Source organism: Lissotriton helveticus, chromosome 3_1 (genome assembly GCF_964261635.1).
Source record: "Lissotriton helveticus chromosome 3_1, aLisHel1.1, whole genome shotgun sequence".
Lineage (NCBI taxonomy): Eukaryota > Metazoa > Chordata > Amphibia > Caudata > Salamandridae > Lissotriton > Lissotriton helveticus.
Genome location: NC_136061.1, coordinates 2,051,689,814 through 2,051,978,171, shown reverse-complemented (window position 1 = coordinate 2,051,978,171; position 288,358 = coordinate 2,051,689,814).

Genomic DNA, 288,358 nt, shown 5'->3' with positions numbered 1-288,358 from the left:
GTATTGAAACAGGCAAGTGAGGTACAGAAAGAGGCAAGCGATCTGCAGACAAAAGCAACAGTGGTGCTGAAAGAGGCAAATCAGCTGCAGAAAGAAGCAAGGGAGGTGTGAAAGAGGCAATAGAAGTGCAGAAAGAAGCAACATAGGTACTGAAAGAGGCACAAAGGGTACAGAAAGAGGCAAGAGAAGTGCAGAAAGAAGCAACAGGTTCAAAAAGAGGCAAGGGTGGTACAGAAAGAGGGAAGAGATGTGTAGAAAGAGACTAAAGAGTTGCACAAAGAGGGAAGAGGGGCACAGAAAGAGGCAAAAGGGGTACAGAAAGAAGCATGTGAGGTGCATAAAGAGGCAACAGAGGTACAGAAAGAGGCAAGAGAGGTGCAGAAATAGGCAAGAGAAGTGCAGAAAGAGGCAAGAGAATTGCCGAAAGAAGCAACAGAGGTGTAGAAAGAAGAAAGAAAAGTACAGAAAGAGGAAAGTGAGATGCAGAAACAGGCAAGAATGATACAGAAAGACGGAAGACAAATGCAGAAAGAGACACCAGGTGTACAGACAGAAATGATACAGATGCCGAAAGAAGCATGGAAAGTGCAGAATGAAGCAACAGGGGTGCAGAAAGAAGCAAGAGAAATTCAGACAGAAGCAACAGAGGTATAGAAGGAGGCAAGTGAACTACAGAAAGAGGCAATAGAATTGCAGAAACAGTAAAAAGAGGTAAAGACAGAGGCAACAGATGTGCAGACAGAGGAAAGAGAGGTGCAGAAAAAGGTAAAAGGGGTGCAGAAAGAGGCAAGAGGGGTGCAGAAATTTGCAAGAGAGGTGCTGAAAGAAGCAAGGGCAGTACAAAAGAATGAACAGAGGTGCATAAAGAGGCAAGTGAGGTGCAGAAGGAGGCAAGAGAACTGCAGAAAGAGGCAAGCGAGTTGCAGAAACAGACAAAAGGGATACAGAAAGAGGGAACAGGTGGGCAGACTGAGGCAAGAGAGGTACAGAAAGAGGAAGGAGGGGTGCAGAAAAAGGCAAGAGGGATGCAGAAATTTGGAACAGAGGTACAGGAAGAAGTCAGAGCAGCGCAGAAAGAAACAACAGAGGTGCACAAAGAGGAAAGAGGGATACAGAAAAAGGCAAGTGAAGTGCAGAATGAAGCAAAAGAGGCACAGAAAGAGCTAACAGAGGTGGAAAAATAGGCAAGAGGGATGCAGAAAGGGGTAGGAGAGGTACACAAAGAAGCAATATGGGTAAAAAAGAGGGAGAGAACTGCAGAAAGAGGCAACAGAGGTGCTGAAAGAGGCACAAAGGGAGCAGAAAGGGACAAGACAGATGAAGAAAGAAGGAACAGAGGTACAGAAAGAGGCGAGAGTAGTACAGAAAGAGGGAAGAGAGGTATAGAAAGAGGCAAGAGAGTTGCACAACGACAGAAGAGTGGTGCAGAAACAGGCAATAGGAGTGCAGAAAGAAGTCAGTGAGGTGCAGAAAGAGGCAAGAGAGGTGCGGAAAGAGGCAAGAGAGGTACAGAAAGAGCCTAGAGAGTTAAAGAAAGAGGCAAGTAAAGTACAGAACAAATCAACAGAAGTGCAGAAAGAGGGAAGAGGGGTGGAGAGAAAGGCAAGAGGGGTGCAGAAAGAAGCATGACAGGTGCAGGAAGAAACATGACAGGTGCAGAAATAAATAAAAGAAGTGCACAAAGGAGGAACCAGGGTGTAGAAAGAGGCAAAAAGGGTGCACAAAGATGTAAGAGGGGTACAGAAAAAGGAAAGAGAGGGGCAGAAAGAGGGAAGAAGGGTACAGAAAGAGGCATGAGGGGTACAGAAGGAAAGCAAATGAGGTACAGAAAGAGGCAACAGAGGTGCAGAAAGAGGCAAGAGAGGTACAGAAAGTAGAAGAGATTTGCCAAAAGAGGCAAGAGAAGTATAGAAAAATAAAGAAATGTGCAGAAAGAAACAACAGAAATACTGAAAGAGGCAAGAGAGCGCAGAAGGGAGCAAGAGTGGCTTGCACACCATTAATACCAATTTAAAACCCACATTTAGCAATAAGTTACAGGTGACCATTGAAGGTTTGCAAAGAGCCTTCCACCATGTTGTAATACTTGTTGCTGCATTTTGGGTAATGTTTGAGCCAGAAACAAGGCTTTTTTGTTCAAATCTCCAGATTAGGGAGCAGATGATGAATAATGTGGCTAATACAGAAAATGTATATTTGTGCAAAAGTCGGTCCAGCCAAACAGTCGCATTATTCCAGTGGCCCTGCTCATAGCTCTGACTAGGTCCACAAGTGCTCCTCAGTGATTCCTTCATTTTTTTGTCTCACTGACTTCATAGTTGAGCTCCTATGGAAACGAGGAAGATTAACCTGAGGTTACCACTCCACAACACAGACTACCATACCACATAATTACTCTCCATAACACATAATCTCACTCTACATAATTCCTATAAAATAAACATCACATACTTTCACTTTCACTAATTTCACTGCACAACGTACCACATAATTCCACTACACACACCTTACATCCACTCCACTCCCAAAAACATTAGTAAAAAATATTTACATTTACAATGACAATAGCTCTAACTCTCGCAAATGCAAAACCTATGTCATTGCAAACACTTCTTTAACTAGAAGTCGCGTTTGCAGATTGGTGGAGAAAAGGTGCTGCGCCTCCGACCAGCGCTCAGGAATTCCACTGCGTAGGACTTACAAGAGGGCTTCTTTGCCCCACAAGACCCTCAAGAGTATAGTGGACTTCATCCCCATCCCGTAGTCTGCCAGGAGGCGCGTTTGCAGAGTGGTGTAGAAAGGGGAGCATGGCCTCCGAAGACGTCTTAGCAATCTCACTGTGTGAGACTTACTGGTGGTAACAAGAGGGGTAGTTGGCCCCCAAGAACATCCTTGGGGGCCAACTACTCCTCCTATTACTTTCAGTAAGTCCTACACAGCAGGATTGCTATGTTCTCATAGCAAGCCATGCCCTCTTGGCCCACCACTCTGCAAATGTGCTCCATGGCATGCTCTTGGATGGGAACTGAAGTCCCCTTCACTGCTGGGGGTCCTTAGGGGCCAACTAGCCTACCTCTTACCTCCAGTAAGCCCCACACAGTGGGATTGCCGAGAGGTGAACACAGGCCACGACCCCTTTCTACACCACTCTGCAAACACACCTCCTGGCAAGCTCTTGGTTGGGGAATGAAGTCCCCTTTCCTCATGAGGGTCTCTGAGGGTCCCTGGGGTCATTGGTTGCTGGGACTCAGGTTGGGACTACTGGTAGGGCTAGAGCCTCTGTTTGACATAGAGATCAGTGTTTTTGAACCTGATTGAGTGCTTGGACTAGGGCTAAGATTGGCTGTAAGGTCGTGGTCTTCTATTGGTTCGAGCATTTAGGGCTAGTGATATTATTAGATAGGGTTAGGGTTCCCATTGGCTGAAGGGGTCACCTGACTACTAGGGCTATAAAAGGTCAAGGCTTAGCCCGGGCAGAGAGGCTAAGGGCAGAGAGGACAAGGGCATTTGCCTGTTTGAGCCTGTTTGAGACTGGTCAGGACTAGGGCCAGAAATTATGCCCATTTTTCCCATTCAGTAATACCGACCCTACAGCATCCACATCCACAGAGTAACAGACTCACACCAAATGTACACCTCACACTTATTACAAACAAACCCTATGCACAAATCAGCGTACCAGCATACACTTCAAAACCACACAAACCACATCTATATACCCTTCTATCCCAGCCACTACACATTTCCACCATCACCTACAAACAGTACACAGCTCTATCCTATAAAACTGCCCAATGCACTCATCACTAACTCAACCAAAATCCATACCATACTTAACTACAATCCATGTAGACACACACTTCCCACTCTAATTACTCCTAACAGCCCCCCTTTCATCATTAACAAACCCATACTCAGACTTCCACTATCCGTTCAACCAACACCCCCCTTTTCATTATACTACAATAACACAACAATACAACACTTACATGCCACAGCGCCACACATTTTAACTCTTGTAGAAAAAAGGTCTAAAACAAACAGCCTTAAGTCTACTTCATCCCCTCGTACACACAACATACACTCTACTCACAAACACATCACCGCCCCTTTACCTTACAACTTCCACTCCCAAACAATACTATGCAAACAAATCCATTTGATAAAACAAATACATCAGCACCTCTTTTCACTACTCCTCGAATACAAAACATATCATGCACATCAGCACAATAAAATATTGCAAGCACAACTCCTCATAATACTTACAGTCACAAAATACAATCATACGCCCACCTTTCAAACTACCCATATGACTAAACTCCATTGCCAAGCTTTCTCTCTTCTGCCACACCTAACACACACACAGCAACACAACTCTCGTCCAACTGCCTCTCATCCATTAGACAATTTAGAACCTTACTGCATGACCCACATGCTGCACCACCACTACGGACTCATACACCTTTCACCCTAAATATACGAAATCAATATTAACAATGTGCCACACATAATAGTGTTGCTTCTACATGTCTACTGCGCAACAAGGTTACACCACAAAAACAACACTGCACACCAACTCACTCTCAAACACGGTCTCCCTCACCTACACACGAAGATCCATCAAAATGCCTTTTTAGCCTGCTGGAAGAGGAACACATAACAGAACAGCTACGCGTTTGCTATCCTCATACAGCGAATACCTGCACTAAAAACACACCTGCTACTAACCCACACAATGCTGATCATTCTTTAACAAAACAAAGTCTAACTGCCAGCAAAACACATTCTCTAAACTGTCTACTAATAAATGTTCATCTGCACTCTAAAAGCAAACATCACATCTACGACCTTCTCACCAATCCAAAACCAGACATACTATTCATCACTGAATCATGGTTTGGAGATGATATGCTCCAGTCCTGCATGAAGCCCTCCCTCTAGCCATCAAACAATCAGATCACCCAAAATCGAATAGGCAAAAAAGTAGATGGTCAAGCTGTTGTGTTCAGGCAAACATTACATATCACTAAAGTTGACAACATCTCCATAAAGAATTGGGAGGCTCTTCTCACAAGATGCAATCCTACAGCGTCTTCCTCCTGTAACTTCCTGCTCCTTTACAGACCTCCACCTAGAAAGGCGACGTTTCCAGACGCACTTCTAGACACAGTTTCAAACCTGATAAAAATACACTCCGACCGCTGCGTTCTGGGTGACCTCAACATTTGGTTTGACCAACCAAATATGACTCATCCAAAAACAATAATTACAGGGCTTGATAATACGCCGTAGAGAATTCCCATAGAAGCCCATGTTCACACCAGAACAAGGGCTTCTATGGGAATTCACAAGGGCTTCTATGGGAATTCACAAGGGCGTATTATCAAGTCCATTATCGCCGCTTTAGCTGCAGTTTTCTGCAGACAAAGCGGCGATAATGTTAACGTCCTTTCTTGATAATATGCCCCCATGTTCTTTATTCGCAGAGGTTGGCGCTAGTGTGACCAACTGGCATTGGTGCAAATTCAGGACGGTGAATGTAAAAATTCAGGTCAAAGGGACAAAATTCAGGACAAAAATTCAGGACAAAGGGTCAAAATTCAGGACAAAACTTCGGAACAAAAGTTACGTTTTACAGACATGTCAGAGGTGGTCGCGCAATAGTATATAAGTAAGTAAATAGACAACCACCTAAGTACAAGTCAAAATAAGTTTATATTAGGTTGAGACAATCGTGCGCATCACAGTTTTTCAGTATAGCCGCAGCTTGCTACCATAGACGATTCAAAATTTGCATCTCGCTCCAGCAGGTACATTAGTCACCAGACAATGGTGAACCACACATGAATATAAGTGAGGCCGCTTTTATTGTTGATTGAAAACTACTGGATATACAAGGAGCTTTGCAGTGACAGCCCCCAGTAACAAAACCGCTCGCCCCCCCCTTTCCGCCTCGCAGTGAAACACCCAATGCCCGGTTCGGCCAGTCCGGCCTTACTACCAACCTCCATTGGTGCCCCTCATCTTCACTTAGACCGTCTCTCATGTGTATTTAATTTCTTTTATAGTGTTACTCATCCCAAGTATGTAGGGCAGGGTGTCGGAGTACGTTACATCACACACACATTATATAGAGACAATGATACATAGTAACGTGAAAGTCATTGTATAGGAAATGTTACTTAAGATAATTGGTGCTACAAGGTGTAATCATTCTTTCATCCATCATTCAGTCTTTCACCATTCATTCTGTCCTTCCATCTGTGTGCCCATCTATATCCAAACATATTCAACCATTTGCAAACCTATCCACCATATATCCTTCTATCCATCATTTCACTCATCCATCCCTTCATCCACCCTTTCACTCATCCATCATTCATCAACCCACCCTTTCACCCCATCCATCCGTACAGTCATCCATCCACTCTTCCACCCATCCATCTATTCACTCACCCATCCAGCCATTTACCCTTTCACCCATCCATTCACTTGCTCATCCATACACTCATTCACTTGCCCATCATCTACCCTTCCACCCATACATCCATCTATTTACCTTTTCGCTCATCCATACTTCCACTCATTCACTCATCTATCCATCCTTTCTTTCATTATCTATCCATTCACCCTTTCATTCATCCTTTCCTTTCAGTAATCCATCCAGCCATTCCCCCATTCCTTTACTTATTTACTTCCCCACCTTTTCACATTATGACCTGAGCCTTTATCTGCAGAGTCACAGACAGAAGAGACCTATCAAGAACTTCACCGTGCTATAGTTCCTAAAGCAAGGGGTGGGGGAGGGTTCACTATGCCCCTGCACATAGGCAATCTGAAAACGTAGAAGTCATGAGTCATGCATGATGCACAGTGCCAGGATGTGAGGTGACTGTGACATGGTGTTGTTTCCACAGCTTTAAGTGGTGTAAAAAAATGTGGGGGTCTCTTCAAAGTGTGTGTTCGATGTAATTAGGAGCGTGGTTTACAACACCTAGGCAAAAAATCTGCGGTTAGCATAGTGTTGCGTCCGACTGATATTATGTTGTTTCTGTCATTGCATCCAGATGTATAACACAGCAAGTATCATTACACCAACAAGAAGCCAGGACTATTGGCTCTGTCAATGGGTGTTAGTTGCTTAAAATGAAAAAGCAGTAACCAGGGCTTTGTTGAATATAATATTGAAAATACCTCACTCTAAAATGATGGGACAGTAAAAGAACGATAACCCCTTCTTTTTAACTTGTTTTTCAGGCTTCTTTAAATGAACAGGTTTTTTTACGTTGCAGCATGTGCGTTTTACCTTTTTTTTTAACAGATTGCCCTGCTGTACACTAAGGTAGGAGGCTTCCCCCACATGATTTAACACCCCCAGACTGCCACATTGTTATTCTGTATGTGGCAATCAGCCGCATACAGAGGAGGGGCGCGAGGCGGCCCCATCAAGAGGGGGCTGAGGCTTCTCACAGGGTAGCAGTGCTGCTCCGTGTGATGGCCAAAATTACGGACAAAAGGCGTCCGTAAAAGGGATCCTCACGGACAACGGACGTGAGGTCCCAATTACGGACGGTCCATGAAATTTACGGACGGTTGGTCACCCTAGGTTGGCGCTGCTGTCAACAAGGTTATCACCAGAGTAGCTGTTGTGGAACGCAGATAAGCACCTACTCAGAACGTGAGGAGAAAGTTTGAGGCACTAGGCGATTTAGCTGACAGATGCTATGATCCAAAGAACATTAAGTGATGGAAGACCTGAAAAGAAAAGCCCGCGTTCCATTGTGACCCAGTCTTTGTGTTGCCACCTGGAAAAATCATAGATAGACATTGCTTGATAAGCACAGTAACGTTGATAGACATAGCGGTGGCTCAGAATCAAACATGACAACACCAGTAAAGAATAACTAATAAACTGCTACTCTAGCTGTGGAAATAAACCGAAGAATGGGAAGCAGAGAGAACTCCAGATGCGGGCATTGAGCGAGGCACTGAGACAGTTCTGCCTCTCCAATGTGTCGCTTCTAACATTAATCTGATATCTACGTAAAAAACTCGAGCCGTTTAATTAAATGTGTATGAGGAGATCCACCTATCAGTCCCCTCAGACACTTTCCACCACTCGCCATTCCTTGACGGACGTTTCTCAAATGTTGTAATCCAGGAAATTAGCGGGATTAACGCTGCCAGCTGTCACTTCTGAGATACGGTCGAACGGTAGTCCTTTGTGGCTCAGATCTCCTATTGATGCCTTTCAATGACGCAGCGGTCACGGGACCTGGAGGTCCCGATGGCCGATGGCGATCCGGAGATGGGGAGGCAGACTGACAATTTTGCTGAAAAAAAGGCCATCGGTGATGGAAAGTAAGAGGATCCCGTTGAAAAACCGTTCGGGCAGCTATTCTGGGCTGGTTACAAGGAAAACATGCAGAATGTGTTCTGGTGTCTATTTCTGACACCAGGACACCGGGCCGATTTTAATTCCAATCCAACCCTGGTCCTCACATTGTCTGCGGTCAGTTGGGCTCAGTCAGGGAAGGAGCTTTCTAATTTAAACTGTTATCTGGGCCCCAGTAAATGCCTAATTTGAAGAGACACCAGCCCTTTTTTTCCCCCTCAAATATCATCTTGGTGGGGAGCCATTTGGAGCCTAACACCTGGATGAAAGGAAGAAAACAAAGGCACACAGTTTACCACTCCACAAGTGCTTAAGAGAAACTACCATTTGCACTGGGAAGAGAAGTGCTATAAAAGATTAAATAAAAAAAAACCAATAGGTGCCATTTCCACCAATATTTCTGTAATTAGCGTGCAGACAGTTACATCTTGCATCTTATAATGCAAGCGCATCTCGTACATAAAGAAGGAGCTGAACAAATTGTTCAACTCCTTATTTACGAGATGTGCTTGAATTGTAAGATGCAAGAGTATTCTCTCTGTATGGGCAATTACATAAATATTGATGTAAATGGAACCTAATATTTTTATAGCACTTCCCATCCTATTGTCAATAAATCAATCAGGAGGTCTTTGTAAAGCGCAGCCTGTCTCCCCGGGGGTTTATCCAGGCGCTGTGGTACTGAATACCTGAGTCGAACAGCCATGTCTAGAGCGCCTTCCTGAGTCGGCGAGTGAAGGGGAGGTTCTTAAGTGGAGGGGGAGATCATTTCAGAACTCGGCGGTGTGGTAGGAAAAAGAACTACCTCCGCTGCTGCTCTGACAGATGCTGGAGAAGGTGTGCAAGGGTGAGGGAGGTGCAGCAAAGCTCCTTAGTGGGTTGGTGGAACATCAAGCAGTGGTTAATGTAGGTGGGTCCGATGTTGTGGAGGGCTGTGTAGGCAAGAGCCAGAAGCTTGAAGTGGCATCTCTTGTGGATGGAAAACCAGTGGAGGGTTATTGAGGTGTGTGGTGGTGCTAGTTCTTTTGGAGAGGTTGAGGATGAGTCTGGCTGCAGTGTTCTGAATGCCCTGGAGGCGTTTGAGGAGCTGTTTGAGGATTCTGGTGTAGAGTGCATTGCTGTAGTCAAGCTGATTGGAGACGATGACTTGAGTGACTGTTTTTCTGTTGGAGAGGGCGATCCATCTGAAAATCTTATGGAGAATTCGAAGGGTGTGGAGCAGGAAGAGGATATACATCATTGACCTGTTGCTTCATGGTCAGCCGAGGTTGGTGGGTTGAGGGTCAAAATTGCTGTAAATGTCTGATTTGTAGAGTGTTTAACATTTTTTTTAGTTTTATATAGCGCAAACTAGACTCAAGAAATCGGGTATTAGAGCGCATTACTTGAGCACCAGTTTCGTTACAGATGGACACATTCATTTTTTGTTATGCACAGGGAGATTAAGTGATTTGCCCAGAATCACAGGATGTTGAGCGCCGTTGCCAAAACTCGAACCCGGTTCTCCAGCTTCAAAGTCAACTACTCTAGCCGTAAGGCTACATCCTCTCCATACATATAGATGCACAAGTAATCATACAAGTGTGTTAATCAATGGAAAAAGAAATGTTACATAAAGAAGGAGGGTTATACGGTGTAGAAATCACATATCATCCATACTTATAAACAGTAAATGTTAAAAGAGTATGGTCAGGAGAAATGCAAAGTCAGGATAAAAAGCTTAACATAGTGATTGTGGTTGTCTGTACGAAAAAGACTATTGCTAAGGAACCCTTCTTTGCAATCTTAGAATAATATCAGATTGAGAATAAAATGGTAAGAATCTAGACCCATAATTTAGTGTTTTCATCCTGCATCCACATTTAAAAAAAAATCTTTATTTTCATTTTGTCAAACAGACAAGTTACATTTGAATGAGAAGGTGGAAAAAAGGGGGAGGAATGGGAAGGAAGAGGTGAGGCAGGAAGGGGGAAAGAGCTCGGGTGAGATGGAGAACATTTACAGGCACATGCATTACAAGAAAAACCGGTCGCAAACGGGGAGATTCTCAGAATCTGCCCCTTTGCGACTGGTATTTTTGCATTTGGAATGCATCATCCCAAATGCAAAAATCTAAATTTAAGTAATCTCTAAATTGCGAATACTTAAATTGCGATTGCATTTAAGGAATCGCAGATTGAGATTCCTTAAATGCAATGCATTAAAGTAAAAAAATCAGCAATTTTGCCAATAGGGGGCGCAAATTACCATGAAGTTGAACTTCATGGTAATTTGCAAAAACTTTAAAAAATGCACTTTTGTGCATTTTTCAGGGTTTCATGTTGCACACACACATGCCCTTAGGGCATCTGTGTGCACAACATATGTGTACAGATCAATTTCAGGGGGTGCAACAGGGTGTCAGTTTGACACCCTTGCATCCTTGAAACTGCGTGAGCAATTTGCGAGTACCTACTGCCTGTAGGCCCATAGGAATGAATGGGAAGGCATTCCTTAATTGCCACACGCAATTTGCGAGTCGCAATTAAGGAATGTTTAGGAATCGCTATTTTTATAGTGAATCCTACATGCATAGGCTTTTGCGATTCCTTAATTGCAATCCCTTAATAATCGCAATTAGGGAATCGCAAAAGCCTACCTTGATGCATGTGCCAGTTAGTCTTTACAAATGCAATAAAGGGTTGACAAGTACTGTAGGGATATTTACAAACTGTGATAAACATTAATTCTGTTCAGCAGGTAGCTGACCACAGATTATATTCTTGTTGTATTACATGCCTATTGCTTATCAAAAGTATCGCACTTTAATGTACAGATGGATATAAGGAGAATATTCATCCGTTCTCAGCTGTACACCTAAATGTCTGCACCTTGTCATCCAGTTCAGCATCAAAATTGTGGCAAAATCAGATACAATGTATATGTCTATAATCAAACATTAAAAAAAATAAAAAAATAGAAAATGATCGTCATATTTTCATGCCCGAGTCGGGATATGTAGAGGAAATGTGTCGCCATCTCAGTCACCCCGCATTAGATATATCACCCTGTTCTCCCACTAATTGAAGAAATCAGTGGCTAGGTCTACTCCTCCCTAACTCATGTATGCCCCAGGCATTTCTGCCCCCACCACTTCAGGCCTGAGCTTCACGCGCTCCAGAAGAACCATGTTCCCAGGAGTCATTGTCTGTGTCTCGTCCTCTAACCTCTTGTGGAGGGCTATTCCATGCTTCTCCATCTGTACGTGCCAAGTCTCCAAGTAGAGTGTCCATAACTGTGCGATAGGGTATTTACGTAATCCTGCTATTTCCTCCCTGTGCAATGACCTACTTTCCGCACGTGCCCATACCGGGAGTGAGTTTTTCCAGCTGGCGACTGAGGGAGGGTCGGCATGCATCCATCTTTTGGTGATCAGCCTTTTGGCTACAATGGGACCCAGGTCAATAAACCTGGATGTGACCCTATGTTTCTTTGGTCTGGGGTAAGAGCCCAATACACACACCTCCCATATTTGTGGCAGCGTTCTTTCAGTACATGCTGCGAGCGCCACGTTAATGTCCATCCAATATGTATGTAGGGAGGTACAGGACCACAGGTTGTGTAGAAAATCTGCATTGACTTTTAGACAGCGACGGCATGCGGATGTAGTCATATGAAAGTATTCATTTAATTTTATCTGGAGAAAGATACGCTCTATGTACAATATATGTTTGTATAAGCTGGAATCTGGAGTTCTGTAGTATACATGTTGGGGTGGCTGCCCATGGGTTACCCCTATCCTCTCCCCATTTTAAGCAGAGGGATGTCAGAGGTTGTGTGGTGTGAATGAGTAGCGCTTCCGCCAACCAGTGTATGATGTGGGACCCATTGCCCATGACATGTAAATGTTGCAACAGGAGGTGTGTCTCTGGTTTGGTGTTAATATCGCCCCATGCTGCAGTAAGTTATCACATGATGGAGTTATATAGTAAGAATTGACTTGTTGGCAAGTTATAATCTTCTGCCAGATCATCGAAAGGTATTAGGGTGCCCATTGTGTAATGATCGCCCATCGTATATATGTCTGCCTAATGCCAGGCCACCAGCGCCCTATTGGTAATGCTTGCCCTGCCCCTAGGCATTCCCAGGAGAGGCAGTGATGGGGCTTAAGGGACTATGTCGCTAGTGAGGTTTGCATGCCGCATCCGAATTGTAATCAGATCACGGTGCTGTATTAGAAGGCTTGCAATTTATGAACTGGAAGTAACAAAATGATCTTGGTATCAAAAGCAGTAGCCTATTTTCCAATCTAAATAAAATACAAATCTATGATCGCTCTGCTTTGTAGCAGGCACAGTAACCCTCTGTGCTATTTTTTGAGTCAAAACTGTGACAGGACTAAACACAGAACTCTCCCAGAACTGTTAAACACAAGAGCTCTCTTTTTGATTTCAACCGATTTTATTGACCTTTTGAAAAAAACAGAAAATACACAGTGCAATTTCTATAAAATCAACAGCGATTTTCGAGGAGTGAGAGAGCTGTTACAATTAGGGAGAAATACTACTGTTGTAATTTGTCCATTTATCACTCCCATTGGATAATGACTAAGGTGGTTGGATGTGTCAACACTCAGTCCCTCATAATTTTCCTTAAGGATGTGTTCATGAGGGAAGGTGTTTCCAGCACTCTCACAATGGACAATGGGGTGAGTGTACCTCAGATGAAATGTGTGAGTTCTTAAGAAATATGTCCATATGTCACCATAAGACCGCACTGTACTGCCCCAGTGCAAATGGGCCGGTGGAGAGAGCTAACTGCATGATTAAAGAATGTTTGCAGTTGAGGGGCGTGGCTTTGCTGCCTGCCGAGCCACAATTATCCCTAAATAATCCACACATTGTACCTTGACTCAGGGACCAAACTCGGAAAAGAATGCAGTGATCGAGTTCGGATTCGGGCACAGCAATAAAACAGCAGGACTCCTTGAACACACTGAGCAGATTGCAGACATCCGATCCAAGCCGGCGAGGGGCCTACACACGAGGCCGTGAAATGCAGCCGGGGCCTAAAGTGGGCACCACTCCGGAGCAAGAAGCGTGTAAGGCCGGGAGGAGATGGCAGGTCCGTCCGCTCCGGATCCAAGGACACAAGCTTGGTCGGGGCAGCTTAATCAGGTAAAGCGCAGTGCATAGCTGAGCGAAGACTGGCATAACTAATAGTCGGCAAGCGTGTATACCTCTGCTAGAGGTTGGAGGTGGAAGGGATCCGGCATAGGTGGCGGTCACCAATAAACGCCTGAATTACGGCTGGGACTTAGGATTGATATCGTAGGACTGCAAACAATACCAGAGACGTTGAAAGAGGTAAATATGCTTTTAAATGACGGTGTAGATGGCAGGAAGCTGTAACGCCACCTCGAATCAATGAAAAGTAGGAAGAGGCGGTCGGTCCCGCATCTTGTTGGGTGCAGACGTAGACATCTACAGTGGCCTGCGTGGAGCCCGGTCCCGACGTAGTAGTTAAAAGAGGTTGCAATAAGTAAAGGGAATGTCCTGCACGAGTAGTGAATACCGTTGTGAGTTTATATATGCTGCGGCGAGACAGGCGACTGCAATAAGAAGGCACCCAGTGGAGAGCAACATAGGAGTAGCAAATCTATGACACGCGATTCCCTAGCGCACTGAATTGATAACAGCAAATTCAGGCAAATAAATCTCACATTGAGGTCGCTATAGTCTCAGGAGCGCAGTAAGCCGTTAAATGAAGTGGAAAGCGCCCACCCATATCCTCGTAGCAGTGGACAGCAAGAGGACAAGTATTCATAGAGGTCATGGCTGGAATTATTGCACAGTTGCTGCAGCAAGGGCCTGTCACCAAAGCACTACAACCAGTCCTGGTGAAAGTAGTCTAAAACTGTCGGCCAAGGCAGGCTGGACTTGGGCGAGGATGATAGTAGACCACCCGGACACAAAGGAAACATGAGAAACGACCGGAGGCAGACCAGTAATTTTGTCTCAGATAGATAGACTCAGTTTTAATAGACCTAGTTAGAGCACAACCCAGGCCCAGCGGAGGCCACAAGGATACGCGACTAGTGCCACAATACTTGCGTCCCTGACAAGAGAGTAACACAGGGTGAAAAAAATTGGCATTGCTTAGCGGCAGGCAAACATAAAGAGGCGACGGCTGGCTGTACGATCAACATCATTAACAAATCTATACTGGACGGACTACATAGTAAGTGGACAGTAGTGTCGGCACAGCTAAATCCACAGAAGGTAGCAAGTAGGACAGAGATAGATCGAACAAGGCGCCCGATTCCAGAGCTGTAAGCGGAGGGCACAGCTAACTGGCTGCACTGCTGCGAACACAATCAGTCAAAATGAGGAAGCCAGACACAAGACAGCCCCGGATAAATTTCGACAAAAAGACCAGCAAGGCGGCTGAAAGTGACACCAGGATCATATAGAGGATGCCACCACAAGTCAACTGCCGGAGGAGGACATTCGGACGATGTTCAGAGAGTAGAAAACAAGTCTGCAAGGCATAGAATCAAAAATGGACAAGCTCGCAGAGTGAATGGACAGGATAACACAACGGGTGAAAAAACAGGAGGATGGGTTAACCGTGCTGGAAACTAGAGTGTCGGAGACGGTAGACGGACAGACAAATATGGACAAGAAACTTCGAGAAATGGACGGGGGGCTGGCTGATATCAAACGAAAGGATGAGGATTTAGAAGCAAGGTCAAGGAGGAATAACATAAGGATCACGGGAATATCTGAAACAACAGACATTCAAAAAATGGTGCAATATGTTGAAACCATGAAGAAAGACATTTTCAGACCAGACCTCTCCATGACGTTTGTTATTGAAAGAGCACACCGAACTTTGGGCCCTAGGCCACAACCATGTGCACCGGCAAGACCGATACTGGCGAGAGTGCTCAACTACAGAGACCGGGACACGATATCAGGATGGCTAGGGAGAAAGGGTCTCTACAATATCAAGGGAATAACATTGCAATGTACCCAAACTTCACATTGCAAGTTCAAGCAGCCCGCAGGGAATTTATACCCGCAAAGAAAATCTTTCAACAGCTTGGTACCAAGTACGCTCTGATATACCATGCCAAGCTACAAATTCAGGGCCATGGCAATCATACTTTTTCACAGACGCAAAAGCAGCATTAGCATAAGCGAAACAAATGGTGAAAGAACAAAAACAACAGCAAACGGCAAGTGAAATACAGACTGAGACCAATCAAGCGACAACGATTGAAGGAAAAGGGACTAAAATGCTGGATGTACAAATAAGTAACTCATTTGGCAAATTGTTGTACCGAGAGATTGTGGCCTAATGTCAAGGTCGGTGACTTGGACTGGCAAAGAGGTCACGCTGCCCCCACATGCCCCCATAGGATGATTGTTTGTTTACGGTTAATGGGTGTGGGGGTGGGAGCAACACAACCTGTTTGGGGGGTTGGTGTGGGTGAGGGGGGGAAGAGCACTGGGTGTTTGCTTTTTAGGGCTGCCACAATCTGTACAACCATATAAGGCTCAAATAAGACAGACAAGCACAAAGTTATTCCTGCATACAAGCCAGGAGATAAGTATTGTACTACTCTATTTTACCAACACATTACAGAGACTTGTCCCCCAAACACAAGAATGCCGCAGACCAAATTATTACAAACATATATGTCACAACATACAAACATGAAAACCCTGACATGCCTTACGTGGAATGTCAGAGGCCTAAATGATCGCAGAAAGACCAGACTGATCCAATCTTATCTAACAAGGCATGCAGTAGACATATGTCTACTACAAGAAACGCATTTGACGAACGCATCAACGGGAATGCTCAGAAATAACAGATGGGGTGAGGTGGTAGAGGCCGGATTCTCAAACTACTTCAGGGAGTCGCGATACTAATACATAAAGGAATACAATGGAAGACACATTACACAATCATAGATAGAGAAGGAAGATACACTTTGATGCAAGGAGAGCTGTACCATACCACTATGGTAATAGTCAATGCATATGGTCCAAACACAGACAGTCCAGTATTCTTCCAACAAATTTGGCAAAAAGTACAAACAATGGGACAGCAGTTCTGTGGGGGGGGTGATTTTAACATAGTTCTCTCGACAATAGCAGACAGACAGGGAGCATCCCGTGAGCATTACCCTAAAGCAGCAGCAATGCTGATTGATATCATAGAGGATCTTCACTTGATAGATTCCTGGAGAGTTTTACGGTGCACAGACATAATATCGACTCCAAAATATCGTTTGGACAGAATATCGAGTTGTAAATATCGTTTGGACAAAATATCGACAGGACAGAATATAGACAGCCAAAATATCGTTTTTAAGGTAAGTGAAGTAATATCGACTGTAAATAATATAGAAAGTGAAAATATCCAAGTATATAATCTAGATAGTAAAAAATATCGTTTTTTAAATATTATTTAATTATTTATAGTGTTTTTATGTTATAATATGTGTGAAAAGTGTCATTTTATGTTATAATTATTTTTAATTAATGATTTTTTTAAAATGATTGTGTAATTTTATTCTGTTAATTAAATATGTAAATTTATTAATTGGTAGTAATAATTAAATAATTGGTAATTAAATAATATTTGTTAATTATTTAAAATTTAATTGGTAATTAATATAATTTAATTGATTAATTGCTAATTATGTAAACTAAAATAATTTTTTTCCTTTAGCGGGTTGTGGGTTTATAGGGGAATAGGGTGGGAAGTAATTTAATTATAATTATTTAAATATGTAAATGTATTAATTGGTAGTAATATTTAATTAATTGTTAATTAAAAAATATTTGTTAATTAATTAAAATGTAATTGGTAATTAATTTAATTTAATTGATTAATTGCTAATTATGTTAAATTAAAGGGTTATTTTTAGGGTTCAAGGTCAGTTTTTGGTTTTTGGGTAAAGGGGTATTTTTAGGGTTCAGGGTCAGTTTTTAGTTTTTGGGTAAAGGGGTATTTTTTGGGTTCAGGGTCAGTTTTTAGTTTTTGGGTAAAGGGGTATTTTTAGGGTTCAGGGTCAGTTTTTAGTTTTTGGGTAAAGGGGTATTTTTAGGGTTCAGGGTCAGTTTTTAGTTTTTGGGTAAAGGGGTATTTTTAGGGTTCAGGGTCAGTTTTTAGTTTTTGGGTAAAGGGGTATTTTTAGGGTTCAGGGTCAGTTTTTAGTTTTTGGGTAAAGGGGTATTTTTAGGGTTCAAGGTCAGTTTTTAGTTTTTGGGTAAAGGGGTATTTTTAGGGTTCAGGGTCAGTTTTGGGTTTTTGGGTAAAGGGTTTTTTTTAGGGTTCAGGGTCAGTTTTGAGTTTTTGGGGTACAGGGGTACAGTGTAAAAATAAAGTAAAATTAAATTTACATTAATTTAATTTAATGAAATGAAATTAAATTAAATTATATTAAAATAATTTTAAATAATTTAAATTAAAAAAATTATTATATACTTACCAATACTTACGTTGTAATGGTAGTGCATTGTAAAAGTTGCGTTGTAACGTCATATATCCACTGTTGCACTCTTTGGAGTGGGAATAGTAATTTTAACCCCTACGCTATCCAAGCTTTCCCTACTGTTGCACCCACTGGAGTGGGAATAGTAATTTTTACTCTTTTGTATTTGTACGTTAATAATATTGGCTATTATTTAATTAAATTTTGTTACTATATATATATATGTTTTAAGAAATATGATTAAAAAAATATTATTTTTTAACTTTCATTAATTATTTAATTATTAAAAGTTATTTTAAGTATTGTTAAGTATATTTTAGTAATTAATTTTTTATATTAATGTAATTAAACATTGTTTTTATTAAAGTCGATATTTTTTACAACTATATTTTTGTAAACGATATTTTTAACTCGATATTTTTGTACTTACCTGTTTGTAGATAGAAACTCGATATTTTGTCTCTCGATATTTTGTCAACGATATTTTTGTTGGTCGATATTCTGTCCCTCGATATTATTTCAGTGATCCGAGTTTTACACCCTACAGTGAGGGAAGGCACTTGCGTTACACATCATTAGAATGCGTGGTCGAGATTGGACTACTGGCTAGTCTCTAGGGACCTACATACCAGGATAATAGATGCCACTCACCATCCATGCACCTTTCCCGATCATGCACCCACTCAGATAAGACTGAGCATACCTCAACCATACATCCAACCATTTACCTGGAGATTTTCGTCCAGTGCACTGTTGGATTTGGTTTTCCGAGAAGAGCTGCGAGATAAGATCATAGAATACTTCACTCTAAATGAGGGGACAGTAGACTCACCAGGCACACTGTGGGAAGCATTTAAAGTGGTCACGAGGGGACACTGCAAAGCACTTAAAACAGGGTGTCCTCAAAGACATAATCAATACGTTAGTCAGGCTAGAGCGAGAAATTAGAGAGCTAGAACAATTGCAACTTGTCAGTTAGGGGATGCTCCTCATATATTGACTATATCCTCACTTCAAGGGCTTTCAAAAATAGAATCTCTAGAGTTGGAATTGAATCGAACCCGTTTAGCGACCATAACCCCCTGGTATTTGTTGTACCATACCGGGCTTGCCCCAGCGGGAGAAAACCCGATGCGATAATTGAGAGGGTTACTGACCAGGGCAGATGCCTTAGGTGGGCTAAAATAGATGGAGAAAGATTCTACAGATCTCTGATGGAGAAGGGGAGATCAGCTATTGAGGTGTGTTTGGATATGACAGTAGAGGGGCAGCAGCTCTTCACAGCATTCAACCAGATTGCTGGTTTGGTGAATGGCCTGTTAAAAGCAAGCGCCCTAAAAAAAAGATTTTGCAGCCAGCCACGGTGGTTTGACCGGGATTGCTCCAAGGCCTTGAGGGAGCACAAAAATAGTATCAAAATGAGACCAAGGGATGCCCTACTAGTTGCCTCCTGCAGGAAAAAATATGAGAGTGAATTGAGTAGGAGGAAAAAAGCACTACAAGCAGAAGGGTGGGCAGATTTAAGGGAGGCAGGGGAAAAGAGGGATATGACAGAATTCTCGAGGATTATTAATAGACCCACTTTCCAGGACGATAAGGCCCCTGAAATAGGAACAAACATCACGCCTGATAGGTGGATTACTCATTATAGGGGTTTATATAACCACGATGCGGGAACATCTGGTGTACAGGGGAATGCTGATCAAGGCCAGCCCGTAGTCTTTTCATTAAAGGAAATCAAGGTCGGGATTGAGGGCTTATTTAAAAACAAAGCCCCTGGTCCAGACAGTATTCCGCCTGACCTGTTCCTAAGCTCTGTGGCATTATGGGCCCCTATAATGACTAGGGTTATAAACACAGCAATATGCTGTGGTTTGCCGCCCTCCTGGTCAACGGCTATTATTGTCCCAATTTTTAAAAAGGGTAACAGGGATGATCCCCAATGTTATCGCCCGATCTCCTTGATCGATGTATCTGCTAAAATTTCGGGAAGGGGGATAATAAACCGGCTGTCTGAATGGACAGAGGCAAATAATATCATCTCAGACACCCAGTACGGTTTCAGGATGGGCCGGTCCACGAGTGACCAATGCTTGAACCTGTACATGCTAGCTGCCAAATACACGAAGGCTAGTAATGAGACCATCTATATGGGGTTCATGGATCTGGCACCAGCTTTTGATCATGTAAACAGGGACAAGCTTTGTGACATGATGACCAGAATGGGGATAGAGGTTGGTCTTATTAATATCTTAAGAGAGCTGCATAGTAGCACCTCAGCGCAAGTCAGGTATAACATGGAGGGCGGACGTACTGACTCTTTCCCTTGTAGAAGTGGGGTATGCCAAGGCTGCATCCTGGCACCCTTCTTATTCTCTCTTTATATTAACAACTTGGAGCAGCACCTCCTACAGCTGAGAACCGATTGCCCACGAGTAGGGTGGTGTCATGTCCCTGTGTTACTTTACGCAGACGACGCGGTCCTCCTCGGACGCACACCAAAGAATCTACAGATTTTAATAGATAGTTTTGTTTCTTTTATGGGCTCATTAGACCTGTCTGTTAATTTGGGTAAATCCTACATCTTATCCGCTGGCAACAAACCCTGCAACAAATGTACCTTCACGACAGGGAGCCACAAGATAGAGAAAGTTAAATCATTCTCGTATCTGGGCTTACTATTTGACAGGGCATTGAAATTTAACTGTCTGGTGGAGGAACGTTGCCGCAAGATGAATGCCACTAATGGTGCACTTGAAGGTTATGGACGAAGGTTGGGGAGATGGTGCCCTGAACAGGTGCTTAACCTGTATAACTCTATGTGTTGCTCTAAAGTCATCTATGGGGCAGAGGTGTGGGGCTTTGTGAATATTTGTCAACTGCAGCGGGAGGAGAATAAATACTTACGATCCATCCTGAAAGCCCCACAAAGTTTAGCTGCAGTAATTGCACACAGGGAGTTAGGGATCCCCTATCTTGAAGATCTGGCGAAGGTTAGGCCAATCTTAGCCTGGCTAAAAATCTGGGTTAACACAGAGGCGACTTTAAGCAGGGAAATTATGAATGACTGCCTGGGTAGAGATAAATGGACGAGTATCCTGTGGCTCAGTTATGTTAAGTCTACATTGGAGACCCTGGGCTTCGGGAATCTCTTCGCCGACCCGGCAGTGATCACCCCTCAGCATAAAGTGACTGTAAAAAAAGCTTTCCTGGCACACAAAGCAACACAGAGAACAGAGCTAGAAAGGGCTAAAACTACAGTGTGTGCTTATAACCTAGTAAAGATCACAGAAGGAATGGTACCTTATTTATATTTGATACATAATGCCCAGGACAGGTTTTTAATGAGCCGTTTTAGGCTCAATCTTTTACCGTATTTATTGGCGTCACCATTAGGGTATTCATCTAAAATTGAGCAGAAGGGAACCTGCGGCTGCGACAATAGGTCTCTGCAGGATTCCCTTCATTTTGTATTGTTATGTCCATTTTACTCTGAGCCTAGGCGTAGATTCTTGGTTGATATTTTAAAACAAGCTAACATGAAATGTGTCAAAGAGGCTTTGATTTACTTACACAAGCGACCGATCCCCTGACATTGTGCTGTATTATAAATTTTATTAAAGTAGCGGTTCGATTGAGGGCAACTAGAGGGGGGGGGAACAGTGAGATTCCAGTGATGGATTTTAAATGATAGTAATGTCTTTTTAACATATTGTGAATATATAGTGAACTTATTTGTATTAACGTTAGGATTCATGTTGATTTAATTGTTTTTTTAAACAAGGAGTGTATATTGACTGTTTGTACTTTTATGGTGATTTCTAGTCACCGAATAAAGAATCCCGACTGACTGACACTATGGTAATAGTCAATGCATATGGTCCAAACACAGACAGTTCAGTATTCTTCCAACAAATTTGGCAAAAAGTACAAACAATGGGACATCAGTTCTGTGGGGGTTGATTTTAACATAGTTCTCTCGACAATAGCAGATAGACAGGGAGCATCCCGTGAGCATTACCCTAAAGCAGCAGCAATGCTGATTGAAATCATAGAGGATCTTCACTTGATAGATTCCTGGAGAGTTTTACACCCTACAGTGAGGGAAGGCACTTGGGTTACACATCATTAGAATGCGTGGTCGAGATTGGACTACTGGCTAGTCTCTAGGGACCTACATACCAGGATAATAGCTGCCACTCACCATCCATGCACCTTTCCCAATCATGCACCCACTCAGATAAGACTTACGCATACCTCAACCATACATCCAACCATTTACCTGGAGATTTCCGTCCAGTGCACTGTTGGATTTTGTTTTCCGAGAAGAGCTGCGAGATAAGATCATAGAATACTTCACTCTAAATGAGGGGACAGTAGACTCACTGGGCACACTGTGGGAAGCATTTAAAGTGGTCAAGAGGGGACACTGCATAGCACTTAAAAGAGGGTGTCCTGAAAGACATATCCAATACATTAGTCAGGCTAGAGCGAGAAATTAGAGAGCTAGAACAATTGCAACTTGTCAGCCCACCCCCTGATGTCACAGCACAAATTAGGACCAAATTGACGGAATTCCAGAATGAAGTGGAGAGGGATACAACCTATATGCATAAATACGTGCAGGCTCGGTGCTATGGAGAGGGTGAGTGGCCAGGGAAAATACTAGCAGGACTGCTTCGAACACCAAGAGGGTCAGCTTAAATAACCGAACTGCAAACCGACAGTGGGGATATAGTCAGAACGCCATATGACATACTACACACTATGTCCCAATTTTATCAACAACTATACACCGCGCAAACGAACCTGTCACAGACTGACATAATTGATTACCTAGACACTATGGGGCTGGCATGGTTCAACAATGGCGCCCGAGAATACCTGAAGATACCAATCACAGTCGAAGACATTAGACAAGTAATCAATAGCATGCCGGCAGATAAGGCCCCAGGAGCAGACGGCTTAACTGCAGCTTTCTACAAAGAATACGCAGATCTCCTTGCCCCCAGACTATTGCAGATATACTTGGAGGCAATGGAAACAGGCGTTCTCCCCTCGACACTGCATGAGGCCACCATAATTACCCCACTATAACCCGATAAGGATCCAACTAGGCCGGATTCGTATCGTCCACTGTCGCTAATCAACTTGGACGCAAAGATCTATGCCAAGTTGATAGCAAATGGCTTACAACCCATGCTCCTACAGATAGCACTGCCTTACCAATCAGGGTTTATACCAGGCCGCTCGAATGCACATAATTTAAGAACGATATTTGGTCTTCTACACTACCTGGCCCCTCATGTGCAAGCTGTGGCGGCTTTATTAGAGGCCACAAAAGCGTTTGATTCACTTGGATGGAAGTTTCTCTTCACCTTACTGACCCGAATGGGACTTAGCCCAATATTTACTAGGCAAATTCAAATAATATACACAAACCCGACGGCGAAAATCAGAGTTAACGGGCAGATATCGGATCCATTTGAAATTACTCGGGGGACAAGACAGGGCTGCCCCTATCACCACTATTATTTGCGATAGCCACAGAACTGCTGGCAGCCCGACTCCGGCAATATCACACGCAAAGGAGTATTGGTTTTACATCAAGAGGCCTCTTGATATCAATGTATGCGGATGACATGACAATTTACATGATAAATCCTCAAGATAACTTTGATACAGTGATGAGGGTACTGATACGTTATGGTGGCCTAACGGGAATACAGATAAATTCGGTGAAATCAGGGATGTTACCGCTCACGGATACCACAACACCATTCGACACAGAATTTCCAATACAATGGGCCATGTGTGAAATAAGATATCTGGGGATATGGATCAGCAGGTCTATGCAAGAAATGTGGCTGGCCAATTACGGTAGAGTGATTGACTGGATAGAAAGTAAAATACTGAGATGGAGACAATTGCCGTTATCTTTAAGAGAGCACATAGCAATTACAAAAATGGTAATATTTAATAAATTACTATACCTGTTTGTAAACATTCCAATGCCACTAAACACTCATTTCTTCAAAAGACTCTGCTCTAACATCCTATGATTAATCTGGGCAGGAAAGCAACCTCGGGATTTGTGGAAATTATTGTCACTACCAGTGCACAGGGAGCACAATACCTGCACCTCTGGCAGAACCCTACACCATATCAGCCACAAGTTGTGATAGAAATTGACAGAGTTGCACCTCTCCCACTTAACAGAGCCATATACCAACCCTATAAGTGTCCCCCCCTGGAAATAGACAGAGTAGAAACAATGAGATGGGCATGGAAAGGGATTGCAAATCGGGCAAGCCAGAACATCTTAAATGCACCATCCATGCTTATAGGGGGGAAACCTTCTGCTTGCTTCATTACTAGATAAGGCAACCAAACTGAGAGCGATTTCTCACAAATTGGAGAAAGGGAGTGATCTCTTCCCAGAAGGCACTTTTTTAACAATTCAACAGATGTACAACTTGCAGACACCTACAGCATCAGATATGCTATTATATCAGATTAGGGCAGCCTGCCGGGCTCGATATGAAGTCGCCACCTACACTGCCGGCGTTAGAGAATGTTTAATCTAATCCATCTCCCCATAAACTGATAACACGCATTTATAGTATTACACAGAGGGAATCCCCAATTATCCACACCACATCTAAGGCGGAGTGGGAGAGAGATACCGATCGTACATTACAGATAGACAATGGAGCCTGTTGTGCCCAACTAGAGCACCTCTCCCCGAATTATAGATTTAGGGTTATCAACTTTAACTTCCTACACAGAGTGTATTGTACTCCACCTCAATTGCAATGCATGAGCTTACACCCAGATACGAGATGCTGGAGATGTGGTGATCAGTGCGCCCTTTTACTCACCTGGCGTGGGACTGCAGACCAATAGCACAGTACTGGTTAGAAATCTTTAGACACATTGGCCATATAACCAACAATCAATTATCTATTACACCATTGATAGCTCTACTGGGATATGTACAAGAGGTGCCGAAGGGTCATCATAAACTCACGGCCATGTTGCTGTAGAAACGACAGGTGGCCATGCATTGGAAGAAACAAAATCCTCCCACAATAGCTGAATGGTTGAATGCTGTTACTTATTGCAGGGATCAACTGTCCCACTACTGGGAGCTAATGCCTAGCGCAGATCTACTGACATATGGGAGTCCGTAGCGAGCTGGCTGAGTTCGGGTGGGATTGACCTTCAAAACGAACATACAATGTAAAATAATCATGACTGTCAGCTGCTTAGATAATGTTACACTAATAGCGAGTTGTATAGGTCACACCTACCACTACAGACTGAAAACTGAGGAGTAGAGTGTTGGTTGAACAAAAGACTGATCGGGAACTTTCAAGTCAACATCTTAATAGTTATATGTTGTGTAAAGGTGCTAGTCTCTTGATTCGGAAAGATGGCACAGGGGGGTTGCAGATTTTTGACTGTTCAATAGTTTAGACACATTTGGTTGTATTACGACCTTTGTTCGAATACAAGAACTACATGCATAAAAGTTGAACAATCACTGCCTGCCCTAAGGAATGTTGGCGTTGAAGCTGTGTTTAAATTATTGAATAGATATGCTGCTGGCCCCATGGTTGTAGGCAAATAGCCGTGTAAACTGCGAACTATGCAATAAAACTTTAAAAAAAGACTGTCTGCAGTTGCCAATATGTCAGGGAGTCAGACTGACAAATCCCTACAAAATATGCTCAGCTCATACCACATGGCCTCAAATCTGATTACTAATATTTCACCTTTCCTAGCATTAAAGGGGAGATTACCAGGCACAAAGACGTCACCAAATTGGTTGGGTGGTGGAAAACCCAGTTGAGTGTGTCATGATGAAATAAATTGGTTAAGAGAACTTCATCAAACAAGTTATACGCTGAGAAATGATTTAAGACATGGTACCAAAGATGGGAAGTGGAATGTAGGGGATGTGATTCAAGTTAAACACCCAGGACCATGCCAAAAAGGAGGAAGCACGTTTTCTAAACCTATGAAGGGGGTGGATGTGGGGAAAAAATGAGTTACTCTCGAAAATGTGAGTTCATGGATTATGGATAGGTCTCCATGTCACCCTTCTTTGATCAACGACGAGGGCTGAGAGAATTCAGGTGAAAGTTCCATTAAACGGGAGCGTCATAGGAATTTCAGACATCACACTGTTCCGGTTTGGCACAAGGACTACATCTGGCAACAGCCTGTAGTTAGTTTCAGCACGTGGGGTTCCCCTCATTACTGGATTAATTACAGTTCTCACATTCCAAGTGTTTCTGCAGTGTTTATAAGCTTTCAGTTGGGCTATTACGATATATCTGTGCCAATCCTATGTGTGTTGCTTATATTGACATAAGATTGTTCTTTTTGATATGAGAGGAAGATGAGTTATAATTTGTCCACATGTCACTTGTTAAATACATTTATAGTTATGCATGCCCCTTTCTTCCTCACCTGGTCCAGCCCTTGTTTCCCCCACTCTCCTGCAGCCGTGGTGTATGCCAACATTCTACTATCAGTTGGTTATGCCAGTTGGAGTGGTGGAGGAGCATTGAGTGAACAGCTGTTGTGGCTGATGGAGGCTGTCGCTTCTAAAGAATACACACTTTGAAAATCTCTTCAAACTGGTGTTTCTCTTTTAAAGAAATATCCATATACATGTCGCATAACATCAAGAAGGTCAGAGTGCTATTGTATGATGAAATCTGTTAGACCTGGGAGAAGCCCTGTAGAGGGGGGAAGGTGGGTCATGTGGATCCCTATACATTCCCTTGCAGGTGGGTGCAGTCCCCCACTGCACCTGCCTGCAAGGAGATCCCTAATCCCCTTTAAAAGTGCAGGGGGGTTGCCTCACTCACACTGAAACATGGAACAGCTTCTTTAAAGTTGTTCTGCATATCACATAAATGTGCTGCCCCCGAGGCAGCCCATTGTGGTACTGCCCTGGGGACAGCACATTCTACGTAATAGGGTGAAAATTCTCTATTTGTACCGGGTGCCCCTGTTTTAAAGTGCACCGGGTGCAAACAGGGAAAGTGCATCCTAATACATAATATATCCCCAGATGTGCCCAGGACCTGTACATCAAATGCTACCAGTGGGCTTGTAGAACTGATTGTGCCACCCACATCAGTAGCTCTGAAAATATATCTTAAACCTGCCACTGCAGTGTCTGTGTGTGCAGTTTTAAACTGCCATGTTGAACTGGCTAGTGCAACCACTTGCCAGGCCCAAACCTTCACTATTACTACATGCAAGTTGCCCCTAAGGTAGGACCAAGGTCATCCCATGGGCAGAGTGCAGAGTATTTAAAAGGTAGGACATGTACCGAAGTGTTTACATGTACTGATAGTGAAATACTGCTACTTTCACTACTGAGAGGACTATCTCTCCTACATATCATTGGAGCTGCCTTGTAACATCTTACTTGTGTAACTTCCAATCGGGAATGATTTGGAGTTTGGGGTCTCTGAACTCACAATTTGGAAATACATCCTTTGGATGAAGTTGGTTTTTAAATTGCAGATCTGAAAATGCCACTTTTAGAGAGTGATCATTTTCTTGATTTACCATTCTGGGACTCTGCATGTCTATGGAATCCACATCTGAGGGAGAGTGACAGTTGGGGTTTTTGTGCATTACAACTAGACAGTCATACTAAGCTGTGGTGTGCCCTGAATATCCTGATGACCATTCACCAGGCTGATGGGTCTTCCTGAGCTAAAGTGGTGGGAGGAGTTGTCATTGACACCTGAAGAGGGCCGTGTCTTTCCTCATGTAAAGCTGTCTCCACCCCCTTGTAGTGTATCTGGTGACAGGTCAGGGAAATGCAGGGTCTTGTGCACTACAAAGACGTTCCTGTGAAGTTTCCCTCGTTTAAAGGTAGACGCTGGTATAAGTACTGGAGCTGTGACACCATAACTCCAGAACACTTCTGAATTCTGCAAAGAATCAATCAATCAATCAGGATATTTGTAAAGCTCAGTACATACCTGTGAGGGTCTCAAGGCGCTGGGGGTATGAAGGCTGGGGGGGCTGCTACTGATCGAAGAGCAAGGTCTTGAGGAGTCTTCGGAAGGCCAGTAGGTCTTGGGTCTGCCATAGGCTGGTAGGGAGGATGTTCCAGGTCTTGGCGGCGAGGTGGGAGAAAGATCTGCTGCTGGCGGTCTTTCTTTGGATGCAGGGGAATGTGGCGAGGCCATCAGAGCAGAGCTGGTGGGTGGGGGTGTAGAAGCTGAGTCGCCTGTTAAGGTATGTTGGGCCGGTGTTGTGGAGAGCTTTGTGTGCATGGGTGAGGAGCTTGATGGTTATCCTCTTGTTGACGGGGAGCCAGTGCAGGTCTCTCAGGTGGGGTGTGATGTGGCTGCGGTGGGGGATGTCAAGGATTAGACGTGCCGAGGCGTGCTGGATGTGTTGCAGCCGTCTCAGGAGCTTAGCTGACGTTCCTGCGTAGAGGGCATTTCCGTAGTCCAGCCTGCTGCTATCGAGGGCGTGGGTGACTGTTTGTCTAGTTTCAGTGGGGATCTACTTGAAGATCCTGCGGGGCATTCGGAGGGTGTTGAAGCAGGATGCGGAGATGGCATTGACCTGCTTAGTCATGGAGAGGGTGGAGTCGAAGATGACCCCTAGGTTGTATGCGTGATCGGTGGGTGTCGGAGTTGTTCCTATTGTTGTTGGCCACCAGGAGTCGTCCCAAGCTGAAGGGGTAGAGCCTAGGATGAGGACCTCCGTCTTGTCTGTGTTCAATTTCAGTCGGCTGATCCTCATCCAATCGGCGACGGCCTTCATTTCTTCGTGGAGGTTGGTTTTGGCGGTGTGAGGGTCTTTGGTGAGGGAAGGGATAAGCTGGGTGTCGTCGGCATAGGAGATGATGTTGAGGTTGTTCTGTTGGGCGACGTGGGTGAGGGGTGCCATGTAGATGTTGAACTGCATTTGGCTGAGTGATGAGCCCTGGGGTATGCCGCAGATGATCTCTGTGACATCGGAGCGGAAGGAAGGGAGGCGGATGCTCTGGGTTCTACCGGAGAGGAAGGAGGTGGTCCAGTCCAGGGCCTTCTCTTGGATCCTGGTGTTGTGTAGATGTGTTCGTAGGGTGCGGTGGCAGACCGTGTCGAAGGTAGCTGATAGGTCCAGGAGGATGAGGGCCACTGTTTCTCCGTTGTCTAGCAGGGTCCTGATGTCGTCGATGGCTGCGATGAGGGCGGTTTCTGTGCTATGCCTGCTACGGAACCCGGACTGGGATGGGTCCAGGATGCTGTTCTCCTCGAGGTAAGGGGTCAGTTGCTTGTTTTTTTGTTTTTTGTTTCCTCATTCGCCTTCTCTCCGCCTCGAGTTCCACGATATCGCCCTTGGGATGCTCATTTCATATGTTGGTTCTGCTCTTAGGAGGAAGTTTACCACTTTAACCAGTCTTCCCCGAGACTTGAAACAAACCGAGATCAGAGAAAAGCCTATTCATAGGACTTATACCTATATCATTACAACCCAACCCTACACCCAAAACATAACAGAAAGGGAGTCCAAAATCTGTATCTTTTCTTGTGCCGATCCACAATATCCAATTTAGCAATAGCTCTCATAGATCTTAACCAGTTTAGTTCTGTTGGGGGGGTCTGCCGAAACCCACATTTTACAAATTTCTCTCCGAGCCAGCAATATAGCATAAAACACGAGTTTTGCATTGTCCGCTAGGCCCTTACCTTGTAAATCCAATCTTCCCTACATAACAAGTTCAGGGCTTACCTTAATTTGCTGGCTTAGTGCTGATGACAAGCACGTACTTACAGCCTCCCAGAATTCCTTTATCGCCGGACAGGTCACGAACATGTGTAAATCATCCTCATTGGGGCTCTTGCATTTAGGACACGCTACCGTTCCGCCAGGTTTGAACTTTCAAGTTTTCCAGGAGACCAGTATGCCCTGTGGAGGGTAAACAAGTGATTCCTTCTTAAATTTGCAGGTTTAACCACTTTATACAGTTTCGACATTGTTACTTGCCATTGGTCTTCTGAAGCAATCTCTGGCAAGCACTCCCCCCACAGGGTCTCCGGCAGCGTGAAAGCGCCATCCTCCATCTCCAATATGGACCAATACCACAGCGCAGCTTCTTTTTTACTCTGCACTTCTGATCCCAACTTCTCTTCTAAGTCGTTATGGTGACCAATTAGATTTTCCTTACCAACCGCCCAGCTTTAAATTTGCAGGTATTTAAACCTGGAACATTTCTGGCCCCACTCCTGCTCCCAGTACCCCCATGGAGCCAGGGTACCCTCCGAAAATAGATCATCCCACCTCTGTGGACCATCCACTCTCATTGCCTTAGCCAACGCATCTTTGGACCAAGGAGGAGCTCCTGGCGTATCATAGATTGTGGCCATAAAACTGTAGTAAGGGATTCTCACTACCCTCCTAATTTTAAACCAGACCGCCGCTAGCTCTTTCAGCACTCTTAGTCTGATCTTTTAAAGTACTTTGGATCGACAAATTTATACATAAAGCCATGCTGTTTAACGTTCTCCATTCTGAGCAGTACAGACAGCAGATTCCCTATAACTGAACTCCCCGGCGTTCAAAATAAAACTCTGCAGTTCTTCAACAAAAAAGCCCATGAATATATCTGGAAGTCTTGGGCCGACAGCCCTCCTTTCAAAAGTTTTCTCCTGATCTTCTTCCATGATAGGCGGGACCCTCTTGATGGCCATATAAATGACCCTATCTTGCTCTGCAATTTTGCAAACCAGTCTTTCTCAAAATGGAGCGGCAATGAATCAAACAAAAAGGTTAACTTAGGAAGGACCATCATCTTCACCAAATTGACGCGCCATATAATGTTAACGGAAGATGCACCCACCCTCGCTCCTTCCTAACTCTTACAAAATTAACTTTAGTAAGCTCCCGGATATCTTGTGTTATCCTTACTCCTAGATAGTGTACCTCCGATTTGTAGGCTATACCATCTGCAGTTAGATTCCAAGACATAACCTCTGTCTTGTCCGCATTTATAAGATATCCAGAAACAGCCCCAAACTCTTTTGTTAATTCAACTAAACAGTCCATCGACTGCTGCAGCGTAGAGGTTAGAATGGCTTTATCATCGGCATATAGCCCAATCTTCCTTGACCATCCCTCAAACTCAAACGGGGGGATTCTCTCTGCTTCTCTACAGGCTAGGGGTTCAATATATAGATCAAATAAAAGGGGAGAAAGGGGACACCCTTGCCTAGTACTTCTCATTACTTTTATTGGCTGCGTTAATGTCCCTTTCACTAACACCCTGGACGTAGGGGAGTGATATAATAATGCCAGGACCGAACTAAAATGTACACCTAACTTAAGATGCTTGTTGACGTTTTTTTCAATTACCTTCGCCAGGAACGGGAGCAGGGAGTTGATCTTGGCGTGTTTCCAGCTTTCCGGGAAGGTTGCTGTCTTGAAGGAGATGTTGATTACTTTCTGGAGATGGGGTGCGATGGATGTGCTGGCTTTGTTGAAGATGTGGTGTGGGCATGGGACTAACGGTGATCCAGAGTGGATGGTGTTCTTGATCTTGCTGGTGTCCTCGTCGTTGATGCAGGTCCAGGAGAGAAGGCGGTTGGTGTGGGTGGTGGTCGTGGTGGCGGATGTCTCAGTGGTAGTTAGGGCGATCATAATGTTGAAGCTGTCGTGGATGTCTGCTATCTTGCGGTGGAAGATGGTGGCCAGTGAGTCGCATAGGTCCTGTGAAGGTGGGATGTCGTTGGTGTTGGAGCTGGGGTTGGAGAGTTCCTTCACGATGTTGAAGAGCTCTTTGTTGTTGTGTGCATTGTTGTCTAGATGGTCTTTGAAGGAGGCCCTCTTGGCGGCTCCGATGAGGGGATGGTGTCTGCGGGTGGCAATCTTGTGGGCGGCGTAGCTGTCTGGTGTTCGTTCGCGGAGCCAGTACTTCTCCAGTTTTCAGCATGTTCGTTTGGAGGCCTGGAGGTCTTCGGTGAACCAGGTGGCTTTCTTGCTGGTGTGGCTCTTGGAGGTTTTTTTTGAGTGGGGCAAGGGTGTTGGGGCCGTCGTCAATCCACTGTCTTAGGTTGTGGGTGGCGGTGTTGGGGTCGGTGCGGTCGGCGAGTGGTCTCTGGGCAAGGGTGGTGGTGAGCTGGTCTTTGTTGACTTTGCCCCAGTTGTGGCGAGGCATCTGTTGGGTGTGTGGTGGGCTTCCTGAAGGAGAAATGGATGCAGTGATGGTCGGTCCAGTGGGGTTCGGTGGTGTGGTTGAAGGAGACATGAGTGCTTGCGGAGAAGATGGGGTCAAGCATGTGGCCGGCGGCATGGGTGGGTGTTGTCACAAGCTGTCTGAGTCTGAGGTTGGCAAGGTTGTCGATCAGGGTGGTGGAGTTGGTGCCGTTGTTGTTCTCGAGATGGAAGTTCAGGTCCCCAAGGAGGATGTAGTCAGTGGAGGCGAGGGCGTGTGTGCTGATGAAGTCGGCGATGGAGTCGATGAACTGTGGTCGGGGTCCGGGGAGTCTGTAGATGAGGTTTCCTCTGAGGGAGGTGTTGGGGTTAGTGTGGATTTGGAAGTGCAGGTGTTCGGCGGTGCTGAGGGAGTCGTCGTTGTTGGTCGAGACTCTGAGAGTGTTACTGTGGATGATGGCGATTCCTCCTACTACTCTGTTGGTGCGGTCCCTGCGGGTGATCTTGTAGCCTTCTGGGATGGCTAAGGTGATGTCGAGTGTTGAGGAGGGTTTTAGTCAGGTCTCCGTCAGGAAGGCGACATCTGGGGAAGTTGAGTCGAGGAGGTCCCAGAGTTCAACGGCGTGTTTGCGGGTGGAGCGGGTGTTGAGGAGGATGCAACTGAGGTAGTTGGGCTCTTCCCTGTGTGGAGGTTTGGCTGGGCGGATGCTGGTGAAGCTGCAGTTCCGGCAGATGAAGGGTCCTTGGGTACACTTCGGGGAGGCCTGGTAGCAGGCATGTCTCCTCTGGAGTTAAGTGCGTGGAGAGGGCTGGCATCGTATCGGAGTCGGGCATTGTGGTATATGCGGGGGCCAGGGGGTCTGGTACTGGGCGCGGTCCAGGCGTGGAAGGGCACAGACGGGCTTGCCTTAGGCACGCCCGTTGCGTGCATCCACTGCGCGGCCGTGCAGCGGATGCCATATATGGGGAGGAGGGAGGAGGAGCAGGGAGTTGGGAGGAAGGGGCAGAGAATGGGGGAGGGGCCGCAGGGGGTGCAGCGGCGGGAACGGGATCAGTGGACGGCCTGGGGGCAATGGCAAGAATCCCGAGGCACACAGAAGAGAATGAGGCACAGCTCAGTGGGCACACAGAAGAGAACAAGGCACAGCTCAGGGGTCACACAGAAAAAAGATGATCTTGGATCAAGAGGTAAATTTAAAGGAGCTGAATTTAAAAGCCAAGCAGGTTGTGTCCTGCACAGATGGTGGCAGTGTTAATTAAGTCCAGTCAGAGCAAAATGTGCACATGCCTAAGAGCCTGACACAGGATTACAACAAGGAGATAGTCATAGATCTGTGGTTTAAGGGTTATGAGGCAGCCTTACACATGTATCGGGCCCTGGGAGAGATTTAAGAGTAGGTCTGTGGAAGCATTTTGCAGTGGAGGGTCAAAGTATTGTGTTGGCACTAGGGTCATCAGAGGCGCTTATCTACAAAGAGATGAAGGAAGTCCTGATCAAGAGCTATTGTTTTACTCCTTAGAAGTACATTGTCAAGTTTAGAGAAAGTAAGAAGCTTGATTCCCAGACGTGGCTGGGGTGTGCTGAGCACTGGATGATTCGGTACCGGGCAGTGGGGTAGCAGATTTTCAAGGGCTTTACAATTTGACTGCATGGGGTCACTTGTCTATTCTGTGTTTTCCAGAGCTGAAAGAGCACTTACTGACACCAGTAAGCTTGCTATTGAGGCAGACCCCTGGGTCTGCACCACAGTCCAAAAGAGTCTGTATTGGGAGTTTCCACCAAGGGTAGGCAGTGTCTCCATCAGAAGAGTGGGGGGGCAAGGATAAACAGCAGGAATTATCTAAAGGGCCCCTATCTAGTTCCCATAGTAAGGATTTTCACCCCCAGGTGATACGAAATTGTGGATCTCATAAGGTAACCCTGTAGAGAGTGGCCCCAGGAAATGTTATGTTGTGATCAGGAGGGTCACATGAGAGTGGATATTAAGTGTCCCAAGAGGGCACTGTGCCCCCCACCGGTGAGAAGCCATGGGTGATGGACAGTGTAGTGCTTGGGGAAGTGTTGGCCCCAGGAGGGTGTGGGGACCCAGCTGAGATGACCCATGTTTCACTAGGAGGAAGTGAGATCATCCAGATGAACCTAATGCCTGATGACACTAAGAAGTACCGGCAGTGGGTGACCATAAATGGGCAGAGGGTAGAGGCTCTGAGAGACACATGAGGTAGTATGACTACTGTCAGGTGTCACCTGGTGTCTGAAGAGCAAGTAGTCCTTAAAGTACTTCACCAAGTTGTGGCAGTAGACAACAGTGACCTCTTGTTTAAAGTGGCTCAGGGTTTCCTTTGAGTGGGGGGGTCGCAGGTCCTTTAAGGGTAGCTGTGAGCCCATCCTTGCTGTGGATTGTGTGCTGAGAAACTATTTGGAACACACCCACTTGGAGATGATGGGACTGCCTGAGTGGCTGTGCCAGAACTCTTAGTCCTTGGCAGCCCATGGTTATCAGAAGGACCTGAAACCTGATACACACAGTGGCCCAGGTGTTTTCCAAGAAGAGGAAGGGCAAGGGCACAGGAAACCCACCTCAGAGTATCCCATGGACTGGGAGGCGGTTGAACCTGAGGGAGACGCCCCAGAACATACAGGGGAAGAAGTGGTCACACTGGGGAATCTCTGAGCGACCTCTTAGCAGCAGAAAGGAGGTCCCACCTGGGAGGATCTCTGGGCAGTACAGAAGGAGTGCCCTATTCTTGTGGGTCTAAGGCAGCAGGTTGAGGACCGGGCCGCTGGCAAGGAGTCCAATTCACATTTGATCATCTGGGAAGAATAGTCTCCTTTCGGTTGAGCCTAAGGTAGGTGACCCTGAGGCAGCCCATGTGATGGTCACTTCAGAACCTTCCTATTGAGTTTGACTCATCATGTGCCTTTGGCATGACATTTAGGACAGAGCACGACCTTTGACAGGCTTTTCACCCACTTTCACTGGCACCAAATGCAAAGGCAATTAGATGCTTTTTGTAGGTCTTGTCAGATATGTCAAGCAAGTGGCAAGCTTAGGGAGAGATGTAATGTTCCTCTTCTTGTGGTGAGCACTCATTTTGAGTGGGTGGGTATTGACATTGTGGGTCCTCTGGATCCCAAGACAGCCGTAGTAAACATGGTTATCCTGGTCTTGGTGGACCATGCCACCCAGTACCAGCAAGGTATTTGTTGTGGGGGGAATAAGGAACACCTAGGCCGACTCATGGAAGTGAGGGTTTTATTTTTCCTAGTACGCATCTTCTATGAGAAGCCAGAGTTACAGATTGCAAAGGGCTCAACGTTTGTCTTCTCTTCCCTCGTGGGGGGCGATTCTGTCTACTCCCAGATCTTCCTCTTGTCTAGAAGAGGTCTACTGAGGTATGGTTCCACCGACGTGCGGAAAAAGGAAGGAAAGTAATGACTTAAGTGCTGTGCTAAAGCCTGTGTCTTGGGGAAAAGGAGTGATGGGTGAACGTGTGGCAAACTTCTAGTAAATAAGTGAGGGTGCACACGTTTAAAAGGAGTGGTTGAGAGTGCAAGAGCAAGGTACACACTGGGTAACTGTAGAGGGGTCCCGTACTACTTCGTGGGGTTCTCCCTCCTCCCGACCCAACTTCCGAAGTGCTCCCATACCTGGGTGAGCCACGCTCCTCTTGGAGCATGGCTGGGCAAAGTGCGGTGCCGTTGGCCTCCAGGTTCTCCTGGGGCGTCTGGTGTTCTGACAGCACAGCTCCAATCTTGTCTCCACAAACTTTCTCTCCTTTTGTTACTGGCGTCTTCACAAACCTCCACTCTCTCCTCTCCGGTGTTGCCACACCCCATCGATGGGGAATTCCATGTTCTTATTGGTCCGGACGTGATGACGTCAGCAGAAGGAGTTTGGACATTTTCTTCAGGGATTTCCCAGTTAAATGGGCTACTGCAAACTCTCGCTAGGTGTTCCTTTGGTGCACCGGACGGTGAAGACCAGTCATCCTGCTGCAGGGAAACAAGAGGGGGAGATCGGTGTGTCGCAGTCAACCAATCCACTGTAATCTCCTCTCCGTCCCTTTCCGGTCCAACCTTGTCACACACCCCCTCACCAGGATTCTCCCGATCGCGGAGAGGGAACACCCGAGGCAGATAATCGGCGCTCCCATTGCCCTTTCCTTTTCTGTGCAGAACCGTAAACAAAAAGGGTTGTAGGGACAAAAACCAACAGAGAACCCTAGGGTTTTGTGATCTGTTTCTTGCCATCCATTGTAAAGGGGCATAATCGCTGTACAAGGTGAATGGTCGGCCTTCAAGGTAATAGCGGAGCTTATCTATTGACCACTTAATGGCCAAGCATTCCCATTCTATAGTTAGGTATTTGGTCTCCCTCGGGAACAGCTTCCTACTAATGTACAACACTGGGTGCTCAACCCCATCATCTGCTAACTGGGATAACACAGCCCCCAACCCATAGTTTGATACATCTGTATGCAAAATGAAGGGTTTGATAAAATCGGAAGAAGACAATACAGGACTGGAGGTGATGTTGTTTTTTAATGTGTGGAATGCCTCTAACATTTGTGGTGTCGGGTTTACAAGGGAACGTGGCTGGTGCTCTGTGCAGGCCAAAAGGGAGCACAATAAATTTGTATAGGCTGTCTGGGGTGGAAAAGGCTGTTTTGTGATTATCTTTCTCCCTTGGGGCAGCTGCCAATAACCTTTGGTGAGGTCTATGGGGGTTATATACTTAGCGTCCCCCAACTTCTCGAACAATTCGTCGACCCTTGGAATGGGCCAGGAGTCAAAAGAGGAGATTTCGTTCAATGAGCGAAAATCCATACAGAAATGTGTGGTTCTGTTGGGTTTAGGCACCATCACTATTGGGGAGGATCAATTGCTTTTGGAAGGTCATATGAACCCTACAAGCAACATATCCAGTACCTCTTTACGGATCATGGCCCTTTTTGCTGCAGGTATCCGAATGGGCGGTGTTTGACAATCTTCCCCGGGGTCGTCTCCATGCAGCATTTCATCAAGGTCGTCTTCCCTGGAACATAAGAGAACAGGGGAGCAAAAGGCTTCAGAGTGGTGAACAGTTCGGCTTGTTCCTTTTCTGTTAGCTCCTCATTGATGACCAGTTGTTCCAGCGTGTTCCCGATGGGTTCGAGATTTGGCAAAGTCAGGTGGACGGTTTTTGATATTGGACCCAGACACTTTTTCAGCAAATGTATGTGATAGGTCGTGAAAGTGAGGGTTTTATTTTATTATTACTAGTACACGTCTTCTATGAGAAGCCAGAGTTACAGATTGCCAAGGGCTCAACGCTTGTCTTCTCTTCCCTCGTGGTGGGCGATTGTGTCTGCTCACGGATCTTCCTCTTGCGAAGAGGTCTGGTGGGGTATGGTTCTACCAACGTGCTAAAAAAGGAAGGATAGAAGTGACATAAGTGCTGTGCTACAGCCTGTGTCTTTGGGGAAAAGGAGTGAGGGGTGAACATGCAACACACTTCTAGCAATTAAGTGACGGTGCACACGTTTAAAAGGAGTGGGTGAGAGTGCAAGGGCAATATACACACTGGTTAACTGTAAAGTGGTCCCGTACTAATTCACGGGGTTCTCCCTCCTCCCGACCCAACCCGTGAAGCGCTCCCGTACCTAGGTGAGCCTCGCTCCTCTTTGAGCGTGGCTGGGCGAAGTGGGGTGCCATTGGCCTCCTGACTCTCCTGGGGCATCTGGTGTTCGGACAGCACGGCTCCAACCTTCTCGCCATGTAATTTCTCTTCTTTCATTACTGGCATCTTCACAAACCTTCACTCTCTCCTCTCCGGTGTTGCCACACACCATCGGTGGGGAATTCAATTTTTTTATTGATCCGGGAGGGATTTCCCAGTTAAAAGGGCTGCTGCAAACTCCTGTTAAATGTTCCTTTGGTGCACCGGACGGTGAAGCCCAGTCATCCTGCTGCAGGGAAACAAGAGGGGGAGACAGGGGTGTCGCAGTCCACCAATCCACTGTGGTCTCCTCTATGTCCCTTTCCGACTCCACATTGTCACAGTGGCAGCACCCTTCATGGTCCGGGCACTGATGGGGTTGTTTAGCTGTGTGGGTTTCCCCAAGGAGATGGGGTACCAACTTCATTTCACTGTACATGAAGGACATGTGGAAGGAGTATGGGTTGAACTGTAAATTTACCCACCTTACCACCCCTAGTTGGTTGAGAGATTCAACTGTACCCTGAAAGGCATAATTAGGGTTTTGTCAGAAACCATGAGGCATAAGTGGGACATCCTCTTGCCATGCCTTCTCTTCACCTACAGGCAGGTATAGCAGAAAGGGGTTGGCTTTAGAGCCTTTAAGCTGTTGTACAGGCACCTTGTGAGAGAAATTCTTAGTTCTGGTCAAGAAGGGCTGGGAGTAAGCTCAGAGGAAGCCCCCCTAGGATATATTCAGTTGCATGCTGGCATTTGGAAACCAGACAGTCTGTTTCTAGAAACATGCTCAGGTAAACCTGGAAGTAAGCCAGGAGGACATAAAACATTGGTACGACAAGAATACCACTCTGGTTGAGTTTCATCCTGGTCAGAAGGTGTAGGTGATGGAGCCAGTAGAGCCCTATGCTCTACAAGACAATTGGTCTGGCCTATACGAGATGAAGGGCACAAGAGTGTGGTCATCTACCTGGTGGACTCACAGACTCCTAGAAAGGAACCCTTTGAGGGTCCTGCACGTGGACCTACTCAAACCCTAATTCAAGAGGTCTGAGTTGACTATGCTCTTGGCTACTGATGATGGGGTGAAAGAGGAAAGTGAACCTCTCTCCAACCTCCAATCTGCAAAGGAAAAGGATGGGTCAATAGAAGGTGTGATCCTCTCCCTTACACTGACCCTGGAGCAGCAGAGTGACTGTCACCAGTTGCTGGGAGAGTTTGCCACTCTATTTGGATAATACGCCTGTGAAACACAAGATGTACAGGTTGACAGACAGAGTGAAGGCTAGCATCAAAGAGGAAGTGCCCAAGATGTTAGCTTTAGGGGTGATGGAGCCCCCAGTAGTCCTTGTTCCAGCAGAGTGGTCTTGGTTCTCAAAGCTGCTGTTTCCAGTGCCACACCGTAAGTGAGGTTACTCATGGTAAACCGTGGGCTCAAGGCTATAATTAAGAAGACTGATGCACAGCCCATCCACAAGCTAATGGGCTCATTTAACGGCTGGTAGCTGCCAATTTCCTCAGTATGTTGGATCTCATGTCTCGGCACTGGCAGATTGCCTTGACTGAGAGGGTACAGGAGAGGTCAGCATTCTCAACACCAGGAGGGCATTACCAGTTCCAGGTCATGCCTTTCGGGTTGAAGTACCCCTTGCCACCATTCAGAGATTGATCAGCCATGTCCTGGCTGAGTTTAGGAACTTCAGTGATGCCTACCTTGATGACATTGCTGTTTTCAGCTCCAGTTGGGAGGACCACTTGCACCGCCCCTGGGAAATTTTTAAGGCACTACAGAAGCCAGGCCTCACTATCAAGGCCAGTAAGTGCCAGATAGGGCAGGGGTCTGTGGTGTATGTGGGGCAACAAGTCGGAAGCGGCTAGGCAGCACTCCTACAACCCAAGATTGACAACATTTCTGGCTTGGGCACCCCCCAAGACCAAGAAAAATGTAAGAGGCTTTTTAAGTCTCACATACCGCACATTTGTCAAGGGTTATGGCACTATTTTGTCCCCTTGACTGAGCTGAATTCAAGGAAGCAGCCGTGTCAGGTGATCAGGACTGAGGCATGCTTGACCGCTTTTCATACACTGAAGGAGGCCCTGTTCATGGCTCCCATGCTCTAGGCTCCTAATTTCTCCAAGGAGTTTGTGTTGCAGACTTATGCTTCAGATCATGGTGTGGGAGCCATGCTTTCACAGCTAAACGAAGAGGGCCTATATCAACCTGTTGGTTTTACGGTTAGGTGGAACAGAGGTGGAGTGCAATTGAAAGGAAAGCTTTTGCTGAGATCTGGTTGCTGACGCACTTCCAGGTTCAGAAACACCACAGGCCCCTCAAATGGTAATGGAAATGAGGTATAAGAAACTATTCAGGTGGTCCATCTCCCTATAGGGTGTAGAGGGGCATATTACCAAGGCAGGCGATATGAAATTATCGCCGCTTTTGTGGCCGTTTTTGGCTGCAAAGCGGCGATAATTTCATCTCCCTATTAGCAAGCTGTTGCTAACATCAGTTAGCGACAGCTTTTAGGTGATAGCGAGCAATTTGGGGCCCGCTTTGCATGTCAGTGATATTTATCGCTAATGACATGCAAAGTGGGTGTACCCAACCTGTTAGCGACTGAATGAAGTCGCTAACATCGCTATCGCCTATTATCAATGCAGGCGAAGCGATGAAAAAATGTGCGCTAAGCGCGACTATCTCTGAAAACTAATGCCTGTTCAAACCACTTTTTAACCTGTATATCCAATGGGAGTTGGATATTCAGGTTAAAACCCTATTGGCGTTAATGCCTGAATATCGCTGGATTTCGAGCGATATTCACACATTAAGCCGCTATCGCCGGATATTTTATCGCATTTGAGATAAACGTCGCTAATAGCACGTTATCTCTGTGATAAAAACTGGCGATGCACGGCGATAGAAAAATTGTCGCTAAGCTTATTTAGCGATAAATATCGCTAGTTGTTGATAATATGCCCCAGAGTTTCCAATGGAACAACACCCTGGCACAAAACACACCAATGTTGATGGTCTGTCCAGTTTCTTCTACCTTAGTGAACAAAATACCCATAAGGTTGGGTAGTTCTCCCACTTGCAGCTGGGGGGGACATGTGTTAGACCTGGCATCTTTGGTAAGTTTTTCTCCTGTCTTTTTTGCTTCTGACCTCCTGTTTTTGACAGGGTGCTGTATTTCGTTTTTGCTAGTTTTAAGACTCTGGGCACTTTGTCAATGCTGTCCAGTGCTAACGTGGAAGTGCTTCCTGTGTACATTGTGAGTGTGATTGGTTATCCAAAATTAGCATATTTGATGTACTGGTAAGAACCTAGTAAAGTGCAAAATGTGTGCCAAAGGCCTGGAATTCAAAAGCTACTAGTGGGCCCTGCAGCACTGATTGTGCCACCCAAATGAATAGCCAAGCAAACATGTTTCAGACTTGACACTGCAGTGCATGTATATGCAGTTCTAAACTGCCATTTCTACCTAGCAAGTGCAACTACTTGCCAGGCTCAAAACGTCCCTTTTACTACATGTAAGGCACTCCTAAGGGAGGGCCACAGTAGCCCCATGGGTAGGGTGCAGCATATTTAAAAGGTAGGACATGTGCTGGTGTGTTTTACATGTCCTGATAGTGAAATACTGCTAATTTAATTTTTCACTTTTGCAAGGACTATCTATCCCATAGTTTATCATTGGAACTGCCTTGTAAAATCTTACAAGAGTAACTTCCAGTTGGGTACAGAGATTTTTAGTTTGGGGTCTCAGAACTCACAATTTGAAAATGTCACTTTTCGAAAGTGGTCATTTTCGTGCTTTACCATTCTGTGCCACTGCCTGTCTGTAGAATTCATGTCTGAGGGAGGGTGACAGTTGGGCTATTTGTGCATTCACTGTATGCAGTCACACAAAGAAAGATGAGGTATGCCCTGCATATCCCGATGGCCCGTCACCAGGCTGATGGGTCTTCCTGAGCTACAGCGGTGAAAGAAGTTGTCACTCACTTCAGAATAGGGCTGTACCTGTCCTCTCACAAAGCTGCATCCACCCCTGTGTAGTGTGCCCAAAGCCAGGTCAGGTAAAGTCACTACAAAGACCTTCCTATGAAGTTTATCAACTTCAGAAGTAGAAACTGGTATAACTACTGGAGCTGTGTCACCATAACCTCAGAACACTTCTGGACTAAAGGACATTCTGCCAGGAAGAAAAGCTGGATACTGTAGGAGGGACTGACACTCTGCCTGTTATTTTGTTGTGCTGGCCTGTCCCCGGCTGCGTCTGTCCTGGTAGTGAAAGGACTGGACTTTGATTTCTATATCCTACTTCCAAGGTTCTTCAACAGCTTGTGTGCTTGCTTCCTGTTAAGAAGTCTCAGGACCATCAAAGACTTCACCTGCAGCCCGAATTCCTCTGCTGGGAGTACCGACCTGCCAAGTGGTCTGAAGAAACATATTTATTTATTTTATTTGGACATTTTTAAAGCGCCTGGTGACGCCAGAAGGCGTGTCCCCGCGCTATGGTAAGTGAGCAGTTGCCATCCCCCCCTCCCCTAGGAGCTACCTGCTAAAAAGGTACGTTTTTAATTTTTTCCTAAACAGGGCCTCTGATGGCTCAAGACGGAGGTCTGGGGGCAAGACATTCCAGCACTTGGGAGCAAGGTATCTGAAAGATCTCCCCCCCATCCGTGCCTTTCTAACTCTGGGCACCACAAGTAGTCCCGTCTGAGAGGACCGTAAATTGATATCATGTAATATTGGCCTAATGTATTCAATATATTAGCATACGATCTTTAGGTTACCCCCTCCATTCTGAATATGCTCGAATCGTGTATACATTAAGAATCGGGCCTTCTTTGAAGAAACGCCATGTTGGTTTCATTTCTCTGTATCTCTTGCTCTTGCTAGGAAAACACGTGACCTGCCACTGTGTAGACTGAGAGAGCCTAAAAGGTCGGCCTGGGCTATGAATGGACCATTGATTCTAACTTAGGAAACTCAAGGCCGCATCTGCCTTTGTAGTGGGATGAGCACATTCTGGCAGACGCTGTGCCTGTACTCCCGTGCCCGAGAACGAAAGGGAGGCAATTTTACTGACCTACCACCAAAATAGTTTAAGCTGAGTTTTGAATCAATCAATTGTACCTTTTATGGGTTTTCCTGTTGGCTTCACGAGAAGTGGTACTTTTCCACGTACAAGGGGTTTCATGAGGTATGCTGAAAGTATATATGCACTGTGTTGAATGTAATTCAGCAGTCTCCTCTGTGCACCTTTGAGGGTGAAGGCGAGAGAGAGGCTCCCCTATATAGGGCGCTTTGCAAAATAAACAATTGAACCTTCTCCATTGCCGACTGACTTATTCTTGGTAAATAAGGTAGATGGGCTATTGATAAGTATAGCTCTATGGTATATTTTTTCTGGTACTTCAGTGGGCGACTCCGCCGGGACTCCGCAATAGGGTTGTCCCCTCCTGTAAACAGGAGAAGAGGGACGGGGAGGAGTTCTGGTCGAGTGGGTGGATTGAAAAAGGGTCCTAATTGAGAAACCAGTTTGTGGTAGAAAAGGAAATTCCACTCTCGAGCTCAGTGACCTTCCCAGCTGCTAAATAACCCTTCGCCAGAGTCCTACGGGCTTAACCTGGGAACAGCTGACCGTGTTGGTCTATAAAGGAGTCGGCAGTGGAGAACACGCAATCAGACCTGAGTGCACGAGGTGAGTGAATTGGATTGTTAGTCCTTTGTTGACTTCGGAACGAGCACTTTGGAGAAGTGGCTCAGAGAAACAGTTAACTGTGTATGAAATTTGGTGGTTAGTGAACCACAGGGAATCTGGGGGTCTGACGTGGCAGTGGAGTGACTGCACGGGCGGATGCCCCACAGACTTGTTTGGTGACTATTTGAGCCAACATCGGAGGCCTTAGTGTTGCACGGAGGGTGCTCACTCGGCCGAATCCTCTTCGGAAAAGCCCTAGGAGCAACTGGGTAAGCTTGGATTCTGGAGCTACGCGCCCACACGCCCGGCCCAACCAGCACAGGACTATGGGATGGTCTGTAAAATAGTTCGTGGTTCGCCTGTCTGGTGATCACAGGGCAGTCTTTGGACTGTCTCTTTTGTGAATCTTTGGTGGTCTGGAATCCGGTGTGATCAATTCCCCGAACAGGAGTCGATGGGCTCTGCTGGAGTATAAGACATGTAATTTGGTATTTTGAAGTCATGACCGAATTGTTTTATTCGATCGAAAATATGCACTTTAAGTATGAATAGCAAGTGGGATTATTCGATCTAGGAGTGAAAGGGTATGTGATGAATGGACGCGTTATTGATTTATAAACATGTCGTGTTTTAGTAAATTGTGTTTTGGATGCTGCCGTTGTCTGAATGGTTGGCTGGAAGGAAGACAGCTTGCCCCTCCGGAAGGCAGTTCCAGTTTTAATATGTATGCAAAACATGGTATTTCCCCCATTTTGTTTAATACACTATGGAACAAGTACACTAAGGATAATTCAGAACTACAATGGCCTTTAACGGGGTCTTTCGATGAAAGAAAAATTAATTATTTGCAAAACAAATTGTTTATGAAGAGAAGCCGTCAAACTATGTTCTACTCCCTGAACTTGTGGTTAAAGGAGGCGAAACGGCGGCGAATAAGAGAAGAGAAATTGGGAAAAAATAAAGCTGGACAGACTGTTACTCAAACGGCAGTGGCGTATGAGAATGAAAAGGTAGAGAAAAATATTGAACAAGTGGATAGACAGTTTTGATTGCAGACCGATAAGAGTTATGTGACAAGAACTGAGGCAGAAGATGAGATAGAGGAATTATTGGAAGCCCGTCCACCACCTAAATATGCACCTCAAGGTTTGTACCCTGTGGTCCCAATAGCTAGGACAGGAGCAGTTGGAGCTCCCACAGTGGGGCCCTCAGTCGCTACTGTACCAGTAGCTGTGCGCCCTCCAGCTCCAGTGTTCTCTCCCCCTACTCTTTGCCCAACTACCTCAGACTTGATTATGTTGCGAACTGGGCCGGTTGCTGCTTCCCACTTGCCAGAGGTAATTTTAACACCCCCAGCCGAAGGGCCAGCGGTCCTCCCTATGGGAATAACCACTGCCTCTTTAGATGTTATGCCACGACGCCCCGTAGGGGGTATGGAAGGCTGACGAGTTTTTACTCGTTCGTCCTTAGGAACTGAAGAAAGACGGGTCATTGTGGTTCTGGCATCCCAGTGGATGCGGAATCCAATTTATACTTTAGAAGATATTTGGAGCACTATGAAGGATTTTGAACCAGTTACGCAACAATTGGCATTAGAACACATGGCAATTCGATTAATTTCCTTATGGGAACAGTGTTTTGAGGAAGGGCTGGCTCCTCAGATATTATGTGATATCAGGGATCGAGCTTTTAAGTTCCAATTGCAAGTCGAAGAAGTATTCCAGAATGTGGAGACCCTGATACAATACCGAGAACGAATGCATAGGAAATGTCCAGACTGGGGGGTACAATATCCCATGAGAGAAGTGCATCCTCTTTTCCATCCGGAGATTCTCGAAGTAAGGGATGGCGGTGGGACGGTGACCAGAAATCGTGTAGAGGCACGTTTCCAAGAGCAATGGGTTTATACCCCATAGAAACGAAGTGAAGTTCTTACATTAAAAGCCCAACTTCCTGACCCATGTAAAAATCCTACAGCTTATTATAAAGAATTAACAGAAGCCGCAAATTCGGCCGTTATGACTTTAGCTGATATTGAGTTATTCTTCGGCCTCTTGATCCCAGTGGATATATGGAGACAGGTACATGGCTCAGATCATGCGGCAGAACTTGGAGGGACCTGGGATCAGATTAAAGTATGGGACAAAGATCGGAAGCCGGGTGATAAACCTAAAGATGAGATTTTAGCTATACCTGCTCGTATCATCACATATATGCAAACACTTATTCCCCCATGAAAAGTGGATTGGGATAAATTAACGGCTTGTAAACAGAAAAAGGATGAAAGTGTATCTGATTTTTTCACCCGGTTTGAAAAAGTATTTATTGACTTCAGTGGCCAAGATTTGTCCACGGAAGGTGGCATACGATTATTTGTGAATAGATTTGGCACTAATTTGTTGCCTGACGTAATGGCACGATTGCAGGCTGCTGAGAGTACGTGGACCACTTAGACCCCTCAGTTATTCTTACCATGGCCCAGTATCATGAACATCGAGAAAATGAGAGCAAGGACAAGTCTAAAAAAAAGGTTAAGGAATTGAAGACCCGAGTGCTGCTGCAACAAGTTAGTAAGGGACAAAATGCTGGTAGAGGAGGAAGAGGTTCCTTTCCAAGAAGGGCAATGTTGGGTCGGGCGGAGGAATGGGTCCAACTCCGAGCATAGAGAAAAATCAGTGTTCCAATTGTAGACAAAAGGGACACTGGCGAGCTCAGTGTCCATTATTATATGGACGAGGAACCTTTAATCGAGGAAGAGGAAGACGACGAAGTGGTAATGATCGGAATAGTATGAGACGTGGGGACATGTCCGGTAGTGAGTCAGGCAGGAATTATTTTGATGATCCTCAAGGGAGACAATACTACAATGAGGATTATCGGGAGGATGGATATGATGGAAATAGTTACGCATGAGACAGCCAAGGACAGAGCAGGGGCCACATATCAGTACCAGTTGACCAACAGGGGCCTTATGTAAAGGGGCAATTGATGGGGTCATCTGAGAAGTTTTTGGTGAATAATGGAGCAATGAATAGTTCTGTTGCTCATTCACTGGTCCCAGGCGCTGCTCTGTCTGGGCAAAATAACGTATCAGTGGGTTTCTCAGGAATCCCGGTAGTAAGCCCCATTTCTAAGCTACTACCATTTACGATGGGCCCGATTACTGTGGATTCCCCATTTTTGCCTACTTCTAGTTGTGGCGAGAATCTGTTATGACTGGATATATTGAAGAAATTGCATGCTCGCATTGACTGTTCTCCTGAAGGTGTTTATTTATTAACGCAGCCTCCTACCGAATGCACGTCTCAATGTTTTGCCAAAAATGAACGTCTTCCACCTGAATTTTCCAAGATTCCCCAGACCCTTTGGGCAACAGGGGACACAGATGTGGGGTTGTTAAAAATACCCCCTGTATCTATTACCTTAAAACCAAATGCACATTTGCCACGTATCCCACAATATCGAATTTTGCCAGAAGGCGAACGGGCCTTATTACAAATTATTCGTGACTTGATTAGGAAAGGAGTGGTAGAGGAAACAGCTGCTAATGTTTGTAATAGCCCTATTTTACCAATTTTGAAAAAGACCCCACTCGACGGTGACCGTGACTATAAAGATACATATCACTTTGTGATTGACCTCAGAGAGGTTAACAGGATAGTGATTCCCCAATATCCTGTGGTACCAGATATCACTGCAATTCTTACTATGATTCCCCCTACTGCCCAGTATTTCTCAGTGAAAGATTTGAAAAATGCTTTCTTTAGCATTCCAATCGACCCTGACAGCCGTCATATTTTTGGATTCTCATTATCTGGCCACAGTTTTAGATTTTGTCGTGCACCTCAAGGCTATACTGAGAGCCCAAGTGTTTATAGCCAAGCACTAAAAGCAGTATTAGATGAATTAGTCCTACCTCCTGGTAATGTTCTCATCCAATATGTGGATGACATATTAGTGGCGTCAGACACAGCAGAAGGTTGCAAAGAGGCCACTGTTAAATTATTGACCCATTTGGCAGCTAACGGTAATAAAGTCTCCTTATATAAATTTCAAAATTTTCGACAGGAAGTGATCTACCATGGTCATTTACTGTCGAAATCGCGGAGAAGACTCCTGAATGAATAACTGTTATTACTAACATGTCTGTGCCCCGTACTCAATGTGATGTTCATGCTTTTCTAGGCATAACCTCTTACTGTCGCCAATGGATTCCTAATTATTCTCTTTTGGCTAAACCCTTGATGCATTTGATTACCAAAGTTGTGCATGAACCCTTGCCCTGGACGGATGAATGTCAGGATGCTTTTGGTTCTTTGAAATCTGCTCTTTGCTCTGCACCCGCCTTGGGTACTCCGGATTACCAAAAACCTTTTGTACTTAACGTGCATGAGGTGGACGGTTGTTCACTCTCAGTGTTAACACAAGATTGTGGTGGAAAGCAACGACCTTGCGCATATTTTTCGGCAGTATTGGATAATGTTGCCAGAGCCCTTCCTAGCTGTTTAAGGGCTACCACTGCTGTGGCGGTGGCCATTCGACAGTCAGAGGGGATTGTTTTGAATACTGACCTCACAGTGATGGTACCGCATGCTGTGGATATATTATTGAATCGAACAAAAACCCAGCACCTTACGAGTGCACGATTGACGGGTTACGAATGAACTCTATTTGTACCACACATTATTATCAAACGATGTGCCACTCTGAATCTAGTCACATTACTACCCCTCCCTTCGAGTGATCAAAAGGACGATGTCCATGATTGTATATTTCGGACAGAAGAAGAAACGAAGGGACGTGTAGACCTCACTGACTCCCCTTTATCTGAACCACAAGGGGAGTTGTATGTGGATGGCTCATGTTTTAAGTGACCAGATGGCACGACAACAGCTGCTTATGCCATAATGTCCCTCAGAACAGTAGTGGAGACCGCTCGGGTTTTCCAGCACTCAGCACAAGCAGCTGAACTAATAGCATTAATAAGAGCGTGTGAATTAAGTGAAGGTTTAAGAGTAAATATTTTTACCGACAGCCAGTAAGCCTTTGGCGTGGCCCATAGTTTTAGGCGGCTGTGGAGGGAACGAGGATTCCTTACCTCCCAGGGTCAGAGGATACAGCATGGCCCTTTGATCGAAAGATTGTTGAATGCATTAACCTTACCAGAGAAGGTGTCCATTATCAAGTGTAGTGCTGACAAGAAAATCATTGATACTACAGGGGAGGCAAATGCCTTTGCCGACCGGGTAGCTAAGGAAACAGCGCAAACTAAAATGTCTGCTATGTTCCCCAATGCATCAGCCAGATGGGTTGCGGAGACAACAGTGTTTGATAATACTATTGAAAGTGTTAAAGAATTACAGAAAGAAGCTACTCCTGATGAAATAATGAAATGGGAACAGGAAATAGGGAAGTTGGATTAAAATGATTGTTGGGTTGATTTAACGGAAAAACAACGAAGGCTTTTGCCCAATGCACTGGTGTATGCAGTAGTCGTGATGGCCCATGGTCCCGCTCACATCGGTGCAATAGGTATTTGTGCATTATTAGACCCTGTGTGGAATAACCAGAATATTCCGAAAGTTGCTACCCATGTGGTTAAATACTGCATAGTCAGCTTACAGCATAATCCTGGAGGGAGGGAGACAGTTCTTAGTGGGAATTTTGCACCTCCTTCTTTACCGTTTGAAGTAATACAAATGGATTATATTCAACTCGAAAGGGTGAATAGTCTTAAGTATGTGCTGGTGGTGGTATGCGCCTTTAGTAAATGGGTTGAAGCATATCCTACTAAAGGAAACACCACTATGGCCACTGCAAAAGCCCTAATCAAAGAGTTCCTGCCCCGATTTGGTTTGCCTCGAGTCATTTGGACAGACAACGGGGTACATTTTAATGCAGAGCTTGTCAAACATGTTTGTAATGGTTTACAGATAAAACAGAAATTTCATGCAGCGCAAGATCCGCAGTCTGCAGGACTAGTTGAGAAATATAATGGAATACTGAAACTAAAAATGGCAAAAATTCAAGAAAGCACAGGCTTGAGCTGGCCTGATGCTTTACCGTTAGCGTTAATGTCATTAAGAGTAACCCCCCATTCAAGAGTCGGGCTGTCACCATATGAGGTTGTTTTTGGTCGACCAGCTAATGTGTGGGGTGTCCCAAGACCTAGGTCCTTTCGCGACATTGATTATCCCATGATGACAGATTATTTGTACGCTTTGACTAAAGATTTGCGTTCCATTTATCAACAGGTATCAGCTGTATTGCAGCCGCTGCCAGAGGGTCCTGGACATCGTTTGGAGCCAGGACAGTGGGTCCTTGTTTGAAATTATCAGCGGAAATCGAGTTTGGACCCAAAGTGGAGCCGTCCCTATCAGATCCTTTTGGCAACACGGACAGCAGTGAAAGTGGACGGGAAGAAGCACTGGATACATGTCTCCCATGTGAAGAAATTACCCCTTCCGCTACCTTTTGATCAGCAGAACCGAGACGGAGTTCTAACACAAGAAGGAGAGCGGAGATTGAGTTTCGTGCCTTTCTCAGATGCCCTTGAAATCGGGCCAGAGGAAGGATTGTTGATACCACAAGGAGACGAATCAGCCCCAGTCCCAGAATCTTTTGGGAAGGCTTATTCCTCAGAGGCTTCTGAAAATACCGAATGTCCCTGATGCTGTGTTGTTTCATTACCAGGAGCAACCTGGCCATCTGCGATACAATTTACGGCCCCGAAAACAACGCGGTACCCCAGTTTCAGATTGTAGGAGATAGGGAAAGACTTGAGCTGTAGGGTTGGAGATAGCATTTCACTTGGGTACTGAGCAAGACACTGGACTGAACCCATTGAGAGCTTGGAACTGTTACATTGCTCTGTTCAGAAAGAGAGACTGTGTCATATTAAGGGCCTAAATTGCAACGGTGAATTAAAGTGAAGATTGTTTCTTTTTGATGAACGATAGGAGCCTGCCTGTGAGGCTCTAAATGGACACAGGGAGAAGAAACCCTCTGGCAGGTGGCTTGCACCCTTTTTCCGAGTTTAGGGGTTGATTAGGATAGCGTTTTTTCCGCATCCTCCGGGCCGGCGGAAGCCACCGCCGGCCCGGAGGATACGGAAAAACCGCAGCGGACCCACCAAAGACCCACCGCCACATTAGGATAGCTGGTGGGTCCTGGTTTCCGTCCGCAGCTTTTCCGCCGCGGTTGGCTTACAACCGCGGCGGAAAAGCACTAATATGGTGACGGTGTCTCTCAGACACCGTCAGCCATATTAGGATGCCCAAAAAGAAATGCTTTTCCACGGCGGGTTTTTCGGCCATCGAAAAGCATACGGAGCTCCACTGCGGGGGCCCGTTGCGGGCCCCCTGGGAGAAGGGGGGTGGGGGGTGCACATGGGGGGTACCTATAGTACCCCCCTGCATTTGTATGCAGTAATCGGCAGGCAGCGCGCGGTGCCTGACGCTTGCTGCATACAAATGCAATGTATGTATTTTTAACATTGCGGCGGGTGCAGCTTGAAGCTGCACCCGCCGCAATGTTAAAGATTGAGGATGTGACCGCCACCCTGGCGGTCACATCCTAATCTGCACGGAGGGACCGCCGCAGCCCCTGCGGACGGTCCATTCTACTCTATGGTGGCGGACGGACTCAGGTCCGTCCGCCATCATAATGTGCCCCTTAGTTTGGACTTCTAGTTAGGATGTACCCCTTTGCCCGATTTGGCCTTGAAGATGAGCGACTCCATGCCCCCGACCTTTCTATGAAAATTTTCCTATGTTCTCCGGTTGGGCTACCAGATTGAAGGTAGCCTATGTAATAATCATTGCAGTAATCACGATAATATTAATGAGTGTGTTTGTATATTTAGAATTCAAATATCCTATGTATAAGGTATTAGGTACTACAATAGCTCCTCCTGAACATTACTTTTATACTTTGCCTCCCCACAAGGAAAGACATAGAGAAATGTATGTTAAAAATGTGTTCATTGAAATGTTACATGAAGCTCACAGCACTACAAATAAGACAAATTGTTGGATATGTGGCCTTTTGCCATCTGTAATGCATCGTCATGATTTATTCATTTCTCTGCCGTTATCACACTTAGCGAGCTGTGAGGAATGGTTTCAGTTGCTATCTCTTATGTATCTACATTACGTAGCCGACCCCAACAGATATACCGAAAAAGATTATGAAGCTGTTTTAAGATATATAGAACAACATCAAGGATTTGATGCATTGGGAAACCAAGGAGAGGGATCTTTAGATCCAGATGCCTGTATGAATATGTACACCACTTATGAGAATGCTACGTGGTTGAAGGAAGAAATGTTAGATTTTGAACACTTTAACTCCACGCAATATTTCCAGCATTTCCAGAACCGTAATGTTACTGATGACAAGGCAATATACAATTTGCTATACGTAGGGAAAACAACACCTTGGGTAAAGTACATTTATAGCAAACATTCAGTTAACATGTGCCAAAACTCTCAAAAAAGAATTTAGAGTCATATCAAAAACAGCGACTTTAAATCTCCTATTCAATATATGATAACACAATTATTATTGATATACATTTATTTTTATTTGATATAAATCATAGAACCAATTATTGTTATTTCATTAAATATTATTTATCAAATCAGATAGTCAGTCAAAAGCATATGAACTAATTCATAATCACAAAATACATTACTACAACAAAAAACATACAAACATATATAACAACAAGTCACTTGGGACCGGTCAAAAATATATTGTAGTTGGCAAACTTATGTAAGTATGGATAATTAGGAGTAATTACAGACTAAATTAGTTCAGGGCATTTAGACACTATTAATAATTGTGGTTAGCCGTTAGCCATTATATTTTTTTTATCTAATATGCACGACGAGTGGCCTCCTATTTTGACCTTTTTTGCCTTAAACATTCTCCCCTGATTGGATGGTCCGGAGAGAACTGTGAACATTTCTGAGCAAAAGATACTATCTTTTTACCCAATGACTAGTATAGTCTAAAAATAATCTCTTCTAAGTACGAATATGATCTGTAGATATCTGATAGATTACCTTAGTAGACGTTGGACTGTATATTTATATATATATATATAGGAACATGTTATCTGTTTGGGATATATGCCCAAGCTGATATAGCACTAGGACTATACTTAATGAGCTGCGTGTTTTGTATATTTGTATATAGTATAATATAATGTTTTTAAATGTATATAGTGACCTAATCTCTCTTGTTTTGACATGTGTATATAGGCTATGTATATGATTACTTTGCGACCGGTTTTTTATGACATGTACATATATATATTTTTGTATTTTCTCTCCTAGTATTTGTCCTGTCTAACGTATGTGCGAATGACGGTCACCTGATGAAGGCAGAATGCCGAAATGCGCGTAGTCAAAATCTAACCGCTTTGCCAACTACAATATAACTTTGACCGGTCCCAAGTGACTTGTTGTTATATATGTTTGTATGTTTTTTGTTGTAGTAATGTATTTTGTGATTATGAATTAGTTCATATGCTTTTGACTGACTATCTGATTTGATAAATAATATTTAATGAAATAACAATATTTGGTTCTATGATTTATATCAAATAAAAATAAATGTATATCAATAATAATTGTGTTATCATATATTGAATAGGAGATTTAAGGTCGCTGTTTTTGATATGACTCTAAAAAAATTTTTTGAGAGTTTTGGCACATGTTAACTGAATGTTTGCTGTAAATGTACTTTACCCAAACTGATGACAAGGCAATGCCAGTCCCAATTTTAAATAGTACTGCTTCCTTTTGTATTCAAGGTAAAGGTCATGTTAAGGTAGGAGATAGTAGATGTAACTACACCTACACTTTGCACACCAACAGCACCCCGCCCTTGATAACTCCGCCCAATGTGTATTTTGTGTGCGGTGAAAACGCCTACACTTGGCTTCCCCGAGGATGGGCAGGGCAGTGCTACCTGTCGTTCCTTTATCCTCCAGTATACATAGCCCCTTCTCATTATCATAAGGATCATCGGCTGACTAAACGAAATTCAGATCTCTCCTGAGCTAGTAGAAGTATCGATACTGATAGTACTGATCAGACTGACACCGCATCGCAGCAGTTTGTGGACATAGCAAAGGGCCTCTTTCCTATATGGGGTCCCATTTTCACTAGCAGAGATGTTAGACGTCTCTCTAGAGTGGTGGAAAATGTAGTTCAAACCAATGCTGGAATTTTAACTAACCTGACGGTAGAGCTTCAGTCTACGAGACTCATTTCGCTTCAAAATCAGATGGTGCTTGACGTCATCCTAGCTGATCGAGGAGGAGCATGCCGCGTGATCGGCAGCTCCTGTTGTGTGTATATCCCTGATTCTGCTCCAACTATACACTTAGCCATTCAGAAATTACATCGCTTAGCTGCAGAAGTTCATGGAGAAGTGTGGCTCAATGGTTAGAGCGGCAGACCCTGATGCAGAGGTCTAGCCCGGGACGAGGGTTCAATTCCCCGCCTCGGCGTGTCTTGGGCTCAAAATTCCAGGGACCTGATAATTCTCGCCTCGGTGCCTATTCCAATCATGGAGTCCCACTCTGCAACTCTGGGCAATAGCTTGCTTAATCTCCACAACGCTAAGGATGCCTGGCCTCCACCTTGGGGGTGCCCAGGAGTGGACACCTCACAGGGAAAGCCAGGATGGGTTCCACAGCGGTATTCGTACAAGCGCCTTGAGACCCTTGCGGGTGAGTAGTGCGCTATACAAGTATCAATTTACATTTTTTTTTTTATGCTGAGACTGGTACCTGGTCCTTAACAGGGTGGTTCTGGAATCTTTTGTCCATGTGGGTTTGGAAAATCTTCATGATTCTTGCTGGAGCACTAGGGGTGGTATTTGTTTGTTGCCTGTGCCTTCATTGTGGGCCGCATGCTGCTCTTATTGCGCTGCCAAGCTTACTTCCTCGTTGACAGTTTCGCGCCAGGCAAAAATAGAGAAACAGTTAGTGCAGAAGGAAGTTGCTGATCTAATGCAAATAGATGAAGGTGTGTTTTTGGATTGAAACCTGTTCTTTCTTTGTATGTATATTGGCTACATCACGCCAAAAGGGGGCGGTCTGAAGAAATATAAAATCGATAACATGTAATATTGGCCTAATGTATCCGATATATTAGCATACCATCTTTAGGTTACCCCCTCCATTCTGAATATGCTCGAATCGTGTATACATTAAGAATAGGGCCTTCTCTGAAGAAACGCCATGTTGGTTTCATTTCTCTGTAGCTCTTGCTCTTGCTAGGAAAACACGTGACCTGCCACTGTGTAGACAGAGAGAGCCTAAAAGGTCGGCCGGGGCTATAAATGGACCATTAACTTAGGAAACTCAAGGTCGCCTCTGCCTTTCTAGTGGGATGAGCACATTCTTGCAGACGCTGTGCCTGTACTCCCGTGCCCGAGAACGAAAGGGAGGCACCTTTACTGACCTACCCCGAAATAGTTTAAGCTGAGTTTCAAATCAATCAATTGTGCCTTATATGGGTTTTCCTGTTGGCTTCACGAGAAGTGGTACTTTTCCATGTACGAGGGTTTCATGAGGTATGCTGAAAGTATATATGCACTGTGTTGAATGTAATCCAGCAGTCTCCTCTGCGCACCTTTGAGGGTGAAGGCGAGAGAGAGGCTCCCCTATATAGGGCGCTTTGCAAAATAAACGATTGAACCTTCTCCATTGCTGACTGACTTATTCTTGGTAAATAAGGTATATGGGCTATTGGTAAGTATACCTCTATAGTATATTTTTTCTAGTACTTCAGGTCTAAAACCAAATCTGGGCCATTGTAGGTGGTTTTGCTGCTAAGAAACAAGAAAATCCATTCATTGACCCTCAGTGCCTGTTTACCCGACGCATAGGTCAACAAATTGTGCGGGCAGACGTCATGATAGAAAAACCAAAACATGACCTGCTCTCTATATGGGGCATGAAACAGATAAAAGGTCACCACAGATGTGGTAACTGTGTATCATGCGAGACAACAATTGAGGGCAGCGAATTCACCCACAGAAATATCAGGTGGCGAAATGAAGGTTTCAGCAATTGCAAAACCAAGAATGTGGTTTATGCAATCACTTGTAGCTGTGATAAATTGTACATTGGCAAAACGAACCAGCAAATCAACATCCGCATTACACAACATAGATCGCGTATCAAAAACAAAGTTGTGTCTGCACCAATGGTACAACATTTCATCGAACAGGGTCACTCTGAGATGGACTTCAAATGGACAGTCCTGTATACCATAGGGCACATGAAAAGAGTCCAGAATGTGGATGATGTCTTACTCAAAAAAGAGGCTTATTTGATACTGCGCTTTAACAGTTTACAAACTGGGTTAAACTCCATGTCAGAAATTGCTCGCTTGTAGATACTCCTCAAATAGAAACAAGAAAGATAAACTCCCCCATTTCAAGATATTAGATCTGGACTACTAATCCCAGAATCCCCAGCAGCACATGACATCTTGAAATAATCACGCCCACACTAAACATGGCGCACTGATGGAAAGCCACTGCAAGCGATGTCTGCAGACTAACCAGAGACACCGGGTAGGTCCACATCTCGCCACTCGATCCGCTAGAATAACTGCGGCTGCACTAAATAAGCAGTTTGTAATACACCGCGCTTTCTTTTTGCAGGAATAGGTCGCGTCTCTGAAATACCCAGCGGACCCCGCCCTTGACTGCGAGATCTAACGTCGCTGAAGCGGACCGCATAACAAACGCGCTCTCCGCCTCAGCCCACAATCCACGCTAGCGAGCACGAAGTGCAGGTACTTTTCCCAAACTTCATATGTCACATCAATAGACATTACCTGAGAGCGTTAAAGATAGTTACCCCGCAGTCTTTCTCTAGGCAGGATCGTGGGACATGAGGGGCGTCCATGACTAAATGGCGTATGTCATCCCTGGAGTGATTAACAACACGAATAACACTTGAATAAGGTAGGAGCTAGGGTGTTACTTTTGGCATCAGGTACCAGGCTTATCATTGGGACAGGAAATACAATCCTTTCCATTGGTTTTTTTTCCCCCTTTTCTAGAAATTGCGACGGGGACCTCCGCAGCTAATCTTTTGAACCCCATCAATCGGTGACGATTATTATAAGGTATGCGTTCACCAAATCCACTTATTAAATGCAATAATCTGAAATCTGAATTAATTTATGAGGCTATGTAACACCACAAAAGGAACTAACGTAACTCTTCCTATTTATTCAGATTTTGCACACCGTCTGCAGGATAAAATCATAAAGCCCTGACGAGAACGCGCAAAGTCAAAAGCGAGTTCGAAACGCGTCGGCATAATGGAGACAACTACCTAAATACAGCTAGCAATGAGTGGTTTCTTGCCTGACTGAGATTTGGATTTAGTCCTTCAGTCCTCTGCTATATTGCTTTGAACATTTATCGTTTTTCTCCATTTGATTTCTTCCTTAATTGAGTGTTTATTCACTTTGTTTGAAGGAAGAGAGTGTAAATATTGAATGTTTTTGGTGTTGCACAAACATTTGTGCAAATGTACATATGAAACATTAAGATTGATGTTCTGTTGTTTATATCTAATGTATTTTGTATATGTGTCTTTGACTAAATGTATGTTAATTGTGTATGGTATATCTTTTTCGGAAAAAATGAATTTCTAAATCAAAAAAACAAAACAGAAAGTAAGAAGGTATAAAATTTAATAATACCAGACAAATTCTGAAATTTTTCTCTCTATTTTGTCTCTCCAAAGAAGGAGACTACTTATCTGTTAGGTCAGCACTTGTCTTTTTCAAAAATATTATATATGGTCCAGCTGACCTGACGTCCCAGGACCTATCTCCCCGTGTTACGAGTGTTTACCCAACGCAGCACTGCTGAGCAGCTGTAAAACCAACGGGTGAGCAGGGGGTTATCTCAGCTATGTAAACCCCTTACATACACTAGAGAGAGGGACCTTACTTGGACAGGGTACAACCCACTGCAAACTATAAGCCCCATTTCTAACAAAGTGTAAGAACAATCATGAGAGGTAAAAATACAGAGAGGGTAGCTCTACGAAAAATATTCTAAACGGTCTCTGTATTTAAGTGCACTGTGTAATAATTAAGAAAAAGATTAAAAAAACAAAATGAGAGATTTGTTTAGTGTGAAAACAAGAGGTTAATCAAGAAACAGAGGGGAATTGTTTGAAGGAAAGGTATTTTGTCTTGTTTATTTGGGTCAGCAGGTTCAATAGTGAATGCATAATAGAGGGGTTATAATCCACCAGGGAACCCACCTCTTAGTAAAAGCTGTACATTAGGACACTGTTAGACCTGTCATCCTTAGCGTGGTCTTCCCCTAACTTTCCTGCTAATTGCCTCCACTTTTTGCTGTATCTTTTTGTTGGCCTGAGAACTTTGAGCACTTTACCGCTGTTGACCAGTGTTAAAGTGCATGTGCTTCTCTCCTAAACATGATTACATTGGTGTATAACTGATTAGCATATTTAGCTAACCTGTAAGTTCCTTGTAAAGTGTAACCCCCAGCATCGGGCGCATCCCCAACTTTCTAGATCTCCTCAATCCCTCCCTCTTTTCTGCTTTTCCTCCGCTCTTCTATCCCACCCCTGGTCTCCCACCCTCAGGCATGCCATGCACTGTCCTGCCTGGACCTAGCCAGCAGTGCTACAAGCCATACCACCGCCCTCAACACCTCTGCCAATACCATGAGACACCCCCTATCCCACCCCCACCCCGGCTGGGAGACTGTGACCTTCCTGTATGATACTAACCGTACAGTGCTACCCTTTCTGTGTCTGCCGGATACACCCTACCCATTGCTGATGTATAATACCTATGAGGGCATTGTATGTAATGTATGCTCTGCTCTGCTTCCTTCCTTTTGGATCCCATCCCTTTTCTATGCTCCACTGCACTGCTTCTATAGTTTTCCAATAAAGAATTGCAAAACAAAAAAATGGAAGCAAATGATCTCTGACATTTTGCCCTGTGGAGCAATTGAAGATCTGAACTACTTCTTGTTCAACTGTCCTCTCTCCAATAAGGCTATGAGATACATACACCTTTAAAAGCTTGGCAAACAAGGAACAACTGGATTGTAATGAGGCCCATATTTTCTTCCTGCTGAGTGATATCTCAGAAGAAAAACCCAAGCAAGCTACTCGGTAAGATTTTTTGTTCGAAATGCAAACATAAATATCCGTGTGTGTTATGTTATGTTATATATTTGTAAAGCGCTCAAATCACCATGGGGAATCTTGGCGCTAACTAGGAAAATGTACTGAGAGTTGATAAGCCAGGATAAATTAGATCTATTTCTTAAAACAGCAAAGCTTTCAGCTGTTTCCTGAAAATGCTATACATTGGGATTTTGTGTAGAGCCGGAGGGAGCTCATTCCAATATCTTGGAGCAAGATATGAGAAGGCTCTACCCCCAGTGCGGACAAGGCGAATTCGAGGAACCTGCAGGAGATCCTGAGTACTAGATCTAAGATTCCTGCAAGGGGAATATTTTAATTATTTTTTCCGCAAGTATAGGGGACCTCTTTCGTTCAATGCGTCATATGTCAGGCAGCAAATCTTAAAAAAGGATCTCTTCTTCACTGACAGCCAGTGCAGTTCCCTTAACAAAGGAGCCGGAGATGAACCTACAGGGCGATTTAAAATTATTCTTGCTGCTGTGTTTTGTACTACTTGGAGTTTGGCCAAAAGGGTCTCTCCCACTTCAGCCAACAAAGCATTACCATAGTCAAGGCGACTAATTACCATCGTCTGGACTAAAGTTCTGCGGTGGGCGGAAGGCATATAAGGTAGAATTTCCCAAAGAAGCCGGAGACCATAATAGCACGAACTCGTCGTAGCTGCGATGTGTTCCTTCATACTCAAAGCCCGGTCCAGTCTTATACTCAGATTTGTTACTGACTGTTTGGGGGAGGGGGCCAGGCCCAACTAAGCGGGCCACCAGTCCTCTGACCTGATGTCCATGGCTTTACCCCTGAGCATAACCTCCATGTTTCCTGATTCAACTGGAGACAATTTGCTGTCATCCAGTTGGAGATGGCAAGCATACCGGTGGCAAAACGGATTTTGTCGAGCTCTGGGTTTGGACCAATGGTAAACATAAGCTGCGTATCAACAGCATACGAGATGATCTCAAAACCCAGCCGCTCACCTATCCCTGCCAGCGGAGCCATATATAAATTGAAAAGAGTTTGGTTTAAACAAGAGCCCTGCAGAACACCCTAGTCGAGATGTATTTTTGCCATGGTATAAGGTCCCAGCATAACCGTTTGGGTTCTCTCAGACAAAAAGTGCTTGAGCCACTTGAAAACAACGCCCTTGATACCACAGGAGAGAAATCTCTCCGCCAGCTTATAATGTGAGATGGTATCAAAAGCAACGGAGAGATCTAGAAGGATCAGAATTACTGAGCCTCCCGCATCTATAGTCTCTCTGAGAGAGTCGATCACAGCCAGAATTGTGGTCTCTGTGCTAAAACCTGACCGGAAACCTGACTGCGAGGGATCCAAAAGATGATTAGCTTCCAAGTAAGAACTTAATTGTTGGTTAATAACACCTTCCAATATTTTGCCCAAGAAAGGTATCAAAGAAATAGGACGGTAATTGCCCAGGATTGAAGGATCAGCCATGTTTTTTTTTTAATATAGGGTGTACAAATGCCTCCTTCCAAATGGTTGGGATAGTACCAGTATGGATTGAATGATTAAATATATCTCTGATTACCGGGGCACAGCTTGAGGCTAACAGTGCCATTGTTTTTGGAAGGCAAAGATCTGACAGTGACCCAGATTTAGCGGCAGCAAGACCTTTTATGACCTCCTCCATTGTGATCAATTCAAAACTGCTAACAGAACTGACTACTATCTTATTCTGCTTCTCAGATAAAGTGGAAGATACAGCATCATGAGGGACTGATGGAAGAAAATGTCCATACATTTTGGATTTTTTCTCATGGAAATAGGATGGCCAGGAGTTACATAGATCCTGCGATTCAACAGGCGCCTGACTACAGACTTTAGGAGATACAAAATCCTGTACCATACCAAATAATATTTTCGAAGAGTTACTAGCATTTTCAATGTGGTTGATGATAAACCGGCGTCTAGCCCCTTTTAAGTTAAGATGGTATTTAGCTAGAGCCTGACTGTAGAGAAGTCTGTTTTGGTGAGTCTTGCTAGAGCACCACATTCTTTCCAGATGCCTGCAACTGGCTTTTTCCATTTTGAGTTCCACCGTATAACAAGGGGTGGAGGGCCGCCATTGATTAGGGCTCTGTTTCTTTTTTTGTATAACCACATCTATGGCTGTTTCCAAGGCAGTATTACATGCCTCCAGCTTTTTGGATACTTCCATAAAGTTAGTTACCAATTCTGGGGAAAAAGCCTTGTTAATTGCCTCTGGGGAGAGATTGCACCAAGTCCTACTCTGTTGAGGAATATGCCTAATGGGGCTTTTAGTGCTCTTCTGGCCCGACTGCTGAGTATAGATCGAGATCATAGAGTGATCCGTCCAAGAAAGGGGATCAGGAGGGTCACATCTCAACTGGTCTATGTTGGAGAAGACCAGATCTAATAGGTGACCTGATCTATGCGTGGCACCTTCAACCCTTTAGGTAAGTCCATTTAGTTCGAGAGAGGCAAGAAGTTTATTAACCTCAGGATCGGTAGAATTTTCCCCATGGAAGTTAAAATCTTCAAGCAGGAGAAATTTGTTAGCAGCGAGTACATGTATGGCACAATGTTCCACCAGAAGATCTGGAAATTTGGCTCTGGGACCTGGGGGCCGATAAACTAAGGCGCCATACCAGCTGTCGGAAGTGGACAAGGAGACTTTAAAGATGCCTATTTCTAAACAGTCATTACTGACCTTAGAAACCCAGTTCACGGCCAGGTGATTTTTGAAGGCAATGGCAATACCTCCTCCTGTTTTAGTCTCTCTGTCCAAGTGAATACATTTATAATTCTCTGGTATGGCCAGGGTAATCATAGGATGGTTAGAGGATCACCACCATGTTTCGGTGAAGAAACAGACAGCAGGGTCATGCGAAACAATCATGTCCCATATTTCAAATGAGTGTTTGGCAAGAGATCTAACATTGCACAAAATATATTTCTGACTCACAGTGGCTGGTTCTTGTGTTATCCTGTGGGATTGAAGATCCCCTGCCTGCGTTGCCATTTGAAATTGACAATGGTTGCAGGTTACCGGCCCTTCTAAAAAAAGCAGGACCTTATGAGCACAATTTGCATAGAAGTGGTTATTAACTTGTGGCAATATTTTGATTTCAATTAAGAATTCAGCTGAATAATATATGGGAGCTGGATGGCGGATATTTTACTTAGAAGAGGCAACGTCTCTGGCCTCTTGGCTAGTTCGAGCGCGGACGGGCGGACGGGCGCAGACGGGCTTGCCTTTGGTGCGCCCGCTGAGCGCATCCGCTGCGTGCGTCCACAGCGCACGACCACTGTGCATGCGCATCCTCTTTAATAAAGCCTGAGGAGCAAACACTAGAACGCTGATCTCCCTGTCCCCCCCAAGATGGCTGCCCGCTCCTGCAGTGGCGTGAGTGTGTATTGTCCTTCCAAAAGCCCAGCACCCACTCGGCTGAGAGAGCGGCAGGGACCGAAGCTGTCAGTCAGTGCAAGTTAAATTGTAAGTACAGATTTAAAACAAAGTTTGGCGTGAATTAAAAAGAAATCTCTGCTCCCAGCTTCCGCCTCAGGAGAAAATTACACTAGTACCCAGCTCACGCGATTCCAGCCTCTTTCAGAGAGCCCAAAGAGCAAACACTAGAGCGTTGATCGCGCTGTCCCCCCCAAGGTGTCTGCCCACTCCTACAGTGGCGTTTAGTGTGTATTGTCTTATTACTTACCGGTAATCTTCATTACCCCGATTGGGGTCCTCCCCGTCCCAGTCCTAACAACGTGAGGCAGTCCTGCCTCCACCCAGCCAATCACAACGCCAGTTATTCAAAGGTTACATAAGCCCCTCCCACCTACCGCCATGCCTGTTATCAACAAGACTCCGACACAAACACAGCGGGAGGGCGGGAGGGTACAGGACTGGGACGGGGAGGACCCCAATCGGGGTAATGAAGATTACCGGTAAGTAATAAGACATTACCCCCTCATGGGTCCTCCCCGTCCCAGTCCTAACAACGTGAGGAACTCACAAGCAGAGAACCAACCAAAAAACGCAGGACACCAGGGATCCATGCAGAGTACAAATCAGTAAAGATCAATGAACAGCAACGCCCAAGATGCCAACAGAAAAACAGCCAGCAGAGGCATGTAAAACAACAAGCCAAGAAGGCAGCATAAATACGAGACGGGACAGCGGGTGGCCGCCCAACAAACTCCCGGACAGAAAACTCCAGCCGCCCCAGCCATGAAGCAGGCACAGAACGTGTCAAACGACCCAGCACCAGAGATGGAGGAGGCAGACCAAAAGGACCGAAAAGGCAGGCAGACCGCCAGACGCACCCACTGACTAACCTCAGAACCGGAAACCGATAACCCCCAAGCCAGGCCTCCACAGGAGACAAACAGGGCAGGAGAAAACGGAAAAACACCAGGGAACGAAGGTGGGAAAAACCAGAGAGCCCAGCGAACCACCAAGGAAGGGGGAACAAGGGACCCCCCAGCAGGTAAAACAGGAAGAAACACCTCCAGCTGCCAAAGGAAACGGGAAGAACCCACAGGCAAAAAGGCCGGAACAAGCCACAAACCAACCCAACCCGGCAGGAACTCCCAACAGGGAAAAGAAACGAGCAGAGCACCCAAAGCACCAAACACACCCAACCAACGAGCAGAGGTGATGGCCAGCAAAAAAGCCACAGTAACAGACAACCAGAACAAGTCAGCTACCAGCAGGAGCCCAAAAGGGGGCAACATCAGACCCCCCCCCCAAACAGCAGGCAAAAACCCAAGAAGGTACAAATACAGGAGAGACCGGCCGACGAAGCCGAAAGCCTAGAAGAAACCGACTCACCAAAAGGGGCAAAAACCACCAACGAGGCTCCAGGGCCCCGACAAGCACGAACCGCCGCCCACTGAGAAGACAGAGCGGAAGGGGCAAGGCCCTGTAAAAAAAAATAGTCCCGAGAAAATCCAACACAGAGGCAGGATCCCCCAGCACAGGAACTACCCAATGGGAAGAACAAAAAGAGAAAAAAGAACCCCAAAGACGACCACAGCACCCAAGGGTCGAAGGCCGACGTGACAACGTGATGCCACGAGCCACCACAGAGGAACAGCCCAAAGACGCCAACCACAGCCGCACAAGAGCCAGGCCGTCAGAAGCAAGTGACATCAGGGCAAAAACCAGCTGTGGACCAAAAAGCAGAGCCGGAGACAATGAAGTCCGGCCAAACCCGACCCCCGCCAGCAGCAGCAGGAGCGGAAACAAAGACAGAGAGGCCAATGATACAGGCACCTGCACACACCCCCTTACATCCCCCGAAAATGCAGGAGGAGAAATAGGAGGGAAGGCACACAGAAAGCCCGAAGGCCAAAGAAATGAGCAGGGGCCAATCAAAACCACACCAAATCGAACTAAACAAAGAAATGTGCCGCCGAAGCGAGCACAGAGGGCACAAAACAGAGGACAGGAGGAAACGGCCCAAGCAGCGTCTACGAACGAAAATGCAGACAGACCCGAATACAAACCCAAAGCCCACAGAGGAGACACGGCCCAGAGAGCGCCGCGGGAGCCCGAACTACCAGAGGCATCAGACACACCAATGAGCCATAGCGTTGTGGGAACAACACATGGAAGCCAGCAGGAACAGAGACAACCAACTGGTCCCCCCAAGAAGGCCCAAGCAGCAAATAGCCACGGGAAGGCCAGCACGAATCAAAAAACTCGGCGGCCACCAAGGACCCCAACGTGGCGCCCAACCCCAAGGACAGGCGTCCAAGGACAACAAGAGGAGAGAAGGGAGCTGAAAACGCACCCCAAACACCAGGTCGGGAGAGCAAAGCCACGAGGCCAAAGTAGGAACCAGAACAGGGGAGAGAGGAACCAGAGCCATGCAACCTGCACGAAAAAGGACCCAAGGAGCCAATCAGTAAAAACACCAAGGACAGGAGGAACAGGCAAACCCAAGGAACCACAGCCGCGGAGGCAGCCACCACCTCCAGGAACCGCAACCAACCCCAAAGGGCAGAAGGGCGACCCAGCAGGACCCACAAAAGAGCCAACAGGGAAGAGAACAGAGCCGGAGGGCGAAAACAGCCCCATGCAAAGTGACGAACAGGCCCCGAATAGGAACCAGAAGAAAAATGGCCAGAACCACAACGAACCCCAGAAACCGGAGCAAGGCCACAATGCCACCATCGCCAGAACAGCCACAAGGAGGGTGGAAGCAAAAACCGGACAAAAGCCACATAGGTTAAAGCCAACAGCACCCCCCAGGCACTCACCCACCCAGGTATGGACCAGACCTGACCCTGCATAACATAGAACAACAGATGCAAGCAGAGCGGAACCGCCAACCAGCAAAAAACCTGCACAGCAGGAGCCAGCACCGCGGAAAAAACCTGGGGAGCAGGAGAGAGGCCGAAAGGCAACACCCGAAACAGAGAAATGAACCCATCCACAGCAAACCGCAGGAACCGCAGACCAGCCAGACGGATGGAACGTGAAAAACAGACAACACCCAAAACAGGGAGAGGGGAATGACAGACCGCAAGGGGAACAACCGACCAGCGGCACCAAAGGTATAAAGCCCCGGGACACAGACCGTGCAGAAAGGAACCAACGGGCGCCAGGACCAAGAACAAAGAGGAATAGGAACCCTGGCCCCGCTCCGCCACCGGAACCAGCACAACAGCGCCCAGAGACAAAAAGAGACCGACGTCCAAAGAAGAAGGCAAATGCAACACGGGTCAAAGGACAACGGAGCAACCGTGAAAACAGCCTAAAAAGGGGGACAGTCCGGAAAGGAATCCGGAAACCAAGAGCAAAGACCGACAGGACCCACCAGTCGGAAAGCAGACCGGACCAACAAGCCAGGAACAATGGATCCGAGCCCCCAAAACCGAAACAAAAACAGCAACGGAGACGGGGAACTCACTGCCAGATGAACACCAGGAGTGGGATACAGACTCAAAGAAAAAGACGCAACCGCAACCATCAGGTCACAGAGAGCCCCCTCCCAGGGCACAACAATACCCAAAGCCCCGGACGACCAACACCCAGGGGGAGCCGTAGGCGCAACAGAGGCCGGGAACCAAACGGAACACAGCCTCCCCCACCCCCCGACCACGAAAGGGCCGAGAGGAAACAGAGCACCACCACACAGACTGTCAGTAGAGGGAGCCAAAAAGCCAAGGAGCCACAGAAAAACAGACAGTGGACCAAGACGCCAGCACCACGTCAGCCGAGGAGAAGACGCAACCCATCAAGCCAAGACAGGAAGGAAGGCCCGCAAACAGCCAAACTCCACACAACCCATGAGAAGGAACAGTGAAGTACAGGCCGAACAAGAGCCAGCACGCAGCCCAAAAGAAGAAGCAACACATGGAAATGCAGGAAAGTGAGTGACAAAGTCCGCCAGGCGAAACCGCCATCCCAGGAAACGAGGAAAAACCCTGCGCATCTGCCGCAAGCCATGCATCAGACAAGATATCCAACAGGACAACATGGAAGGAAAAGGTCAACCACCACAGAGTAAACAAACCGTGCGGAGAACCCCACAACATCCAGGGATCCAGGGCCACATCGTAGGCCCAGGCAGCGCAAACTGGGCAGCCAATACCAACAAGTGTGTAAAAGCACAGATTGAAACTATATCAACCCAGGTAATTGGACAGCATAGGCAGGAAGATCTCGTGAACACCAGTAGCCCTTCACAGTAGCCAGCGCAGCCCCAGACTCTGCAAAAATGTCATCCACCTGCAGAACCAGGAAACTATGCCGCATGGAAACAGCCCAGGCAGGCACAGGTGAAGACGACCCTTCACACATGGTGAGTGAACCAGAGCAATCGAACCAAACAGGAACTCACCACACAATAAAGGAAGTGCCCAGCAACCTCCAAGCAACACTGCCCCCAATCAACAAAACACACAACGTGAGACCGGTGAAAATTACAAGGGCAGCCCTGTAGTCTCCACCCACAGCCCCAGGTCAAAAGACCATGACCGTGGGGGACGGACGCTGCAGTAGAACCACAGCGCCGGAACGACCCGGGGCCAGGACACCACGAAAACTCCCCGCCCCAGCCCAGCACATGAACGGGGAGAGTCCCTGACCCCAGAACAGGAGCGCAGCAGACCCGGGGACCGGAGCGGCTGCGCAGAGAGAAAAACCCACAGGAAACAATGCAGAAGTAAAAAACTGCAAATGAAATAATCCCGTGAAATTCAAACAGAAAAATAACGCAGAAGCATAAAACTGCAAAAGAAACACTCACGGCACCGTCCTGAAGAAAAACAGAAACAGAAACAGGAACCGGGAGCACCAGCGTTCCGACCGCCGTCGGAGCAGAAAAAAAACAGGCATGGCGGTAGGTGGGAGAGGCTTATGTAACCTTTGAATAACTGGCGTTGTGATTGGCTGGGTGGAGGCAGGACTGCCTCACCTTGTTAGGACTGGGACGGGGAGGACCCATGAGGGGGTAATGTTCCTCCAAAAGCCCAGCACCTACTCGACTGGGAGATCGGCAGGGACCGACGCTGTCAGTCAGTGCAAGTTAAATTGTAAGGACAGATTTAAAACAAAGTGCGGCGTGAATTAAAAAGAAATCTCTGCTCCCGGCTTCCGCCTCAGGAGACTATTACGTATGGTTACATGGCTTGAGTAAGCATGCATGTGACTATGTATGTGACTCTTGTATTTATTTATTCCCTTTTGTTTAATATTTGTATATATTTGATTGTCTTTGAGCGAAAGTCATGTTTATATGCTGAAATCACCTGTTAAATACATTCAAAAAGTCAAATGAAAGATAACCTTATTGAAACAACATTACAATGGAACAATAATTACAAATTTGAAATTAATACCATCTTTAACACTGTACCCCTGTGCGTCAGATATGTGCTAGTCACTCAATGCAGTTCATACCTTTGTTTGTGCTGCATTTTATTCTCCAGTTTCACTTTGATATTAAAGAAGTGGCCTTACAACTTTTTTGTAAAATTCAACCTGTTGTCTTGTGGTGTTCACACCGAGGAGAGTTTCTCTTTCCCACTTAACTCTGTCCCGTTATGAATTACAAACCAAACGTAGGATTGATGTTCATTTTGGGAGAACACAAACTATTTCCACCAATGAAGAGATATGTGTGTCTTCATTTAAGGCACAAGGCAGGAGTCTAAAGCAGTAAAACAGGTTGCACAGTCACGGCCACATGTTCTGCCTGTGCTCCAGCCACTGCTGCTCATTGCCTTAACGAGGACCTCGAGGGCCTGGTCTTCAATGAGTCTGCTGACACACAGAGGCAGATGCCTAACAATTACCTTGTATGTGTGTGTGTGTGTGTGTAGACTTAAGCAATTGGTCTGTGCCTGGTGCAGTTAGCTATACAGAATCAAAAACATTTATATCCACTCAAACAAGTATTGGAATATGTAAGAAAATAGATAGTTTCTCTCTTAGTTCAAGTTTGTATTACCGACAATGTAGTATGTGTAAATCTTCCGGAAGAAGGAATGGTTTAAGCCAGTCGTCTCCAATCTTCTCTGTACTAAGATCTACTTGTGTTCAATGAAAATCATCCTAGCTACTCATGGTATTAGTTTTTATTGGTGACAGCATTAGAGAAGACTACACACCTAGCCAATTCATGTAGGATTAACAGCAGCGATCACCTCAGCGCATAAGGTAGGATTGCCAGCAGTAATGTAAATAGGATTATTAATTTGGAATATCTCTAAATGGATAACTGTTGCAATAAGGTTCCATCCATCTAGTACACCCAGATTTTTTGCCTTTTGACTACCTGTTTTTGGACTTTTTACTGTGGTGAGTTTCACTACTTGTGTCTCATTCAGGGTAATCACACAGTAAATGTCTAGCGCATGTTTGCTGCCAGTGTCAGCCTTTTAAGATAAGGTTGCTGCAACACAGGTAGGGTAAGGAGTACTTGGCTGGTTTCAGTTGGGAAGCCAAAGCAGCTGAACACACGGGAGGGCAGGGGGAAAAAGACCGCCGGTTTCCTGAGCGGCACCAACAAATTTAGAGGATGGGGTGTCCCGGTGTGGCCACATGCAGGAACAAGAATGGAGCTGCTAATGAAATATTGATTGCTCCCCGTGGAGTGCCCCATAATGCCCTGCAGGGTTTGAAACAATTCTAACTTTGGCTTATGTGGCACCCCTGGAGAGCCGAGACTCCACCAACGAATGACCTGGGGGTTCTAGAAGGTCCAGCGGCTCCCCACCTCAAAGTACGCTCGAGAACTGAGCCTACGGTTGCAGGATGAAAGACATTATGACCCCCCCGCCCCTCCACCTCCCTTTTAAGGCTTTCCACAATGGTTTTAAAGATTACCAAAGGCTGGAGCTTTAGCTCTTCAGCTGGGAATGCAACACCCTCCAGGGGTTCATTCTGTGGATGCATTTTAGTTGGCCTGAAGGTGAATACAAAAGGCACAGAAACATGTTCGGTTAATTTCAAAATGTTTTATTGATAGTGAAATGCTTTTTTGACAATAATGATTGCATTTACTCAGTGTTATTCATTGCAGTAAAATGATGGTTGTTTCAACATGTTATTAGTGGTCTTTTTAAGAAAGCGACCCCTAGACAAAGCCAATAGGCTGGCCTTATATGTTGTAGTGATGATGATGATCCCTTGACAAAGCCACCACCGCCTTCCTCGTGTAGGCCTTGGACAGCTCTGCTACACTACCCTGAGTGAGTCACAGTGCTACAATAGGGTGATTGGTTCCCAGTAAGGGGAAATTGTTGACTTATTGCTTGTGAAGGCCTCACATCTTGCACAGGTAAGAACTCAATTGCTTACAGTAATACATAACATCCAGAGCTGCAATACACCAAGGTAATAAATAATATGTCTCCCCAGTGCTGCATGGCATCAAATATCAGCTTTAAATATAACAGAACATACCATGTATTCATAAAGCCCTTGTTCACACTAGAGGTTATCCTGCTGTTGAAATAGCATTTGTATTGCTACCTAGGCCAGTGGATGGAATACTTAGAAATTCCAAGACCGGGCCGGGCCCCCCCTCTTTCGCCCCTCATATACTGTATGTCCAAATTGTAAAGTTTATATATTGTTTGGTGATTGTTGCAAAAGTAGTATAGGGAGATGTCAACCCGAAAACTAGAAGTAAGACTGCATTAGGTGGTTTGCAGTTGATAGGCACCTTGGATAATTTTATTATACGTACCAACTCGTTGATTGACCAAGGAATTGTCTTGATGGAACGAAGGGTGTCCCAAGATCTAGCACTAGCTAAAAGGTCGTCTATGGGACATATTGCGTCTGTACGTATGCCTGATAACACTAAAAGTATACCTAATCTTTTGCAGACCCAAGCTGAGGTGCACAATACTCATAGTGTCCAATTAGATCCTCAAGATTCAAACCTCTCTGACTCCCAGGCCTCGATTACCCCGGAACCTATCCCAGAAATTATATCAGTAGACACGCTACACGGGAATAGTAGTAGGTTATTGAGAGGGAGACGGGAGGGTGCAATCCCCAAACCTAACACTAATGCCCCAGGATCTAGAAAAGCTAAATTAGTCAAGGCAGCGCACACTAATGATATGGGTAACAAAGAGGTGGCGAGGAAAACCTTTGGGCAGAAGACAGGGCAGGAGGAGGTATTGCCTGAAACTTTAGCTTTAAGAATTTCAGATGATACCATCTTAGATGATTCTATTGCTGATATCATGGCTGATAGTAGTATAGCCGACAGTACGGGTACAAGAGAAGAAAAAAAAGGACCCCCTTGTAGGTACCTTAAGGAAGTTATTCGAAACCCTCCATACCCCTTTGAAAGTAAGGCTTCAAGGAATAGAAAATCAGCTCCATGATCTACAGAAGGATATAAGATCCCTGAATAGTAATCAGCTGAAAAAGGCGGTTACAGCAGCCCCATCGGCTAGTAAACCTCAGGTATCGAATAAATTCTCAGCAGTCCCAAAAAAAACAATTCCTAAGACCCCAAAGCTGAACCCTCCTAATACCGAAGTTAATAAATCATATGCCAAACCCCCTATAACTAATGAACTTTATAGTCAAAAATCGGTTGGTCCTAAAACTGCCACTCTTAATTCTGATAAAGCCCCAATAGAGAGGGTCCAAAAACGTAGAAGTAATAATCTACCTCCGGAAGCTTGCCCCTATGTGGTGATCTTGACAGGGGTTTCGGAACTGGCTCCTTCACTTACGGAACCATCTTGGGAATTGAAAAACAAGGTATCCCACTGGCTAAATATTAACTACCCTTTACCACCAAACACAATGAGCAACATCTTAATGGTACGGAGGGTTCCTTGGGTGGGATATAATAGAAAAAGATCAGAGGGAGACTGTGTGGTTGTAAACTTTAAAGACCCACGATCGGTGGATTATATTTGCTCGGGGGTTCCTCGGATTAATGGTAATGTGATCATGGCTAGACCTCTATCTTATTTCTATATTTCAGAGGAACAGCCTGATAACGGGTGGAGTTGGACTAGGGTTACTAACCATGCAAGGGGAGGGATGGGACATGAGCGTCATAGGCCTTGAATACCAACAGTTGGGGAGGGGTCGATGATGATGGCTGGACCTTAACTGGAACTGTGGAGGTTGGGCAGGCCCCCAGTTTGTTCCACCTTCTATCCCTTGCCAAAACCGGTACAGTGGATTGGAAGCTGTTGACTGACTCCCGGCACAGGTAGAGGCCTCTCGGGCTTCTCCTGTCTCATTTGCCCCTTCTAGAACAATTGATAACAGTCCCTTTGGGCTACTAGAACCTAATAATAGCCCACTCCCTCTTTGGCTACTAAGACATTTGGGTGTAATAAGGATAATGTTCATGGCCTATATTTCCCTTTGGACCTGATGATCTCTTTGGACTATGTTGTCCTGGAAGGAAATGGTAAACACGGGCAAATTGAGCCTATTGTGTCTGCTAAGATTTGCCACCTGATCCCAACTGAGGGCAGCGGCATAGGCTCTGACCAGGGGCTAGTCTCGCCATACGTTGGTGGACACAACGGTAACCTTAACATTATCTCATGGAATGTAGCGGGCTTGCACAAAAAAGTACTACTTCCTGATTGGAACAATCTTATCGATAAATATGACCTGTGTATTTTTCAGGAAACTTGGTGTCTCAAACCAATGCACAAGTCTGGCTATTCCACCTTCTATGTCCCAGCTATTTCTTCAGGGCGGGGTCGTCCGTCGGGCGGTCTGTTAATCTGGGTAAAGATTGCATTAAATTGTAGAATTACCCATCACAATAGTACATTAACGGATTTGATGAGGCTAACGATTAGGGATCCCCAGGCTACAGTGACTCTGGAGCTTTTTAACGTTTATGCTAGAGGTCTGCAAGGGGGGTCCAAATCTCCGATTATCTCTGCACTAGCTGACTCACTCCTAAATTGTCCCACCGACTCTCTGTCCATAGTTGCCGGTGATTTTAATTGTACGTTTGAACCACTGGCGGTGGGTGGAGCTGGAGGTTCTATCGATGAGGATGCGAGATGGGGAATACCGCAACTGACAATCACGCCAAATAAAAAATGGACACTGATTGTCATCCAAATGAATGCCCTGCTAATGGAGCATGCCCTGGTAGCTGTCAACGGGCGCACGCCATCAGATTTTGTGGGAGCTTATACCTACAACAGGGTTACCTGCCCTAGCAGAATAGATTATATCTTGGTTGACAAAAGATTATGGAAATATGTGAGTGACATGATTGTCACCCCATCCATCCATAGCGACCATAACCCACTATCTCTCTGTATGTAGAACCAGCTATTTAGTGGGAAGCCTCAGTCTAGGAATAGACCGAGGTTGGTGACTAGGCAAATTATCCCTTCAAATTGTAGAAGATTTATCAAATGGCAAAAAATCATCCTCGACGAACACAAAACCAGCACCCTTGGGGTGATTGTAAGAGACCAGACTGAGAAGCTCTCTGCAAGTTGTATCAACGATTCAGGTTTCGCCCAGGTGGATGTGATCTATGCCGAAACAATTGATAGGATGGCCGCCCTTTTCATCGATACTCGGGCATCCAGCCAATGTAAGAGCAGGAAACCTGCAGTCAATTGGTATAATCATGATTGTAGGGGGGAAAAATCTAATCTGATAACTGCCATCAAAACCCGCGATGCTGCTGAGGTCTGCTTAGCCCGATCTCAGTATAGACGAGCATTACTGGTGGCAAAGAGGGCTTGGGATTATTCCCATTGGGAGGAGCTGAAGCTGGCTAGTCAGGCTAAAAATGAAGAGTGGTTCTGGGCTTTGGTCAGAAGCACAAGTGGTGGCGATACAGAACCAATACCCAATCATATCACTAATGGGGAGTGGTTAGCTCATTTTAGGAGTTTGTATGAAGGGGTAAGGGTATCAGATAGCAGTGAACCCCCTAGACAGGACACATCACCTAAGATAGCCTCTCTGTCCCTCACTGATCCTGTAGGACAAAAAGAGGTTGAGATAGCCATTAATAAAATTGTGCAAGGGAAGGCACCGGGCCAGGATGGCATCCCTGGCGACCTATTTCATGCCAACATTGAGCAATGGGCTAAGTTTTTCTCCATTTTGATTAACGCCCTCCTCCAGGGGGCTCCGGTTCCGAGTTTCTGGAAAGGGACTGAGGTGATCCCGATTTACAAGAAGGGACATAGGGGAGACCCTGCCAACTATCGTCCAATCAGCCTCATTGATGCTGGTCAGAAGGTGGTTGGCAGGGTTCGTCTGGAGAGGATCCTTTCATGGGCGGAGGAGAATAATATAATTTCCCAACTCCAGGCAGGTTTTAGGGCGTGCACAAGCACTGTTGACCAGGCATTTTGGCTGGTGTTACTATATTGGAAGATAGTAACCATTGGCAAGGGTGGTCTCTACCTGGCCTTTATTGATTTAAAGACGGCGTTTGACCTGGTCCCACGAGAACGCTTGTGGATGGTTTTGCGGGAGATGGGGTTCCCCTTGCCCATCTTGAATCTGTTGGCTCGTATGCATGATGGAAATTATGCTTGCATCCGGTGGGGTACCCAGGAGCAGAAAACGGACAAAATCCCGGTAAACAGAGGTGTTCGCCAGGGATGCGTCCTGGCGCCTACCCTCTTTTCATTGTTTGTAAACGGGGTTGTCTCATTTTTATCTGATATTGATGCTGATGCTCCTACCCTGGCCGGTATTAAAGTGCCCGGCATGCTCTTTGCGGACGATATGCTACTGGTATCTAAAACACCTATGGGTCTCCAGAAGCTTCTGGATCGGTTCTGCATATTTTGTAACTCAAGGGGCTTGGTCATCAATACAACCAAAAACAAGCTCCTGTACGCTTACTCTCGATGATGTGTCCTTGGAGCGTGTTAAAACATTTGATTACTTAGGGATAAGGATATCTGATCAATTGAAATGGCACCCACATATTGAGAAAATGGCCCTGAATCACAAACGTGTCTTGGGAGTCATTGGGAGGGAACATAGAGCCTCAATATCCAGACCCATAGCACCTGCACTGGAGATTTATTCCACAAAAGCTGTAGGTAGTGCTTTGTATGGAGCGGAGCTCTGGGGTTTCAACATTGTTGATCCCCTTGTTATGGCTAAAAACAAGTTTTTCAGGGAGCTCGTTTCATTACCCAGGGGTACTCCAAGCAAACCCCTCCAATATGACTTCGGACGCCGATCGATTAAAGACCTTATTACCTTGCGCCCGCTTCTCTATTGACTCGTTTGTGGCGCACACCTGAGCTATCTAGCTATGCAAATGGCCTTAGAGAAGTCATGAACATGCAGGGGTCTCATAAAATTGTTTGGCTGACTAGGGTAAATAAGTTTTTATTGGCAATTGGTTTTAATATTGCATGGGAGACAGGCGTATCGGTGTCTAAACTGGAGATTAAGAGAGCTTATTGGCTATGGGTCGATGCCCAAGACTCTAGAGATACCAACTTGGGCAGGTTGACAGAGGAGTTCCGTCTACACAAGACAGTATATCGTCTTGAACCCTATCTGGATTTCATTAGGAAACCCAGAGATAGGGCTTTATACATCCAGTTCAGACTGGGAACTCTTCTGGTTCGTGAACGCACCTGTAAACTCCCCAACCAAACACCTGCCAATTGCCCGTTCTGCACCGACACACCTGAAACTATCCCACATTTCTTTTTTGTATGTCGTGCCTAAAATAATCCCAGGTCGAAATGGGTAAAACCTGTTTGCCGTCAGCTTGAGACTAACAACTATGCCTCTGCTCTTAGAATTTTGCAGACGGATCCCAACACCACCCTAGCTTGTGGGGTGGTCAAATTTCTTAGTTGGGCATGGGTGATCAGATTGAAAGACCTTAGATAATTTTATATGGTGACTGCTTTTTTCTTTATGTCCAAAGCTGTAATTGGTTTAATGATTTTTTTATTGTTATATCCTGGCCTAAGTATTTATTTAAATGCTTTTTACAAATGAACTGTATTTTAACTGCCATGGGCTTTTTAAGATATTTCATATCGAAATAAAGCTTTGTACTACTTAGAAATTCAACTGGAGATTCTAACATTTTTTGCCAAACATCAGCGAAAATACACACATTTTAATCTCAATATGAACGCTTTAGAATTTTGGTAGACATATATTAATTCAACTAAGTGAAAGCTTCCTATTTATTAGGTTGGGCTGCACACAGGGAAGCTACATTATTCTATTCTTTGGAGATGCCTGGTTTAAGCAAATAATATTAGGCAAGTTGTCTGTAGCACAAATCGTACATTCTTTTGTTGTTGACATTTCGAAGTAATCTAGAGCTGGACTATTTCAGCTTTGCCTTCACATAAGTGGCTATCAAAGCCTATATCCTAGCAACGAAACAGCAATTTCATTTATGCATGAAAAATAAGAACAGAAGGGGATACCATGTTACAGTTCCATTTCAAGAAAGCAAGGAAGTGCACTTGTCTATTTCTCTCTAACATGTCATATGCAACCGTTGTTTCCTTCTTGCTTGCTTGCCTACAATTTAAACCTGGTATAATTTGTCACTGAGAGGCTTTCTTGAGATTTGCAAATTTCTTTAATGGATGTGGGTGAAATGGAGGAGATATATTACAAGGTTGTTGGACTCTGAAAGGAATTTTGGGATTAGAGGCAGAGTTTAATATAACAAAGTTTAGAAGAGAATTGTAAGGACAATATTGAATGCAAAAATGGAAGGAAATAGACTCAAGGTCACTAAGAAAGGAAAAGTAATAAAGATTGTATCTACATTCACAATTGTAATCTTGGCCCAGTTTTGAAACTCTTCAGTGATATAGTTCCTTTGCTAATGCATCTTCAGCAGATGCATTTACATATTTGAATCTAAGCAAGGACACATTAAGTAAACAAAAGGAATACTCTGAGTTAGCACTTGAGCACCGAACGAGATAAAGGAAAGCTAATTGTACTCAAAACTAATTTTAGGAGAGGTTGAGAAGAACATGGGTTGGGACGAATTTCAGGGACTGATGTGGCGTGTGCTACTTTTGTTTTATAAGTTATTACATGTTTTAACGAAAGGGTTTACCACGCATATGCCTTTACCACATAAATGCCTTTATCACACACAGGTAAGTCCAAATGCAAATCAATCAAACTATCAATTTGTCTGTCTGTCTGTCTATCTATCTATCTATCTATCTATCTATCTATCTATCTATCTATCTATCTATCTATCTATCTATCTATCTATCTATCTATCTATCTATCTATCTATCTATATTACCTACTGGCGGTCGCCAGAAGGTAGTTACAGTAACAACCTAGTTTCCATAGGGAAATTTTTTTTTATTTGACAATAACTTTGGCGTCATTTGATGAATCTTCACGAAATTCTCCCAAAAAAAGCCTATCCAGGTCAGGTCCTGTCCTGAACGTTTGGGGGTGATTCGTCTAGCGGGAGCTTAGAAAAAAGGGGGGTCCCACACCGTGTTTTCTCCATGTTAATTTCCATAGGAAATTTTGCGAATAGCTACAGCCCAAGCTACTGAGCGGAATTACCCCAAATTTGGCAGAAAGGTAGAGCTTGAATCAGAAAGTGACCTTTTTTTTTTTAAATGGTTTAAATCCGTTCAGTAGTTTTTCAGAAATTAAAAAAATAAGAGTAAAAAATCAATTTCCCATAGGAAACTTTGTGCAAGGCTACAACTGAAACTACTGAACGGAAAAAGGTGGTGCTTGGATCAGAAAGTGACCTCTTTTTTAAATGGTGTAAATCTGTCCCGAGCACGAGCTTCACTGTGATTGGCTGCCAACACTCCAAACCAGGAAGTGTTGGCAACCATCTTGTGGCTCGGTAGAAGCTAGTCACTAGAAAACAGAGAAACAAATGTATAAAACAAGAGAAGGGGGCAGGGTAAAAACACCCTGACCCCCTAGGCCTGCGCAGGGGGTCCGAGAAGGACCCCCAAGACCCCAAAGAAATTGGAAAAAAAAGAAACATCGGCACAATTCGTGCTGGGGTTGCGGGTCCCTGTGTCTTATTTTAATGAGACCCCGGGGTGGGCTAGGTCCTGGGGGAATTTCTTAAAAAATATTAGCTGGGACTCGCTAGGGTTGCGGAGGCCCGCTGGGGTCCCCACAGTCCTGGGGCTTCACTCATGTTGAGAGCGGGGTTGTGCAGCCCTTTTCCTGGAGCCCTCCATGTGATTATAACTTTGGCGTCGTTAGACAAATCTTTACGAAATTTTAAAATAGTTTATCTTTTTTGTTCAGCTCCTATCTTGAAAGTTTAGGGGTGATTGGTCAAGGGGGGGCTGAGAAAAAAGAGGGGTCCCAAAACGTGTTTTCTCAATGCATTTTTCATAGAAAACTCTAGACAAGGCTACAGGTCAAACTACTGAACGGAATTATGGCAAATTTGGCAGGGAGAAATGTCTTGGTCTAGAAAGCTCGCTGTTGTTTAATGTGTATATTCGTTTAGTAGTTTTTGGGATATTAAAGAAAAAAATATATATAAAACTGGACCTTGCCTAACTCCAGAGCACAAGCTTGCCTCTGATCGGCTGCTAACACTTCAAAGCAGGAAGTGTCCTCTGATTGGCTGCTAACACTTCCAATAGGAAGTGTTAGCAGCCATCTTGTGCCTCACATCGAGAAAAATATAAAAGAAAGGTCCGGGGGGGCGATTTAATATACCGGAGGTCAGTGTAATGATGATATGGACTCAGTGAAGAGTTAAGATTTATTAACAATAAAGGAGAAACAGGTGAGCGCCAGGCAGCACGACTTCCACTTCAGGACACCAGTAGGAAGATAACCTTTTCACGCTCCCTCTGACCAACATCACCACTTCGCAGCTATGCCTTTAGAAGCCAGTCTGTTGGCTCGCAGCTATACTGCTGTTCTTTTGGGAGCGGACTGCCTGTAGTTCTCCCTCTGTGAGTTGAGCCCAAGGGCCGCAGTTGTTCCTCTGCGAGCCTGGGTGCGGACTGTTCATAAGTCACACTATATGAGCATTGAAAAGCTATTTTGTGATTCAGTCTGTCAGCTGGCATCTGTTCGAGGCATCTCTGAAAACATACCGGAGCTCTGTCTGTGCTAGATACCCCTTTCACGCTGCGTCTCCCCACATCAGCAGGTAATGCATACTCTTCCCACATCACCAGCATACCTCCAACAACCTTCTTAGGCCCGCAAGTCTCCCTCTGCGTACCACTTGTCAGCTCACAGCACTTCGGATGCGAGTTCTCGGACACGCAGTTGTATCTGTGTAGCCAAGTGTGGAAATATACTGCAGGTCTCTCTCTGCAAGATACCCTCTTCACGCTCCCTCTCCCCACATCACTGTTCCGCAGCTATCCCTTTGGAATCCGATGGCCCGCACCTTTCCCTATACCAGTCAGCTCACAGGTGTTCCTGTGCGAGCTGGCCCGCAGCTCTCCCTATGTGAACTGATGGGTCGCGGTTCTCCCTCTATGAGCCAGCCAGTCGGCTCACAGCTCTTCATCTATGAGCCAGCCTGCCGGCTTGTAAGTCTCTGAGAATAGATACAATGGAGGTAACGATCATGCAGGTCGGACACCCAACACTGGTCCGGACACCCTACACAGGTCCGACATCCCCCAGCAGGAGCTCCTTGTCTGCATCCCTCCTCACCCCCACCCCCTACAAACAAATGTGACAGTCACGTTAGGGAATCTGAAATGAATAAAAGTGGGTAATGTTGTACAATTATTGATAAGAAGATGCTTGTGAGGTTGGATCAATAAGAATCTTAATCATGTATGGATTTACATATAAAATATTTTATTAAAACAAAACAACAAATAAAACTATGTACAGCCGTGGCATGTAATTGGTGGACCATTTGTGAATCACAGCCTGCAAGACAAAAAGAAAGATAAGATGGTGCTTCATGCGCCCAGCAAAGTAGAAAGAGAGAAAGAGTGAGAGAGAGGAAGAGAGAGAGAAAGAAAGAAAGAGTGAGAAAGAGGAAGACAGAGAAAGAGTGGGAGAAAGAGTGAGATACAAGGAAGAGAGAAAGAGAGAAACAGTGTGAGAGAGAGGAAGAGAGAGAGAAAGAGTGAGAGCGAGGAAGAGAGAGAAATAGAGAAAGAGTGAGAGATAGGAAGACAAAAAAGAGAAAGAGAGAAAGAGTAAGATACAAGGAAAAGAGAAAGAGAAACAATTGTGGGAGAGAGGAAGAGAGAGAGATAAAGAGTGAGAGAGAGGAAGAGAGAGAGAGAGAAAGAGTGAGAGAGGAAGAGAGAGAGAGAAAAAGAATGAGAGAGAGACGAGAGAGAGAAAGAGAGAAAGAAAGCATGAGAGAGAGTGGAAGAGACAGAGAAAAAGAGAAAGTGTGAGAGAGAAAGGAAGAGATTTGAGAGGGAGAGGGAGTGTTGACACTGGAGAAAATCTTCACAGCTCATCTTTGTGCCATCGGTGGGTCTCCAACCACTTGCCGGGACATAGTACAACCTCAAGTTTAGTGATCTGAAAGATAGTATAGAATTAGTAATTGCAGAGGACATACAACTGCACACATAATTTTCTTTTTCGCCAATGTGCATTCAGGCTGCTGCACCCCATCCACTCCCACTGCTCAGAGGTGTCTGTGCACTCTGGTGTGCTCAGGCTGCTGAACACTATCCACTCCCACCGCCCAGAGGTAACTGCCCGCTGCTGCGGAAAGAAGCCTCTCTGCTCACCTTATGCCACCGGCGTGTGTGTAAGAGGGTCCACCACGTGCCGAAGCACCTTTCTCAGGCGTTTTGAGGATGCCATGCATCATTGCAGGTTCTATGCGTGTTCAGCTCCGTTGGTGTTTGGGGGGGACGTTGATTCGTGAATCTCCGCCTGTTAGATGAAAAGCAAGATAAGATTGTTCATCATGCATTGATCAAAAGGGAGAGGTTGAAAGAGAGAGATAAAATGAGTGAGAGAAAGCAGAGAGAGACAAAGAAAGTGTGAAAGCAAGAGAGAGAGAAAGAATGAGAGAGCGAGGAAGAGAGAGAAAGAAAGCATGAGAGATAGTGGAATAGACAGAGAAAGAGAGAAAGTGTGAGAGAGAGAAAGGAGGAGAAGGAGAGGGAGTGTTGAGACTTGAGAAAATCTTTGCAGCTCACCTTTGTGCCACCAGTGTGTCTCCAACCACATGCTGGGACATAGTGGTGTCTGCCGCACACTATCCACTCCCACCGCCCAGAGGTGACTGCACGCTGCTGCGGAAAGAATCCTCTCTGCTCACCTTCCGCCACCGGCATGTGTGTGAGAGGGTCCACCACGTGCCAAAGCAACTTTCTCAGGCGTTGTGAGGATGGCCACGCATCATCGCAGGTTCTACTTACATTCAGCTCTGGTGGTGTTGGGGGGGACATTGATTTGTGAATCACTGCCTGTTAAATATAATGCAAGATAGGATTGTGCATCATGCGTTGATCAAAGGATAGAGGAAGAGTGAGAGAAAGCATAGAGAAGAAGAAAGAAAGAGTGAGAGGAAGACAGAGAGAAACAGTGAGAGGAAGAGAGAGAATAAGAAATAAAGAGTGAGAAGAAGACAGAGAGAAAGAGTGAGAGAGACAAAGATAAAGCAACAGTGAGAGAGAGGAAGAGATAGAGAAAGAGTGTGAGAAAAAGGAAGGGAGAAACAGAGGGAGAGTGTTAGAGAGGGAGAAAGAGATAGAGAAAGAGTGAGAGAGAGGGGAAGAGAGAGAGAGAGAGAAACAGTGCAAGAGAGAGGAAGAGAGAGAGAAAAAAGAAAGAAAGAGTGAGTGAGCAGATGACAGAGAGAAAGAGAGAAACAGTGAGAGAGGGAGGAAGAGAGAGAGAAAAAAAGAAAGTGAGACAAAGACAGAGAGAAAGAGTGAGAAAGACGAAGAGAGAGAGAAACAGTGAGAGAGAAGAAGAGAGAGAGAAAGAGGGAAAGAGCGTGAGAAAGAGGAACAGAGAAAGAGAGGAAAAGTTAGAGAGAGAAAGAAAGAGAGAGAGAGAGAGAGAGAGAGAGGAAGAGAGAGAGAAAGAGAGAAACAGTATAAGAGGAAGAGAGAGAGAAAGATCGTGAGGGAGAGAAAAGAAGAGATGAGGAGGGACACGGAGTGCCCACACTGTGGACAAGACCCTCACAGCTCACCTTTCCGCCACTGCTCTGTCTCCAACCATGTGCCGGGACCTAGAGGAACTCTAAAGCTTCCACATCTGAAACATACTACAGAATTAGTAATGGCCGAGTATGTATGACTGCGTACGCCTCAATGGCTGTGCCACCTTTGTGCATTCAGGCTGCTGCACCCCATCCACTCCCGCCACCCAGAGGTATGTGCCCGCGGCTGTGTACCCAGGCCTCACTGCTCATCTTTTTGCTGAAAGGGCACCCTCGACATCATGGAGCCCTGCTCTGCAAGCCAACAAGTCTTACATTTGGTGCTGCATCTTGATTTTGCCATGGCAGAGGACATACTACTGCACCTATCATCATCGCAGGTTGCACACCCGCTCAGTCCTTGTGGTGCTACTAACTCAGGGATCAGTAAGGGCTATGTATGTGGTGGTAGGCCCCGCTGTTGCATGGCTCAGGCCTACACTGCGGTGCAGCAGGGCACACAAAACATGAGGTGTCCGGACCACTGGGCTGGGGTATCACTGTGGCGGTGTGACTGTGCTGGCTGCAGTGCATGCCGTGCGAGCAACTGGAAAATGGCATAGAGCATGTGTGCCCGATCCTTTTTTATTAGTAGGGTCACGTGTCCTGTGACGCCTGTGCTGGATGGGTGTGGTATGGGTATATACCAGCCATGAGGGAGTGGCTGTGGCATACTAATAACTAGATGTGTTACCAGCAGATCACTACAATGAAAATCTGGACCATGTAGCGTTGTTGACCTTCCGTGTAAGCGTAAGCGGACTGGGCTGGCCTGGCGTATGCTGGTCCAGCGTGAGGCTGTGAAGAATGACTACATAGTTATGGGTGTGTCTCAGTTGTGAGCTCTATGAGGAATCAACTGATGCAGGTGTCCATGTTGTAGTGCTGCCATCATCGGGGTTGCAAAAGCCAAAGTGTCACACTGTGAGCCTAGTCCCCCCACATGGCCCACATGGAAGGTACGGGGAATCACTGACCCTACATTCATCCATAGTTCCACACAAGAAAGATGGTGGACATGACACATCTGTGTGGCTATGAATGTTTATTGCACATTCAGTGGAGTGTTGCAGCTGTAGCAATACAGAGCCATGGAGAGTTGAAGTTTCAGTTTTTGGCACATGGAGGGCTGCCAATTAGAGACAAGCTCATTGTCGGAGTTAGGCTGCGCCAACATATGTACTTTTAGTACTCTAATGATCCAGTCTCTACGTACAAACTTGTACTATGACCGAGACAAAGTTACATAATTGAAGTTTTCCCCCACTCTCAAAGGTAAGTTGGTTGCATATGCTGTCAAGAGCACTATGTAATGTGGTAGGGCCCAGGGACAGCATGTTGCATATATAATGATCACAAAGACACAGATAGGCATTGGAAATGGGTACGGGCACGTGCACTCGACTCCTTTTTATTACCAGGGTCACATGTCTAGTGACGTCTGTTCTGGATGTATCTGGGCTGAATGTAAGCCAACCCTCAGGAAATGGTTGGTGCCGGCAACAAGTACAACAGTAATCATTGGATCAGACACAGAGATTCAATCATAAAGGGTCAATGATTTGTGCTGCACTAAGGTCGGGGCACCAGATGTGAAATAATACACAAAAGATTCTGTCATAAAGGGTTCATGACTTTTGGTAAACTGAGGTAGGGGCAGCAGATGTGAAATTATACACAGAATATTGTATCATAAAGTTTCCATGAGTTGTGCTGTACTGAAATAGGGACCATTAAATCAATGGGGTCCTTTGGTACTGAAATAGGGCTACAGAAGCATTTAGTGTCTGCGCAGCCAGCGATGAAGCGTGGTGTGGTCGAGCCGCACTGGGAGCAATGTCTGTTGCCTATTGGACTGCGTTATCTGCAATCATGACTCGATATGAATTGTGAGCCCTGCTATCGGTAGTGTACATCAAAGGCAGTAGTCAGCAGAGACATAAAGAAACGCTTTTAGTCACTTCCTCTTGACACAATTTGAGGACATATAATACAATTCTCTCTGCAATAAATAACTCATGTCTCATTTTAAATTATGAGCTCTGCTGACCGTAGTGTAGGTGTATGGAACAAAAGGTGAAACATTTACGGAATACACTGACGAAATCTTGGTTCTTGTGAGTACAGTTGTAAAGTACAGTATTCTGAAGCTGGAATCTGAACTGGTTGTTGATCATATCGCCCACCTTTTCCAGTAGGGAACAGCTGTGAGAAAATAACGAGCTTCCAAACTTGTTTTCCACACAGTCATGGGAGTTCCTTTTGCTTTTTTCATCTGGAAAAATTCAATAGTATCTCCTATCAGTTCTTATGGATGTGGAGCGTGTATAGTATAATGTTCATAAATGTCTTCTTTTCTTGAATTCTCCACTTTTTCTATTTGTCCACTTGAAATATGAGTTTCGTCTTCTAAAGTAATTTCTTCTTCTACATTTACAATTTTATAGTAAATATTGTTTTACACCAGATAAATTGCAGCCTTTAAGACTTTCGTGACATGTACTAAATCTTGCAATATTTTTCGACTCTTTATGGGTACACCATTAACAAGAATGACAACAGGTGCAGTATTCTCTCTTTCTGCTCCAACAGTTTCAACATTTTAAACATTTTTCTTAAAATCTAAAGGTAAATACAGAACTCTTCCTTTTAAACCTCTTTGTAGATCTGTTGGAGGCAGTTTACCTGTTTTAGGCTGCATACGAATATGAGCCTGAAAAGGGTGCACACATTGTAGAAGGATGGCTTCATATGTATTTAAATCTTTAAGTTTAGGAGGTATATCTACTAATTCTCAGTAATTATGGACAGCTCTAGCTGGCATTTTGTTTTCTTCTAATTTATTGTAACAATATTTACAAATACATTGTACAGCACCTAACTCAAAACGACCTTCCTCAAACAGATAAGCAGCAAATTCTTTCCTTTCATCATTGTTTTCCTTTTCACTTTTTAAAAACACATCTACATTCCTAGTTTGAATTTTATAATGAGTACATCGACAACAAATACAAACATAGTTGGGATTTTCACCAGAAACTACTTTGAAACTTTGTTATTTCTTTTTCAAACTTTACATCAGTACTGTCTTCCATCTCTTCTTCAACACATACACTTATCAAACTCTTACTTTCTGTACACTCCTCTTGACTACCAAAGAAACGTAACTCTATATCATCACAAACTTGGTTGACATCCAACACTGAACCATACAAAAGAGCTGTACTAATTTCATTTAGACATAATGCAGGACTTTTCACGTAGTATTAACTTCTAACTAACTTTAGCATTTCGGAATGATATACTGCTAACATAGTTAAATGATGAAAAAGACTTTGACACACTTTCCTAGAAAGACAAGCCAGAGAATGACCTTGCAACCCTGCATTTTTTCTCACTGTGCAAGGATCCAGTTTTTATAATATCTTAATCTTCTGTTTCACAGTTTTCCTTCTATATTGTCTTAAGAAATGTAATAAAATATCAATAGATTGTTGACGTATGCTACAAATACTACTACAATCCCAGGTAAACACAGGAGCCTGGATACGTCTCCCTTCAGCTATTACTTGTTCACAGCCACGGTAGGTAGGGGAGTACCTGCCGGGGCGGTGACGTGGGGAGGGGAAGGGGGATGGTGGGGGTTAGTAATGTATGGATAATGGATGTTTGCAGGTAAGTAAATATATAAATAAATCAGACAAATTTCGTTGTGTGCACTGCATTGCATTTGGGGATGCAGTGCACGCAACGAAATTCGTTTGATTTAGTTATATGTTTACTTACCTTCAAACATCCATTATCCATACAATACTAACCCCCACCCTGCCCCTCCCCCTCCCCACGTCACCGCCTCGGCAGGTACTCCCCTACCGACCGTGGCTGCTTGTTCAACATTTCTTGGAACTATCTTTTCTTTTTCAATTGGAGAGACGTTTTTCACTTCATAACAACGACCACAGGTATCAACTGCATAAGCTCACCCCACCTATAAAGATGGATAGCGGGGTGAGACAGGGATGCATACTCACCCCTTTCCTATTCTGTATATATATATAAAAAATTTGGAAAGACACATCAGTATGGGAAATGTAGACACACCCACAATAGGCTGTTGGACTTTACCAGCCTTGTTACATGCGGTTGATTGCATCCTAATGTCAAGAACTGGGGTGGGACTACAAAAGCTTTTAACCAGTTTTAACGATTTTATGAGTGACCTCGGGTTAAACACAAATGTTGAAAATCACACGTTTTGGTAGCAGGTAAAGCCCCATCTAAAATGAAAACCTTTTATATAAAGAATTAAACATTACGTCAAGTGCCAACTTTCTCGAATTTAGGAATTCTTTTTAATTAAAAATATTCTTGGTCCCACCTAGTCAATGCCAGGGTTGGGGGCATCAATAAGAACATGGAGGCCATTTTTAGATTTACCAAAAAATTAGGCTCATGCCCAATAAAAGTAAATATTGACATCTATAAAGCATGAACATGCGCAGTCACTCTTTATGGTGCCGGAGTTTGGGATGTACTAACGCATCGGGCCTCCAGAGAGTAGAGAATATAATGTTAATATGTGAGTTGACACTACCTAAAAGTACCCCTGTCACAATGTGTCATAATAAATTAGGTCTAATACCATTATCTTTTCTCACTCAACTAGCACCCTTGATGCTTTAGCGCAGCATCTTGGTAAAAGAGGAACCAGCACTAAACCGAGATATAATTTTAGATTGTCTAAATTCGGACCACGCAAAATAAATTCCCTTGCTCTCTTATTTGCAAAAAAAATTGGAGAACATGGGATTCCAGGAGTGCTATAGTAGTCCTGGGTAATTAAAGAAAACAAAGGTCCTAAGCATTTTCAAAGATATAAGGCAATGATATATAGACCATGATAGGCTGCTATACATTTATCCATGTCAAGCCGGACAAGAAGTTTATTTTGAAGAGAATCATAGAATTACAAAGTCTCAATACATGAACAACAATTCATAAACGTAGGGCACAATCCTGTACCATACTCGGAAAGGAAACAAGGTGGAGAAAAAGAAATAGTGCGGTGAGGAAAAAAGGAACTTTCAGGCAAAAGAAAAGTGAGCAATCTGGACACTTTTTGAATCAGTGTTAGAAGTGTTTGCCAGTGTAGTACATACAATAAATAATACACATTGGTTAACTGTATGCCTACATTAAGAGAGTCGACGTTTCGATCCCGCGCTCAAATTACAATGGGATCATCATCAGGACTAAACAAGGTTATTATGCCTGAGTAAAACAATAGTACGCCTGTTTGAGGAAGGAACAGGGGAAAAAAGAAAAACAATGGAGATTTATAGATATTTAAGGAAAGGGTTTTTTAGAGACATCAGCATATACAGTTGGCAATAGTTGTCAGAATCGGAATCGCAGTGAGCAATGGAAGGGTGCACAATTACGGCAGGTGAGCGTGAAAACGGTGTCAAGGCAACTGTTTGAAAATGGTCCATGCGGCAAAACACATTTAGCGCGTACACATTCAACAATAATTATCAGAATCGTAATCGCAGTGAAAACCGAAGCGTTGCAAAATTAGGACTGGTTAAAAGTGAAGAGGGTATCAAAAAGACTGTTTAGAGACCATCCAAACCGCAATAATCGTGGTTTTTCACTGTTTAGGGAATATTACAAGGTTTTTAAGGAGACAACAGCATATACACATTCGAATCGCAGTATGCACAAACAGGAATCGTGACCGTGTAGACGGTGTCAAAGCAACTGTTTAAAAACGGGCCATGTGGCAATTCACATTTAGTGTATATATATTTAACCAGGATTATCAGAATCGTAATCGCAGTGCAAACCGATGCGTTACTCAATTGGAACTAGTGGACATGAAAAGGGTGTCAAGAAGACCATCTAGGCCACAATAATCGTGGTTTTTTCACCGTTGGTCTTATGTGGTAAGTGCGAACCGGCGATTCAGTAATGGTGCAGACATCAAGCGGTGAGCTAAGGAATGTCCATGCATTAACAGGTGGGGCGATGAGGTGGTCAGGGCATATGGGCATGCTGCGTGTCAAGTTTACCACGACTGTGCGGGCACTGTCATTCAGGGTACAGAGAGGGTACGTGTCTACTATAGTCTGCGAGCGTTCTCCATTAGGGCTCGGAGCAATTAATGTTTGTAGTGACTGGAACAACCACCGTTCGTTAAGGGTGGAGTCGCTGTGGAAAAACCAGAAGATGGTGAGCCAGAGGGGCGGTTTGGAGTGAACTTACAAGGGGTGATAGAACCGTCGAACGGTACATACCAGGAGTTAGTTGGCAACTTCGAGGATTAAGGTAGGATTTAATAGTCCCAAATGTTTCGTGCTGTCTATGTAGGTACTTAGATCCATTGTGGAAACGGGGGCAATAGGAACAATAAGTTAGGGAATTGGATAAAGGAGCAAGAGACCGATGCGGCGCTGTGGCAAGGGACTTACCGAGGCGGCAGAACGATCTCAGAATTAGCAAGCGAGCCGGAACTTTTGGCTGCTTCTGGTCTGATTTTGAGATACGAGCCTAAGGACGGGCGGGAGCCATGATGGTTAAGTCTCAATGCTCCCTTGTCACGTGACCACGGGTCCGAATCACATGACAGGGGTGTGATGTGTGGAGTACCTCTAATAAGGTGTCTCGGGGGCGGCCATCTTAGAGTGGCGGGAATAGCAGGAATTAACGTAATATGGTCATAGTGAACTATGGTGTGAACGATTGAGGTGAATTAAAAGGAATTAAAATCCGACGCGAGTGAGATGGTGACATTAAATTACATACATTTACAGATTCAGGCGCATTTAGAAAATGTTGCAGTATGCCCTTTATACATTTGTAAGAGCACATATTCACATTTAGGCTTCACATTAGGTCTAGGTTTGAAAGCCAAAATCCGACCAAAGTTAGGTTTCAATGGTTCCAGGTTCAAGACCATTCTTTAGTCACATATTGAACATGGTTTGTTGTGAGAATTACACACAGGGGTGTACGGTTCAGTTCATTAAATGAAACGGCTATAGAAAGGTTGTCCAGTCTTCACTTCTGTTAAGCCCAGTCCATATGGTGTCAAAGTGAATTATGCTTTTTAGCTCCTCTCGATTCAAGAGTTGGGCTAGGTTGCCACCCCTTTGTGGCAGTTTGACCACCTTTAGAATTGTCCATCTCACATCATCCTCGGTGTGGTTTGCAGCAGAAAAATGCTCGACCAGAGGTGCGTTTGGGGTCCTGCACCTAATACGGCTTCTGTGTTGGCAGATGCGGGTCTTGGCCTTTTGGGTAGTCTGTCCCACATACATTTTGGGACAAGGGCAAAGTATTGCATAAATAACATTGTTAGTGTTACAGTTGGTGAAGGATTTCATTGAAACTGTGATATCATTGTGACTAAAATCTCGTCACTCAATTGTGTACTCGCAAACATTGCATCCACCACATTTTACATGTCCAAGCAAAGGTGGGAGACCCCAGTTTGATTCAATGGTTGATTTGAGTGTGGGGGCAGGGAGGGCAGCTCTGACCAGGTGGTCTTTTAAATTCCTGCTCTTACGGAAGGCAAAAAGCGGTCTTTCTAGGTTGATGGTGCCTGCATTAATTGTGGGCCACTGCTTCAGGATGGATGTTCTGATCTTATTGGACACAGGGGAGAAAGTAGTGACACATGCTATCCTTTCTGTTTTATCGCGAGTTCTAGGTGTTAGTAAGACATCTCGTGGGCAGTACCATGCCCTTTTGGTAGCAGTCTTGACAAGCCTTCGTGGGTAGCCACGGTTTTTCAATTTGTTGGCAAGGATGGTGGCCTCTTTAAAGTAGTCTATTTTAGAAGAGCAATTCCGCCTCATCCTTAAAAAGTGGGAATATGGAAGAGAGTCTCTAAGAGCCCTAGGGTGATTGCTCTCATAAATAAGGAGTGTATTGCGTTCCGTGGACTTTCTGTAGAGCCGTGTTAGCAATTCCCCTTCATTGTGGTAAATTGAAAGGTCCTAAAAAGGCAATTTGTGCTTTGTCATGTGCCAGTGTGAATTTCAGATCAGCACAGTTATTATTAAGCCAGTGGAGGAACTGGTGTAGCATGTTGACGTCAAGATTCCAAATAAGGAAAATATCGTCAATGTAACGACGCCATAGACCAATTCCTGAGGGGAAAGGGTTCCCATCTGTCAGAATTGAGCCACTCTCCAATGCGTCCATGAAGAGAATTGCCAGGTTGGGGGCAAAAATAGCCCCCATGGACGTGCCCTTGATCTGCTGATAATATACATTATCAAAAATAGTTTCTTGAAAGGCATAGCTCAAGGAGCTGAAGAATGTACAGTGTTGGTACTTTATGTGGACGTGGGCGAGAGTCAAGGGTTTTCTGGATGATTAGTAGAGCCGCTGTCTGGGGAATGTTCGTGTAGAGCGACTCTACATCCATAGTACACAGTGTATTGTTTGTGGGGTCAAAGGGATAGTGTTCGACCAGGTTAATCATCGCCATGCTATCCCTTACATAGCAAGCAGTGTTGGGCACGAATTCTTTAATAAAGAAATCGACATAGGCTCCCAGAGGCTCAAGGATTGAGCCGCAGGCTGAAACAATTGGCCTGCCAGGGGGATTGTCAGGGTTTTTATGAACTTTGGAGAGAGTGTATATGACAGGTAAGCGGGGGGATTTTACATTTAGAAAGTTAAATTCTTTTTTACTCAAATACCCCTCAGCGCATGCCTCCGAAGTGAGTTTTAGTGTGATTTCCTGAATGTCCCTAGTGGGGTTCCCTGGTAGCCTTTGGTAGTGATCTGTGTTTCCGAGTTGTCTTAGGACTTCACCTTTATAGGAGTCAATAGTACTCATCACATACCAGCGGGCAAAAAAAAAGACAATCCATAAGGATATCTTAAAAAAACCCAGTCAACATTGTCAATAACAATATAAAAAATAGAAATAAAACATATCTTAAATGTTTTTTTCTAAGAGCAATTTCTAACGTAAATATAAGATATCTCAAGCAATCATAAAATAACAATATATTCTGATTAATTCTCTTACACTGTAAATAATGTTACTTACAAGTAGATGCTGAGAAAATACACAGCAAAAAGTTCTTAATGGATTTGCACACTTTCCTTACGGCCAAATAGTATGCATCAAGTCCTTTGTTTGGAAGTTGTTCAATAGTAAACCTGAACGTTCGCCTCCCAGCCTTCTGTTCCAAAACCACCGACATCATCTACGGGTCTCCCGGGACTCATCCATCAATCCAACGCTGTTTATCATCTACATGGCCACCCTAACACAAGTAGGCCACCATCAAAACTTCAACAACATCTATTACACAAAGAACACCCAGCTCATCCTCTTCGTCACCAAGAAGCCACATACCACCAAAAGGAACCTCCACGACACAATGAAGGACGTCACCAACTACATAAAGAGCAGCACTGTAAACACAAACTGGCAGAAGATGAAGGTACTCATCCTCAGACCCACTCCATCAGCCCCAGACAACTCCTGCTACCTGACTACAGTGTGAAGAGTACCTACACGTACTAATCATGTGCACAACATAGGATTCAACCTCAACTGCTCCCTCTCCATGTTTAAGCAAGCCTACACCGTGTCCTCGTACTGCTATAACACCCTCCACATGCTCCGCAACATTTACAAGTGGATCCTAACCAAAACAAGAACAGTGACACAGGCCCTCATCAGCAGCAGACTACACTCTGGTAAAACACTCTACACATGAGTTCTAGCCAAACACCTACAACAACTACAACAAATCCAAAAGCACTACCGGACTGATCATCAATGTCCCGGCGGCACCCACATCACCCACCACCTGATACACCTACACTGCCTCAATATCAACAAAAGGATCACCTTTAAGCTCCACACTCTCACTTACAAAATACTCTACAACACCAGACTAATCTACCTTAACAGCACTAATCCTAAAGGGCAAATTTTGATCTTAAAATTTTGTCTTTAAAAATATTAGGTAAGAATTTGGTAACTCTTTGGGCAAACGTTGCTTAAAAACTAATTGAGTATCATTACACTGTATCCAACCTTTCAGACATTTTAAATAAACAATGTGATCCAGATGTGGTAGAAGGTCCATCATGAAAAATAATAGCAACAGCTCTAAAAGTTCCTTATGATATTGAACATTGACCATGTTCTCAAGATGATTACTTCTATTTGGATAGTATGTATCCAACATATTTGTTTTCAAAATATCTGTACTCTTTGGTTCTTTCTCTGCTAAATATTCAATTTCTTGTACAGATTTCAAAACTTGGTTTCGTGTTCTTGCAAGTCCTAAACTAACCCAAATAATTGTTCTAGTTTTGGCATATAGACTTGCTGATGATAAGCGATCTGAACATTCAGATGCTCCAATTTCTCGATGAGATAACATTTTCAAACTGTAGCTGTACAATTTCTTACTTAGGCTCTTTTCATGAGAAATTTCCACCCACATTTCCTTTAGTTCTGTCTTCTCAGATTTTGTAATGTAAGATGTAAAATATTGAGCCACAGCAATAGAGTTGTCTGCAACATACTGAATATCCATGTTAGCATTCCACATTGACAATATGACTGGGTTATAGTCATTTATGTGTTTTGACTCTTTATTTCTTCTTAAGTTGTAGGTGTTTTTTGGAGACTTTCTTGTGATATTATGTCGCACTCAGTTCACTCTTCCTTTCGATATTACAGGTTGAGGAAATGCAAAATAGCATTTGCTGTAGAATTTGTCCTTAGATTTGTACTTTCATTGACAGTATTTGCTACAACAACGGCTTTGGAATCTTAAGACTTGTTATCTTAAGTCCTTATCTTGTGTACTTTTGGGTACTTCGCATGTAGCATATTCTTCAATAAAAGACAACACAGTGTCATCTGAGTCTGTTCCAAATTTGGTAGCATCTTTGATCCATAATAGCATATGTATGTGAGGAGCACCTCTCGCTTGATACTCCTTTCTCCAAAAGAAATTCATAACCTCTCCAAGAGGAGGATTTTTTTTATTGGTGATAAAAGACATCATAGCTTCGAATTTATGATTGAAATACTTGCATACATTAACAGGATCCAAGGAGCACAATTCTCCAGGTGTCTTGTATTCGATATTTGGTATATTTGGATTTGCCTATCGAAGAAATTGAAGTAAATTATCCCAAGCATATTCAGCACAGCTTAGAGTAAGGAACCATGTAGGAGTTCCTAAGTTCCTTAGCATACATTTGAGTTCTCAACACATTATCTTTCTTCTGTACTTTATCCATAAATTCCTTTGCTGAAACATTTTGCAGATGTACACCTGTTTTCAATATGTGGTTTACTGCATAAGAAAGTCCATACAAATCACTCTCAAACAAAAGATGAAACAAATATGGAATACATTGTCGAAATCTTGCATCTTCTGCGTATAATCTTGATGTCCGGTATTCAGATGCAGGAATCTGCACAGGTCGTTCATCATATCGTCCTCCTTTTCCTGTAGGAAACAACTGAGGGAAACAACGAGCTTCCAAGCTTTTTTCCCATACACTAATGGGACTTCCTTTTGCTTCTTTCATTTGAAATAACTCTATAGCATTCCCCATCATTTCTTTGGAATGCAATGGATGAACACTGTAATGTTCATAGATTTCTTCAGTTCTGGACACATCCAGTTTTTTAATTTGTCCAGATGACAAGTCAGTACCTTCTTGTACAGATATTTCTTCTTCTCCCACATACACATTATTGTAATATTGATTATTATTTTACCAGATACAACGTTGCCTTTTTCACTTTGCCAACATCCACTAATTCTTGCCAGATTTTCTTACTCTTAGCAGGAACGCCATTAACTAGAATAACTAAATGTTCATCCTCTACATTTTCTACACCAATAGTTTCAATATTTTTCTTTAAATCTAGAGGCATAAATACAACTCTTCCCTCTAATCCTCTCTGTAATCAGAAGGAGGCAATTTTCCTGTCTTAGGCTCCATACGAACAATAGCCTGAAATGGATGCACACATTGAATAAGAATAAACTCATAGGTATTTAAATCCATCAGTTCAGAAGGAATATTTACCAACTCAAGATTATTATGCACAGCTCTATCAGGCATTTTGTTCTCTTCTAATTTGTCATAACAATATTTACAAATACGCTGATCAGAACCCAAATCAAAACAATTCTCTACCAACAAATAAGTTGTAAAATCCTTCCACTCATTCTTATTTTCCTTTTCACTTTTTTAATACAGATCAACAGTCCGGGTCTGATTTTTATAATGAATTCGTCGACAGCAGATACAAGAATAATTTGGCCTTTCACCTGAAATCACCTTAAACTGTATAATTTATTGTTCAAAATGTTCTACATTGCACTGTCCTACATTCTCTTCCACATTTTCTTCTATTAATCTCTCACTTTCTGCACTGTCTTCCTGAGGACCAAAGTTACTAATCTCAATTTCATCACAAACATTTGTTACGTTTGATACAGATCCACGCAAAAGAGAACTGTTCAACTTTTTTAACATTAGTGCTGGAGTTTTCGCGTAATACAATATTCTGACTAATTTCCTCATCTGAGTATGATGAACTGCTAACATCCTGAAATGGTGGAAAACACTTCAACATACTTTTTTAGAAACACAAGATAGAGAATGACCTTGTAAACCAGTATTTTCTCTCACTCTGCAAGGGTCTAGTCCTTGTAACATCTTAATCTTTTGTTTAACACTTTTTTTGGTGTAATTACGTGAGAAATTGCATAAAAAATCAATAGATTCTTGCCGGACACTGCAAATACTACTACAATTCCAAGTGTACACTGGAGCTTTAGGACGTCTCCCTAAAACTTCAGCAGCTAACACCTCTTCTGCATTTCTAGGAACAATTTTCTCTTTCTCAATAGGCAACCATTTCTAACCTCATAAGCATGACCAGTAGTGTCAACTGCATGCAACAAATCATTACTCTGAAGATAATTTTCTTCATTAAAAAAAGGCTCAGAAGTTGAAGTATGTTTCCATTCACCCAGAAAAACTCACAAAAATTACTTCTGTTAATTAGTCCTCTCCACCTTCTATTGCTCTTCATTGAATTGATTGGTTTATCTAGTGATCTAATTCTATTGATTACTAAAATAAACAGTTTTCTTTTCAATTCCAAAGCTTTCTCAACTACATTTTCTATAGCTTTCATCTTCTTATAAAATACTTTTTTTATTATATACCTTAATTTCTTTCATTATATTTGATACCAATCTATTATAAAACATTTTTTTCCTAATTTCTATGAATTGATTTTTTCTCCTTGTACTATACACAGTTTTGTCTGCACTTGATTTTCCATTATTCTTTTATTTATTAGTAGTTTTTTTTCGTTGCTGATACACTAATGACATTTTTTTGTTTCTGAATACTATTCTTAGTCTTTAGTATTTTCCTCAAAAAAGGAGTTTATTTCTGTTAAGACATCTCTCTTCATGTAAATCTTCTTGGTGAGTTCTCTGCTTCTTTCGTTGCTTCATCTGTTGGTACTTCGTTGGCATGATGCAGTACTTTTAGTATCGATAAATAAATATAAATATATGTAACATTACAAAAAAAATATATCAAATATTCTATTATATAACTTACAAAAAGAGAGGGAAGAGTATGAGGACAAAGCTTGGAGTATAAAAATAAGAGGACTTAAAACAAAAGAACAAGGAGTATGAAGCAAGGAAAATTTTATAACAAATGAGAGTATAAATAGACAGTACAATATAACGGAATATAGAAAAAGCTGTGGCCCGTGGAGGGAGTTGCAAGGGGGCAGGCAGGTGGGGCAGAGGAGGGGCAGGGTGAGGAGTGATAAACAACGGAATCTAGGGGCATATTACCAACAAGTAGCGATATTTATCGCTAAATAGGGTTAGTGATAATTTTTTTATCGCTGCCTATCGCTGGATATGTTAGCGGAGAAAACATGCTATTAGCAAAATTTTTCTCCATTGTGGGAAAATATCCAGCGATAGCGGCAAAATGCGTGAATATCGTTGAGAATACAGCGATATTCACGCATTAGAGACGAAATGGTCTTAGCCATGTAATCCACTTGCCATTGGATAACATGGCTAAGAACTGGTCTGGGCAGGTGTTAGTATTTGGAGATAATCGCGGTTAGCGCAAATATTTCCAACGGTATGCCTGCTTTGCTAATAGGCGATAGAGACGTTAGTGACTGCTTTCAGTCGCTAACTGGTTGGGTAAGCCCTCTTTGCACGTCATTAGCGATAAGCATCGCTGACATGCAAAGCGGGCCCCAAACTGCTCGCTCTCGCGTAAAAGCTGTCGCTAAGATCAGTTAGCGACAGGTTGCTAATAGGACAATAGAATTGTCACCGCTTAGCGGCCGAAAACGGATGGTAAATCGATGATAATTGCCTATTTCCCCCCTTGGTAATATGCCACCTCGATCATTGCAGGTAAGTAAACAATTAAATTAATAAAATGAATTTCGGGACATATTATCAACAAAAGGCGATAGATTATTGTCGTTTTTATCGGCAGGAAAATGCCGATAAAGCAACGATAATGAGCTTGATAATATGCCCTTGAGAATTCTCATACCAGCCCAGCTTAACACTAGAACTTGGGCTTCTATAGCAATTTACAAGAAGCTATTATCAAGCCCATTTTTGCCGTTTTATCGGCAGTTTACTGTCCATAAAACGTCGATAATTTTAACACTGGTTCCTAATAATATGCCAGTCAGTGCCATATTATCAATAAAGGGCGATACATTATTGCCGCTTTTACCGGCAGGAAACTGGCACTAAAGCGGCGATAATGGTCTCAATAGTATATCCTTGTGAATTTCCATAGAAGTCCAGGTTAACACCATAACCTGGGTTTCTATGGGAATTCACAAGGATATATTATCGAGAGCATTATCACTGCTTTACAGAGGCACAAAATGATATTAAAGAAAAAATATAACAGCATGCATTATAGCAAAACACGTTTACTACTATAAAACGTTTAACAACGGACGAATATAGGAGCATGTTATCAATACAGGGGATAACATTATGAACACTTTATCGGCAGTTTCCTGCCGATAAAGTGACGATAATTGTATCGCTGAGTCTTAATATACCTTATAATTTGTTAATGTACAAAGATACACCGCACAGATGCACTCCCATACAACTTGTCAACTCACCTTTCAAATTGAATTCTAGATTAACAGGAATACCACTCACACAGTGGATATTCTTCTACAAAATCACTGGAGTTCAGTGTTTGCAGCACAACCGTCAAATGGAACATTTTCCCTCTCATTTTACTTATACATACAAATAAATAACCAATTAAAATCGTGTTCACAATAATTCAAAAGAAAAGACAAATTTTGATTGGTTTAACATTCCAAACCTTTCAAACTAATAGAACTTTCAACCCTTCCCCCGTTCCACAATCTGCCAGTTACCATAAAAATACTTCAGGGAACCGCTAACTCAGCACACAGGTGAAAAGTTCATCATACATTGCTGCAAATTAAAACAGCAAGTGTGCTTGACTGGAGAATATACCAGCTTATCTTACGTAACATTCTTTTTTATCACTTTTTCTAAACCAATACAAATATAGCTTTTAAAAAAGAGGAACATGGAACCTAGTTTTCTGTAAAATGTTTTAAAACAACCATGTCTTTTCTTTTTTCAAAACTGCATGTTGTCCACCATTTTAGAAAAATCTTACTTTTGAATCTAGCATTTCATTTACAGATGCCATCAGAGTGCATCCAGACCTCTCTTCAAAATGCTTACAGTGTGGATTGTGGGACACAACTATATTTTCTGGAGTCAAAGGTACGCACAACAAAAAAGAATTCAGAAGGACCTAGGTTTACCAAATGTAGACATTAAATAGATTGGACACAGAGGATTAAAGTTGCACCAATTGATGGCATTGGTGGAATCCTTCATGCATCTCCAACACCCTTACCTCATAATTGTGCACTGTGGTAGCAATGACCTAGGCACTTTGACTGGGGTAGCTCTGGAAATGCTCATGAAGGACACCTTTGCCCAATTGATGACATTGTTCCCGAAAACTGTCTTTGTGTATTCTAATATATGCCAAAGGCAGAGATAGAAGAGGTCCAACCACTATTGTCCACAGTTTGAAAAAGCTAGGAAACATGTGAAGAAATCTGTTTCTGCCTTTCTCCGAGACTACCGAATGGGGTCCGTTTACAACAATAATCTGCGTTTCAATATGCATGGCATCTATAGGAGAGATGGTGTACATTTTACAGATGAGGGGAAGAGAGTGTTCCTCATAAACTTAAGACTCTGCATTGGTACTTACTTGTAGGTACTAACATCTCGCAATAAAAATAACGGCTCTTTTTAGAGCCACACAACACATAAACAAATATGCTTCATAAATATCTAAAATAATTTTTAGTTTTCTTGGTTATGAATGGGTGCGTGACAACTTTCAACATTACAGCTGTACGTCGTCCATACGTGATTGGTACACGTACAATAAATCTACCACCCCCTGAGTAACACTATAGGTTGAGAATGTTTCTATCGTGCTCCCTTTCCTTATTTGTCTACTTTGTTTTACTGTTTCCTTGTGACTCGGCTGCCGTGACAAATAAGATGGCTTGCAACACTTTCTGGTTTGAGGTATTGACAGCCAATCAGCATGCAGCTCCTGCTCCTAATTGTACATATTTCTGTACGTTGCGATTTAAAAAAAATAAAAAAATTAATTGAGCCTAAACATGCATGTACGACCCTCTAACCACGTGTGATTGTCACCACAAAGCCATTAGCATGCATTTCGGGTCATATTATCAACAAAACGAGAAGGATTATTGTCGCTTTATCTGCACTTTATGCTGATAAAAGCTGGGATAATGTGTTTTCTTTTGTTGATATTGCATTTTGTTGATAATATGGCCTGAAATTAGTTTTATTAATGTAATTCTTTATTTACCTGCAATCAGCCAGATTCCGTTGTTTATCACACTCCACCCTGCCCCTCCCCCACCCACAGAGTTGTGGGGAATCCTTTGTGAGGCGCGCGCTCACTAACGAGTGCGCACTTCACCGTGGACGTTCTGGAGTTCAGACCCGTTTTCAATTGCTCCTTAGACATTCCTGAAGAGAAAGTGGAAATATTTCTGTGAGAGTTAAAGATCGTTGTTTGACAAGCTAGTGAGTAAGTAAATCTACCTGACATTATAGACAATATTGAATGTAGTCAGTCGATGTATTTTCTCTAACTTAAAAGAAGAATCGATAACATTTGTGATAAAGCAAGGTCTTAAGAGAAAAAAACACATTGAGTTAGGAATAGAAGAAAGACTTTTGAATTAAGAAGGAACATTAATGAAAAACACAAGATATTGAATGATTGACAGAAAAGATAACAAGCAACTGCATAAAGAACAATTAGTAGAAGAACACAAGGACATATATAATATAAAAATTAGACAATAAAGTGAGAGGCCTAGGTTAATAAATGTTACGTAATTATAGGTTAAAAGCAGTGAGAAAAATAAAGAACCGTAAGCTACAAGGTTGCAGATAAATACTAGAGGAGAGACTAGTTTGAAATTGGAAGGGGTAGTTAATTAGTAGGGTTAGACTAAGTTATAGATGAGGAATAGATATAGAGTAAACACATGAAGTATTCAAAAAGTAGTGTGATAATGATGTCTAAGAAATGGTAAGGTGAATAGACATATTCTACGTTTTTTAGTAGTGTATTTTACTATACCAGCCTGAGTCTTTTCCTATAGTCATAAGGAGTTATTGCTTTCAAAATCTAAGAAAAGGAAAGAACAGGATATCCTTATAAGTAATTATAGTTGTATATTTTGCAAAGGAGTACAACTGTACTAATGAATGTTATTAGATAATTGTATTTATATAGTATTTTTTGTAGGCCAAAATAGGTGAAAACTGTAGTTTTGTATTATATATTACGAAAAGTGATACAATTAAATGTTTATATTTTTATACAAGTCGCAAGAACATAAAGGAAAAATTATGGATAGAGAACAGCCTCATACTCAGGAGATTTTGGATGTTATTTTGAGTATAATTGAAGAACTAATCGTATCTGTCACAGGCAATGAGAGTGAAGAAGCAGAAATTAGTGCTGCAGACATCAAATGTGATTTTGAAGACGAAAGCTGTGATGCAGATTTCGTTGATGTTTTAAATTATGTTGACATTTTAGAACACATTAAATCAGAACCTGCTGATGAGGAAATTGATCTGAATTACATATCTGATGAAGTTGTATTTGAATGTCTGTTAAATTATGAGATGTTATAAGAATACATTTATTGTTGAAAAATAATAAAGGTTTGAGCACTATCTACTAATGTATTTATTGTAGTTAAAGTGAAGCAGTTATAGAATCAGTTATATATTCTTTAAATGTCATCAGTGATGCCATGAGTGATGTCACTGACCATGTCATGAGTGATGTAGTATGTGACGTCATCAGCAGTGCATTGCGGGCGCGCGAGTTATAGTTAGCTGAACTAACTATAACGAGAGAATTTCAATGGTTTTGTATGAGAGAAATGTCCAGCTAACTATAACATGGGTGGAACCTATGGTTTTTTCAGTGTATTTCTAAGCTTTTTTAAAAGCTAATTCCTAACTATAACGTGTGTGAAACCTATGTTTTGTTCAGTGAATATATATATATATATATATATATATATATATATATATATATATATATATATATATATACATATACTGCAATTGTGTTTGCCTTTTTAGTAGTAAAATATATCAATATTAATAGTTTAGAGTTCTGATAACTTTTGGGCCCAGTGCAACTACACTGGCTGCACCATTCAAATCATGATCCTGTTATCTGCAAGGTAACTGCACTTGTGACAGCCTGTTTTGTAGTAAAATAGAGCAATATCATGTGTTTAATGGGGTGCCTCCAGCTTTGATGCACCATTCAAATCTGGACACTATTGCCTACTAAAGAAATGCCCATGTGACTGTATTGTTTAGTAGTACAATGTATGAATAATCTGGGGTTAGTGGCACCCCTAGAAATTTCTGCCCCTGAGCCTCTGCACCTGCAGCACCATTCAAATCAAGTCCCTTTTAACTACGAGGTAACTGCAATAGTGACTGCCTCATTAGTGGTCAAATATAGCAATATCATATGCTTAGAGGGGTTCTGACAACTTTTGGGCACAGTGCTACTGCACCTGCTGAAACATTCAAATCGTGACCCTTTTGTCTGCAAGGTAACTGCACTTGTGGTTGCCTGTTTGGAATAAAATATTGCAATGTTAGGTGCTTAGCGGGGGCCTGGAGCTTTTGGTTATCCTGCCACTGCACCTCATGACCCTAATTCTTGCTGGATAACTGCACTTGTGACTGACTGTTTAGATGTAAAATATAGCAGTACTTAGGGGCTCATTAGGATGGCGGACGGAAGGACGACCGTCGTCCTGGAGTAGGCGGAAAAAGCCTTTTTCCGCCCGCCTGCCGCGGACAGTCCGACCGCCATATTAGGATGGGAAACACTGTCAAAACTCTGTACGCAGCGGAAGAGAACGCACCGCCGCGGAATCACACCCGCCGCGAACGTAACCAATCCAGAGACACCGCCGTACGGAATGACGTCTCCAACCGTGTCCCAAATCACGATGGCGGAAAACACTCATAAAACCGCTGCGGAAAAACAATCTGCCTGAACACGGCGGATTCCCCACAGCTAACAAACCACACATTGCGAAGATACCCATCACAAGCAGCTCGCCCACATAGACCCAGCGCTACACGCTTTTCCGATACTCTTCGCGATCCTCTACCAGCAAGTCATGGACCATCATCGACGACGACGCAGGTACGCTACACACCATTTACTGTCAGAAGGGGAGTATCTGGCAGGGCTGTGACGTTGGGAGGGGGAGTGTCATGTCACAGGAAATACATTGACGAATGCACCAAAATATACACAATTGAAGTACACAACCAGGAATGACAGCGACTAACCACAAAACATGATTTATTAGCTTTATTCAACATAATAGGTGCATAGTATCAGAATATCCAAGAGCATGGGCATTGGGTACAACAGATCATGTACATCACTGGCATCACATGAGAGGGTGTAAGTGCATCAACAGTCCATTGCACTGAACAGGCCCATCAGAGGCAGCACATGAGAGGGGCTAAGTGCATCAACAGTCCATTGCACTGAACAGGTCCATCTGAGGCAGCACATGAGAGGGGCTAAGTGCATCAACAGTCCATTGCACTGAACAGGTCCATCATTGGCAGCACGTGAGAGGGCAGAATGCAGTATCAGAACAGCAACAGGGCATTGTGGACAACAGAGCAGGTACATCAGAGGCAGCACGTGAGAGGGCACAATGCATTATCAGAACAGCAACAGGGCATTGTGGACAACAGAGCAGGTACATCAGAGGCAGCACGTGAGAGGGCACAATGCAGTATCAGAACAGCAACACGGCATTGTGGACAACAGAGCAGGTACATCAGAGGCAGCACATGAGAGGGCAGAATGCAGTATCAGAACAGCAACAGGGCATTGTGGACAACAGAGCAGGTACATCATTGGCAGCACGTGAGAGGGCAGAATGCAGTATCAGAACAGCAACAGGGCATTGTGGACAACAGAGCAGGTACATCATTGGCAGCACGTGAGAGGGCAGAATGCAGTATCAGAACAGCAACAGGGCATTGTGGACAACAGGGCAGGTACATCATTGGCAGCCCGTGAGAGGGAAGAATGCAGTATCAGAACAGCAACAGGGCATTGTGGACAACAGAGCAGGTACATCAGAGGCAGCACGTGAGAGGGCACAATGCAGTATTAGAACAGCAACAGGGCATTGTGGACAACAGAGCAGGTACATCATTGGCAGCACGTGAGAGGGCAGAATGCAGTATCAGAACAGCAACAGGGCATTGTGGACAACAGAGCAGGTACATCATTGGCAGGACGTGAGAGGGCACAATGCAGTATCAGAACAGTAACAGGGCATTGTGGACTACAGAGCAGGTACATCATTGGCAGCACGTGAGAGGGCAGAATGCAGTATCAGAACAGCAACAGGGCATTGTGGACAAAAGAGCAGGTACATCACTAGCAACACAAGTACGTGTTTCAAGCCACCCAGTCAGTCAATTATCTTTATTCGATTATTAAAAATCATAAAAGAACGAGCATTAATACATAGCAACATTTCATCAGAACACAAATTAATACAGTCAATATTTAAAAACTCTAAAATCACAATGTACAAAATAAGTTATACAAAAATGTTAAAAATATTAAAATCAGTGAGATATAAAAGGGGGTAATCAATATTCAGGAACAAGGTGCCTAGTTCTTGTGCGGTGCTTGTTTATGCGTGCTCCTGCAACTAAAAAACTAGCAACATGAAAAGCTACTTTTACATTAGGAAGGAGTTGCAGGAACATCAAAGCTGGTTTTACCTGGGTAAAACCCAAATTGACAAAATTGGAAGCAAATATATTTTTCTAATCTCAGTATAATGGCCGCAGAACATGATAAAGTGAGTCGTGTCCTGGGTGGAAAAGTGATCGCAATCACATGGTTCAGCATTATCGGGTCTATTCCATATCTTAAAATTGCCCAGAATGAAGTGAATCAAATCAAAACGGAATCTCGTTAGAAGGAAACGATGGTATGGTTTAGTTACCAGGAAAAGGTATGGTTCCATTCCTGGGACAGATGTCAACATACAGTGTTTCCTAACCATGGGTTTATTTAGCTCTGTGGCTTCCCTCTCCATAACATATAGATTTGTCAGGGTATTTTTTACTGTTTTTACATCTTCCTGCTTTATCAAATGTGGTGATGAAAAAAGCTCAGGTCGGCCGGCTAAAATTAGCTGCATATGAACATATTTTACCCACGGAATGTTTTGGGCTCTATCCAGGGCTAAACAATCTTTTAAGATGATATGATTTAAAGTTAGCTCCTGATTGAGCCAGATTTTCAACCATCCAATAACTGGGGCTAGTTTTAAAATGTCGGTTATATAGCCCAATCCAAGCTCTGTATGTACTACATAGGTGGAAGTCGATTGGGGGACAGAAAGCAGGGTTCTCAGAAATTTGTTTTCTACTTTCTGGATTTTATCATGATTAGTGTACCCCCAAATAACAGAACCGTATTGGGCAACAGACAAACATTTAGCTTTATAGACCTTTATAATGCTTTCCATGGGGCGGGCTCCAAGTTTTTTAGCAAAGCCAAGCAACCTAGCTGCCGCTCTTGCCACAGCGTTGCTTTTGACGGAATGCTGGGGGCCCCACGTGCCCTTTTCATCAAAGGTCACCCCTAAGTATGGAAAAGATGGAACTCTCCTGACCTCTTTCCCAGCACAAAAAAATGTTTTCGACTTTCTTTTCCTGCCTGCAGCTCCTGCAATCATTACATGAGATTTATCAGTGTTGGTTTTCATGTCCAAAGTGGACATGAAATCCCCAAAGGATGAAAGGAGTTTATTTAGTGCCACTCCGGAGCTTGCCAAGAGGACTGCATCGTCCGCGTACAGGAGGACAGGTATCTTTGTCTCACCTGCACGCGGAATGTCGGTGTGGGATGCTGCCAGGACTGCCTCAAGGTCGTTTATATAAAGAGTAAAGAGGAGGGGGGCAAGGATACACCCTTGCCTAACCCCCCTCTCTGACTTAAAGTGGCAAGTGCATCTCCCTTCCCTGGTCACTCTGACCGAAGTCATAAGATCCCTATGTAACTCGGCCAGGTATCCGACCAAAGGAGGGTCAATGCCCATGGCCAGAAGGACCCTCCACAGCTTAGCCCTGTTGACCAGGTCAAAGGCTGAGGAAAGGTCCATAAAGGCCATGTACAGAGAGCCCCCCTTGGCGATTGCGTATTTATTTATGATCAGTTCTAGGTTTAGGCACTGATCTAAAGTTCCTCTTTTGGCTCTAAAGCCATATTGTGCATTTGATAGGACACCCTTCCCTTCTAAAAGCTGAGTCAGTCTTCCTAAAAGGACTCTTCCCAAGATTTTAACACTGGAATCAATGAGAGAGATTGGCCTATAACAGGCCGGGTCTGTTCTCTGTCCTTTTTTAAAGATCGGTATTATCGTAGACTTGGCCCAACTAATAGGAAAGATGAGAACCCTTGTAGCGTTAAAAATATTTGTGAGAATTTTGGCACTTAGTTCAGGGGCACTCTTAAAAAAATCTGCGGGAACCCCATCGGGCCCCCGTGCCTTTTTATAGAGTGTGTCGTTGACTGCTTTTTTCACCTCCTCTAAACTAAAAGGAGAGATGGTAGTTACTGCTTGTGTGAATTGCATCTCACAGCCTGGAGTGATATCAGGACAGCTATAGATGTTACTGAAATGTGTGACCCACTGTTCGTCAGGTATGATGCAATCTGCTCTCTGATTCTCTAGTCCCACGAAGTATGGATGGTTTATTATTGCCCAAAATCTGGCGCTATCTCTCTGTATATCAGGTGACAGTAAATCATTCCAGGCCTCCTTTTTAATCTCAGATTTCCTCCTCCTGATAGCATAACTGTATTGTCGCCTCAGTGATGCTATCTGCTCTCTATCTCTAGGTTTATTTTTTAGGGCATTCATGAGGATTGAGTGAGCCTTGGAACAATTTGAATCAAACCATTTGGGGCCCCTGAGCATATTGGACTTTTTCTTTACGGTCAGGTCTAGATTGACCTGACGGCAGATAACATTGAAAGCCTCTATCATGGTAGTACCAGAGTTGTTATTATCCAAGCAAATTGCAACCTCCCCCTCAACTTTAGCCAGGGTATCCTGTATAAAGGTGATTGGGGTTACTTGATCCCATTTCAGTCTGGGATTCTGATCTCTCAGGACTAAATCTGTCACACATAAAGCATCAATCATCCTTTTTCCCAAAACTCCCTGTGATACGACCTCTAAAATTACTGGATTATGATCGCAAAAAACTGTAGTTTCTACCTTATAATTAATGACTTCAGGCAGAATACTAGAAGATAAAAAGATTAGTCTACAATTGTGCCTGTGTTGTTGCCCACGTATGTTGGTAACCTCAGGCCTGAGGGGCAACTATATGATTCATAAAGGTTAAAAGTTGCTAGGAGCGATTCCAAAGCCTCTCCACGTGATGAGTGTTCGAAATGAGGTGTAGAGGAATAGGGGGAAAAATCCTCGTGTTCCACGTGGCAATCCACATGGCATGGATGGATGTTAAAGTCGCCCATAAGGATCACCTCAAACCCATGGACACTATTCTCACTGTGGGTAGACAGGAATTCCTCTAGAGTTACCAAATGCTCATTTGGGATTTGACTGACGGGAGAATTGTAAAAATTAACAAGTAATCTGGGCTGTGAATTTGGTGTAATTAGTTCAACCGCTAGGATGTTTAATGAATTAGTTTTAATCTGTCTTGGCTTTCCTTGAATATCTAAGGAGATGTATATAGCCAAGCCCCCCTTCGCCCTTCCTGTTTTACTAGGAACTGCTGGTACAGTGAAATGGGAAAAGCCGTCCAGAACCAGTCTGTCTGACGTTTCCCAGGTTTCTTGAAAAGCAAGAACGTCGTTGAATCTAATTATCTCCAGCCAGTTCTTATCGTTGTATTTGGCTCTGAGGCCAGCGATGTTCCAGCTCATAATTCTACAGACCCTAATGCCTGCAGAGTTCCGATCTAGTGAACTGGAAGCAGGCGGAAGACCCTCACCATTACAGTCTTGTCTGGGGGAAAGTCAATCGTTTTGATCCATGAAGGACAACGGGGCATAGCGATTAAACAATTGAAGGGATTCTGCAAAAGGATTGTGCTGTACTAAATGGGAATGATGAGCCGCTACGTTATACCTTGGGCCCTGCCCCCATCTGAGGTTTGAATCCCAATTTCTATCCCACCCTGGCGCGGGAGTCCTTGGGTGGGTCACATTCTGCTGTTCACCATAAAAAAACTTTAGGGTTAAGGGAACAACAGTACCCTGTCTGCGTTGGGGAGGGAATAAGTTAGCAAGAATATTAGGAAGGACATCTTGATTTGAAAAGCTCACTGCCACACAGTCCCCTTTAAACTTTTTCGGCCGGTTTCCCAACCAGGGGACCCTAGTTGCTGACTTGATTACGCTTGCCAGATGGTGCTTTCCCCCTGGTGCTAGCCGCATGTTACTGGTTAACCAGTGTAAGGCCTTGCTTGTGAGAGAAGTGGAGCTTTCCGCTGTTCCCCCTTCCAGAGGAGGGACATTCGCTAAAACTAAAACCACTGGTGTGGCTTCAACTATAAATTGTAGGGGGTCCATTGAGTGAGCTTGTACTGGGGGGATGCTGACAGAAGGGGTTCTATCTATTGGAATGTTGGCTAATAGAGGACCCTCGCTGTTAACAGTCAATGTTGGTGGATGAGGTGGTGGATTCTCTTCTGGCAACTGGATTCCTGCGCCATCACTTACAACCTCTCTAACAACATTCTTCCCCTGTGTTATTACTCAAGTTTGTAACTAACATAGTTATATTTTCTACCCCACCTACAACCGTAGTATGGAGTCCACCCAACTTCTTAATCTCCGCTTGCAGTTTGTCGATTTTTGATATTAGGGGTTTAATAATAGCGTTGATTTTTAACTCAAGAAAATCAGCAATTCTTTCAAAAAAAGCATCCTCAGATGTATGATTTGATTTGTCCTCCACAGTGTTCACTTGCTTTGACTTTGGGGTAATGGCCCTCTTCCTTCTTATCCCCGATCGTGGTCCACCCTGCTTTGGTGGGTTTTTGGTACATAATCGTCTTGGCCTGGTGGCACGCCCTTTGGGCGACTGCTCATCAGACGAGACACGAGTCTGTTTCTCCTGATCGGAGTCAATGTCAATGTCACTCTCAGCCTCTACATTAGGAACCTCAGAGGCCGGGGCTACGTTAACAGGTGTGCCACTTGTTCCTTGAGAGATAGGGCCGCTAGTTATGACCTCGTGATGAACTTCCTGCAGAATGGTGTCATCAATCAGAATCGATGCGGAGGGGGACAGACATCGTAAGTCTGGGGATTGGCTCAACCCCAGAGAATTTCTCCTCTGCGTATTTATTTTTTTAACAGTTTGGACAAGGTAATTGTCAAGAGTGTTTAGCGGGGCTTCCTTAGGTTTTGTAGACATGTTTACAATATACACACAAGGTCACTTTTGTACAGTTATAGTGTCAAGTAGCAGAATCGTAAAGCGATAAGTCTTACTTGAGGTAATGTTTCCTACAGCGTTTTCTGGCCCTGTCCCTTCCTCCTCCTGCCGATGAGGGCCGTAGAGGGCCCGCCCTTTGCCCGGGCTTCGCCCCGGGCGTCCCGAGAAGCGGGTCGTTGCGCCGCTTTAGAGCGTCTCCTGGCGCTCTCTCGGCATCAGAAAGCGCGCCGCCGCGTAGGCTGCCGGGAGTTGTGGTCCCGGAGCGGCGGCGCGTGTGGTAAGCTGTAGTTTGACTCCTGGCGGTGGCGGCGTGCTACTAGATGCCTGTGTGCCTCGGAATGACTCTTGGCGGTGGCGGCAACTTGCAGGTAAGTGCTGTTCCTTGTTTTTTGCTCTCCCCCGCTCTGCCGGTCGTTGCGCCGCTTTAGAGCGTCTCCTGGCGCTCTCTCGGCGTCAGAAAGCGCGCCGCCGCGTAGGCTGCCGGGAGTTGTGGTCCCGGAGCGGCGGCGCGTGTGGTCAGCTGTAGTTTGACTCCTGGCGGTGGCGGCGTGCTACTAGATGCCTGTGTGCCTCGGAATGACTCTTGGCGGTGGCGGCAACTTGTAGGTAAGTGCTGTTCCTTGTTTTTTGCTCTCCCCCGCTCTGCCGGTCGTTGCGCCGCTTTAGAGCGTCTCCTGGCGCTCTCTTGGCGTCAGAAAGCGCGCCGCCGCGTAGGCTGCCGGGAGGTGTGGTCCCCGAGCGGCGGCGCGTGTGGTCAGCTGTAGTTTGACTCCTGGCGGTGGCGGCGTGCTACTAGATGCCTGTGTGCCTCGGAATGACTCTTGGCGGTGGCGGCAACTTGCAGGTAAGTGCTGTTCCTTGTTTTTTGCTTTACTAATCTTGCGCATCCCACCAGAAGACCGTAAAATCCGCTTGTCTCCGCTTTCCTTTCTACTCTATCCAAGTTCAAGCCACCCGTCCCAAGGACAACAGCAGTGCAAGGCTGGTTACAATGGACAATGTACACACCATGTGAAAAGACATGTGAGTGAAGTGAACAGCACCTCACATCACAGATTCAGGTGGACTGTTTGAACTACCTGGCTCGGACACACTGCCAGCACCAGTAACAGGAGTGTGAGACACAGCCACAGCTCGAGTGACTGACACATGAGCCAGAGACCCAGACACACTGCCAGCACCAGAAACCGGAGTGTGAGACACAGCCACAGCTCGAGTGACTGACACATGAGCCACAGACCCAGACACACTGCCAGCACCAGAAAACGGAGTGTGAGACACAGCCACAGCTCGAGTGACTGACACATGAGCCACAGACCCAGACACACTGCCAGCACCAGAATCCGGAGTGTGAGACATAGCCACATATGTAGTGACTGATACGTGAGCCACAGACCCAGACACACTGCCAGCACCAGAAACAGGAATGTGAGACACAGCCACAGCTCGAGTGACTGACACATGAGCCACAGACCCAGACACACTGCCATCACCAGAAACAGGAGAGGGCACAATTGAGACAGTGCTACTACATGATGCATGATAGCAAACAACAGACACAGTGCCACTATCTGACACATGAGAGTCAACTGTATCTGTGCCACTGGTACCCCTGAAATGATGAGCCACAGGGCTGAATCGGCCAGGAGGCAGGTTGGCTCTGGGAGCTGGGGATAGCTGTACTGGAGCGACATCGGGGTGTTCATGTGTCAATGGTGTGTGTCTACGTTTCTTAGGGATATGTGAGGGCACCCTGGACATGACAGGACTGGCAAGTGGTGCGGACTCAAATGAAATATCACCCACTAAAGGTGGAGCATCTGCTGCTGGGGGTCTGCTCTCTGGGGACGTGCTGGAGCCTGCTTGTCGTTTGCTGTGTGCCTGCCTTCTGGCCTCTGCATCATGTTTAATGGGGGATGCAACAACAGGGTACTCCTTCCTCTGCTTCTGACGGGCCTGGATGGGAGTGGAGGTATGGGGGGACTCCACCGCGGACACATCTTTACTATGTTCCCTCAACAACATCAGCCGCAGTGCAGCCAGGGGTAATGTATGCTTGTCCTTGATGGAGCTACTGTCTATGGGAGAAGCTCTGTCCCTTGGATGTGCCTTGGCCGTTGGAGGTGTCCTGTCCCTGGAAGTTCCCTGTTCCCTGGGCGGTGCCCTGTCCCTGGGTGCAGACTTTTCCCTTGTACTGTACCTGTCTCTAGAACCAACCTTGTCCCTGGGAGTGTCCCTGCTCTTGGGAGTTGCCCCTTCCTTTGTAGTGTCCTTGTTCTTGGGAGTGTCTCTTCTCTTGGGAGTTGCCCTTTCCCTTGTAGAGTCCTTGTCCTTTGGAGTGTCCCTGCTCTTGGGAGTTGCCCCTTCCTTTGTAGTGTCCTTGTCCTCGGGAGTGTCTTTTCTCTTGGGAGTTGCCCCTTCCCTTGTAGTGTCCTTGTCCTTGGGAGTGTCCCTGCTCTTGGGAGTTTCCCCTTCCTTTGTAGTGTCCTTGTCCTTGGGAGTGTCCCTGCTCTTGGGAGTTGCCCCTTCCTTTGTAGTGTCCTTGTCCTTGGGAGACGTCGTCTTTGGTGCCAGATTTACCAGTCCTAGGGGATGGGGTCTGTGCTCTCCGTGCCCTGCTGCCTGTTGCTGGTCCTAGTGCAATAACCTGTAAAAGAGTCCTGCTCTGAGAAGTCACTCCCCTCTGAGACATCAAGTGGTGTGGATGGGGGAACAGAAGTAGCACCCTGTCTTTGCGACTGTACAATGGCAGAAGACACAGTGTTTGCCAATGACTGAACTGTTCTGTGTAGACCAGCAACATCGCCATGCATACCCTCCATGAATGCCACCACCTGCCCCAACTTCCTATCGTGGTCTTGGAATGCATTGATCATGTTGGTCTGCCCTACACACAGCTGTCACAGCAGATCAACAGCCTCTGCACAAAGTGCACTTTGTGTCACTGGGGCAGGGGCGGCAGTTCCTGCACCGAAGGCAACTCTGCTCCCCCTCCTCTGGTGAGCACGAGCAGTACATGTTGCAGTGGGTGGTAGTGTGGGCCCTGTGTGCTGTGTCCCGACTGAAGGTGTCGATTGCCCACTCCCTGTCTGTGCCAACAGTGCGGACTCACCAACACTTTCTGAGGATGAGGACGATGGTGTTTCCACATGTGAGTCCTCAGGGACGGTCCTGTCCCCCTCTCCGGCGCTGCCCTCTTCAGTGTCAGTCTGCGTGTGTGTGACCTCTGATCCTGAAGCATTGCCACCACTCATCTCCGTCGTCTGTGGGTCAGTGCCTTCTGCCGAAGCTGAAATAGAGAGAAACGAGGTGTGAGTAAGTGCCACACTCACGTACTTAAGGACAACTGCTCTAGGATTCCATGACATACATAGTACATGTAGCATACATCCTGCACACGTCCCACCCCTACCAGTCATCCTCACATCAAAGAACCGGTGTTGGCTGTCAAACATGTACATCACCTGAACATGGCAAGTGCCTGTAGATCTGCACACATGTCATGCCATGGGACCACAGACCTCAACGGCATGTCCTGGAACCCTCAACTACTAAGCAAGTGGGCTGTCCACCTGGCGGACATGGATGCCAATGCTTACTCCGCTAATGGCACCAGCATGGTATTTCAGCTAAACATACGCACCACGGAAGCCACTACTGTGTCTGAGCACCAATACATGCTTTGCTGGCCCAAGTCACATACACATACATTCTGCTTACCGCTAGTTTGCTGTGGATTCCCACTCAGCCGGGCGGACAGGTCAGGATGCGTCACAGCAATGATACGGTGCATAAGAGGGTACATGGTGCGGCGGGCCAGACGTGTAGATCTTGGACTCATCCCCAGTGTCATCTCCGGCACATTCTTGCTAAGCCTGGAAATGTCGTCCCAGCGCTTGTGGCAGTGTGTGTGTCGTCTATTGCACCCCCCCACTGCCCGTACATCACGTGCTATGGTCCTCCACACGGCCTTGCGAAGGTGCAGCTTTACCTACCAAGATGGGCGACAAGAGGGTAACGTAAGTGGACAGTATGACATACACAAACATCGTAGTAACACGTTTCTACATGCAGCCATGCTCAGCACTACACATGTGAAGGTCCCACAGCACACCACCAGGCTTGCAGAAGACAGGAGCCACTGAACACCTCATAGCCAACAACATGTACACCACTGTACTTACCACCTGTCCGGGTACACCGTAGAGCCGTTGGTAGTTGCTGAGAACACCGTCCACAAGGACATCCAGCTCCGCTGCGGTGAAAGGACGAGACCGGGTCTCTCGCACTCCCTGCATGGCAAGGTCCTGGACTGTGGCACAGCGGCAGCCGTTGGTCAGCTCAGCAGCAGCAGGTCGAGGTGATGGTCACAGGCAGCAGCCGTTGGTCAGCTCAGCAGCAGCAGGTCGAGGTGAAGGTCACAGGCAGCAGCCGTTGGTCAGCTCAGCAGCAGCAGGTCGAGGTGATGGTCACAGGCAGCACTGGATCAAAGCAGTGAATGTGTGCTTGTGAAAGTCACACATATATAGGGCCCAGAGCCCAGTGGCACACGTCACCAGCTATTGGTTCCCCCTGAATGCCTCATACGAAAAGGGCCAATGACAGTCCCAGCCCGGTCACCCACCGCCGGGCCAGGCCAGTCAACACCTGGCGGTGGGTGACCGGCCTGGCCCGGCGGTGGGTGACCGGCCTGGCCCGGCGGTGGGTGACCGGCCTGGCCCGGCGGTGGGTGACCGGCCTGGCCCGGCGGTGGGTTACCGGCCTGGCCCGGCGCTGGGTGACCGGCCTGGCCCAGCGGTGGGTGACCGGCCTGGCCCGGCGGTGGGTGACCGGGCTGTGACGGCGGTGGGTGACCGGGCTGGGACGGCGGTGGGTGACCGGGCTGGGAGGGTCGGTCTACGGTGGATGATGCAATGTGACTGTAACGGGGGTCATGAACTGCCATTTTGATTTCCATAATCACAAGTATGTGTTTGCCTGCACCACCCCCACGGAAGGCGTGCACCGCCATGGTGACGCCACTGATTGAACATTGTTGCAAAACATCCAACTGTCGCGGAAGTGCGCACTTGCGGTTGCCGATGTGTGCCCGTGACGGCACGTGCACAGGCAGCCAATGGGAAGAGGTACCGCGGGGCGCGTATGCGCCATCGACAATGGCAGAAGCCGTGCACCGCCATGTCGACGCCACTGATTGTATGTTTACAAATGCAGCACCGTCGTGGTAGTCCGCACATGCGTTATGAGGGGTGTGAACGTGATGGCAAAACAGCATATGTCATGCACTATATCATGTGTGTTCACACTATGGCTATTGATGTGCACCCAATTTGCTACACATGTGCATGTCTACGTGTCGACCTCTTGTTTTACCTTACACACGTTTCAACTCATACACATCTACACACTACATCAAGGCTGTCTGGCCACATTCAGGATCTGTTGTGAGTGTGCGGTTTGTGCGTGCAAGTAACAATGGTGGGGGTACACATGGATTCAGTGTATGCGAATGTGTGTTGCCTCTTGTGTGACCATGCATGTAATGTGAGGATGCTCACCATTGTAGGAGTGGTAATTGGTGCATGAATATATAGAGTGTGTGTAGCATTATTGTATTGTGTGTGCACGTGCATGTGTGTCTGTGATGACGCTTGTCCACATTAGGGTCATTAGGCATGCCTTGTTGGCAGTTCTTTTGATGTGTGAGTACGTTACATTGTACATGTTGGCACACATCATGTTGATAGTGGCTGCACATTGTTTGCATGCTACTCTGTATTGTAGGTAATTGCAGACATGTCACACATATGATAATTGTTGACGACTTTACTCATTTTGATTGTGTTGGCCTACATGTGATAGAGTTGCACAGCTATGCGTTGTTGGTAAATTGACATCTACTACATCTACTCCCACACAAGAGGGCTCCTAATGTGCATCGCCCATACACTGTGCTGGAGGACATGGTTGACGAGGAGGTGATCAGGAAATTCAGGCTTGATCGACGTAGATTGCTGGAGCTTGTAGACCAATTGTCTCCTCATCTGCAGCCACGAAGGACATATCCTGTTTCCATTACACCCACAGCAAAGGTGATGGCGGCACTTCACTTCTTTGCAACTGGCACCTTCCAGTACACAGTTGGACATGCCAGGGGGATGTCACAGTCCATGTTCAGCATGGTACTGCGGGATGTTCTCAGGGCCATGATGATTTACAAGGATGATTACATCCATTTTCCACGGGCGGCAGAGTGGGCAGCAGTCAAAGTAGACTTCTATGCACTGGGCCAGATACCACACGTAGTGGGTTCCATTAATGGCACCCATATCGGTCTCATTCCACCCCGGGCACGTGAGCCTGTATATCGCAATCGGAAACACTTTCATTCGCTGAACGTGCAGGTGGTGTGCCTGGCTGACAACATCATATCACATGTGTGTGCCAGATTTCCAGGCTCCGCACATGACTCCCACATCATGCGGAGCAGCATTGTCCCCCAACTGATGGCAAATCTGCGACCAGAACGTGCGTGGCTTGTTGGTGAGTATGCTGTGGGGACAGTTGTGTATTCTGTGTGGCATGGGGTACCCACCAATCCTGGTAGTGATATCTGTGTCTTTCATCCCCCCACATTGGCGATTCAGCATACCCAAACAGGCCGTGGCTGCTGAGTCCCATACGTAATCCAACTACAGCTGGTGAAATGCGATACAATGATGCCCATGGAAGGACACGTAGAGTGGTGGAACGTACTTTTGGACTTATAAAGTCTAGGTTTCGTTGCCTGGATAAAACCGGAGGAGCCCTGCCTTACTCACCAGGCAAAGTATGCAGGATCGTGATTGCCTGCTGCATGCTCCACAACCTGGCCGTGCGCAATGACATTGAACTGATCTTGGACCCTGAAGACCAACAAGTCCCTCGGCCTCCCATCCCACCCATGTCGACTGATGAGGATAGTGGTGAAGAAGAAGGTGTGGACCAGAGGCGTCAGCTCATTGATGGCTATTTTCCTTGAAGGTGAGTGACTACCTCTTGTGCAGGTTGACAATGCGTGATGTATGTTTGCTGGTGGTGTGTGCATGTGGTGTTTGGAAGCTGGTTGTTCTGGTATGTTATGTTTGCATGTGTGTGTTGTATTCCATGATGTGTGTCCTCTCATCCACAGATTTGGTGGTGAGTGTGGTTTGTGGTATGTTGCAGTACAGTGTCTTGTGATGGGTGTGAATCAGTTTCCTGACGTGTGTTTGTTGTCTCTCATTTTCCCTAGGTCACTCACACTGAGGCATAATTCTCACCGACATAGTTCCCTGCGCCTGGTGACGTCTGATTCAGATACAATCATGTGATTAAAACATGGAGGCAACATATAATTGAGTGTGTAAGTGACAATTATTTACAGGTTGTGAATTGATGCAGGTGGATATTTACAAGTAAGTGTTGGTTGGGGGAGTGTGAGTTGAAGGTCATGGTAGATGAAAAGTCCGTGGTGACACCACATTGGGTGATGTCCAGCTAGTCCAGCAGACCGGTTCCAATACTTGGCGTTGTGGGACAGGATAGTTGGCGGGTGAATGGCAGGGTCAGGCACGGTTAATGTCATTTGTGGCCCCTCTTTGGGCGGGTGGATGGTGCATCCCCGCTGCCCTCACCTACTTCCAGCCTCGGACGGCCCCTCCGTCTTGTAGCCGGAGCGGAGACACCTGGGGGGGCAGGTTGGTCAGGGGCCATATCCGTGTCCATGGGCTCAGGTGGCGGTGGCGGTGGTGTTGGCGACCGTGGCGGCTGGGCACTTGGCTGAGGGGGGGTGTTGCGGGATAACCAGTCCCCCCACAGTGATGTTACCTGGCCCATGATGTCCACTAGTTGCCCTATGCGCTTGTCAATTGACCGCAACTGATTTGTGTTCTCCACTGAGTCCTGGTGGGCACGGTCAGCCTGTGCCTGCCCCCGGTCAAAGGAGGCCTGGACTCTGGCTAGGGCTTCCAGTGTTTCTGCAGCAGGATGGGGTGGGTGTCCTTCCACACCTCGCCGGTGAGAGGCACTCCTGTGGGTGAGATGTGGCCACTGGTCTGTCCTTTGCCGTCCACTCTCCCTGCTTGGCTGGGATGTAGATGGGCCTGCGTCCTGCGATGGGTCAGGCAGGGTGGCACAGGCAGGAGTGGTGGTACAGGTGGTGGTGGAGGTGGTGGTGGTGGTGGTGGCTACACTGGTCACTATGGCAGGTGTCGGTGGGGGGACACAGGCCAAGGTTGTGGAGGCAGGGATGTCCTGTGAGCCAGATGGCCCTGGGAGTCGGCTTGGGCCCCCTTCGTCCTCCGCACCGGAGCTGACAGTGGGATCGTCCCCAGAGAGTCCGTGCTGTGAGTGTTGGGACTGTTGCAGGCGGTTGCTGGTTTCGCCAGTCAGGTTGCGATCACCTGAGGGACAAGATTTTAATGATCAATGCAGTGGACATGACATGTTTTAATCTTTCAAACATTACATATCACTGACCTCTCTACACACACCACCCACCTCCCAACACACCCCACCACCCTCCCTGTGGACATGGGGGCCTGTTGGGATTCGTAGTGCTGGTCTCTCACACACCCCTCCCACCTCCCAACACAACCCACCCACCTCCCAACACACACCACCACCCTCCCTGTGGACATGGGGGCCTGTTGGGATTCGTAGTGCTGGTCCCTCACACACCCCACCCACCTCCCAACACACCCCACCCACCTCCCAATACGCACCACCACCCTCCCTGTGGACATGGGGGCCTGTTGGGATTCGTAGTGCTGGTCTCTCACACACCCCACCCACCTCCCAACACACCCCACCCACATCCCAACACACACCACCCACCTCCCAACACACCCCACCCACCTCCCAACACACACCACTGAGGTTCCGTGAAAATCTTTACGGTGTTTTGGGCATTGCCGAATCTGGACGAGTTTGGTATCTATGAACCGTAAATGGCGAGTTCAGTAAGTGTACGCGTTTTCACTACACTACCTGGCATGGTTCGCCTCATTTACGTGGTTCTACATCTGGACCCTTGGGTTCCATTTCGGATACGGCATCCATTTTGTTTCTTGCCCTCACGTAGTCAGTGAACAGGCAACTGTCCACATCGTGACCTGTTAGTTCCCAAGCCATACGGAAGACGCATATTCCTTTCATGCGTCTTTATGACCGGAGGAATGACACTGCAGAGGCAAATGGCTCAGCTTGAGGGTAATCTTGCCGTACCAGCCTATTGTTTCAGCCATGCACGTGCTGGGATCAAGCTCTTTGATCCTATGTTCATGTTTCCAATATTACCCCCACACTCTTTTCTTTAGGTGTGCCTGACTTCCTAGCAGCTGTTCTTGTCTCTTTACTCTTGCTCATTTACAACTCAAGTGGAATGTACCTAATGATGGGAAGATGTGCTTTTACAGTTGGAACTGTTGGTGTTAATGTAATTATGTTCCGGGGTTCTGAATACATGAAAGCGATCCTTTTGAATTTTAGTGTGGGAACTGAGCTGTAACCTTTTGCTTACATATTGTGCAATGACAAGATCTTGTATAAAAGAGAGCGAACCACAAACACAATTTGAAGCAGACTCTTGGAACCTACACTCTGTTGTACTTCCCATGACTTTTGCATCCCTGCAGTAATAAACGCTGATCTTTGACGCCGAAGGAAGTCTCCCGTGTCTCTGTCTTTAGTGCGCCAGAACAGGTATCCCACGAAGGTTTTAGGTGTTGTTCCCTGGCACCGCTGGGCCTTAAATAGTCCAGTCCTTCACCACCCACCTCCCAACACACCCCACCCACCTCCCAACACACCCCACCCACCTCCCAACACACCCCTCCCACCTCCCAACACACACCACCCACCTCCCAACACACACCACCCACCTCCCAACACACCCCACCACCCTCCCTGTGGACATGGGGGCCTGTTGGGATTCGTAGTGCTGGTCTCTCACACACCCCTCTCAGCTCCCAACACACCCCACCCACCTCCCAACACACCCCACCACCCTCCCTGTGGACATGGGGGCCTGTTGGGATTCGTAGTCCTGGTCTCTAACACACCCCTCCCACCTCCCAACACACCCCACCCACCTCCCAACACACACCACCACCCTCCCTGTGGACATGGGGGCCTGTTGGGATTCGTAGTGCTGGTCTCTCACACACCCCACTCACCTCCCAACATACCCCACCACCTCCCAACACACACCACCCACCTCCCAACACACCCCACCCACCTCCCAACACACACCACCACCCTCCCTGTGGACATGGGGGCCTGTTGGCAGTCGTTCACATTTTGGTGATTATGTGGCCCACATGCATGGTTTGGGGCCTGGGGGATGCGTCCTCTCAGTTGTGTGAGGCAGATCATGTCGGTGTGATACTGGTGCTTGGTTTGTACTTACCAGCCTCTTCTTCCTCGTCGATTCCTTCAAGGCTCTCAGGGTGCAGTATGCCCAGCACCTTTCCCTCCCAATCGGCATAGGGTATGGGCTCCGGGGGTGTGCCGCCGCCATTGTGGTGTGCCCGCAGGTGATTTTTTTGCACGGATGCCTTTGACCCTTGTTTTGAGGTCGTGCCACCGCCTCTGAATGTCGTGCTTTGTTCGTGGCACGGTCCCTGACGAATTCACCCGACTGACTATCCTTTCCCACATGTGGTTTTTGGTTGCCATGGTGGTCTGCTGGACTAGTGTGCCGAATAGGTGGGGTTCGACACGGATGTTTTCATCCACCAGCACCTTCAACTCTGTGTTAGTGAATTTAGGAATTTCTTTGATGCAATGGTGTGTGATGTGCAAGGTGTGGGTGGAGTGGGTTGGGATGTGCAGGTGTGTGGTGTGTAGGAATGGTGTGGTGGGTGTTTGTGTGGTGGGTGTGTTTGTGTGCAGGTTGTATGTGTGGTCTTTAGTGTCTGCTGTTCGTTGTGATGAGCCTCTTGCTTGCAGCTATGCTGTGGTGCAAAGGATTGTGGTAGTGGGTGGGAATCTTTTTATACTCGGTGTCGTGGTAGTGTCCCAATGGTTGTTGGCAGTCAGGTGCTAGGTGGGTGTGTTGACTTGTGTGGATTTTTAGGTGCTTGGGGGGGTGTCATTGTGGCTTGTGATTGGTGTGGGTGTTTCAGGTGGGTGGGTGTCCTGTGTAGTGTGTTTTGTATTTACTTCCGTCAGCCATTTGTAAATTGGTTTGACGGTAGGGATGGTGTTCGTGTTGTCCTTCCGCTGGGATGCTGGGTTTATCGTTGCATTGTTTCCGCAGCGGTCGTGGATGGAGGTGAGTTCCGTGGGACTGGCGGCGTTATCCTAATCACGGGCACGGAGCCTCCGCAGGTATTGCGGTGGCTGTGCCTGTTCCCGCGGTCATGTTCGTCCGCGGCGGACGGTTTTTCTTAGGTTCCGTCCGCTTGCGGCGGTCTCACGTTTACTCCGTCCGCCGCGGACGGGGTTTGATGTACTCCGTCCGCCGCGGACGGAGTTTCATGACATTATTATCCTAATCGCAATGCCGGTTTTTCCGCGGAGCGGTCGTGAGTATCTTGGCCGCGTCCTTGGCGGACGGAACCCATTTCCGTCCGCCATCCTAATCGACCCCTTAGTGTTTAGAGGAGTTCTGACAACGTTTGGACCCAGTACCCCTACACCTGCTGTACCATTCAAATAATGACCCTTCTGCCTGCAAGAAAACTGCCTGTTTAGTAGTAAAATATAGTAATATTATGTGTTTAGTGGGGTGCCTACATATTTTGGTCCTGGTGCTACTACGCCTGCTGCACCATTCAAATCATGACCCTAGTGTCGGCTATAGAAATGCATTTGTGACTGTATTATTTAGGAGTCAAATGTAACAATAATCTGGGTTTAGTCTCCCCTCTAGAGCTTTCAGCCTCAGAGCCACTGCACTTGCAGCGCCATTCAAATCTAGTCCCTTTTAAAAGCAAGGTAACTGCAATAATGACTGCCTGTTTAGTAGTCAAATATAGCAATAGCATGTGTTTAGAGGAGTTCTGACAACATTTGGACCGGTGCTACTGCATTTGCTGAACCATTCAAATCATGAACCTGTTGTCTGCAAGGTAACTACACTTGTGGTTGCCTGTTTAGGAATTAAATATAGCCACATTAGGTCTTTAGTGGGGTGCCTGGAGCTTTTGGTCGCAGTGCCACTGCACCTGCTGCACTATTAAAATTATGACCCTAGTGCTTGCTAGATTACTGCTCTTATGAATGCCTGTTTAGTTGTAAAATATAGTGAATCACTGACAAAATATCGAGTACCACAATATTGAGGTACAAAAATATTGTGATAAAAATATCGAAGTCAAGAATATTGATATTTTATCTACCTCATGGTAAGTACAAAAATATAGAAAAAAATATCGATGTCTGTAATATGGTTGTTAAAAATATAGTTATTTTTCAAATGTTGAAAAAATGTAAAATAAGTAAATAAAACATATAATTAAAAGAAACATAGTTAAAAATATTACAACATTTTTAAAATCATAACTAATATATATAATGTTAAAATAAATTAAACATATACACATAAAATATAATATATATACTTACTTAATAATATTTGTGAATAATTATTTTAATAACATAAATTGTTAAAACACATTTTATTACTTATAAATAAATATATACACATATAAAAATTATAAAAATATATATGACAAATTAAAAAATGACAATACTTTTAAACTGTAAATTATACACAACATTAAGTGAAAGAATACAGAAAAATATTGGATAGCGGAGGGAATAAAATTACTATTCCAACTCCAGAGAGTGCAACAGTAGGGAAAGTGTTGGATAGCGTAAGGATAAAAATTACTATTCCCACTCCAATGAGTGCAACAGTAGGGAAAGTGTTTGATAGAGTAAGGGTAAAAAATTACTATTCCAACTCCAGAGAGTGCAAGAGTAGGGAAAGTGTTGGATAGTGTAGGGTAAAAATTACTATTCCCACTCCTGAGAATGCAACAGTAGGAAAAGTGTTGGATAGCGAAAGGGTTAAAATTACTATTCCCACTCCAGTGAGTGCAACAGTAGGGAAAGTTTTGGATAGTGTAGGGGGAAAAATTACTATTCCCACTCCAATGAGTGCAACAGTAGGGAAAGTGTTGGATAGCATGGTGGTAAAAATTACTATTCCCACTCCAGAGAGTGCAACAGTAGGGAAAGTGTTGGATAGCGTATGGTTTTAAAATTACTATTCCCACTCCAGTGCGTGCAAAAGTAGGGAAGTTGTTGGACAGCGAAGTGGTTAAAATTAATATTCCTACTCCAATTATTGCAACAGTAGTGCAAGTGTTGGATAACCTAGGGGTTACAATAACTATTCCCACTCCAAAGAGTGCAACAGTAGGGAAAGTGTTGGATAGCGTAGGGATAAAAATTACTATTCCCACTCTAGTGAGTCCAACAGTAGAGAAAGTGTTGGATAGCCTAGGGCTAAAAATTCCAATTCCCACTCCAGTGAGTGCAACATTAGGGAAAGTGTTGGATAGTGTAGGGGTTATAATTGCTATTCCTACTGTAGAGTGCAACAGTAGGGTAAGTGTTGGATAGCATAGGGGTAAAAATTACTATTCCCACTCCAGTGAGTACAACAGTAGGGAAAGTGTTGGATAGCGTTGGGGTAAAAATTACTAGTTCCAGTCCAGTGAGTGCAAGAATAGGGAAAGTGTTGGATCGTATTGGGGTTATAATTGATATTCCAACTCCAGAGAGTGAAACAGTAGGGAAAGTATTGGCTAGCGTAGGGGCTAAAATTACTATTCCCACTCCACAGAGTGCAAAAGTAGGGAAAGTGTTGGATAGCGTAGGGGTTAAAAATAACATAATTATCAATAAAAAAATGTGTCATTAAATAATGAATTAATAATAAATTAACAATAAATTATATATAAATACCAATAAAATAAAATGTATAATTAATTTAATAACATTACATTACTTCCCACCCTATTCCCCAATAAACCCCAACCCGCTCTGCATAAAAATGAACGCAATTAATATAATTATCAATTAATCAATTAATAAAAATTAATTTCCAATTAATATTGAATTAACAATAAATTATTTATCAATACCAATGAATAATAATGAATAAACAGTAATTACCAATTATTAACTAATTACCAATACATTAATTATCAATACCAATCAATATTAATTAATAATTACCTAATTATAATAAACTACTTCCCACCCTATTCCCCTATCAAAACACAACCCGCTCCTTAACTAAATTAACACAATTAATATATTTATCAATTTTAAAATAATAATTAACAAATAATAAACAATACATTATTTATCAATACCAAAAAATAAAAATTATGAATTAATTTATTATAATTAATTAACTTCCCACCCTATTCCCCTATGAACCCACAACCATCTCCAATAAAATTGAACATAATTAATATATTTATCAATCCCAATAAATAAAAATGAATCATTACTTAGTTACAATTAAATTAATTTCCACCCTATTCCCCTATAAACCAACAACCTGCTACGGAACTACAAATTAAAATTGAATTACAAAGAATAAATACTTTCTAATAATTTTAGTTACATTTACTATAATTAAATTACTTCCTACCTTATTTCCCTATAAAACACACAACCTGCTACGGTACTAAAATGCAAAATTTACTTTAAAACAAATTACTAACTTCTAAACATTTAATACATATATTTAAAAAAAATACAACACATAACAAAACATGTGATACACATACATATAAAACACACACTAAAATACATAACACTAACATAAACATCGATATTATTTACATCAATACTTTTGCTATCGATATTACTAACTTCGATATTACCAAAAACAATATTTCTTACCTTCAGGTCGATATTCTGGTCACCGATATTCTTGATGTCAATATTCTGTCCCTAAAATATTTAAAACTCGATATTTATGTAGGTCAAAATAAAAAAACTCGATATTATGTCTCTGCTCCAAATATATCAATATAATGTGTTTAAAGGAGTTCTGACAACATTTGGGACCGATGCTAATGCACCTGCTGCACAATTCAAATAATGGCTATGTGCCTGCAAGATAACTGCACTTGTGACTGCCTGTTTAGTAGTAAAATATAGCAATATTTGGTGTTTAGGGGAGGTATGACAATTTATGCCACCGGTGCCTCTGCACCTACTGCAACATTTAAATCAGGACCCTTTCAACTGCAAGGTAACTGCAATTGTGACTGCCTGTTTAGCAGTAAGAAATAGAAATAATAGGTGATTAGAGGAGTTTTTACATTGATCCCAGTGCCTGAAAGATAACTGCATGTTTAGTTGTAAACTATAGCAATAATTGGTGCTTAGTGGGGTACCTGGAACTTTAGGTTCCAGTGCCACTGCACCTGCTACACTATGGAAATCATGACTCTAATACTTGTTAGATAACTGTACTTCTGACTGCCTATTTAGATGTAAAATATAGCAATATTCGGTGTTTAGAGGAGTTCTGACAATTTTTGGACCCAGTGCCACTTCACCTGCTGTACCATTCAAATAATGACCCTACTTCCTGCAAGAAAACTGCCTGTTTAGGGGCCGATTCCGATCTCACTCGAAAGGTCCCAAAACGCGTTCTGGCGGTAAAAAGTACGAGCTGTTCGCATGTTCTCCGTCTGAGACTTACTAGCCTGCTTACTGCTTACTAGCCCGCTAAGCGATGCGCTACGCATACTGCTACCATTTGCTGTGTTTTATATATTTTAAATAACTTGTTAGGCATCAATTGTATTTGGCACTAATTCGTTTTGCGCTGCTCGCGCTTCGAACGCTGTCGCTCTTCTCTTGTGTTTGGGGTATTTAAGTTAGAACTTACCCGCACGATAATCGTTTGGCACCCACACTTGTTGGGAAAGACGGATAGCTTGGGGGCTCATCAGGAACTCGCCGCTTTTGGCTGCCATATTGGGTTGGGCTTTTAGGAGGTCTACACTATCTTTAGGCGCCATCTTGTGTGAGGGGCCAGTGGCTTGCCCTCACAGGACTCTCACGATACCCTGGTACTTAAGATGGCCACCTCCCAAGCGCACAGCGGGGGCACAGCGGGCGCGACGTAGGTGCGCCGGAGGTGCGCCAGAGGTAAGCCCGTTTGCGCCCGTTCGTGCAACGGACGCCCTAGGGCCTGCCACTATGCCCCTCCGACTATCCCACGCACATTATATTCTAGGGCAAACCTTCTGCAGTTTAGGCCTGACCCGACACCCTGCTCTCAGCAGGTTGTTCTTACTGATAAGCCGGAGCAGCTCTCATGTGGACTACTTAACGTCCGGTCCCTCTGCAAGCATCATACGGAGATCGTCTTTCTCATTGAGTCCTGTGGACTTGACGTGCTTTTCCTTACGGAAACATGGACACAGGCGGATAGTGAGATAGAACTGGGCCTGGCTTGCCCCTTGGGCTATAAAATTAGGCATACTCCTCGCCTGAAGAACAGAGGTGGCGGCATAGGTTTTATCTTCAGGGAAAGCCTAGCACTCTCGCAGCTACAGATCAAGGAGGTATCGGGCTTTGAGCTCATGGGTTTCTCCTTCAAAGGGCAGGAGAGAACGTTACATTCAGGGGTTCTTTGCTATAGACCGCCGGGTAATGTACCATCAACTCTGCTGGACTTTATTGACCTTATTTATGACCTCTCTAACTCTCATAACAGACTGCTAGTCCTGGGAGATTTTAATCTGTGGCCGAACGGGCCTCTGGACACTGCTTATATTGATCTCTGCCAGGCTTGTAGCAATATTCAGCTGCAACAGTTGGTCCTTTCTGCTACTCATATGCAGGGTCATGCCCTGGACCTGGTTTTTGCTGACGCTCAACATGTAGTGGTGAATGACATCATGCCCCAATGTTGGACGGATCACGCACTCGTCTCCTTCTATCTTTATCTACCATTGACCCCTCTGAGTGACACAGGGCTGAGACTCACCAAAGTAGGTAGACCTTGGTCTAGACTCCTAAAATCTCCAGTCCTGCCTACTCTCCTCCCTGAAGGATTTACACTGGAAGGTGGTGTTGACGAAAGCTACGCCAGTCTGTGTCAGCAGCTATCCAACTCTTTGGACAAGGTGGTCCCACTGCGCAGATCAAGGGACAGACGGAATCGTGCTATGCCTTGGTATACCAACGACCTCTTGCATCTGAAGCTGAGATGCAAGCGGGCAGAGAGGGCCTGGAGGAAGCACTATTCAGATGCAGCGAAAGTCACCTTTAAGCTGGCACTACAGGAATATAAAGCACAGATTAAGTGTGCTAAGGCAGCCTACCTGGAGGATATGCTGAATCAGGCGACCAACAAGTCACAGACTTTGTTTAAGATTGTGAACGATCTTACCCACCCGACGGGGCCACGAATAATATTCCAGCTTCACAGGCCCTATGCGACTCTTTGGCAGCCGCCATTGAGGATAAGATCGCCACGATTCTGAACGGACTTGCTAGAGGGGCCTTGCCCATGTCAGCTCCATCGGACAATCTATCTAGCCGGATTGTTCCTGAGGGCCCTCCTGATGCTGCTCTCAGTTGGGAGCTCTGGAGGGATCTTCCAGTCGACCCCAGCTTAGCGGGTTTCTTCTAAGCTCGGGAGCTCCGGAAGAACCCTCCAGTCGACCCCAGCCGAGTCGCTCTCCTCTCTGCTTGGGAGCTCAGGAGGAATCTTCCAGTCGACCCCAGCTGAGTTGTTCTCCTCTCGGCTTGGGAGCTCCGGAAGAACCTTCCAGTCGACCCCAGCTGAGCTGTTCCCTTCTTAACCAGGGAGCTCTGGAGGAACCCTCCAGTCGTTCCCAGCTGCATCGCTCTTCTCTCAACTCAGGAGGTCCGGGAGGACCTTCCAGTCGACCCCAGCTGAGCTGCTCCTCCTTTAGTTTGGGAGCTTTGGAAGAATCTCCCAGTGGACCCCAGCTGAGTTGCCCCCCCCTCAGTCTGGGAGCTCCGGTTGAACTCCCCAGTCGACCCCAGCTGAGTCGTTTTTCGTTTCCTCCTTTTGAGGAGTTTTGTGAACTGGCACAGAATGTGTCATCAGGTTCTCCGCTGGATCCACTCCTGCATAAATTCTGGAAATTGTTCCAGAAAGAACTCTTTTATCTTCTGTATTCCATCTGCCATCAGTCGCTTGTCACCGCGACGGTCCTGGAGAGTTGGAAGTTGGCGGTGGTCTCTCCCCTCCTGAAGAAACCCACACTCTACCCCACCTGTCTGTCAAATTACAGGCCCATTTCCTTGCTCCCTTTTCCGGTTAAGATCTTGGAGAAGTTGGTCACCCGCTCTCTATCCAGATTCTTAGATGATAACACCTGGCTGGATGTGGCCCAGTTTGGGTTCCGGCCAGCGCATGGGACGGAGTCTGCGCTGGTGGTCGTGTTAGACAATCTTCGTTTGCGGGTCGACACGGGTCGGGCAGCCTTTTTAGTGCTGCTCGACATGTCGGCCGCGTTCGACGCGGTCAGCCACTCCACCCTTATTGGGAGACTGGAGGAGATCGGGGTCACGGGGTTGGCTAGGGACTGGTTAGTCTCGTATCTTGACAACAGGCAGCAGGTGGTGGCTTTGCCGCCTTTTAAGTCGGATGTGCGGAAAGTTGGGGGGGTGCCACAGGGCTCGGCCTATGATTTTTGGCCCTCTTCCTTTTCGGAGGTAGTGACTGCGGCAGAGTCTGCTCGTAATTTGGGGGTCATGTTTGGCCCCAACCTGCAATTGGACATTTTCGTTAACAAAACCGTGGCCACCTGTATGATGCTTCTTCGGATGTTACGTAAAGTCCTACCACGGCTCCCAGCGCAGGCTAGACCAGAGGTAGTGCAGGGTATTATCCTAAGCAGATTGGATTATTGCAACGCACTGCTTCTGGAGGTGCCTAGAACGCTGGTGGGCAAGCTGCAGCGGGTCCAAAATATGGCAGTTAAGCTGGCACTCGCTGGTCCGCGCGCTGCCTCTTCCACCACGGCATTACGGGATCTACACTGGCTGCCTGTTCATCAGCGGATCCTTTTCAAAGCATCCTGTCTGGTTTTTAGAGCTTTGCATGGACAGGGCCCAGTTCTGCTGCAGAACTTATTCTCATGGTACTCTACATCTCGGAGCCTACGCTCCTCCTCTGCGTGTCTGGTGACGGTTCCCAGAGTCCAGAGGATAAGGATGGGAGGTTGGTCGTTTAGTTTTGCGGCCGCTAGACTTTGGAACTCTTTTCCGTTTTCGCTAAGGAGTCAGAGTGAATTCCTAGCCTTCAAGAGAGGGTTGAAAACCCACCTGTTCCCAAGAGCAGTGTGATTTCTGCTTGCTGAGTCAAAGCGCCAGGATACCCTCTGGGTGGCAGTGTAGCGCTATATAAGTATGCAAATACATACATATATACTCGTACAGCTGTACGAGTGAGCAAGTGCAATGCGAGAAACGCAAAATTGCCGACCGAATCATTTCCGGGTCCGAACTGCTCCATACGCCTCGTGCGTCAGCAAACCGTGCCGTGCAATGGAGTCGAATTGCAACCAAGCCAGCATGATGCACGCATCGGACAGCGGATCAAGCTGAAGATTCCGGCTCGCAAAACGTCCAGGAAGTGCCTTTGGGAGTCCACGCCGGACCCCCCGTCACCCGCAGACTTACGACTCGGACACAGGGGGAGACCTAAGGGTCTCCCCAACAGAGGCATGTATGGTGCGGATGGCACGGAGGTGCACAAGCTGTAGGGAGCGCCATTGTGCGAGACGTACCCATTCAGTCAATGAGAGCCCATGTACGCATCGTACGACCGACTCCCATTGACTTCTATGGGAGTCTGACCGAACCGAGTCCGGCAGCATGCGGCTGCATCGTACTCGCTCGGTTGGACTGCAGGAGTCCGGCTCGGTCGGCAAACACTCCTGATCCGGCTCGGTCGGATGGCTTTCTGACCCACAATGGAATCGGCTCCAAAGTAGTAAAATATATCGGAATTTCATTTTTAGTCAAGTTAGGAGAATTGTGGGCCCTGGTCCCCTGCACCTCCTCCGCCATTTAAATCAGGCCCCATTTAAATCAAGGGCCTTTCAACTGCAATGTAACTACAATTGTGACTGCCTGTTTAGTAGTAAAATATAGCAATAATAGGTGTTTAGAGGAGTTCTGACAACATTTTGCTTCACCATTCAAATCACATCCCTGTTGTCTGCAAGGTAACTGCACTTGTGACTGCCTGTTTAGTTTTACATTTCACCAATAATCTGGGTTTAGAGGGGTCCCTAGTGCTTTTGGCCTTAGTGCCACTGCACCTCATCAGCTGCATCATTCAAATCAAGTCCCTTTTAACTGCAAGGTAACTGCAATTGTGACTGTTTAGTAGGCAAATATAGCAATATTATGTGTTTAGAGTAGTTCTGACAACTTTTGGGCCCAGTTCTACTGCACCTGCTGCCCCATTCAACCATGACCATGTTGTCTGCAAAGTAACTACACTTGTGTGGCTGCCTGGTTAGTAGTAACCTATATCATAGCTCTTGTATATAAACTTTTTTTTAACCCCCAATGTTTATTACAACCTTTAGAATTTGATTATCATGACCAAATAGATTACGTTTAAAAAAATCAATATAATGCCTACAAAGTACAAATAATAGGTACTGAGGAATGAATTTGAAATGCTACAAACGTTCTAAGGCTAAAGCATCTATCTTACACAACTAAGTAATACAAATCAAGCATTCCAGCTTTCTGTTAGAAGCTGTCTGCCTTTACTGTAGGAAGAGATCTTATCTTGACAGTGAATGGGACTTAAACAGTGTGAACAACTTTTGTAGCAGTATGGTAAAAGCATGCAGCCAGGGAGGGAGGTTAACAAATAAAATGTTCCACATAAAAGCGAATGAACACAGTAATTCGGTACTGGGAACTAATAATAGCCACCTTTTAAGATATATTAAATACAAGAGATTTTACAAGCACAGCACAAGGATTTAACTCATACAAAACCATAGAAATTTACCAGTTATAAATATCGGAGCTAATTATAAATTACACCCCTGCAATGCAAAGCTTATGATTTCACATATTAGATTACTCATGACATTGTCAGTGACATCACTGATGACATTACTGATAACAACTTAAATTACATCACTGTTGACATCATCCACAGAAGTAATCACACACCCACACATGCTCCTATACAATCTCTTGTATGCCCACTCACTCATCCGCACAACCACTCACATTCCCATTCACAGACCCCTGTCAGTACTCACCCACCCACTCACTCATCCATTGAGGCACTTACACAACAATTCACTCACCCATACAGCTGCTCACATAGCCACACTCTTACCCATACAGCTACTCACACACCCACTTATTTACCTACACACTCACTGACACTCTCACTCACTCACCCATACTGCCTCTCAACTCAGTCACTCACTCACTCTTGCAAGCTATCACTCACTCACACACATCCACTTGCATACCCATTCATATATCTATACAAAAACTCACACATCCACTCACTCACTCACTCACCCATACAGCTATTCACACAGACAAACTCTAATACAGCCACTCACACACCAAATTCACTTACCGAACACCCACTCAAACAGCCACTCACTCAAACAGCCACTCACTCACCCATACAGCCACTTACACAACCTATCATTCACTCATACAGCCATTCAGACACCCACATACTCACCTATACAGTCACTTACACACCCAGTTACCCACCCATAGAGCCACTCACACTGCCATTCATCCATACAGCCACTGACACATCAACTCGCTCACCAATACAGCCGCTCACACAGAAACTCACTCACCACACAGCTACTCACACATCCATTTATACGCCAGTGCAGCCACTCACTCACCCATACACACAAGGATACATAGTCACAACGCCACTCACATATTATATGTTAGAAGCAGTATCACTCAGTAATAGTGCACCTAATATACTAGTTTAACTTTTGTAGTAGGTCAGTATACATTTTTAATAATCATGAATACTTGTAAAATACTTACACTCCGTGGATGATTTCATTTCAATGGCTATATATATATATACTTTGGACAACAAGAGAGTCAGGGAAGGAAAGGAGACGCTCCTATACCCCTGGAACAATCATACAAAAACAACTAACTATATATGGAATTTCAATGGTTTTGTGAGAGTAAAAAAAAGGTTTCTTAAATGCTAATTCCTAACTATATATGGTCTATAACCTATGGTTTTTTCAGTGAATTTTCAAGGTTTTGTAAATGCTAATTCCTAACTATATATGGTCTATAACCTATGGTTTTTTCTGTGAATATATATATATATTCACTGAAAAAACCATAGGTTATAGACCATATATAGTTAGGAATTTGCATTTACAAAACCTTGAAAATTCACTGAAAAAACCATAGGTTAGAGACCTTATATAGTTAGCTGGACATTTTATTGACATAAAACCTATGAAATTCCATATATAGTTAGTTGCACTAACTATATATCGCGCACCCGCAATCCACTGCTGATGATGTCACATATTACATCATTCATGACATGGTCAGTGACATCACTGATGACATCACTGATGACATCTCAAATGACATCACTGATGACATCTCAAATGACATCACTGATGACATCATCTAGTGTCTGTGTGTTTTTGTAAAGTTTAAATATGTTTTACATATTGAAGAATGAGTGGATGTATGGAAGACTGAGTGTGTGTGTGGCTGGCTGGGAGGTGTGTGACTCTGTGCATATCAATGTGTACTTGTATCAGTGATTGTATAAGAGAGTAAGTATGTGTTAGTATATGTGTGAAAAAGTATGGTGTTCTGTGTTTAACTGTATAGATGAAGAAATCGAAGTGTGATTGATTCTTCACAGGACTGACTAGGTGTATGACTGCATATGATAGTGTTGTAATAATGAGTGACTGTATGTATGAGTGATTGTATGGGTGAATGAGTGAATGTGTGTGTAGACGTAGGAATCAGTGAGTGCGTATGTAGTAACTGGTATTGGTGTGTCATGATGTCATCAGTGATGTCATTTGAGATGTCATCAGTGATGTCATTTGAGATGTCATCAGTGATGTCATCAGTGATGTCACTGAAGTATGGTGTTCTGTGTTTAACTGTATAGATGAGGAAATGGAAGTGTGATTGATTCTTTACAGGACTGACCAGGTGTGTGAGTAACTCCATGGATGAGTGGCAGTGTGTGAGTGTCTGCATAGGTGTATGAGTGCATATGATAGTGTTGTAATAATGAGTGACTGTATGTATGAGTGATTGTATGGGTGAATGAGTGAATGTGTGTGTAGACGTAGGAATCAGTGAGTGCGTATGTAGTAACTGGTATTGGTGTGTTATGATGTCATCAGTGATGTCATTTGAGATGTCATCAGTGATGTCATCAGTGATGTCATTTGAGATGTCATCAGTGATGTCATCAGTGATGTCACTGACCATGTCATGAATGATGTAATATGTGACATCATCAGCAGTGGATTGCGGGTGCGCGATATATAGTTAGTGCAACTAACTATATATGGAATTTCATAGGTTTTATGTCAATAAAATGTCCAGCTAACTATATATGGTCTCTAACCTATGGTTTTTTCAGTGAATTTTCAAGGTTTTGTAAATGCAAATTCCTAACTATATATGGTCTATAACCTATGGTTTTTTCAGTGAATTTCATTGGTTTTTTAAAAGCTAATATCTATAGCTGTAAAATATATTCTTTATTACGTAACGTATCACGTAGCCACGTGAGACGCCTCATGACGCGTCGCATAACCGTGACGTATCGGCTCTGCAGCGCAAACAAAACCCATAACGTAAGCGTGCCAGAGCACGCTTACAGATATATATATTTTTTTTAACCTTAATTAGTCAAAATCCACACGTGCACATATCTTGAGGCCTTGCAAAGGCACATCAAACAAACAGTCCCTACAATTTTGCCAAGTTTGCTGGAAATCTATTCCCTTCATTTTTTTTTTACTGTTTCTCTTGGTTTTCCCCTTGTTACGCTTACCGGGACGCTACCCGGTACGCGAACCGGAAGCTCCAAAAACACAAGATGGCGGACTCCCGTTACGCTGCCGGTTAGCTGCCCCGTTCGCGTACCGGGAAGCGCCTCTACCGCGAAAAATCGCGAGGGACTTTAATATCCCCCTCATCAATCCTGGGGGGTCAGGAGGGGTTTACCTTGCCCCCTTTCCTTCATTTCCCCCTTCTTTTTTCACCACATCTTGTCTCTCGAACCTACCGAGAGACAAGATGGCGGCCGCTCCGGACTGTTTACAATGTTGACAGCTACGCTGCCGGTTAGCTGCCCGGTTAGCTGCCCGGTGAGCTGCCCGGTTCGCGTACCGGGACGCGCCTCTACGGCGTAAAATCTCAAAAAAAAAAATTTTTTTTTTTTTTTGCCCCGCGGGGCACTTTAATATCCCCCTCATCAATCCTAGGGGGTCAGGAGGGGTCTACCTTGCCCCCTTTCCTTCATTTCCCCCTTCGTTTTTCACCACATCTTGTCTCTCGATCCTACCGAGAGACAAGATGGCGGCCGCTCCGGACTGTTTAGAATGTTGACAGACACCGGAGAGCCAATCAGCTTCGCTTCGCGAAGTTCCGTTACGCGTCAGGTACGCGACCCGGGGCGCTAACCGGAGCGCTGTCACAGATATATATTTTTTTTAAACGTTAATTTCTCAAAATCCACTGGAGCACATATATTGAGACATAGCAAAGGCACGTCGGGCAAACCATATCTACAATTTTGCCAAGTTTTATGTAAATATATTCAGCTGTTCGAGCTAAAAGTGAGTCCAACCGCCCTATGGAAAAATGAATGTGAAAAATGCATTTTGGGACCCCCCTTTTTTCTCGGCCCCCCCTTGACGAAACCCCCCCAAATTTTTAGGGGCTGCTCAGAAACAAAATGTGCCATTTTCCTGAAAAGTTCAGCCAATTCCGTCCACAAATGCCAAAATTATTAGACATAGAATTTTCAGAAATCCCATAGAGAAAAAATCCTAACTATATATACCCACTGGCTATCGCCAGTAGGTAATATACATATATAAACATATATAATCTGCATATCTATATAAATATAAATGCATGCATACATATACATATATGCATACATATGCATGTTATTTACATGAAAGTTTTAAAAACACTAATAAAAGCAAAGCTAAAAAGCCACCTCATTACAAACAGAATGGCTTTAACTTAAACGAGGGCGAGATCTATTGCATTTTCAATGCTTGTTTACTTTGGTTCTATCAAGAAGGCATTCAGATGTGTCACACATTTGCCATAAATTCTGAATGTTAGCACTCTAGTTGCTCATTAGATCACTGTAGTAAAGCTAGTGCTCACCAGGGAAGTCTGCTGCTAATTATGGTTTGCAGCCATTTTCCCGCATTTTTTATCCCGCAGACTTTCAGTCCGCATACCATTATCCCGCAAGGTCATTGACCTCGCATACCATAATCCCGCATTTTTTCAAAACGCATGTGCATTTATCGCTCATGCCTTTACAAAGAATTACGTTTTAAAGGCATGTATGGTAAATGCATTTGCGTTGTGAAAACCACGATGACGAGAGAGGTAAGTGGGTTTGTGTTAATTTTTTCGTGGGTTAGTGATTGTGTAGTGTAGTGTTGTGTAGTGTAGTGTTGTGTTAGTGTAGTGTAGAGTTGTGGTGGTTGTTTAGTGTAGGGTCATGCTGGGGGTAGTGTTTTAGGGTTTAGGGTTGTGTTGTACTGTTTGCGTAGTGTAGGGTCATGCTGGGGCTAGTGTTTTAGGGTTTAGGGTAGTGTTGTAGTGTTTGCGTAGTGTAGGGTCATGTTGGGGGTAGTGTTTTAGGGTGTAGGGTAGTGTTGTAGTGTTTGCATAGTGTAGGGTCATGCTGGGGGTAGTGTTTTAGGGTTTTGGGTAGTGTTGTAGTGTTTGCGTAGTGTAGGGTCATGCTGGGGGTAGTGTTTTATGGTTTAGGGTAGTGTTGCAGTGTTTGCGTAGTGTAGGGTCATGCTGGGGGGTAGTGTTTTAGGGTTTAGGGTAGTGTTGTAGTGTTTGCGTAGTGTAGGGTCATGCTGGGTGTAGTGTTTTAGGGTTTAGGGTAGTGTTGTAGTGTTTGCGTAGTGTTGGGTCATGCTGGGGGTAGTGTTTTAGGGTTTAGGATAGTGTTGTAGTGTTTGCGTAGTGTAGGGTCATGCTGGGGTGTAGTGTTTTAGGGTTTAGGGTAGTGTTGTAGTGTTTGCGTAGTGTAGGGTCATGCTGGGGGTAGTGTTTTAGGGTTTAGGGTAGTGTTGTAGTGTTTGCGTAGTGTAGGGTCATGCTGGGGGTAGTGTTTTAGGGTTTAGGGTAGTGTTGTAGTGTTTGCGTAGTGTAGGGTCATGCTGGGGGTTGTGTTTTAGGGTTTAGGGTAGTGTTGTAGTGTTTGCGTAGTGTAGGGTCATGCTGGGGGTAGTGTTTTAGGGTTTAGGGTAGTGTTGTAATGTTTGCGTAGTGTAGGGTCATGCTGGGGGTAGTGTTTTAGGGTTTAGGGTAGTGTTGTAGTGTTTGCGTAGTGTAGGGTCATGCTGGGGTGTAGTGTTTTAGGGTTTTGGGTAGTGTTGTAGTGTTTGCGTAGTGTAGGGTCATGCTGGGGGTAGTGTTTTAGGGTTTAGGGTAGTGTTGTAGTGTTTGCGTAGTGTAGGGTCATGCTGGGGGTAGTGTTTTAGGGTTTAGGGTAGTGTTGTAGTGTTTGCGTAGTGTAGGGTCATGCTGGGGGTAGTGTTTTAGGGTTTAGGGTAGTGTTGTAGTGTTTGCGTAGTGTAGGGTCATGCTGGGGTGTAGTGTTTTAGGGTTTTGGGTAGTGTTGTAGTGTTTGCGTAGTGTAGGGTCATGCTGGGGGTAGTGTTTTAGGGTTTAGGGTAGTGTTGTAATGTTTGCGTAGTGTAGGGTCATGCTGGGGGTAGTGTTTTAGGGTTTAGGGTAGTGTTGTAGTGTTTGTGTAGTGTAGGGTCATGCTGGGGTGTAGTGTTTTAGGGTTTTGGGTAGTGTTGTAGTGTTTGCGTAGTGTAGGGTCATGCTGGGGGTAGTGTTTTAGGGTTTAGGGTAGTGTTGTAGTGTTTGCGTAGTGTAGGGTCATGCTGGGGGTAGTGTTTTAGGGTTTAGGGTAGTGTTGTAGTGTTTGTGTAGTGTGGGGTCATGCTGGGGTAGTGTTTTAGGGTTTAGGGTAGTGTTGTAGTGTTTGCGTAGTGTAGGGTCATGCTGGGGTGTAGTGTTTTAGGGTTTCGCATAGTGTTGTAGTGTTTGCGTAGTGTAGGGTCATGCTGGGGGTAGTGTTTTAGGGTTTAGGGTAGTGTTGTAGTGTTTGCGTAGTGTAGGGTCATGCTGGGGTGTAGTGTTTTAGGGTTTAGGGTTGTGTTGTAGTGTTTGTGTAGTGTAGGGTCATGCTGGGGGTAGTGTTTTAGGGTTTAGGGTAGTGTTGTAGAGTTTGTGTAGTGTAGGGTCATGCTGGGGGTAGTGTTTTAGGGTTTAGGGTTGTGTTGTAGTGTTTGTGTAGTGTAGGGTCATGCTGGGGGTAGTGTTTTAGGGTTTAGGGTAGTGTTGCAGTGTTTGCGTAGTGTAGGGTCATGCTGGGGGGTAGTGTTTTAGGGTTTAGGGTAGTGTTGTAGTGTTTGCGTAGTGTAGGGTCATGCTGGGTGTAGTGTTTTAGGGTTTAGGGTAGTGTTGTAGTGTTTGCGTAGTGTTGGGTCATGCTGGGGGTAGTGTTTTAGGGTTTAGGATAGTGTTGTAGTGTTTGCGTAGTGTAGGGTCATGCTGGGGTGTAGTGTTTTAGGGTTTAGGGTAGTGTTGTAGTGTTTGCGTAGTGTAGGGTCATGCTGGGGGTAGTGTTTTAGGGTTTAGGGTAGTGTTGTAGTGTTTGCGTAGTGTAGGGTCATGCTGGGGGTAGTGTTTTAGGGTTTAGGGTAGTGTTGTAGTGTTTGCGTAGTGTAGGGTCATGCTGGGGGTTGTGTTTTAGGGTTTAGGGTAGTGTTGTAGTGTTTGCGTAGTGTAGGGTCATGCTGGGGTGTAGTGTTTTAGGGTTTTGGGTAGTGTTGTAGTGTTTGCGTAGTGTAGGGTCATGCTGGGGGTAGTGTTTTAGGGTTTAGGGTAGTGTTGTAGTGTTTGTGTAGTGTAGGGTCATGCTGGGGGTAGTGTTTTAGGGTTTAGGGTAGTGTTGTACTGTTTGTGTAGTGTAGGGTCATGCTGGGGGTAGTGTTTTAGGGTTTAGGGTAGTTTAGTTGTTTAGTGTATGCTAAAGACATATTCGTTTTAAAAGTTTTCGTTATTTTAATTTGCGGCCTAATAGTACATGCAGGAGTTTTTTTTGCGGACTGATGGTATGCGGGATTTCGTCATATATTCGCTAATCATACTTTCTATGGCAAAATGAACCCCCTCATTTTGTTCCTTTTTAAATTAAATGTTTTAAGAGTTACCACTTTATTCCAATCAAGATGGCTTCAGGTGTGCAATACCTTTGTAATAAGTAGGACTGTTAGCACTCTAGTTGTTCTTTAGAACACTCTGGGACATTCTGTCATTGGGCTATGGGCTATAGTTGGGCTACATCTGGCTGATATTTGGGCTACATTTGTTTTTTTTGTCTCTGGTGGCCATCTTTGGGCTACATTGGGCTACATTGGGCTACATTGGGCTACATTTGGGCTCCAACATATATATAGCCCAATGTAGCCCAATATATATTTTTCAAAGTTAATTTTCGTAAAAACCACTGGAGCCTATATCTTGAGACATAGCAAAGGCACATCGGGCTACCAGTCCCTACAATTTTGCCAAGTTTGGTGTAAATCCATTCAGCCGTTCGGGCTAAAAGTGAGGCCAACCGCCCTATGGAAAATTGCATGGGAAAAACACGTTTTGGGACCCCCCTTTTTTCTCGGCCCCCCCTTGACGAAACCCCCCCAAATTTTCAGGGGCTGCTCAGAAACAAAATGTTCCATTTTCCTGAAAATTTCAGCCAATTTTGTCATCAAACGCCAAAGTTATTCGACATAGAATTTTCAAAAATCCCATAGGAAAAAAATCCTAACTATATATACCTACTGGCTATCGCCAGTAGGTAATATATATATACAGCTGCGGAGAAAATGTGGGGCAATATATAGACTTCTTTTTACAGGACTGGGTTCAACAACTGCCGAGTTTTGTGCGTGATACTACTGACTTTTTGGCGAAAATAGAGGATCTGGAATGGCAGAATGACATGTTGCTCATTACCCTTGATGTTGAGCAATTATACACCAGTATCTCTCATACGGATGGCCTCAATGCAATATCTCATTATCTTGGCCAACGACCTATTGAAATGTATGGACATAACAAGGTGATATTAAGCTTAATTGATTGGTGTCTAAATAATAACTTTTTTACATTTGGAAAAGAAATCTGGAAACAATTGAGGGGTGTGGCCATGGGGGCCTGTTTCTCCCCCAGCTACGCGTGTTTACACGTGGGCTGGTGGGAGGAGCAGGTCCTCAGGGTCTTACACCAGACTTGGATGCGAGAGAAAATTGTAAAATATCTCAGATATATCGATGACATATTCATTGTTTGGCAAGGGGATGAGGAAGAAGCACATCTATTCTTAACTGAGATCAATAACAATCCCTTTAATCTAAGATTCACTTCCAACATTAGTGCCAGGCAAGCTGAATTTTTAGATGTCAAGATATATGTAGATGACAATGACCGCATCCAGACTACTTTACACAGAAAAGCCACGGCGGGCAATACCACGCTTCACGCCTCAAGCCTACATCCAAAACATACGATCCATAGTATACCTTATGGAGAAATCCTCAGGTTAAAAAGAATCTGTAGTACTGCTGAGGATTTCAAAGGATGTACTGAAGAATTAAGAGTACGGATGAGGGCGCGTGGCTATTCTGACCAGATTTTTAACCAGGCCCTAGATAAGGCTGAGAAATTGTCTAGAACAAGTTTGCTGGTTAACAAAAATAGTATGTCTACTAATGAAATTGAAACTGATGACACAGTATGCCCTAGGTTCATCACAGACTACAGTAGCCAGCAAAATAAAATCAGACAAATCATAAACAAACACTGGCCTACTATCCAAACAGATACCATTTTGGGATGTATTCTACCTGATAAACCCCTGGTCACTTTTAGACGGGCACAAAATATGGGTGCAATTCTTGATCAAAGTAGCCCTGAATTGCAACAAAAGCCCAATTGGTTAATAGCAGCGGGTTTTAGAAAATGTACTTCCTGTCGGGCGTGTAAATTTGGGATTAACAAGACCCATTACAAAACGCCATTCTCTGCTGTTGATATTCCAATTAAGGGTAGCCACACCTGTAAAACTGAATATGCTGTATATGTCCTGACGTGCACCTGCGGCCTAAATTATATAGGCAGCACAAAACAGCAGGTGCACGTCAGGATATTGCAGCATATCAGAGCTATCCTTCATAGCGACCAGGCATATCCGGTGGCCCGCCATTTTGAAAGCACACATGATAGGGATCTTAATTGTCTTTCTTATTATGTGATAGCCTCTATCCCGAAATCTAGAAGAGGTGGCAACAGGGAGCTTAAGTTGAGGCGATTAGAGTCGAGTTTGATCCTTGATTTCGACAGCAAATGGCCGAATGGCCTTAATAATACTGAGGATCTACGTCACTTTTTATAATCACTCGATCTTAGAATCTGCCTCCTACACCACTTAGTGATAAATAAATTGGGCTTTTTGTTAGCGCCTCAGTACCCCCTAGATACGTCAGGTTCCCTGTGATCTAGGGAGGCCATCTGGTTTTCAAGTATCATCTTGTACAAAATACTATGTTCATTTATGAAATTAAAGTGGCTGGTCAAGTTCCTTGTCAGCCACTTTTCCATACATTGCGCTGCTTCTTCCTTGTACATATGTATATAAAAATATATATATTTTTTCACTGGGTTTTAGGTATTTATTGATGTACCATAGATGTGAGAACTGGTTTTTAACACTCGTTTATATAGGTGGTGTCCTTTTCTATATCTTTTTTAATATGATGATATATTAACACTGGTATTAATATGCTTTTTTATATGGTTTTTATTAGGACTAAGAAAATGGAGATATATGTAAAATCCCCATTGTCCTGATATACATATAGGCACCATATACACAGGCTTTTTATCATCATACACTCTCAGTATTTTGCATCCCTCCTTTGTTTTGTTTTTGGTTTAATTCTCCTTCATTTTTTGCATTTATGCACTTTAACAATCTATATGATTTGCAGACTGTGATTCAATGTTATAGTATATTAGATTGTGCACTTTTACCACTTGTCCCGTTTATCTTTCATTTAAAGGTCGCGATATTTTTTACAAACCGTGATAATGGTTACGAATAGGAGAAACTGGCATTGTTTTATATACTTTACATAAATTGCGTAATTTTGCACAATTGCTATATTTTGCACAGGCCTTTGGTTAAGATTTGCATGGGGATTTATCCCATATGTCCAGCCTTATGTGGTAATTATTACTGCTTGTTCAGGCATTAGTTAAAATCTGTACAGGGATTTATCCCAAATCATTATCGAATGGGCATTATACATGGTTATTATGACTTGATATTCATGCGTGATCTTACATAACAGCCAGGGTTTGATGGATTCATCCAGGAAAAATTATAATTAATTGATGTAAAATACATATGTATATATAAAAATATAAGGATGTAATTAATCAATGTTAAAAATAATTTATTGTTTTTAAATTGTGATTATGCCAGTACATCGTAAATCAAATCTATACAAACTATTTTGTTTATGTCTATGATCATGTGACCTGAAAGAGAAATGGCGGGCTAGCACTGCATTATATAAAAAAGAAAAAAAGACGTTGAATCTATGCATGTGAACAAGGGCTTTGGCAGCCCGAAACGCGTCTTGCCCTCGCTATTTTCAACCCCCTGCACATTAAACAGCTGTGTATCCAGTTTGTGGTCCGTCTCCTTATTGCCCGGAGGGTTCCGATGTTTAAGGGAACCAGTAGTGGCTGTTTTTGGAGTTTGCGCAGATATATATATATATACATATATATATATATATTCAGTGACTGCGGGCAGGGGCAGGCTACTAGCAGTTCAAGGAACATGGATACAAGTGCGGATACCGCAACTGAATCATTAAAAGAAAAATACAAAAATTGGAAAAAAAGATGAGGTCGGAGCAAAGTAAGTGGTGGGAGTCACGATCTTTGCAGCGGTATCTAGATGTCGACAGGATACCGAGGGGCTTACGTATACTGCTGGCTCCAAGTTATGAATTCCCCAACCCGGCGATGATGTGTGAATGGGCACAGTCTAATCTAGAGTCCTCCTAGAAACTTGTAACAATATTGGTAAAATATGCAGATATTGACAGGACAGCATTACTGGAAGAAATTGATAAAACCAATGAGGAATTATTAACCCTGGGGCAGACAGATGAACAATCTAAACTGCGCAAGGAAATGATGACCAGGTTAAAGAAGAAGAGGATAAAATAAAAGAAAGGAAATCATACAAATTCCATAGGGACAAGACCGATTCTGACCTGGGGCAGATCTTCAGCTTTGCCAAAAAATATGAAGTAATGCGAGCAGTAAAGGAGAAACAGGGCACAGGAACAAAGAAAATAATAAACAGAGGGGGTGAACCAAACTCCAATACATCTCAATCGGATTTCAGCTCTTCCCCAGATAGTGACCCCGAACTGGAATCCAGACAAAATCATCGGGGACAGGTTGCACAGGAGGAAACTTTTGATGAAGAATTGGGTTTTTTATGTTACGAACGAAGGCAAACATTACGCCCAAGACTACAAAAAAACAAATATGGCCAAGCAAAACCCACAAACGCGAACAAAGAAGGAAGGCCTGCAGAAACAGGGCAGGATTCCCAAAAATGCGGGGGTTGAAGAAAGGGAAAGTAAATGACATAAATAAAACCGTCATCAATCCAACGGAAGTAAAACTCAATGACAATGACAAAAAAACATTAAGCCTTGGTCTCTCATATTGCCCTGCAAGAGAAAAGTGTCAGAAAACTGAAATTAAGAAAGTTCCATTCTTCACAAAATAAAGGTGAACATCAAACAACAAGCACAGTAACTACAAATGAGGCAAACAATGGGAATGAGCAGACGACACAAACAACCTTTAGTCAACAAATGGAAGAATTGTGGATAAATAACCAATTACCCAGTGAGGCTGCAGATGAACAAACTTCACTAGTGGGAACAATGGTCACCACGACTACCCAAAGGGGGATTATAACACCCTTTAAGGCAAAATCCAAATTCAACCCAGTGATGCTGTGTGACTCAATAGACATTTCCATGAAGTTGTAGTAGAACAAATTAAGTCATTACATACAACAGTCATGAACAAAAGATGGAAATTCAATAAACAAAATAATGAATATGAGTCACTCATGAGGAGATTAAGAGAAGATCACAATGTTATCATCCGCAACTCTGACAAAGGCGGAGACATATTCTTGATGCCAAAAGAACAATACATGACAGAGGCATATAAACAATTGTGATATAATTCATGTTACACCAAATGCAACCTAAAAGATGAGAAATCAATGTACACGATTCATCAATCCAAACTTGCCACTTGGAAAAAGAATGGAATCATTACGGCACAAGAATACAAATTCCTAACCAATGAATACCTGGTAATACCAACAATCAATTTTATTCCAAAGGTACACAAGGACCCTGTGACACCCCCTGGAAGGCCCATTATAACAGCCAGAAACAGTCTACTAGAACATACATCACAGTATGTAGACTTTTTCCTCCAAGATGAAGTAAAATCATTGCCCTCGTATGTACAGGATACAGGTGATTTTTTAAACAAAATGAAAGACTGTTTGGAAACCTGAATATTTGTTTATTGCACTAGATGTATGTGCACTGTACACGAGCTAAAGGGCTCTGCAATACTACTTGGAAAAGAACTATGAAAATACAAACCAACAACGTGAAATGGTCAATTTTTGTCTGTTGAATAACATATTCATGTATAATAACCTTCTATACAAGCAGATCAGAGGTGTGGCGCTGGGGGCCAGCTTCTCCACCAGCTACGCCTGCCTACACATGGGCTGGTGGGAGGAGCTGGTCCTCAAGATCCAACACAGACAGGCAATGAACAACAATGTCAAGGTTTGGCTGCGATTTATTGATGACCTGTTTGTGGTTTGGGAGGGTGGTGAACAGGAAGCAAGTGATTTTGTGATGGCATTAAATACAAATGATCTAAACTTGGAGTTCACTGCAACCATAAGTGTCACAGAAGTAAGCTTTCTAGACACCATGATGTACATAGAGAACAACAGAATAGAATCAAAATTATATCATAAGGAAAGAGCAGGGAAGTCGATTTTACATGCGAGTAGTTCCCATGCTAGACATTTAATAAACAGCATCCCCTACGGGGAGATGCTGCGTCTTAGGCGGATCCACAGTAAAGAAAAAGATCTGATGGACGACCAGACTGCTAGCAGGATCAGATTCTTACTTCTAGAAAGCTAATTGACAGTGCCATTTTAAAATCTATGAGGTGTGATAGACATCAGTTATTAACATCAAAACAAACCAGATCCAAAACAGCAACACCAGCTTTCCGGCAATGAAACTGCATTACAAAATAATGAGGAATTTAGATTCATCATTCAATACAGTCAACAGCATCACCAGATTAGCACTATAATAACCCAGAACTGGCCCATGGTTCTCAGTGACTCGATCATTGGTGGCAGATTACCCATTAGACCATCCATCACGTATAGCAAGGGCCCTTGCATGCGCGATGAGTTGGTTTGAAAAAGTCCTGAGACCATTGACACAAAAAGTTGGCTTCAGACACATAAAGGCTTTTTTAGATGTAAGACCTGTAAAGCGTGTCAACAAGGTGAGAGCAGATTAACTTACACAACACCGTTCAGTACAAAAGCTATAAAAATATCAAAGCTATTAACATGCAAGACCGAATATGCTGTATACGTTTTAATTTGCCCCTGCAACCTACATTACGTAGGAAGCACGAAATTACAAGTGCACAAATGAATTCTACAGCACCTTAGGGCAATCAGCAATATGGATAATACTTACCCAGTTGCACGACACTTTAAAAGCAGCCATGGATCTAGGAGCAAAGAACTAAAATACTTTGTAATTGATTGTGTCCCTCCAAGTAGAAGGGGAGGTGATAGGGAGCTACGCCTTCACAAATTGGAGACCAGATATATTCTGGAATTAAACTCTAAGTACCCAGCAGGATTAAATGTAACTGAAGATTAATCTACTTGCCTGTAATAATGAACAGTTAGATACCTGGACATCATGATTTTAACTATTTGTTATGAAGTATTTACTGTCTCTCAGGTTTTATGAGACAGATTTATTTGTGCAAAGATATTTTATGGATGTATATTTATAAACTTGGTGGTTTTAGGACCAATTAGCTACATGTTTGGGTATTTTACCATGACATTTGCAGTTATTATGATTGCTCTTATAAACATGTAGTAGGCAAATGTATTTATACAAATATATTTTGTTCATTGGGTACCACAAGTAAGAAAAACCAGAAACACAAGTATCTAACATGGTATAAGATCCCGAACTTTGCACAATGGAAACTCATAAAGTTGACTACGTAGGATACAAACTTACATCATAGTAGAAAGCAGGGACAGTATGATTTAAATTCAAGTACTTAAGATACCTAAAGTCACCTATAGACTTTATGTGATAACACCTACACCACAGAACGACTAAGTCAGAAATTAGAAACACAGAATTGACTCTGACCTCATAGAAAAGGGAACAAAGAGAAATGAGTGATATAAGGGATCTTATACACAATTATAACAAATAAAATCCAGACACAGGGGTGATCATGCACATAGCACTTTATTAATGCACTTAACTTCATATATTCTTGGGCATGAACAAGCACTTTAGTCAGAGAATAAATGATACAAAAAGAGAGAGAAAAAAACAAAGAAAACTAAACAAAATAAAATATTTTAGTACGCACACATGGATCATGGGTGGAAGAAACACAAGGACAATTTATATAAAATAGAAGCTTAAATGTAAAGATAAAACCCGAGCGTTTTCGAGAGTAATGTTAAGGGATGCAGCCTGAAATGACACAAAAATCAAAAATGCATGGATTTAGCCACATAATCAATCCGATTGAACAAGAGGTTTTTGTATATGTAATTTTTATATATATTACCTGCTGGCGATAGCCAGTAGGTATATATAGTTAGGATTTTTTTCCTATGGGATTTTTGAAAATTCTATGTCGAATAACTTTGGCGTTTGACTACAGAATTGGCTGAAATTTTCAGGAAAATGGAACATTTTGTTTCTGAGCAGCCCCTGAGAATTTGGGGGGGGTTTCGTCAAGTGGGGGCCGAGAAAAAAGGGGGGTCCCAAAACGTGTTTTTTCCATGCAATTTTCCATAGGGCGGTTGGCCTCACTTTTAGCCTGAACGGCTGAATGGATTTACACCAAACTTGGCAAAATTGTAGGGACTGGTAGCCCGATGTGCCTTTGCTATGTCTCAAGATATAGGCTCCAGTGGTTTTTACGAAAATTAACTTCGAAAAATATATATTGGGCTACATTGGGCTATATATATGTTGGAGCCCAAATGTAGCCCAATGTAGCCCAATGTAGCCCAATGTAGCCCAAAGATGGCCACCAGAGACAAAAAAAAACAAATGTAGCCCAAATATCAGCCAGATGTAGCCCAACTATAGCCCAATGACAGAATGTCCCAGAGTGTTCTAAAGAACAACTAGAGTGCTAACAGTACTACTTATTACAAAGGTATGGCACACCTGAAGCCATCTTGATTGGAATAAAGTGGTAACTCTTAAAACATTTAATTTAAAAAGGAACAAAATGAGGGGGTTCATTTTGCCATAGAAAGTATGATTAGCGAATATATGACGAAATCCCGCATACCATCAGTCCGCAAAAAAAATCCCGCATGTACTATTAGGCCGCAAATTAAAATAACGAAAACTTTTAGAATGAATATGCCTTTAGCATACACTAAACAACTAAACTACCCTAAACCCTAAAACAATACCCCCAACATGACCCTACACTACACAAACAGTACAACACTACCCTAAACCCTAAAACACTACCCCCAGCATGACCCTACACTACACAAACACTACAACACTACCCTAAACCCTAAAACACTACCCCCAGCATGACCCTACACTACGCAAACACTACAACACTACCCAAAACCCTAAAACACTACACCCCAGCATGACCCTACACTACGCAAACACTACAACACTACCCTAAACCCTAAAACACTACCCCCAGCATGACCCTACACTACACAAACAGTACAACACAACCCTAAACCCTAAAACACTACCCCCAGCATGACCCTACACTACGCAAACACTACAACACAACCCTAAACCCTAAAACACTACCCCCAGCATGACCCTACACTACGCAAACACTACAACACTACCCTAAACCCTAAAACACTACCCCCAGCATGACCCTACACTACGCAAACACTACAACACTACCCAAAACCCTAAAACACTACACCCCAGCATGACCCTACACTACGCAAACACTACAACACTACCCTAAACCCTAAAACACTACCCCCAGCATGACCCTACACTACGCAAACACTACAACACTACCCTAAACCCTAAAACACTACCCCCAGCATCACCCTACACTACGCAAACACTACAACACTACCCTAAACCCTAAAACACTACCCCCAGCATGACCCTACACTACGCAAACACTACAACACTACCCAAAACCCTAAAACACTACCCCCAGCATGACCCTACACTACGCAAACACTACAACACTACCCAAAACCCTAAAACACTACCCCCAGCATGACCCTACACTACGCAAACACTACAACACTACCCAAAACCCTAAAACACTACCCCCAGCATGACCCTACACTACGCAAACACTACAACACTACCCAAAACCCTAAAACACTACACCCCAGCATGACCCTACACTACGCAAACACTACAACACTACCCAAAACCCTAAAACACTACCCCCAGCATGACCCTACACTACGCAAACACTACAACACTACCCAAAACCCCAAAACACTACCCCCAGCATGACCCTACACTACGCAAACACTACAACACTACCCTAAACCCTAAAATACTACACCCCAGCATGACCCTACACTACGCAAACACTACAACACTACCCAAAACCCTAAAACACTACCCCCAGCATGACCCTACACTACGCAAACACTACAACACTATCCTAAACCCTAAAACACTACGCCCAGCATGACCCTACACTACGCAAACACTACAACACTACCCTAAACCCTAAAACACTAGCCCCAGCATGACCATACACTACGCAAACACTACAACACAACCCTAAACCCTAAAACACTACCCCCAGCATGACCCTACACTACGCAAACACTACAACACTACCCTAAACCCTAAAACACTACCCCCAGCATGACCCTAAACTACGCAAACACTACAACACAACCCTAAACCCTAAAACACTACCCCCAGCATGACCCTACACTAAACAACCACCACAACTCTACACTACACTAACACAACACTACACTACACAACACTACACTATACTACACAATCACTAACCCACGAAAAAATTAACACAAACCCACTTACCTCTCTCGTCATCGTGGTTTTCACAACGCAAATGCATTTACCATACATGCCTTTAAAACGTAATTCTTTGTAAAGGCATGCGCGATAAATGCACATGCGTTTTGAAAAAAATGCGGGATAATGGTATGCGAGGTCAATGACCTTGTGGGATAATGGTATGCGGACTGAAAGTCTGCGGGATAAAAAATGCGGGAAAATGGCTGCAAACCATGATTAGCAGCAGACTTCCCTGGTGAGCACTAGCTTTACTACAGTGATCTAATGAGCAACTAGAGTGCTAACATTCAGAATTTATGGCAAATGTGTGACACATCTGAATGCCTTCTTGATAGAACCAAAGTAAACAAGCATTGAAAATGCAATAGATCTCGCCCTCGTTTAAGTTACAGCCATTCTGTTTGTAATGAGGTGGCTTTTTAGCTTTGCTTTTATTAGTGTTTTTACAACTTTCATGTAAATAACATGCATATGTATGCATATATGTATATGTATGCATGCATTTATATTTATATAGATATGCAGATTATATATGTTTATATATGTATATTACCTACTGGCGATAGCCAGTGGGTATATATAGTTAGGATTTTTTCTCTATGGGATTTCTGAAAATTCTATGTCTAATAACTTTGGCGTTTGTGGACGGAATTGGCTGAAATTTTCAGGAAAATTGCACATTTTGTTTCTGAGCAGCCCCTTAAAATTTGGGGGGGTTTCGTCGAGGGGGGGCCGAGAAAAATGGGGGGTCCCAAAACGCGTTTTTCCCATTCATTTTTCCATAGGGCGGTTGGAATCACTTTTAGCTCGAACGGCTGAATAGATTTACATGAAACTTGGCAAAATTGTAGATATGGTTTGCCCGACGTGCCTTTGCTATGTCTCAATATATGTGCTCCAGTGGATTTTGAGAAATTAACGTTTAAAAAAATATATATATCTGTGACAGCGCTCCGGTTAGCGCCCCGGTTCGCGTACCTGACGCGTAACGGAACTTCGCGAAGCGAAGCTGATTGGCTCTCCGGTGTCTGTCAACATTCTAAACAGTCCGGAGCGGCCGCCATCTTGTCTCTCGGTACGATCGAGAGACAAGATGTGGTGAAAAACGAAGGGGGAAATGAAGGAAAGGGGGCAAGGTAGACCACTCCTGACCCCCTAGGATTGATGAGGGGGATATTAAAGTGCCCCGCGGGGCAAAAAAAAAAAAAAAAATGTTTTTGCGATTTTATGCCGTAGAGGCGCATCCCGGTACGCGAACTGGGCAGCTCACCGGGCAGCTCACCGGGCAGCTAACCGGGCAGCTAACCGGCAGCGTAGCTGTCAACATTGTAAACAGTCCGGAGCGGCCGCCATCTTGTCTCTCGGTAGGTTCGAGAGACAAGATGTGGTGAAAAAAGAAGGGGGAAATGAAGGAAAGGGGGCAAGGTAAACCCCTCCTGACCCCCTAGGATTGATGAGGGGGATATTAAAGTCCCCCGCGATTTTTCGCGGTAGAGGGCAGCTAACCGGCAGCGTAACGGGAGTCCGCCATCTTGTGTTTTTGGAGCGTCCGGTTCGTGTACCGGGTAGCGTCCCGGTAAGCGTAACAAGGGGAAAACCAAGAGAAACAGTAAAAAAAAAATTAAGGGAATAGATTTCCAGCAAACTTGGCAAAATTGTAGGGACTGTTTGTTTGATGTGCCTTTGCAAGGCCTCAAGATATGTGCACGTGTGGATTTTGTCTAATTAAGGTTAAAAAAAAATATATATATCTGTAAGCGTGCTCTGGCACGCTTACGTTACGGGTTTTGTTTGCGCTGCAGAGGCGATACGTCACGGTTATGCGACGCGTCATGAGGCGTCTCACGTGGCTACGTGATACGTCACGTAATAAAGAATATATTTTACAGCTATAGATATTAGCTTTTAAAAAACCAATGAAATTCACTGAAAAAACCATAGGTTATAGACCATATATAGTTAGGAATTTGCATTTACAAAACCTTGAAAATTCACTGAAAAAACCATAGGTTAGAGACCATATATAGTTAGCTGGACATTTTATTGTCATAAAACCAATGAAATTCCATATATAGTTAGTTGCACTAACTATATATCGTGCATCCACAATCCACTGCTGATGATGTCACATATTACATCATTCATGACATGGTCAGTGACATCACTGATGACATCACTGATGACATCTCAAATGACATCACTGATGACATCACTGATGACATCTCAAATGACATCACTGATGACATCATGACACACCAATACCAGTTACTACATACGCACTCACTGATTCCTACGTCTACACACACATTCACTCATTCACCCATACAATCACTCATACATACAGTCACTCATTATTACAACACTATCATATGCACTCATACACCTATGCAGACACTCACACACTGCCACTCATCCATGGAGTTACTCACACACCTAGTCAGTCCTGTAAAGAATCAATCACACTTCCATTTCCTCATCTATACAGTTAAACACAGAACACCATACTTCAGTGACATCACTGATGACATCTCAAATGACATCACTGATGACATTTCAAATGACATCACTGATGACATCATGACACACCAATACCAGTTACTACATACACACTCACTGATTCCTATGTCTACACACACATTCACTCATTCACCCATACAATCACTCATACATACAGTCACTCATTATTACAACACTATCATATGCACTCATACACCTAGTCAGTCCTGTGAAGAATCAATCACACTTCGATTTCCTCATCTATACAGTTAAACACAGAACACCATACTTTTCACACATATACTAAAACATACTTACTCTCTTATACAATCACTGATACAAGTACACATTGATATGCACAGAGTCACACACCTCCCAGCCAGCCACACACACACTCAGTCTTCCATACATCCACTCATTCTTCAATATGTAAAACATATTTAAACTTTACAAAAACACACAGACACTAGATGATGTCATCAGTGATGTCATTTGAGATGTCATCAGTGATGTCATCAGTGATATCATTTGAGATGTCATCAGTGATGTCACTGACCATGTCATGAATGATGTAATATGTGACATCATCAGCAGTGGATTGCGGGTGCGCGATATATAGTTAGTGCAACTAACTATATATGGAATTTCATTGGTTTTATGTGAGTAAAAAAAAGGTTTCTTAAATGCTAATTCCTAACTATATATGGTCTATAACCTATGGTTTTTTCAGTGAATTTTCAAGGTTTTGTAAATGCTAATTCCTAACTATATATGGTCTATAACCTATGGTTTTTTCAGTGAATTTCAATGGTTTTTTAATAGCAAATATCAAAAGCTTTAAAATGTATTCTTCTTTAAATCAAAAAATATATTTTATATGTTTATTAATAAAAAAAAAAATTATTATTATGTTTTGGTTCGCTCCCGGTCCGCGAACCGGGTAGCTTCCCGTTAGCTCAATTTGGTGCCGCGACTCGGTACGCGAACCGGTAAACGTTCCGTTTGCGCAACTGCCGCGTTAGAAATCAACATCGTGACGCGTCGCGGAAGGGCGACGTTTCGCATTGCCGCGTAATGCGTCTTATGACGTGCCGCGTTAGCGCACCCGGAAGTGCTCCGGAGTGCGAACCGAGGTGCGAAGCGCAGCTCCCCGGAAGCGATCCGGGGCGCGGCCCGCAGCGCGTAACGTAAGCGTAACAGGTCATGTGACTTGTTAATAAAACTTTTTATTGGTTCATTTCACTTTTGGTTTCCTAATGATGTAAGGCTAGGTCATGTGACCTAAAAATAACACTTTTCATTGGTTTAGAACTATTTTTTGTCCAAAATGATGAAAGCCCCCACCTTTTTTCTCACTCTGACTTTCAACTTTGTGAAAGGAAGACCTATTTTGCTTACTAGAAAATGGCTTCAGTAGTAGCTGCAGCTGGTGCACCCCCACCACCGCCACCACCTCCTAGGAAGAGAGGACCACCTCCACAGTTCCTTCCCAACACAGAGGAGGAAGAGGACGAAGAAGAGGAAGAGGAAGTACAGCCAAGACAGTTTTTACGTGAGGAGCCCCGGATATCTCACCACAAAAATAGTTTTTTTTGGCAGTTTTTTTCTTTTCCTCAAGGGCAAAAAAAAGTGAATTCTCGCTATGTGACATGCCTCATATGCAAAGAAGATTTATCTAGTGGCACAAATAAAAAGTATAGTTTCGGCAACTATACTATGCACCGTCATATGCAGAGGTGGCATCCACTGAATTACAGCGTGGCAGAGATGCGTGACCTCCAAGACAACCCACCAACTCCTGTGGCCAGTACATCGGCACAGGTAACTCTGTCGGGGCCAGAGGCACGGGAAACAGTGCCAAACATTCAACAGAATTTTGTGCACATGAAGATAGTGTGTCTTTATTGTGGTAACCTACTCTCATGTGCAAATATGAGTATTAATTTGATAAACAGAGCATTTGAAAACCACAAGTGCTCAAAACGCCCCCCAAAAAAATACAAAAAAAACAAAAAATGTTCAGAAAAATAAAAAAAATATATAAAACAACAAAAACATAAAAAAAGTTCTTTTCAGAACTACCTCCCCTTTATAAAAAAATTGCTAGAATGTTTAGCACTCTGGCAACCTCTATTTCTTTTGGTTCGCTTCCCGGTTCGCTCCCCGGTACGCGAACCGGGAGCGAACCCAAACATTTTTTTTAAAAAAAGAAGAGTAAGTATAAGGGAAGTAAACAGAGAGTAATGTTAAAAGAAAGACAGCTATATGGACTAAACCAGAGATACTGTTTAATAGATCTATTTACCGAAGAAAAGATGGAAGAGGGTATAATTGTGAAAAACAAAATAGATAACGAAGTGAAAGAAAAAAAGGAGAGTAGAAGAATAACAAAGAAGAGTTTCTTAGAGAATGTGAGTGAATGTTCAAAATAAGATTAAAACATGTGGAATAACACAGAGAAAAAACAGAAAGCAGAAAAGAAGAAGTAACAGAAAAGGAATAATTGAAACAGCAAAGAAATGTAAATAACATAGGGGCATATTATCAACCTAGGCGATAAAAGTTTCGCAGCTTTTATCGGCAGAAATGTGTCGCTAAAGCCGCTTTTGCGGCAGAAAACTGCCGCTAAAGCCGCTTTTGCAGCAGTTTTCTGCCGATAAAAGCAGCAATAATTTTATTGGCTGTGTTCATAATATGCCCCTTAGTGTGCTTCAACTACACAGAGAAAGCATAATGAACAAGTAGTGAAAGAGTAATCAGTCAGAGACACTAAGAGTAATAGAGACGGAGTGAGTGAACAAGAGTGAGGAACTATGAGAAGAGAGGGACTGAGAAAAGGAGTGGAAGGAGTAGAGTAAGTAAGTAATAGAGAAAGGAATGAGGGAAGTAGCAAAGGCAGGAAAGTGAGGGTTAAAGAAATGAAGCAGTGGAACTAATAGTAGTTAAATGTGATAGAAATGTAACGAAAAGAGTACAAAACATTTACCTTATAATTGTCGTTAACTTAGTCACTTGTTATTTTTATACTTTCAATCTGTGAAAGAGAGAACAAACATTTGAAACATATTAAAACATGTATTTAAAAATTAGAAAAGACAAGGGAAAAGATTGAAGGACAAACAGTTTTTCAACAACTTTGACACTTACAGAAGCCTCTGCTTCTCCAGGCCCCCTACACAGTCCTAAAAATATACATTTTAAACTAACAGTATCTTGATGCAGATGAAGTGAGGCTTATCTTGGAACATGGTGCATCTTTTGCACTGCTGTTGTCTCACAAAAGTGACGCAATGGCAGCGCAAAAGAGGTGCACAATCATCATAAAACTGTTCCTAACATTTTAAATGATTGTTTCAGGATGGCAATAAGGTGTGTCCTATCCAGACGTTTGTTTCAGGTGAGGCCTACTCAGGGTTGCAGATGAAATTTAGGCTTGTTGAAGAGTACAGAGGAGATAATACATGTGCAGGCCTACCAATAAAGTGAGTCATGTCCACTGCACTCTTGAACAAAGTTCAGACCTCCTCTGTTTCCCTGGACAGGCCTAAACTTCATCTGCACAATGTGATTCGTAATGTTAGGAAACACAGGTAATGTATTTGAAAAACGTGCAATTTCTTTTGCTCATTTCACAATCACATCACTTGTGTTTCCTTTGGTTAGGTATCTCATTGTGCAGATGTAGTCCAGCATATGAAAGAGTACGCAGAAGTGCAGCACTGCATGCAACAACTTTGACACTTACTGAAGCCTCAGCTTCTGCATGCCCCCTACACAGTCCTAATTATATACATTTTAAACTGACGGTATCTTGCTGGAAATGAACTGAGGCCTATCTTGCAACATGGTGCATCTTTTACACTGCTGCTGCGTCACAAAAGTGACGGAACAGCGGCGCAAAAGAGGCACACAGCCTTCATAAAACTGCCCTTAACATTTTAAATGATTGTTTCTAGATGCTGATAAGGTGTAGCCTATCCACAGATTTCTTTCAGGTGAGTCCTACTCAGTTTTGCAGATGAAATTTAGGCTTCTTGAAAAGTTCAGAGGAGATAATACATGTGCAGGCCTACCAACGAAGTGACTCATGTGCACTGCACTCTTCAACAAATGTCAGACCTCCTCTATCTCCTGGAACAGGCCTAAACCTTATCTACACAATGTGATGTGTAATGTTAGGAAACACAGGTAATGTAATTGAAAAACGAGCAATTTTTTTTGCTCATTCCACAATCACATCACCTGTGTTTCCTTTGCTTAGGTATCTCATTGTGGAAATGTAGTCTATCATATGAAAGACTACATAGAATGTGAGCACTGTATGCAACAACTTTGACACTTACAGAAGCCTCAGCTTCTTCATGTCTACTACACATTTCTAAATGTATATCATAAATACAAAAAGTACAGAATTAATTATACATGTTAAATGGTTTATTTTTGCTGTTCTCAGAATTTATCAAATTTCACTAAAAACAGTGACTTGAAGGTATTCATCATATAACCCATAAAACATGACAAATCAGAAATCAGAACTCCTTAAAATTAACTTACTTTCCATGACGTCGAATGATGTCCTATGAACAGCTTACACTCTGTTGTGCTGTTATTATTTTCAGCCCGCCACTTTCTGAAAGAAAACCTCCATCGTTTTGAAAAATATGTTACATACAATAAATAACTTCTCGCTCTCTACCACACGTTTCCACAAGGCCAAATCGTGTAAGAGCCATTTATAACTCTTGGAATTCTTCTAAGCAAATCCCGTCATTTTGTATTTCCGCAACTTTGAGAAAGAAAACGTTCAAGATCACTTTCACAATCCTGGACTAGTAATATCTTACCCTTCTTGCTCACTCATGTTCTACATTTCCTATGACACTGATACTGCTTACTATGAAGCAGACTTACACTACCTCTATGACTACTACAATTATTTAATTCTCTATATCACTTTTAATCACAAAGAAATTTAAAACAGTACATAAAATTATATCAACCCCTAGAATCATTATAGGCCAATTAACTACCCTAAATTCTCTTTTCTGAAAACAGAAAGTAAAAATATTTTTAAGTAAAAAGGCAACATTGTATCGTAGTCAAATGGGAATTATTTCCGAAGCAGCAGCTTTTTTTACATTTTCAATAAGCTGTGTAATAAGCGGATCTTGTCAAAGGACCATCATGTCATATAATAGCTGCAGTTAGAAATGTTCTTTCTAAAATCAACGACTGTGTAGCCACAACATTTGTAATTAAAGTTGAAGACTTACTTTCATCAGGTTTATATAGTTGAAATTTTAAAATGACATGTTAACCAAAAGTTTGGTCAAATAATCTAGACAGCATTGCAGACTTACATTACCTCTACTCCATGTTTTTATTGGCTGCTTGAATTAGCTTATAAAAAGAAACAGTTTTTCTGAACTCATTCAAAGTGCAGTTATTTTTCCATGACGTCAAGTGTTATGGTAAGAACACCGTTTGCTTTGGGAAATACTCTGTTGTCCTTTAACTAATCCGTGCCCACCACTTTCTGTAAGAAAACCTTCTTTTTTTCCAGGAACTTTTTAAAACTCCAAAATAACTTTTGACTCTGTACTACACTTATCCTCAAGGCCAAATTGAGTAGGAGCCATTAGAACCTCTTGAAATTCCTCAGAGCAAATCCTGAGATTCCTTCCCTAAAATTTTGGTTTTAAAAACACCAGGTAAGAATTTTTAAGGTCAAAAGGCCATTTTTTTTTAAAAGTTGAAACAGAATCATTGCAGAATGACCAGCCATTTCTAGACTTTAAATAAGCTGTGTAATGTCCTGATGTTATTGAAGGACCGTCATGATATATAATTGCTGCAGTTACAAAAGTCCTTCCTGATATTGACAACTGTGAAGCCACAAAATTTTTAATCAAAGTTTTCAATTTTGTTCCATCAGGCCTACATCGTTGGAACATTAAAATAACATACTGGCCATATGTTCGTATAAATAATGTTGACAACATTTCAGACTTACATTGGCTACACTCCATGTTGTGATCAGCTGCTTTTACTAGCTTATTAAAGGACACTGATTTACTGTCTGGCAAAGTTAAATATATACATTTTTCTGAGTCTTCACTAGTAGTACTTGATACCCTACAGTTCTTGCAGTCATGCTGCCATTGATAAGAAAGCCCAAACAGGTGATCTACATCTACACCTTCATCATGCAATACATCAAGCATATACATTAAAAACTCCTGACAATCTTGCTGAATATTTTGAGAGAATTGTGTTTGACCTGAACATCTGTCTAACAGATTTCGAATTTCAGACACACTTTCTATTTTTGTTCTATCAGTGCTACATTTCTCTAACACAGAATTCAACAAACTGCAAAATCTCTGATCCGAATTGACCACAATCTCTTGTTTTAAAGTTTCTAGAGAAAACAAAACATTAACCACTACATTAGCATAGCAGTTGACACCAGAACTGTTTTCAAATTGAAAACCAACAACATCTTCAACAAAATCCTTTTCCTTTCTGCTTATAATTTCTGGTTCATCGACTTTTCGTCTTTTTGCTACAACCTCCCTACTATTGGTCACATTTCTTCGTTTCCGGCCTACCACACGTTTCCCAAACAAAGGATATTGAGGCAAATGTGGCGCATACTCTCTTCTTAACCTATTGTATTCCTTAACACAGTCTAGATCCGCACAAATGTTTGTGACATCACACTCAATCAAGTACAATCCTGATAAAGTTCTGACTCGTGACAATGCCACATATGCCATACCCTCCTTGAACACCGAACTGCCAATATTCACCAATGCACTGTCTACACTTAAACCTTGCGATTTATGGATTGTCACCGCATATGCCAAGCAAACAGGAAACTGCTTACGGCAAACATATAAGTCTTTCACAAGCAAAAACCTAGCAGAGCAACGACCAATTAGCTGTACTTCCTCAATGCCATCAAATTTAATTTTTAAAAATTCAATTTCATCCCTATTTCTGTATTTCACAAAATCAACAACATTACCTATTGATCCATTTACCAGACCTCTTTCAACATGTAAATTCCTTCCTAAAATTATACGGCAATTTAAGCACACATTCAGAGTCTTTTCAAAACCCGCAGTTTTAGATATACTCTTCTCTAATGAATCCAATTTTGATTTCAAATTCTCAGACAAAATAATTGTTGATCCCATATGCTCTACTCTGTCAATAGCTTCCAGTTTCACAATCTCTTGGTTTTCTAAATACAACATTTTGTTGTTGAAGATGGCACATTCTGCAAGAGTTGGCATCAAACATATTCCAGATTTCTACTCAGTAATTTTCTGAAAAATATTCTCAGGCACAACGTCTTGTTCTGGATACAAATTTGACAGTAATCGTGCATGTAAAGCTTCTTTCCCATGCTCGGTCACTTTTCCAATTCTAACATCTTGTAGAATATTCTTGTAATCTTCATCCTTCGCCTGACGCATATTTTCATGCAGTTCAGCATAATTGAAGTTTAACCATATATTAACGTTGCCAATGCTCCCTAGGCACTTCCTGGTATCTTCATGCGTGAGCATTTTGAACACAGGTTGTCCTTTCACTGGTGTCAGCTGCAGAAGATCACCGAAAACAATGATGTGTTTGCCACCAAATAACACATCATACTCTGTTTTGAGAACTTCTTGCATTCTCAAATGCACAAAGGGAAGCATGACATTGGAAACCATGCTTACTTCGTCAATGATAAGAAGTTTCATTTTCTTCAAGACTCTTGAAACTTCACAACAAGCATCTCCAGATAACTTGTGGTATTGTAATTTGTTATCATGCTCCACTGGCAGCATCAGTAGACGATGCAAAGTAATACCTTTAATGTTATGTGCTGCCAGTCCAGTTGGAGCGGTGACAACACAAGACAGCGATGACTCAGTCCTTTTCTGCAAATAACATGAAATTGCTTTAATGAGGAAACTTTTTCCAGTTCCCGCTTCTCCACTCACGTACAGTCGGACAGGTTTCAACGACGTACATGAGCACTCTTTCTTCTCATGACTTAATCCATGATCAATTTGGTTGGTAACTTCGTCATATATTTTCCTCTGCTCAACGTTGAGTTTTCTTTCCAAGTCTTCTAAGTTAACCGCATCCTCCTGAGCATGTGCCATGGCTCTTTCCACTTCAATCATGGCAGTGGCAGCTTCATTTTCGATAACTGGTCCTCCTAGTGGATCCTGACTCAATGAAACAGAACTCTGACTGTCCTGAGAACTGTCTCTAGCAATCTCGGCTGCAATCATTGCTTCCTGCTCGATTTCCGCATTCAACATTTCTAGATATTTGAGAAAAACAGGACATTCTATGGTCTCCTTGGCGGCATTGAAAGAGTCTTCGTAACAGAGGAAATCTCCAAGCAGTTCCTCTTCTGCACGCCAAGGCTTGAAAAGTTGCAAAAGTGCTAAATAGAAAAACTCTTTTTTTTCAGGAGATTCGCCACTCAATTTTCGATGGTTTACCAAGTGGCATTTTCTTTGCTTGACGAGACATCCCTCACTTCCAATTACAGCATACACTCCTTTATCAATATCTTCTTTGATGTTCCTCTTGAATATGTAATTTTGTAGAACCCCATACAGACAAACATATAAGGTGTCTGCTTCTATTTGGATAATATGTATCCAACATGTTGGTCTTCAAAATATCAGTACTGTTTGGCTCCTTTTCCGCCAAATACTCAATTTCCCGCACAGGTTTCAGAACTCAATTACGCGTTGCAGCAAGACCAAGACTCGCCCAAACGATACTCCTGGATTTGGCATAGAGACTTGCTGAAGACAACCGGTCAGAACATACGTAAGCTCCGATTTCTCGATGTGACAACATCTTCGGACTGAAACTGTACAACTTCTTACTGAGGCTCTTTTCATGGGAAATGTCCTACCACATATCCTTCAATTCTGTCTTTTCTTTTTTGGTGATGTAAGATGTCACATACCGAGCCACAGCCATACAGTTATCAGCCACGAACTGTATATCCATGTTAGCATTCCACATGGACAAAATCACTGGGTTGTAGTCGTTGATATACTTGGACTCTTCGTTCCTTTTCAAATTGTACGTATTTTTGGGTGATTTCTTCATCACATTATGTCGCAGCGAAGACATCAAACTGTTCACTCTTCCTTTAGAAATCACTGGTCGTGGAAAGGCGAAACGACATTTGGTGTAGAACTTGTCCTTGTTTCTGAATTTACGACGACAGTACTTTCCACAACGATGGCTTTGGAAGCGTAGAACTTGTTCTCTTAGGCTTTTGTCCTCCTTTGCGTTTGGAACAGCACATGTAGAATACTGTTCCATGAAACTCATCACTAAGTCTTCTGGATCTGTTCCAAATTTAGGTGCATCCTTGATCCACAGCAGCATATGTATATGAGGAGCACCTATTGCTTGGTACTCCTTTCTCCAGAAGAAATCCAGCACCTCTCCAAGAGGTGGATTTTTCTTGTTCATGATGAAAGACATCATAGCTTCAAATCTATGATTGAAGTACCTGCATACATTCACTGGATCCAAAGAGCACAGTTCTCCGGGTGTCTTGAATTCGATATTTTCAATGTTTCCATTTGCCTCTCGTAGAAATTCAAGCAAGTCTTCCCAGCCATACTCGGCACAGCTGAGAGTGAGGAACCATGTGGGAGTTCCTCAGCAAACATTTTAAATCACCATGACGACGGTACCAGTACTCATTAGTACCACGCTGACATGCCATGAGATTAATCAGGTGAGAATCCAAAATACTGTCTTGCACATTGACTTTATCCATAAAGTCACTTGCCGAGATGTTTTGCATCTGTATACCACTTTTCAAGATGTGGTTCACTGCATATGACAGTCCAGACAGATCGCTTTCAAACAGGAGATGAAACAAATAGGGAATGCATTGTCGAAACCTAGGATCTTCTGCATACAATCGTAAAGTCCGGTATTCAGAAGCAGGAATTTGATGAGGTCGCTCATCATATCTTCCTCCTTGACCTGTTGGAAATAGCTGTGGGAAACATCGAGCTTCCAAACTTTCCTCCCAAACACTAATGGGACTCCCTTTGGCTTGTTTCATTTGAAAACAACTCAATAGCATTCCCCATGACTTCCTTGAAATGCAAAGGATGAACACTATAATGTTCATATATTTCTTCACTTTTAGAGGGTTCTACTTTCTCAATTTCACCAACACACAAATCGCTATCCTCTTCTTCACTTACTTCCTCTTCTGCAACATATACATTCTTATAGTACTTATTGCTTTTTTTCAAATACAATGTTGCCTTTTTGACTTTCCTAACATCCACTAAATCTTGCCATATTTTCTTACTCTTTGTCGGAACCCCATTAACTAAGATAACCAGAGATTCCTCTTCCACTTTTTCTACTCCAATTGTATTAATGTTTTTCTTCAAATCTAGAGGCAAATAAACAACTCTTCCCTTTAATCCTCTCTGTAAATCTGATGGAGGCAATTTCCCTGTCTTTGGCTCCATTCTTACAATAGCCTGAAAGGGATGGATACTTTGAATCAAAATAGATTCATAAGTATTTAAATCCTTCAATTCAGAAGGAATCTCAACGAATTCCAGATTATTATGAACCGCTCTAGCAGGCATCCGGTTTTGATTTAATTTGTTACAACAATAAGTACACACACGTTGATCCAATCCCAAATCAAAACAATTTTCTACCATCAAGTATGTTGCGAAATCCTTCCATTCACTATTATTTTGCCTTTCACTTTTCGCATATAAATCCACTAACTTAGTCTGAATCTTATAATAAGTGCGTCGACAACACACACAAGTGAAATTAGGACCCTCACTTGATTTCACCTGAAACGTGGCAATTTCCTTCTGAAAATTATCTGTACTGGAAACCTGTACACTATCTTCCACATTACCCTCTTCTTCTGGGTTAATTTCAACATTTTCCTCTTTACTTCCAAAGTAACAAAACTCAATTTCTTCACAAATATTCTTCACATCTATTTCAGAACCATGCAAAAGAGCAGTGCATAATTGTTTAAGCATAATTGCTGGACTCTTAGCATAATACAACATTCTAACTAATTTCCTCACTTTATTATGATGCACTGCTAGCATCCTGAAATGATGAAAAACACTCTGGCATACTCTCCTGGAAAGACAAGCCAGTGAATGACCATGCAAACCTGTCACTTCTCTCACTCTGCAAGGATCTAATTCTTGCAACATTATCATTTTCTGCTTCAAACTTTTCTTATTAAATGTCCATACAAAATCACAAAGCAAATTGATGGAATCCTGTCGCACACTGCAAATACTACTACACTTCCAGGTGTACACAGGTCCCTTAGGACGTCTTCCTAAAACCTCATTACCTAACACCTCTTCTGCCTCTGTTGTCACAAGTTTTTCTTTTTCAACTGGACAACCATCTTTCACCTCATAAGCTCGACCACTGGTGTCAACTGCATGCACCAAATCATTATCCTGGAAATAACTCTCCTCATTAAAAAATGCCTCACAACTTGAACAATGCATCCATTCTCCTGAAAAAACTTCACGAAAATTACTACGATTAACTGTTCTCTTCCATCTACTATTTCTTTTCAAATCATAAATTGCCTTGTTTAGCTTCCTAATTCTATTGATTATCAAAATAAATAACTTTCGCTTAATTTCAAATGCCTGATCAATAACTTTCTCAACTTTTTTTTTCTCTTCTAAAAAACCACTTTCTGTTGACCTTTCTTAATATTTTTTAACAAATTGCCAATTATCCTGTTGTGGAACATTCGTGTACGAATGTCCCTAAACTGTTGTTTCCTTCTACTATCATGCACAGAGTTATCTCTTGCTCTAGCAGTAACATTTTTGATTGGCCTTTCCTTTCCGTTTAAATTGCTTCTCTTTTTCTGGACTAAAACATTTTCTGTAGTACTACTTTTTTTTCTACAAATGTTTCTTATAAATGATTTCGTTGTCTTACCCGGAGCTTTCTTGGTGACTTGACGAGTTTTTATTGTAGAGGACTGCTGCAACAAGTTTTTAAGCTGCTGTCTTTGACGTTTTGTAGCCTTTCGCATTCTACCCTTAGACGGCATTCTCTAATTTCGAAATGATCTCCAGTTGAATCTGTGGTAAAATATAATAAAAAATGTTATTAACCACTATTACCAAACAGTAAATCAATAACAGTCGTCAAAAATTTAACACACTACTTTTCATTTTTACATAGAATAATTTTTAGTGCATTGGCAAATTTAGTAGTTACAAATAGTAGCAAAGAAATGCAATGCTTCTACATTTTACCTGTGCTGTTTTATATGTGAATCTGAACTAATTTTATGAGCATATTTGAGTATTTTATTAAAGACACTACACAGAAGCTGTTTTTGAAGTTGTGTTTAATTTTAAATGAAATGGTTTACATGTTTACTTTTCATTTCCAGTAACTTTTAAAAATAAATGTTTATAGTTCCATAGGCTCAAGCAGGTCAGCTTCCCAGCCTATGTCATACAATTCTGACAAATCGGCATCCTCATCATGTTCTTCATCATCCTCAGGATTTAAAACATCCAAGGGATCTACTTCCACTGATGTTTCAATCACAATTTCAATAATAATATCGAGATCAACGGATTGCTCATTATCACTCATGGTTGATGTTGTCGTTATCTTTAAAGAAAGAGAACAACAATGAGATGTTGCAGAGTAAGAGACAAATCTCAGAGACTATAATAGTAAAATTCTTTAACAAGAGTAACATTTTGCAGCTATTATTTAGCCATGTCCAGCGATGCTGAGGAGGTGAGGCCTATGTCCAAGTTTTCAGTGAACAGGACTCATCTCTTCTTAACCTTGGATAAGCCTCACCGACTCTGTGTCCCCTGCTCATACTTAAATGGATGCACCAGTTAATGTGCACCGCTGCTCTGCCACCCATGGTGTGCCGCATTTACAATGTGCAGCACCATTGAGTAAAAACAGCACAGATGCGTCACGCATCTGTGCCGCAAAAGCAGCACATTGCAGGAATCACGTCGTAAGCGCGACATGTCTACTGCAATGCACAGGAGCAAGCCACACATTGCATGGTGCATCACTCCTTATGCCTGTTTCAAACAGGCGTAAGGATTTGATTCAGCAATGCTATAAAGCTGACTCAGTGAAATCTTCTAAATTTCACTGTGTTAGTTTTACAGGGCTTTCATGCAAATGAATGCCCACCCTGCAACAAAACGCCTATATGAAACCTGACGCAGGTTTCATGTGGCACAGGACTTTACAGCATGACACATCTGCCTAGATACATCAAGTTGTAAATATGTCGCAATATAGCGCATCTTTTGCGCCGCCGCTACGTCACAAAAGTGACGCACAGCGGCGCAAAAGAGGCACACACCTATCATAAATCTGTCCCTAACATTTTAAATGATTGATTCAGGATGACGATAAGGTGTGCCCTATCCAGAGGCTTGTTTGAGGTGAGGCCTACTCAGGGTTGCAGATGAAATTTACGCTTGTTGAAGAGTACAGAGGAGATAATACATGTTCAGGCCTACCAATGAAGTGAGTCATGTCCACTTCACTCTTGAACAAAGGCCAGACCTCTTCTGTGTCCGTGGACAGGCCTAAACCTCATCTGCACAATGTCATTCGTAAAGTTAGGAAACACAGGTGATGTAATTGAAAAATGTGGAATTTCTTTTCCTCATTTCACAATCACATCACCTGTCTTTCCTTTGCTTAGGTTTCTCATAGTGCAGATGGAGTCTAGCATATCAAAGAGTACACAGAAGTTGAGCACTGTATACAACAATTTTGACATTTACAGAAGATTCAGCTTCTTATCTTGTTGGAGATGAAGTGAGGCCTGTCTTGCAACATGGTGCATCTTTTGCATCACTGCTGCATCAGTTTCATGTGGCACGGGACTTTACAGCATGACACATCTGCCTAGATGCATCAAGTTGTAAATATGTTGCCACATAGCAAATCTTTTGCACCGCCGCTGCGTCACAAAAGTGACGCACAGTGGCGCAAAAGAGGCACACACCTATCATAAATCTGTCCCTAACATTTTAAATGATTGATTCAGGATGACGATAAGGTGTGCCCTATCCAGAGGTTTGTTTGAGGTGAGGCCTACTCAGGGTTGCAGATGAAATTTAAGCTTGTTGAAGAGTACAGAGGAGATAATACATGTTCAGGCCTACCAATGAAGTGAGTCATGTCCACTTCACTCTTGAACAAAGGCCAGACCTCTTCTGTGTCCGTGGACAGGCCTAAACCTCATCTGCACAATGTCATTCGTAAAGTTAGGAAACACAGGTGATGTAATTGAAAAATGTGGAATTTCTTTTCCTCATTTCACAATCACATCACCTGTCTTTCCTTTGCTTAGGTATCTCATAGTGCAGATGGAGTCTAGCATATCAAAGAGTACACAGAAGTTGAGCACTGTATACAACAATTTTGACATTTACAGAAGATTCAGCTTCTTATCTTGTTGGAGATGAAGTGAGGCCTGTCTTGCAACATGGTGCATCTTTTGCATCACTGCTGCATCAGTTTCATGTGGCACGGGACTTTACAGCATGACACATCTGCCTAGATGCATCAAGTTGTAAATATGTTGCCACATAGCAAATCTTTTGCACCGCCGCTGCGTCACAAAAGTGATGCACAGTGGCGCAAAAGAGGCACACACCTATCATAAATCTGTCCCTAACATTTTAAATGATTGATTCAGGATGACGATAAGGTGTGCCCTATCCAGAGGTTTGTTTGAGGTGAGGCCTACTCAGGGTTGCAGATGAAATTTACGCTTGTTGAAGAGTACAGAGGAGATAATACATGTGCAGGCCTACCAATGAAGTGAGTCATGTCCACTTCACTCTTGAACAAAGGCCAGACCTCTTCTGTGTCCGAGGACAGGCCTAAACCTCATCTGCACAATGTCATTCGTAAAGTTAGGAAACACAGGTGATGTAATTGAAAAATTTGGAATTTCTTTTCCTCATTTCACAATCACATCACCTGTCTTTCCTTTGCTTAGGTATCTCATAGTGCAGATGGAGTCTAGCATATCAAAGAGTACACAGAAGTTGAGCACTTTATAAAACAATTTTGACATTTACAGAAGATTCAGCTTCTTATCTTGTTGGAGATGAAGTGAGGCCTGTCTTGCAACATGGTGCATCTTTTGCATCACTGCTGCATCAGTTTCATGTGGCATGGGACTTTACAGCATGACACATCTGCCTAGATGCATCAAGTTGTAAATATATTGCCACATAGCAAATCTTTTGCACCGCCGCTGCGTCACAAAAGTGACGCACAGTGGCGCAAAAGAGGCACACACCTATCATAAATCTGTCCCTAACATTTTAAATGATTGATTCAGGATGACGATAAGGTGTGTCCTATCCAGAGGTTTGTTTGAGGTGAGGCCTACTCAGGGTTGCAGATGAAATTTACACTTGTTGAAGAGTACAGAGGAGATAATACATGTTCAGGCCTACCAATGAAGTGAATCATGTCCACTTCACTCTTGAACAAAGGCCAGACCTCTTCTGTGTCCGTGGACAGGCCTAAACCTCATCTGCACAATGTCATTCGTAAAGTTAGGAAACACAGGTGATGTAATTGAAAAATGTGGAATTTATTTTCCTCATTTCAGAATCACATAACCTGTGTTTCCTCAGCTTAGTTATCTCATTGAGCAGATTTAGTCTAGCATATCCAAGAGTACGCAGAGGATGAGGACTGTATCCAACAGAGCAATGTACATTACTCACCTCCTTTGACACTTACAGAAGCCTCAGTTTAATATTTCTCAGTTCAATATTTATTAACAGAAGCACACAAAATATGACCTTCTCATAAATGTGAAAAGCGTTTAAAAAAAAAAAAAGATTTTCTGGTCATAATTTGAAAACACAACACAGGTCCTATGTAGAAGCACATCCTATCAGTACTTAAATTAGCCAAGCACACATTGGGGCGTATTTACAAGAACCTTACACCACAGGGAAAGGTCTTAAATTAAAATGGGAAAAATAACATCAGAGAGACTCAAAGGCCTTATAAATATGCCCCAAGCAACCTATGAAACTCTAGCACTACATATCAAGAAACCTAATTGATTTCAAAAATCGTTTTTTAAACACATCATCTAAATCAATGATATACCTACATTCAAGGGGAAATGACTTAAAATGCCCTAGGACACATGAAAGCGTTTTTTTAAGGCCCTTGCACCATTTTTGGGTCACTTTTAACATGGCTATATGACTCAAAGAATCAAAATCTAAATTTGCCAAGCACACATGGGGGCGTATTTACAAGGACCTTACACCACAAGGAAATGTCTTAAAATAAAATAGGAAAAATTACATCAAATGAACTCAAAAGCCTTGTAAAAATTTAACATCAGAGAGACTCAAAGGCCTTATAAATATGCCCCAAGCAACCTATAAAACTCTAGCACTACATATCAAGAAACCTAATTGATTTCAAAAATCGTTTTTAAACACATCATCTAAATCAATTATATACCTACATTCAAGGGGAAATGACTTAAAATGCCATAAGACAAGTGAAAGCGTTTTTTTAAGGCCCTTGCACCATTTTTGGGTCACTTTTAACATGGCTATGTGACTCAAAGAATCAAAATCTAAATTTGCCAAGCACACATGGGGGCGTATTTACAAGGACCTTGCACCACAAGGAAATGTCTTAAAATAAAATGGAAAAAATTACATCAAATGAACTCAAAAGCCTTGTAAAAAATAACATCAGAGAGACTCAAAGGCCTTATAAATATGCCCCAAGCAACCTCTAGCACTACATATCAAGAAACCTAATTGATTTCAAAAATCGTTTTCAAACACATCATCTAAATCAATTATATACCTACATTCAAGGGGAAAGACTTAAAATGCCCTAAGACACATGAAAGCATTTTTTTAAGGCCCTTGCACCTTTTTTGGGTCTCTTTTAACATGGCTATGTGACTCAAAGAATCAAAATCTAAATTTGCCAAGCACACATGGGGGCGTATTTACAAGGACCTTGCACCACAAGGAAATGTCTTAAAATAAAATGTGAAAAATTACATCAAAGGAACTCAAAAACCTTGTAAATATGCCCCAATTAACCTATGAAACTCTACCAGTACATATCAAGAAACCTAATTGATTTCAAAAAACGTTTTTAAACACATATTGTAAAGCAATTATATTCCTACATTCATGGAGTAGTGAGTTAAAATGCCCTAAAACACATGAAAGCATTTTTGTAAGACCCTTGCACTATTTTTGCGCCACTTTTAACATGGCTATGTAACTCAAACAAACAAAATCTATTTCTAAAACACTTGACACAAAGCAACATTTTAAATACACAACTTTCTTCATAATTTTCTCCTTAAAGCATACTATTCTCTATTTAAATTAAATGAATCTTTTCTCACCTTAGCAAATACTTTATGAGTTTCAAAACAGTCTCAGACACACACCAATTTGTCTTTAGCAGAGCAAAAGGTATGCACTCCAGAGTCTGCAAGCAACAATGCCACAGAAATGCTGTAATTCATCACACATATCTCTCATGTCACCCAATCAAAACTCTTCCCTCACTTTTTTCAAATCAACACCCTTCCCCCCTCTGCCCTTTCTGCCTTTTTTGCATAGCAACCACCTCCTGAAAGACCTCTCATGTTTGCAATTTCACACAACAATGTTGCAATTGAACTCTGAACTCTCAGTACACCTGCGTATCCAGTGCAATCTTTCATGAAATGATTTTTTGTTCACCATTCAAATTACATCTTTCAAAGAACTCATCCATGCACCCTAACTTTCTGTTTTCAGCAATCAAAATCCACCAATCACTGCTACTGATTAATTACCACAGAAACTCCACAGTTTTTTTCATTATACACTCTTATTTTTTCAACTGCCATTTCATTGCCACACTTCATCTGACTGCAGCAGAACCTTCTCTCACCATGTTTTCTGTCTGGATTGTTGGACATAGTTATATCCACTGGGCTCAAAGGTTTGCTGATAACATAAATTTACCTAACCTCAATTTACAAAATGTGGAAATTAAGTGGATTAGCCACAGAGGATTAAAATGTCACCAATTGATACCATTGGTGAAAACCTTTATGCATTTGCCAAAACCTGACCTGTTAATTGTGCACTGTGGAGGAAATGACTTGGGCACTTTGACTGGGGTAGGTCTGGAAATGCTTTTAAAGGACACCTTTGACCAATTGATGGCACTTTTTCCTCAAACTGCCTTGGTATATTCAAATATATGCCAAAGACAGAAATGGAGGTGGTCGAACCAATTTTGTCCACAAATTGAGAAATCGAGGAAGCATGTAAATAAGTCTGTTTCAGCTTACATGAGAGACCATGGAATGGGCTCCATGTACAACAATAACTTGTGTTACTACATGCAAGATATCTACAGAGCAGATGGAGTTCACTTCTCAGATAAGGGGAACAGAATTTTCATCCTGAATTTAAGACTGTGCATTGGTACCTACTTGTAGGTACCTAAATCAGCCACAGGACCCAAAAGCTCTTTTCAGAGCTACCCTACATCTGATCACTCACAATTATTATTTTACTCTAACTTTTTTCACTAATTTTCACCAAAGTACGCTCCCCGGTACGCGCACCGGACGCTAACCGCGCGAAAATTTGAAAAAAAATGTTTTTTTTCCGCACATATAGTCCTCCTCAGCTACCCTCAGAAAACCTAGGGGGTCAGGATACGTCTACCGTGCCCCCTTCTACCCATTCTCAACATTATTTGCCCTCCATCTTGTATCTCAATTCTACCGAAAAACAAAATGGAGGACTCCCGTAACGCTGCCGGTTCGCGTACCGGGGCGCGCACCGGGAAGCGCTCTCTCAAAAAAAGGTGGGAAAGTAATATACAGAAAAACCACTGGAGAGACTTTCACCAAATATAGATTAGCTCATACTACATACCAATCCCTACCATTTTCACAAATTTGATTGAAATTCCATTTAGCCATTTAGCCTGTAGACCTCTCTAAATACCCTGAGGTAAATTACTTCACAAAACACATCTGAAGTGTTGGAATTGACAACCAATTAAAATGTTACTTTCATTTTCTACTTTTTGTACCTGACATTTGATTGGTTATGTACCTGAATATATATAAAGAAAGAGAGAGAAACACAGCCATTTTGACTACTACTTCCTGAACTACATTGCAAAATCATTTTCACTCACAACTTAAACTTGTTTTTAAAAGGTAAGATGTTATTTTATAAATTTGAAAACATTTTCAGATAGTTATATACTATCCCTCTGTAAGAGTTAGACATTGAGAAAGGCTTGTTTATTATAATTATGGATTGATTTAGGTTTCTGTGGTATAATTATGAATTTACTTAGGCTTTTTCACAGGCACTTTTTAATAGTACTACTTCACGCCTCAAAAGTACCTGTCTGAACTTAAAACCCAACAGTGCCCTATCTCTACTGATATATTTATTTTTTATGCAAATTTCAGCACAAAAATGGAAGGAGAACAGAACGTTTCCTTTGAAATTGTCCTAGAGATTAACAATGAGGAAATCATTGAACCCATTGACTTGGAATTCATGGATGAATCACGGGACCATGAACTTCTACAATGTGTAGAATCTGTGGATTTCTTACTTCATTATCAGGACGGTCAAATGTGGGAAGTTATGTTCACTCAACAAGAGGACATATCGGACAGTCAAATGTTAGACGTTCTATTAAATTTTGAAAAAGAATCAGAAAAATAAAATTATATTCAATATTAAAAAATTATTTGAGTCTTTAATCATTTTTATATGTAATTCATAAACTAGTACCAAATTGATTATAATGTAAAGTCAGACTTATAGTATACTGTGCACAATCCCAAAAATAAATTTATATTTAATAATCATAAATACTGCTACTTAAATAAAAAATAAAAAAACAACAAAAAGAACAATCAATAAACCTACAATATTTCAAAATATCATAGTCTATCATTCTTTTTTCCTTATAGTACGCTCCCCAGACCGCTCCCGCGGGGCCCTTTTAAAGCCTCCACATCAAACCTAGGGGGGAAGGGAGGATCTACTATGCCCCCTTATGGTCATTTCCCCCTTTGTTTTGGCCTCCTCTTGTCTCTCGATCCTACCGAGAGACAAGATGGCGGCAGCTCCGGACTGTTTAGAATGTTGACAGACACTGGAGAGCCAATCAGCTTCGCTTCGCGAAGTTCCGTTACGCGTCAGGTACGCGAACCGGGGCGCTGCCCGGAGCGCGCTTACAGATATATATATTTTTTTGAAGGTTAATTTATCAAAATCCACTGGAGCACATATATTGAGACCTAGCAAAGGCACATCGGGCTACCAGTCCCTACAATTTTGCCAAGTTTCGTGCAAATCCATTCAGCCGTTCGGGCTAAAAGTGAGGCCAACCGCCCTATGGAAATTAACATGGGAAAAACGCGTTTTGGGACCCCCCTTTTTTCTCGGCCCCCCCTTGATGAACCCCCCCCCAAATTTTCAGTGGCTGCTCAGAAACAAAATGTTCCATTTTCCTGAAAATTTCAGCCAATTCCGTCCACAAACGCCAAAGTTATTAGACATAGAATTTTCAAAAATCTGGCGACCGCCAGTAGGTAATATATATATATATATATATATATATATATATATATATATATAAAACAATCCAGCTTCTCCCCACTGTGCTTGCCGCACGGAAAGGCACGCAGACAACCAAATCAGCACTTCAAGGCAGGTGGTATAAAGTTGCTGTCTTTTATTTCATCACAACAAGTGGGTAAAAAATGCCATCAGACGCGTTTCGGGCACGTCCGTGCCCTTGCTCACTGATACTCGACAAACGCTGCACATTCATTTTAATTAACATTCTGGCGCCAAGATTTACTAGTGGTAAAGAGAGAGGAAGGACTATCCAAAATACATGGGCTCCTATGGATCAACCAATGTGGGCGCCATTTTGTAACAGTAATAGTTCACAGATAAACCAACGTTATCTCACGTATGGGGTGCATTACATGTGGCCCTTGCAAAACCGAACACAAGTTGAACAATCTACAATATGCAATTTATAAAAAACATGTATATTCATTTTATCTACAATCGTATTTGAAGGCTCAAATGCCTGAATTGTATATACGTTTTGTGTCAACGGTAAGCAAAAAATGGATACTGCCCTACACTATTCTCATCAACAAAAGTGCCTGCACCCAAAGTGTCCAACAAAAAGGATGCACGTGTTTATGGGACAACGTTTCTGTTCTCACTATGAGCATTAATTATCTGCATACATCATTACTAGCAATATTCACTGCCTAAACAACATACACATATGACTGTACAAATACATATTGTTAAGCAACTAATAATTATAGTCAGCTGCATCGTAAAATTATTGACAAAATCTTCTCACCTGAACTCTTGGGTCTCGTGTTCTTTGCTGCAGCGGCCCCTGGGAGATGTCGGCGGTGTCCTCCAGCTTTGAGCGTTTGTGGAATATATATATATATATATAAAACAATCCAGCTTCTCCCCACTGTGCTTGCCGCACGGAAAGGCACGCAGACAACCAAATCAGCACTTCAAGGCAGGTGGTATAAAGTTGCTGTCTTTTATTTCATCACAACAAGTGGGTAAAAAATGCCATCAGGCGCGTTTCGGGCACGTCCGTGCCCTTGCTTACTGATACTCGACAAACGCTGCACATTCATTTTAATTAACATTCTGGCGCCAAGATTTACTAGTGGTAAAGAGAGAGGAAGGACTATCCAAAATACATGGGCTCCTATGGATCAACCAATGTGGGCGCCATTTTGTAACAGTAATAGTTCACAGATAAACCAACGTTATCTCACGTATGGCGTGCATTACATGTGGCCCTTGCAAAACCGAACACAAGTTGAACAATCTACAATATGCAATTTATAAAAAACATGTATATTCATTTTATCTACAATCGTATTTGAAGGCTCAAATGCCTGAATTGTATATACGTTTTGTGTCAACGGTAAGCAAAAAATGGATACTGCCCTACACTATTCTCATCAACAAAAGTGCCTGCACCCAAAGTGTTCAACAAAAAGGATGCACATGTTTATGGGACAACGTTTCTGTTCTCACTATGAGCATTAATTATCTGCATACATCATTACTAGCAATATTCACTGCCTAAACAACATACACATATGACTGTACAAATACATATTGTTAAGCAACTAATAATTATAGTCAGCTGCATCGTAAAATTATTGACATGTGGATATAATTCTTTGCGTCCTGCATAGCAAATACGCCTGTGGGTAATAGAACTTGATCATTTCTCTCTCCCCACAATCCATTGCAAATTCATTTTACAGGATGTATTAGACATGTGTACCAATGAATTGAATGCGTCCTGCTCATTGAAGTACAAATCGAATTGTGACACTTACAGGCTGGAAGCCTCAAAAAATTTTGTGGTGCCCCATAGTGAATTAATCAGAAACAGACTATACTTCACTATGCATTCGATCCATCCTCCTCTCTTAACCTAACTTGGCTACAAAGAAAATGCGCCGCCTAATTGGGTGCTCTAAATGTGATAAAGTGCTTGTGTATATTAAAACTATCTAAATCGATAGTGGGGACATTTTAGGCCATTTCATTGATCATATAGTAAACTTTTAAAGATGAATACATCGAACTCCGGAGTTGAATACACTAACTCATATCTGCCTGCTCAGTATTATCATGGGAATCTGCCAGACCCTAAAACTGTACCACTCCCTGGAGTCGCAATCACAGAAAATTGTGAAGGTCTTCACCCATATTCAAACCCCCTGGGCTCTTACTGTTGAGTAACACTATATAACGTGACTCTAATTGCCGCAATTTTTTCTCATAGTCACCTCCTCTTTTGTTGGGGATCACTGCATCTATGACAAAATAAGATAAATGAGCCAAATTTTTGTTATGTGCAGTTTGAAAATGCCGGGCTACCGGGTAGCTCTGATCGGCATGCAAGATGGCACGCAAGTGCTGTAGGATGCGCTGGTGCACAGGTAGCTTCGTGCTGCCAACATATTGTAAATTGCAGCTACATGTGAGCACATAGACGGCTAGTTCTGTGCGGCAAGTGTAGTGATCTCGTAGGGATATAGGGTTATTCTCAAACGGGGTTGTGTAAGTTCTGGTATTAACTCCGAATTTACAGGCTCTACATGAGCTACAGCGAAAGAACCCCTTACGGGGGCAGAGCCAGTCTTTGTTCTTACTGGTTTCAGGATTACTGCTGACCAAGTCGTTCTTCATTGCATAGGCTCTTCTAAAAGTGACGGTCGGCATTTTGGGCATAATGTCTCTGAGGACTTGGTCCGTCAGAATGTTGGACCATTGTTGCTTGACAATTCTAGTGACTTGTCTGGCTTGGCGACTATAATTAGTAATAAGCCTGATGGTGTTCTCATCCTCTAGGTGCTTTTTATTATCCCTTTCTGGGTTCAACAGATCTTGCCTGCTAAGTGAATTTGCTTTTCTCATGGCTGACTCTAACAGTGTAGGCTTGTAACCGCGACTAATCAGTCTATTCTTAGCTTCCTGCTGACATTTATCCCTCAACTCAGGGCTGCTACATGATCGATGAATTCTCAAGAACTCCCCGTAGGGGATGCTTCTGATAGTGTGCTGCGGATGGAAGCTTGTCGCGTGCAAAATAGAGTTGCCTGACGTTTCCTTCCTAAACAGGCTCGTAGAAATGTTGCTGTCTTTGATCTCAATCATTACATCTAGGAAGCTGGCTTTGGAATTGCTAATATTAGCTGTGAACTGAAGATTTAAGTTGTTGACATTAATCGCCTGTACAAACTTATTTGCAGATTCTTCTGTCCCTTTCCAGATGATACACACGTCATCTATGTAACGCCAATACTCCAACACATTATTATGCCAAAACTCCTCGTGCTCAACCCTGAGGACGTGTTCCTCCCACCAGCCTACGTGGAGCCCCGCGTAGCTGGGGGAGAAACACGACCCCATGGCGACGCCTCTCTCTTGTCTGTACACCTCGTTATTAAACAGGAAAGTATTGTTACGCAAACATTTCTCTGTCATATCCAACAACATTTTACTATGTGTATACAATTCAAAAGGGCGTTGGTCTAAATAAAATTTCATTGCACGTAGACCATCATTGTGAGCTATGCTTGTGTACAATGTTGCTATGTCCATCGTAATAAGCAATAAGTAATTAGACCATGTACATTGGCTCAATTGATACAAAAAATCTGTGGTGTCTTTGATATAGGCCGGCAATGCGACCACAAATTGGTCACTGGACCACTCCCCTGCCTTCCGCGGGAGTCCTTAGCCTAAGCCTGACATTTTAACCCTGCACTTACCGAATCTAGCGCTAGCTCGCGCTTTTTAACAAACTTCCTCACCTTCAGTCCAGGGACCTCTCCCTCGACCCTGCTTTCCCACGCAGCCGAGTGGACGCTGCCGCGGCCTCACTAGCTCCCGCCTGCCGCCTCCACCGGACGCTCCCCTGGCCACGCCCACTTCTTGGCCACGCCCACTTGGGCAGCTACTTAGGAGCTGATAACGAGCTCTCATTCACTGGACCACTCCCCTGCCTTCCGCGGGAGTCCTTAGCCTAAGCCTGACATTTTAACCCTGCACTTACCTAATCTAGCGCTAGCTCGCGCTTTTTAACAAACTTCCTCACCTTCAGTCCAGGGACCTCTCCCTCGACCCTGCTTTCCCGCGCAGCCGAGTGGACGCTGCCGCGGCCTCACTAGCTCCCGTCTGCCGCCTCCAGCGGACGCTCCCCCGGCCACGCCCACTTCTTGGCCACGCCCACTTGGGCAGCTACTTAGGAGCTGATAACGAGCTCTCATTCACTGGACCACTCCCCTGCCTTCCGCGGGAGTCCTTAGCCTAAGCCTGACATTTTAACCCTGCACTTACCTAATCTAGCGCTAGCTCGCGCTTTTTAACAAACTTCCTCACCTTCAGTCCAGGGACCTCTCCCTCGACCCTGCTTTCCCGCGCAGCCGAGTGGACGCTGCCGCGGCCTCACTAGCTCCCGCCTGCCGCCTCCAGCGGACGCTCCCCCGGCCACGCCCACTTCTTGGCCACGCCCGCTTAGGCAGCTACTTAGGAGCTGATAACGAGCTCTCATTCACTGGACCACTCCCCTGCCTTCCGCGGGAGTCCTTAGCCTAAGCCTGACATTTTAACCCTGCACTTACCTAATCTAGCGCTAACTCGCGCTTTTTTAACAAACTTCCTCACCTTCAGTCCAGGGACCTCTCCCTCGACCCTGCTTTCCCGCGCAGCCGAGTGGACGCTGCCGCGGCCTCACTAGCTCCCGCCTGCCGCCTCCAGCGGACGCTCCCCCGGCCACGCCCACTTCTTTGGCCACGCCTCCAAGTTGTCCTATAAACCATGTGTCTCCACCGTTCGTGCAGCGGACGGGCGCAGCGGGCGCGCCGATTGCGCGCCGAAGGCAAGCCCGTCTGCGCCCGTCCGCGACGGGCCGGGACCAGGGGCCTTAGACTCTGCCCTTTCTTTGGTGTACTCTTCTGCCCAACTATCTTCCCTCTCTACCTCTGTCCCCCTCTCCCCCCCCGTAATCCAACGCTTATCCTCGCATGGTATTTATATCCCCCCTCGCTCTGGTCCTGTTTCTCCCACTCCCCCTCCCTTAATTTCTCCCACGCCCTCTGTTACTCGCCCTACTCCTGGTTTCCCTGCTGCCTCTGCTATTCTTCTTAACACTCGCTCTGCTGTGAAAAATCAAACTGCCCTTTTCAACCTTTTGGACACTGATTCCCCTGACTTTCTTTTCCTCACTGAAACTTGGCTTTCCTCTGACTCACTTCTGGACCTTCTTGCTATTCTCCCTGGTACCCACTATGCCCTCCGCGCTGACCGCCCCGATGGAAAAACGGGAGGTGGTGTGGCCATGATAGTTCGCCGCTCTCTGAAATTCCAGCTTCTTCCGCACTCTCGCATTCCCAGCGTTGATTTTCTGGTGGCCCGCTCTCTTAATCTCCCGGTACCCCTTACGGTGATACTTATGTACCGCCCCCCTCAAAGCATGCCATCATTTGTGTCTACCGTGCAGGACCTCTTGGCCACCTTGGCTGTAAATAATTTCTCGCTACTCCTGCTCGGCGACTTCAATTTTTGGCCGGGCTATCCGAGGGAGGACTCCTCTTCCAAAGACTTTTCTGCCACCCTTCGCTGCCTCAATTTCTTACCCCACGTTTCGGTCCCCACCCACACCCACGGTCATATCCTGGACCAGAATTGGTCCTTACGCGGTAATCTCTCGGCCACTTCTATCCTCCCCTGTGTTTGGTCGGACCATTCCTTGATCTCCTTTTCCATCCACCTGGGTCAAACCGAGAAAGCCTCCCTGCCTAAAAACATCTTGGCTCGGAGTTGGAACAAGATTGATCTCAACGATCTTTCTTCCTCTCTGTCTTCATTGGCTCCTACCCTGACCGACCTGTCTTTGGAAAGTCAGGCGGATGCCATTAACATCTGGCTCTCTTCGGCTTGTGACCGGGTCGCCCCACTCAAAAAGATCAGGTCAGCTCGCCTTCATGACGCCCATAAGTGGTTTTCCAACGACCTCAAATCCCTGAAATTAGAGCTTAGGCGTTCCGAGCGTCGTTGGCGCCGCAACTACTGCCCTACCCTCCGCCTCAATTACAAAGCCCTCCTCAATAATTATAAAAAGGCCATCTTAGTGGCCAAATCCAAATATTTTACTGAGCGCGTAGCCCTATCGGCCAACAAATCGCGTGAGATCTTCTCACTGGTCCACAGTCTTGCCACCTCTGACCGTGCATGCCTTGCCCCTGCCCCCTCCCAATCTCTCTGCCATTCTTTGAATGATTACTTTATCAATAAAATCATCACCATTAAGGCCAACATTCCGATCGTTCCTCAACCTGACTTGCCGGATCATCCCTACCCTTCTCCCTCTGCTTTGGATCACTTCGAACCCATCTCACCTGAGCGCTTCCTTGACCTCCTTGTTAAGGTCAAGTCTGGCTCCCCCGCGGACTGTGCACCTGCACGGATCCTCAGAACTCTCTACACCAGTTGTCCCATCCCCCCCCTCACTTTTCTCAACTCTTCCCTGGCTTTGGGTTGTGTCCCCTCTTCCTTTAAATCTGCCATTGTTCTTCCTATCTTGAAGAAAGCCGGCCTGGACCCTTCCCTTCCATCGTATTTCAGGCCGATCTCCCTCCTCCCCTATCTAGGGAAGATTCTTGAGAGCTATGTGACATCTCGCCTTTCCATCTACATTGAGGAGAACAATATCCTGGCCTCTCACCAGGCTGGTTTCCGACCCGGCCACTCTACTGAGGGTGTGGTCCTTGCGGTCCTGGATGAACTTAAGGGGAAGGCCGACAGCAACCTCCCCCAGGCCTTAGTCCTCTTGGATCTGTCCGCTGCGTTTGATACGGTCGATCATGCCATTCTCCTCGACCGGGTCAGCGCAGCAGGCATCCAGGGCACTGCCTTCTCCTGGATCGCGTCCTTTCTTCAGGGCAGATCACAGGCAGTTCACCTTTCTGATTTCTCCGCTCCTCCCCTCCCGGTCACTTGTGGGGTACCCCAAGGCTCTTCCCTCTCTCCCCTTCTCTTCAACCTCTATATCCGCCCCCTTATCTCTTCCCTTCTCGAGCTGGGGGTCTCAGTGTATAACTACGCAGACGACCTCCAGCTCGTCTTCGATCTTTCTTCCCCAACTGATTCTCTCCCCAAGCTCCGCTCTACTCTTGTCTTTATCTCCCAGTGGATGAGCTTCAATCATTTGAAGCTCAATCCCGACAAGACAGAGCTTGTTCTCACCGGTGGCCCCTCTAATCCTTGGTCTTCAGCACACTGGCCCCTTTCCTTTGGCCCTCCTCCCTCCCCAGTTCCCACTGTCCGGACTTTGGGCATCAAGATCAGCAACGATCTATCCATGCACGCCCAAATTAGTTCCGTTGTCTCCTCCTGCTTCCTTTCCCTCCGCCTCATTCGCAAAATTTCCCGCTTTTTTTCTGTTGACGCTCTTAAAGTCATCATCACTGCCCTTATTACATCCCGCCTGGATTATGGAAACGGCTTGTACGTAGGCATTCCTGCCTACGAAACTCGCCGTCTCCAGGCCATCCAAAGCCAGGCGGCCCGTCTCATCCTCCGTCTTCCCAAATCCTCCCACATCACTCCGGCCCTAAAAACCCTTCACTGGCTCCCCGTTCATTTCAGGTCCCAGTTTAAACTTGCCTGCTTGGCCTTTCGGGCGCATGCCCGTTCTGCTCCGCTTTTCATTAACTCTTTAATTTCTTCTTATGCCCCCAGTCGCTCCCTCTGTTCTTCCTCTCTTTCTCTTCTTCACGTCCCTCGCTTCCGTAAATCCCGCACCGGGGGCACCCGCTTCTCGGTGCGGGCCCCCCAGATCTGGAACAATCTCCCCCTCTCCATTCGCTCTATCCCTATTTTTTCTCACTTTCGTAAAGCCCTCAAAACTTTTCTTTTTCTTCAGGCTTTCCCTAGCTAATCCCCCTGGGCCCCTGGCAGATACTGTTGTGTTCCTTAGCGCCAGGAAGCCGCTTGGCCGCAGTGCGCTCTAGAAATTTCTTTTTTCATTTCATTTCACAAATTCTTGCAAAAAGAAATCGATATATTTCGATGTGTTCTCAAACATGCTGTTGATAGCGGACACAATGGGCCTGCCTGGCACTGGTATTTGTTGTTTGTGCACTTTAGGTATTAAGTTCATGTTGGGCATCACAGGGGAGTCTTTTTGCTAAAATCTGAACTCATCCTTACTAAGGAGGCCTTCACGTTTCCATTTATATAAGTCTGAACGGTAGGAGTCATTAATCTTTTTGGCAGTGGCCATATCAATTTTGGAGTAACAAGAAGTGTATATATATATATATATATATATATTCTGCTCGAAACCTCCACACTGCACGTTTTGAAGGAATAACCCACACTCACGGGACTTTCTATTTTCCAAAAGTTGCTTTAATCTTTAAACAGACAAGACAGACGCCTCCGCGTTTCGGCAAACAGCCTTTCTCGATGTCGGTAGCCACCGGACATCGGCATGTTTTTAAACAATTTACTCACAATCAAGGAAGGACTATTGGCAGTTGACATTGACCAACGCCATCTTGGAGTGGTGTTTACTTCATATTGATACATTCATCATTATACATGTTATGATATTATTAACCATGTAAGCCACTCAATTGCACAAGTACATTAAACCTTATGATTAATATAATTCATGACCCTCTCATATATATACAATTATTCGTATATACGATCGGACACTCATTACTTGTGATTCAAAAAAAATTGAGCCATGGATCGGCTATTATCCTTCCTAAGATGTTATCCAAGTCTGTTCATCAGTATAAATCAACCAATAACAGTTCATAATATATATACACACTTTAACCTTTATACTTCTTTTTATATAAACACGTATATATGTCGAACTGTATTATTTCATCTATTCTACATATCATTTTTTTCGTTCTTTGACATTCATTTCTCATTACATTAATCAAAACCATGTTACTCGGTTTGCGGACACTTCACGGTATATTTCCTGACTACAGATTCAAATTTGTATCACATTTCATCTTTCATGTAGTCACAAAACCAATCAAAAACCAAGGATGAAAGAATAGTAAAAAGAGGTAATTCATTCAAAATCGAATTAAATTTAATTGAAACTCGAATCCCATTTCTATATACATATATACAATATACAAATATATACCCATATGCTTATAGATTCCGAGATGTTGGTTATACCTTTGCAATTTCATCAGTAGCTTTCTTCATTCTGGTGCCAATATGAACCATTAGATCCTCACCACTATTCATACCCCAGGGTGTTTTGGTATGAAGGTCTATTATATACCTCAACTCAAGTCGAGTCTAACCCGTAGCACACTAATTTATTCCGATCGCTTTGATGGTTTTTTGCAAAATGTCTAGCGACCGGATAGGCTTGGTCCACATTATCAATTGCCCTCATGTGCTCCAAGATTCGGATTTTAAATGGGTGCACTGTGCTGCCTATATATTTCAGCCCGCATGGGCAGACAAGACAGTACACCACATAAGGTGTACTGCAAGTTATAAACTTGCAAATTTTTCTGACCGTCCCAGTATCTTGGATGGTGTAAGTGAGTGTCCTTTTGCTGTTACTGCACGCTTTGCACTTATGACAGGGGAAAAAAACTCTCATACTTTTCAAGGTATTACCTTTCGGCGGTCGCCAGTAGGTAGTTATAGTTAGGACCTAGTTTCCATAGGAAATCCGCAACATTCTATTGGGAATAACTTTGGCGCCGGTTGATGAATCTTCGCGAATTTTTCAAAGAAGATGGCCCGCTCCGCTCCGCTCCTTCCTTGAAAGTTTTGGGGGGATTTGTCAAGTGGGGGCTGAGAAAAAAGGGGGGTCCCAAAACGTGTTTCCCCATGTTATTTTCAATAGGACGATTAGACATGGCTACAGCCCGAACGGCTAAATGGAATTACACCAAACTTGGCAAAATGGTAGGTACTGGTACGCAGTATGGTCTTTTGTTTAAGTGGTGTAAATTCTTCCAGTAGTTTTTGAGAAAATTGTATTTGAAAAAATGTATATATCTATAGGCGCGCACCGTGCGCTCACCGGTGCTCGCACCTTCCCATGCGCGAGCGGAATTTTGATTTGCTGTTGGATGTCTGTCAACATGCGAATCGTTAGAAATCAGGAAGTGTTGGCCGCCATCTTGTTTTCGAGGCAGAAGGGAGCCTGAAATAAAAGTGGGAAACATGAAAAGGGGCCAGGGTGGAATCTCCTAAAGACCCCGAAGGTCCCAAAAAACATTTTTTATTTTTCAAGCAAATCACGGAGTGCGCGCACGGTGCACGCACCCCATAGCTGCCATTTTGTGTAGTTTTAAAACAGAGTGAGAAATAAAAGTGGAGAACGTGAAAAGGGGGCAGGTAGAGTCTCCCTGACCCCCTAGGCCTACTGAGGGGGTCCCTGAAGGACCCCGAAGGACAAAAAAACTTTTTTTTTTAAATCGCGAGGTGCGCGCACCATGCACGCACGTCAGAAAGAAAACTGTAAAAAAATACAGTTAAATAATAAGTTAGAGTCTAAAAAGAGCTGTTGTGTTCATTGGGTGTTTTTTGTACCTACAGGTAAGTACCGATGCAGAGTCTAAAGTTTTAGAGGAAGACTCTATTCCACTCATCTGTAAAATGTACACCATCCCTCCTATAGATGTCTTGCATGTTGTTACGCAAGTTGTTGTGGTATATAGAACCCATACCATAGTCTTTGAGGAAAGCAGAAACAGACTTATTCACATGTTTCCTTGCTTTCTCAATCTGTGGACAAAATTGGTTGGACCAGTTCCATTTTTGCCTTTGGCATATATTAGAATATACCAAGGCAGTTTTTGAAAAAAGGGACATCAATTGCCCAAAGGTGTCCTTTAAAAGCATTTCCAGGCCTACCCCAGTCAAAGTGCCCAGGTCATTTCCACCATAGTGCACAATTATGAGGTCAGGGTGTGGTAGATGCATAAAGGATTTTACCAATGGCATCAATTGGTGACATCCAATCCTCTCTGGTAAATCCACATAATATCCACATTTGGTAAATCAAGGTTGTGAAAGCATCTATTTGCTACATACCTTTCACTCCAGAAAATATAGCTATGTCCTACTATCCAGACTTTCAGCATCTTGAAGGCAGATGTGGTTGTACTCAGATGGGTTGTGGAAATGAAATGGCAGTATGAAAGTAGGAGTTTAGAAAAAAAAGTGGTTGAGATTCAGTGCACTTGAAAAAGAAGAAATGATTGGTAGTTTCTGATAATTTAAGATTGAAAACTAGGGTGCATCCTACTGTTTTTTTAAAGTAATAATACTATTGGTTTAGAAAAAGTCATTGAAAAGAACATTGCACAGGATAAGCTGGAATATTGAGAAGTCAAACACACTTGCTGGTTTGGTTTGCAACATTGAGAGATGAACTTTTAACCTTTTGAGTGCAGATAGGTGTTCTATGGAGAGTTGCCATGGTAACAGGTAGAGAGAGCAGTGGGGGAAGGTTGAACATTATGTGAGTTTGAAAGTGTTAAAATGTACAACCATTTAAAATGTTAGTTTGGTTTTGAATTTGTGTGGGAAGACATTCCATTGGGTATGTACAGAGATATGTGTGTTTAATGAGAGGGAATCAGGGCCATTTGTGGTTGCAGTGTCTGAGGTACATTTCAGAGATTCTGCTGAAGAAAATCTGGTGTGTTTTTGGCACTGTTCTCAATCATTAAAAGCATTTTTAAAGGTGAGTTATTAATTTGTGAGGGAATATATGTTGTGTATTTTAAGTTAATAATAAAAATGAGTTGCAATGTGGAAATTACTCACTCTCCCGCTATTTCACTGTCTCTCACCGTCTTCCTTTCTGTCCAACAGTATTCTTTTTCCTTCTCCTGTTTCTCTATAAATCCTTCTGTTTTATTTACACCTTTTGCCTTTTTCTTAATATGTATTTTTCTCTCACTCTCCTTTCCTTACCCTTTTTTTTATTCACTGTCATTATCCCTTTCCTCTACTCCTGTTTTTGTAATTCTCTCTGACCATCTGATTTTATTTCTTTTGTTTATTTTTTTGCTCTCATTGTCTCTCTCTTTTTGTCTTCCTCACCTTTGCTCTCTTTATAGAACACTACTAGGAAGATCCTCTTTACCCCCCCTTTCACTGTAGTAATTATTTGACTGAATTGCAAGGATTTTTGCTATGTGTCTAAGGTCACAGTGTGAGTCTCATGTTTGGATGTAATGCTGGCAAAAAAGTAATGCTGTAAATTGGAAATGTATTTTGAAAATGACACAGGTTTCTGCATTGTATTGTAGTGGTAAAATATATAGGCTGTGTTTTGTCTCCTAAACTTTTTCGTGTGGTAAATGTGTTTTGGTAAAAAGATTGGTTTTAAGCTTTTTGTCCAGGATCACACAGAGTGTCTGTATAAATTAAAGAATTATATTTGCACCTTTTACTATAATCTCCCCTGTCTCTTCTCACAGTCTACCTCCCTCTGGTTATACTGTTTTCTTTCATGAAAATATTGTGTCTTATGTTTGGATGTAATGCTGGCAAAAAGTAATGCTGCAGATTGGAAATGTATTTTCAAAATGACTCAGGTTTCTGCACTGTATTGTACTGCTGAAATAGATAGGCTGTGTCCTGTCTCCTAAACTTTTTCGTGTGGTAAATGTGTTTTGGTAAAAAGTTTGATTTTAAACGTTTTGTCCAGGATCACACAGAGTGTCTATGTAAATTAAAGAATTATATTTGCACCTTTTACTATAATCTCCCCTGTCTCTTCTCACAGTCTACCTCTCTCTGGTTCTACTGTTTTCTTTCATAAAAATATTGTGTCTTATGTTTGGATGTAATGCTGGCAAAAAGTAATGCTGCAAATTGGAAATGTATTTTGAAAATGACTCAGGTTTCTGCACTGTATTGTAATGCTCAAAGAGTTAGGTTGTGTTCTGTTTCTTAAACTTTTTCGTGTAGTAAATGTGTTTTTGAAAAAGTTTGGTTTTAAACTTTTTGTCCTGGATCACACTGAGTGTCTGTGTAAATTAAAGAATTATGTTTGCATTTTTTTCTATAATCTCCCCTGTCTCTCATCATAGTGTACCTCTCTCTGCATATAGTGTCCTTTATTTTCTGGAATTTCCACTCTTTCCTTATATTTTCTTTTCTTTTTTGAGAGTGCTATTGTTTTTAAATTGTTTTTTGTGTTTCCTTTGTTGTTGTTGTTTTTACTATCCCCTAATGTTCTGCTTTCATTTTATACTTCTTCCTCTGCTTTCTTAGTAATACTCTCTGTTTTTTTTAATCTCTTTTTAGCAATGACCCACGTAATAGATATAGTGTGCTGTATTCACTATGGGCAGATTTACAATCATATTGGGACTTTTTGTTCCTGTATTGTGTCTCATGTTTGGATGAAATACTGGCATAAAACTAATGGTTCATATTTGAAATGTATTTATGAAATGAGTTAGGTTTAGCAGACACAGAAATGGTACACACAGAGAATAGATGGTGCAGGCAGAGACAAAGATAGTGTCACAGATAGTGGAAGAATAGATGGTATAGGATTGCAGGCAGAGGGACAGATAGTGGAAGCAGACACAGAGATGGCACACACAGAGGATAGATGGTGCAGGCAGAGACATAGATAGTGGAACCAGACAGAGAGATGGCACACACAGAGAACAGAGAATAGATGGTGCAGGCAGAGACACAGATAGTGGTAGCAGACACAGAGATAGTACACACAGAGGATAGATGGTGCAGACAAAGACAAGGATAGTGGGAGCAGACACAGAGATGGTACACACGGAGAATAGATGGTATAGGACTGCAGGCAGAGGGACAGATAGTGGAAGCACACATAGAGATGGTACATACAGAGGATAGATGGTGCAGGCAGAGACACAGATAGTGGAAGCAGACACAGAGATGGTACACACAGAGAACAGATGGTGGAGGCAGAGACACAGATAGTGGAAGCAGACACAGAGATGGTATATACAGAGAATAGATGGTGCAGGCACAGACACAGATAGTGGAAGCAGACACAGAGATGGTACACAGAGAGGATAGATGGTGCAGTCAGAGACACAGATAGTGGTAGCAGACACAGACATGTTATACACAGACGATAGATGGTGCAGGCAGAGACATAGATAGTAGGAGCAGACACAGAGATGGTACAGACGGAAGAGAGATGGTGCAGGCAGAGACACAGATAGTGGAAGCAGACACAGAGATGGTACACACAGAGAATAGATGGTATCGGACTGCAGGCAGAGGCACATATAGTGGAAGCAGACACGGAGATGGTACACACAGAGAATAGATGGTATAGAGATGCAGGCAGAGGGAGAGATAGTGGAAGCAGACACAGACATGGTACACACAGAGAATAGATGGTATAGGGTTTCAGGTAGAGGGACAGATAGTGGTAGCAGACACAGAGATGGTACACAAAGAGAATAGATGGTGCAGGCAGAGGGAGAGATAGTGGAAGAAGACACAGAGATTGTACACACAGAAGAGAGATGGTGTAGGCAGAGACACAGATAGTGGAAGCAGACTCAGAGATGGTACACACAGAGGATAGATGGTGCAGGCAGAGGGAGAGATAGTGGAAGCAGACATAGAGATGGTAAACACAGAGAATAGATGGTGCAGGCAGAGACACAGATAGTGGAACCAGACACAGAGATGGTATACACAGAGGATAGATGGTGCAGGGAGAGACACAGATAGTGGGAGCAGACACAGAGATGGTACACACAGAAGAGAGATGGTGCAGGCAGAGACACAGATAGTGGAAGCAGACACAGAGATGGTACACACAGAGGATAGATGGTGCAGGTAGAGGGAGAGATAGTGGAAGCAGACATAGAGATGGTACACACAGAGAATAGATGGTGCAGGCACAGACACAGATAGTGGAAGCAGACACAGAGATGATACACAGAGAGGATAGATGGTGCAGCTAGAGACACAGATAGTGGAAGCAGACACGGAGATGGTATACACAGAGGATAGATGGTGCAGGCAGAGATACAGATAGTAGGAGCAGACTCAGAGATGGCACACACGGAAGAGAGATGGTGTAGGCAGAGACACAGATAGTGGAAGCAGACACAGAGATGGTACACACAGAGAATAGATGGTATAGGACTGCAGGCAGAGGGACAGATAGTGGAAGCAGACACAGAGATGGTACACAGAGAGAATAGATGGTATAGGGCTGCAGGTAGAGGGAGAGATAGTGGAAGCAGACACAGACATGGTACACACAGAGAACATATGGTATAGGGTTTCATGCAGAGGGACAGATAGTAGAAGCAGACACAGAGATGGTACACATAGAGGATAGATAGTGCATGCAGAGCCAGAGATAGTGGGAGCAGACACAGAGATGGTACACACAGAAGAGAGATGGTGCAGGCAGAGACACAGATAGTGGAAGCAGACACAGAAATGGTACACACAGAAGAGAGATGGTGCAGGCAGAGACACAGATAGTGGAAGCGGACACAGAGATGGTACACACAGAGGATAGATGGTGTAGGCAGAGGGAGAGATAGTGGAAGCAGCCACTGAGATGGTATATACATAGAATGGATGGTGCAGGCAGAGGCACAGATAGTGTAAGCAGACACAGAGATGGTACACACAGAGAATAGATGGTGCAGGCAGAGACACAGATAGTGGAAGCAGACACGGAAATGGTACAGACAGAAGAGAGATGGTGCAGGCAGAGACACAGATAGTGGAAGCAGACACAGAGATGGTACACACAGAGGATAGATGGTGCAGGCAGAGGGTGAGATAGTGGAAGCAGACGCAGAGATGGTACACACAGAGTATAGATGGTGCAGACAGAGGCACAGATAGTGGAAGTAGACACAGAGATGGTACACACAGAGGATAGATGGTGCAGGCAGAGACACAGATAGTGGAAGCAGACACAGGGATGTTACACACTGAGGATGGATGGTGCAGGTAGAGACACAGATAGTAGGAGCAGACAGAGATGATACACACAGAAGAGAGATGGTGCAGGCAGAGACACAGATAGTGGAAGTAGACACAGAGATGGTACACACAGAGGATAGATGGTTCATGCAGAGACATAGATAGTGGAAGCAGACACAGAGATGTAAGAGGAAGGTGGCAGATTAATTTGCGTAGTTAGTGTGTTTAAAAATATGGGAATATATGTACTTATAAAGTTGATTAAGGTAGTTTTTTATTATCTATTAGTGAAAACGATATAATTAAGTGTTTATATTTTTTTGCAAGGACCAGCAACATTATTATATTGGTACAATGGAAGGGAATCAAGAGAACGTTGCTTTGAATTTTGAGATCTCAGGCGAATTAATATAGGATGTCAAAGATGGACCTTTTCCAGAGGAAATTGATACTGAAAATGAAGATTTCTTTGATGAGAGTTTGGACAGTGTTTTTGTGGAAGTGGTAGAAGATTTTGAATTTGAAGATGGACATTTTGTATTTGATGAAAAAGAAATACCGCCGAAGTCATGTTGGAAGTTTTATTGGAATATGAAATGTTTGATGAATAAATTTATAATTTATAATTAAAAATTATTCAAGTGAGTCTTTTTGTAGTATTGTAATAATTTGTATCGTTGATGTGTTTAAAAAAAATGAGAATAGATGTTCTGATGAAGTGTGTTAGGGTTTAGGGTATGTAATATTAGAAACTTCTATGCAGTATGTCTGTCAGGCCTGTTCATTTGGAAATAGTCTCCATGCTGTGTACTGAAGATCGTGGCTGTGCTGTAGAAATGCCATAGACAAAGAGATGGTACACACGGAAGAGAGATGGTGCAGACAGAGACACAGATAGTGGAAGCAGACACAGAGATGGTAAATACAGAGAATAGATGGTGCAGGCACAGACACAGATAGTTAGAGCAGACACAGAGATGGTACACACAGAGAATAGATGGTATAGGACTGTAGGCAGATGGACAGATTGTGGAAGCAGACACAGAGATGGTACACACAGAAAATAGATGGTATAGGGCTGCAGGTAGAGGGAGAGATAGTGGAAGCAGACACAGACATGGTTCACACAGAGCATGGCTGGTATAGAGTTTCAGGCAGAGGGACAGATAGTGGAAGTAGACACAGAGATAGTACACATAGAGGATAGATGGTGCAGGCAGAGACACAGATAGTGGAAGCAGACACAGAGATGGTACACACAGAGAATAGATGGTATAGGACTGCAGGCAGAGGGACAGATAGTGGAAGCAGACACAGAGATGGTACACACAGAGAATAGATGGTGCAGGCAGAGACACAGATAGTGGAAGCAGACACAGAGATGGTAAATACAGAGAATAGATGGCGCAGGCACAGACACAGATAGTGGAAGCAGACACAGAGATGGTACACAGAGAGGACAGATGGTGCAGGCAGAGACACGGATAGTGGAAGCAGACACAGGGATGGTATACACAGAGGATAGATGGTGCAGGCAGAGACACAGATAGTTGAAGCAGACACAGAGATGGTACACACTGAGGATAGATGCTGCAGGCAGAGGGAGAGATAGTGGAAGCAGACACAGAGATGGTACACACAGAGAATAGATGGTACGGACGGCAGGCAGACGGACAGATAGTGGAAGCAGACACAGAGATGGTACCCACAGAGAATAGATGGCATAGGGCTGCAGGCAGAGGGCGAGATAGTGGAAGCAGACACAGACCTGGTACACACAGAGAATAGATGGTATAGGGCTGCAGGCAGAGGGAGAGATAGTGGAAGCAGACACAGACATGGTACACACGGATAATAGATGGTATAGGGTTTCAGGCAGAGGGACAGATAGTGGAAGCAGACACAGAGATGGTACACACAGAGTGTTGATGGTGTAGGGCTGCAGGCAGAGGGACAGATGGTGCAGTCACCACAGAAAAGATGGTGCAGAGAGAGGGTGAGACGGTTCAAGCAGAGACTCAGTTAGTACAAGCAGACACAGACATGGTACACACTGAGGATAGAAGATTGAGGGCTGTAGGCAGAGGGACAGCTAGTGCAAGCAGATACAGACATAGTACATACAGAGGATAGATTGTGTAGGGCTGCAGGCAGAGGGACAGATGGTGCAGTCACAGAAAAGATGGTGCAGAGAGAGGGTGAGATGGTTCAAGCAGAGACTCAGATATTGCAATCACACACAGACTTGGTACACACTGAGGATAGAAGATGGAGGGCTGTAGGCATAGGGACACATAGTGCAAGCAGACACAAACATGGTATACACTGAGTATAGAAGATGGAGGGCTGTAGGCAGAGGGACAGATAGTGCAAGCAGACACAGACATGGTACACTCAGAGCGTTGATAGTATAGGGCTGCAGGCAGAGGGACAGACGTTGCAGTCACAGAAAAGTTGGTGTAGTGAGAGGGTGAGATGGTTCAAGAAGAGACTCAGATAGTGCAAGCAGACACAGATATGGTACACACTGACGATAGATGGTATAGGGTTTCGGGCAGAGTGACAGATAGTGGTAGCAGACACAGAGATGGTACACATAGAGGATAGATGGTGCAGGCAGAGGGAGAGATAGTGGAAGCAGACACAGAGATGGTACACACAGAAGAGAGATGGTGTAGGCAGAGACACAGATAGTGGAAGCAGACACAGAGATGGTACACACAGAGAATAGATGGTATAGGACTGCAGGCAGAGGGACAGATAGTGGAAGCAGACACATAGATGGTATACACAGAGAATAGATGGTATAGGGCTGCAGGCAGAGGGAGAGATAGTGGAAGCAGACACAGACATGGTACACACAGAGAATAGATGGTATAGGGCTGCAGGCAGAGGGACAGATAGTGGAAGCAGACACAGAGATGGTACACACAGAGAATAGATGGTATAGGGCTGCAGGCAGTGTTAGGCGCACAACCACAAGATTCCAGATGTTCCGTCTTGAAGATGACTAGTCCCAATTCCTTCTAAAACCAACTAGCGTGACAAGGATGTAACTCTTGACACAACCAATTGGTCCCAAAAGGGAAGGGGAAGTGGATGAGAAACAAACAAAGAAACACAGGATCTCTTCTGGTTGGAGATGACTGTTGTTGTTTCTCGTGAAGTATTCTGGGTTTCACCTTCTGTTGAGGTTTGACTTGAGCGGAGTACTGTAAGTTGAATTAGTAACAACACAATATCACATTAATTAGCAACTTAATCCACACTTTCTGACATACCTGTCTTATCTTGATTAAACCGAAAGAACATACCCAAACTAGGAAAAACCCATTCATATACTTCTTAGTTGCAAGGTTTAGCGTTTTCCAAGTTAACTTGTGACCTACAGAAACAATACAATGATTAAGCGTTGAGGTTTAGCAAGATGCAATTACATGACATACAGCGTTTAACCGATTCATTAACTGGTTAGTACAACTTATGAATAATCATGCATAACTGGTATTTTCCTACCTTGCAACTAACTGTTCTTGCGTTGAATTGGGATTCTGAAAAGGAAGGGAAAGCAAGAAAAAACACAACCAACTGCTTTCTCTTATTCCCTTAAAACTTAGAAGTCACAAAGGCTATCTTCAATGAGCCTGCAAATGTCTATTTCAAAACAGTACTTTTCCAAGTCAACAGTTTAAAGGCACTGTTACTGAAATGTCTATTTCAAAACACAGTACTTTTCCAAGTTAACAGTTTAATGGCACTGTTACAGAAGTCATTTGTCCCACAGAGTCTTTTCCTCAGGGTAAATAGTCTTTAACCTTACCAAAATCCGACTTGCTTTTACCAAGGTTTGTTTTGTCCTTATTTTACCAAACCGGATTTGCTTTTACCAATGTTTTGTTCCTATCTATCTAACTACAAAACCTTACTTCTTTTCGAAGGGCCGGAAGTCTGTTTGCGGGGAACCTCTTGGCTGATGGACACGTCCGGCGAGAAAAGGGCTCCGATGCTGGAAACCGGAAGTTCGGGGCTCCAGTGAAAATGAAGAAGGAAAAGGTGGAATCTCCGGATCTCCGCTGCCTCGAAAGCTGCTGCTGCGGAGAACTTCAGGTGAGGGGACACGATGTTAGAGGGAGGAGAAGGGGGAAATCAGGAGGCTGGAATCTTGAGGCGCAGACGCTGGAAACTCCAAGCGAAGCGTCTCTCGAGGCTCAGACGAGGCTTTTATAGGCTCAGAGCCAATGGCAGTTTCCACGTGTTGCCGAGCCTCGGCTTGAACACCTGTGCAACGTGCTGGCATTTCTTCATGTAAATTCAGCCAACGCCCAGTGATTCACACAACAAGCATTGCTAACATCAATATGACCAATACTACCAAAAGGTGAAACAATCAACAAGCATTGCTAAAAGCAAATGTCCAAAGAAACGAACCCTCATATTATCAAGGCATAACAAGGGTCGAAAGTGATGTTCAAGTGCTCATGACAGTTCCCCCACCCAAAGGTCGTCTTACAGGCCGAGGTTTATTAGGATACATGACATGAAAAGAACGAACTAAGCGCGGAGCGTGTACATGATTCTCCGGCTCCCAAGATCTTTCAGAAACATCATAGCCTTTCCAGTCGATCAAATAGTATAAACGACCCTTTACTCTCTTTGAATCTAGAATTTTCTTGACTTCATACTCTACATGATCTCCCACTACTACAGGAGGGGGTGGTTCATCAGGACGGGTCCTTGGATTCACAGGTTTAATCAAAGATACATGAAATACAGGATGGATTTTATAATCTTGGGGAATGTTTAGCTTTACTGAAACTGGATTCACTATCTTTTCCACGGCGAATGGGCCAATGAATCGAGGTTTTAATTTTCGAGACCCCTCAATTTGAATGTTTTTAGTGGATAACCAGACTTGATCTCCGACTTTATATACAGGTGAGGGCATTCTATGTGAATCGGCACTGATTTTCATTTTAAATTTTTGTTTTGCTAAAGTTAGTTTGACTTTTTCCTGGAAATCTCTCAAACTAGCTATTTTTTCTGAAACCGCTGGCATGTCAACGATTTTCTCAGGAAGGGGTATTGGCAAGGTTCTAGGGTGCTGGCCAGTGAGAAAGTAAAATGGAGAACAGCCAAGAGCAGAATGCAGAGTGTTATTGTATGTGAACTCTGCTAAAGGCAGAGCCTCAACCCAATTTGAAGATAAAGTAGTGGTTAAACATCGTAGACTTTGCTCTAGATATTGATTCAGTCTTTCGGTTTGACCGTCAGTTTGAGGATGGAAGGCTGACGATAATGCTAAATCAATACCTAACTGACTACTTAGCTGTTTCCAAAATTTTGACAAGAACTGGGGGCCCCTGTCTGAAATAATTTTCTGTGGCAAACCGTGTAATTTCACGATATTGGATAAAAACACTTCTCTGAATTCTACTGCTGATGGGAGCTTTGGTAGAGGGATGAAATTTCCCATTTTGGACAATAAATCCACAACAACTAAGATTGTTGTCATTCCAGATGATCTTGGCAAGTCTGTAACGAAATCCAAACTAATAGTATGCCAGGGTGTAGGAGGTATTTCCATTGGTTGTAATAACCCCATAGGAGAAGAGTGAGAAGACTTTTGTCGGGCACAAACAGGACAGGCTTGAATGAACTTTTGCACATCGAATCTCATATTCTTCCACCAAAAGTGTCTTTGGCATAACTCTAGAGTTTTATTTATTCCGGGATGAGCAGCTAAAGCCAAATCATGATTCCATTTAATCACTTGTTCTCTCAAGTTTTCCTTAGGCACAAATAATGTATTCTTATGGAAGAATAAACCATCTGAAATTGTGGATCTTTTTTGTGAAATCCAATCTGTTTGATTTAATTCTTTAGTCTGTTCTCTAAGCATAGCTAGAAAATCAATTTGTGAAATTTCTGCACATATTTTTTCTGCCGGAATAATGCTTAGCAGTTTCTCCTCAGACTCTTGGTTCTTATCACAGACCAATCGTGATAGTGTGTCTGATAACAATTGCTTGGTCCCTGGTCTATATGTGATAAGAAAATCAAACTCACTAAAGAATTGCAGCCAACGCATCTGTCGAGGTGTAAAAGCTTTGACTGTGGAATAGAATTGCAGATTTTTATGGTCGGAAAAAACAGTTACTGTATGTTTTGCTCCTAGGAGATGATGTCTCCATTCCTGAAAGACTGCTTTTATTGCAAGAAGTTCTCGCTCAGCAATTGTATAGTTCTGTTCTGCTGACAAGAGTTTTCTTGAAAAGAAAGCTATCGGGTGCAAATGCCCGGAGTTAACATCTTTCTGTAACAAGACTCCTCCAATGGCTGTTTGAGAAGCATCTGCCTCTACATAGTACGGTCTGTCAGGATCTGGGTGCTTCAGAATAGGAGCGGAGGTAAAAGCTTGTTTTAAAACATTAAAAGCTGATTCTGCTTCAGCATTCCACTGAAATTTCTTTCCCTTCTGTAAGAGGCTAGTTATTGGAACTACGATTTCTGAAAATTTTGAAATGAATCTCCTGTAGAAGTTTGCAAATCCTAATATTCTTTGTACTTCTTTGACAGAAGAAGGGGAAGGCCAATCTAATATTGCTTGCACCTTTTTTGGATCCATGACTATTCCATCAGGAGAAAGCCAAAAACCAAGAAACTCGACCTTAGAAGCATTAAACACACACTTTTCAAGTTTGGCGAACAAAGAATTATCTCTTAATTTTTTTAGAACTGCTTTTACATGTCCTTCATGTTCCTCAGGGTTTTTCGAGAAGATTAAAATATCATCGATATATACAATGACGCAGATGTCCAAAAGGTCATGCAGTACCTCGTTGATGAAATATTGGAATGCTGCTGGGGCATTGCAAAGACCAAAGGGCATCACTGTATACTCGAAGAGTCCAAATTTTGTGCGGAAAGCCGTTTTCCACTCATCTCCTTCTTTGATACGAATTAAGTGGTAGGCTCCGCGAAGATCCAGTTTAGTATAGATTGTTGACCCTTTCACTTGATTCAAAAGAACCGGGATCAACGGTAAGGGATATCGATTTTTAATTGTAGCCTTATTGACAGCACGAAAGTCAATACAGGCCCTCAAATCACCAGTCTTTTTAGCTACAAAAAACAAAGGAGACGAGACTGGCGAGGTTGAATGGCGGATAAAACCTATTTCTAAGAGTTCGTCTAAGTATGATCTTAAATACTGATTTTCAGGCTTCGTAAGGGCATATATTCGACTGCACGGCAGAACAGCTCCTGGAACAAGGTCTATTCTGCAATCGTAAACCCTATGAGGAGGTAATTTTGTGGCCTTCACAGGGTCAAAAACATCAGAAAATTCTTGGTATTCAGGTGGAAGTTTTGGAGAGTCAATCTGAACGCTTGCGCAGGTAAGTGGATAGCCTGGATCTCTATGTTCTTGGTAACAGTGAGTCTTGCAAAACACTGAGTCTAAGGTCAGGGTGCGTTTCACCCAGTCGATCTTAGGATTGTGGAGTTCCAACCAAGGAATCCCTAAAATAACTCCGAAGGCTGGTGTGTCAATAAGATCAAAACTAGTTAATTCAGTGTGTCCGTTATCAGATACCAGAAGCAAAGGTGGAGTATGGAATCTGATCAAGCCGGAAGAGAGTGCTGTGCCGTCTACTGCCCGCACAGGTTCTGGTTCCTTTTTGGGTAATTGAGTTAAATTTAGTTGTTTAGCAAATCCCAAGTCAAAGAAATTACCTGTGGCACCTGAGTCAATTAATACTGGAATACTGTGCTTTTGATGATTATCTAAAATTAAAATCACTCTAATAATGAAATGCCGAGGTATTTGTTTCTGAATACTTATGACTTTCTGTGAGGTCTTTACACCTTTTTTTCTCGAGGAATCGACCCCTCCTTCCCTCGAGACGCTTAGTTTCCCGTTTCCTGCGTGGAATCAGGAATCACAGTAAATACCTTTTTTTTAATTGGCCTTACGGAACAATCTCTGGCAAAATGCCCAGCTTTCCCACAGTACAAACATAAGTTAGCCTTTCTTCTCCTGTCCTTCTCTTCTTGAGATAAAGGTCCCTTAATTCCTCCTATTTGCATTGGTTCTATCTGAGAGTTTTTATCCTCAGTACCTTTCTTTTCAGTTTTGAAATGTAAACCCCTAAAATCATTTCTTGGTCGTTCATTTTTTCTTTCGCCTAACCTGTGGTCTAACTTGATCACCAAATCCTGAAACTCGGCAAAATCCTCGGGCAAATTCACAATATGTGACAAAGAATCTTTTAATTCCTCTCTGAGTCCTCTATAGAACAAGGATACTCTCTTATCCTCAGGCCATTGAGTTTCTGCTAGCAACCGATTAAAAGTTGTCACATAAGAAATTAGATCTTTGGAACCTTGACGCAAGTTTAACAACTCATTATCAGAAGCTTGCAGAAAAACATGTTTGGCGAACAGACTTGACATGGCGGCCTTAAAGTGTGTCAAATTATGCAGCAATGGATCATTCTTATCAACTAGAGGCATAGCCCAATTAGCTGCCACCCCTCCAAGATAAGAAATTATGAAGGCTATCTTAGTGGTGTCAGTAGTGAAAATGTTATGTTTACATAAGAAATGTAACTGGCATTGACTCATAAAAGTCTGGAAATGTGCACTATCACCTGAAAACCTCTCTGGATTTGCTAAGGGGACAGGCTGTGGAGATACTACTGTTAACTGAACAGGTTGAATTTGACCAAAACGTGTTCCCTGAGTAGGACCCTGAAAAGGAACTCCGAATTTTGGCGATGTCAGGATTGGTTTTTTAACCTCTCCTTTATCTCTCCAAGACGTGAAGCCATCCCTAGTATTATCTAACTCCTCTCTGGTGCTTTCTAATTCTTGCCTAAGGGATTGATTTTCCAAACGCAATTCCTGTACCTCATCATTCATTTTTCGCACCATCTCGGTTAACTGAGAAACATCCATTTAGCAAGATCTTTGGAAATAGTCAACTTCAAGAGAGAACAGGATATTTATGGCTTCGCTTTCTGTTAGGCGCACAACCACAAGATTCCAGATGTTCCGTCTTGAAGATGACTAGTCCCAATTCCTTCTAAAACCAACTAGCGTGACAAGGATGTAACTCTTGACACAACCAATTGGTCCCAAAAGGGAAGGGGAAGTGGATGAGAAACAAACAAAGAAACACAGGATCTCTTCTGGTTGGAGATGACTGTTGTTGTTTCTCGTGAAGTATTCTGGGTTTCACCTTCTGTTGAGGTTTGACTTGAGCGGAGTACTGTAAGTTGAATTAGTAACAACACAATATCACATTAATTAGCAACTTAATCCACACTTTCTGACATACCTGTCTTATCTTGATTAAACCGAAAGAACATACCCAAACTAGGAAAAACCCATTCATATACTTCTTAGTTGCAAGGTTTAGCGTTTTCCAAGTTAACTTGTGACCTACAGAAACAATACAATGATTAAGCGTTGAGGTTTAGCAAGATGCAATTACATGACATACAGCGTTTAACCGATTCATTAACTGGTTAGTACAACTTATGAATAATCATGCATAACTGGTATTTTCCTACCTTGCAACTAACTGTTCTTGCGTTGAATTGGGATTCTGAAAAGGAAGGGAAAGCAAGAAAAAACACAACCAACTGCTTTCTCTTATTCCCTTAAAACTTAGAAGTCACAAAGGCTATCTTCAATGAGCCTGCAAATGTCTATTTCAAAACACAGTACTTTTCCAAGTCAACAGTTTAAAGGCACTGTTACTGAAATGTCTATTTCAAAACACAGTACTTTTCCAAGTTAACAGTTTAATGGCACTGTTACAGAAGTCATTTGTCCAACAGAGTCTTTTCCTCAGGGTAAATAGTCTTTAACCTTACCAAAATCCGACTTGCTTTTACCAAGGTTTGTTTTGTCCTTATTTTACCAAACCGGATTTGATTTTACCAATGTTTTGTTCCTATCTATCTAACTACAAAACCTTACTTCTTTTCGAAGGGCCGGAAGTCTGTTTGCGGGGAACCTCTTGGCTGATGGACACGTCCGGCGAGAAAAGGGCTCCGATGCTGGAAACCGGAAGTTCGGGGCTCCAGTGAAAATGAAGAAGGAAAAGGTGGAATCTCCGGATCTCCGCTGCCTCGAAAGCTGCTGCTGCGGAGAACTTCAGGTGAGGGGACACGATGTTAGAGGGAGGAGAAGGGGGGAAATCAGGAGGCTGGAATCTTGAGGCGCAGACGCTGGAAACTCCAAGCGAAGCGTCTCTCGAGGCTCAGACGAGGCTTTTATAGGCTCAGAGCCGATGGCAGTTTCCACGTGTTGCCGAGCCTCGGCTTGAACACCTGTGCAACGTGCTGGCATTTCTTCATGTAAATTCAGCCAACGCCCATTGATTCACACAACAAGCATTGCTAACATCAATATGACCAATACTACCAAAAGGTGAAACAATCAACAAGCATTGCTAAAAGCAAATGTCCAAAGAAACGAACCCTCATATTATCAAGGCATAACAAGGGTCGAAAGTGATGTTCAAGTGCTCATGACAGGCAGAGGGAGAGATAGTGGAAGCAGACACAGACATGGTACACACAGAGAATAGATGGTATAGGGTTTCAGGCAGAGGGACAGATAGTGGAAGCAGACACAGAGATGGTACACACAGAGCGTTGATGGTGTAGGGCTGCAGGCAGAGGGACAGATGGTGCAGTTACAGAAAAGATGGTGCAGAGAGAGGGTGAGATGGTTCAAGCGGAGACTCAGTTAGTACAAGCAGACACAGACATGGTACACACTGAGGATAGAAGATGGAGGGCTTTAGGCAGAGGGACAGATAGTGCAAGGAGATACAGACACGGTACACACAGAAGATAGGTGGTGTAGGGCTCCAGGCAGAGGGACATATGGCAGGTCAAAGAAAAGTTGGTGCAGAGTGAGGGTGAGATGGTTCAAGCAGAGACTCGGATAGTGCAAGCAGACACAGACATGGTATACACTGAGCATAGAAGATGGAGGGCTATAGGCCTAGGGACAGATAGTGCAAGCAGATACAGACATGATACACACAGAGGGTAGATGGTGTAGGGCTGCAGGCAGAGGGACAGATGGTGCAGTCACAGAAAAGATGGTGCAGAGAGAGGGTGAGATGGTTCAAGCAGAGACTCAGATATTGCAATCACACACAGACTTGGTACACACTGAGGATAGAAGATGGAGGGCTGTAGGCATAGGGACACATAGTGCAAGCAGACACAAACATGGTATACACTGAGTATAGAAGATGGAGGGCTGTAGGCAGAGGGACAGATAGTGCAAGCAGACACAGACATGGTACACACAGAGCGTTGATGGTATAGGTCTGCAGGCAGAGGGACAGACGTTGCAGTCACAGAAAAGTTGGTGTAGTGAGAGGGTGAGATGGTTCAAGAAGAGACTCAGATAGTGCAAGCAGACACAGATATGGTACACACTGACGATAGATGGTATAGGGTTTCTGGCAGAGTGACAGATAGTGGTAGCAGACACAGAGATGGTACACATAGAGGATAGATGGTGCAGGCAGAGGGAGAGATAGTGGAAGCAGACACAGAGATGGTACACACAGAAGAGAGATGGTGTAGGCAGAGACACAGATAGTGGAAGCAGACACAGAGATGGTACACACAGAGAATAGATGGTATAGGACTGCAGGCAGAGGGACAGATAGTGGAAGCAGACACATAGATGGTATACACAGAGAATAGATGGTATAGGGCTGCAGGCAGAGGGAGAGATAGTGGAAGCAGACACAGACATGGTACACACAGAGAATAGATGGTATAGGGCTGCAGGCAGAGGGACAGATAGTGGAAGCAGACACAGAGATGGTACACACAGAGAATAGATGGTATAGGGCTGCAGGCAGAGGGAGAGATAGTGGAAGCAGACACAGACATGGTACACACAGAGAATAGATGGTATAGGGTTTCAGGCAGAGGGACAGATAGTGGAAGCAGACACAGAGATGGTACACACAGAGCGTTGATGGTGTAGGGCTGCAGGCAGAGGGACAGATGGTGCAGTTACAGAAAAGATGGTGCAGAGAGAGGGTGAGATGGTTCAAGCGGAGACTCAGTTAGTACAAGCAGACACAGACATGGTACACACTGAGGATAGAAGATGGAGGGCTTTAGGCAGAGGGACAGATAGTGCAAGGAGATACAGACACGGTACACACAGAAGATAGGTGGTGTAGGGCTGCAGGCAGAGAGACATATGGCAGGTCAAAGAAAAGTTGGTGCAGAGTGAGGGTGAGATGGTTCAAGCAGAGACTCGGATAGTGCAAGCAGACACAGACATGGTATACACTGAGGATAGAAGATGGAGGGCTATAGGCCTAGGGACAGATAGTGCAAGCAGATACAGACATGATACACACAGAGGGTAGATGGTGTAGGGCTGCAGGCAGAGGGACAGATGGTGCAGTCACAGAAAAGATGGTGCAGAGAGAGGGTGAGATGGTTCAAGCAGAGAGCCTGAAAGTGGAAACAGACACAGACATGGTACACACAGAGGATAGATGGTGGAGTGCTGTAGGCAGAGGGTCAGATAGTGCAAGCAGACACAGACATGGTACACACAGAGCGTTGATGGTGTAGGGCGGCAGGCAGAGAGACAAATGGTGCAGTCACAGAAAAGATGGTGCAGAGAGAGGGTGAGATGGTTCAAGCAGAGACTCAGATAGTGTAAGCAGACACAGACATGGTACACACTGAGGATAGAAGATGGAGGGCTGAAGGCAAAGGGACAGATAGTGCAAGCAGATACAGACATGGTACATATAGAGGATAGGTTGTGTAGGGCTGCAGGCAGAGGGACAGATGGAGCAGTCACAGTAAAGATGGTGCAGAGTGAGGGTGAGATGGTTCAAGCAGAGACTCAGGTAGTGCAAGCACACACAGACCTGGTACACACTGAGGATAGAAGATGGAGGGCTGTAGGCATAGGGACACATAGTGCAAGCAGACACAGACAGGGTATACACTGAGTATAGAAGATGGAGGGCTGTAGGCAGAGGGCCAGATAGTGCAAGCAGACACAGACATGGTATACACAGAGCGTTGATGGTGTAGGGCTGCAGGCAGAGGGACAGATGGTGCAGTCACAGAAATGTTGGTGTAGATAGAGGGTGAGATGGTTCAAGCAGAGACTCAGATAGTGCAAGCAGACACAGATATGGTACACACTGAGGATATATGGTGGAGTGATGTAGGCAGAGGTACAGATAGTGCAAACAGATATAGACATGGTACACACAGAGGGTAGATGGTGTAGGGCTACAGGCAGAGGCACAGATAGTGCAAAAAAAGCCTGAAAGAATATTCCCAGCAAGACTCCCTTTGATTGTAGTAATCATTTTAGTAAATTGGAAGGGATAGTGTTCTGAATGTAAGATCACAGTGTGAGTCTGTTTTCATTTAAGAGGAAGGTGGCAGATTAATTTGCGTAGTTAGTGTGTTTAAAAATATGGGAATATATGTACTTATAAAGTTGATTAAGGTAGTTTTTTATTATCTATTAGTGAAAACGATATAATTAAGTGTGTATATTTTTTTGCAAGGACCAGCAACATTATTATATTGGTGCAATGGAAGGGAATCAAGAGAACGTTGCTTTGAATTTTGAGATCTCACGCAAATTAATAGAGGATGTCAAAGATGGACCTTTTCCAGAGGAAATTGATACTGAAAATGAAGATTTCTTTGATGAGAGTTTGGACAGTGTTTTTGTGGAAGTGGTAGAAGATTTTGAATTTGAAGATGGAAATTTTGTATTTGATGAAAAAGAAATACCGCCGAAGTCATGTTGGAAGTTTTATTGGAATATGAAATGTTTGATGAATAAATTTATAATTTATAATTAAAAATTATTCGAGTGAGTCTTTTTGTAGTATTGTAATAATTTGTATCGTTGATGTGTTTAAAAAAAATGAGAATAGATGTTCTGATGAAGTGTGTTAGGGTTTAGGGTATGTAGTATTAGAAACTTCTATGCAGTATGTCTGTCAGGCCTGTTAATTTGGAAATAGTCTCCATGCTGTGTACTGAAGATCGTGGCTGTGCTGTAGAAATGCCATAGACAAAGAGATGGTACACACGGAAGAGAGATGGTGCAGACAGAGACACAGATAGTGGAAGCAGACACAGAGATGGTAAATACAGAGAATAGATGGTGCAGGCACAGACACAGATAGTTAGAGCAGACACAGAGATGGTACACACAGAGAATAGATGGTATAGGACTGTAGGCAGATGGACAGATTGTGGAAGCATTTGAAAGGCAACAACCTAGGCAACTAATGTCTAGAACACATTAATGGTGAATTAAATAAACAATTGGCTGAGGCTAACTGTAAGACTTGAATATTTTTATTTAGCAGTTACACAGTTAATAAATCATTAATATAACACAATCGTAAAGGTTAAAATTTCATACAACAACAACATTTTCTTTTGCTAAAAAGATTATAAAACAATTTTATGAAGATCAATTATGAACACTGGTCAAGACGATTTTCTATTTCTTATGCAATTCTTTTTAGATCAAGTGTTGCAGGAGCTGATTACCAAGAATACAAATAGGTAATTCCCGCTGGCCGGAGCCCTTTGAGTGAAGCAATGCTGGATAAGATACACTAGGTCGGAATCCTCCTCAGATGATTTCTAGATATCTATTGGTTCAATTATTGTTGTTTTCATTTTCTTAAGCCCAGTCAGTGATCTATGATGTGATCTGGCGCCAAATGCGATCTTCATAAAATTGTGTGGCAACTCCAGGAAGAAGGCGCTGGCCGCCGAAACGCGCGTAGAGACCCATTTTTTCGCCACTTATTTACCATTGACAAACAGATTTTTAACTTGTGTCTTTATTTGTTCTTGTTTTATAATCTTTTTAGCAAAAGAAAATTTTGTTGTTGTATGAAATTTTAACCTTTACGATTGTGTTATATTAATGATTTATTAACTGTGTAACTGCTAAATAAATACTCAAGTCTTACAGTTAGCCTCAGCCAATTGTTTATTTAATTCACCATTAATGTGTTCTAGACATTAGTTGCCTAGGTTGTTGCCTTTCAAATGTATTAATTTCCCTGACCTAGGAACTATAAGATCCATATACTCAGGGGGTCCTTGTTAAATACACGTCAGATTGTGGAAGCAGACACAGAGATGGTACACACAGAAAATAGATGGTATAGGGCTGCAGGCAGAGGGAGAGATAGTGGAAGCAGACACAGACATGGTACACACAGAGCATGGCTGGTATAGAGTTTCAGGCAGAGGGACAGATAGTGGAAGTAGACACAGAGATAGTACACAGAGAGGATAGATGGTGCAGGCAGAGACACAGATAGTGGAAGCAGACACAGGGATGGTATACACAGAGGATAGATGGTGCAGGCAGAGACACAGATAGTAGGAGCAGACCCAGAGATGGTACACACGGAAGAGAGATGGTGCAGGCAGAGACACAGATAGTGGAAGCAGACACAGAGATGGTACACACAGAGAATAGATGGTATAGGACTGTAGGCAGAGGGACAGACTGTGGAAGCAGACACAGAGATGGTACACACAGAGAATAGATGGTGCAGGCAGAGACACAGATAGTGGAAGCAGACACAGAGATGGTAAATACAGAGAATAGATGGTGCAGGCACAGACACAGATAGTGGAAGCAGACTCAGAGATGGTACACAGAGAGGATAGATGGTGCAGGCAGAGACACAGATAGTGGAAGCAGACACAGGGATGCTATACACAGAGGATAGATGGTGCAGGCAGAGACACAGATAGTAGGAGCAGACCCAGAGATGGTACACACGGAAGAGAGATGGTGCAGGCAGAGACACAGATAATGGAAGCAGACACAGAGATGGTACACACAGAGAATAGATGGTATAGGACTGTAGGCAGAGGGACAGATAGTGGAAGCAGACACAGACATGGTACACACAGAGAATAGATGGTATAGGGCTGCAGGCAGAGGGAGAGATAGTGGAAGCAGACACAGACATGGTACACACAGAGCATAGATGGTATAGGGTTTCAGGCAGAGGGACAGATAGTGGAAGTAGACACAGAGATGGTACACATAGAGGATAGATGGTGCAGGCAGAGACACAGATAGTGGAAGCAGACACAGAGATGGTACACACAGAGAATAGATGGTATAGGACTGCAGGCAGAGGGACAGATAGTAGAAGCAGACACAGAGATGGTACACACAGAGAATAGATGGTGCAGGCAGAGACACAGATAGTGGAAGCAGACACAGAGATGGTACACACAGAGGATAGATGGTGCAGGCAGAGACACAGATAGTAAGTGGAAAAGACTAATTAATAGAACTAATTTTTGGAATGTTTATTCTGGAGAATGGAAGCATAGTTCAAGTTCTGAGCCATATTTTAACAAAGAGAGTTACTTTCAGATTAATGATTTGTTGCATGCAGTTGACACCAGTGGTCGAGCATAAGAGGTGAAGGACGGTTGTCCGATTGAAAAAGAGAAAATTGTACCAAGAAATACAGAAGAGGTGTTAGCTGATGACGTTTTAGGGAGACGTCCTAAGGCTCCAGTGTACACTTGGAATTGTAGTAGTATTTGTAGTGTACGGCAGGATTCAATTGATTTTTTCTGCAATTTCTTATGTACGTATAGTAAGGAAAGTATTAAACAGAAGTTTAAGATGTTGCAAGAATTAAACTCCTGCCTCGTGAGAGAAAAAAACAGGTTTGCAAGGTCATTCACTGGCTTGTCTTTCTAAAAAAGTATGTCAGAGTGTTTTTCACTATTTTAGGATGTTAGCAGTGCATCATACTGAAGTTAGGAAATTAGTAAGAAGGTTGTATTATGCAAACAGTCCAGCATTAAAGCTGAAACAGTTAAACAGTGCTCTTTTACATGGATCTGTATTAGATGTAAAGAACATTTGTGAAGAAATTGAGGTTAGTTATTTTTCTGAAAAAGAGGGCAGTGCAGAAACTGATACAGTAATAGAAGGAAATGTGGATGAAAATGTTCAACATTTTAGTACAGAGAATTTTGACCAAGAAATTACAAGGTTTAAGGTCACTTCAGGAGAAATGCCCAATTTTTATTGTATTTGTTGTAGAAGAATTCGTTATAAAAATCAGACCAGGTGAGTTGATCTATATTTAAAAAGTGAAAAGGAGAATAATAATGAGTGGAAGGAATTTGCAACTTATTTTTTGGTAGAGAATTGTTTTCATTTGGGTTCTGATCAACGTATTTGTAAATATCGTTATAAAAAATTAAATGAAAACAAAATGCCAGCTAGAGCTGTACATAATATTCTTGAGTTGGTAAATATTCCTTGTGAACTGATGGATTTAAATATTTATGAGTCTATTCTGATTCAATATGTGTATTCATTTCAGGCTATTGTTCGTATGGAGCCTAAGACAGGGAAATTGCCTTCTTCAGATTTATTGAGAGGTTTAAAGGGAAGAGTTGTATATTTACCTCTAAATATAAAGAAAAATACTGAAACAATTGGTGTAGAAAATGTGGAAGAGGAACCTCTAGTTATTCTAGTTAATGGCGTTCCTACAAAGAGTACAAAAAATCTGGCAAGAATTAGTGGATATTAGGAAAGTCAAAAAGGCAACGTTGCATTTGGTAAAAAAACAATCAAAACTACAAAAATGTATATGTAGAAGAAGAGGAAACAACTGTAGAGGAGGACAGTGATTTGTCAGCTGGACAAATTGAAAAAGTGGATGTGTCCAGAAGTGAACAAATCTACAAACATTACAGTGTTCATCCACTGCATTCCAAAGAAGTAATGGGGAATGCTATTGAGTTAATCCAAATGAAAGAAGCAAAAGGAAGTCCCATTAGTGTATGGGAAGAAAGCTTGGAAGCTCGTTGTTTTCCTCAGTTATTTTCAACAGGACAAGGTGGATGATATGATGACCGACCTGTGCAGATACCAGCATCTGAATACCGGACATCAAGATTATATGCAGAAGATCCAAGGTTTTGTCAATGTATTCCATATTTGTTTCACCTTCTGTTTGAGAGTGACTTGTCTGGACTTTCTTATGCAGTGAACCACATACTAAAAAGTGGAGTACATCTGCAGAATGTTTCGGCAAGGGACTTTATGAATAAAGTCCAACAGAATGGCACTGTTTTGTTTTACCTTTCGTATATTTTTTCATTTTTATTTCTGAACTCAACTTCACGCATGATGTCAATGACCGTAAATTTGAGACACAGCATGCTTGTTTGTAGTTATTGAGAATGTAGAGGGACTTCCCACTTATTCAGACCGTTTATATTCTTTAGTTTTAAGAAACATTTTCCCTGATGAAGGGCTGTCTTCAGGCCCGAAATGCATAGGGATTGATGGAAATATGCAGATGTATATTTGCATGGAATCATGAAACACATTTTTTTGTTCAAATGAATACATTTGAAAACAAGAAGAAACTAATGCATTAAAGAATCCAACGGGAATCCTTTCACTTGTTGATTAACTTTATTATACCTATTGGAAGGTAACGAACACGCGGTGCACAGGGGGACAATTCCTACTCAGGACTTGCATCTTAGATTTTGTGAATTACCCAAATAGAGATCAGATTGAAATTATGAAAATCAAATTTGATGAAATTGAAGAAGTTCAACAATTGTGTCGTTGTTCTACTCAATTTTTGGGGGGTGCCTTCTGACGCTGCAACTAACTCTGGGGCTGTTTGTTGACCCTTGTTGTGCCCGTTGTTTCCCAACCCGCGGCCGGGCTTGGCTCTGCCCCCTTGCAGCACGAACGATCGGCCGGGCTTTGCTCAGCCGGTCCAACGACCGCCTATAACCCCCAGGATCCCTTGGGGCAAATGCCCACGCCACCACTGATCGCGCCAGGAGGCGCATAAAGCCGCGTCAGGGGCCGAGACCCCATGTGCCTTCTGACGCTGCAACTAACTCCGGGGCTGTTTGTTGATGCTTGTTGTGCCCGTTGTTTCCTGACCCGCGGCCGGGCTTGGCTCCGCCCCCTTGCAGCATGAATGACCGGCCGGGCTTTGCTCCGCCGGTCCAACGACCGCCTACAACCCCCAGGATTCCTTTAAGTACGGGCTGTCTCACTAAACATGTCCACACAATTGGATAAAGGGGGAAAGCTAGCATCTACATTCACCAGTGGAAGCCTTATCGGAACTCTTGATAACTATATCACCCGGGCCACAGCTGCTATTGACCAGGAGATAGTAGATGTTGAGAAACGGCCCTCATTTGAAATATTCTCCAAACGATCCTCATTGGGTCCTATTAAGTGCTGCACAGCCCCTGAAAATAGTTTAAGTCAACGCCTTATTGATTTAGGACTGTCAGAGATCAGCATAGGGTCAGACACTCATAGCAACATTTCCCTGGTGAACAGCACACAGAATACACAGATTGGGAACTCTATCCATGAAGAAAATGGGCTTTGTATGACAACCCTAATGAATAAACCAGCTTGCTCCACTGTTGAAACGATATCCACAAGTAACATATCTACAGGAAAAAGAAAGCGAGGTGAGGAAGGGCAGAAAGGCAAACGGGCAAAGATCCCTAAATTAGTGACCAAAGGGGCTAAACCTCTGGGTACACAAAACCACAAACAGGCTGATACCCCCGTACAGAACAAGAGTATTACCCATCTGTTAAAAAGTGGCCAATTTCAGCCGTTGAAAAAATCACCAATGTCTGTACAGGGAGATGGTGCGCTGATAGAGGCAGGTGGAACAGTTAGTCAAGTCCCTAATACTTCCTCTCATTGAGAGATTGAAAATAATTAATGAAAACCTTGGTAAACTTCAACAGGCCACTTTAGATAATACCCAACTGCTATACTCTTTAACAGACAATAAGAAGGCGGGAGGACAAGCTATACACAAAAGCAAACGGACAGATAATAATCAACCCCCCCATCCATCTCACATCAACCCGTACTGTCAATAGAAAAAGGCATTCTTACCAACAGGGATAATAGACAAGTGGATATAAAGGATAGACCTTTGGGCAAGGAGGGAAGTCAGAGTCTTGTGGGGGCCCATCAGACACATCAGGGTGAGGGCACTCAACCAGCTCTACTAACGACCGCACCTATTTTTTTTTTTTCCTAAGACCCTTATTAATAGTTGGTAGCAATACACAGCAGTGAGCCTACAACCCTGAGGCCGGCTGCGACTAAATAAAATAACCAAGGATTAAAAAAAAAGAAAAAAAATACACAGCCCTTCAGCCGACAACCATGGGTACGGCGGCGTAACTTTGGATGAGCATTGATTGTATTGGCATCGCTCACTTAGTATCAAATGACGTCTTACTTTTTGTTTTATAACAACCATAACAAAACTGAAAGACTCAATAGGACCGCACCTATTTTGCCCAATAAGTCGTCCCAGGGTGTGGGTAACCGAACTATTCTAGACCTACCCCCACAAAGTACCCCCCTAGTGATAGTCTTGGGATATGTTCCCCCTCTCCGTCAAGGAGAAAGAGAGGACTTCTACCAGATTAAAAACAAGGTTACTTACTGGCTTTCCCGAAACACCGCTGGTGGCCATATGGTAGTACACAACATTATCATGGCCCAACGAGTCGCCTGGCTGGGACATTCTAGGAAAACCAGAGAAGGTGACTGTATAGTAATACATTTTAACAGTCCGGTACCAGTAGATGGGATACTCAGGGAAGCAGAGGGAAGTACCTTGATGGGGGGACAGGGTGTAGAAATATTGCCCCTTGGGTTCTTTTATAGACCAGGACAACAGGGCGCCTTCAGCAACCAAAACAACAGGAACAGCATGTTTGTTATCAAACCACCTTATCCTAGGGGAGAAGAAGGGTGGAACACAATACCTTTGAGTTGCAATGGAGCCCAGAGGAGATGTGGACCGGGAGATATTCTTGATATAGAAGTCACAAATAGATTCAATGTCCTTTCGGGCCTAAATGATTGCAATTGACTGTGTGGCAACCCGTCTAGCTTTTCCCCTCAAGACGGCTATAACACTTTGCTTGTATATCCCTTACCCTTAGTTCAGCAAGCGGTTTTAACAATCTTGTTGCAGCTATCTCTAACAACACTGCACCTTCAGTAGATGAAGGTTCCCGTGAGGTTAACCACTCTGGAACAACTCAACTTGACGTACCCATAAAACGTGTCCAGTTGACCATAGAGGATAACCCAGAATTTAATGTTGTCTCATGGAATGTCGCGGGGCTGTCAGGAAAGGTTGAAGACCCCCTGTGGGTGCAGTTTGTAAGCAAGTACTCCATCATCTGTCTCCAGGAGACATGGGCGACCAACCGTAGTAACATTTCATTGGAGAGTTACAAATCATTCTGCGTCCCAGCTACAATCTCAAATAGTGGCTGTGCCTCGGGAGGATTAGCCATCTTTACCTCCCTGGCATTAAGATGCAACATAAGGGTCTTTACCTCAGGTAACTGAAATATCCAGGCCATTATCGTGGGGAAAAAAGACAGCAGCCTGTGTGTGATAAATTTTTATAATGCAAGTGACCAGGGCGAGGGATGTAGGATTACAGAATTGCACAACTTCATCATCCAGTGCCGTGGAACAACAAGAACGAACCTGCTACTTGCAGGTGACTTCAACATACTCCCCTGTGGCGACCCTATGTTAACCACCTTAGCGACCATGGGTTACCATATGATAACGGGGTTACATTTCGGACACACAAAACAGGGAAATGCGCTGAACCTTATGCTAGATGAGCAAGACCTTTTATTCACCATGAGTATTGCACCACCATTATCTATACAGAAGGAACCTACTTATAAGGGTAGAAGTTCTGGGACCTTTATAGACTTTATTCTAGTTTCTAGATCCATTCTGAACCTCCTTTTGGCCTTTTGTATAACACAGAGCGCACACAGTGACCATTACTCCATTTGTGTGCTGTTGGGAGGGAATCTAATGAAAAAAAAGGATAAAGTCGTAGGTGGAATCACACTGCAAGCTATAAACGGAGGGCGATGCATCAAATGGAATCAGGTCACACCGCCTGACTTCCTCGATAGACTTAAAAAGGATTGCGCTGCTGACTTTTCAACCTGCACTAGCACAGAACCTTTAGGCGAAGGGGTCCTAAAAGCCTTTGAAAGCATAGCCCTTCATGTAGGAAAGATGTTACAGGTCCCGGGGGGAAAAAATCCATCGGGCGACCCCAAATGGTTCTGTCACAACTGCTCTAAAGCAGCCAGAGACCTAAAGAAGGCCCTTAAAACAATCCCCCGGGACAGATCTCTGATTCGCACCCAGCGATTAATTTACAAAAGTGTGCTGGCGAACAGGAAAAAGGAGCTGAAAAATAAGCTCTGGAAGGAGCTCTTAGATCCTGTGACCTTGGGAAGTAGCTCAAGGTTCTGGTCTACAATTAGTCGTTCACCCTTTTTAACATCAGGGGCCAAAGAAGTGGGGTCAAATATTACGGAGGAAGATTGGGTGTCTCATTTTGCCACAATTTTTGAGGACAGTGTCACATGTCCAGTCCGACCAACAGAGGAATAGGGGTTGGCACCTATGGTGTATACAGTTATGGAATTGATGGAGGGAATTAACAACCTCTCAAACAAGAAGGCCCCTAGTCCAGATGGCATCCCCTCTGATTTATTTAAATCCTGCCCCTCATTCTGGGCCCCAATTCTGACAGCAGTGGGAAACGCCGCAGCGGACAAGGGTTGTCCATCATCTTGGGGATTATCGACAATTGTACCTGTATACAAGAAGGGAGACCGCAACAGTACATTAAATTACAGACCAATCTCCCTAATTGATTCTATTGTAAAAGTCTTAGGGGGCGCTATACTGAAGAGGCTGACCACGTGGGCGGAGGAGAAAGCGATAATTTCTGACATCCAGTACCGGTTCCGCACAGGGCACTCAACCTTGGCGCAATGCCTTAACCTTTACTTGATTTTGGGCAAATATACCCTCTCGCGCCCTGGTTCTATCTACATGGCCTTCATGGACCTTTTCTCGGCTTTTGACTGTGTCAACCGGGGAAAGCTGTGGCAGTCCATGGAGGCCATGGGGGTGGAACAACAGCTGGTGAACTTTTTAAAAGATCTACACAGAGACACAAAGGCAAACGTAAGATATTCCATGGATCTCAAGGTAACAAGACATTTTAGAATTAGTCGGGGGGTCAGGCAGGGGTGCATCCTGGCCCCCTTTCTTTTTAATCTTTACATAAATGTCCTTGAAGACACCTTGGTTGATACAGGGGCAGACTACCCCTTTGTGGGTCGCCGGGGACTGCCCGTCCTGCTGTACGCGGACGATGCTGTCCTTATAGCCCGCACCCCAAAAGGGCAACAATCTTTACTCAATGCCTTTTACGGGTTTATGGACAGTCGTGATCTTTCCATAAATAATACAAAATCTTACGTGATGCAGGTGGGGAAAGTAGAAAAACACAGTACCCTTTTATGGTACATGGCACCAGGGTGCCTCTGTGTACCTCTTTTTCCTATCTTGGTGTCCATTTGGATCACCAGCTGAACTGGGCCTCTCTCTTAAATAAAAAAAGGGGGGAGGTTATAAGAGCAAACGCTGCGCTCTTTGATTTCGCTGCGAGAATGGGCCATAGACCAGTGGGGGCCATGTTGAAGGTTTATCTTGCAAAGAGTGTCTCGATAGCCAGCTATGGAAGCACACTATGGGGATACTGTAACTAGAGGGCCTCCAGGTGGTTGAAAATACATTTTTAAAACAGCTCCTATGCATACTACAGGGGACACCGAACATGTCTGTGCATAAAGAGACTGGTATGCCTTTCATTAGGGACACCCTGTCCATGCGCCCTCTAATCTTTTGGATACAATGCTGGCTCAATAAACAACTTGGTCTAACCCATAGTCTCTTAAAAGAGACATTGAGCCTAGATTGTATGACCAAGATTCCCTGGATGAAATATCTTAAAACTAGTTTTGGGAAGGAAGGACGCTTGGACCTGTTTTTAAACCCGGAAGGTATTACCAGAAATGATGTAGTATATATAAAACAGTCCTTTATTACACGAAAACTAATGAACAGGCAGGAAAAGGACCTGTTGAAGCCCAACGTGCGCCACCATATGATGCTCAAAACCTCGCCAGGCGAGGAACCATACTTACTCCGGCCACTAACAGCTCATGAGCGTTTTTTACTATCCAGGTTTAGGTTTAATTTGTTTCACAGTTTAATAGCAGTCCCCAGGGGGTGTCACAGAGGGACAGTGCTAGCACCCTGTGCCTGCGACAATCTGTCTCCACAGGACCTGCTGCACTTTATGTTTTTCTGTAATTATTATGAATTCCCCAGGGCTTTTTATCTTAAACCTATTTTAAAAAGATTGCATTTTGTACAAGCTCGCCTTGCCCTACTGTATTTACAACTGTTAAAATCCGAATGTATACCATATGTGATCGGCTTCCTAAAAAACTCAATGAAGTATAGAAAATGTCTGGATACATAGAATTGTATAAGTAAACCCTCTGAAAGATGTTCTTTTTAATATGTGATAGATGGATTTTAATGTCATGAAACACCTGTTTTTATCCACTGTATATTTTAACATGTTTTTAACTTAAAGTTTGAAACATATCTCGTTTTATGAACTTTTATGGTTTTGCACAAAAAAAACGAATAAAGTACTTTTGAATTTGAATTTACTCCATTTTTGCTTGTAAAAGATTTATATGAGCGCCGAAAACAGTTTCCTGTTTGTTTGGCATATGCAGTGACTATTGACAAATCTCAAGGTTTAAGTGTAGATAGTGCTTTGGTGAATATTGGAAGTACTGTGTTCAAGGAAGGTATGGCATATGTTGCTTTATCTCGAGTTAGAACTTTATCTGGATTATATTTGATTGATTTTGATGAAACAAAGATTAGTGCAGATCTAAATTGTGTGAAAGAGTATAATAGGTTAAGAAGAGAATATGCTCCAAATATACTCAATGTCCTTTATTTGAAAAGGTTGTGGTAGGTCGAAAAAGAAGATTGGAGAAAAATTGTTGTGAGGTTGCAAAGAAAGAGAAAAAGGATAGTATTGAAGAGGTTGTTGGTTTTCAGTTTTAAAACAGTTCTGGTGTCAACTGCTATGCTAATGTAGTGGTTAATGTTGTTTTTTTCCTTAAAACTTTATGGCAACAGATTGTTGATAATCGGGATCAAAGATTTTGTTGTTTGTTGAATTCTGTCTTTGAGAAATGAAGGAGTGATAAAACAAAAATAGAAAGTGTTTCTGATATTCGAAATGTTTTAGACATATGTTCTGGAGTAAATCAATTTTCGCAGAATATTCAGCAAGATTGTCAGGAATTTCTTATGTATATGCTTGTTTTATTGCAAGATGAAGGTTTAGATTTTGAAAATATATTCGGTGTATCTTATAAATGGCAACATGATTATGATAATTGTTCATTTTCAAGTAGTACTCAAATAGACACAGAAAGATTTATATATTTCACATTACCAGACTGCAAATCAGTGACTTTTAATAATCTGGTTAGAGAAGTAAATCAAAACATGGTCTATACCCAATGCAACTCAGAAATGTTATCAACATTATTTATACAATGATATGGACAGTATGTAATTTTAATGCTCCAACGATTCAGACCTGATGGAACAAAATTGACAACTTTAATAAAAAAGTTTGTGGCTTCTCAAATATCAATTTCCGGAAGAACTTTTGTAACTGTAGCTATTATTTTCCATGATGGTTCTTCTACAACATCTGGACATTATACAGCTTACTTAAAATGTGCATAAGGCTGGACTCATTGTAAGGACACTCAATTGACTTTTAAACAACGTTTGCCTTTTGACTTACCAAATTCTTACCTAGTGTTTTTGGAACCCAAATTTGAGTTAAAACAATTGGCCTAGGAAGATTAGTGCTGTAAAAAAAGGTTAATCAACTGCTGAGAATTACTTTGTAAGTCAGGGTGATTTCTTTTAATGGTATACAGCTCCTTGGTGAAATAAAGGATGAGCAGAGTGTGATCAGCATACCAGATGATGTTGAGGTTCAGATAGCATGCTATTTGTTTAAGGTTCTATGTTTATGATAAATACTATCGGGTGGAGGTATAACCATTGTTAGATGGACCAAAAGATGTGGGTGCTTTTGTTTCAGAAGGTCGGGAGATGGATGCTTAAGAGTACTATTAAGTAACTACCAAAGTAAGAATTTTGCAGATACTATTTGGCCATGAGGAATAGTATCACAAACAAATGACTATTTCGGGTAAATTTTGTTAGCATATGTTTGGATATTAGTTTATTTAGAGTGTATAAGAAAGAAGTAGTAATGTTTTGTTACTTTGTGATTGTTGTTGAGATTGTTTACTTAGGTTAGAAATTGCGGTTTGAAAAAGACATTTAAGATATGTTTTTTCCTAATTGTTATATTGTGAATGAAAATGTTGAATGGGTTTTTTAAACACAATCTTTTGGATTGTGTTTTTTTTTGCCCGCTGTCATATGATGAGTTGTATTGAACTCACAGTTTTAAGTGAAATTCAATATATTCTGAGAACAGCAAAATAAAATATATAACATATTGTACAAATTATTTTGTATTTTGTATTGTGAAAAATATATTATAACTCAATTGTTTCTTCTCTTCCACAGATATTATATCTAGGTAAGTACAACAAACAAAAAATACTTTTTAATTACTTTCTTACTTCTATTTCTCTCTATCCTTTCTTCACTGCCTCTCTTACTACTTTACCTTTCCTCATGTTACTTCTGTTCCCTCATTCTACTTACTCCCCTTCATTCACGTTTACTGTGCCTGTCTCACCATCAGTACTCTTCCTTCAACCTCACTCATTTTGTCCATATCCCTCTTTCCTCTGTATGTTCCTCACTTCTTTTTCCTATTTTCTCTTTCACTACCCTTGTCTTGCTGTATCGATCAGTCTCTTGTCACTGCCCCCTTACTCTCTTTCCTTCATATGATCACTGAGTAACCTTCACTCACTCCACTTCTTTCACTTCCTCACTCCCTTTCGCTCACTGCCCTTTTCTCCATTCGTGCCTAAGTCTGTTTCTCTGTGTCAGTCAGTATAACTGATTTACTACTTCACAGTCCATCACTCTCCCTCTGTTTCTCTCTTTTACTGTCTCCCTCTTTGTCCTCTAGTCTTCCTTTTGTTTTCTCTCTCTTTCCATATATTCTTCTCTCTCACTTCTTTTTCCTTTCTCTTAATATGCTTCTTTTTCCATCACTCCCCTTCCCTCACTGTTATATCCCTTCCCTCACTATCCTTGCCCTTCATTCAATCTGAGTCGTGTTCCTCCACTTCATGTTCTCTCCTCTCTGTATCACTCTCATTCCATTTCTCCTGCACCTATTCCTTACTCTTCCTCAAACTCTTTCACTTAGTCCATCCGTCAATTCCCTTCCCTTAACCTTGTTTCCACAATCCCTTTTGGTAACTCTCATTCCTTTAGTTTCTCACTCCTTTTAATACATTACTTAGTTCCTTTCTTCCTCTGTGTTTGTCCCTAGCCCTTCCTTTCTTTCCCTTTCTGTTTTTTTTACTTGTACTTTGTTTTGTATTATGAATAATATATTGTAACTTATTTTTTTCTTGTCTTCCACAGATACTATATTTATGCAAAAGAATTTTATTAAGTTGTCATTATTTATAAGAAAAGTATGACAAACAGAAAATAGTTTTTCTTCACTCTCTTACTTGTGTTTCTGTCTTTCCTATTCATTAATCTCTCTGTTACTCTCCTTTTCTTATTCTAATTATTGCCCTTCATTCACTTTTATAGTCTTTCTGTGACTATCAGTACTCTCTCTTTTCTTTTACTCACCTTGTGCAATTACCTGTTTACCCTGTCTGTCTCTCATTTCTGTTTCCTCTATCACTACCCTTGTGTTGCTGTATTGCTTATTGTCTTCTCACTCACCCCTTAGTCTCTATCAATAACATCATCCCTCATTCACCTTGCCATTACTGTTTGCTCGTATCCCTCCTGAGGCGGAAGCCGGGAGGTCTGTTGTGAATTGCTCGCTTTTAAAAACCATTTTATTTTATTATTTTTCACCTGCTTGAATACAAAGCTTCTAAATTTTATCTTACCTTTCCCTTCGCCTCCCTGCCCGACCCATGCTTCAGCCGGCTAACAGGCTGATCGGTCTCGGCAGGGCATTCTGATTTTTAGCCGCCATATTGGTAGAGAATTGGCGCTGTGACGCGCTCTAGTTTTCTTTAAAAGGGGTCCCTCTGAGCACAGCGCTTGCCATTACTGTCTGCTCGTATCCCTCCTGAGGTGGATGCCGGGAGGTCTGTTGTGAATTGCTCGCTTTTAAAAACCATTTTATTTTATTATTTTTCACCTGCTTGAATACAAAGCTTCTAAATTTTATCTTACCTTTCCCCTTCGCCTTGCTGCCCGACCCACGCTTCAGCCGACTAACAGGCTGATCGGTCTCGGCAGGGCGTTCTGATTTTTAGCGGCCATATTGGTAGAGAATTGGCGCTGTAATGCGCTCTAGTTTTCTTTAAAAGGGAAAGGTCATGACTCCGCGCAGCGGACGTGCCGGACCCTTGCCGGAGTCATGCCTGAGTCCTGCCCGTCTGCGCCCATCAGCACCAAGGGGGCGCCAGGGGCCAGTCCTGCTGCTGAATTGACTCCCTCTCCCATGATATACACTGTATATTCCATCAGTAACATGAGAGCACTCCGGCCGCCGAGGTTAACTTGTCACCATAAATTCCGGCCGGAGGAACTGTATGAAGGATGTAACTGTCAGTGCTTTAGGAAGAAAGGCGCATAGCACCGAGTCAGCCCTCACAGTGGTGGTCAACAACATCCACGCTAAGGTCGACAGAGTTCATCCTACCATCTTGATCCTGCTCGACCTTACAGCCGCCTTTGACACCCTGTCCCCATCCATCTTGTCCATGCGGCTCGGAGAGATGGGTGTGGTTGGACTGGCTCTCGGTCTTTTGACATCCTTCCTTAACCATCGTGCCCAAAAGGTCAAACTGGGTGACTTCCTATCCTCTGCTAAGCCTTTGCATTGTGGGGTCCCACAGGGCTCATCCCTGAGCCCTACTTTATTCAACATATATGTGGCCCCTCTTGCAAGGCTTGTTAGATCTTACGGACTGGAAGTCCTATCGTATGCTGACGACACCCAGATAATGGTCTCCCTATCTCATTCTGTGGAGTCCACAGCCCTTAATTTTAAGAAATGTATGGAAGCCGTGGCAGGCTGGATGTCATCAAACTTCCTCAAGCTAAATTGGGGAAAAACTGAGATCCTCATCTTTGGTGGTAAACAAGATCTTTGGTCGGATGACTGGTGGCCATCCTCCCTTGGAACTTGTCCCAAGCCGTCTCTGGTTGCCAGAAACTTGGGGGTCACCTTCGACACCACACTGGCGTTTGATAAACAGGTTAACAAAACTGTTTCGACCTGCTGTGGGGTTTTGAGGATTCTCAGGAAATTAGTACACTACCTCTCCCCTGATGCCCGGAAACAGGTTGTTGTGGCCCTCGTCTCACCCCGCCTGGACTATTGCAATGCCATCTACCTTGGCATTTGCAAAAAAGCTTATTCATCGCCTTCAGATTATCCAGAACGCTGCAGCCAGGTTTGTGGTGAATGCCCCCAGAAGTGTCTCTGTTACAGGAATCAGAAAAAAACCTACACTGGCTACCTGTACAAGCCAGTATTAACTTTAAGGTTCTGGTTCTGATCTACCGTGCTCTACACGGCCTGGGTGCTGAGGACATTGGGTCTCTCATGTCCTTCTATACCCCGGGAAGGGCCCTGAGATCGACTCACAAAAATCTTCTGGCGCCCCCCGGATTGTCAAGGCCAGGTGGGGAGGGAGGGCCTTTTTCTCCCTCGCCCCCAAATTGTGGAACATGCTTCCAGCTGACCTTAAGGGCCAGCCATCTCTTGTCCTTTTCCGGTAAAATCTAAAAACCTGGCTATTCGCAGAATCCTACCTGTAAAATTTGCTTCTTTCATATGCCTCCGACCACTCAGTTGTTTTTCCTTTCCTCCATCTGTCTCTAAGTCTCTTCCTGTGTCTCAGTCACTATAACTGCCTCACTCCCTCACAGTGTCTCATTCTCTCTCTCCTTCTCTCTCGCCTTGTGTGTCTCTCTCTTCACAAATGTACCTCCGGACAATGACACAATTGTTAGTGATAGCCTTACGTGCCTTCTTAGCTTTTTTTAGCTTTTTTCCTGATGTTTCGCTTTGGCCCTCCCTCAGTTCCCTCCCCACTCTCATCTTGACCCTTCCTCTTCCGCATAACCTTCTATAAATCTCGGTGCAACAAGTGCTAAGTTATATGTGCTGCAACGAGAAAACCCAGAATTCAGTCTTTACCCAGTACTCGAGAAATCACAAAGTTATAAATAACAACAAAATAACCACAGTACAATGGTTGTTCCAGAGTCCTTAGCGGACAAAAATATTGTTCACAACAGTACCTTTTTAAAAATCTCCAACGAAAGTCTGGGCACGTCCACCAAAACCAAAAGGGGGGCCCAGCCCAGCCTCTTCCTGGCTAAGACAGGCACAGATGGACCCGCCCTTGGCCCGGGCTTCGCCTGCACGTGTCCCGCGCTGCGGGAGCCCTGATGTAAATGTAAGTGTCTCCTGGCGCACACAGATGGTGACAAACTCTGGCGCTCTCCCTCTCTTTCGCTCTCTCTCTCTCTCTCTCTCTCTCTCTCTCTATCCCTCATTCTTCTTCTCTTTCCCTTTCTGTTACCTTCACTCCTACTATATCCCTTAGTTCCCTTTCCTGACTCTCAATCTCTTTCCTTCTCTCTTGTATTGTGAAATATATATTGTATATATTATAATTCATTTTTTCATGTCTTTCACAGATATTATATTTATAAAAAATATTTTATTAACTTTTCATTTCTTAGAAGGTAAGTATGACAAATAAAAAAATATTTTCGCATCACTGTCTAACTTTTCATTACTTATAAGGTAAGTATGAGAAACAAAAAATACTTTCTCATCAGTCTCTTATTGTGACAGAATAACTGTCTCACTCTTTCTCGGTCCCTTGTTCTCCCTCTCTCTCTCTCTCTCTCTCCCTCTCTCTCCCTTACACTTAATCTCCTTTCCTCTCTCTTTCTACCACTCACTTTCACTCTGTGTTAATTTTAATTCAAGTTCCCCTTCCCTCACCCTCTTGTCCATTTCTTAACTGTCACTGCCCTTCACTCACCATCACTCCCCTTACCCCACTCCACTTCCTCCTGTCTGTTTCTCACACCCCTTCCCTTTTGCGTTCACTTTCGCTTACTCCCCTTTGCTTTCTGTTTCAAACAGGTGCAGGATTTTTACATAGTATAAGTCCAAAAGTGACTGAATGAAATATTATAAATTTCACGTATTCACTTTTAGTAGGTGTTCCTGCACCAGAACATTCTCCATGTATGCAGGAAAGCCTCCTTTTGGTGCATGGTTTTACAATATGAAGCACCTTCCAAGTACATCAGATTTTAAAAACCATACTTAATGGCGCATCTTTTGTACCACCGCTGCATTACAAATGTGATGCAATGGTTGTGTAAAAGACACACAAGGGGATTATAAAACTGTCCTTAATACATATAAATTCATCCATGCACCTTCACTAATAGTGCAAATTGAAGCATAGAGTTGTAACATATTTATCTACATATGTTACATTTTAGTGCTTTGGAAGTACTACAGTCTACTATAGGTAAACACCCTATTGATTCATGATGTACCACATCCTTATAGTTTTTCACTAGACATTCACTATGACAAACCTTTACATGCAAACTTAGAAATATAGTTCTTTTTTTGACTAGTGGAGGTAGTTCTAAAAAGAACTGTTTTTTTTGTTTGTTTTTGGTTTGCTTGAAAATGAAGAAAAAATGAACTTTTTAAACAAACAATTGTTCAACAGGAACAAAGAACTATAAAAAAAGAAAGAAATTATTTGGAACAGGTGTGCCTCCTGTTCTTTTCTAGAATGACTTCTATGGACTCTTGTCCATAAGAAATTAGTTGGTTGCAATGCATGCAACGAATCATTGAATTCTTAAATTCTGGCTGTATATTAGGAATCATGTTTGATGGTATTGGTGGTGGTGGTGGTGCCCTTGAAGTGCTTGGAGCAGAGTCCTGGTTTTCCTCCGATCTTCGCACAACTGCTCTTGCCCAATTGTTGGGGTGCATGTTTTTAACATGGCATTCCATGCTAAATGTGCCAAACGAATATTTTTTGTTGGCATTTCCCCTAGATAAAACAGTCTCACATATTTTGCATGTGACTAGTGGGGCGTTAACTATTTTTAGACCTTCAGGGAAGGTAAAACATTTCCAAACAATGGATTCTTTTTTTTTTGTTGGCCGTTGATCTTCTTCTCCAAATTCTTCAGATGAAGAATGATCAGAATGTTCTGGAAGTTCAGCCATTTGAAAATCTTTATCTAAAGCCAGGAGCTGAAGAAAAAAGATGGTTCTTCTGTGAAAGTCAAAGAAGAATGATTAACATGGGAGGGGTCTTTCAATAATTAGAGTAGGAAGTATTATAAACCAACTAGCAGCCAGTCCCGACGTTGTCTGGGAGCAACAGGCTTCCCCGCCCCCCACACGCCCCGATGTTGTCCAGCAGCCCGGCCCCCGCCCGGCCCGTCTCCCGCCTGCCCCGACCCCCGCCTGCCCCGACATGGGTACCCTTACCTCAGCCGCCGCTCCTCCCGCCTGTCCGCTGCTGATATAATGCTTTAAATATGTCTGTTCTTCTTTGCAAAGGTGTACAGCTGACCAATCCATTCTACAGAGTGTACATTGGCTGGGAAAGCTTACATCATAGCTAATCTTTTTGGCCTAGAGCTGTGTTAATGATTGCTGTTTCACCATAAAAACACGGGATCATTCTCTTTTCTCCTGCAACCTGGGCCCCCGCCCAGCCCGTCTCCCGCCCAGCCCGTCCCCCGACTGCCCCGACATGGGTCCCCTTACCTCAGCCGCCGCTCCTCCGGCCTGTCCACCGTTCGCAACGCCGCTGGCCTGTCCGCTGCTCCTCACGTCAGTGCTCCTCCCCCGCGCCATGTCCGCCGCTCCCTTACCTCAGCCGCCGCTCCTCCAGTGTGTCTACTGCTTGCACCGCCGCTGGCCTGTCCGCTGCTCCTCACGTCACCGCTCCTCCCCCGTGCCATGTCCGCTGCTCCTCGTCGCGCTCCTGACTTGAGCACGCACGTCGCGGCCGGCGCTACTTCGGAGGGACTACTTTTTTTTTTACTGTAAATTTTTTAAATAACATTTTTCTTTTTATTTATATAGCCTATAACCATCTACATACCCTGACGATTCCAACGGTGTATCGGGTGTGTGGATTGGCCCTGTGGTTCCCGAGTTTACCCACCTCAAAGGTTGAAAGTTCTTCCTTTATTATAGTAGTATAGATAGAATGTCTTGCTTTAAAGTCACATGGTTTGACGTAATCTTACGGTGCGCTTACATAGCGCTTACGTGCGCTTACGATGCATTAACTGTGCGTTTACGTAGTACGTACCCTCGCGAGATTCGTAATTGTTTCAAAAAAGTAATATACAGTCCTTAAAATAAAAAATAAAAATGTTCTACATTATCCCAGATAATGTGTATCTTTACATTGTACAATAAATACGTAGATTTAACGTTTTTAAGTGTATAAAACTTTTGGGGGGAAACGCACGTGGGTCTTACAGTGCGCGCACGGGACTCTTGTGGTGCGTGCAAGTGCGACGTACCATCGCGAGATTTGTAATTACTTTAAAAAGTAATATACTGTTCTTAAAAGTTTAAAAAACCCATTTTCTTCATTATCCCATATATTGTCTACCTTTAAAATTTACATTAAATACGTAGATATTATGTTTTTGAACTTCATAAAACTTTCGACGGAGCTCTTACGGTGCGATTACGGTACGCGGACCTTGTGATGATAGCAAAAAAAAAAAAAAGCTTGCAAATAAAAAACATGAAAAATGTATTTTTGTACTTACTTTTATAATTATTTTACTATAAAATGTGAAATATAAAAAAGGGAAAAATAATATGTAAATATTTATTATAAAAAAGAAAAATTTGTATAAAAAGAAAGAAATTTAATAATTAGTACATTTAAAAATTATCTTTTACAAAACGTTTGAAATTCACTAAAAAAAACATAGGTTTTAAATATGTTATAGTGAGGTATTAGCATTTAAAAACCTGTACAAATTCACTGAAAAAACCATAGGTTTCACACACGTTATAGTTAGGAATTAGCATTTAAAAAACCTTGCAAATTCACAGAAAAAAACATAGGTTTCACATATGTTATAGTTAGCTGGACATTTCTCTCATACAAAACCATTGAAATTCCCTGGTTATAGTTAGTTCAGCTAACAATAACTCGCGTGCCCGCAATGCACTGCTGATGACGTCACATATTACATCACTCATGACATGGTCAGTGACATCACTCATGACATCACTGATGACTTCTCAAATGACATCACTGATTACATCACTGATGACATCATCCTTGTGAAAGAGTGGCAGACCTCCTCTCACCCTAATATAACCTTTGATATATACATGCAAAAATAGAAAATATTTTTTTTTTTTAATGGAGATACCAATACCAATTACAACAACCTATTCAGTAATTCCAGCATCTACATACACATCCACTCACAATCACTTATAGAAACACATACTTATTTATACAGGAACTCTTCCAATACTAGTTTAAAACATATGTACTTACTTATAAAGACACTATTGGGACAGTCATTCACTCTCTAACATACCCATACACATACTCATCCACCCATATAGTCTTGCACACATGCTGTCTTCGAAACACATACAAACAGTGAGTCAGTCATTCCGGCATCTATATAATAAGTAATATCACCCACCGAACCATACAGACACTCATACTGATACTCAAAAAACTACCTAATAAGCCATATACACATTCATGTATCTACTCACCAACCCATGCAGCCACTTACACATAAAGTGAGACACTGATACAGATATTTACATATTTAAACATTACTCATTAATACATGTATTCACTAAAATACACTTAATAAGTTAGTTGTAGAATCAATTTTACAAAAAAGTCATCCATTTAGAGACTTACTTACCCATTTATACTTCCATCAACCTTTAGATATACATCTATAAAAATATTTATTTTTCAGAAAGACACACATCCACTGGATGATGTAATAAGTGATGTCATGAGTGATGCAATGCACTGCTGATGCACTGCTGATGAAATCACATATTACATCACTCATGACATGGTCTCTTTCCCTCACCCTCCTTCCCTGATTGAAATCCTGACTCCCCTTCTCTCACTCCGCTTTCCTAACTCCCTCCATCCCCTCACTCCACTTCTCTCACTTTCCCTTACCCCCTTTTCTCATCCTTATACCCCTTCTCTCACCATCACTCCAGTTCTGTTACTTTCACTCCCTTTACCCTGTTCTACTTCTCCCTCTCAGTCTCTTACTCCCCTTCCCTGTCTCCGTGCCCTGCTCCCCTTTTCTCACTCACTCTCCTTTCCTTACTGTCATTCCCTTACTACCAAAAACATAGTGGAAAAAAAAGAGAGGGTTGAAGTGAACGAAGACGAGTAACTGAGATAGAGTGAGGGAGTGATTAAAGAGGAGTGAAGGAAAGGGAGTGAGGGAAAAATACTGAAGAAGAATAAAAGGCAGTAACAGTGAGAGATAGGGTTTGAGGGTGACGAAAGGGAAATGACAGAAAAGGATGGAGATTGAAAGAGTGGAAAAGGGACTGAGACATAAAGTAGGAGTGAAGAAAACAGAAAGGGAAAGAGAGCAAGGGTGAGTGAGAGAGAGAGAGGGAGAGAGTCAGAGAGAAAGAGAGGGAGAATGAGTGACTGACAGGGAGTGAGAGATGATGTGAATGAAAGAGAGTAAGGGGGGAGTGAGAAGATACTGAGGGATAGAGCAAGACAAAGGTAGTGATGGAGGAAGATAGGAAAGAGAAGTGAGGGACACAGAGGGGAAAGAGGTAGTTGGATAACGTGAGCGAGGATGAAGAAAGAGTAGTGATAGTGAGAGAAGGACTGTAAAGGTTAATGAAGTGGAGTAATGAGAAGGAGGAAAGGTGAGTAAGATGAGTAAAGGAAGGGTAGTAAGAGAGAGATTAAAGAATGGGAAAGAGAGAAAGAGAAGTAAGAGAGTGATGAAAAAGTATTTTTTGTTTGTTGTACTTACCTTATAAATAATGACAGTACATTTTTGTTTCATAAATATAGTATTTGTGGAAGACAAGAAAAAATTGTGTTAGAATATATATTTCATATCCAAAAGGAAGTAGGAGTGAAGGAAACAGAAAGGGAAAGAAAGGAAGGGTGAGGAAGAGAGAGAGAGGGAGAGAGTGGGAGAGAAAGAGAGGAAGAGCAAGTAACTGACAGGGAGTGAAGTGGTTAGACTGAATGAGACAGAGGGAGAGAGGGAGAGAGAAATGGAGTGAAGGGGAGTGAGAGACTAAAGGAATGGGAGTTAGCAAAAGGAAAGGAGGAAAGGGGAATAAGGGAAAGGTATTGACGGATGGAGTGAGTGAAAGAGAGTGAGGGGGAGTGAGGGAATGGGAGCAGGAGAAAGGGAATGGGACTGATGCACAGAGAGGAGAAAATGAAGTAGGGGAAGAGGACTCAGATTGAGTGAAGGGCAGTCACAGTGGGAGAATGGACGTAAGGGTGAGGAAAGGGGAGTGATGGGAAAAGAAGCATATTAAGAGAAAGGAAAAAGAAGTAAGTGAGAGAGAAGGATTTATGGAAAGAGAGGAAAGAAAAGGAAGAGTAGTGGAGAGAGAGGGAGACAGTGAGAGAGACAAACAGGGATGGTGAGGAAGTGTGAAGGAGTAAATCAGTTATAGTGACTGAGACAGAGGAAGAGACTTAGAGATGGATGGAGGAAAGGGGAGTGAGGGAGAGAATAAAGGAACGGGAGTGAACGAAAGGGAGTGAGGGAGTGAGAGAAGTGGAGTGAGTAAAGGTGAGTGAGAGATGATGTGAAGGAAAGAGAGTAAGGGGGAAGTGAGAAGAGACTGAGGGATAGAACAAGACAAAGGTAGTGATGGAGGAAGATAGGAAAGAGAAGTGAGGGACAGAGAGGGGAAAGAGGTAGTTGGATAATGTGAGTTAGGGTGAAGAAAAAGTACTGATAGTGAGAGAAGGACTGTAAAGGTGAATGAAGTGGAGTATTGAGAATGAGGAGAGGTGAGTAAGATGAGTAAAGGAAGGATAGTAAGAGAGAGATTAAAGAATGGGAAAGAGAGAAAGAGAAGTAAGAGAGTGATGAAAAAGTGTTTTTTGATTGTTATACTTACCTTATTAATAATGACAAGTTAATATTACATTTTCTTTATAAATATAGTATCTGTGGAAGACAAGAAAGAATTGAGTTATAATATATATTTCATAATACAAAAAGAAGTAGGAGTGAAGGAAACAGAAAGGGTAAGAAAGGAAGGGTGAGGGAGAGAGATAGAGGGAGAGAGTGAGAGAGAAAGAGAGGGAGAGCGAGTAACTGACAGGGAGTGAAGTGGTTAGACTGAGTGAGACAGAGGGAGAGAGAAATAGAGTGAAGGGGAGTGAGAGACTAAAGGAATGAGTTACCAAATGGGAATGAGAAAAGGGAAATAAGGGAAGGGTATTGACGGATGGAGTGAGCGAAAGAGAGTGAGGGGGAGTGAGGGAATGGGAGCAGGAGAAAGGGAATGGGGGTGATGCAGAGAGAGGAGAACATGAAGTGGGGGATGAGGACTGAGATTGAGTGAAGGGCATTGACAGTGAAGGAAGGGATATAAGGATGAGGGAAGGGGAGTGTTGAAAAAAGAAGCATATTAATAGAAAGGAAAAAGGAGTAAGTGAGAGAGAAGGATTTATAGAAAGAGAGAGGAAACAAAAGGAAGATTGGTGGAGAGAGAGGGAGACAGTGAGAGAGACAAACAGAGGGAGAGTGAGGGAATGTGAGGGAGTAAGTCAGTTATAGTGACTGAAACAGAGGAAGAGACTTAGAGACGGATGGAGGAAAGGAGAGTGAGGGAGGGAATAAAGGAAGGGGAGTGAGCGAAAGGGAGTAAGGGAGTAACAGAAGTGGAGTGACTGAAAGTGAGTGAGGGATGGTGTGAAGGAAAGAGAGTGAGGGAGAGAGATAAAAGAGTGAGGGATAAAGCAAAAGAAGGGTAGTGATGGAGGAAGAAAGAAAAGAGAAGTGTGGGCCACAGAGAGGAAGGAGGGAACAGGAGAAGGTAAGTGAGGGTAAGGGAAAGGGTACTGATGTGAGAGAAGGAGTGTAAAGGTGAATTAAGGGGAGTAAAGAGAGTGAGGGAAGGAGAGTAACATGAGCAAAGGAAGTGGAGTAAGAGACAAAGTGAAGAAAGTGAAAAAGGTTAAGAGATTGATGAGAAAGTATTTTTTGTTTCTCATACTCACCTTATAAGTAATGAAACACTAATAATCTATTTTTAATAAATATAGTATCTGTGGAAGAGGAGAAAAAATTGAGTTATAATATATTTCACAATACAAAATAATATGTACAATATGTTTTGTATTTTATGTTGCTGTTCTCAGAATAAATTGAATTTCACTGAAAACAGTGAGTTCAATAGTACTCATCATATAACAGCGGGCAAAAAAAAGACAATCAATAAGATTGTCTTTAAAAAACCCGTTCAACATTTTCATTAAGAATGTAACAATTAGAAAAAAACATATCGTAAATGTCTTTTTCGAACAGCAATTTTTTACGTAAGTAAGGGATATTATCAACAATCACAAAGTAAGAAAACATTATTACTTCTTTCTTATACACTGTAAATACAGTAAAGTACAAACATATGCTAACAACATTTACCCGAAATAGTCATTTTTTGTTTCACATATCATTCCTCATGGCCAAATAGTATGTGTGAAATCCTTAGTTTGGAAGTTACTTAATAGTACTTAAGCGTCCGTTTGCCAACCTTCTGAATCAAAAGCACCAACATCTTTTGGACCATTTAACAATGGTTATACCTCCACCCTATGCTATTTATCATGTACATAGAACTTTAAACAACTAGCATGCTATCAGAACCTCAACATCATCTGGTATGCCAATCACACTCTGCTCATCCTTTATATTACCAAGGAGCTGTATACCATTAAACTAAACCTCTACAAGGGAATGAAAAATGTCAGCAACATCTCCAACAACTACAACAAATCTAAAACACCTCTGCCTCACTGATGATCAACATCTCCTGTGATAGCCACATCACCCATTATCTGATACACTTACACTACCTCTACATCAACAACAAGAATTTTTTAACCCCATCACCCTCACTCTCAAAGTACTTTTCAACACCAGACTACCCTTTCTTAACAGCAGTAATTTTCCCAGGCCAATTATTTTCCCTAAAATTTGGGTTGTAAAAACACTAAGTAAGAATTATCATAAGGCAAACGTTGTTTAAAAATCAATGGAGTATCATTACAATGAGTCCAGCCTTTCGTACATTTTAAATAAGTTATGTAATGCCCTGATGTTGTAGAAGGACCATCATGGAAAATAATTGCTACAGTTACAAACGTTTTTCCTGATATTGATAGTTGAGAAGCCACAATTTTTTTTATTAACGTTGTCAGTTTTCTTCCATGAGGTCTGCATCGTTGCAGCATTAAAATTACATACTGTCCATATCTTTGTATAAATAATGTTGATAACATTTGAGAGTTACATTGGGTACAGACCATGTTTTGATTTGCTTCTCTAACTAGATTATTAAAAGACACTGATTTGCAGTCTGGTAGAGTCAAATATATAAATCATTCAGTGTCTATTTCAGTACTACTTGAAAACGAACAATTGTCACAGTCATAATGCCATTTATAAGAAAGGCCAAAGAGATTTTCAATTTCTATACCTTCATCTTGCAATACAACAAGCATATACATTAGAAATTCCTAACAATCTTGCTGAATATTCTGTGAAAATTGATTTAAACCAGAACATATGTCTAAAACATTTCAAACATCAGAAACACTTTCTTTTTTAGTTTTATCACTACTACATTTCTCAAACACAGAATTCAACAAACAACAAAATATTTTGTCCCGATTTTCAACAATTTGTTGTAGTAAACTTTCAAGAAAAAAACAACATTAACACCTACATTAGCATAGCAGTTGACACCAGAACTGTTTTCAAACCGAAAACCAACAACCTCTTCAACAGAATCCTTTTTCTTTTTGCTTACTATCACTGGTTCATCTAGTTTTTTTCTTTTCTCTGCAACCTCGCTACAATTTTTCTCATATCTTCTTTTTTGACTTACCCACGCTTTTTAAATACTGGATATTGAGGTAAATTGGGAGCATGTTCTCTTCTTAACCTATTATACTCCCCCAAGCGCCTTGAGACCCTCCGGGTGAGTAGTGCGCTATACAAATGCAATGATTGATTGATTGATTATTATACTCTCTTACACAATTTACATCTTCACTAATCTTTGTGTCATCAAAATCAATCAGGTATAATCCAGATAAAGTTCTGACTCGAGATAAAGCAACATATGCCATACCCTCTTTAAACACAGTACTTCCAATATTCACCAAAGCACTATCTACACTTAAACCTTGAGATTTATGAATAGTTACCGCATATGCCAAACAAACAGGAAACTGTTTTCGGCGGACATATAAATCTTTTACAAGCTCAAATCAAGCTGAACAAAGACTCAATTGTTGTACTTCTTCAATTTCATCAAATTTAATTTTCAAAATTCAATGTCATCTCAATTTGGGTAATTCATAAAATCAACAATATTACCCATTGCTCCATTTACTAAACCTCTTTCCACATGTACATTACGTCGTAAAATTATCCGACAATTTATACATGCATATAGATTATTTTCTAAACCAGCAGTTTTAGATATTGATTTTTCTAAAGAATCCAATTTTGACTTCAACTTTTCTGACAAAATAATAGTAGCTCCTTCATGCTCTATTCTATCAATAGCTTCCAGTTTTATAATTTCTTGATTTTCTAACTTTAGCATTTTTTCATTGAATATTGAACATTCTTGCAGAGTTGGAATCAAGCTTATCACTGATTTCTTTTCTGCAATTTTTCTATATATATTCTCTGGAAGAATATTTTCGTATGGAAACAAATTTGTAAGTAATCGTGCCTGAAAAGCTTTTTTGCCGTGTTCACTCACTTTTCCAATTCTTATATCTTCAAGAATACTTTTATAATCAGCGTCCTTTGCCTGTCGCATATTTGTAATGAGTTCTGAATATCCGAAATATGACCAAATATTAACATTTCCAATGCTTCCCAGGCACTTTCTGGTGTCTTCATGTGTAACTGTTTTAAATACTGGCTTTCCTTTCACAGGAGTTAGTTGTAGTAGATCTCCAAAAAACAATGACGTGTTTGCCTCCAAATAACACATCATACTCTGTTTTAAGGAATTGTTGCATTCTTAAATGCACAAAGGCAAGCATTAAATTTGATACCATGCTTACCTCATCAATAATGAGAAATTTCATTTTTTTCAAGACTCTAGAAACTTCACAACAAGCTTCTCCAGATAGCTGTGATATTCTAATTTATTTTCATGCTCTACTGGCAGCATCAATAAACAATGTAAAGTAATCCCTTTAATGTTATGTGCTGCCAACCCAGTTGGATCAGTAACAACACAAGAGAGTGACGACTCAGTTCTTTTCTGTAGATAAGTTGCAATTGCTTTAATTAGAAAACTTTTTCCAGTTACTGCTTCTCCATTCACGTACAGTCGGACAGGTTTAAATGACGTACATAAGCACCCTTTTTTCTCGTGATACAAACCATGCTCAATCTGTTCTGTCACTTGATCGTATATTTGTTTTTGCTCAACATTTAGTTGTATTTCCAATTCTTCTAAGTTTATTATATCCTCTTGAGCTTGTTGCATTGCTGTTTCCACCTCATCCATGGCAGTTGCTGCTTCATTTTGAATAATTGGTTCTCCTAGTGGATCCTGACTCAATGAAGGAGAACTTTGACTGTCTTGAGAACTGTCTCTAGCAATCTCTGCTGCAATTGTAGCTTCTTGCTGTATTTCGTCGTTCAATATTTTCAGATAATTAGTAAAAGCAGGACATTCTATAGTATTTTTAGTTGCATTGAATGAATCTTCATAACTGTCAAAATCTCCAAGCAGTTCCAGTTCTGTTCACCATGGCTTAAAGAGTTGCAAAAGAGCTGAATAGTAATATTCCCTTTTGTCAGCAGTTTCACAATTCAGTTTTCGGTGATTAATCAAATGTCTTTTTCTTTGTTTCACTAAACATCCTTGAGATCCAATCACAGCATATACTCCTTTATTGATATCTTCCGTAATATTCTTCTTAAAACTATAGCTTTGCAGTACTTCATAGAGACAAACGTTCACAAGATGATTACTTCTATTTGGATAGTATGTATCCAACATATTTGTCTTCAAAATATCTGTACTGTCTGGTTCTCTCTCTACTAAATACTCAATTTCTTGTACAGATTTCAAAACTCTGGGCTCATTAGGATGGCGTGCGGACTTTGTCTGCCCGCCACCCTAACGGAGAACGTGAACGCCCGCCATAAGGGTGGGGGTTCTGTAGGGGGAATTAGGATGTGCCCGCCACAGTGGCGGGCACATCCTACATGTTTTGCATTGTGGCGTGCGGTGCTCTCTGCACCGCTCGCCACAATGCAAAACATAAGAGAATGCATTTGCATATGCAAAGCGGAAGGCACCGTGCGGTGCCTGCCGCTTTGCATATGCAAATGTGGGGGGTACCACAGGTACCCCCCCCTGTCTTCCTCCTAAGCTGGCATCAACTGGGGGCCCCCACAGGGGGCCCCCGCAGCAAACACCGGAAAGGCCCCTTCATGTGGACAATGTAATATGGCTGGCGACACCGCCACCATATTATTCTATTACCGCCGCAGTCGCAAGGCGACCGCAGCGGTAAAGCGGCGGATGGTCTTTCCGTCCGCCGCTGTCTCCACCGCCATCCTAATCTGGCGGGGGGGAATGCAGGCATGGATGTCGGGCGGATTGCCTCTGCCAGGGTGAAACGATCTGAACATTCATATGCTCCGATTTCTCCAAGAGACAACATCTTCAAACTGTAGCTGTACAATTTCTTACTTAGGCTCTTTTCATGAGAAATTTCTTCCTACATTTCCTTTAGTTCTGTCTTTTCAGATTTAGTAATGTAAGACGTTACATATCGAGTCACAGCAATCGAGTTGTCTGCAACATATTGAATATCCATGTTAGCATTCCACATGGACAAAATAACTGGGTTATAGTCATTTATGTATTTTGACTCTTCATTTCTTTTTAAGTTGTAGGTATTTTTCGGAGACTTTCTTATGTCGCAAAGATGACATAAAATTGTTCACTCTTCCTTTTGATAATACTGGACGTGGAAATACAAGTCGACATTTTGTGTAGAACTTATCCTTAGATTTGTACTTTCGACGACAGTATTTTCCACAACGATTGGTTTGAAACCATAAAACTTGATGTCTTAAATTCTTTCCGACTGTACTTTTGGGTACAGCACATGTAGAATATTGTTCAATAAAACTCATCACTGTGTCATCTGAATCTGTTCCACATTTGGTGGTATCTTTGATCGACAGCAGCATATGTATGTGAGGAGCACCTCTTGCTTGATACTCCTTTCTCCAAAAAGAAATCCAGAACCTCTCCAAGAGGAGGATTTTTTTTGTTTGTGATAAAAGACATCATAGCTTCAAATCTATGATTGAAATACCTGCATACATTAACTGGATCCAAAGAGCACAGTTCTCCAGGTGTCTTGTAATCTATATTTTCTATGTTAGAATTTGCCTCTCGAAGAAATTGAAGTAAGAAATTGAAGTAAATCTTTCCAAGCATACTCTGCACAGCTTAGAGTAAGGAACCATGTAGGAGTTCCTAAGTTTCTTAGCATACATTTCAATTCCCCATGACAACGGTACCAAAACTCATTAGTACAACGCTGACATGCCATGAGATTAATTAGCTGAGATTCCAAAACAGTATCTTTCTGTTGAACTTTATCCATAAAGTCCTTTGCCAAAACATTTTACAAATGTACTCCACTTTTTAGTATATGGTTCACTGCATAAGAAAGTCCAGACAAGTCACTCTCAAACAGAAGATGAAACAAATATGGAATACATTGGCGAAACTTTGGATCTTCTGTATATAAACCTTGATGTCCAAGCAATAGTATTTCCCATCACTTCTTTAGAGTGAAGTGGAAGCACACTATAATGTTCATAAATTTCTTCAGTTCTGGACACATCCACTTTTTCAATTTGTGCAGTTGGCAAATCACTCTTCTCTTCTACAGTTGTTTCCTCTTCTCCTACATACACATTTTTATAGTATTGATTATTTTTTACCAAATACAACGTTGCCTTTTTCACTTTCCTAACATCCACTAATTCTTGCCAGATTTTCTTACTCTTCGTAGGAACGCCATTAACTAGAATAACTAGAGGTTCCTCTTCCACATTTTCTACACCAATTTTTTCAATATTTTTCTTTAAATTTAGAGGCAAATATACAACTCTTCCCTTTAATCCTCGCTGTAAATCTGAAGGAGGCAATTTCCCTGTCTAAGGCCCCATGCGAAAAATAGCCTGAAATGGATGCACACATTGAATGAGAATAGACTCATAAGTATTAAATCCATCAGTTCAGAAGGAATATTTACCAACTCAAGATTATTATGAACAGCTCTAGCAGGCATCTTATTCTCATCTAATTTATTATAACACTATTTACAAATACGTTGATCAGAATCCAAATCAAAACAATTCTCTACCAACAAATAAGTTGCAAATTCCTTCCACTCATTATTATTCTCCTTTTCACTTTTTAAATATAGATCAACTAACCTGCTCTGATTTTTATAATGAATTCATCAACAACAAATACAAGAAAAGTTTGGCTTTTCATCTGAAATTACCTTAAACCTTGTAATTTCTTGCTCAAAATTTTCTGTACTAGAATTCTGTACATTTTCTTCCACATTTCCTTCTATTAATGTATCTCTTTCTGCACTTTCTTCTTCAGGACCAAAGTAACTAACCTCAATTTCTTCACAAATGTTGATCACATCTAACACAGATTCATGCAAAAGATCACTGTTCAACTTTTTTAACATAAGTGCTGGACTTTTTGCATAAAACAACCTTCTCACTAATTTCCTCACTTCAGTATGATACACTGCTAACATCCTAAAATGGTGAAAACTTTCTGACATGCTTTTTTAGAAAGACAAGCCAAAGAATGACCTTGCAACCCTGTTTTTTCTCTCACTCTGTAGGGGTCTAATTCTTGCAACAACTTAATCTTCTGTTTAACACTTTTCTTAGTATGCTTACGTAAAAAATTGCGAAAAAAATCAATTGAATTCTGTTGTATACTACAAATACTACTACAATTCCAAGTGTACCCTGGAGCCTTAGGACGTCTCCCTAAAACTTCAACAGCTAACACCTCTTCTGCATTTCTAGGGACAATTTTCTCTTTTTCAGTTGGTCTACCATTCTTAACCTCATAAGCTTGGCCACTGGTGTCAACTGCATGCAACAAATCATTAAAAAACGGCTCACAACTTGAACTGTTTCCATTTTCCAGAAAAAACATTACAAAAATTAGTTCTATTAATTAGTCTTTTCCACTTACTTTTGACCTTCATAACATTGATTGGATTATCTAGTGCCCTACTGATTACTAAAACAAACAGGTTTTTTTTTAATTCAAAAGCTTTGTCCACAATTGTCTGTATTTGGGTTTTTTTCTTATAAAAAGCTGTTTTTCTTTTACAATTCCTCATATTTTTTAATAAATTTACAACAACTCTGTTATGAAAAATGTGCTTCCGAATCTCAACAAACTGATTTTCTCGTCTATTACTATAAAGACTATGTTTCTCAAATATTTTTCCATCATTTTTCGTTTTTTTCTGGGGGGTGTTTGTAGTTACAGATATATATTTATTTTTTCCTGATTGTCCACAGTTTTTTTTAAATTGTGTTATTTTCCTTATAAAATCCTTTGTTGACTTACCAGGAGCTTTCTTTGTTTTTTCCAGACATTGCTCTTTAGATACATCTTGTACTTCTTTTCTTGGAAATGTAAGCCTGTTTATATCTTTTTATTTTCTCACTTTTAGATGGCATATTGTTTTTTCTTTCTGTAGATAATTAAAATCTGTTGTGAAGGAAAAAAACATATTTAATTATTTTTTTTTTACAATTGTAGACCACTACTAGCATACTACATAGCAATTAGAAGCACTGCATGTTGTTAAGTCTGGTTCACTCCATACGTAATTTTAAGGCACAGCAGCAGAGATCAGGCAGTGTAGGAGATCATGCAGGAAGTGCTCTTTCAGGGTTTAGAACAGTGTAGTGGTGTTTGAACATTATAGGGGCATTTGCTGAAAATGATGTTTCAGGGATTACAGCAGTGCGGTAGTGTTGAAAGAGTTTAGCAGGTTTTGCTAGGGATGGTATTTCAGGGTTTAGGACAGTGCAGTGGTGTTCAGGCACTGTAGAGGTTCAAGGTGGGACTGATAATTCTGAGTTTAGAACAATGCCTGAACACCACTTCACTGCCCTAAACCTTGAAACTTTTGAAAAACAAGAACAATTGCCAGTGCTGAGAGCCTACACATCAACGGCAACAACGAAGAACTGGTGGTTATGAATATCTCTGCCTGTTCATCTGTTGCTGTGGGCTGCATCCTTCACCTGTGGATTCCTGTTCTCATCGGCAGCTCCTCGCCGGACCCGCTCCGCGGGTCCCGCTTCGCGCTGAGGGGAGAGGCGCACTGTGTCTGGAGGGGCTCTGCTGCTGCACTTCTGCTTGGACAAAGGCAAGTTCAGGGCTGCGAGAGGACCCGCAGGGACTCAAAGTTCCAGGAGTCCCTGCGTGAGGTCAACCCACAACACCTGGGTCGCTCTCCCTGACTGCCCCGCCCCCCGCCCTAGCACTAAAAGCAGCCTTCATTCTCCACGTCGTGGGATTCTCTGCCTGTTCATCTGTTGCTGTGGGCTGCATCCTTCACCTGTGGATTCCTGTTCTCATCGGCAGCTCCTCGCCGGACCCGCTCCACGGTCCCGCTTCGCGCTGAGGGGAGAGGCGCACTGTGTCTGGAGGGGCTCTGCTGCTGCACTTCTGCTTGGACAAAGGCAAGTTCAGGGCTGCTAGCGGATCCGCAGGGACTCAAAGTTCCAGGAGTCCCTGCGTGAGGTCAACCCACAACACCTGGGTCGCTCTCCCTGACTGCCCCGCCCCCCGTGCTAGCACTAAAAGCAGCCTTCATTCTCCACGTCGTGGGATTCTCTGCCTGTTCATCTGTTGCTGTGGGCTGCATCCTTCACCTGTGGATTCCTGTTCTCATCGGCAGCTCCTCGCCGGACCCGCTCCGCGGGTCCCGCTTCGCGCTGAGGGGAGAGGCGCACTGTGTCTGGAGGGGCTCTGCTGCTGCACTTCTGCTTGGACAAAGGCAAGTTCAGGGCTGCGAGCGGACCCGCAGGGACTCAAAGTTCCAGGAGTCCCTGCGTGAGGTCAACCCACAACACCTGGGTCGCTCTCCCTGACTGCCCCCGCCCTAGCACTAAAAGCAGCCTTCATTCTCCACGTCGTGGGATTCTCTGCCTGTTCATCTGTTGCTGTGGGCTGCATCCTTCACCTGTGGATTCCTGTTCTCATCGGCAGCTCCTCGCCGGACCCGCTCCGCGGTCCCGCTTCGCGCTGAGGGGAGAAGCGCACTGTGTCTGGAGGGGCTCTGCTGCTGCACTTCTGCTTGGACAAAGGCAAGTTCAGGGCTGCGAGCGGACCCGCAGGGACTCAAAGTTCCAGGAGTCCCTGCGTGAGGTCAACCCACAACACCTGGGTCGCTCTCCCTGACTGCCCCGCCCCCCGTGCTAGCACTAAAAGCAGCCTTCATTCTCCACGTCGTGGGATTCTCTGCCTGTTCATCTGTTGCTGTGGGCTGCATCCTTCACCTGTGGATTCCTGTTCTCATCGGCAGCTCCTCGCCGGACCCGCTCCGCGGTCCCGCTTCGCGCTGAGGGGAGAGGCGCACTGTGTCTTGAGGGGCTCTGCTGCTGCACTTCTGCTTGGACAAAGGCAAGTTCAGGGCTGCGAGCGGACCCGCAGGGACTCAAAGTTCCAGGAGTCCCTGCGTGAGGTCAACCCACAACACCTGGGTCGCTCTCCCTGACTGCCCCGCCCCCCGCCCTAGCACTAAAAGCAGCCTTCATTCTCCACGTCATGGGATTCTCTGCCTGTTCATCTGTTGCTGTGGGCTGCATCCTTCACCTGTGGATTCCTGTTCTCATCGGCAGCTCCTCGCCGGACCCGCTCCGCGGGTCCCGCTTCGCACTGAGGGGAGAGGCGCACTGTGTCTGGAGGGGCTCTGCTGCTGCACTTCTGCTTGGACAAAGGCAAGTTCAGGGCTGCGAGCGGACCCGCAGGGACTCAAAGTTCCAGGAGTCCCTGCGTGAGGTCAACCCACAACACCTGGGTCGCTCTCCCTGACTGCCCCGCCCTAGCACTAAAAGCAGCCTTCATTCTCCACGTCGTGGGATTCTCTGCCTGTTCATCTGTTGCTGTGGGCTGCATCCTTCACCTGTGGATTCCTGTTCTCATCGGCAGCTCCTCGCCGGACCCGCTCCGCGGGTCCCGCTTCGCGCTGAGGGGAGAGGCGCACTGTGTCTGGAGGGGCTCTGCTGCTGCACTTCTGCTTGGACAAAGGCAAGTTCAGGGCTGCGAGCGGACCTGCAGGGACTCAAAGTTCCAGGAGTCCCTGCGTGAGGTCAACCCACAACACCTGGGTCGCTCTCCCTGACTGCCCCGCCCCCCCGCCCCACGTCCCCCTTTATTATTGTACTGTGACACTGCTGCGCGGGAGCGCGCGGGAGGGCGCGGGAGGGCGCCGGGAGAAGCCCGGGACAAGGGCGGGGCCGTCTGTGGCCGTCCGGGGCTGAAGGAGGCTGGGCTGGGCCCACTCTCTTTCGCCGGCTCTTTTTCGTTAGTAACTGAGCTAAGGATTAGATCACTACTATGCCCTCACCTGCACTATGTGAAACTCCAACAAGGGAGGGGGGAAACAGCACTGGGACTTTGGACAAGTATTTTAAAGCCGCTAAGGGAGAAGGGGGTAAAGAAAGCTCCTTGGAGAAGCACAGGGCAGAACGCCGCCGCTCTATTGAAACCATGAAAACTAGACCCCTTAGCGAGATAACTCCCTATCCCATCTACCAAGAGGAAGGTATCCCTAATGACAGTCTCGATCCATTAACTCAAGATGGCGTCCCCTTACTGCTAAGGGATATTCTCACCACCCAGGGTACACTGCTCGATGAGATTACGGAGGCCACACCATCCTTAACCTCTACTAACAAGGTTGTCGATCTGGTTACCCAAACCCCCCCTCCTTTAAATAAAATCAAGAAAAACAAACCCAAACACACTGTAGTGGTGGAAATGCATGGCCCCCCACCTAGTAAGCGTAGAAGACAGACGACGAAGGGACAGGGGAAAACCAAAATTTCCTATTTAGATTTTGGTAAAAAACAAAAGCCTGCACTTACTCCCACTGGGTTCAGAGATAATGTGAACACTATTTCTACCAAGGATACAAGGGCTATCACTGCTGTTACGAGCAGTGATTCAGCGGCTAACGCAGCCAATGAAGCTCCCCCCCTTGTATCTACAGGGACCATAGAAATTCTATTACGTTCACTCTTGCAGCCCATTAGCGAAAGCCTGAAAAAAGTAGAGAGTAGGCTCACCATCTTAGAGGCAACTCTAACTACCCTGAATACCTCGGTCAGCAAGCAGACCAGAACCATGGGGTCTAATCCACCCAAAGGAGCTCTCCCTAACAAACAAAATCCCCCTCCCAAAACAGGAGAATTACAGCGCACAAATGTGGGAGCCTCACAGGGCGCTACCACTGTCCCCCCCTTGCAGTCACTTATGGCCATTCCAGTCCCGACCCCACGAAGCATCCCAAATATCATGCCTCCTCAGCTAATAGACCCGGCCCTTCTTAATCTAGACCCCGGTATAAATCATGGGTTTCCCCCATTGCTAGTATTCCCTCTCCCTCTCCCGGCCAGCCCGCTCAAAGATCGCGGAGACCAGATCTGCCACCGGAAGCCAATACTCTCATGGTGGTTTTAGCGGGTGTTCCCCCTCTACGAAGGGGTGAAAACGAAGATTTCCAATCCCTTAAAAGGAAAGTCATTATATGGCTCAACTGGAATAGACCCCTACCACAACACTTTAACAATGAGATCACTATGGCTAGAAGGGTGCCATGGCTGGGGAAGACGAGGAAAACAATTATGGGGGATTGTATAATGGTGACTTTCAGGGACCCCGGCACTGTTCTACATATCTGTGCTGGCTCAAACAGATCATCGGATTCCACCATACAGACCTTGCCAGTCTCCTTCTTTTTTCCACCTACCCGTATGTACGATGATCGGCCACAAGGAAACTGGACAAGGGTGGAACGGAGACCAAGATACAAAGAACATGTCCGATGCCCAAATTATCAGGCACCTGAAATACCCTATTTCCATTTGAACCGCTTTAATTGTCTGAGCGGGCTTGATGGGGTTGATTGACTGCCCACCAATAATTTTGCGACCGGGGACAATGGTCCTTGTAATCTCCCTGATCCACTTGAATCCGCTTTGGACAATGTTCTTGATGGAACAACTGGTGCAATATCTGGAACTGTTACCCCCCATTCTCCCATCTCGCCAACTCCATCCATCGAACAACTGAGACTAATTTGCTGAAACGTAGCCGGACTAGCCAACAAGCTGGCTGCTCAAGATTGGGAAACCTATATTGAGACTGGGGATGTTTGCATGCTCCAGGAGACCTGGGCAAGGGAAGACTATGGGCATGAAGGTTATCAGTCATTTTTCATTCCGGCCAGGTGGGTAGGCAAAGGACGTCCCTCAGGAGGGCTCACAACCTGGGTGGCATCCCACCTAGGTTGTGAGGCCACACGGTTACCGGTCCCCTCCAATGACATCCTCGTGGTTCTATTGTCCTGGCCAAATCTAGCGAAACTAGTCCTAATAAACATCTATTCTAGGCCAGTTGGAATGGCCAGGGAATCGTCCACTATAGATGAACTTTCAGATTATTTATCCGAATTACCAAGTGATCTACCTTTTGTGGTAGGAGGGGACCTAAATTCCCATTTCGAGCCACTACCAGGCCTGTTAGAGGGTTTCCCAATGGAAGAAGAGGCCAGGTGGTCCGTGCCTGCGGTAGAAGCTCCTGTAGCACGGACGGAGAAGCATGGACTCCTGTAGCACTGCAGATCACAGCCCTTGCCCTGAAGTTTGGAATTAGAGCCTGTAATGGGCGTATTACATCTGACATACCCAGCAGAACCACCTATAATAGAGTGGGAAGAGAATCTCGCTTGGATTATGTCTTGGTACAGATAGCGAACTGGCCGGCTATCCGGGACTTTAGGGTTAGGGAAAGGCTAGACAGTGATCACAATGCCCTTGAACTTGACCTTACCCACCCCGGGCGCCGAACTCATGCGGCATCAGGGGAAGGGAACCAACCTGAACTTCTCCTGGAAAACAACAGGAGAAGGATCAGGTGGGAACAACTGGCCTCAAGTGAGGAACAACTCCCGAGGCTTTACGCAGGGATAATACCCATTTTGGAAATTGTGGGAGACTTGGCTACCGAGGTGGGAATTAAGGACTCACAGGTCAAATTACACCAGGCCCATGAGGATCTCATAAAGGCTGTGGCTCCCGTCCTCTTCAGTAACGTGCCGAACTTAAGGAGGGGGCAGCCATGTAAATCCTCATGGTACAACGCAGCCTGTAGAAGAGCAAAGGGGAACCTCCTTAGAGCGATCAAGGAGGGTCTAGGTGGGGAACAGCTAAGAGAACGCAGATGGGCATACAAAAAACTTATTGCCCAGGCCAAAACTGAATGGGAAGAGAGCCAGTGGGAAGAGCTCATTAAGTCCCTAACGACACAGGACCACCGAATGTTTTGGAGAATTGTAAGCGGGGGGTCGGGGAATCTACATTCGGCAATTGAGCCGAATATTGCACCAGAGGTGTGGCAGACACACTTTCAATCCCTTTACAGCTCTGAACCGGGAGAATCCACTACTGACACCGGTGTTGGTTGGCCTGATTATGAGGGAGATCCAATAACACTGGGTGAGGTTAGGGCTGCAATAGCAGGACTTACCTCGGGAAAGGCGCCAGGATTGGACGGCATACCCGGGGACCTGTTCAAGCAGGAGCCCAATGTTTGGGCGCCCTACCTTACCACGTTGTTCAATGGAGTCCTCAGCGGTATGGAAATCCCTAGTACTTGGCTGGGGGCGGAGGTGGTCCCCATTTTTAAAAAGGGCTCGCCTCTTCTCCCAGCCAACTACAGACCAATCAGTTTAATTGATGTGGCGCAGAAGCTCTTTGGTAGGGTACTGTTGAATCGGCTCCAAGATTGGGCAGAAGAGTTGGGTGTCCTTAGCCCGTATCAGGCGGGATTTAGAAAGGGTGTTTCCACGGTGGACCAGGTTTTTCGACTGAATATTATTTATTGGAGGGCAGCGGTATTCGAGGGCGGCAGCCTATACACAATTTTTGTGGATCTGCGGGCCGCGTTCGACTTGGTGCCCAGAGGGAAACTGTGGAGCGTTTTGGCTGAGATGGGGGTTCCCCCGGACATCCTGATAATCTTGCAGAGATTGCATGAAAATAATTATGCTCGAGTGAGGTGCGGGAGGTCTGGGGCTCTGACAGATAGATTCCCCGTTGACCGAGGGGTTAGACAGGGTTGTGTGCTGGCACCGACCCTGTTCTGCCTCTTTGTCAACGGGGTGATCGCCCACCTAAATGCAACTGAATACACTGACGCCCCTAAATTAAACGGCAGTAGGGTGCCTGCAATTATGTTTGCAGATGACACCCTGCTGCTGTCTAAAACTCCAATGGGAAAACAGAGGATCCTCGATTTATTTGTGGCCTTTTGCACTGACAGAGGCTTAGAAATTAATGCGGCCAAAACTAAGTTTATGGTTTTGAACCCAAGTCATAAACTGCGCCCAAATCCGCTATTGGGAGCCTCACGGCTCGAGAGAGTTTCCACTTTTGACTATCTTGGTGTAACTCTCAATGAAACTATGTCTTGGGGATCACACCAGAGCAGGGCTAATCTAAAATTGATACAGACCACAGGGGGTATCACGCAGATGTTAAATGGTTCCACATACCGACCACTGGGGTCGCTTATCCAGATCTACAAAGCGCAAGCCAGGGGTGCTACTATGTATGGGGCGTAATTGTGGGGACACACATCATGTCGTAGTCTGTCTTTGACAGAGAACAAATTCATCAGACAGATAGTCGCACTTCCACCCAGCACCCCGCTCCTCCCTCTGAGGCTAGATCTGGGCTTGCGCCCCATAGCCGACGAACTAGGCTTGAGACCTATAGCCTTCTGGCGAAGGCTGTGGAGTAGCAACGAACTTCTCGCCTATAGGGCGGAATTAATGGAGCTATTGACCCACCCGAAAGCGCTATTGATCCCCTGGATAAAATACATTTGAAATTCTTGTACGGAACTGGGGTTCCCCGACCTTTGGTCTAACCCTGCCAATGCCTCATTAAACATCTCAAGGAAAGGTCTGGCTAGCGCTTATCATGAACATAAATTAGCCACGGCCTTAGACAGTCAGTCTGAAGGGTCACTAACTTCTGTCTTTGTGCAAAGCAAGGATTTGTACAGGCAGGAGAGAGTTTTAGATGCCGTCTCTCCCGTGCTGGCCAGGAAACTGTTTCTCCAATGGAGATACGGCACACTGCCTTTACGATCCTTTACTAGTTCCTGGTCATCGCCTCCCTCCACTATGCAGTGCCCGGCTTGCACTGCGGCAGAGGAAAGTGATTTACACGTGGTTCTGTTTTGCCCAGCTTATAAGGCAGCGAGGAAATACTGGCTCTTACCATTGATCAGAAATCTGGGTGGTAGGGAGTACCTCCCAATGTATAGAATCCTAAAAACCGATGTTTCCAGTTTAACTGTATTTGCACTAGCAAAGTTCCTCACTAATGTTTGGCACACTCGCACTCGCATTTTGAAGATGCAGGCTCCCTCTTAATCTTAAGGTTCACAGTTTTTAAAGCTGTTTTATTAGCATGTAATTTTAAGGTTTTATACTGTTATTGATTATGTATGTTGATTTTACAGTGACTATACATGTTTTATTGTATATCTTTGATGGCCAACGGCCGAAATAAAGATTGAAATGAGAATGAGAATATATCAAGAAACACCTGCTTCATAAATTGCAACCAATAATTTTTAATTCTTTTTTCGCAATTCTTATCAATTTTTGATGGAAACAAAACAATTTAGTACATGGGAATACAAAATACACATTTATGTACAATATATACAAAAGGGGAGAACAAAACACTACAATTCAGTACAATATTTACATTGCAGACACTCTTGGCCAATCCAATCACACAGCAGTTCTTTCAAACAACAAAACAAACATGCAAAAAATAGGTCTCGGTGTCAATAGGGTTTTCAGAGATGCAATCTCAGATAGAATATGGCTGAGTCAAAGTCTTTAAAGCAAAGTGAAAATGGGCTCAGTAAGGGTCCCTTATTAACTTAATGAATGTCCATAGAGTTGCTATCAATCCAATGACCCGAGACCAAATGGGTCGACGCGTTTCGAATCTCGTGAATGCCGAGATTCTCCTCAGGACCAATCGTGAAACTGTAAATAAATGAATAAACAAGGCTTAAAGGACTGAAACCTAGATAACGAGCATACCCCTGTTCTGCATCAAGGCAGGCATGTTTGTTTTGTTGTTTGAAAGAACTGCTGTGTGATTGGATTGGCCAAGAGTGTCTGCAATGTAAATATTGTACTGAATTGTAGTGTTTTGTTCTCCCCTTTTGTATATATTGTACATAAATGTGTATTTTGTATTCCCATGTACTAAATTGTTTTGTTTCCATCAAAAATTGATAAGAATTGCGAAAAAAGAATTAAAAATTATTGGTTGCAATTTATGAAGCAGGTGTTTCTTGATATATTCATAACCACCAGTTCTTCGTTGTTGCCGTTGATGTGTAGGCTCTCAGCACTGGCAATTGTTCTTGTTTTTCAAAAGTTTAGGTTGACTCAGCCTTGCTGAGTTTGGAGTCAAGGCCCTTTGTGTTTTTTGACTAAACCCTGAAACAGCACTACCTGCAAGAACCCCTTTCACTTTAGTAATAATTTTACTGAATTGCAAGGCATACTGTCATGTGTCTAAGATCATAGTGTGAGTCAGAATTTATTTCAGAAAAATGTGGCAGAATAATTTGCTTAGTTGATGTGTTTTTAAATTATGGCAATACATATAGTCATGGAGTGAGTCAGGCCTTAGGACATTTAGTGCTATAAAGTCCAAAGCATCATGTGTGTCAGGCCTCTGAATTCCTAAATAGTCTCCATGCTGTGTGTTAAAGATCCTGGGCGTGCTGTAGAAATTGCATAGCAACTGTCTCTGTAGCATGTAGTAATCATTTCAGTGAATTCTCATTTCTACATTCTCAGTCTCACTTTGACCCCTTATAGTGCCTGAACATCACTGCACTGTCCTAAAATCTGAAACAGCGCTCCCAGCAAGACAATCTTTCACTGTAGTCATCATTTTACTGAATTGGAAGGCATACTGTCATGTGTCTAAGATCACAGTGTGAGTAAGACTTCATTTCAGAAACATGTTGCAGAATAATTTGCTTAGTTGATGTGTTTTTTAAATTATGGCAATACATGTAGTCATGGAATGAGTCAGGCCTTAGGACAATTAGTGCTACAAAGTCCAAAGCAGCATGTGTGCCAGGCTTCTGAATACCGAAATAGTCTCCATGCTGTGTATTAAAGATCCTGGGTGTGCTGTTGAAATTGCATAGCAACTGTCTCTGTAGCATGTAGTAATCATTTCAGGAAATTCTCATTTCTACATTCTCAGTCTCACCTTGACCCTCTACACTGCCTGAACACCACTGCAGTGTCCTAAACCCTGAAACAGCACTCCCAGCAAGACTCTCTTTCACTGTAGTAATCATTTTACTAAATTGCAAGGCATACTGTCATATGTCTAATATCTCAAATAGTCTCATTTTTTACCACAGTGCATACAAACAGACATTCTCTTGAATACCTCTGTACAATAAGAAATCAACAATCACAGAGACTTTGCTAAAAGTCAAACAATATACACCTGGGAATAAAAAATATGCTGTAAGACTCAGTTTATACCACAATAACTTGGCTACTAGCTCAAAGATCACAATTGTACGAGAAGACTCTCTCAAATTATTTTTCATTTTTACTCATTAATTTATTCTTGTGCCATTTCATATTGTAATAGAACATCTAACATGATGTTATCAGGAATTTCATTAACATTTTCATCTACTTCTGAACTTGACACATTAAACTCAATGCTTTCGAATCTTTCAATTGATTCATTATCTAAACTTTCATCCCAAAAATCAGTTATTTCTCCTGCACCAATAGGTTCTTCTTCATTGCTGCTGTCCACAAAAGGTACATTTAAGTCCTCTATCAGAGTGTTGGAAATTTTAAAAGTGACTTCAATGTTCTTCTGATTTTGATCCATAATAAAGTTAATTATGTTGCTGTACCTAGCAGAAAGATATAAATACTTCATTTTAATATTTTTACTAACAGATAATACAAAACTAGTTTTATCAATTTCATGAGTACATGTATTCCCATATTTTTAAAGACATCAACTAAGCAAATTATTCTGCCACATTTTTCTAAAATGAATTCTGACTCACACTGTGATCTTAGACACATGACAGTATGCCTTGCAATTCCATAAAATGATTACTACAGTAAAAGAGAGACTTGCTGGGAGTGCTGTTTCAGATTTTTGGACAGTGCAGTGGGGTTGTATGACGTTATAATGCATACTTTTACAACGCACACCTTTACAATACATTTTTTACAACGCAACATCCATTACAACTCATTTCATTACAATGCATACCATGACAACGATTTTTTTAAAATACCTTTACAACGCATTCTATTACAACACATACTACCTTTACAACGCATACCATTACAACGCATAACATAACATTGCATGTATGAAAAGTATTGGATAGTGTAGGAGTAAACATTACTATTCTAACTCCAGGGGGTGCAACAGTAGAGTAAGTGTTGGATAGTGTAGGGGTAAAATTAATATTCTAACTCCAGGGGGTGCAACAGTGGGGTAAGAGTTGGATGGTAATGGCATGCATTGTAATGGTATGTGTTGTAATGACTGCGTTGTAATGACATGCATTGTAATGGTATGCGTTGTAGTGTCATGCGTTGTAATGGTTCAGTTGTAATGGCATGTAGTGTGTTGTAAAGGTTGTTTCCCATGCAGTGGTGTTCAGGCAGTATAGGCACTCAAGATGGGACTGAGAATGTACAAATGAGAATTCACTGAAATGATTTCTACATGCTACAGTGAGATTTGTTATGCAATTACAACGCATACCATTACAACAAATTTTTAAAAACTACCTTTACAACACATTCCATTACAAAGCATACTACCTTTACAACGCATACCATTACAACGCATAACATTACATTGCTTGTATGGTAAGTATTGCATAGTGTAGGGATAAAAATTACTATTCTAACTCCAGGGGGTGCAACAGTAAGGTAAGTGTTGGATAGTGTAATGGTAAAAATTACTATTCTAACTCCAGGGGGTGCAACAGTAGGGTAAGTGCTGGATAGTGTAGGAGAAAACATTACTATTATAACTCCAGGGGGTGCAACAGTAAGGTAAGTGTTGGATGGTAATGGTATGCATTGTAATGGTATGCGTTGTAATGACTGCGTTGTAATCACATGCATTGTAATGGTATGCGTTGTAGTGTCATGCGTTGTAATGGTTGCATTGTAATGGCATGCTATGTAATGGATGTTGCGTTGTAAAAGTTTTGTTGTAATGGTAGTGAGTTGTAAAAGTTGCGTTGTAAAAGTTGTTTCCCGTGCAGTGGTGTTCAGGCAGTATAGGGACTCAAGGTGGGACTAAGAATGCAGAAATGAGAATTCACCGAAATAATTTCTATATGCTACTGAAAAAGTTAGTATGCAATTTCTACAGCACACCCAGGATCTTTATTACACAGCATGGAGCCTATTTGGGAATTCAGAGGCTTGACAAACATGCTGCTTTCAACTTTATAGCACTAACTGTCCTAAGAAATGACTCACTCCAAGACTACATCTTTTGCAATATTTTAAAACACATTAACAAAGCAAAATATTCTGCTACATTTTTCTGAAATGAATTCTCACTCACCCTGTGATCTTAGACACATGACAGTATGCCTTGCAATTCAATAAAATGATCACTACAGTGAAAAAAAGTCTAGCTAAGAGTGCTGTTTCACATTTTAGGACAGTACAGTGGTGTACAGGCAGTGCAGGGACTCAAGGTGGGACTAAAAATGCAGAAATGAGAATTCACTGAACTAATTTCTACATGCTACTGAAAAAGTTGGATTGCAATTTCTACAGCACACCCAGGATCTTTATAACACAGCATGGAGACTATTTGGGAATTCAGAGTCCTGACACACATGCTGCTTTCAACTTTCTAGCACTAACTGTTCTAAGAAATGACTCACTCCAAGACTACATCTTTTGCCATATTTTAAAACACATCAACTAAGCAAATTATTCTGCCACATTTTTCTGAAATGAATTCTCACTCACACTGTGATCTTAGACACATGACAGTATGCCTTGCAATTCAGCAAAATGATTACTACAGTGAAAGAGAGTCGTGCTGGGAGTGCTGTTCATATTTCACATATCTTCCATTGCAGCTCTGAAGAAGTCACGGGACACGCTCCTTTTGTAACAAATCATGTGTTGGCTGGTTGTGTGTTTTCAATAAGGAATAAAAGAAAACAACGAAATATACTTGTCTCAAACTCACAGGTTATTTCCTCAGGTTACAAGACATTACAATCCAAGCATATTACCCCAGAACGTGTGCCCAGGGCTTTGCTTCTCCTCATTTATGTGGGTTCCCACCCACACATGCACAGGGGTTTAAGGGTAGTTTCTCTGACCTGGCAGCACCGTATTTACCTAGAATATTCCATACCTCTTGCGTACTAGATAGAGTGCTGAACTTCCTGATATTCTAAAACCCTACACAGTGAAAAAACAACTATGTATTCAAAAGTTAAAATGTACACCTTGACATATTTTGCGTTTCCCATGGCATATTAACCAGTTATGCAATAATTGAAATAATTTTGCCACTTCTGTTTATCAGTTGATCATGCATCCTTCCTATTGTTTTTCTTGTTTCTGTTCACTTATATATTTATGTTAGTGTCATGAAAAAGAGAACAACCAAGCTCATTTCTCTCTCAGGTTCTTCCATTACCACTTTGGGTTGGAGTGATATGAGTAGGGAAACCTGGTTACTTACCTTGTTTTTTCCAGCAAAGTCAGACAATTCACATTGTTAGTTTCCACTCCCCTATAAGGTAGGTTTGGAGACTAGAATCTTGGATTAGTTAATGGAGTTCTAGAAAGTTTAATTAAATGTATTTAAATCTAGAAGGCCACGTTCAGAAAATACAGCTGATTTCTGTGGAAGGTAATGAGAAATAAGGGGCCTATTAGGATGACGGACGGAAATGTGTTCAGTCTGCCATGGTCGCGGCAAAATCACTCCCGACCGCACAGCGGAGAATCCGCGGTTGCGATTAGGATATTTATGTCAAGAAACTCCAATCAAGGCGGACGGATCATAACAAACACCGTCCGCGGCGGACGGAGCACACCAAAGACCTCCGTAAATGGACGGTACCAAAGAAACACCCTCCGCCGCGGACTAACATGACCGCGGGAACAGGCCCAACCGCCGCCATACCTGCGGAGGGTCCGGCCGCGCGATTAGGAAAACGCCGCCATTCCAGCGGAACTCACCACCATCCTCGACCGCCGCGGAAACAATGCATCGCCAAACGAACAATGACTGTGGAAGGACCACACAAACACCATCCCTGCCATCAAACCGATTACAAAATGGCAGACGGAAGTAAATAGAAAACACACTAAACAGGACACCCAACCACCTCAAACACCCACCCCCAGCAACTACACGCCCCAATGACACCCCCCCAAGCACCGAAAAATGCACCAAAATCACCACACCCACAGAACACCTGATTGCCAACAACCATTGGGACACCGCCACCACACAGAGTATAAAATGAATCCCTCCCACTACCACAGTCCTTTGCATCACAGCATAGCTGCAAGCAAGAGCCACAAAACCACTAACAGCAGACATACACAAACACACATACAACCTGCACACAAACACACCCACCACACAAACCCCCACAACACCATCCCTTCACACCACACACCTGCACACCCCACCTCACCAACACCTTGCACATCACACAAAATGGCACCAAAGAAAAATCCCAAGTTCACAGACAGTGAGTTGAAGGTCATGGTGGATGAAATCATCCGTGTCGAACCACATCTTTTCGGCACCCTAGTCCAGCAGACCACCTTGGCAACCAAAAACAACATGTGGGACAGGATAGTGACCAGAGTGAATGCGTCAGGGACCGTGCCACGCACCAAACACGAGATCCAGCGGTGGTGGCATGACCTCAAGGCAAGGGTGAAAGGCATCAGGGCGAAGAACCACCTGCGGGCACACCACACTGGAAGCGGCATCCCCCGGAGCCCATACCATTTGCAGAATGGGAGGAGAAGGTGCTGGGCATACTGCACCCTGAGAGCCTGGAAGGAATCGAGGAGGGACTACAGGCTGGTAAGTACAAACCAATGACCACTATCACACTGCCATGGTCTGCCTTGCACAACTGCCAACACACATCTCCCTGGCTCCAATCCATGCATGTGTGCCACATAGTCACCCAAATGTGAAGTCCTGGGCACAAATGCACCCACCATGACCAAACACAAATGTTGCCTCCTACGTTCCCAGCCTTGCACGTGGTCAAAGCAGCCAGCACCACAACTCCCAAGAGGCCCCCATGTCTACAGGGAGTGTGGTGGTGGGTGGGGGGTGTTAGAGACCAGCACTACAACTCACAACAGGCCCCCATGTCTACAGGGAGGGTGGTGGTGGGTGGTGGGTGTTAGAGACCAGCACTACAACTCCCAACAGGTCCCCATGTCTACAGGGAGGGGGGTGGTGGGTGGGGTGTGTGAGAGACCAGCACTACAACTCCCAACAGGCCCCCAGGTCTACAGGGACGGTGTTGGTGGGTGGGGTTGTTAGAGAGGTAGGTGGGGTATGTAAGAGCGGTGGGTGGGGTGTGTGAGAGACCAGCACTATACCTCCCAACAGGCCCCCATGTCTACAGGGAGGGTGGTGGTGGGTGGGGAATGTTAGAGACCAGGGCTACAACTCTCAACAGGCCCCCATGTCTACAGGGAGGGTGGTGGTGGGTGGGGTGTGTGAGAGACCAGCACTGCAACTCCCAACAGGCAACCATGTCTACTGGGAGGGTGGTGGTGGGTGGGGGGTGTTAGAGACCAGCACCCATGTCTCACCCCAGAGCACGATTGGGTCCGCCCACCATTTGGTGACCAGTGCATCTTCTCCTGCAAACTGACAGGTAGATAGACATCTTCTCAGGCGGAACATCCAATAGCAGGACAGGACCACACATATCCAAGTATTGTCGTCCCAAGTCCACGCCACCATATTGCCCAGTACTGTCAACCACAACAACATGATGATAACAACAACCATGTCCTGATTCCATAGTGATTTGTAATGTTGCTACCAAAAAAATGTCATTTCCACAGCATTAATTTTGAAAATCCAGTCCCTCAGGTGATCGCAACTTAACCGGCGAAAGCAGCAACCGCCAGCACCAGTCGCCCCCCTCACAGCCAGGACTCTCCGGGGACGATCCCATTGACAGCTCGGGTGCAGAGGACGATGCTGGCCCAAGCAGACTCCCAGGGCCATCAGGCTCCCAGGACATCCCGGCCTCCACCACCATGGCCTGTGTCACTATACCAACACCTGCCATTGTGAGCTGTGCAGCTACCACCACCACCACCACCACCACCACCACCACTCCTGCCTGTGCCACACTGCCTGACCCATCGCCCGATGATGAGCCATCGACATCCCAGGATAGCAGGGAGAGTGGGCGGGAGAGGACACAGGTGAGGCCACAGCTCACAACCAGGAGAGTAGTTGTGAGGCGAGGTCGGCAAGGAGACCCATCCCATCCTGAGGCCGAGACCCTGGAAGCCATCGCCAGAGTCAATGCCTCCTATAAGCGGTCGCAGGCACAGTCCGATCGGGCCCACCAAGACTCGCAAGAGAGCAGCCAGCTGTTAAGGTCCATCGACACTCACATTGGCCAAATTGTGGACCTCGTGGGCCAGGAAACTGCTCTGTGGAGAGAGTGGTTGTCCCACGCCACACCACCACCCCCTCACCCCAGTGCTCAGCGGGACAGGTCACCAACACCACCGCCACCATCACCTGAGGCCACGGACAAGGAGGTGGACCCTGACCAACCTGCCCCCACAGCTGTCTCCGCTCTGGTTCCAAGACGGAGGGGCCGTCCGAGGCTGGATGCAGCTGAGAGCAGTGGAAGTGCACCATCTACCCGCTCGAAGAGGGGCCGCCACTGACTTCACCCTTCCTTGAGCCTGCCATTCACCCTGTCAACTATCCTGCCCCACAATGCGAAGCATTGGTACACGTCTGTTGGACTAGGTGGACATCACACAATGTGGTGTCCCCACGGTGTTTTCATCTGCCATGACCTTCAACTCTCACTTCCCCCAACACCTACTTGTAAAAATGCACCAACATCAATCCACAACCTGTAAATAAACACCACGTTACCACTCTATGCTGTGTGACCTCCATGTTTTAATCACATGTTTGTCTAATACATTGTAATTACCAGGTGCAGGGATCAATGTTCTTGAGAATCATGCCTCTGTGGGAGTGACCTAGGGATAATGAGAGAACAACAAGCACAGGTCAGGAAAGTGATTCACACCCATCACAACACACTGTACTGCAACATCCCACAAACCACACTCATCACCAATTAAGTGGATCACAGGACACACATCAGGGAGCATTGCATGTACAACATCTCACACACACATCTGCAAACAGAACATACCAGAACAGGCAGCATAGACACACCACACCCACACATCACCAGCAAACATCCATCACGCATTGTCTAGCTGCACAAGAGGTTGCTACTAACATTCAAGGAAAATATCGATCAATGAGCTGACGCCTCTGGTCCACACCTTCTTCCTTCCCACTATCCTCATCAGTGGACATGGGTGGGATGGGAGGCTGAGCAACCTGTTGGTCTTCAGGGTCCATGATCAGTTTGAAGGGTAATTCACAAGGCCAGGTTGTGGAGCATGCAGCAGGCAATCATGATTTGGCATACTTTGCCTGGTGAGTATGGCAGGGCCCCTCCGGTTTTATCAAGGCAGCGTTACCGAGACTTCAGCAGTCCAAAAGTACGTTCTATCACTCGACTTGTCCTCCCATGGGCATCATTATAATGCATTTCAACAGGGGTAGTAGGATTCCGTATGGGGCTCAGCAGCCACGGCCGGTTTGGGTACGCAGAGTCGCCTAGGTGGGGGGATGACAGACACAAATATCATTACCAGGATTGGTGGGAACACCATGCCACACATACAACACAATTGTCCTCACAGCACACTGACAACACAATTGTCCTCACAGCACACTCACAACACAATTGTCCTCACAGCACACTCACCTACAAGCCACGCATGTTCTGGACACAGATTAGCCATCAGTTGGGGGACAATGCTGCTCCGCAGGATGTGTGAGTCATGGGCGGAGCTGGGAAATCTGGCACACACATATGAGATGATGTTGTCAGCCAGGCACACCACTTGCACTTTGATCGAATGGTTGTGCTTTCGATTCCTATATACAGGTTCACGTGCCTGGGGTGGAATGAGACCAATATGTGTGCCATCAATGGAACCCACTACGTGTGGTATCTGGGCCAGGGCATAGAAGTCCCCTTTGACTGCTCCCAACTCTGCCGGACGTGGGAAATGGATGTAATCATCCTTGTAATGCATCATGGCATTCAGAACATCCCGCAGTACCATGCTGAACATAGATTGGGACATCCCCCCGGCATGACCAATTGTGTACTGGAAAGTGCCAGTTGCAAAGAAGTGAAGTGCCGCCATCACCTTTGCTGTGGGTGTAATAGCTCCTGGATATGTCCTGCGTGGCTGCAGATGAGGTGACAATTGTGCTACAGGCTCCTGCAATCTACGTCAATCAAGCCGGAATTTGCGGATTACCTCCTCGTTAACCATGTCCTCCAGCACAGTGTATGGTCAATGCACATTTGGAGCCTTCCTGTGTGGGAGTAGATGGTAGCAGATGTCAATTGACCAACAACGCATAGCTGTGCCACACTATCACATCTTGCTTGACTAACACAATGCAAATTATACATGTTGCAGACAGGGATTATATGTGTGACGTGACCAATATATAAGGCAATACAGCTAACTACACACACAATGTTCAACCACAAACAACATCCTGTGTGCAAACATGTCCAATGTAACGTGCAAACATGTTGAAAGCTCTGGCAACAACACATGAATGAGGGCCCAAAAGTGGACAAGCGTCCACACAGACACACATGTACGTGCACACACAACACAAACATGGAACACACCTTCCTTGTCTTCATGCACCCATGACCCCACCTACATTACTGGGCATCCTCACATGACATGCATGGGCACACAACAACAGACACGCATACACAGAATGCATGTACACCCCCATCATTGTTACTTGCACACACAAACCACACACTCACAACAGCTTCTAAATATGGGTACACACCCTTGATGTACTGTGTAGATGTGTACAAATCGAAACGTGTGTCCGCAAAACCAAGACGTCAACACGTCGCCATTCACATCTGACGCAACTTGGGTGCACATCACTAGCCTTTGTTAACCACTGGCAAGGTCAACAGTATGAGCACACATGCAACAAATGGACATGAATTGCACACGTGGACACGGGCCATTGACTTGACATCATAATTCTTGCAGCATTCCGGACATATCCTGACACACATGTACAACTATGAATATTACATGTGTGTGGAGACATGCAGTGTGTGTACATACGCCATCTTGGGACGCCTTCCACCAACACAGAAGATGATCGTTGACACAGCAATTAAGCATGACATATGCTGTATGGTCAAGGACCTTCCCGGTCACGCCCCGCAAAACGCATGTGCACACTACCGCGACGGTGCATCAATTGAAACTAATTACTCACTGGCGTAGCTATGGCGGTGCACGCATTCCGCGGGGGCGGTGCAGTCGAACACATACATTTGAAAATGCAATTCGAAATGACAGTTGATACCGCCCTTTACAGTCACATTGCAGCACCCACCGCAGCCCGCCAGTCCTGGCTGGTCACCCACTGCCAGTCCTGGCTGGTCACCCACCGCCAGTCCTGGCCGGTCACCCACCGCCAGTCCTGGCCGGTCACCCACCCCCGGGTGCTGGCGGTGGGTGAGCGGCCTGTGCATTGAGGTCACCATGGCGTGGGTGGCCCTGGCCGGTCTCCCACCGCCAGCACCCGGCGGTGGGTGACCGGCCAGGACTGGCGGTGGGTGAGCGGCCAGGACTGGCGGTGGGTGAGCGGCCAGGACTGGTGGTGGGTGAGCGGGAAGGACTGGCAGTGGGTGACTGGCCAGGACCAGCGGTGGGTGAGGGGCAGGACTGGCGGTGGGTGACCATCCAGGACTGGCGGTGGGTGAGCGGGCAGGACTGGTGGTGGGTGACTGGCCAGGACTGGCGGTGGGTGAGCGGGCAGGACTGGTGGTGGGTGACCGGCCAGGGCCACCCATGCCATGGTGACCTCAATGCACAGGCTGCTCAACCACCGCCAGCAACCGGCAGTGGGTGACCGGCCAGGACTGGCGGTGGGTGACCGGCCAGGACTGGCGGTGGGTGACCGGCCAGGACTGGCGGTGGGTGAGCGGGCAGGACTGGCAGTGGGTGACCGGCCAGGGCCACCCATGCCATGGTGACCTCAATGCACAGGCCGCTCAGCCACCGCCAGCACTCGGCAGTGGGTGACCGGCCAGGACTGGCGGTGGGTGACCGGCCAGGACTGGCGGTGGGTGACCGGCCAGGACTGGCTGTGGGTGAGCTGTCAGGACTGGCGGTGGGTGACTAGCCAAGGCCACCCATGCCATGGTGACCTCAATGCACAGGCCGCTCAGCCACCGCCAGCACCCAGCGGTGGGTGACCGGCCAGGACTGGCGGTGGGTGACCGGCCAGGACTGGCGGTGGGTGACCGGCCAGGACCGGCGATGGGTGAGCGGGCAGGACTGGCAGTGGGTGACCGGCCAGGACCGGCGGTGGGTGACGCACTGTGACTGTAAGGGGGGGTTTCAACTGCCATTTCAAATTGCATATTCAAATGTATGTGTTAGCCTGCACCGCCCCCGCGGAATGCGTGCACCACCATAGCAATGCCAGTAACTGATTATTTTCAAATGATGCACCATCGCTGTAGCACGCACATGCGGTTGCCGGTGTGTGACCGTGACGGTCCGTGCACATGTAGCCAATGGAAACAGGTTACGCGGGGCGTGTAAGCGCATTCAAAAATAGCGGAAGCCGTACACCGCCACACCAGGGCGAGTCATTGGCTCATTTTGAATGATGGATCCAGGGAAAACCAATTGCTGCAGACATGTGCCACAGATATGAGCTCAGGGCCCTATATATGTGTGAAATTCTTCTGCACACATTCACTGCTTCCAGCCACTGCTGCCTGCGACCGTCACCTCAACCTGCTGCTCCTGAGCTATCCAACAACTTCTGCCTGCGACCGTCACCTCGACCTGCTGCTCCTGAGCTATCCAACAACTGCTGCCTGCGACCGTCACCTCGACGTGCTGCTCCTGAGCTATCCAACAACTGCTGCCTGCGACCGTCACCTCGACCTGCTGCTCCTGAGCTATCCAACAACTGCTGCCTGCAACCGTCACCTCGACCTGCTGCTCCTGAGCTATCCAACAACTGTTGCCTGCGACCGTCACCTCGATCTGCTGCTGCTGAGCTATCCAACAACTGCTGCTGTTGTGCCACAGTCCTGGACCTTGCCATGCAGAGAGTGCGAGAGATCCGGTCTCGTCCCTTCACCGCAGCGGAGCTGGATGTCCTTGTGGACGGTGTGCTCAGCCACTATGAACAGCTCTACGGTGCCCCCGGACAGGTGGTAAGTACAGTGGGTAACATGTTGGTGGGCATGAGGTGGTCACTGACTCCTGGATTCTGCAAGGTTGGCGGTGTGCTGTGGGACCTTCACATGTGTTGTACTGAGCATGGCTGCGTGAAGATACGTGTTTCTACGATGTTTGTGAATGTCAAACTGTCCACTGACGTTCCCCTCTTGTCTCCCATCATGGTAGGTCAAGCTGCACCTTCGCAAGGCCGTGTGGAGGACCATAGCACGTGATGTACGGGCAGTGGGGGTGTGCAATAGATGACACACACACTGCCACAAGCGCTGGGACGACATATCCAGGCTCAGCAAGAATGTTGCAGAGATGACACTGGGTATTATTCCAAGATCAAGCCGCCTTGCCCGACGCACCATGACCCTCTAATGCACCGTATAATTCCTGTGACGCATCCTGACCTGTCCGCCCGGCTGAGAGGGGATCAACAGCAAATTAGCAGTAAGCAGACTGTATGTGTCTGTAATTTGTGAGTGCATGCATGTATTGGTGCTCAGACACACAAGTGAAATCCGTGGTGCGTATGTTTTGCAGCAATGGCATGTTAGTGCCTTTAGCGGAGTGAGCGTTGGCACCCATGTCCGCCAGGTGGACATACCAGTTGATTTGTAGTTGAGGGTTCCAGGACATGCCATTGAGGTTTGTGGTCCCATGGCATGACATGTGTGGTGTTCTGCATGCACTTGCCCTGTTTGTATGATGTACATGTTTCACAGGCACCCCCGGTTCTTTGATATGAGGATGTCAGGTAGGGGTGGTTCGTGTGCAGGATGGGTGCTACATGTCAATCGACTGTAAGGAAAGGTGTGAATTTGTAATCTTCAGTACGTGAGTCTGGCACTTACGTTAACATCTCTTCCCTCTCTTCCAGCTTTGGCCGAGGGCACTGACACACAGACGACGGAGATGAGTGGTGGCAATGCAACCAGATCCGAGATGACACACACGCAGACTGACACTGAAGGGCGCAGCCCCGGAGAGGGGGACAGAACTGTCCCTGAGGACTCACATGTGGAGACACCATCGTCCTCATCCTCAGACAGTGGTGGTGAGTCAGCACTGTTGTCTCAGACAGGGAGTGGGCAATCAACACCTTCATCCGGTACACAGCACACAGGGCCCAAACTGCCACCAACTGCAACAAGCACTGCTCGTGCTCGCTAGAGTAGGGGGAGCAGAGTTGCCTTCGGCACAGGCACCGCTGCCCCTGCCCCTGTGCCACAAAGTGCACTTTGTGCTGAGGCAGTTGATCTGCTGAGACAGCTGTGTATAGGGCAGACATGACATGATCAATACATTCCAAGACCACGATAGGAAGTTGGGGCAGGTGGTAGCATTCATGGAGGGGATGCATGGCGATGTTACTGGTCTCCACAGAACAGTTCAGTCATTAGCAAACACTGTGTCTTCAGCCATTCTTCAATCGCATGGACAGGGTGCTGCTTCTGTTCCCCCATCCACACCACTAGAGGTCTATGGGGAGTGTGAAATTTCAGACCAGGCGTCATTTTCAGGGTATTGCACTAGAAGCAGCCACAGGCAGCAAGGCAGGGCACGGAGGGCACAAACACCATCCCCTAGGACAGGGAAATTTTTCACCCATCACGACATGAGCTACACTGGAGTTGCCACACAGGATCCTCAAGGGGTGTTGGGGGAAAGGGATTCACATGTAACAGACGCATCCCCCTCAAAAGGTACTCCCAAGGCAAGGGCACCTCCCAAGTCCAGGGACACTCCCAAGGACAAGGACACTACAAAGGAAAGGGCACCTCCCAAGGCCAGGGACACTCCCAAGGACAAGGACTCTACACAGGAAAGGGCACCTCCCAAGAGCAGGGACACTCCCAAGGACAAGGACACTACACAGGAAAGGGCACATCCCAGGAGCAGGGACACTCCCAAGGACAAGGATGCTTCGAAGGAAAGGGCAACTCCCAAGAGCAGGGACACTCCCAAGGACTAGGACACTACAAAGGAAAGGGCACCTCCCAAGAGCAGGGACACTCCCAAGGACAAGGATGCTTCAAAGGAAAGGGCACCTCCCAAGAGCAGGGACACTCCCAAGGACAAGGACGCTTCAAAGGAAAGGGCACCTCCCAAGAACAAGGACACTCCCAAGGACAAGGACACTACAAAGGAAAGAGCACCTCCCAAGAGTAGGGACACTACCAAGGACAAGGACGCTTCAAAGGAAAGGGCACCTCCCAAGAGCAGGGACACTCCCAAGGACAAGGACACTTCAATGGACAGGTACACTACAATGGACAAGTCTGCTCCCAGGGACAGGGCACCGCCCAGGGATCAGGGACATTCCAGAGACAGGACACCTCCTACGTCCAAGGCACATCCCAGGGCCAAGGGTTCTCACATGGACACGAGCTACATCAAGGACAGGCATACATCACCCCTGGCTGCCCTGAGGCTGATGTTGTTGAAGGAACGTAAAACACATGTGTCAGCGATGGAGTCCCCACATAGCTCAACTCCCATCCACACCCCGTAGAAGCAGAATAAGGAATACACTGTTGTTGCATCCCCCATTACACATGATGCAGAAGGCAGAAGGCAGGGCCACAGCAAATGTCAAGCAGGGTCCAGCACGTCCCCAGAGAGCAGACCACCACAAGCACATGATCCTTCTTTGATGTCTGATGAGGCCACAACACTTACCAGTCCAGTCATGTCCAAGGTTCCCGTACATTTCACAAAGAAACGGAGACACACACCAGTGAGACCTGACCACCCCAATGTCGCGCCAGTACAGCTGTCCCCAGCTCCCAGAGCCACCCTGCCTCCTGGCCCATACAGCCCTGTGGCTCATCATTTCAGTGGTCCTAGTGGGTCAGCTGCCGTTCACTTTCATGTGTCAGATAGTGGCACTGTGTCTGTTGTTCGCTGTCATGCCTCATGTAGTAGCACTGTGTTAGTTGTGCCCTCTCCTGTTTCAGGTACTGGCACTGTGTGTGTCAGCCACTCTTATATGTCAGATGCTGGCATGGTATTTGTTGGTCAGTGTACAGGGACATGTCCTGGCAGTGTGTCTGGGTCTATGGCTCATGTGTAAGTCACTAGAGCTGTGGCTGTGTCTCACACTCCTGTTTCTGGTGCTGGCAATGTGTCTGGGTCTATGGCTCATGTATCAGTCACTAGAGCTGTGGCTGTGTCTCACACTCCTGTTTCTGGTGCTGGCAATGTGTCTGGGTCTATGGCTCATGTGTTAGTCACTAGAGCTGTGGCTGTGTGTCACACTCCTGTTTCTGGTGCTGGCATTGTGTCTGGGTCTATGGCTCATGTTTCAGTCACTAGAGCTGTGGCTGTGTCTCACACTCCTGTTTCTGGTGCTGGCAGTATGTCTGGGTCTATGGCTCATCTTTCAGTCACTACATCTCTGGCTGCGTCTCACACTCCTGTTTCTGGTGCTGGCAGTGTGTCTGGGTCTATCGCTCATGTGTCAGTCACTAGAGCTGTGGCTGTGTCTCACACTCCTGTGTCTGGTGCTGGCAGTGTGTCTGGGTCTATGGCTCATGTGTCAGTCACAAGAGCTGTGGCTGTGTCTCACACTCCTGTACCTGGTGCTGGCAGTGTGTCCTAGGCGACTAGTTCAAGAAGTCCACCAGATTCTGTGCTGTGAGGTGTAGTTCCCATCACTCACATGTAATTTGACTTTGTGTCTCGATTGTCCATTTTAACCACCCTTGCATTGTTACTGTCCTTGGGCTGGGGTGCTTGACCCACGTACTTGTGTTGCCTCTGATATACCTGTGCCTTGCCATGGACTGTTGATGCACTTAGCCCCTCTCACGTGCGGCCTCTGATGTACCAGTGCCTTGCCATGGGCTGTTGATGCATGTAGCCCCTCTCATGTGCTGCCTCTGATGTACCTGCTATGTTCTCTGCTATGGACTGTTGATGCACTTAGCCCTCTCATGTGCTGCCTCTGCTGTACCAGTGCCTTGCCATGGACTGTTGATGCACTTAGCCCCTCTCTGTGCTGCCTCTGATGTCCCTGCTATGTTCTCTGCCATGGACTGTTGATGCACTTAGCCCCTCTCAAGTGCTGCCTCTCATGTACCTGCTCTGTTGTAAACACTGCCCTGTTGCTGTTATGATACTGTATTGTGCCCTCTCACGTGCTGCCTTTGATGTACCTGCTATGTTGTGAACACTGCCCTGTTGCTGTTATGATACTGCTATGTGCCCTCATGTGCTGCTTCAGATGTACCTACCCTGTTCTACCCAGTGCCCATGCTCTTGGGTAGTGTACGATTATATCCCTATTATGTTTAATAAAGCAAGTCAATCATGTGTCGTGGTTTGTCGTTGTCATTCCTGGTTGTGTACGTGAATTGTTGATGTATTGGTGCGATCGTAAATGCAGTTTCTCAAATATGACACTCCCCCTCCCTACGTCACAGCCCTGGCAGGTATTCCCCTTCCGACAGCAATTGGCGTATTGGCGTACCTGCTTCGTCGTTTGCGATGGGCCATGACTTGCTGGTGGTGGAGCATGAAGAGTATCGGAAATGCGTGCATGACGGCGATCTGCTTGTGGTGGGTATCTCTGCAATGTGTTGTATCTCCGCTGTGGTGATTCCGCCGTGTACAGGCAGGTTGTTTTTCCGCAGCAATTTGATGTGTGTTTTCCGCCATCGTGATTTGGAGTACGGTCGAAGACGTCATTCCGTACAGCGGTGTCCCTGGATTGGTTCCGTCCGCCGCGGGGTCGGGTGTACTTCCGCGGCGGTGCGTGCTTTTCCGCCGCGTATGGACATTTGACAGTGTTTCCCATCCTAATATGGCGGACGGAGTGCCCGCGGCAGGCGGACTGAAAAAAAGGCATTTTCCGCCTACTCCAGGCCGGCGGTCGTCCTTCCGTCTGCCATCGCAATCGACCCCTATGTTCGAGCTCTGTGCCTCCTTACCTGGTACAGAAAGTCAGCTTGCTGTCATCTTTGATTCAGGCAATATTCCTGGGACACTTCACTTATAAACTCCTTCCATGATTGAAGAGGTCAATTTGTGGAAATGATTTCCTTATAAAGCTGGCCTCCGAATTGAAGGAGGCCAGAATAGAGAAGAAATGTAGATTAGACCATCCATCTCCGGGCCTTCTTTAGACTTTGTGATCAAGGCAAATGTAAGCACACTGGACCAAAGAGTATGGTATTCGGATATTTCCCTGAGCATGATGTCAGAAGGGAAGGTGCACCTGCATACCAGCTGCTTGGAACTCCTGGTGGGTTTGTTTGCAATGGTGAACGTGATCAGAGAGAAGCTGGAGTGTTGCATTGTTTTGAGGATGGACATTGTGTCTTCAGTCAGGTATATTAATCAGTTGGGAGGCACAAGGTCCAGTGTCACACAGTAACGTTTTTCAGCTATTTTGCTGAGGCAATAAAATATATCACTGAGGGCAAAGTATCTTCTGGCCAAAAGAAATCTAATAGTGAACTGAAACACCTGATACCAGTGGGCCTCCTGCAATTGGAGGTTTGTCTCAGAGATCTTCAGGACCCAGAAATTCAGAGAGAGTAATGTGTACTTTCATTTGATCAGTTCTGAATCCACATTTTCCAAGATTCTTCAGCTGGAAGCTGGACCGAAAGGTAGTACAGAATTGGACAGACCTCATGCAGTACAACTGTCTATAGTTTAGTCATATGGCACAGTTGAGAAGGCATAAAGCAAACCTGATTTTAAAAACACTGTTGTGGATATCCCAGTTACGCCTTACAGTTCTTTGGGAATGGGCATGGGATTATTCCATTCTCCACCCACGATATCCTTCAATCTTAAATTATCCGACAGGGAAATTCCATGCAATAGTTGTAAAGTAATCAACGTATGATTACAGGAGAAGATGGCAAATCCATTTATTTGGGTAAATAACCTTGTCCCTGTCTCAGTAGACAGGGGTCTCTTGGATAGTCAAGCAGTACAAAACCATCTGTGAAAGATGGCTACATTGGTCCCTGGGGAGAGTTTTATTTAATATGTGTGGGAAATCTTAGCAGGCTGCTGAGCATTCTGTCTGACCTGACTGAACAAGGATTGTGCTGCAGGACATTGAATTTATTCAGATTCTGATTTCCGAGGTCACCTCGAAATAGGGGGTGTTCCATTGGGGCAGCATCCTTTAGGTCACACATTATTTAGGGGATAGACTGACAACCCCCATATCGTAAATACATCTATGGAAAGAAAATTGTTTTATGGCTGGCTGGTTAATAAAGAACCCTCTTGAATTGACTGTTGGCAAATGTGTCTATGCTGTTGTGTTTGGCATCATGAATCCAACACTCCAGTCATTGATTCAGAACCCTGTGGGATCACATAAATACACGGAGACACTGAGCTCAGTCATGGAAATCCACAGCAGATTAACCATGGCTCAATCCTTACCACATTTGCTTTTGCTGTAATGTCATCACCATCTCAAGTCATTTTTAAATTAAATGCATTGCTCATTTGCAGGCAGGATATGAATATAAAAATACTGTGCTTTCGTGATGTTGCCTTGGGTACCTAGATTTTAATCTAAACTGCTAATTTCTTTATCTTGTTTGTCTACGAAAACATCACAGTCCCACAACTTGTTGAATCTTAAGCTCCAAGGTCACTTTCTATAATGCCGAGATGGCCACAACATTGCACCTAGATGTAGAGCGGCGACCACCTTGGAAGTTTAAAAATGATGATTCCTTGATACCTGCCAGCCACTAGTATCTGTTTCTTTGCTTGGAACTCAGGGTTACGAGTATTAAGAAAGTCAGTAGAGACATTACCAGCCAGTGGGTTCCGAGGGCAGCGGAAGCTTACGGAGAGAGAGACGGCGTGGAGAGAAAAAACGCTAGAGGTAAATAGTGAGCAGTGGTAGTGATTGGTTTTGATGAAAGAACGAGTCAAAAGGAGGGAGCGTGAGGATACAAAAGGTGCAGGAGTTAAATATGAGGATGACATGGTTAGACCAGGGTGTGGCGAGAGAATCAGAGAGAGACAAGAGGTAAGAGTAGGACGTGTATTGCCATCAGATGCTAAGCCAAAATGCTCGATAAACGTGCAAAAAACAATAGTTTTTTTGACAATCAAAAAGTAAGTTGAAATATAAACGCTCCTTGAGTAGGACACACAAGACTAAAAAGCTAAGTACCCATGTCAGGAATTGAATAGAAAATAAATACATCCAATCACAATGAATAAATAAACTCAAAGCCTAATCAAAGTGTCTGTCAAAGTATTTGTTACAAAGCTGTCCATGCCGAGACCGCAAAAAAAGAGCTTAAGTTCAGGCAGAGAAGAGGTTAAAACTGGGCCACGTTTCACACAATATGGAAACCCTCTGTGCAGAATGTGACATAGTGGTTCCTGGGCAGTCTGTTCTCCATCCTACACCCCACATTCAACTTTAAAACATGAGTCCTCGAGCGCCGACAGTTTCAACCCGTGGAGCAGTTTCTTCTTCATGACAGGGATAAACGGAACGAGAAGAACTAAAGTATGTTGCTTTTCCAATCGCAGCATTCAAGATATATTTAATTAATTATTACTTTACAAAACGGCTTCTTCAGAAATCTGTCCAAATGAGTTACAATTAACGTCTGCAATAATGTGACAAAGCAGCATTTTTCTATCCATTTTCCCTCAAAGGAATGCTTTCTATAATTATTCTTCAGTTTCGTTTTGCTTTGTAAAGTAAATTGAATTAGATTACCATAATTACCTCTGTAATGTTGTTTACTCATCTTCTATTGAACCTCTTGTTCTATTAATGCTAATGGGTAAGTATCAACACTCTTCTATTCAATTTGCTTTATTTCGAGTTGGATTGTGTTATGTGGGGGGGTTTGCAAACAGCAGGTATTGACGGAAATAGTTAAAGTATTACATTTTTACACTTGGGCATATAGAGGTTTTTCCTAGGGAAGGAACCTAAATGTTAGTGGGCATGATTCAGTTTGGTATAACTGTATCCTCTCTGCCAGACTCTCATCCAAAAAGAATTGTGAGGGAGAGATTCATAATTGCATTGCATGGTTAAATTATGTCAAGTCATCCTTGCAAGAATTGGGGCTGGCACATTTGTTTGCTAACACAGGAAACATTACCATTCTTAACAATGCACAGATTAAGTTGAATTACTTAGAACGCAAGGAAAAGCTAAGAATGGTGATAGCCATTGACATGAGAACAGTCCAACAGTATATGGTTCTTTCCGCATGCTCTGGTTTGGAGCCTTATCTATTGTGGATTAGAACTCCCCAATATACATTTTATCTTTCACATTTTCGTATGAACATTATTCATCATTTAGGGGCGTTTCCCGAGCACAGGTTTGTCGTTCTCAGCCTTGCCGCCTTGTCATTGTGACGGGACTTCCTGCCAAGCTCATAAGCACTTTATATTCTTCTGCCCACTCTACGTAGCCAACCAAATCCAATCCTGATGACCAAACCTTACAGAGAGGTCTCTTTACTCAAATCATGAAGGCTAGACGTTCTTGCAATGCTTAGAGTCCCCATTGATCTGTTTCACTATTTTACATTTTATATTCATGCCCTGTAACTGAGAAAAGGGTACCATCATGAAGGTCAATTGGCTTTGTGAGGTCTCATGATTTGTTTTGATCTGGTATTTAATTGTACTTTTACTGTCCTTTTATTATATATTGCTGAGTCAGAGAAACACGTGTGTATTATTAATTTATCCCGGTGATGTGAGATTTTATGTTTTTAACCGATATTTAATATACTGTCTTTAGTGTGTATGTATATTTTTGTCTTTTTTTCAGTGCTTTCATGGCTGTATGTGCGACCGAATAAATTTTTATTATTGAATTGATTGAATAACTCCATGAATCACGTTAATTTATTTTGCAGAGCACAATATTTAAAGAGTAAATTGATTTCGGGATGACAGTGACACAATAATACTCAATGTGTATGCATAACGCTGGAGAGTAGGCGGTGTTGGTTTTGTAAAATATTTTTCTCTTCACACTTTGGCTATTATAATCAATTTTCCAAATTGCCAAGTTATTTGACTTTATTTCACTTCTAGAGGCATGTTCAAATAGGTGTATCCCCCCGACTCCTTCCTATGTAAGTGCTATTTACACTGTGTTCTGCTAGTTGCATACAGCTGGCCTTTTAACTACCTTTTTAATCAGTGAATTCCTTCCTGCTCTCTCTTTTCCAGCTGTCCATGTCCAGTTGAAGGCAAGTATATTAAGCTAGAGTTGAAAAGCCATGGAAAATATTGTCTTGTGAACAGGGCCTAACTCCTTGTGGTTTTATATAATTTGCTCTGTGTACTATCATAGCTCCCTGTTTTCCAATAATCACATGTCTTATATTCACACTTTTGTGTATGGATTTTTTTAAATATATCATATGCGATTGACTCTTTTTTTCCGCACTGAGCACTTACAGCATTTCATATTTACAATTAGTTTAATTTACCCCATTAATGGGAGGTTGTATTTAAATAATAACTATGAGAAATCGGGTTGTTGGTTGAATGGGTTGATAATCCTGTTCAAGCAACAGACCCAACCTCTGTCAGGGTGAACCACGAAAGTCATTAAATTAACCTGTGTTCATCCCTCCGGTAGCTTGGCTCAAAAGCAGTCAGGCTTAACTCAGAGGCAATATGTAAAGTATTTATGCTGCACGCATACAGTAATAGAGTGAAAACATAACACAAGAAAATTCCCATGCCAATTTAAAAAAAAATTGAGTACATTTTAGTAAATTACTGGACACTAAAATAACAAAAATCCAATCATTAGAAGCAGAGTTATGTTATGCGAAAATGGGTCAAAGTGAAAAAATAGTGCAGATGGAGCACAAGTTGGAACCAAGAAGTGGTGGGTTGGGCCTGGTTGGCTCTTACCTCCGGACTTAGAAGACATTTTGAAGAAAATGTCCCGTGAAGGTAAAGTTCTGCGGGCAAGATGGCAGGAGGTGCCCTGGTTTCAAGATGGCTGCATGAACAATGCCTGGATAACATGCCCTTTGCGTGAAGGCAGAGCACACCCAATTCAGTTGCAAATGGGGCTGTATCCAGCTCTGCCCCCCATCTCGCCAGCTGACGGCCCGTCCAGGCACTCCTAATCCCTCTATTGTGTGTGTTTCTGCGGGAAATAACCAGATCTCAACTGCCAACTTCACCCAGTCATGTGATTTAGGACAGACTGCAGGCACTATATAGTTAGGGTAAGAAAAAGCCAACTTTCTAAAAGTGGCATTATCCAAACTTTCAACTTAAAATCCAACTTTACCAATAAAGAGGATTTTTAGTTACAATTTCTACAACACCAACATGGAATGCTTACCTGTTTACAATCAAAAGTTAGCACTTATTAAATGTAGTAACACAACCGCTGTTATCCTGTAGAAGAGGTAGACTTCACATTAGTAAAATAATTAATGTAGGAGTATTTCACTACCAGTATATGTAAACCTTAAAAATACACTCCCAACCGTTACATTACAATGCACCCTACCATATTGGCTAACTAGGGCCGCGTACCTTAGGGGTGGCGTGTAGGTAATAAAAAGGGAGTTTAAGGCTTGGCAAGGGGGTTATATTTCCAAGTCAATTTGGTAGTTTAAAACTGCATTTAGGCTGAAATAGCAGGTTTGGTACATGTTTTATGGCGGTACTTAATTGGATGGCACAATAAGTGCTGCAAGTCCACAAGTAGCATTTAATTTAGAGGTCCTGGGTATATGGTATACCACTCCACAAGGGACTTTTAAATATTTAAATATGCCTATCAGGTAGATGACAATTTTACCATGTATGAAAGGAGGGAGAACAAGCACTTTAGCACTGGTTAGCGGTGGTAAAGTGCACAAAGACCTAGAGCCAAAAAAGTAAATGTCAGTCAAAAGTGGAGGATAAAGGCAAACGGTTTGGAGGAAGACCACCCGAAGGCTGACAGGTCTAACAATAATGGTTTATGACTAACTGAAACGTCAATTACTATGTGGATACTATGATCTAGAAGCAGTATTTTCTCAATTATTTAAATATGTTTCCCCAAGAGAACCACTGTTTTCTACATATATTTCAAGTAAATGTTATCACCAGAGATAGGACACTTCTTTAAACATTTCATGACTTGCATGGACAGATATTTACAGTAGCATTTACACCTGTAAAACAGTCGCTTTTGCATTCCAATGTGTGTAGAAGGACAAAAACAAACAGCCAATATTAAAATGTTGCAACAAAAAATGTGATGAACAGTGTTTCAAGTCGATAGCTTAAGGTTCCAGTGTAAACAAAGCTAAGCTGCCTTGTTTGTATGCAGCAGGCATGTATAATATAAAATATATTTAACATGAAAAGTATATGTGCCATTACAAGTAGAAACCTAGAATAGTCTAAAGGGTAGGGTTCAGAGTTTGCACTTTACTGATTACAGACGTGGGTTTGTCCTATTTTCTGCAAATCTATGTGATGCAAGAGTTATAACATGGCCATGGGATGTGGTCAAGATACCAAAAAACTTAAAGGAGCCTGTGCAGGGATTACAATTCAATGCATTTGTTTAATCATCTTCTAGTGATGCGATTGCAGGCTTTAAAAAATGCCATAATCTATGGCCTACAATCACATGTGTATACCTGGGGGCACGGAAAGATGTTTTTCTGAACTTCGGAGGTGCTTGTATTTTTGACGTCAGAAGAGGTGAGCAGTGGGTTCAGAGTGTTGGTGGTGCCTGCACTAGGTGAAATAGGCAAATGAGCCAAGACAGACACTTTCAATTTCCACCGTTATCCTTTCTAGGATTGCAAACTTTGGACAATATTAATGAACTGGTTTGCGTGGGTCTTGCACCAGGCAACAAGGTGCAAGAGCGACGCAAACCTTAAGTCATATTTTTGAAGCCACACAAAACCATGTGTGTTTTCCACACAACTCCAATGGATAAGATAAGATAATGTTTATTTTTGCTTGATTAATTAAAATATTTGCAAATACATAACAATAAAGATTCCCATTGTACACAAATTATTACATTTAAAAACAAAATTAAAAAGATCATCAATAAAATAATCCTAGTTTGTGCAATTGGCTGTTTTAAAAGACAATACTCATAATTTCTTGTATTTCAAGTAGTGCTGAACTGACAATAACTACCATTAATTTCCAAGTGGCATGACACAGCTTAACCAAGTCCATTGTTCAAATTAGAGGCTTGATAATTTAAAATGTGAGTGCAACTAAAGTAAGGTATTAAGTTAATTTTACATGTGAGAAGCATTTTCTTAACCTTTGGGCAATAAGTAAAAACACTGGTACACCTATAAAGTGTTACTATTCATTTTAAATTTTTTGGGAGCCCTTGTACTCTTATTTTTAACATACTTCAGGTAACGACAACTCTAATGGTTTTTGAAGCATTCCCAGATTTACAAGACCTTGTAACCCTGGAAATTGCCCAAAAAATTACACCTCCTCAAGAAAGGCGTAATGAGGAGAAAAATCTTCATTTCTCCTCGTTGCTTCCTCTTTCTATGCGTGCTGAATTCTGCAGCACACCTAGAAAGAGGAAAATTACCTATGCACACTCGCACCATGGTGCAAGTGTGCCAGTATTGGAGCAAGGCTGCTAAAAGGGCGCCAGCGCAGGGGAAAAGTCATGAATGCGATGTATTCCTTAAATATGGCGCATTCCTGTCCTTTCCCAGTGATGCAGCGCATCAAGGTGACTTGCTGCGCTGCACTACACTGCACAGCACCACTTTTCCATAGATATGCCCCTCCATTTGCACCAGTTCATGAGAGGAGTTATTGAATTCTCAACTTGGCAGACTTTTTCATATTATTTGAGTCACATATGGCGTTATGGGATTGCCATTGGTGGAAAAGTGAATGCATATTGTCAGGAATGTAAGGACAATGTTAATGTGCATTTAATACGTTATCAAGGATGAACTTTGCATAGTGAGAATCATTCAAATTGCAAACTCCCTCTTTCTGCCTCTGGTCTTACAAGAAGAGCTCTACTGCTTGCAACAGTGATCAAACCACAGTGTTTGTTTGTTCTCTGCAATACGGCTTACGTCTTGCGGCAGCGATCAAACCATAGTGTTCGCTTGTTCTATGCAATACATAGCACACACCAGATACTCACTACACTGCCACTATTTGGAAATGGAGGCCATTTTAGATGTATGGATTTCCCCAGTGCAACAGTCTATATTTTACTGCTCCTTTGCAGCTGGTACACATTGCAGTAGGCAATATTACTTTTTTTCAGCAGTGGCCTGCACTGGAACTGTTAGAGCGGGTGATGCTACAGCAGGGCCTCTAAGGGAAACGGAGAGGTGCAGTGCTAGTTTCTTGTGGGCTGGGTTCAATAAAAATGTCATACACCTTCATTGTAGTTATTGTGAAAAATGATTTGAGGGTAAACCTCCCTCGACAACCAGGGACTACTGGGCTAGGGCTCTGGGAATTGTGCCTTCGGACCTGGTGAAACCCTACTATTGTACCCAAAGTGAGCACTAGTTGACCCTTAGGGGCTGCGAGGCAGAGCAATCCAAAGCTTACTAAGGCAAATTGAGATGGGCAGAACGTTAGAACTTCATAATGCACACAAAAATATTGTCCATCCATCTTTCACACCTTTAAAAAAAAAAGAGACTTTAATTCGCACACAAATAAACATACAATTACTTATGTACTCAATAGAATCTAGACTTCTCTAATTCCTCCTGAACTGGAGATCTGTGTAAAGTGTTATGAAATGTGCTGGCCCTCGATTTTACAATGTAAAACCACATTCTAGTGTATTTAGGACAAATGTCACAGTGTAAATACTCTTCCTACTGTGTCTGTTCGGGGTGTACACAATTTAAAAACGCTTTCTGCTGAAGTTAACCTAGAGTCTGAGCTAACAATGTTCCAGTCAAATGCCAGTAAAAAAGATTAGCATGCTGGTGGAGACAAACTCCCCTCTATATACTGATTTTAATTTATTTTTTGATAATACATGAGTACTGCAGTGATCTAAAATTGTTTCTAGCCAGAGCTGAAAAGCATGGCTGGTAATTTCACTGATCAGAGAGCTTAGAGATAATCATTGCAGACCAGGGCCAGACCGGCCATTTTAACACTTTGGCATTTTCCCGGTGGGTTGCAAGATTATGTATTGTGAAAGTGCTTAGTTAATGTGGAGTAGTGTGGCTCACTGGTTAGAGGCTGCAGGGCTGAGAGCAGAAGTCAGCCCGGGACCAGGGTTCAATTCCCGACGCAGCAGGGTTGTGGACCTTGGTCAGCGGACTCGATAATTCTCGCTTCGGTGCTTACTCTAATCAGGGGTTCCACTCGGCAACTCTGGGCATTAGCTTGCCTAATCTCCACTCGATAATTCTCGCTTCGGTGCTTACTCTAATCAGGGGTTCCACTCGGCAACTCTGGGCATTAGCTTGCCTAATCTCCACTCGATAATTCTCGCTTCGGTGCTTACTCTAATCAGGGGTTCCACTCGGCAACTCTGGGCATTAGCTTGCCTAATCTCCACAACGGCCCCACCAATTCCGGGGATGCCTGGCTCCACCTTGGGGACTCCCAGCAAGGGACCATCCCACAGGGAAAGCCAGGATGGGTTCCCCAGAGTTATACAGCGCCGGGACGCCCCGTTGCTGGGGCAGCTGTGCACTTTACAAGTATACTACATTTACAATATATTTGAAAAAGTCAACTTCAATTCCACGATTTGGAAACTTTTTTCCAACAATTTCTGTGGGGAGAGTACAATCAGAATCACACAAACCTCAGAAACAGGCTTAACCACAGGAAGCACTGTGTGGGTTGGGTTTGAACGTTTTTGCCAGGTCTCATTTTGGTTCCCAGCTCTGTTCACTTGCGAACCTCATAGGCATGGCTGGGAGAACTTATCGAATAGTTGGGGGCATAAATGATGCTGCCACAGACGTGTCAGCTTCTGTAAGGGGAATCTCCTACTCGGCCAGGTGAAGTGGAGGAAAGATTTACGACTTTCATCATCAAATGGCATGTAACAAAAAAGCAGGGGGCATATTATCAAGGGGGGGCGATAGGAAATTATCTCCGCTTTAGCGGCCATTTTAGTCCGCTAAGCGGCGATAATTCTATCGCCCTATTAGCAAACTGTTGCTAACAGCAGTTAGCGACAGCTTGAAGGCGATAGCGAGCGGTTTGGGGCCCACTTTGCATGTCAGCGATATTTATCGCTAATGACATGCAAAGTGGACGTACCCAACCTGTTAGCGACTGAAAGCAGTCGCTAACATTGCTATCGCCTATTACCAACACAGGCGTAGCGATGGAAATACTTGCACTAACCGCGAATATCTCCAAAAACTAACGCCTGCTCAGACCAGTTCTTAGCCATTCTATCCAATGGAGGTGGATATAATGGCTAAGACCCTGTTACTGAAAATGCGTGAATATCGCTGTATTCTCAGCGATATTCAAGGATTTTGCCGCTATCGCTGGGAATTGTATCGCTTTTGAGATAAACGTTGCTAATAGCACATTATCTCAGCGATAAAATCCGGTGATGCGCAGTGATGAAAAAATTGCCGCTAAGCCTACTTAGCGATAAATATCGCTATTTGTTGATAATATACCCCTCGATGCTTCATAGAGGACCTGTGGCCATTTCAGAGGAACCTTGCACTGGTGGAAAAAGCAAAGCATATCCATGCGCGCCATTATTTCTACTTGTCTGGTACAGAATGGACCAAACATTGGGCCATATTATCAAGAAAGGGCGATACATTATCGCCGTTTTTATCGGCAGGAAACTGCAGCTAAAGCGGCGATAATGGGCTTTATAATATGCCCTTGTGAATTCCCATAGAAGCCCAGGTTAACGCCAGAACCTGGGCTTCTATGGGAATTCACAAGGGCATATTATCAAACCCATTATCGCCGCTTTAGCTGCAGTTTCCTGACGATAAAAGAGGCGATAATGTATCGCCCATTCTTGATAATATGGCCCATTATTTACAAAAGGTGGAGCGAGCTGACTTCACATTTGTTAGCCATTTGCATGATTAGAAGAGGATAAGGGGCCTTATTATCAAGCAACGGCAATAAAAGGTAGGTCTGAGCCATGCTTATATGGCTACCTAAGTGGGTGGCACACACGTAGTATTTAATTTATAGGCCCTGGGCACATGTAGTGCACTTTACTAGGGACAGATAAGTAAATGAAATATGCCAATTGGGTATGAGTCAATGTCAGAATATTTAAAGGAGAGAGAACATGCACCTTATTACTTGTTAGCAGCGGTAAAGTGCTAAGAGTTCTAAGTCCAGCAAAAACAAAGTCAGCAAAAAGTTGGAGGAAGGTAAAATGTTTGGGGGTGACCCTGAAGAGAAGGCCATTTTCCAACAGCCACCTTTTTTATGTTCCATATATTTATTATTCTGTCTGAAGCTGGAAAGTGTTTTCTTTTCATTTGTTTTAACAATGGTGATTGTGACTTTTGTTTTAAAGGAAGATTCCACTAAATTATAAATATAATTTTTATTGTCCTTAGCCCAATCCATCTTTTTCAATGTTTCCATTAGTTTATTTAATTATGGTTTCTGTTCAATAAAATGTCAGCCATTTGCAGCAATACACAGATACTTGATGTTATTGAGTCAAAGGTTCGTGGTCTTGTGTGTATCACTGAAACTTGGCACAGACAATTCTTCGTGTTGGCAGGTCTGGCTTCCATACCACTCAAAAGTGAAAGTTATAGAGCCATTCTTGTAGGGATCAATGATTATTTTATGATCATCAGTTCCTATTATTTCAGCCTTCAAGCCCCTCCAAATAGTGTTATTGCATTATTACTGTGTATCATCCACCCAATACAGGTCCTGCCTCAGTGGATGTGCTGCTGGATCTTGTGGTCCACAAAGCACGCCGGCTTGACCTAGGACTGTTGCTTGATAACTTTAATATCTAGATAAACCTTCTCTTTTAACTTGGATCTCAGCCCTTCATTCTATACACTTAGCATTGCAAATTCTTTTAAACCTCCTGATCCCCAGCTCATGGCGTACATCCTCAGAGTTGAAATACAACACAGTTCAATCAGGAAGCTGATATTTCTCACCTGCTTCACTTTATAATAATCGTGATAGAGGCCTCAATGGTCCAACCTCCTGTGCTACTCATACGATGAACGACCTTGCACCTTTAAGAACTATGTCCAAGTTATTGTGCATGTAAATTAAACATGAGTGGGTTTGCGACTGACAAAGCTCAAAAGTGCGAAATACCACATGAATATCCATGCACCTATGATCTCACTGACAACCATGGACATTCCTGACACTTCAAAATCTGTAAATATCTGAGTACGCCTACTAAGTATACATACTTTCTTTCCCCTTTTCTCTGCAGTCAATAATGTCAGGGCTGGTATTGAGTCAGATTCTTGAACAACTCCACATGTCGCCGTCGGACTTGGTAGAAACAATTCCCACGTTTCAAATTCGAACTTCTTTGATTATCTGTTTGTTTCAGATTGACGTTGTAGCTCCCCGCATGACCCTTGTCTGGCAAGATTATTGAAGTGACGATGCAACCTCCCCAGCTCCCTTGCCCAGGTATATAGTTAGTACCCCTTAGGTCACATCGCTACCACTGTTGAAACTACAGTGGTTGCCCTGCTTCTTGAAAAGCAGACCCTTTCCCTACTGCACCAGAAAACTTGCTTTACATGAAAGTGCAGACATACACCAGTGGTAGATTTTAACTTAAAGAATCTACATCCACGACCATGCCAGAAATCTTTGTCCTAATTTGCAGAAAGATGTCTTAACGTGTTGGAGGAAATGACAAGGGAAGAGAATAAAAGCATTTTAAGGATTGATTTAATTAGATCCAGCAGTGACTTTCAAAACAATCGACCACTCACTGCTGTTCTATCGCCTCGCAGTGGTAGAGATATGTAGGACAAATATGAACCATGTCATATTGTTCCTCTCGAGGTGTCCATGAAAGGTTGCTGTCACTGTAGGAGTCCACGATATAAGAAGCCAGTTGTAGAGTGCCACAGAACGCTAGAGTCTTACCCTTATGTTCCTCTACCTCTACTGTGAACTATATAGCAGGAACATTTATCCACGAGGTCCATGACACCTAACGTATTTTAAATGTACAGAAGAAGGAAACAGGATATCTGATATCACAGCAAAGAAAAGTTCTGGTGCTCAGATTTGGCACATCAATGTTCATGGCTTTTTATTTTGTGTATTAGTGAAAGGAGAAAACAGATTTTGAACCTGTATGCTTCATAAAAAGATATTTGCAAATGATGTGGCAAACAGATTTCAGGAAGGAGTTTTAAATAATGATTTCTTTGAAAAGGAGAGCAAACTGATATTGTGAAGGTTTTGCTTAGTGTGCAAAGAATTGGACCTAATACATGTTGTCTCTTGCACAGGACCATATCTGCCATTTGAAAAATGCAAGATATGAACTTTGGGCCATATTATCAAGCTAGGGCGATACATTATCGCCTCTTTTATCTACCTTTGCATAGCCTGTGTGTGCTGTTTATACTGCCATTTTGACCTGGCAAGATAAACCACTTGCCAGGCCCAAACCTTCCCTTTTTATACTTGTGTCACCTAAGGTAGGCCCAGGACAAGATAGAGAGCATGGTCCAAAGTGCTTAAAAGATAGGACATGGACTTTCAAGTTTTACATGCCGTAGTAGTGAGAACATCCTACATTTGTTTTTCACTACTGCATATCTATCTCGCCCATAGGCTAACATTGGGACCACTTTAATACATCTTTTAAGTGTAATTCCTAATTGTGGAGGGATAGATTTTTCATGTTTGGTGTCTCTGGACTCACAACTTAAAATGACAACTTAGGGTGAAGTTGGATTTTAAAATGCAGTTTTGAAAATGGCACTTTTAGAAAGTTAGCATTTTCTTACTATCTCCATTCTGTGACTGCTGCCTGTCTCTCTGAATATATGTCTTGGGTGGGCACAGCTATGCTTTGCGCATCCCCTCTAGACAGCCACACACAAAGGGAGCTTAGATGTGACTGATTTACATCTTGATGGTCCATCCTGGGCAGGTTTGGAGGGAGTAGCTGGACACAGCCTCATACTTACACCTGAAAAGGCTGTGCCCTGTCCCCACACAAAGGACTACATATCCATATAAGCCTACCTACCCCTTCAGACCACGCCAAGGACCTTGGCATCATACTTGACTAATCACTCACCATGAACTGACAGGTCAACGCCGTCACCTCCAGCTGCTTCAACACCCTCCGCAAGACCTTTAAGTGGATCCCCCTTGAGTCAAGGGAGACAGTCACCCACGCACTCATTACCAACAGACTGAACTATGGAAACACACTCTACGCTGGCATCAACAAGTCCCTACTCCGCAAACTCCAGATAATACAGAACACTGGCGTCAGATTCGTCCTCGGCATCATCTGACACGAACACATCAGCAAACACCTACAAAGACTCCACTGACTCCCCATGGAGAATAGAGTCACTTTCAAAATCCTCACTCATGCCTACAAATGCTTACACAACACTGAACCCAAATACTTCAACAACGGAATCAACTTCCACGTACTCAGAAGAAACCTCCGATCTTCCAACCTCGCACTGGCTGAAACCCTGCGCATCCACAGAGCCAGAGCAGGCGGAAGATCCTTCTTTCACATTGCAGCCAAGACCTGGAACGAACTACCAACAGACATCATTTGCGCCCCCTCCCTGAACACCTTCAGGAAGACCCTCAAGACATGGCTCTTCGGCTAAACAGATCAGCAGTCCCCCCTCCCCTCAGCGCCTTGAGACCCTCACGGGTGAGTAGCGCGCTTACAATTCCCTGATTGATTGATTGACTGTAGTGAGTCTAAAGGCAGGGCAGGAATGGAGGACCTCTGGGCACTTAAAATGTCTTTATTTGAACTTTCCCCTACTTCAAGGGTACAGGGTGTAAGTACTGGACCTCTGACACCACCACTTCAGTACACTTCTGGACCTGTGATCACTGTAGGGAAGAATACCACCCATTGGGATCAACATTGGTGGCCGTCTACCCTGGGCACCATGCCAGCACCCAAATCTCTAGTCAAAAACTTGGGAGTCTGGATGGACTCCTCACTCAGCTTCCAGACCCACACCAAGAGAGTGGCAGCCACCTGTGTAGGTCTATTGAGGGGCCTTAATCCGATTCTGAAGTTTTTTGACCCGAAAGTACGGCAGCTCATTGTCCAGGCTACCATCCTCTCACCTCTGGACTATGCTAGTGTGCTGCTTTTGGGTGCTAACAAAGCGGAGATATCACGTCTGCAGAGAGTTCAGAACTTGGCAGCTAGGACCCTGGTAGGTCTCCCCCGTAGATGCTCTGCCAGAGGCACGATCAGAAAGCTGCACTGGCTTCCTATTGACTCCCGAATCCAGTTCAAAGCTCTCTGTATGGCATTCAAGAATCTTAAATCCAGGTGCCCAGACCTTCTATGTCCGCTTCTTACTCCATATGTGCCCCAGCGGAGTTTGCGCTCATTCGGACAACATCTAGTGACTGTACCTCGTACCAAATTATGTCGCATTGGTGGTCGCTCCTTCCGGGTACTGGGAGCCAAGCTCTGGAACTACCTTCCGCTGAGCATCCGTGGTATGGAGAATTTGTTTACCTTCCGGAAAGCCGTCAAAACCCTCCTGTTTCCTCCCCTTTAGGGCTGCTCCTCCCAGCTTAGCCTGCCTCTTCGGTACTGCACATGATCTATTAGCGCCGGGAAGCCCCTTTGCTGGGGCAGCTGTCGCGCTTACACAAACTTTTAACATAACATAACATAACATCACTCTACTAGGTAGAATGTACTGCTGTACTGCTGAAAGGACTGCCCCTTTGCTGGACTCCTGCTTTTCTGGACTCCTGTTTGCTCTGTTGCCCTCCTGCATGGTGTTTCCTTGCCTTGGAGAAAAGGACTGGACCTGCATCACTTAAACCCAGAGCGACTCTAAGGGCTTGCTAGCTTAACTCCTGATTGAAGTCTCAGGGCATTGCAGACTTCCATTTTACCTGCATCTGCACCTGGACATCTGTGATTCTTCCCTGCCAAGTGGTTCCACCCCAGCCCTGGACCCTAGGTAGTGAGGCCTAATGTTCTTCAAGCCAAAGCAAGAATCCTCATTAGAACTGGTGCATTTTCAGCTTTGCATGGCTCAGAACTTGCACATCTTTACCTTCGCTTGGATCGGAACCAGTGCATCCTCGTTGCTGTGGAAAGCGGACCCGGTGCATCTCCTTCAGAACCAGAGCATCGCCCTCAGAACCAACGCATCCTCTGCTGCAGGACCAGTAGCAGAGCATCGCATTTGGAACCAGTGCATTGTACTGGGAACTGGTGCATTGCCACCGTTGTCTGGAGAAATTTGATGCATCTCACCCACTGCATGTCTCGACCCTGACATGTCATTTCGGCTGCACCTCAGATATTCGCTGATGATGACGCAGTCGGGATCAAGGTACTTTTGTTCAGCATGAGTCCCTATATGCGACCCACACTCCATCGCTCTCGGTCTAAACCTTTGACTTTTCCCAGTCCGGCACTACCAGAAATCCCAAATAGACACTTGGCTCATAATTTAAGTCTGACAGCTCTGTGCCAAGCTACCAAAGGGTGAGCACAGGATAATTTAGGGTGTGTTCTGACATGACCTGACTATGATTGTGGTTCCAACACAATTTCTAATAGCGGAGAACCAAAAGAAAAAATTCAAACATAACAGAAAATGAACAGTGCAAGCAACATGTGGATGAAGCCTAGACAGTGGAACTGTAAAATAGGGCTGCTTAGTTGTCCCCGCCTGCTCGTGAAATTGAGGTGTATTTGCGTATGTAGTGACATCCAGAGTCCAGACTAACAACATCACATCGGGTATGTAAGATGCACCATGTCCCAGAATGATCAACATGAATCACATCGCATTACAAATAATTAAATGCTTAGGCACTGGAATAATGTTGCACATTATTTATAACTTCATTTACAAAGAATACTCAGTTTACATGTCTCTGTTAATTAAGTTTTGATAGAAACATTTTTGTAAATGTGTCCATTGGTAAATATGTGGAAGGTACTCACTATAGGACCACTCAATCACATCTAAATGAGGGTACATAAAAAGGAGAGCATGATGGCCTGTATGAACAGGACCAGAAGCACTGTGCATGATTAAAAGGTTTCATTTATTTCAGCAGCACCAGGTGAGGACTCCTGTGGTTACTAGTGCCATTTCTTTGATTGATAGCCTATTGTAAAGAATAAGTACTTCCTGGTGTGGAGGTCTCAGTGCAAAAGGTCTGATCCTAAACCATTCTCCAGCCAAGGAGAAGGCTCTCATTTAAAATGTATGAAATTAATTTTTGAGGAGGGCCTGAATCTTAACAATTAATGTTTTAAAGTGCTGAATTATTTTTATCGAAGCCATGACCAATTCTTATGACTTGTAACACGACAGTCACTTGTAGAAGAAGGGTAAGCTGTTGATACGCTAATGTAAACATCACTAGGCTGATTTAGAGAAGGATTGAAATGGACATTTAGCCAAAGAGGACTGATCCATTCACCTCACCTCCGGTGGTATAAACTCCTTATAAAGTGCTCCTCATGTGGACGACGCTGTCCTTCAAGGCTCTTTTGGCTTTGCAAAGTACTAGAGTTAACTCCTCCAGACTTTAGCCACAGCCACTCATGCTATTGCGATTTTTCTCCAATTAACCCATCCCCATCCCTGTGCACTCTTTTTCATAAGTCATTTTCAAAAGACGTTTAATCAACCACACAGATAAATTAGGAAGCCGATACATTTAAATATTGTTAACTGCACTCTCCTTAGAGAATTCCAACACAATGGTCTTTCCATAACATAACTTTTGAAATAACAAAGTCTTAAGAATATTTTCCTTGACACCTACCCAACATTGGGATGGTGTAAAGGGACTATGACAAAGAAGAATTGGAATAAACTTGAATCGGATTATTGATAAATAATTTAGATTTTACACAATCTTCCACTCTTCTCATAAAAGTTATGACCAATCAGTATGTGGGAAACAGAAAGTGTCCTGAAAGACACAGACAGACACAAGAAAGTCAAGTGCATTTCAAGAAAAAAAAACTTTATGCAGTTCAGAAAGCAATATCCTCTACAATACCAAAGGGGGTTACATGTCCAAGCAGATGAAGTGGTAGCCACAGTAAGCACAGACGCCCCAAATGAAGTGGCAGATACATTCAACATATAATCTAGTAGCAGCCTTATAAATGTTGAATCAGATCACTCATTTACTCTTAGCTGGCAGCTGCAATCTCAATGGTAAACACTTCTGAAGAGAAAAGGGAAGTGAGACTGATGTCTTTGCTGACTAAAGATAGCTTCTGATCATAGACACAGAGGTTTTCCCACCCATATAGCTCAGGGCAAAGGAAACAAAGAAAGGGCCTGTCTGAAATTGATGAGGAAGAGTCTGACTCTGGATAAAGATTACCTGGAAATAATCGAGGTTGTATTTTTTAAATAATTAACCTGTTGAAAGTGAACCATGGGAATGGTGGCAGAGTTTTATTGAAAATTAAGTTAAGCGCCTCTAAATTTTTGTTTTACCCACACCCCCACTAAGTTAGAGAGATCAAATATGGGGGCATTTCCATTACCTATGTGAGGTGGCAAAAATTCAACTGGTCGGTGCTGGTATTTATGGAATTTCTACCAGAGGTTTTACCCCAAATTCTGATGCAGCTACACTCTAAAAGTAGTCTACACTCTGTAAATGGCACACCATCTTCCTCTGCATTGGTGTGAGAACAAATACCCTGAAGGAATGTCCACAATCAAAACCTTCCACCAGGATGTAGATCTAGCGGATTGTGAGCATTTCCCTACTGATCTTTGCATCATTAGTCCATTCCAGCAACACAAGCACACAGTTATGTGGACAAATGGAAAAGGGATTTGCTGAAACAGAATTTCTCAGCTGGGTCCATAAGGACAAACTAATTACCATCAAACCTTGAAAGGATGGAAAGACTAACACTAGAAATATGAAGATGTGTGCATGATAAACCTTGAACTGAGAGCCATTAATTTCTCTGCTTCATCGTAAAGGACTCCTATGTTACACTTCGATTCCTAACTCTTGTTGTTTAAAAGATGAACGTTAATGGATTACTCAGAAGCATTTCTTCGGAGTTCATCAGACCTACGTGACTCCTATTCAAAGCAAAGAAAACACTTGGTAAAGTGAGGATATTCTGAACACATTAGTAGTGGTAGACGGGAATTTAGAAGATGGGAACCCAGAGTGTTCTCACTTATCTCCCTAGCTCTGGTAACCTAATACCCTTTTCAAATAATTGTATTAGGTATTTTTTATAGTAAAACAGAAAAAAAATAATGTACTCCATGCAGTGTACAGAAATATAAAATGTGTTGTTATACATCAGCTGGGCATAAACATGCAAATATAGCAATATGTAGAATTATCACAAGCAATATACAAGAAGGGGAAATACAAAGTACCAGCTGATACAAGATATTGTACAATGATGAATAACATCCATGTAGTCCATGAAATAAAGAAGAGAAAGAAATATTAAATATGAAATAGAAAGAAACTAATACCAACTAAGTAAGAGAATAGAAAAAGAAAAGATAAAGCGATTCAGAGCAATAAAGAAGCCTATTCCTGCTTATGTTGGATAGTTTGTCAAATTACGTGTATTAGAAAAAAAAGTCCTATGGAATCAAGAGTTTCAGAGTTTAGTACAGCTGAGGGTCCAAACAGTGATTGTATGTATCTTTGGTACACATTCACAGTTAAGAAGATATGTGAAAGGGAATATCCCATCAAAAGAACCTGGGTATCAATCACCAAATAAGAGCAATAAACAGTTAGGCATGGGGAAAATTAAAAAAACATTGGCATAATTTGCATAATTTCAGGAATTTTACGTATGCTTGTTACACAAAATAACTGAAATTACTCCATTACATCACATAGGGGCCGATTCCGATACGGTAAAATACCGTCCGAATCGTCGTACGGAGCCTTTTTCCCGTACAAATCGTACGGAGAACCGTACCCGTACGTACAATGTAGTACGATGCGTACCCAAAGCAGTTCTCTGTACGATTCGTACCAAAGACCGTACGACTCAATAATCCATACAAATCGTATTTGGAACACGCAGTACGCAACGTCCGTACGGGTTGAAGCAGCTTTTTCCGACCCAGCAAGTATGATTCGTGTCGACAGCACTCCGTACGACGCTTTTGCTACAGGAGTTTAAAACATCAGGAAAACCAGATTTCAAGTTGAAATGCGTACGGAATGGACCCATCCGTGTACGGTGTGTACACCCCATCATTGCAGGGGTATGGTGCACCGGGGTACGGTGCTTACACCCCTGGATTACAGGGGTACGGTGCGTATGTCCCCATGCGTACCCCCATGACTGTAGGTGTACTGTGCGTAGGGGTACAGTCCGTACCCCCCAAGGTCGAACGTAAACAGTGCGTACACCCCCTGTGTACACCTCTTGAACTTAAGGGTACGGTGTGTATGCGATAGTGTAGCTCTCCGTACGAATTGCACATACCCGATGTATCCGTACGAATCGCATCCCCATTCCCAGGTCCGGAACATACATGGCGGGTCGTATGCCACGTTTACGATTCGTACGCTTTACTGTGCGGGTCTATGTCTTATGGACTTACCCTTGACTTTCGTACGATTAGTACGTATTTCGAGCCAACGGATCGTACTACGCGATTCGGACGGATTACTACGATTCGTACGGAAACGGCTAGGAATACGAATCGTCGTATGGATTCGTTTACCGAATCGGAATCGACCCCTTTGTGTTCTTATGCCGAATCACAGTAAAAGTTTACTGCAAACCCACAATAAACACAAGAACAATAGAATGAGAATAGTTGTTGTTCACAGTGTTTTGTGGCATAAATTGACACCAGGACAAATAATCGTGTATAATGACTGATTTGCAGTTCACGCAATTATGAATAATTTTGCAATAAATTCATGTAAGTTCACAAAACAAACTATTCACATTTTGCACCCCCCTACCTATAATCTCTCAAGTTCATTCTCACTTAAAATTCAATTAGGAGATATTTTCCCAATGTTCCATCTTATTATTTGGAAGAGTAACTTTAAGAACCCCATTCAGAGGGTCACAGGGGAAGCAATAGGTACTGGGCATAACCGTGGTTGTTGACACCTTTTACTCATGATGTCCTGGGGCCCATCTTTCTATGGGTCCCTAGCATCTGGGCCAACTACCCCTTCACCACTTGGTTGAGCAGTTCAAGGCTTCTTGTGAGGAGATAGATGCGGGGTGGGAGGTAAACACAGGCTCACAACCTAAAATACATTCAATATCACCTTTAAATGATTGTCCTGTTAATTAATAGTTTTTATGAAAAAAGGAGTATTTATATACAGACACAAAGTAAAATACGGCATACATTAACAATACATACAGCCCCCTGATGTTAGGGCTCTTCTGTTTAATAGACAAGTCCCTAAGTCCCACTTTCTTCTCACTAATGGTAGTAAGTTTCTCACATTTACGTGACATAGGCGCCATTCAGGTTAAGCTACACTAGTCGTCAAGTTTGAGGAGTACCACTCTGACTCTTCCAAAGTCAAAAGTATTCCAGTGCCCAAAGTGGTAAGGCTTAGAATAAGCTAACTCGGTGCATTCCAGCCCAGCAATTAGTTTTATCTGATCTTGCTGGGGTTGCACTACTGAAGCCCCCTGAAAATGTTTAACTCTCTGACATCATGGAGTACAGCAGCCACTGCTGAGATGTTAAGTTCCGCTGACCCCTATGGGATACAGGGTCAACAGCTTTACTCCCACACTGGCAATGGTTAGATCTATACAAAAGTAAGTTCCCCTTCACCGTGGTCCCTTCTGGCATATGAGGGTGCCGAAATGACTCCACATATGGGCTATTGTGCGAGCTGCACAGCAGTCAAGCTGTTTTCATGTTGGACACCAATGGCACACAATGTCAAATACTTTACTCTACACACAGGCCAGAGCCCAATTTGGGAAACCACGGCCCACTTCACAGCTACCACCATCTGGCATACGGGGTCACTGACTTGAATCTACACATGGGCAATAACCCGAGTGATGCAGGCGTTGTCTAAACACACCTCGCTACAATGATCCATTTGCCAGGATCACCTGGACCTCGATCCCTCCAAGCACTCTCTTCTTCCTCACAGGGCACACTGGTCTTGACAAGCAGGCAGGCACTGGTACACCAAGGGCAGGTGGTCTTGGACTCCCTGGGGAAAGCCTACTCACCCAGCCGGAAGAATGGCAGACCTTAGCTCCCAGTCTTGGTCACAGACAGAGGTCTTCCAGAGCCTCTCCTTCTAAAGCAATGAATCAATCAAACATTCATAGAGCATGGCATATCACGCATGAGGGTCCTGAGGCGCTGGAGCTGTTTGCTGCTGTATGGAGGTTTCATCATTCAAAGATCAAGGTCTTTATGCTGGAGCGACGGTGAGGTCCTGAGGTGCATGGGTAAGTTGTTCCAAGCCTTGGCTTCCAGGTGTGAGAAGAAGTGTCCTCTACTGTTTGCTTGACAGATACAGGGAGGCCGGCACAGGAGAAGGAAGCTGATTGAGGGTGTGTAGTCGGTTGGTAGAGGGTCCGGCATTTGTTGATGTGTGCAGGGCCTTGTAGGCATGGGTCAGCATCTTGAACTGGCATCTCTTCTGTATCAGGAGCCAGTGTAGTTTCTTGAGATGTGGTGTGGGTCCTTCTGGGGAGGTCGAGCATGAGTCCTTCCACTAAGTTATGTATTGTTTGGAGTCTCTTCAGGGGGTGTTCAGTGATTCCTACGTAGAACATGTTTCCATAGTCCAGTCAGCTGGTGATGAGGGCCTACATGATGGTGCTTCTGGTGTCTCCTGGGAGCCACCTTAAGATCTTGCAGAGCATCTGGAGGGTGTGGTAGCAAGTGGATGAGAATGTCTTGACTTGCTTCTCCATGGTTAGCTTGCTATCCAGGATGATGCTGAGGTTGCAGCCAGGCGCAGTCTGTTGGTGCAGGGGGGGCTGATCTGTGCAGGCCAACATGTCTCAGTCCATAGCGAGATGTTGTTTCCAAAGATGAGGACTTCCATTTTTTTGGGGTTGAGTTTTAGGACGGTTGTCCTTCAATCAGTCCGAGGCATTCATTATGCATCTGTGGAAGTTAGCTATAGTGGTGGAGAGGTCTTCAGACAGTGAGAGGATGAGTTGTGAGTCGTTGGCTTTGGAGGTGAAGTTGAGTTGTGAATTGATGGTGGTGACCATTCGGGTCATGTAAGTGTTAAAGGCAGTTGGCTGAGGGACAATCCTTGGGGGAGTCCACAGATGATCTTCTTGGGCTCTGAGGTGAATGGTTGAAGGCAGATTCTTTAGGTTCTCTCTGTGAGGTCCGAGGTGATCCATTTGAGGGCATTTCCTTGAATCCTGATGTGGTGGAGTCTGTTGATCAGGATAAGGTGGAAGACAGTGTCAAGCGCAGTAGGCAAGTCAGGGAGGATCAGGGCTGCTGCTTTCCCACTGCCCAGGAGGACTCTGATGTAATCCATGGCTGTGATCAGGGCTGTCTCAGGGGTGTGGTTAGCTAGGAATAAGGATTGGTAGGTGTCCAGGAGGTTGTGGTCTTTTAGGTGTTAGGTGAATTGCTGGTTGATCACTTTCTCAAGGATGTTTGGTGGATTGGGGAACATTTTGACTGGGCCAGCAGATGTTTTTTTTCAAGAGGGGCATCACTTTAGCGAGTCTCCAGTCCTCAGAGAAGGAGGCTGTAGTGTTGGAGGTGTTTAGGATCTTCCTGTACTCTTCACCAATGGTCTTGCTTTGGAGGTTGAGGATGTGGTGTGGGTTTGGGTCCATTGGTGCTTTTGGGAATACAGAGTTCATGATGGAGATAGTGTCTTGCACGGTGTTGCGTGTTACAGCTGGTAAGAAAAATTATGGGGTTTGTGTTTGTGGGTGTGTGCTGGTTGATGCAGTCTGACATGGAGAGTTAGTGTTCGAAGTTTTCATAGATGACCAAGATCTTGTGGTGGAAGATGTCTGCAAGATTTTCGCACAGTTGCTGGGAGAGAGTGATGTCATTCTAGGTGGCTGCAGGATTAGTGAACCACTTCCTGATGGTGAAGAGGTCTTTTCTGTGGTTTGTCCTGGCTTTAATGCAGTATGGTAGGGTATTCTTCTTGGTTTCTTTCAGGAGGTGGTAGTACTGTTTCAGAGCGGACCTGAAGGCGGTGTGGTCTTCTGTCCTTTTTTCTGATGTGCCACTTCCTTTCAAGTTGTCGACAGTTGCCTTTAGTGGAGTTCAGTTCCCCAGATCTTTTGCTTTGTTCTTCGGTCCTGGCTGTCTTGGTGGGGGCAATGGCCTTGGCATAGTCTCTAATCCACTGGGAGAAGCTCTTACCTGCTTGTTTAGGGTTGTGTGTAGATTCTTGGAGTTGGGAGCGGAGAGTCTCTTTCCACTAGTCTTCTCATACCTTTTCCCAGTCTCTTCATGTGGCTCTGACGGACACGGTGCTGAAGTGGGTGGTACCTGAGATAATGATGTGTATGCTGCAGTGGTCTTAGCAGGTAAGTGGTGTGATGCGGATGTTCCTCACTCTGCTGCTGGATATGAAGCTAGGATCCAGCATGTGTACTACGATGCGGGTAGGGTCTGTGATGAGCTGCATGAGGCTGATATTGTTCATGCTTTACAGGAGGTCGATGGAGTTGGAGTCACTGGGGCCATCATGGTGAAAGTTAGGGTCCCCTAGGAAATTGTAGTACTCTGAGTCAATTGCGATTGTGGCGATGAGTTCTGGAATGGAGTCGCAGAAGCTGGGGAGTGGTCCTGGTGGTCTGTACGCAAGGGTACCTCTGAATTGCTTTTTCCATCTGTGGAAGTTGAGGTGTTCCATTAATGATGTTGGGTCTTCTGGGGTTGTAATGCAGAGGATGGTGTCCATATAGATGGTGACTATACTGCCTCCGTGCTAGTTGGTTCGGTCTGTGTGCTATCTTGTAACCTTCAGAAAAGGCAGTGGTGTTCTCTGCTGTGGAGATAGGGTTTAGCCAGGTTTCTGTGAGGAAGATGATGACTGAGGTGAGGGAGGAGATCATGTCCCAGACCTCCATGGTGTAATGATGTCACTTGTTCCCCGGCTGGAATGTCCTGCGTGGAACATTGGTTCCCCTGTGTTCCTTCCCTCTGTATTCTCGACACGACAGTTGAGATTCCTTGGCTGTTGGATGAGGTTGTATTAAATACCTCTTACTCAATTATCTCTGGTGTGTTCTCCTACTTTGTTACACTGGCGACACTTGGCTGGATGAAGGAAAAGGATCAAGCTAAGAGGAAACAACCTCAATGACAACAAGGAAAAAAATAGTCTATTAGAAGGAAAAGAAAAAACTCACTCTTCAACCGGAGTTCTGTTACTGCTGCCTTTTCTGGTGTCAGGTTCGAGGAGACGTCGAGCGGCAGAACGAGGAGGTGATTTCATGGCGAAATGAATTTAGCGCTGATTCTGTGAAGAGGAGGTAGGCCCGTGTGTCTTCCCTTCGTCTAACGTGACGTATGGTGTAAAGGAAGAAAGGTGCCCCCTCGCCCGCAGAAAAGCGTCCGGATGTTTTGTGGCGGCCATCTTGGGTGAGTGTGGAACTCGGGAAAGGAAAAGAAGCCCAACTCGACGTAAAAAGAAACCCGAGCGTTTTCTGTCGGCCATTTTGAGTCAGGATCAGACTCCCATGCTAGAAACAAGCCCGATGTACTAAAGAAAAAAGCGAGTACGGCGTGGGACGAACGTTTTGACATCGAAAAACGGCTGTTTTTGTGGGAAAAGGATTGTTTGAAGGATTAAAATTTTGAATCCTGTGGTGAACTTGGAACAGTGGAAGACGGATGGAAATTGGAAATCAAAGGAGTCTAGTTAATTGAAACTCTCCAGGCGTGTTGGTAAAGGACTGCTTTCACATGGTGACAGGCACACCTTCTATTTATGTTATATTTAATTTAAATTAATTCTGCCTCACCAGTAGTAAGGACATCAACGGTGACAGGTACACCTAGGGTTTACTCTTTGGGCATTAGTATTCTTACAGCAATTCAAATTGAAATATATTTGCAAAAAAAAAAATTTTTTTTTAATTAATTGCATGTTTGGAGGGAAGTTATTACTGTGAAGAATATGTTTACTTAGGAAGTTTTTTTTTTGTTGGGAAACTGTAACGGGTATTGCTCTAGGTGATTGGTTTAAAGTTAAAAGAACTAATTTGAGTATAGCTGTCATGCAGAATGTTACTTCTCCACCGTTTTTTTTATCAGATCCGGGAGAACCTGTAGTTAAATGGAAAAAATGGAAAAAGATTTTTGAGAACTAAGCTAGAGTGTGCGGTGCAAACTTGAGTGGGGAAAGAAAACATGCATTATTAATGCATTGCTTAGGCGGAGAAGGACAGGAGGTGTTGGAAAATTTACCTTTACTTACACAAGCTGACCAGAGAGGTTTGAATGAGTATGAAATTTGTGTAAGGCAATTGGATTTACATTACGGAGAGGTACTATTTTGGCCTGCGTGAACAAGGGAAGGAGGAAAGTGTAGAAGAATTCATGACTTCATTACGAAAATTGGCGTCAAGTTGTAAATTTGGTGGGTTGGTGGAAGAAAGAGTTAGAGATCAATTTGTTTTGAGGTGCGGAAGTGATAAGATCAGGGAGGAACTCTGGCTTAAGGATGGGCCCCCTTTGGATGAAGTTATTAGTATCGCAAAGAGGGTTGAGCACATGTTAAAATGTGTTGGAGAGCTGAGTAAAGTCGGTAAAGAAGAATCTACCAGTGGTAAGGTTCAGGAAGTAGAGTGTCAGGTGGTACAGAAAGATGTAAAGAAGAAAAATGAGGAACCTGTGCGTGAGAATAGTACCGTGGTGGATAGCAGTGCTGTTAAGTTACAGTCCGCTAGGAAGTTTTCTACACCTTTTCAGGGTAATTGTTATAGGTGTGGAAGATGTGGACACATGGCTAATGCAAAGGAGTGTCCAGCAAATAGGTTCAGTTGTAATGTGTGTGGCAAAAAGGGTCCTCTGGGGAAGAATTGCAGAGTAGGAAACAAGAGAGATTATGGGACAGAGACTAAGTTGGTCAGTTTTCAAATAAGTGAAGGTGATGTGGAGCACCCTACAGATTGGGTTTTAGTGGGGGATGTAAGTGTCGAGATGAAGTTTGATTCATGTTCCCACATCACTTTTGTTGCAAAGGATGTCTACATAAAATTTTTCAAAGGGAATAAGTTTCTTAAGAAACCTGACATTAATCCCAGAGGTTACAATGAGTTGCCCATCAGGTTGTTGGGTTACTTTGAAGATTGTATTGAGTTTAAAGGAAGATTTACTGACGCAAAAATCTATGTGGCTGAACGTGGTGACAGTTTGTTAAGCTGGTCCCATCAGGCATGTTTAGGTGTCATTCTTAACCCCAATGCACATCCTTCTGTACAAGTTCAGTCAGTCGAAGGGGATAAAAACAAATTTGTAAAAGAATTTGGTGATTTGTTTTCTGACAAGTTGGGCTGTTTGAAAGGTTATAATCACCATATAAAGTTAAAACTTGGTGCTACCCCTGTTGCTGCAAGAGTCAGACGAATTCCAGTTTGCGTACAAGAAGCCGTAAAGAAGGAGATTGAAAAATTGTTGACCACAGGTGTAATTCAAGCTGTTGAAGCGACAGAGTGGCTCGCCCCTATTGTAGTAGCACGTAAACCCAATAATGAGATTCGTTTATGTGTGGACCTTCGTGCACTAAATAAGGAGGTGATAATTGATAAATATCCTCTTCCAAATATAGAGGAATTAGTTTCAACACTTGACGGGGCTTGCTATTTCACCACCTTGGACATGGCTTCAGCTTATCACCAGGTTCCTTTGAGTGAGGAGTGTCAGGAGTTAACATCTTTCATTACTCCTATGGGGGCATTTAAGTTTCCAAGAATGCCCTTTGGTCTGGTGTCTGCGGCATCAGTATTTCAAAGGATCATGGAAGACTTGTTCAAAGGGATACCAGGGGTCAGATGTTACCAAGATGATGTGTTGATTTGTGGGAAGGATGTGTTTGAACATGATGGGAGGGTTCATACTGTATTAAAGAGAATGTTGGATGCGGGTCTGACGTTACGCAGAAGCAAATGTAAATTTGGTATCACTGAACTTGATTATCTGGGCCATCACATTTCAAGACTTGGTATTAGTCCTAAGAGAGAGTTGGTTGACACAATCGAAATGTTAGAAGAACCTGCCTCTAAAGAAGATGTCTCCTCGTTTTTGGGAATGGCGGAGTTCTATAATAAGTTTGTGAGGAATTTTGCCAATAAGACTGTACATTTGAGGAAACTAATGTGTAAAAATGTGGAGTTTGTTTGGTCACAAGAATGCAGTGTGGAGTTTAATCAAGTGAAGTCTGATCTTAGGAATGCACCAAACTTACAGGCATTTGTACCTGGGGATCCCACTTTCATTGTGACTGACGCGAGCAATAAGGGTCTGGGTTCTCTGTTAATTCAGGTAAGGAAGGGTCGTGAAGAATTGATTGCGTGTGCTTCTAGGTGCTTGAAAGGGGCTGAACTAAGTTATTCGGTCATCGAAAAAGAAGCCTTGGCAATATTCTGGTCGGTAAACAAATTCAGGAAGATTTTGTGGGGTTCATCTTTTACAGTCAGATCTGATCACAAACCTCTAAAGGAAATATTTGAAAGAAAGGGTTTGGATTCCATTTCCTCAAGGATAAGACGGTGGGTAATCTCCTTGCAGGAGTATGATTTTAAGTTTGAGTACATTCCTGGAAAGAGTAACGTCTTGGCGGATTGCTTGTCCAGATTGGTGAGTGTTGTAGGTGAGGTTGGTGGTCAGGATGTTGGTGAGCAAGTAGATTTTGATTCCGAATTAAGTGTTTGTGATGTTACTCTGGGAGCTGTGAAGGAAGATGAGTGGAAGGTTGAGTTGGCAAAGGATGAAGAAATGTTGGGTGTTATCAGCCTTTTGCATCAGAATAAGTCATCTTCCCTTAACAAACCATGGTCCTTGGTGGCAAATGAATTGGCTGTTGTTGATGGTTTACTTATGAGAGGAACCAGATTGATTCCGCCTTTGAATCTTAGGAAGGTTATGGTGGACATGGCCCATGAAGGACATATGGGAATTTCTAAGACAAAAGAACGCATCCGTCAGAATTTTTGGTGGCCGGGTTTGGAAATAATGGTGGAACGTGTTGTGAGGGAGTGTACCCCTTGTCAGATCAGTGACAAAGTGCTCAAGACAAGATGTCCACCCATGGTTTGTAGAAGATTGCCTAGATCTCCCTGGGATGAGCTGGCAATTGATATTGTGGGTCCTTTGCATGGTGAAAGTCAGACTCCCTACTTGTTGGTTTTGTTAGATCTATATTCCCGGTGGGTGGAGGTAAGTTTGGTAAGGGAGGTCACAAGTCAGTCTGTGATTTCCTTTCTAGATTCTGTGTTCAAAAGAGAGAGTTTTCCCAACTCTATTCTTTCAGACAATGGTCCTCAGTTTTGTTCAGGTGATATGGAGGATTATCTTGTCAAGTGTGGTGTTGTTCATAAGAAAATTTCATTATATCACCCTGAGCCGAATGGTGCTTTGGAGAGACTTAACAGAACTCTTAAGGAGTGTATTCAGTTAGCAAAGGTTAATTGTTTGGATTGGAGGAGAGAGTTACAGAGCCGGATAACCGCTTATAGGTTCACCCCGCATTAATCCACAGGTAAAACACCGTTTGAACTTTTCAAGGGGAGGGCTCCCAACACTTGTCTGTGTCCTGCATGGATGGTGACTGACAAAGGTGTTAAAAACAAAGAAGTTGCGGCTTGGAGAGATAAAGAATTATCTTTGCAATTGAGGAGGAAAGTGTATGTTGACAAGAAAAAGTCTGCAAAGGTTATGAATTTTAAAGTTGGGGAGAAAGTTAAGATAAAAGCAGCTGTTGGATGTCAAAATTGGTCGA